General features: G+C 45.4%; 4 protein-coding genes across 5 annotated transcripts; 1 reads left to right on the top strand and 3 right to left on the bottom strand.

Moving 5' to 3' along the window:
• Positions 1–137,370: 137,370 nt before the first annotated feature.
• LOC311226770 (E3 ubiquitin-protein ligase RNF19A) lies at positions 137,371–140,474 on the top strand (the record flags this gene model as incomplete). The annotated part of the gene is made up of 4 exons (XM_084312178.1): positions 137,371–137,452; positions 138,222–138,322; positions 138,982–139,155; positions 140,019–140,474. 4 exons carry the CDS (start codon positions 137,371–137,373, stop codon positions 140,472–140,474), a joined length of 813 nt encoding a protein of 270 aa, XP_084168304.1.
• A 5,558-nt stretch (positions 140,475–146,032) lies between these two features.
• LOC311227762 (ubiquitin carboxyl-terminal hydrolase 47-like) lies at positions 146,033–175,350 on the bottom strand. Of its 2 annotated transcripts, XM_084313545.1 has the most exons (12): positions 175,221–175,350; positions 174,949–175,050; positions 173,700–173,796; positions 173,466–173,581; positions 160,362–160,432; positions 160,139–160,264; positions 157,215–157,310; positions 153,337–153,465; positions 152,480–152,608; positions 149,444–149,484; positions 148,856–148,890; positions 146,033–147,975 (listed from the first exon to the last, which is right to left on the bottom strand). In XM_084313545.1, exons 2-12 carry the CDS (start codon positions 175,004–175,006, stop codon positions 147,563–147,565), a joined length of 1,311 nt encoding a protein of 436 aa, XP_084169671.1. In that variant the 5' UTR covers positions 175,007–175,050; positions 175,221–175,350; the 3' UTR covers positions 146,033–147,562. The 2 variants fall into 2 exon arrangements, with proteins under 2 accessions (XP_084169671.1, XP_084169672.1); XM_084313546.1 differs by lacking the exon at positions 175,221–175,350 and having other exon boundaries at positions 174,949–175,074.
• A 22,263-nt stretch (positions 175,351–197,613) lies between these two features.
• Positions 197,614–244,840, bottom strand: cirop (ciliated left-right organizer metallopeptidase; the record flags this gene model as incomplete). Its single annotated transcript, XM_084312176.1, has 14 exons — positions 197,614–198,148; positions 200,463–200,581; positions 201,237–201,368; positions 207,107–207,208; positions 223,314–223,410; positions 225,748–225,817; positions 226,377–226,560; positions 228,161–228,306; positions 229,811–229,895; positions 232,682–232,807; positions 236,584–236,733; positions 236,879–236,930; positions 244,284–244,377; positions 244,600–244,840. 14 exons carry the CDS (start codon positions 244,838–244,840, stop codon positions 197,614–197,616), a joined length of 2,133 nt encoding a protein of 710 aa, XP_084168302.1.
• A 5,610-nt stretch (positions 244,841–250,450) lies between these two features.
• lrp10 (low density lipoprotein receptor-related protein 10) lies at positions 250,451–287,538 on the bottom strand. Its single transcript, XM_084313543.1, has 10 exons — positions 287,465–287,538; positions 286,605–286,783; positions 286,441–286,473; positions 282,039–282,183; positions 277,744–277,937; positions 275,222–275,787; positions 273,418–273,854; positions 271,075–271,269; positions 255,114–255,243; positions 250,451–252,047 (listed from the first exon to the last, which is right to left on the bottom strand). The coding sequence occupies exons 2-10, from the start codon at positions 286,651–286,653 to the stop codon at positions 251,433–251,435; spliced, it is 2,364 nt and encodes a 787-aa protein (XP_084169669.1). The 5' UTR covers positions 286,654–286,783; positions 287,465–287,538; the 3' UTR covers positions 250,451–251,432.
• Between the last annotated feature and the right edge of the window lie 820 nt (positions 287,539–288,358).

Here is a 288,358-nt window from a genome sequence, read left to right as displayed (position 1 = left end):
GGGCTCTCATTGGTGAAGTGTAACGCGTGGGAGGTCACGCTGCCTTTCTCAAGTCCTGCCTCCGCTGAGCAAGCGCCCAGACCTGACCTGTAGGCGTTGCTGTCCACAACGCCAGTTTCACACCCACGGCTTCCCTCCCCCTAACCCAGCCAAACGAGTTAGTATAGCGATCAGCCCAAGCCAAGGCAATGCTGACTCCGGGAGTCGAGACCGCAGCCTCTTGCATTGGTGACGAGCGCAATCTCCGCTACGCCACCTGACCACAAATGTTCTAGAATGTTTGTTTATGACATCATACAGTTACATCACAACGGAACATGTTTGAGAGACATTTGAATAATATAAATAATGTTTGGTAAGGCTGTCCCCGAAGCGTGTTGCTTTTTAACAGCGGAGGAGTGCAAGAATGTGACAATTTGACCATGTGACCGCGGCAGCGCGAGAGCGGCAATGCGGAAATAGGCTGTCTATTGCCATTCTCTAAGACAAACCTTCTAACCTTAACCAACTCCGAAACAATGTCTAACCTTAACCTTAACCATGCCTAACCTTAACCTTAACCATAGAAAGAATATTGCCATTCTCTAAGACAAACTCTAACCTTAACCAGCTCCTTAACAGCGCCTAAACTTAACCGTTCTAACCTTAACCAACTCCGAAACAATGCCTAACCTTAACCTTACCCTTAACCTTAACCATGCCTAACCTTAACCTTAACCATAGAAAGAATATTGCCATTCTCTAAGACAAACTCTAACCTTAACCAGCTCCTTAACAGCGCCTAAACTTAACCGTTCTAACCTTAACCAACTCCGAAACAATGCCTAACCTTAACCTTAACCATGCCTAACCTTAACCGGCGAAAGAATACACGTTAAAAAAATAAATCACGTTAATTTTTATTTTTATTTTTTTTTTATATTTTTTTTATTATTGCAAAACAAAAATTATTAAAAGTCAGTACTCAACACATAATGCATATTGAAACTTTCAGTCAAGGTGGTTAAAATACATGTAAGTACAGAAACAAGATAAAACAAAAATAGTCTATAATAACATTTTAACCGTATACAGTGTATATCCAGCGAAATTACAATTATATAAATGTTAGTATAGAATATACCCCTAATACCTATTTTCTAAAACCCTACACACATATGCTCCAGCTCGAACCCCCCCCTCCCGGACCCCCTCTTGGATAGTACCTCCATTATCCCTCACTCCTACCAGACACTACCATTATAAGCTAGCTTTTATTCTCTCCACCACTTCTACCCACAATGACATTTTGGATTCATTGAGACCCAGAATTCTTGCTGTAGATATTTCTTGATATATCACATCGAGACCAAACTTTCCGGCAAATTTTTTCCGGTTGAAACCAGCGTGATGCGATCAGCTTTTTAGCTACTGTGATACCCGATAAAACCAATCTCTTTAGCTGTGGATTCACTGCAAACTCAAAAACATCATTCAATAGTAATACCGAGGGGTGTACAGGTATATTCCAAGACACGAGTTTTGATAATTGTTGGGACACATCTTTCCAGAATGCCTTAACTGGTGGGCAGTCCCAATACATGTGCATAAATGATCCTTCTTCCCCATTTGTACATTGGGAGCATTTGGAGTCTTGTTTAAGCCCCATTCTGCACAGTCTTATAGGAGTCAAGTATGTCCTGTGAATATAGTTCAGATTGATTTGTTGATGATCCAGGTTCCTTGATGTAAGTCGGACATTTGCCCAGGCTCCTTGCCAATCAAAGTCATTTTCCAGGTCTGGTATATCCCTCCTCCAAACAGTGTCTAGTTGAAGGGTTTCATACGAGGACGTTAGTAATTGATAATAAAAACCTGATACAAATCCTCCCAATGTTTCTCTTTCATAGAAAAATTTGTGGTATCTGTGGTGTTCAGTTGGTATGAGTAATGGAACACCGTGAGATCTCAGACATAGTCGTAACTGTATGTAAAAAAGCCATGTGGACTCGGTGAGGTTAAACTTTGTGCATATTTCGCCATAACTACATAAGCCCTGGTTATTAAAAATATCCCCTAATGAGTGTATGCCTTGCTCTTCCCATATAGGGAATCTTATAGGGCGTTTTCCCATTAAGAGTGCATTGTTATTGAATATGGGAGTGTGATTATGCCATTCTTGGGGGTTAGGATATTTCTTTTGTGTTTCCCGCCATGTTCTGATTGCATGGGTAATTATGGGGCCAAATTCCCGCTCACAATGCTTGATTGAAAGTTTAGTGTGTGCTATGTCTTTCAGTCTCTGTGGGGCTACTATGTTTTCTTCTAATTCTCTCCAAGATACCAAAGCCTGGGGATCAAACCATATTTTCAATGGTCTTAATGTGAAAGCCTTAAAATATTGTAAAAAATCTGGAACTGCCATGCCACCGTCTGCTTTATTTCTCTGTGCGGTGGATCTTTTTATGCGAGGTGGTTTGTTATTCCAAATAAATTTGTATGTGGAGGATTGTAATCTTTTCCAGTAGCCCTCTGGAGGAGGTAACGGTAGCATTGAGCTGATGAAATTGATTCTTGGTAATACATCCATCTTAATTATTGATACCCTTGCCTGTACTGAGTTTTTAAGTTTTGCCCACCTGTCCAGGTCGTCTTTGAGTTTGTTCTGTATTTTTGTGTAATTGTGCTTCACCGTTTGTCTTATGGTGGGAAATATTTCCACACCCAAGCATCTAAAATGTTTAACCATGGGTATCGAACCTGGGAGGGTTGTGTCTTTTTTTGCACGGATGTTAAGAGGAAGGAAAGCCGACTTCGGCCAATTTATTTTAAATCCCGATAAATCACCAAAGTTCTCTATCAACTTGAGTAGATGCGGCAATGTGGTGTTGGGGTTTTGCATGAACAATATTACGTCGTCCGCATATAAACTAATTTTATGTTGTGTGCCCTTGATTACGATTGGTTCTATGTGTTGGGATTGTCTTATAAATTGTGCTAAAGGCTCTAATGATAGATCGAATAGTCCGGGACTAAGAGGGCAACCCTGTCTGGCTGAGCGTGATACCGGAAAGATTTCGGAGATGAATGTGCCTGTTGTAATCATGGCCGATGGGTCCTTGTAAAGTACTTTAATCATATCAATGAATCCTTTTCCTAACCCCATCCTTTCTAATACTGCCCATAGAAACGACCATTCCAGCCTGTCAAATGCGTTCATAGCATCCAGGGATAGCATCGCCTTAGGTGTGGTGTCCTCTTTGTCTGCATCTAGTACGTGCAGTATTCGCCTTATGTTATCATTGATCAGGCGACCTTTTATGAAGCCAGTTTGGTCCGGATGAACTAAAGACGTCATATGCTTTTGCAATCTGATGGCTAATATCTTAGAGTACAGTTTGACATCTGTTCCGAGGAGGCTTAAAGGACGGTAACTACCGCACTCAGTGGGGTCTTTGTCTTTTTTGAGAAGGACTGAAATGAGTGCGATATTGTGGTGTTTATGGAAGCTCCCCTCCTTGACTGAGTATAAGATCATATTTAGTAATAAGGGTCCAAATATGTCCCAGCAAGAAAGGTACATTTCTGATGGGATACCGTCTTTTCCCGGAGCCTTACCGTTTTTCATTCCGGATATGGCCTTCTCGAGTTCTTCTAATGTGATCGGTGCTTCTAACTGTTTAGCGTCGTCCTCCGAAAGTTTAGGGAGAGTAATTTGATTAAGATATGTGTCTAATTTGTTTTGATCAAAGGTCGTTTCTGAATTATACTAGTCGGAGTAGAATTCTTTGAATGTATTGTTTATTATTTTGGGGTCTGTTACAAGTACTTGTTGTTTTCTAATGGCAGTTATATCTGCAAATTTTGCATTAATTCTTAATCGCATGGCTAATAGGTGACTAGGTTTAGAACCTTGGAAATACTGCTGTTGTCTTGTGCTGCGTATTTGCATTTCCGATTTTTGTCTGTATATTGCTTTGATCTCTGTCTTTAGAATGTTAACTTGGTTTTCTAGTCTAGTAGAGTTGTTGTATTTTAAAGAATTAAAAAGCGTTGAGTAAAGCGTTTCCATTTCAGACAGTTTTGTGCATTGATTTTTGCGCAATATGGAGGAAAATCTATCCGTGAAATCCTTGATCATACCCTTTACCGACATCCATAATATTCTGGGGTCTTGCTCCGCGTTTGCATTATCCCGTAGGAATACTGTGAGAGCTTCTTTAATTTGTGTAATGAATTCCTTGTTGTTAAGCAGCATAGTATTAAAACGCCATCTTGGGGCCCGGGAAGATAGTGTACCAAATGTTGCTTTCAGGATTAAGTAACAGTGATCTGATAGCGCATTGGGTATAATTTCCACTTCATATTTATCAAATATTCTCGGGGATGCAAAGACGTAATCAATTCTGGATAATGTGTTGTGTCTCGCCGAACGACAGGAGTACTTACGGGTCATGGGATTAAGTGAACGCCATAAATCAATTACCCCTGTAGACTTTGACCAATCTTTTAATGCTTTAGATGAATTTTTTTGTTCGCTGGAAAAGGCAAGGTAAGATTTGTCCATCCTTGGATTCCAAATGGCATTAAAATCCGCACCTATTATATATGAGTACTCGGGATGGTTTAACATTTCTCCGGTTAGTGAAGTGAAGAAACCCACTTCGTACAAATTTGGGGCATATACCGCTGCCAACGCAATTTTCCTGTTATTATGTACAATCCTAGCTATGGTTATACGCCCCTCAGCATCCGACCATACCCCTTTCAATTCGATATTTAATTTACGTCTGACGACTATGGCTACACCTCTAGTTCTCGTACCAAAAGAAGAGTGACTAATATTATGGTATATGTTATCCGCTAACGTATTTATGTCTTCCTCTAAAATGTGCGTTTCGCTTAATAGAGCCACGTCCACATGTTCTTTTTTCATCAGTGTGAGCACGCTTTTGCGTTTGTGTTGTTTGTTTATCCCACCGGTGTTCCATACCATTATATTCAAACTAGCCATAATCTATGCATGTTTTTGTGTAGTTTTTGGTAATGCTTCTGGAGTGCGAAGCTACAATAGATGTACATCCAATTAATGAGGTCCCGTTGAGAGCCGAGCTTAAAAACATATATATATACAAATAAAAATCCCCTATTTTCCCCTCGCCCAGAGAGTCGTACAGGCATGTGTTCCAAAAACACATCCTCCGCGAATGACTCTCTCCCTTAGTCCACCGGATTGCCCAAACTGAGCATTGTAATCCTAATCTTCCTATGCTAATTGCCATAGGATCTAACATTTTCATTCTATTGCAATAGAATGTCGCTTTTGGTCTTGCACCTTCCCTTACTGTAATGAAATATTGTGATAAATGACAAAAAATAAAAATAAAAAAAGAGAATAAACTTTCATCGACATATTCATTTGAACCCTCTACTAACATGTAGGAAAGTCAGGAAAAAGGAAAAGATTGTAGAGAAATATTGACACCTTAATGTGAAGAACAATGGAAAAGAACAATGTAAGTTAAAAGATAGATAAAAAATAGAATAATGAGAAGAAAAAAATAAATAAATAAAAGAAAGATATAGATAAGGAATGAGAGATAGAATAATAATCAACGTGGAGAAGCCACTAGAACCGAATTAACTGATTGGATAAAATAGAAAATCAGAGCCTTTTAGAGCTTCTATGTGCCAGTCACTTCATCAGTGGAGTGATTACTTAAATTGTTAGAATAACCTTGTAGTGTTCATACGTTTAGGTGTGGTTGATTTTTAAAGTATTATTAAGGACTGATTGAACTTCATTCAATTGATTATCTGCTATGTATATACACACCGGATGTTTAATGTTAGAGTTGTAGGCCTTCGTTGTCATGGTGCATTATATTCTAGAAGGTTGTAGAATATACTAGTGCAATAGACTGTTGTTATGTTCCAGAATGATCTAAGAGACCCAGGGCATTCGAGCGATAAACCCAGAATATTCCAGATTGATCTTTTTGCAATGATATGTATTTGTCTCCCCGGAGACCAGAGTCTGAAATTATAATGTATTACGGATCGTATTATACACAGTACGCATTGTTATAGACGGCCTGCATATCGTCTGCTACCTTGATGAACACAATAAAGTCATTCTAATACTGATATACACTGAGAAAGAGGCTTATCTGTTTTCAGGCATTGTCGTCCTGCCTTGGGGTATCTGCTCCATGTCGATTCAAATAATCCTCAGCATCTTTAGGTGTGTATAAACCAAACCTGTGGCCGTCACTGCCCACGATCGTTAACAGCGCCGGGTATGATAGCCTTGGCTTGTGACCAGATTTGAACAACTTTTGCATCACCTCCTTGTATGGTAGACGTCGAGCGATGGCGTCTTTGCTCAGATCTTCGTAGATAAATATTGATTTATCACCATATTTCAGATTCCCACGTTGGATGCGAGCAAATTTGATGATGTCATCCCTTATTGAAGTCTTCCGCAGAGTAACAATGATGACTCTTGGCCCGATGTTTCTTTGCCCCCGAGGACCGATTCTGTAAACTTGGTCCACTTCCGGCACTGTGTTTGGAGGGTTGTTACCGAAAATCGCTGATAGCACTGTTGGAAAGTTGGCGTCTTCGCAATTTACTGCTTCATCAAGCCCTACAATGCGGATGTTATTTCGCCTGTGGTAGCGTTGGGAATCTAGTAGCCTCTTCGTCGCTTCGTTTTTAACCTCTTGTATTTCCCTCCGGCATGCTTCTTTCACACTTTCTATCTCTTTTGCCATCTCTGTCATGCCACCTTCGTTCGCTTTGACCGCCCGTGTAATATCTGTCACCGTATTCTCCACTGACGTGATTCGATCGGACTGTGCATCGATCGCTTTCTTGACTTCTTCTAATTTATCATCTACGCGATCGAATTTAGCATCGACGTGTGCTTTGAGCTCCTCGATGTTTGTAATCTGTTCTTTCATCAGGTTAGTCTGTTCTTTCATCAGGTTAGTCAGTGTGTTGAAATCGGGTGGAGTGGTAGTACTGCTTGTTTCAGTTGGTGATTTAGGAACAGTGACGGTGACGCTGGACTTGTTTGCTATTATTATCTTATCCAGATCAGCTGCTCTATCTTTCACGGAGCTTGTTCCTGTCTCTCCTGTTATGTTGACATCTATTGACTCTTCGTCGGGGACCATGGTCGATGGTCCCGGTATATTTTCCTCTTCATTCTCCTCTTCGGGGCTTGTCGCCAGCTACTCAGTACCCGCGTCGGTTAGAACGCGTCTTCTTTTTTTTGTTTCGTTCTGCGCCGCTGAAGTTACCGTATCTTGTTTCTTTACCGGCTTTCTATCCTTACCCATGTTGTCTTTTGATATATTTAGTAGAAGGTCTTATCAATACATACGATGTGGTCTATTCTCTTTTGGTATTGTCCAAATAATGTTTTTAAACGAAATTAACGTTGGTGGGAGCGGAGCAATTGCCAAATGCGTGCACTACATATTGTGCTAAACCGGAAGTCTAAAAAAAAATTTTTGATGGGATTCGAACTTGTCAACAACGGACCGCAGGACCGCAGGACCGCTGCGCTGCCAGGTGAGCTGAGCTTCAAATGAAAATCATGGCGGATTAGGGCGGTTACATAATGCCGCAAGCTCTGCCGCTCCGCTCCGAGCTCTGCCGCTCCGCTCTGCGGTTGCCGCGCCTGCCGCGGGGCGCGTCGCAGCCAATCAGGGAAAACGCGGAAGCAACGGCAGCACTGCTCCGCTGTTAATAAGCAATAGGCGTCCCCGAAGCCTGTTTTTGGGATTCAAACTTCGTCAGGGTTCTTCGAACGGACGTTCGAACCTTTGTTTTTAATGAAAAAAATTATTTTTATATTTTTTATACCCTCAAATTAAATCCTCAATTTGAATAAAGTGATTAATCTGATTAAATTAGTCTTTTTTCTTTTATTAAATCAACTTTCCAGCCCCCTGTCAACTGTCAAATGATGTCAACTGTCAACCTGAATTAACATTCAGTATTCAATATTGTCTGATTCAATATTAACATTCAGTATTCAAGTAGAACAGCTAGCTAGCCGTTGTGGACACTCACCTTTCCACAGCAAAACGGTAGGCAAGGCACCTTGGTTGAGAAATGCAGGCTTCAATCTATGTTGTTTAGTCTATCTGTTCAGTACTGTTTCAAGATGCACAATGAGATCTTCTTCTTCTTCTTCTTCTTCTTTAGAATTTCCGGCAGTGTAGACGCATCGTGGCGTATTACTGCCCTCCGCAATTCTTTTGATGGTCTCTTCTTCTTCTTCTTCTTCTTCTTCTTCTTCTTCTTCTTCTTCTTCTTCTTCTTCTTTCTTGGTGTATTTCTTCCCTCCTCAGTTCTTATACTACACTAGTTGTTGTGAAGGGCCAGATTAAACCGAATATATATATTTATTTACATATATATATTTAATTGTATTTGTATATTCTCTAATATTCCCTGATATCCCTTGTATATTCCCTGTACAATATGCATTGAATATCCATTCTAGCCTACTGAACATCCCATAATAGTCTCCATTCTACTATTGGTCGAGACCTTGGTGCCAGGCTGCCATACCCCTCAGACCCAGTTCAAACGTACCGCTCGACATGTACGAACAAGTCCTAGTTCCGCGTAGGAATTTGGCTACCGCACCACTAATGGGACTATTTGTTCATAGTGCGTATATATACTGCGCTACTAAAGTAGGACTTTCTTTTCAGTCCAGTTTCTTACCCTCCAATAGAGTCACAGACGTAAAGCCTCCCCGCGACGCCACGTGTGGGAGTAAGGCCAAGTTCGCCTACCATCGGTATTGAGACATCGTGTATATTAATATTTGAATAGTCATATTTGGCACTATATCGTCGAGTTGGACGTAGTCTATTAAGCTAATAATAGTCTGTTAATATATAGTGCTTCGTGCGGTGAGAATACTACCGTAGTCAGTACCCCATCGTTTCGGGCAGAGAACTGGCTGCTTACCCAGGGTGGTTGACCCTATGTGAAGCTGCACCCGAGGAGCCCCAGAGCCAACGAGCAAGTGGACCTGTATACCGGATTATTCTACCGACGACAGCCCGCCTTCCCAGGCACGGATTATGCTTTGGATACTTTGATTATTCCATGGATAAAGACCCCCGACACTGCCGTGTGTTGGAACCCCCCCCCCTGGAGAGGACGCAAGGTGAGGAGACGCTCTGCAAGACGAGGTCGCTTCACGTCTCTCCCCCGTGGACCGGAGAGAGCCGGCCCACAAAGAGTCCACCTGCTTTCATCTGTGGTCCAAGGATCGCCGGCGCATTGAACGGCACTACAGTGGGTTCACCTGGGATACCCTTGGCCGGACGAGGCAGCCGGATTCTACCCCCCCCCCCCCTCCTACTCCTGTCGGCTTACAAGCGACCGGATTAACCCCCTCTAGTGTATCTAGTATAATCATTAAAGTATCATTGCTGTTATTCCTTAACTATTCCAGGTCGTATATTTACCACCTGCGCCTTCAGAGATTGGACATTCTCTATTGATATACCGACGAATACTCCTTGCCATAAAAGTGCATACTATTTCAATTCATAAATGTAATTAAGTGATTAAGTGCTTATTCTACACACCATCGCTGTGTAGAAAATAAAGACCTGTTTCTAATTCGTACATTTGTGTTGGATCCGTTTCATCTACGTGAGAGTGTTCATGATAATATATTTATGCCGTGTACTGGGTGGCCGAATATTAAGTACAAAGGTAGTGGTAGTAAGTATCATATCTAGTAATACAGTCAGGGAATTGTACCCCTCAGTTACAATTGGTCCTTCGAGCCGGAGGGTAATTAGTGTAATATTAATATAGTGTTATTAATATTGAAATGGCCTATGATGAACACTCCACGAAACGATCCTCCTAACCAACGCCCGCAGCGCGAACGACGGCTCCCTCAGTACTTAGAGGCTTACGCTGTCAGTCAACAACCTAGTCTTCTACTAACAGTAAACGCGGTAAAACTAGAAAGTAAAAGTATGTCTAACCCCAACGCCCAGACTACCCCGACCATAGAGGCCCCTACGGGCTCTAATGTAACTGACCAAGTTCACGGTGGGGACCAGTGGGAACCAGACATGACTTCACATCCCGCCAGTACTGAAGAAGTAGTCCCCGATGAGTCCCGGGAGGAATACAACGCTACCGAGAGAGAACTCGGCACGGAAGAAGACGGGGAGAGCACCGTGGAGATAGAGCTCCAAGGCTCCGCAAGGAGTACCCCGAGGGAAGGCTCCCCTATACAACCGCCTTCTCCCAGCGAGGCAGAGAGGACCCTACAGCAGGCATTCCTCATCAGCCTGAACGCCGCTGCTGAACGCGACCGACTGCAGATCCAGCAGCGAAGCGAACACGAGCAGATACGTCTAGAAATAAGACGCATTCAGATGGAAGAGAATGTGGCCCGAGAACGAGCCGGTGCTCAACGGGACGCAGCGCGCGACAGACAGCAGTCGCAACTAATAGAACAGCTGATCAGACGGACAACACCCTCTCCCTCCGCCAGAGGCTCCAGGAACTCGTCTAGACACACCTCCAGGGCGGCATCCCCTAGCCGAGTAAACAACCCTGAACTTGACCAACAGACGAGGTCTATACCCCCCACAGACCACCTCCCCCCACCGGTCCAAGCGAGACCTAGCAACCGGGAAGGAGCAGCATATCCTGTGGAGAGGCTAAACCAGAGACTACAAGCACTGGATGACCTAACTGAAGACGAAGAGGAAGAGGAGGAGAACCACGCCCGAAGACAGCACAGTACTCTACCGGACCAGGAGGTCCGGTACAGCCCAGGCTATACTCCCGCGGAGCTGCGCTACAGACCCCCGACTCTATACACGGGTGAGCACGACGCACGACCCGCACCGAGGAACAGCACCTGGACAAGCGGGCCATGGTACACTGCCGGTACCAGCCCATACCAAGGAGCGGGAGGAGACTCGCCTAGGAGGCCTCTCCCCCAACGCTCGCCGATGTATCCACAGTCAGCGTCATACATTAGCACGCCTATGGTACCCGACTTCACCCAAGAGAACCGGGCCCAGTATACAGAACTCCGCATGTGTCTGGAGACCATGTTGGTGGATGTATTGGATGAACGCCACAAATACGCCATCCTACTGAAGCACTTAAAGGTACCCCGCGCACATAATATAGCGCTCGCCTACGCGACTTCCACCACCCCATACACAGCAGCGCTGGTAGCATTGGACCAGAGGTATGGGCGCATATGGGATTACGTGATCCAGGAGATCCGACACATCGACCGCTTACCCCCAGCAATAGACAATCGAGCACTGGACGACCTGTCCATCAGAGTGCAGTCCCTGGTAGGGATGTTGGGAGCGCAAAGAGAGAAGGGGAGGCATGAACTTTACGCCAACTCAAATGTGGAAAGGATCCTGGAGAAGCTGCCGCCCGCTCGTCAGGAGCGCTTTAGGCGGCAGAGGGACCACAGAGACCCGAATGGCCCCGAACCGAACCTCCTCGATCTAGCAGACTTCCTGGCGAGAGAAGTCAGCAGCCTACGGCTAGATACATTCGGACGGAGCACCCCTGGCTCCAGAGAAGGAACCAGACGACTAAATGATGGAAGAAGATCGGTGACTGTGATGCACCAATCGGAGTCAGTACCGAGCAGCAGGAGCCACAGTACCCCCTCCAGAACGGAGAAGTGGAAGATAGTGTGCCCCTACTGTGAGAAAGAACACTGGCTAGCGCAATGTGACTCCTTCCCCAAGCTGAACGCGGAGGAAGCAGGTCAATGGATAAAGTCCAACAAGCGCTGTTTTCGCTGTGCGCGCTCACACATGGCAGCCGAATGCCGCTTAAAGAAAAGGTGCACCAAGTGCGATGGAGCCCATCTGGACATACTTCACGACAGTAACAGACGGCGCCCCTCACCTGCACCATCCAGCCGCAAAGCGAGCGTCATGTACATCGATCCCGCCAGCAGCAGTGGAGCCCGAGTACTCCTAAAAGTAGTGCGTGTGACACTAAGCTACCAGAATAAAGTCCTGGACACTTACGCCGTCCTCGATGACGGGTCAGAGAAGACCCTGCTGCTCGCCTCCGCTGCGGCCCAGCTAGGGCTGCGGGGAAGCGAAACCCAAATGACAATTCGGACAATAAGACGAGATTTGAAGACGATAAAGGGCGAGAATGTCTCATTCTCTATCGCAGCAAGCGGCCAGCCTGAGCGACGGTACCAGATTGCAGACGCTTTCACCAGCCAAGAAATTGGACTGTCGCGGTACACATACCCCGTCGCCAAGCTGATGGAGAAATATGCACATCTGCGCAAGTTACCGATCCCGCTCATAGACAATGCTATGCCGACCCTGTTGATAGGCTCCGACCATGCAGACCTCATTGTCCCGATAGACCGGGTTCATACCGGACCCCGAGGCTGCCCTGCAGCAGTCGAGACCCGTTTGGGATGGACTCTCCAAGGCCCGCTCGCCAAATCTCTCAACCGAAGTACAGCCACTAGATGTCTCCACTCCCGAGTTACAGAGGGAGAAACCGCACTCCTGCAACACGTAGAGCGGCTATGGACCTTGGAACAAATGCCCTTTAAGAACGGAAAGAAAGACATTCGCTCTAAAGATGACATTTACGCCATTCACCTCCTCGAGACAGGGACCAAGAGAGTCCCGGTCAACGGCGTGTTGAGATACGCCACGCCACTCCTGCGGCGAGAAGGAATGCCTACTTTCCACGCCAAGACAGACGCCACAGAACGGTACCTGCTGAACACGGAGCGGCGCTTAGCCAAGAACCCCGCCCAAGAGAGTGTATACCGCGCTGAGATTGAGAAGCTCATCACAGCGGGACACGTCACAAAGATGGACATTAAAGAGGCTGACCAGACCACTGAATCGTGGTACGTGCCCCACCACAAGGTCCATCACAACGGTAAAGACCGCATAGTATTTAACTGCAGCTACCAGATCGGATCCCAAAATCTGAATAAAGAGTTACTGCCCGGTCCCACACTCGGCCCCTCCCTACTCGGCGTTCTACTCCGCTTCCGCCAGGAAAGGGTGGCCATCAGCGGGGACATTAAAGGAATGTTCCTGCAGGTGAGATTAGTAGAGGCGGACAAGCCCCTGTTACGGTTCCTATGGAGAGAGAAGCCAGGAGATGAGCACCCAGCCATCTACCAATGGGAAGTCCTCCCCTTCGGAACGACGTGCAGCCCCTGCTGTGCGACATTTGCACTACAGAAACATGTAGCAGAGGACCCAGCAGCGGACGAAGAGGTCCGACACAGCGTAAAGAACAGCTTCTACGTAGACAACTGTCTACAAAGCCTTTCAACCCAGGAAGAAGCCGAGGCTCTCCTGATTAAACTCCGCGCCTCATTGATCAAAGGCGGCTTTGATCTCAGGCAGTGGGCCAGCAGCGATCCGCAAGTACTGCGCAGCCTCTCCTCCGAGGACAAGGCAGCCAGCAGCGAGACCTGGATGGCTACAATCCCGGGAGAAGCCCAGGAGATGACCCTGGGATTGGTGTGGCGATTCAAAACAGATTCGCTTCACTACAGACACAAGCCCCTGACTACGGAGCAGGGAAGGCCGGCGGCGGCGCCGACCACCAGACGGAGTGTGTACACAACACTCGCCCGACAATATGACCCGCTAGGATGTATTCTACCGTACACCACCAGGGCAAAAATGATTGTACGAGCATTGTGGGACAAGGACCAGGGCTGGGACGACCCCATTCCCGCACACCTTGCATCCACCTGGAGAGAGTGGGAGATGGAGCTCCACTCACTCCCAGGCGTTAATATGCGCCGAAGCTACTTCCCACCCACGGTGAGGCCAGAGACATGTAAAATGGACTTACACGTCTTCAGTGACGCCTCAGAGGTCGCATACGGATCAGTAGCCTACTTGCGGGCCCAAGACCAGGGGGGAGAGATCTACACAGCATTTGTCCTCGCCCGCTCGAGAATAGCCCCACGCAAGCAACAATCTATCCCACGTCTAGAGCTCTGCGCAGCCCTAGCCGGAGCGCACCTAGCCACGCTCATCCAACGTGAGCTCACCATACCGGTGTCTAGAACAATACTGTGGTCAAATTCCACGACGGTCCTCGCCTGGATCAAATCGGACTCATGCAAGTACAAAGTCTTCGTGGGAGTCAGAGTCACCGAGATTCAAGACTTAACCGAAGAGTTAACCGGAGAAACAGAGTGGCGCTACGTTGATACAAAACAGAACCCAGCTGACGTCATCACCCGGGGGATGCCCCTGGATGACCTCACCCGTCGCAATGTCTACAGTGACGGCCCCGCATTCCTAAGACTCCCGGAAGGACAGTGGCCCATGCCTATCCCGAGGGGAGCAAGTCCAGAGGAGGTGGAAATTAAGAAGTCTGTGTTCTGTGGATTGAGCACCGTAGCCTCCACCGACCCTAACATAGACGATTGCACGTCCATAGAGAGTGCACAACAAAGAACATTCCTGCGGTACCACCCGGAGTGCAAGTCCCCCGCTGATATGTCAGCAGCTAACTACGAGGAGGCAGAATTGCTTCTACTGCAGCGAGCCCAGAGAGACTCGTTCCCAGATGAATTGGCCTGTCTACAGGGAGGAAAGCCCGTCCCATCCGACAGCAGATTAATTCATCTGGCCCCCGAGAGCGACGCTCATACCCTCATCAGAGTGGGTGGTCGCCTACGCAGAGCCCCCAATCTACCGGATGACATTAAGCACTACCTACCGTCTCTACAGACCCGCCAGAAGTGGGTAAAGGAGAGAGACAATTTGACAGAAGGAACAGTCGTCATGATTATTGATCAATCACTGCCCAGAGCTATGTGGCCGGCCGGCCGCGTAAGCAAAGTGATCACCGGTGCCGACGGCAAGGTCCGAGCAGCTGAAGTGCTCGTCCAGGGTCGCACTTACACCCGTCCCGTGGCAAGGCTCATAGAACTGCCTCGACTCCCAGACACAATCGATGATGACCATGACCCTACAACCCTATGACTTTGTGAAGTTGACTGACCCCTACAGCAAACCCTTATGTGTAAATAGACAACGCGATTAATCTGTCTCTGTTTAACTGATTAGGTCTGGGACCTATTCAGGGGGTGGCTGTTGTGAAGGGCCAGATTAAACCGAATATATATATTTATTTACATATATATATTTAATTGTATTTGTATATTCTCTAATATTCCCTGATATCCCTTGTATATTCCCTGTACAATATGCATTGAATATCCATTCTAGCCTACTGAACATCCCATAATAGTCTCCATTCTACTATTGGTCGAGACCTTGGTGCCAGGCTGCCATACCCCTCAGACCCAGTTCAAACGTACCGCTCGACATGTACGAACAAGTCCTAGTTCCGCGTAGGAATTTGGCTACCGCACCACTAATGGGACTATTTGTTCATAGTGCGTATATATACTGCGCTACTAAAGTAGGACTTTCTTTTCAGTCCAGTTTCTTACCCTCCAATAGAGTCACAGACGTAAAGCCTCCCCGCGACGCCACGTGTGGGAGTAAGGCCAAGTTCGCCTACCATCGGTATTGAGACATCGTGTATATTAATATTTGAATAGTCATATTTGGCACTATATCGTCGAGTTGGACGTAGTCTATTAAGCTAATAATAGTCTGTTAATATATAGTGCTTCGTGCGGTGAGAATACTACCGTAGTCAGTACCCCATCGTTTCGGGCAGAGAACTGGCTGCTTACCCAGGGTGGTTGACCCTATGTGAAGCTGCACCCGAGGAGCCCCAGAGCCAACGAGCGAGTGGACCTGTATACCGGATTATTCTACCGACGACAGCCCGCCTTCCCAGGCACGGATTATGCTTTGGATACTTTGATTATTCCATGGATAAAGACCCCCGACACTGCCGTGTGTTGGAACCCCCCCCCCTGGAGAGGACGCAAGGTGAGGAGACGCTCTGCAAGACGAGGTCGCTTCACGTCTCTCCCCCGTGGACCGGAGAGAGCCGGCCCACAAAGAGTCCACCTGCTTTCATCTGTGGTCCAAGGATCGCCGGCGCATTGAACGGCACTACAGTGGGTTCACCTGGGATACCCTTGGCCGGACGAGGCAGCCGGATTCTACCCCCCCCCCCCCCCCTCCTACTCCTGTCGGCTTACAAGCGACCGGATTAACCCCCTCTAGTGTATCTAGTATAATCATTAAAGTATCATTGCTGTTATTCCTTAACTATTCCAGGTCGTATATTTACCACCTGCGCCTTCAGAGATTGGACATTCTCTATTGATATACCGACGAATACTCCTTGCCATAAAAGTGCATACTATTTCAATTCATAAATGTAATTAAGTGATTAAGTGCTTATTCTACACACCATCGCTGTGTAGAAAATAAAGACCTGTTTCTAATTCGTACATTTGTGTTGGATCCGTTTCATCTACGTGAGAGTGTTCATGATAATATATTTATGCCGTGTACTGGGTGGCCGAATATTAAGTACAAAGGTAGAGGTAGTAAGTATCATATCTAGTAATACAGTCAGGGAATTGTACCCCTCAGTTACACTAGTGGTGTGCCATATTTAGGCCTCTTCAACACACACTTTCTCCTTCTTCTCTGCTCCTCTTGCCTGTCCAATACTAATAAATACACTAACGCTATATCCTCTGGTACAACTCTGAAGCATGCAGAAATGTCAGCACTGCCTCTGTGATCAGCTGGTGGTTCTCATTATCCATGCCAAAGAATGATTTAAGAGAGAAGGAAGAGACTCCCAACTCTACCAGACTTTTATAAAAGATTTCCCTCTCTTTCCTATACCTTTCACATTTTAGGAAGACATGCCCGACAGTTTCAGTCTCTCCACATTCACACCCCCCATCTGGATGTTTGCCCACAATGCACAAGGTACTGTTCAACCCACAGTGTCCCAGCCTCAGTCTACACATCTTCACCCTATCACTCCTTGACCCATATCCATCCACCTTGATTTTGACCCGAGGCTGCAGAGAGAAATAGTGCCTTCCCTTGGTCCCCCTTTCCCACTCAGCCTGCCACTCAGCCTCAACTCCTTTCTTTATCTTCTCTCTGAGTTCTACTCTTCCCATTGAAATGCCTATCTCTTCCTCCCTTCCCAGGCTCTGTTTGGCAAGGGAGTCAGCCATCTCATTTCCCGCAATCCCAGCGTGCCCCGGGACCCAACAAAACTCCACTGACCAACCTGCCTTCGCAATCCTATATAAAACCAACATTATTTCCTGAATGAGATCAGGGCGAGCTTTAGACCCACCTGCACTCAGAGCCATCAGTGCAGCAGCCGAGTCAGAGCATATAATCACCTGGCTTGGTCCCACTTCCTCCACCCACCACAATTCCCAGAGGATGGCAAGCAACTCTGTCACAAATACAGAGCTGCCATCGGATATTCTTTGTCCCTTACCGATCCCTAACCGAGGCACCCACCACCCAAAGCCTGCCCTCCCACTTTCAGGATCCACAGAGCCAGTGTACACCTCCAGAGACCCTGAGTCCAGAAGGAACCTCTCTATTTCTTCCACAATCTCGCCCTTATCATCCTCCTTCAAGAACCTAAGTTCAATGACTCGATCAGGCACTAGCCAAAATGGCACTGATAGCCAACGAGTGTGCTCCGCCACCTCCCCCCCTGATGCAAGCTCAACTTCCTGGCCCACTGATCAATACTGGCCAAAAAAGGCTTATACTTATCCCCATCTCCTGAAAGTAAACACCTAGCTGGGAAGGACAGACTTGTCCCACTCAATTTTGCCCAGTACTGTAGCCCTAACTTTACTCTCCTCAGGTTTAGGGGCAACTCCCCCATTTCCACCAATAGTGCTGAAGCTGGGGTGGTCTTAAAAGCTCCACAGCAGATTCTCAGAGCCTTGCACTGAAGCACATCCAGCTTTCGCAAATTAGACTTGGCCGCAGAGCCGTACACATAACAGCCATAATCAATTATTGACCTGATCATCGCCTGGTATATCATGCACGTGGTCTCTCTATCCGCTCCCCACCCACTCCCAGCCAAACTTCTCAGCACATTCACTATTCTTTCACACTTTGCCAGGGTTTTCTCTATATGAACAGCCCAATTCAGTCTTTCATCGAACCAAACTCCCAAAAATGTAAACACCTTCACTCTCTCTAAGGGAGATCCATACATAACCAGCCTTCCCCTAGGCACCCTCTTTCTAAAACCAAAAATCATATAATTAGACTTAGAGGCGGAGATTTTAAAACCCCACTTGTCTCCCCATTCCTCTACATCCCCCAGAGCTCTTTGTACCTGCTTTAAACAATACTCAACATTCTTCCCTCTTTTCCATATGGCCCCATCGTCCGCAAATAAAGACAACCCATACCCTCTTCCAATTTGCCCAAAAATGTCATTAATCATCACATCGAAGAGGACCGGACTAATCACGCTTCCTTGCGGGGTGCCATTTTCTATTTTTACAGTTTTTGAGGTTTGCCCCCCCACACATACTTGGATCGTCCTGTCTAATAGAAAATCCTTTATCCAATTAAACAATCTCCCTCTAACTCCTAAGTCATACAATTTCAAAAGCAACCCCTCTTTCCACAAAGAGTCATACGCCTTCTCAATATCCAAAAATACACTTATCACTACTTCCTTATTGTCAAAAGCCTGTCTAATGTCCTGGTCTAGAACAGCTACTGATTCCATTGTAGACCTGCCATTTCTAAACCCATTCTGATACCCAACATAAAGATCCTTACTTTCTAAAAAGTAAACTAATCTATTAGTAATCATCCTTTCCATAATTTTACACAATACAGACGTCAAGGCTATGGGTCGGTATGACCCTGGGTCAGCCGCTACTTTACCTGGCTTCAAAATAGGAATGATGACGGCATGCTTCCACTCCTTTGGCAAGCAGCCTTCTAGCCACACATTATTAAACAAACCCAGTATTTCAACCATTACAAATTCGTCCAAATTCTTAAATAATTCATAGGGTAATCCATCTCTGCCAGGCGTCGTATTTGCACCAGCCTGGATAGCATCCCCTAACTCTTTCATTGTAAAGTACAAATTAATCGGATTATTATTTTCTGAGCTCCTTCTCAACTTCCACTCATTCTGCGATAGCAGTTCAGTCCTCTTTCTCCCTCTCTCCTCCCCCAGACTCACAGAGCTATGCACTGCCTGAAGAATTGTTGAATATATATAGAACACAAATGTTCTAGAATGTTTGATTATGACATCATACTGTGACATCACAAATGTTCTAGAATGTTTGATTATGATATCATACTGTGACATCAGAAATGTTCTAGAATGTCTATTATGACATCATACTGTGACATCACACATTTTCTAGAATGTACTATTATGACATCATACTGTGACATCACAAATGTTCTAGAATGTTTGTTTATGACATCATACTGTGACATCACAACGGAACATGTTTGAGAGACATTTGAATATTATAAATAATGTTTGGTAAGGCTGTCCCCGAAGCCTGTTTTTGGGATTCAAACTTCGTCAGGGTTCTTCGAACGGACGTTCGAACCTTCGTTTTTAATAAAAAAATAAAAATGAAAAAAAGAATTATTATTATTATATTGTTTTTTGTTTGTTTTTTACTAAATCCTCAATTTGAATAAAGTGATTCAAACTTCGTCAGGGTTTTTCCCACGGGCGTTCGAACCTTTGTTTTTAATTAAAAAAATTAAATAAATAAATAAATTCTCATTTATTTTTATAAATTCTTTATTATAATTTTTTTTATATCCTCAAACTAAATCCTCAATTTGAATAAAGTGATTAATCTGATTAAATTAGTATTTTTTCTTTTATTATTTTGTTAGTGATGTAATCAAAAATAACACTTGGAACAAAAAAAAAAACGATAATATACAATTGGTAAACACTCTGATTAACACTTTGATCGCCATGGTTAAATTCATAATTTACCATCCCTAGCCAGCTCTATTTGTCTATGGAGAAGTTCCCCTTCTTTGCAGGGCTATAACTTTTTAAATTCTATTGCTAAATTGACATTATTATGGCCCATTCAATGTCCTATATATATTGTTCAGGGTGTAGCAACGTTATACTTTTTCATTCACATATTCATACTAAAATATGGTCTAAAGTATAAGTATGTTTTTATCGTTTTCTGCAGCTTTCTCCAGAACTTGATTTATAGCCCCAAATGCATTATATTGATGATCAAATACAGTTTGGTAGCGATCGGTGCCAGATAAAAAATTTCAACTGGAGGTACTTCTAGAAGTTACTACATATCATCTGATGATGACCGGATGGGCGGGGGGTCGTTTATAATTCCGTGGGCAACGTTATATCATTCATCTAGTGTGGGTCATATGATCATCAGAGCAGTTTATATGGAACACGCTAGAAAATAACGCTGGATCTTACCGTATCTTCCTCGCGCCGTTGGACGATCAGCTTGGAGTAGACAGTTTTCGATTATGGGATGTTGATCTAGATGAACCATTTCCAGGTTGTATAATACTATATACGTCCAAATAACGTTGTTTATTGAGTTAGGGCGAGCGATTGATTATCCAGTGTGTCGAGATGGAATCCGGCTAACGATCGCGAGTGCCCGGACGAAATATGGATGAGCACTTCCTGTTTGGCGCGTCACTTCCTGTTGGCCGATCTGCCGATCGGCCACCAGATGGCGCTCTTGAACCGTTAGACAGTTGAGTGGAGCTCAGCAGTATAGCTCAGGTCCCCGGAGGAGAAATATGATTTCGATCACAGATTTTTGAAATATTGATATCAAAGACGAGTTACGGCGTCTTCGGCATATTGTTATAAGTATTAAAAAAATATATATATATATTTTAAACAACAGATGTATGTTTATTTTGCAGCAATTCTTTGTCGTTGCCGCCATCTTTAGTGTTACAGCCCCTCACACTCCAGTTCTCAGGCTGCAGCTAGTTTGAAAGCTAAAGTAAACAGGCTTCTCTGCTGGCTGTGGCACCAGGGGAGTTGAACAGTTCTGGCTCTGCTATAGTTTCTTTTCTATCTTTTGGCGCTTTTTTGGTGGACAAACCACCGTGCACAGCACATGTGCACCGTGACTCGTGACTGGAGACTAGCTCTGCTAGCACACATAGCCTACTGTGTACAGACGGTTTCAAACTGTATTTTACATTATAAAGCAAACAAGAGAAAAATAAATCTCAATTTGGTCAGTATTGTCATTTGGACAAGCAAAGCCATTACTTTAAGTTGCAGGCAAGAAAGACAAGTCTGTCCACTGTCTCTGGGTTTGTATAATATATATATACCATCTTATATATCTTTACATATTGTTTTCAAAGGCATTTTTTTTGGTCTCATGAGTGTTTTACAAAGGTGTGAGAGAGAGAGAGAGAGAGAGAGAGAGAGAGAGAGAGAGAGAGAGAGAGAGAGAGAGAGAGAGAGAGAGAGAGAGAGAGAAACAGACACGATATAGACAGACAAATGATCTATATCCTTTGCTATTTTAAGCTTGTTCTGGAAGAAATTACTGTGAGTGTCAACCTTTAGTAATGTCCTGTCTTTAGTTATCCTAAATAAATCTTATACAATTGATATCTTAATTATAACTTATTAACCTTAGTTGTATAGTGCATAATGAAACGTTTGTCAATCTGTATTGTTCTAGAGAAAGAATGGCATTCATTCAAGTCAAAGTTCATTTATCATGGATGATTCCATCATTCCAAGCTGTGAGAGAGAGAGAGAGAGAGAGAGAGAGAGAGAGAGAGAGAGAGAGAGAGAGAGAGAGTGTTAGGGTTTGTAACCGACCTCAAGCGCAACGGCACAGAGAGAGTTGTTTCAGAGTTAGCCAAAGCAAGGGCGTATTTATTCACAGAGTCACAAGATTGAATTAGGTTGAGCAACAGAACAAACGGGGAATCTGGCATGTGAAGATTGTTGCGGCTCTGCAGATTCTCCCAGTAGGTGGTGGTGAGGAATTAGCTTGTGACGTCTGAAGCCGCTCTGCAGATCCTCCCAGCATTCACTCCAGGTGGAAACGGAGAGAGAGAGAGAAATCCGAGTTAACCCAGCTGATCCAAATAAATATCCAAGTGACTTGATCTTCGGTGTGATACACACAGTTAGCAGAGTCCAGAGAAAAACAATACGGTAATCCAAAGTGTAAATCCAACAACAAAAAATAGGTGAGAACAGTATAACAAAAACGGGATCTCTTCGGTGTTTCACAAACACACAAAAAACTGGTGATCCAAAAAGAACTGTTTCCAAAAACTCACCAGAGCGCAACGCGTAAAGCGGGCAGATAAACGAGGCGCAGCTTCGTACGGGGAATCAGGTTCTCCACAGGGATTACTTCACGAAAGTCCTGGGGAGCAACAGACAGGGAACAGCGACGGGAAAGACAGGCAAAAGCACGAGAATATTCAAAACGATCCAACATCGATATTAGGGGGATCAGGGTATATAAAGCCACAGGGCGCTGATGACAAGCTGTGACAGCTGCGGGATGAAATTGATCATTGCTCCAGAAGCGTGTGGTGGGGAGAGCACCAATCAACACGGCACCTCACAGGAAAGAAGCGTGTGGCGGGGAATGCAATTAATCAACAAAATACCTTAAAGGAACGGAGCGAGTGGGTGGGGAGCGGACCAAACCTCACAGAGAGAGAGAGAGAGAGAGAGAGAGACACACACACATACACACACAGACAGACAGAGAGAGAGAGAGAGAGACACACAGACAGAGAGAGAGAGAGAGAGAGAGATAGAGAGAGAGAGAGAGAGAGAGAGAGAGAGAGAGAGAGAGAGAGAGAGAGAGAGAGAGAGAGAGAGAGAGAGAGACCTGGAAAGCGAACAGGCTCTTGGAATGGGTGTCTGGGAGGAAGTGGGGGGTTTTTCGATGTTGATTAAACGGCAAGCAACTAATGTCATGAGTGCAAAATTAAAGGACAATAAATCTAATCTAACTGCAATTGTGTAGCACAGACCTTTCTATGGATCAAAACCTCAATATTATTATGGAGCCGGAAACGCTTTACTCTACGTTATTTTCCTCTTTACAATACAACTACTCGGGTCGATTGGAATCTCAAACTACTGTGTTAAAAAAAGAGATTAATGCCATTTTAAAACAACAATCTGAAGTTCAAATACGTAGCACAAGACAACAGTATTACTTTCATGGTTCTAAACCAAGTCACCTACTAGCTATGCAGATACGAGCCAACGTAAAATGTGCAGATATCCCTACTATTAAGGCACAGCAAGGACTTGTTACAGACCCTAAAAAAATCAACGAGACATTAAAAAGAATTTACTCCAACTTGTACAAATCAGAAATGGCCTGCGATCAAAACAAAATGGACATATATCTTAATCAAATTAACCTTCCCAAACTATCAGAGGATGACGCTAAACAGTTAGAAACACCCATCACACTAGATGAACTTAGGGAGGCCATATCTGAAATGCAAAGTGGTAAGGCTCCTGGAAGGGACGGTATCCCACCAGAAATGTACCTCTCATGCTGGGATGTAATAGGACCCCTATTACTTAATATGATTTTATACTCAATTAAGGAGGGGAATTTCCATAAGATCGACAATATTGCACTCATAACAGTCCTCCTTAAAAAAGACAAAGACCCCACCGATTGCGGTAGTTATAGACCCTTGAGCCTCCTCGGAACCGATATCAAGCTGTATTCCAAGGTATTAGCCATCAGACTTCAAAAGCATATGACGTCTTTAGTTCATCCTGATCAGACTGGCTTCATAAGAGGCCGCTTGATCACGGATAATATAAGACGGTTATTACACGTGTTAGATGCCAGCAAGGATGACACCCCACCTATAGCGATGTTGTCCCTGGACGCGATGAAAGCCTTTGATAGGTTGGAATGGTCTTATTTATGGGCAGTACTAGAAAGGATGGGATTAGGAAAAGGATTCATTGATATGATTAAAGTATTATACAAAGACCCATCGGCCATGATTACAACAGGTATAATCACCTCCGAAATCTTTCCGGTATCGCGCTCTTCCAGACAGGGTTGCCCTCTTAGTCCCGGACTATTCGCTTTATCATTAGAGCCTTTAGCACAATATATAAGACAATCCCAATCTATAGAACCAATCGAAATTAAGGGCACACAACATCATATTAGTTTATATGCGGGCGACGTAATACTGTTCATGCAAAACCCTAACACTTCAATGCCTCATCTTCTCAAGTTGATTGATGACTTTGGTAATTTATCGGGATTTAGGATAAATTGGCCAAAGTCGGCCTTCCTTCCACTTAATGCCCCTGCAAAGAATATACTCCTTCCAGAAAAAATACCAATGGTTAAACACTTCAGATGTTTAGGAGTTGAGGTATTCCCCACTATAAGCCAAACGGTGAAGTACAATTACATAAAATTCCAAGATAAGATCAAATACGACTTTGACAGGTGGTCCAAACTTAAAAATTCAGTACAGGCACGAGTATCAATAGTTAAGATGCATGTTTTACCTAGAATCAACTTCATTAGCTCAATGTTACCGTTACCCCCTCCTGATGGTTACTGGAAAAAATTACACTCCACCGCATACAAATTTATTTGGAATAACAAACCTCCACGAATAAAAAGATCCACCGCACAGAGAAACAAAGCCGACGGAGGTATGGCATTTCCAGACATTTACCACTATTTTAAAGCATACTCTTTAAGACCACTGACAACCTGGTTTGATTCCCAAGCATCTGTATCCTGGAGAAACTTAGAAGAAAATATAGTAGCACCACATAGACTGCAGGACATAGTATACACCACAGGGGTAGGCAACCCTAGGCACGCGGGGGCATTTTCATAGGCACAGGGGGCAGCAGTAAAAAAATATATATATCGTTTTTTTTTTTTTTTTAATATTATAGTGAAATATTTTGCACTGTTGTCGCATTTATCTTGTTGAAATCCTCCCACAGGTTATTTTTACTACCACATATTTAATTGAGACCCTTTATTTGTTTATTATTTCAATTTAGCTGGAAATACATTGCTACATCATTCAGTAACATTTGCAGAGCCTTATAACAAAAACATTATTACGGTCACCATTGAGGAAGTATAGAAAATCACGCCTCACTGCTGACATCGACACATATCACAACCTCTTGTTAACATTCTCCAAAACCATTACTAATGCCAAAGCTTCTTTCTTTCACCATAGGATCGAGGCCTCTGCCAAGAATCTTCGCAAACTGCATGCTACCATGTCCTCCCTCCTCACTCCCCCCCCACCCCCTCCTCCCTCATCTTTTTCTGCCGAAGACTTTGCGATCTTCTTTGAGGAAAAAGTGGAGAACATCCGCAGCTCCTTCTCCCAACCCCCACCCATTCCAAACGCTGAATCGAGAACCTCATCCTTCACTCTGTCATCTTTCTCTCCCATTACAGAAGCCGAGACCCTGACACTGGTAACGTCGAACCGTCCGACTACATGCCAGCTGGACCGGCTACCCTCCCCACTCCTCCAGACCATAGCACCGGACATCCTCCCATTCCTAACTGCAACCATCAACTCCTCACTCAACTCGGGGGTGGTCCCCACCTCCCTAAAACAAGCCAGAGTCACGCCCCTCATAAAAAAACCAACCCTGAACCCCACCGTCATAGCCAACTATCGTCCTGTCTCTCTTCTCTCCTTTCTTTCTAAAACACTTGAACGTGCTGTATCCAACCAACTTACTGCTTATCTCTTACAGAATGACCTCCTAGACCCCAATCAGTCTGGCTTCCGGACTGGCCACTCCACAGAAACGGCCCTCATTGCGGTCACAGAGGCACTTCACTTAGCAAAAGCGAAAGGCCTCTCCTCTGTCCTGATTCTCCTAGATCTATCTGCAGCCTTCGACACAGTCAACCATCAGATCCTCCTCGCGGCCCTCGCAGGAATGGGAGTGGCTGGATCTGCGCTGACATGGCTGACATCATACCTCAACGACCGCTCCTACCAAGTGTCATGGAGAGGGACTCTGTCGGCCACCCGCCCCCTCCGGACGGGTGTCCCCCAGGGCTCGGTCCTAGGACCCCTTCTCTTCTCCCTCTACACTAAATCACTGGGTAACATTATCACGTCTCATGGCTTCTCATATCATTGTTATGCCGATGATACTCAACTCTTCCTCTCCTTCCCTCCCTCAGATATCCACGTCTCTGAGCGGATCTCGGCCTGTCTGTCTGACATCTCCGCCTGGATGACGACCAACCACCTCAAACTGAACCTAAGCAAAACAGAATTGCTCCACCTGCCGGCCAAATCCTCCCCCCTGACCGACCTCTCCATCACAGTCGAGAATGCAGCTGTGACCGCGTCCCCGACCGCCAAGAACCTTGGTGTTGTCCTCGACGACCAGTTGAACTTCTCTGCTCACATCGCAGCGACAACCAGAACCTGCAGATTCCTCCTGAGCAACGTCAGAAGGATACGCCCCTTCCTGACAAAAGAAGCCACCCAACTCCTCATCCAATCAACAGTCATCTCCCGCCTCGACTACTGCAACGCACTGCTAGCTGGCCTCCCGGCCACTGCCACCAAGCCTCTTCAACTCATTCAAAATGCAGCGGCCCGCCTGATATCAAACCTACCGAAGTCGGCCCATGTCACCCCACTTCTTAGGGACCTGCACTGGCTCCCCATTGCTGCACGTATCCGCTTCAAGGCCCTCGACCTAGCATACCGTGCAGCAAAGGGAACCGCTCCCGCCTACCTCCGGTCAATGGTCTCTAACTACACACCCTCAAGACCCCTACGCTCTGCATCTTCTGGCCGCCTCAGACCTACTCCTATCCAAGCTCCCGGAGGGTCATCAAAGAGAAGCCGCCTATTCTCAGTCCTTGCCCCACAATGGTGGAATGAACTACCCATCCCAGTTAGGACAGCCGAATCCCGTCCAATCTTTCGCCGTCGACTAAAGACTCACTTCTTCAACCATTATCTGAAATGATTAAAAAAAAAAAAAAAAAATCTAACCCTGACTAACCTTACCTTACTGACATGCACTTGTCCTAATAAACTAACCTACACTGTAACACGCAACACTTGATGAACATTGTTACTCAGCTGATAAGAGTTGTACCCTTCTTGCTGTCTTGTCGTACAGAACTTGTAAGTCGCTTTGGATAAAAGCGTCAGCTAAATGACTAAATGTAAATGTAAATGTAAATGACCAGTGGGATTAATTAACAAATTTTATTATTTATTTTTCTATTTCATTGAACATTTCACATGTTAAAAGCCATTTTTTTACTCAAAATGTGAGTATTACCAAGTAAACTTGTGTTCTTAAAACAATGACAATAAACATAGTTTTATTAGGTTGAAATAATGTGGTTGTGTACTTATTTTTCTGTTAACTTATTATGGATTGAAAACTGAAAACCTTAATGCACAGTAACTGAACTCAATATTTTTAAGTTCTGGTAACTTATTATAATTTTTTTTTCCCAGTGTAGTCTTGCGATCAATCAAAACTTATTTACATGATATACCTCACATTCACCCTCCATTCACATCCTGGTATTCTCCTGGTGTTCTCCATTAGGCCTGTAGGTGGAGCTATGACAGCACACGTACAGTACACACACCGATGGTGTGTGATGTGTCCAAAAATGAATGGGCAAATGTGAGTGAAATGGTCGCACTGTATGCAGCTGTTTGTCTGCATTGCATCCCCCCCCCCAACTCAGATTTAGGGTTGATATACAACCATCATAATAATATTGTTAATAATAACAATAACAATAATTGTAACTGAGGGGTACAATTCCCTGACTGTATTGAAGAGTATGGTATATTAAACCACTACTAGTTATGTACTTTAATTACTGGCCATACAGTACATGAATATATATGGTGAACACCCACACAAGAATACGGCAATGACACATAAAGTACTATTTAGAGGGTATTTATTATTATCAAAGCAACGTTAGGTTACAGATTGAGAATTATGCTTGCGCTTGTATGGCGAAGAACACACGTAAAGTAAGTCAAGAGCGTAAGTCAATGAGAATAGTATGAATACTAAGATGGGTCTAAACTGACGCCACCTGTAGTATAGCAATTACATAGGGCACACTAGTACCAGCTGGAGACACTGGGGGGGTTCCCTCCGGGTGTAAGGCCGGCAGGGTAGAGGAATGTTCGGGTACAAAGTCTGGGTCAACGAGGAATAACGAGGTTCCAGATACAGGAGCCAGTGCAGTACTCCCTTGATCAGTAGACAAAGCAACAGCTATAATCCAGTATGCTCGACAGCATGGAAGACAGCTAGCCAGCCTCTTCCTAGAGGCGGGCTTGAGTGATGATCCTCACGGGGGGTAGATCCCAAACGATAGTGGGGTCGACGGTTCTCTGCTCCAGCAGTCACGGTACCAAAGCAATATAATCCAACCAGAAAAGGTTCTGCAGTCGCCGGTGTAGGTTCTCCGGTGTACATATCCAACGGTTCTCGTCTAGGACTCCTCGGGTGGGGGCACGAGTTTAGGCCGCCCAGCCTGGATAAGTGCACTAGCTATATACACGACGAACCGGTGGTAATGCTGGTCACTGAAGAACGGTAGCCGCACAATACACTATAAATGATAGACTATTACTTCACATTAGAATAAGTCGAACTCAACGGTACTGCGTTAAACTCTGACACTTTAGCAATCTATTTGCACGCGGTTCTCAAGGCTCTATTCAGAGGCAAAGTTGCTCACTTCACTGCACGTTGTCTCGTGGTGAAGGCATCAAGGTTTAGAAGACAAGTACTAAGTGCTGCTGTTTCCACCTGCGCCGTATTTATACGTAAGGTGAATTATCTAGTGCCAACCTCAGTTCTGTCTCGTATTACTGCGCAAACCCTGGGCATGTTGAGACATGCCTGGAGTTGCCTTTGAACTTGCCGTTGGGGGTATGGTCGTTGGCGCCTAGGGGTCGCTGTCCAATAGGAGAGCGAATATTATGGTCTGGTTTGTACCCAGGTAAAGGGATATTCCGTGTATATATACAAATAATATACAAGGGATATCAAACGATATACAAATATTATACAAGGGATCTCAAGCAATAAATATATATATTCGGTTTAATCTGACCCTTTGTAACAGCCGCCTCCTAATTAGTCCGCACCTAATTAGATAAAGCAAAGACAGATTAATCGTTTTGTCAACTACTCAATGTCTGTTGTGGGGGAGTAGGGCAATTTACAAAGTCAGTGGGTCATGATCGTCATCAAGGGAGTCATGGAGCCTTGGCAACTCTATCAGCCTCGCCACGGGTCGGGTGTAGCGGTGAGGCAGGTCGGCCCTCCTGGGTATACTGGGCTGTGCTCGCCACTGGTGGTCTGGTCGAGTCCGCTGGAAGCGTCGTACTGCTTCTCTTCCATTCAGTATCCAATAGCGACGTCGGATCTCAGCGAAGACTCTCTCTGCCCCAGCGTGGTGCACATCCTCGTCGTATTTCTTTATGATGAGCTCGGTGACCTTGTGTCGGCTGTTGAGGACTATAGGGAACTTGACGTCATCCGTTAAGTCCGGGGCCCGTCTCAGACGACCACCCACTCTGATGAGGTCATGGGCGTCGCGCTCAGGGGCCAAGTGGAGCAGTCTGCTGTCTGACGGGACTGGCTTTGATCCCTGCAGACAGTCTAGCTCGTCGGGGAACGAGTCTCTTTGGGCTCGCTGTAGCAGAAGGAGTTCTGCTTCTTCGTAGTTAGCTGCATTAATGTCAGTAGTGGAGGGAACCTCAGGTTGGTGCCACAGGAATGTCTTTAACTGCGCACTCTCAAGGGTGGGGCAGTCGTCTATGTTAGGGTCGGTGGGGACTGGTGTGTGCGTCAACCCACAGAACATAGATTTCATGATCTCTGCCTCCTCTTGACTAGCCTCCTGTGGGGTGGGGTTGGGCCACTCTTCTTCCGGGAGCTTGAGGAACTCAGGACCATCACTGTAGATATTGTGACGTGTGAGGTCATCTAGGGACATCCCCCGTGTGATGACATCTGCTGGGTTCTGTTTCGTGTCCACGTACCTCCAGCATGCTGATTCTGTTAAGTCTTGGATCTCTGTGATTCTGACTCCCACGAAGACCTTGTATCTACACGAATCGGACTGGATCCATGTGAGTACGGTCATGGAGTCTGACCACAGGATTGTTCTTTGCACCGGGATGGTGAGTTCACGTTGGATTAACGTGGCGAGTTGCGCGCCTACCAGGGCTGCGCAGAGCTCTAGACGCGGGATCGATTGTTGCTATCCTTGAGCGAGCCAGGATGAAGGCTGTGTGTATTTCTCCTCCCTCCTCTCGGGCCCGCAAGTAAGCCACCGAGCCGTAGGCTACTTCTGAGGCGTCGCTGAAGACGTGCAGGTCCATCTGGCACGTCTCCAGCCGTACTGTGGGTGGGAAGTAGCTGCGGCGTATGTTCACATTTGGGAGCGAGTTGAGTTCTTTCTCCCACTCTCTCCAGGTGGAAGCGAGGTGGTCGGGTATGGGGTCGTCCCAGCCCTGTTCCTTGTCCCACAGCTCTCGTACAATCATTTTCGCTCTGGTGGTGTAAGGTAGGATACATCCCAGCGGGTCATATTGTCTGGCGAGTGTTCTGTATACACTCCGTCTGGTGGTCGGTAGAGAGGTCGACCTTCCCTGCTCCGTGGTCAGGGGTGTGTATCTGTAATGGAGCGAGTCTGTTTTGAAGCGCCAGACTAGTCCTAATGTCATTTCTTGGGCTTCACCTGGGATGGTCGCCATCCAGGTCTCGCTGCTTGCTGCCTTTGTCTCTGGGGAGAGGCTGCGCAGTACTTGAGGGTCGCTGCTGGCCCACTGCCGGAGATCAAAGCCGCCTTTGATCAGGGAGGCGCGGAGCTTGAGTAGGAGGGCCTCGGCCTCTTCTGGCGTCGAGACGCTTTGCAGACAGTTGTCCACGTAGAAACTCTTCTCTACACTTTGTCTGACCTCCTCGTCAGCTGCTGGGTCCTCTGCAACATGTTTTTGCAGTGCGAACGTAGCACAGCATGGGCTGCATGTGGTTCCGAAAGGGAGGACCTCCCATTGGTAGATGGATGGTTGCTCATCCCCGATCCTCTCTCTCCATAAGAACCGCAGCAGGGGCTTGTCCTCTTCTACTAGTCGCACCTGCAGGAACATCCCTTTGATGTCGCCGCTGATGGCTACCTTGTCTTGGCGGAAACGTAGTAACACGCCTAGTAGAGAGGGGCCGAGTGTTGGGCCGGGCAAGAGTTCTTTATTCAGGTTCTGTAGTCCGATCTGGTAGCTGCAGTTGAACACAATACGATCCTTGCCATTGTGGTGGACCTTGTGGTGGGGCACGTACCATGATTCGGTCGTCTGGTCGGCCTCTTGAATGTCAATTTTCTTTATGTGTCCCGCTGTGATTAGCTTGTCAATCTCAGCGCGGTACACAGTGGCTTGAGTGGGGTCTTTGGCTAGACGCCGCTCGGTGTTCAGTAGATATCGCTCCGTCGCTTCTTTTGAGGCGTGGAAGGTGGGCATACCCTCTCGCCTCAAGAGTGGAGTTGCGTATCTCATCACTCCATTGACCTCGACTCTCTTTGTCCTCTGCTCGAGGAGGGTTATGGCATAAGTGTCTTCCTTTGATCGAACGAGTTTCTTTTCATTCTTAAAGGGCATTGCGTCTAATGTCCATAGCCTCTCGACGTGCTGTAAGAGGGTGGTGTCTTCTTCTTTTATTCTTGAGTGGAGGCAGCGAGTGGCTGCTGGTCGGTTGGGAGACCTGGAGAGGGGGCCTTGTAGTGTCCATCCTAGGCGGGTCTCGACTGCTGCTGGACAGCCTCTGGGCCCGATGTGGACCCGGTCCGTTGGGACGATGAGGTGTGCGTGGTCGGATCCTATGAGCAGGGTCGGGGTGGCGCCGTCGATGAGCAGTATAGGTAGTTGACGTAGGTGCACGTATTTTTCCATCAGCTTGGGGATGGGGTAGGTGTACTGTGACAGGCCTATGTCTTGGCTGGTGAAGGCGTTAGTAATCCTATACTGCTTCTCAGGCTGCCCCACTGCTGCTATCGTGAAGGAGACATTTTCACCCTTTATGGTCTTCAGGTCTCTTCTTATAGTACGGATTGTCATTGTTTCTTCGCTCCCCCGCAGACCCAGCCGGGCTGCGGCGGATGCGAGGAGGAGAGTCTTTTCTGACCCATCGTCCAGGACGGCGTAAGTGTCCATGACCTTGTCCTCGTAGCTTAATATCACTCGGACCACTTTCAAGAGCACTCGGGAGCTCCCGCTGCTGGCGGGGTCGATATACATGACGTTCACTCTCGAGCTGCTTGGGGGTACGAGTTTCTTCTTGTTGCTGTCATGTAAGACATCCAAGTGGGCGCCGTCGCACTTGCTGCATTTCTTCTTTAAACGGCACTCGGCTGCCATATGGCTGCGCGTGCAGCGGAAGCAGCGGCGGTTGGCTTTGATCCACTGACTCACCTCGTCAGCGGTCATCTTCTTGAAAGTATCACATTGAGACAGCCAATGTTCTTTCTCACAGTACTGGCATACAAGCTTCCACTTCTCTTTCGTCGAGGGGGTGTTGTGGTTCTTGTGCTGCGGTACTGACTCGGCTTGGTGCATAACGGTCACCGACCGGCGGTTATCATTAGATCTCCGAGGTCCATCTCTTGGGCTTGATCCACTCCACACGAACGTATCAAGTCGGAGGCTGCTGACTTCCCTCGCGAGGAAGGCGGCCAGGTCTAGGAGGGATGGCTCGGGACCGTCGGGATCACGGTGGTCTCTGCCGCCGAAAGCGCTCTTGGCGGGCTGGAGGGAGCTTCTCTAGTATTCGTTCTACATTAGAGTTAGCATATAGTTCATGTCTCCCTTTCTCCTTTTGGGACCCCAGCATCCCTACCAGGGATTGTACCTTGATAGAGAGGTCGTCCAATGCTCAATTGTCTTTGGCTGGGGGGAGACGGTCTATAGTTCTTATTTCTTGTATCACGTAGTCCCATATGCGTCCATAACGCTGGTCGAGGGCCACTAGAGCCGCGGAGTATGGGGTGCTTGAGTTGGAATATGCCAGCGCTATATTATGCGCTCTGGGCACCTTGAGATGCTTGAGGAGGATGGCATATTTGTACGACTCATCAGGGACGTCGGACATCATAGTCTCTAAGCACATCCGTAATTCCGTGTACTGTGCTCTGTCCTCGTGCGTAAAGTCTGGGAACGTCGGTGTGCCAAGGTACGATGCCATGGATGGCTGGCACATTGGTGAGCGTAGGGGAAGAGGCCTCCTGGGCGAGTCTCCCCGTACGTGTTGTCGTGGGCTGGTACTTGGTGGGTACCAGAAGGCCGGGTACCCAGGTGCTGTTCCTCGGTGCTGACTGTGCGTCAAACTCACCCGTGAGTTGAGTCGGGGGTTTGTAGCGCAGTGACTCGGGGGTGAAGTCTGGGCTGTACTGGGCCTCCTGGTCCTGAGTACGTTGCTGCTGGTGGGCTTGACTTTCCTCCTCTTCCTCTTCCTCTTCTAGGTGCTGAAGTCTTCTATTCAGTCTCTCGGCGGCGTAGGCCGGTTCTTCCCGGTTGCTGGGTCTCGTATGGACCGGTCGGGGAGGGGGTTCGGAGACGTAGATAGGATCCTTCTGTTGGCCGGGTTCCGGGTCACTTGGTCGGGTAGGGGAAGGTGCCCTAGACCCTTGTCGTGATGATGTCCTGGAGCTCCGTGCGGAGAGGGGGGGTGTCGCCCTGGCAATCAATTGTTCTATTATCTGCACCTGCAGCCGGTCGCGCTCTGCTTCGCGCTGGGCGTGGGCGGCGTCGCGCTCTGCTTCGCGCTGGGCATGGGCGGCGTCGCGCTGTGCATTGGCGGTGTCGCGCTGTGCATTGGCGGCGGCGCGCTGTGCATCGGCGCGGCCTCTTTCAATGTTCTCTTCCGTCTGGAGGCGTCTGGTCTCCAGTCTTATGCTGTCGTCTTCACTCCTTTGTTGCGCCTGGAAGCGCTCTCGCTCGGTTGCAGAGTGTTCGCGTTCACTAAGGGCTTGCGCTTGGAGTTGCGCGTGAAGGCGCTCTCGTTGGTCTGCAGATTGTTCGCGCTCGCTCGTCTGTTGAGCCTGAAGGCGTTCTCTTTCCATGGTAGAGTGTTCGCGCTCACTTAATTGTTGCGCCCGGAGGCGCTCTTGTTCCATGGAAGAATGTTCGCGCTCACTAAGCGTCTGTGCTTGAAGTCGATCGCGTTCAGTGGAGGCTGCCAGGGTGGCGATGAATGCCTGCGCCAGCATCTGGTCCGCTTCGCTGGGGGATGACACTGACGGAGATGATCGGCTTCTGACAGTGCTCGTTGGAGATCTGTTCTCTGGGCGCGCCCCGAGGTCCATCTCCTGGGCGCGCTTCTCTTGGCGTGGTGTGTCGGGTTCTGTCCCTGGAGCGCTTTCTTTATCCTGGAGCTCTCCGGGAACTATCCCGTTGACGTTGTCTGGGGGTATAGTCATGTCATGTCCCCCCTGGTCCCCCCCGTGAGCTTGGTCAGTTTCGTTAGAACCCACTGGGGTCTCTACTGGCAGGGTCGCCTGGTCGGTAGGATTTGACATGCTTTGACTATCCGCTTTATCCGCATTTAACGTCTGTTTAAAGCTAGGTATTAGACTGACAGCGTATTCCTCCAGATAGGGAGGTGGCTGACGTTTGCGCTGCGGGCGTTCTAGCTTGGGAGAGCCGCTTGGGGAGTGTTCACCGCTGGCCATGGTTAATATCAATATTATATTAAATATTACACTTGTTACAAAGGGTCAGATTAAACCGAATATATATATTTATTACTTGAGATATACTGTATAATATTTGTATATCGTCTGATATCCCTTGTATATTCTTTGTACATATACACGGAATATCCCTTTACCTAGGTACAGGCCAGACCATAATATTCGTTCTCCTATTGGACAGCGACCCCTAGGCGCCAACGGCCATACCCCCAATGGCAAGTTCAAAGCTACCGCTAAGACATGTCTCAACATGTCCAGGTTTGCGCAGTAATACGAGACAGAACTGAGGTTGGCACTAGATTATTCACCTTACGTATAAATACGGCGCAGGTGGATACAGCAGCACTTATCCTAAAACCTGGTTGACCCAAAACGTTGAAGCCTTCACCACGATACAACGTGCCGTGAAGTGGGCCCTTTTTGCCCCTAAATAGAGCCTTGAGAACCGCGTGCGAATTGATAGCTAAAGTGTCAGAGTTTAACGCTGTATCGTCGAGTTCGACTTATTCTATTGTAAAGTAATAGTCTATTATGTATAGTGTATCGTGCGGCTACCGTTCTACAGTGACCAGCATTACCACCGGTTCGTCGTACCGAGCTAGTGCACTTATCCAGGCTGGGCGGCCTAACCTCGTTCCGCTATCCGAGGAGTCCTAGACGAGAACCGTTGGATATGTACACCGGAGAACCTACACCGACGAATGCAGAGCCTTTTCCGGCTGGATTATATTGCTTTGGTACTGTGGCTGCTGGAGCAGAGAACCGTCTACCCCACTGCTGTGTGGGATCTACCTTGTGAGGAGCACCGTCGAGCCCGCCTCTAGGACCCACAGAGGCTGGCTAGCTTTCATCCATGCTGCCATGCATACCGGAGTATAGCTGTTGCTTTGTCTACGGACCAAAGGATTATTGCACCGTCTCCTGTATCTGGAGTCTCTTTATTCCTCGTTGATCCAGACTTTGCTCCCGACCATTCCTCTCCCCTGCTGGCTTACAACCGGAGGGAACCCCCCCTTAGTATCTCCAGCTGACTACGAGTGTGCCTTATATAATTCTTATGCTACAGGTGGTATTAATTATACCCATCTTAATATGCTCATGGACTTACGCTCTTGACCTACTTAAGTGTTCTTCGCCATATAAGCGCAATTCATAATTCTCAATATTGTAACCTACTATTGCTGCTCTGCTAATAAATACTTCTAAATATGACTTTCTTTGTTAAGCCGTATTATTGTGTGGGTGTTCACCATATATACTGTGTACTGTATGGCCAGTAATTAAAGTACATAACTAAGTAGTGGTTTAATGATACCATACTCTCAATACAGTCAGGGAATTGTACCCCTCAGTTACAATTGGTCCTTCGAGCCGGAGGAGTATCAGTGTAATATCTAAATATAATATTGATATTAACCATGGCCAGCGGTGAACACTCCCTGGCCATGTACTCCCTGGCCATGTCTGGCCTGTACCTAGGTAAAGGGATATTCCGTGTGTTGTAATGTCAGCCTTATATATATATCTAGGATTAATATGGAGGCAGTATCTATATTCCCCCACTAGAGGGAGCTATTGCTCAAGGGATATTATTTTGTGACTACAGATATATACGGGAGGTATTCTCCGTATCAGGGGCCGGCGTTCTTACCTGTATGTCTAACGTGCGCAGAGTGTAAGACGCACCTGTATTGTATTGCTCCCGTTACCCACTAAACTACTCAACCAAAGGGATCACAAGCGTGTTGTGTGGCTTACTTATTATTAGAGGTTACCACATATTTTTGGCGACGAGGATGGGATCGCTCGGGGACGGGAGAGCATCGGGAGAAGAGGACGAGCCGAGTGTGGAAGAGGAGCCTCGCGCTCAGATGGCGACGTTTGGGACTATCAGTGAGTTCGTGGAAGCGAACGAGGACTGGACAGAGTACGAGGAAAGGTTGGGACATTTTTTCAATGCAAATGGAATTACTGATGTGGCGAAAATGCGCTCTATTCTCCTGAGTGTGTGTGGGGCTAAGACCTATAAGCTGATAAGGAATTTAGCTACACCACTGAAACCGGGGGAAATTCCATATGAAGACTTAGTCAAGCTTGTGGGGAACCACCACAACCCAAGACCCTCTGTGATAGTGCAACGTTTCAAATTCCACAGTCTGTTCAGGAAGCAAGGTCAGTCTGTAGCCAACTTTGTGGCTGAGCTACGCCAACTGTCGGAACATTGTGAATTCGGGGCAGTGTTGGATGATATGCTCCGTGACAGATTAGTTTGCGGCATTAATAATGACCCCATACAGCGCCGCCTGCTGGGGGAAGCCCCGCCGCTGACTTTTAAAAAAGCCCTAGAGATTTCCCAAGGTATGGAGATGGCTGCAAATAATGCTAGGGACATACAGAGGGGGAATGGGTTGTCAGTGTCACAGACAGTGCACCAAGTCAGAAGGGATCCTGCCTATAAAGAGACTGGTAAAAATGAAGTGTTTAAAAAAGGGGTGGAATGTTTTAGGTGTGGGGGGTCGTCGCATTATGCAAATGACTGCAGATTCAAAGAGGCTGTCTGCCATAATTGTAATAAAAAGGGACACCTAGCAAAGAAGTGCAGGAGTTCAAAAGACAATAAAATGGGCAGGGGCAGGCCTTGGCAGGGAAAGCGGCGTCAGGCTCAAGCCTCCACACACCACCTGGAAGAAACACATGAGGAAGCAGAGTGTGCATACAACATGTTCGGGGTGGGAACAGATGAGGAGCCACCTGAACCCTATTATGCCACTATCACTGTCGGGGGGACAGGATGTAAAGTTTGAGATTGACTCAGGGGCTACTGCATCGGTCATCAGTGAGGAGACCTACAGGAAGACATGGGGGTCTAACCTACCACCCATTAGCCCATCAAAGCTCAGGCTCAGGACATATACAGGTCAGCCCATACCTCATATAGGGGTGCTATATGTGGACATTTTAGCGGGGAATCAGAAGGCAAAGGCCAGGCTGGTTATAGCTAAGGGGGGGGGGCCAAGTCTTTTGGGCCGTGATTGGCTAAGGAAAATTAAGCTAAACTGGCATAATGTTAAATATGTGCACACGACAGACACGACAGAGGACATCCTGCATCGGTACAGTGATGTTTTCAGGGACGAGCTGGGCACACTGAAGGGGGTAACTGTGAAACTCCATGTTGACCCTGAGGCCGCCCCAAGGTTTTTCAAGCCTAGGTCGGTGCCGTATGCCATGAAGGTCAAGGTGGAGGAGGAGCTGGAACGTTTGCAGAAGCAAGGCATCATTGAACCCGTCCAATTTTCAAGGTGGGCGGCTCCCATTGTGCCAATCCTGAAAGAGGATAATACAGCACGCATATGTGGAGACTACAAGGTGACGGTAAATCAGGTCTCTAAACTGGAGGAGTATCCACTACCAAGAGTGGATGACCTGTTTGCAACCTTGTCAGGGGGGAAGCTTTTCACAAAGCTAGACATGAGCCATGCTTACCAGCAACTGCAACTTGACGAAGAGTCAAAAGAGTATGTCACCATCAACACTCACAAGGGCTTATTTAAATACAATCGCCTTGTGTTTGGAGTGGCATCCAGCCCCGCCATTTTTCAAAGAACAATGGACACGCTGTTACAGGGTATCCCGCACGTAGCGGTATATCTAGATGATATCCTCATCACGGGGGCCACGGAGGAGGAGCATCTGGCTAACCTAGAGCAGGTGTTGAAACGACTCTCAGACGCAGGACTGCGTTTGAAGCGTGCCAAGTGTGTGTTCCTGGCACCGAGCGTGACCTACCTGGGACACAGGATCACAGCACAGGGGCTCAGCCCTTTGGAAGACAAGGTGAGAGCCATAAAGGAGGCTCCAAGCCCAAAGAGTGTCCATGAACTGAGATCGTTTTTGGGCATGGTGAATTATTATGGCAAATTTCTGCCGGATTTATCAAATGTTTTGTCCCCACTGTACAAGCTACTGCACCTTGACACTAAGTGGGAGTGGAGTGGAGAGCAGCAGAGAGCTTTTAAGGAAGTGAAAGAGCTGCTCCAGTCTGCAAGGCTGCTCGTTCACTACGACCCAGACAAAGAGATCATCGTCTCGAGTGATGCCTCGCCTTATGGAGTCGGAGCCGTGCTCTCACACATCATGGAGGATGGAGATGAGAAGCCTGTTGTTTTTGCTTCACGTACCCTAACAGCAGCGGAGAAGGGGTACTCTCAGTTAGATAAAGAGGGTCTAGCTGTTGTTTTTGCTGTGAAGCGTTTCCATCAATACCTATACGGACGGGCATTCACTATCACAACAGACCATAAACCTCTGATGAGTCTGTTCAGTGAGACAAAATGCATCCCACCGCTGGCCTCAGCCAGGATACAGCGTTGGGCTCTCACACTCTCAGCCTACCAGTACACTATAGTGTTCAAAGCGGGCAAGGATAACGCAAATGCTGACGCGCTGAGTCGACTGCCATTACCAGAGACACCCGCCACTACATATGTGCCTCCAGAGACTGTGTTTTCATTGGAGAGGCTAGCAGAGACACCTATCAAAGCGACACAGATTAAGCAGTGGACAGAGAGGGACCCGGTCCTGTCTCGGGTCAAGACCTTCCTTTTGCAAGGTTGGCCCAGTGTCGTGGAGGGAGAGGAACTGAGGCCGTATGCTAAACGCAAAACAGAACTGAGCCTGCAGGACGGCTGCATCTTCTGGGGGTCGAGGGTCATCGTACCGCCCCCAGGACGGTCACGAGTTGTGGAGGAGATACATGAGACTCATCCAGGAGTCTCCCGGATGAAAAGCCTAGCGAGATCATACGTCTGGTGGCCAAGAATGGACGATGATCTGGAGAGCAAGGTAAAATCATGCACACAGTGTCAGACTAATCAGAACAATCCACCGCCTGCTCCGTTGCACCCATGGGAGTGGCCAGACCGCCCCTGGTCTAGGCTGCATGTAGACTTTGCAGGACCCTTTATGGGACAGATGTTTCTGATCATGGTAGACGCACACTCAAAATGGATAGAAGCCCATATCATGAACAATATCACAGCCCCCACAACCATAGACCAACTCAGACAAGTCTTCGCAGTCCATGGGTTGCCAGACACCCTGGTCTCGGATAACGGCCCAACATACACCAGTGAGCTGTTCAGTGAATTTATGCACCAGAACGGCATTAATCACATTAGGACGGCGCCGTTCCACCCAGCCTCAAATGGTTTGGCTGAGCGGGCTGTTCAGACAGTGAAAGAAGGGTTAAAGAGGATGACAGGAGACTCTCTAAACACTAGACTTTCACGTTTCCTGTTTACCTATCGCCTCACGCCTCAAACGACAACGGGGCGCACGCCAGCAGAGATGCTGATGGGGCGTAGGCCCAAGGCGAGATTGGACTTGCTGCGTCCAGACATGAAGGCGAAAGTACAGAGGAAGCAGGAGAAGCAGAAGGAGCGTCATGATCAGCACGCAAAAGAGAGACAATTAGAACCTGAGGACAAGGTCTATGTGAGGAATTTCAGTACTATCAACAAGCAACAGTGGCTGCCTGGCGTTATTCTGAAACAGAGTGGCCCAGTTTCCTATGTCATTCAACTGACTGATGGACGTGTTTTCCGTAGACACCAGGACCATGTACGCCTACGCCACGACACAAGTTCAGAGACTGATCGCACCACGGTGGATACCCGTGGGGAACAGACTATGGGAGAATGTTGTTTGCCAGTGACTACTGTACCAGTGACAGACTCCCCAGGAGAGGTGTCTGTGTCCCCAAGTAGAGTTGACACTCAGACCCCTCTCATGCTCTCAACACCAGAGCCACCCAAACCTCAGTCACCTGTGGTGTGTCCGAGTTCACCAGCGGTATTGCGCAGGTCACAGCGTGATCGCAGACCTCCCGACAGACTGAACATTTAACGAGACAGTTATGAGTGTAATGACTGTTGGTAATATGTTTTCCAAGTGCCTTATTTGGTAAGCTGTTGCTAAGTCCTTTATTTGGTATATATATTTTTGGAAAGTGTACAGACACTTAGTATTATTTTTGTATTACATGGACATTGGGTAATGTTGAAATTTAAAGGGGGAGGGGTGTTGTAATGTCAGCCTTATATATATATCTAGGATTAATATGGAGGCAGTATCTATATTCCCCCACTAGAGGGAGCTATTGCTCAAGGGATATTATTTTGTGACTACAGATATATACGGGAGGTATTCTCCGTATCAGGGGCCGGCGTTCTTACCTGTATGTCTAACGTGCGCAGAGTGTAAGACGCACCTGTATTGTATTGCTCCCGTTACCCACTAAACTACTCAACCAAAGGGATCACAAGCGTGTTGTGTGGCTTACTTATTATTAGAGGTTACCACACCGTGTATATGTACAAAGAATATACAAGGGATATCAGACGATATACAAATATTATACAGTATATCTCAAGTAATAAATATATATATTCGGTTTAATCTGACCCTTTGTAACAAGTGTAATATTTAATATAATATTGATATTAACCATGGCCAGCGGTGAACACTCCCCAAGCGGCTCTCCCAAGCTAGAACGCCCGCAGTGCAGACGTCAGCCACCTCCTTACCTAGAGGACTACGCTGCCAGTCTAATACCTAGCTTTATACAGACGTTAAATGCGGGAAAAGCGGATAGTAAAAGCATGTCAAACCCTACCGACCAGGCGACCTTGCCAGTAGAGACCCTAGTGGGTTCTAACGTAACTGACCAAGCTCACGGGGGGGACCAGGAGGGACATGACATGACTATACCCCCCGACAACGTCAACGGGACGGTCCCCGAAGAGCTCCAGGATAAAGAAAGCGCTCCAGGGACGGAACCCGACCCACTACCAGAAGAGAAGCGCGCCCAGGAGATAGACCTCCTCGGAGCGCGCCAGGAGAACGGATCTCCAACGAGCACTGTCAGAAGCCGATCACCTCCATCAGTGTCTTCCCCCAGCGAGGCGGACAAGATGCTGGCGCAGGCATTCATCGCCACCCTGGCAGCCTCCACCGAACGCGATCGACTCCAAGCACAGACGCTTAGCGAGCGCGAACATTCTTCCATGGAACAAGAGCGCCTCCGGGCGCAACAGCTAAGTGAGCGCGAACACTCTACCATGGAAAGAGAACGCCTGCAGGCTCAACAACTGAGTGAGCGCGAACAATCTGCAGACCAAAGAGAACGCCTTCACGCGCAACTCCAAGCGCAAGCCCTTAGTGAACGCGAACACTCTGCGACCCAGCGAGAGCGCTTCCAGGCGCAGCAAAGGAGTGAAGACGACCGCATACGCCTGGAGACCAGACGCCTCCAGACGGAAGAGAATATTGAAAGAGACTGCGCCGATGCCCAGCGCGCCGCCGCCGATGCACAGCGCGACGCCGCCAATGCACAGCGCGACGCAGCCCAAGCCCAGCGCGAAGCAGAGCGCAACCTTGCTCACATCAAGCGCGAAGCAGAGCGCGACCGACTACAAGCGCAGATAATGGAGCAATTGATTGCCAGGGCGACACCCCCTCCCTCCGCACGGAGCTCCAGGGCATCGTCAAGACAAGGGTCTAGGGCACCTTCCCCTACCCGACCAAGCGACCCGGAGCCCGGCCAACAGAAAGAGCCTATCCACGTCTCCGAACCCCCTCCCCGACCGGTCCATGCGAGACCCAGCAACCGGGAAGAACCGGCCTATGCCGCCGAGAGACTGAATAGACGACTTCAAGATCTAGAAGATCTAGCAGAGGAAGAGGAAGAGGAGGAAAGTCAAGCCCACCAGCAACATCGTACTCCACAGGACCAGGAGGTCCAGTACAGCCCAGACTTTACCCCCGAGGCCCTGCGTTACAGACCCCCGACTCAACTCCAGGGTGAGTTTGACGCACCGCCAGCCCAGAGGAACAGCACCTGGGTACCCGGGCTTTGGTACCCACCAAGTACCAGCCCATGACGACATGTACGGGGAGACTCGCCCAGGAGGCCTCTCCCCCAACGCTCACCGATGTGCCAGCCATCCATGGCATCGTACCTTGGCACACCGACGTTCCCGGATTTTACACACGAGGACAGAGCACAGTACACGGAATTACGGATGTGCTTAGAGACTATGATGTCCGACGTCCCTGATGAGACGTACAAATATGCTATCCTCCTCAAGCACCTGCAGGTGCCCAGAGCGCATAATATAGCGCTGGCATATTCCAACTCAAGTACCCCATACACCGCGGCTCTAGTAGCCCTCGACCAGCGTTATGGACGCATATGGGACTACGTGATACAAGAGATAAGGAATATTGACCGTCTCCCCCCAGCCACAGACAATCGCTCATTGGAGGACCTCTCTATCAAGGTACAATCCCTGGTAGGGATGCTGGGGGCACAAAAGGAAAAGGGTAGACACGAACTGTACGCTAACTCTAATGTAGAAAGGATATTAGAGAAGCTTCCTCCCGCCCGACAAGAGCGCTTCAGGCGGCAAAGAGACCACCGTGATCCCAACAGTCCCGAGCCATCCCTCCTAGACCTGGCCGACTTCCTCGCGAGAGAAGTCAGCAGCCTACGACTGGATACGTTCGTGCGGAGTGGACCAAGCCCCAGAGATGGACCTCGGAGATCCAACGATAACCGCAGGCTGGTGACCGTCATGCACCAAGCCGAATCAGTACCGCGGAACAAGAACCACAACACCCCCTCGACGAAAGAGAAGTGGAAGATTGTATGCCAGTACTGCGAGAAAGAACATTGGCTGTCACAATGTGACACTTTCAAGAAGATGACCGCCGACGAGGTGAGTCAATGGATAAAGTCCAACCGCCGCTGTTACCGCTATGCGCGCAGCCATATGGCAGCCGAGTGCCGCTTGAAGAAGAGGTGCAGCCGGTGTGACGGAGTAAGCGTCATGTATATTGACCCCGCCAGCAGCGGGAGCTCCCGAGTGCTCTTGAAGGTGGTCCGAGTGACATTAAGCTACGAGGACAAGGTCATGGACACTTACGCCGTCCTTGACGACGGGTCAGAAAAGACTCTCCTCCTCGCATCCGCTGCAGCCCAGCTGGGTCTGCGGGGGAGCGAAGAAACGATGACGATTTGTACTATAAGAAGAGACCTGAAGTCAACGGGACGGTCCCCGAAGAGCTCCAGGATAAAGAAAGCGCTCCAGGGACGGAACCCGACCCACTACCAGAAGAGAAGCGCGCCCAGGAGATAGACCTCCTCGGAGCGCGCCAGGAGAACGGATCTCCAACGAGCACTGTCAGAAGCCGATCACCTCCATCAGTGTCTTCCCCCAGCGAGGCGGACAAGATGCTGGCGCAGGCATTCATCGCCACCCTGGCAACCTCCACCGAACGCGATCGACTCCAAGCACAGACGCTTAGCGAGCGCGAACATTCTTCCATGGAACAAGAGCGCCTCCGGGCGCAACAGCTAAGTGAGCGCGAACACTCTACCATGGAAAGAGAACGCCTGCAGGCTCAACAACTGAGTGAGCGCGAACAATCTGCAGACCAAAGAGAGCGCCTTCACGCGCAACTCCAAGCGCAAGCCCTTAGTGACGTTCCCGGATTTTACACACGAGGACAGAGCACAGTACACGGAATTACGGATGTGCTTAGAGACTATGATGTCCGACGTCCCTGATGAGACGTACAAATATGCTATCCTCCTCAAGCACCTGAAGGTGCCCAGAGCGCATAATATAGCGCTGGCATATTCCAACTCAAGTACCCCATACACCGCGGCTCTAGTAGCCCTCGACCAGCGTTATGGACGCATATGGGACTACGTGATACAAGAGATAAGGAATATTGACCGTCTCCCCCCAGCCACAGACAATCGCTCATTGGAGGACCTCTCTATACCTGGTAGGGATGCTGGGGGCACAAAAGGAAAAGGGTAGACACGAACTGTACGCTAACTCTAATGTAGAAAGGATATTAGAGAAGCTTCCTCCCGCCCGACAAGAGCGCTTCAGGCGGCAAAGAGACCACCGTGATCCCAACGGTCCCGAGCCATCCCTCCTAGACCTGGCCGACTTCCTCGCGAGAGAAGTCAGCAGCCTACGACTGGATACGTTCGTGCGGAGTGGACCAAGCCCCAGAGATGGACCTCGGAGATCCAACGATAACCGCAGGCTGGTGACCGTCATGCACCAAGCCGAATCAGTACCGCGGAACAAGAACCACAACACCCCCTCGACGAAAGAGAAGTGGAAGATTGTATGCCAGTACTGCGAGAAAGAACATTGGCTGTCACAATGTGACACTTTCAAGAAGATGACCGCCGACGAGGTGAGTCAATGGATAAAGTCCAACCGCCGCTGTTACCGCTATGCGCGCAGCCATATGGCAGCCGAGTGCCGCTTGAAGAAGAGGTGCAGCCGGTGTGACGGAGTAAGCGTCATGTATATTGACCCCGCCAGCAGCGGGAGCTCCCGAGTGCTCTTGAAGGTGGTCCGAGTGACATTAAGCTACGAGGACAAGGTCATGGACACTTACGCCGTCCTTGACGACGGGTCAGAAAAGACTCTCCTCCTCGCATCCGCTGCAGCCCAGCTGGGTCTGCGGGGGAGCGAAGAAACGATGATGATTTGTACTATAAGAAGAGACCTGAAGACAATAAAGGGTGAGAACGTCTCCTTCACTATCGCAGCAAGCGGGCAGCCAGAGAGGCGGTATAGGATCACTAACGCTTTCACCAGCCAAGACATAGGCCTGTCGCGGTACACCTACCCCATCTCCAAGCTGATGGAAAAATACGTGCACCTGCGTCAACTACCTATACCGCCCATCGACGGCGCCACCCCGACCCTGCTCATAGGATCCGACCACGCACACCTCATCGTCCCCGACGGACCGGGTCCACATTGGGCCCAGAGGCTGTCCAGCAGCAGTCGAGACCCGCCTAGGATGGACACTACAAGGCCCCCTCTCCAGGTCTCCCAACCGACCAGCAGCCACTCGCTGCCTCCACTCCAGAGTGACAGAAGAAGACACCACCCTCTTACAGCACGTAGAGAGGCTATGGACTCTAGAGACAATGCCCTTTAAGAACGAAAAGAAACACATTCGTTCCAAGGAAGACATTTATGCCATAGCCCTCCTCGAGCGGGGGACAAAGAGAGTCAAGGTCAATGGAGTGATGAGATACGCAACTCCACTCTTGAGGCGAGAGGGTATGCCCACCCTCCACGCCTCAAAAGAAGCGACGGAGCAATATCTACTGAACACCGAGCGGCGCCTAGCCAGAGACCCCGCTCAAGCCACTGTGTACCGCGCTGAGATTGACAAGCTAATCACAGCGGGACACATAAAGAGAATTGACATTCAAGAGGCCGATCAGACGACCGAATCATGGTACATGCCCCACCACAAGGTCCACCACAACGGCAAGGATCGTATTGTGTTTAACTGCAGCTACCAGATCGGATTACAAAATCTGAATAAAGAACTCTTGCCCGGCCCAACACTCGGCCCCTCTCTACTAGGCGTGTTGCTACGTTTCCGCCAGAACAAGGTGGCCATCAGCGGCGACATCAAAGGGATGTTCCTGCAGGTGCGACTAGTGGAAGAGGACAAGCCCCTGCTGCGGTTCTTATGGAGAGAGAGGATCGGGGATGAGCAACCATCCATCTATCAATGGGAAGTCCTCCCTTTCGGAACCACATGCAGCCCATGCTGTGCTACGTTCGCACTGCAAAAACATGTCGCAGAGGACCCAGCAGCTGACGAGGAGGTCCGACAAAGTGTAGAGAAGAGTTTCTACGTGGACAACTGTCTGCAAAGCGTCTCGACGCCAGAAGAGGCCGAGGCCCTCCTACTCAAGCTCCGCGCCTCCCTGATCAAAGGCGGCTTTGATCTCCGGCAGTGGGCCAGCAGCGACCCTCAAGTACTGCGCAGCCTCTCCCCAGAGGACAAGGCAGCAAGCAGCGAGACCTGGATGGCGACCATCCCAGGTGAAGCCCAAGAAATGACATTAGGACTAGTCTGGCGCTTCAAAACAGACTCGCTCCATTATAGACACACACCCCTGACCAAGGAGCAGGGAAGGTCGATTTCACTACCGACCACCAGACGGAGTGTATACAGAACACTCGCCAGACAATATGACCCGTTGGGATGTATTCTACCTTACACCACCAGGGCAAAGATGATTGTACGAGAGCTGTGGGACAAGGACCAGGGCTGGGACGACCCCATACCCGACCACCTTGCTTCCACATGGAGAGAGTGGGAAACAGAACTCAGCTCGCTCCCAGGTGTCAACATACGCCGCAGCTACTTCCCACCCACAGTGCGGCTGGAGACGTGTCAGATGGACCTGCACGTCTTCAGCGACGCCTCCGAAGTAGCCTACGGTTCGGTGGCCTACTTGCGGGCCCGAGAGGAGGGAGGAGAAATACATACCGCCTTCATCCTGGCTCGTTCAAGAATAGCCCCCCGCAAGCAACAATCGATCCCGCGTCTAGAGCTCTGCGCAGCCCTAGTAGGAGCGCAACTCGCCACGTTAATCCAACGTGAACTCACCATCCCGGTGCAAAGAACAATCCTGTGGTCAGACTCCATGACCGTACTCACATGGATCCAGTCCGATTCGTGTAGATACAAGGTCTTCGTGGGAGTCAGAATCACAGAGATCCAAGATTTAACAGAATCAGCATGCTGGAGGTACGTGGACACAAAACAGAACCCAGCAGACGTCATCACACGGGGAATGTCCCTGGATGACCTCACACGTCACAATCTCTATAGTGACGGTCCCGAGTTCCTCAAGCTCCCGGAAGAAGAGTGGCCTAACCCCACCCCACGGGAGGCTAGTCAAGAGGAGGCAGAGATGAAGAAATCTATGTTCTGTGGGTTGACGCACACACCAGTCCCCACAGACCCCAACATAGACGACTGCCCCACCCTTGAGAGTGCGCAGTTAAAGACATTCCTGTGGCACCACCCTGAGGTTCCCTCCACTACTGACATTAATGCAGCTAATTACGAAGAAGCAGAACTCCTTCTGCTACAGCGAGCCCAAAGAGACTTGTTCCCCGACGAGCTAGACTGTCTGCAGGGATCAAAGCCAGTCCTGTCAGACAGCAGACTGCTCCACTTGGCCCCTGAGCGCGACGCCCATGATCTCATCAGAGTGGGTGGTCGTCTGAGAAGGGCCCCGGACTTAGCGGATGACGTCAAGTTCCCAATAGTTCTCAACAGCCGACACAAGGTCACAGAGCTCATCATAAAGAAATACGACGAGGACGTGCACCACGCTGGGGCAGAGAGAGTCTTCGCTGAGATCAGACGTCGCTATTGGATACTGCAAGGAAGAGAGGCAGTACGACACTTCCAGCGGACCTGTCTAGACTGTCGCAAGTGGCGAGCACAGCCCAGTATACCCAGGATGGCTGACCTACCCCCCTGTCGCCTCCGACTCGGCGACAAGCCTTTTCACTCCACCGGTATGGACTGCTTCGGCCCGCTGTATGTGAAGAAAGGAAGAGGGACGGAGAAGAGGTGGGGTATTGTATTCAAATGCATGACCACCCGAGCGATACACATAGAACTCCTTCCAACCATGAGTACGGACTCATTCCTTATGGCCTTCCGGAGATTCACAGCACGGAAAGGAAAACCGTCTATATTATTGTCTGATCACAGGACAAACTTCAAAGGTGGAGAAAGAGAGCTGAGAGAGAGCTTCCAAGCTATGGGCCCAGAACTTAAGACCCACCTCGCTCCCTCTCAGATTGATTTCCAGTTTAACCCCCCGAACGCCCCTCACTTCGGGGGAACCTGGGAACGAGAAGTACGTTCAATAAAGACAGCCCTGTACGCCGTGCTTGGGGCCCAGACCGTGGCGGAAGAAGTCCTCACGACAGTCCTCACGGAGGTCGAGGGAGTATTGAACTCAAAGCCCCTCGGTTACGTCTCAAGTGATGTAGCAGATGTCGACCCAGTCACCCCCAACACTCTCTTGATGGGGCGGCTGGACCCCGCGCTCCCACAGACAGTGTACAGACCTGAGGAAGCGAACGGCCGAAGAATGTGGAGGTACAGTCAAGTATTGGCTGACAAGTTTTGGAACAGTTTCCTCCTCCACTATCTACCGTCTCTACAGACCCGCCAGAAATGGGTAAAAGAAAGAGACAATTTGACGGAGGGCACAGTCGTCATGATTATAGACCAGTCACTACCCCGAGCTATGTGGCCGGCCGGCCGCGTAAGCAAAGTGATCACTGGTGCCGACGGAAAGGTCAGAGCGGCAGAAGTGCTCGTCCAGGGACGGACATACACCCGACCCGTGGCGAGGCTGATAGAGTTGCCAAGGCTACCTGACTCCCTTGCTGACGACCATGACCCACTGACTTTGTGAATTGCCCTACTCCTCACAACGGACATTGAGTAGTGGACAAGACGGTTAATCTGTCTCTGCTTATCTAATTAGGTGCGGACTAATTAGGAGGCGGCTGTTACAAAGGGTCAGATTAAACCGAATATATATATTTATTACTTGAGATATACTGTATAATATTTGTATATCGTCTGATATCCCTTGTATATTCTTTGTACATATACACGGAATATCCCTTTACCTAGGTACAGGCCAGACCATAATATTCGTTCTCCTATTGGACAGCGACCCCTAGGCGCCAACGGCCATACCCCCAATGGCAAGCTCAAAGCTACCGCTAAGACATGTCTCAACATGTCCAGGTTTGCGCAGTAATACGAGACAGAACTGAGGTTGGCACTAGATTATTCACCTTACGTATAAATACGGCGCAGGTGGATACAGCAGCACTTATCCTAAAACCTGGTTGACCCAAAACGTTGAAGCCTTCACCACGATACAACGTGCCATGAAGTGGGCCCTTTTTGCCCCTAAATAGAGCCTTATGAACCGTGTGCGAATTGATAGCTAAAGTGTCAGAGTTTAACGCTGTATCGTCGAGTTCGACTTATTCTATTGTAAAGTAATAGTCTATTATGTATAGTGTATCGTGCGGCTACCGTTCTACAGTGACCAGCATTACCACCGGTTCGTCGTACCGAGCTAGTGCACTTATCCAGGCTGGGCGGCCTAACCTCGTGCCGCTATCCGAGGAGTCCTAGACGAGAACCGTTGGATATGTACACCGGAGAACCTACACCGACGAATGCAGAGCCTTTTCCGGCTGGATTATATTGCTTTGGTACTGTGGCTGCTGGAGCAGAGAACCGTCTACCCCACTGCTGTGTGGGATCTACCCTGTGAGGAGCACCGTCGAGCCCGCCTCTAGGACCCACAGAGGCTGGCTAGCTTTCATCCATGCTGCCATGCATACCGGAGTATAGCTGTTGCTTTGTCTACGGACCAAAGGATTATTGCACCGTCTCCTGTATCTGGAGTCTCTTTATTCCTCGTTGATCCAGACTTTGCTCCCGACCATTCCTCTCCCCTGCTGGCTTACAACCGGAGGGAACCCCCCCTTAGTATCTCCAGCTGACTACGAGTGTGCCTTATATAATTCTTATGCTACAGGTGGTATTAATTATACCCATCTTAATATGCTCATGGACTTACGCTCTTGACCTACTTAAGTGTTCTTCGCCATATAAGCGCAATTCATAATTCTCAATATTGTAACCTACTATTGCTGCTCTGCTAATAAATACTTCTAAATATGACTTTCTTTGTTAAGCCGTATTATTGTGTGGGTGTTCACCATATATACCGTGTACTGTATGGCCAGTAATTAAAGTACATAACTAAGTAGTGGTTTAATGATACCATACTCTCAATACAGTCAGGGAATTGTACCCCTCAGTTACAACACTGATACCATCCGGCTCGAAGGACGTATATATCTTTTTTTTTTTTTATTTTTTTATATTATAGTGAAATATTTTGCACTGTTGTCGCATTTATCTTGTTGAAATCCTCCCACAGGTTATTTTTACTACCACATATTTAATTGAGACCCTTTATTTGTTTATTATTTCAATTTAGCTGGAAATACATTGCTACATCATTCAGTAACATTTGCAGAGCCTTATAACAAAAACATTATTACGGTCACCATTGTGACCAGTGGGATTAATTAACAAATTTTATTATTTATTTTTCTATTTCATTGAACATTTCACATGTTAAAAGCCATTTTTTTACTCAAAATGTGAGTATTACCAAGTAAACTTGTGTTCTTAAAACAATGACAATAAACATAGTTTTATTAGGTTGAAATAATGTGGTTGTGTACTTATTTTTCTGTTAACTTATTATGGATTGAAAACTGAAAACCTTAATGCACAGTAACTGAACTCAATATTTTTAAGTTCTGGTAACTTATTATAATTTTTTTTCCCCCAGTGTAGTCTTGCGATCAATCAAAACTTATTTACATGATATACCTCACATTCACCCTCCATTCACATCCTGGTATTCTCCTGGTGTTCTCCATTAGGCCTGTAGGTGGAGCTATGACAGCACACGTACAGTACACACACCGATGGTGTGTGATGTGTCCAAAAATGAATGGGCAAATGTGAGTGAAATGGTCGCACTGTATGCAGCTGTTTGTCTGCATTGCATCCCCCCCCCCCCAACTCAGATTTAGGGTTGATATACAACCATCATAATAATATTGTTAATAATAACAATAACAATAATTGTAACTGAGGGGTACAATTCCCTGACTGTATTGAAGAGTATGGTATATTAAACCACTACTAGTTATGTACTTTAATTACTGGCCATACAGTACATGAATATATATGGTGAACACCCACACAAGAATACGGCAATGACACATAAAGTACTATTTAGAGGGTATTTATTATTATCAAAGCAACGTTAGGTTACAGATTGAGAATTATGCTTGCGCTTGTATGGCGAAGAACACACGTAAAGTAAGTCAAGAGCGTAAGTCAATGAGAATAGTATGAATACTAAGATGGGTCTAAACTGACGCCACCTGTGGTATAGCAATTACATAGGGCACACTAGTACCAGCTGGAGACACTGGGGGGGTTCCCTCCGGGTGTAAGGCCGGCAGGGTAGAGGAATGTTCGGGTACAAAGTCTGGGTCAACGAGGAATAACAAGGTTCCAGATACAGGAGCCAGTGCAGTACTCCCTTGATCAGTAGACAAAGCAACAGCTATAATCCAGTATGCTCGACAGCATGGAAGACAGCTAGCCAGCCTCTTCCTAGAGGCGGGCTCGAGTGATGATCCTCACGGGGGGTAGATCCCAAACGATAGTGGGGTCGACGGTTCTCTGCTCCAGCAGTCACGGTACCAAAGCAATATAATCCAACCAGAAAAGGTTCTGCAGTCGCCGGTGTAGGTTATCCGGTGTACATATCCAACGGTTCTCGTCTAGGACTCCTCGGGTGGGGGCACGAGTTTAGGCCGCCCAGCCTGGATAAGTGCACTAGCTATATACACGACGAACCGGTGGTAATGCTGGTCACTGAAGAACGGTAGCCGCACGATACACTATAAATGATAGACTATTACTTCACATTAGAATAAGTCGAACTCAACGGTACTGCGTTAAACTCTGACACTTTAGCAATCTATTCGCACGCGGTTCTCAAGGCTCTATTCAGAGGCAAAGTTGCTCACTTCACTGCACGTTGTCTCGTGGTGAAGGCATCAAGGTTTAGAAGACAAGTACTAAGTGCTGCTGTTTCCACCTGCACCGTATTTATACGTAAGGTGAATTATCTAGTGCCAACCTCAGTTCTGTCTCGTATTACTGCGCAAACCCTGGGCATGTTGAGACATGCCTGGAGTTGCCTTTGAACTTGCCGTTGGGGGTATGGTCGTTGGCGCCTAGGGGTCGCTGTCCAATAGGAGAGCGAATATTATGGTCTGGTTTGTACCCAGGTAAAGTGATATTCCGTGTATATATACAAATAATATACAAGGGATATCAAACGATATACAAATATTATACAAGGGATCTCAAGCAATAAATATATATATTCGGTTTAATCTGACCCTTTGTAACAATAATGATGTAATAATGTAAAAATGATCATTAAAAAGACCTGATTATGAGAAAAAAAAATTACGATGCATGGAATATTGTTGAGGCACACTAGTTACAACTATATTTCAAACAGGCACTCCATGTCAAAAAGGTTGCTGACCCCTGGTATACATCATATTATAAATTAAGCAATGCGAATTGAAATTTGGCCCCCTTATTACTCATGTGATCCGGATATGGCGTGAAACACAAAAAAAATATTCTAACCAACATAAATGGCATAGTCATACTCCCCTCTTCAATAACAATGCACTCCTTATTGGAAAACGACCTATAAGATACCCCAAATGGGAAAAGCAGGGCATACACACATTGGGAGATGTTTTCAACAAACAGGGTTTTTGTAGCTATCAATCACATACATAAAAAATTTAACCTCACCAGTTCCACATATTATTTTTACGCACAGTTATTGGATTGTTTGAAGGCTCATGGAGTCCCATTAAGGATACCAATTGAGCACCACAGATATCACAAATTCTTCTATGAAAGAGAGACATTGAGAGGCTTCGTATCTGATTTTTATCATCACTTACTAACGTCCTCGTATGGAATCCTCCCCCTAGACTCAGTCTAGAGGAGGGATATACCAGACCTGGAAATAGATTTTGATTGGCAAGAAGTCTGGGCAAACGTTCGAATTGCGTCACGTAACCCGGACCATCAACAAATTAATCTTAATTATATTCATAGGACATACCTGACCCAAGATTGAACAGAATGGGACTTAAACAAGACTCCTGATGTTCCTTATGTACAAATGGGGATGAGGGTATAATATGCACATGTATTGGGATTGCCCACCGGTTAAGATATTCTGGAAAGAAGTGTCCCAGCAATTATCAGAATTCTTATTTCTGAACATACCTGTACACCCCTCTGTATTGTTGTTGAATGATGTTTTTCAGTTTGCAGCCCCTATACAGCTAAAGAGACTAGTTTTATCTGGTCTCACAGCGGCTAAAAAGCTGATAGCATCACGATGGTTTCAACCGGAGAAAATGTGCCAGAAGGCATGGGTTCTTACCTATCTCGATGTGATTTATCTAGACATTTCTACAGCAAGAATTTTAGGTGTCAGTGAAACCAACATTGCAATCTGGTTAGAAGTGGTGGAGAGAATAAAAGCTAGCATATGAATTGTAGTGCCTGGTTAGAAACGAATGAAAATGGATGGATTATCCAAGTGGGGGTCCGGGGGGGTGAGCGAGCAAGAGCATATGTATGTAGGGTATTAGATAGCAAGTATTAGGTATATATCTCGTATACTACATTTGTAATGATTCAAATGGTAATTTCATTGGATGTTTACTGTTAATGCTTGTGTGTCTAATTTGATGTTATGTTTAAAAAATAATAAAGAAAAAGAAAAAGAAAATACAAAAAAAAAACATAAAAAAATATATATATTATTATGGTGTAGTTAATACTTCATGTATCCTTAATCCATAGGCTAATGAGGCACTAAGATGTTAGTAAAAAAAATGTATGCCAATGACAGGAAGTAATGGTATATGTGTGTGTGTGTGTGTGTGTGTGTGTGTGTGTGTGTGTGTGTGTGTGTGTGTGTGTGTGTGCGTGCACTGTGCACAAGTGCACATCTAGGGGCGGGGTGTAGATTGGTCTCCCTGATGTTGACTCCTTAGCCACAGCCTTGGGTTGTTTAATACTGGACGAGTGTTTCATAACGGCCGTTGTGTGGGCCGGTTTCGGGGCCGGTGCGTGGGCCGGTGTGTGGGCTGGTGCGTCTGAATGTATGTGCACAGCAAATAGTTCTATAGTGTGCAGAGTTTTATAATAGTGTGCAGTCTGAAAATCATGTGGCTTCTCAGAAGCGCTGTATCCTGTGCACAGTCATACAATGAAACAAACCGTTCAGGAGGTAGAGCAGTTGTCTGGTAATCCGGAGGTTCCCGGTTAGATTCCCGCTCCTCCCGGGCAACATGTCGAAGTGTCCTTGAGCAAAACACTTAACTCTTAATTGCTCCTGATGAGCAGGTTGGCACCTTGCATGGTTGCCTCCGCCGTGAATGTGTGAGTGAATGGGTAAAATGTGAGGAACAAATTGTAAAGCACTTTGGATCAAATTAAAGGATTTATTGCCACAGTGCACAAAGTAACAGAACAATCATCTGTGAGAGCAGGACAAACATGTAAACGCTGTCTCCATAAATAATTGAAGCAGACAGGCAACATTAACAGAACCTTTTTTCAACAGTTATTTATTGGCCGTGTGATCTGGAACCAAGTCCAAAACCAGGATAAAATAGGGTATCAGTATCGGAGAATTTACACAATACTAAAATCAGATAGGCGGCCGGGTAGCGCAGCGGACTAAGCGTCTGTCTACCACGGCAGAGACACTGGTATTGAATCCGGCTGTCGGCGCTGCCTCCGGCCTGGCCGGTCGTCATACTGACACAATTGGCGGTGTCAGCGGGTGGGAAGCCGGTGGGTGGTATCCTGGTCGTTGTAAACAGCGACTCCTACAGGTCGGTCAGGGCGCCTGCACAGCAAGGGAAGGAACTGGTGAAGGTAGTGTGATCCTCCCACGCGTTACACCAATGAGAGTCCGCGGTGTCAGGTGAAAAGAAGCGGCTGGCTGTCTCCACATGTGTCGGAGGAAGCATGTGATAGACTTCAGGGCTCCCTAGACCGGCAAGTAGGGGGCAAATGCGCGCAACGACCAGGAAGGGGAGGGGGGAATTGGCATAACGACTAAATTGGGATGGGAGAAAAATACAGAAAAAGAAAAAGTAGAAAAAGTAGATTTGAAAAAAAAGAATACTAAAATCAGATATCAAGAAATGTGCAACATGCTATAGAACTCAAAGCACTGATTTGCTGCGTGTTTAATACGTAGAAGCATGTAAGAGATTCTTCTAGATGGGGAAAACTTGATTATATATATATATATATATATCTCAGTAATTCTTGTCCAATGACCCCAAACTGATTGTGTAAGTCTGTTCAGTAAATGCGATGGACTGGATCTGTATTTGGTATCTGTCTATATACTGAGAATTTAGTATGCAGAATCGTATCGGCAAGTAAAAAAAAAATGTCATAATTTTTTATTTAAATAAAAGGGTTGTATGTCTGCGTCTCAAACTCTCAGTCCTCCTGGCATTCTCATCACCAGCTGGATGATGGACTGGTGCTGGACTCCATAGGAAGAGAGCAAGGTTGAGTCTCCTTCCAGCTGCTTGTCAGCAAAGATCAGCCTCAAGGTCTCCACACCGTCCCCTGCACATACATACAAACACACACACATGCATACACACATACACATGGAAGTGCATGCATACATGCATGTACATACACATACACACACACACACACACACACACACACACAATGAATTAGTTTCAGGCATCGATACACCGCCTTTTGGGCAAATCTGCCTCAGCATTGTTGTTTATGGACGTAGCTTGTGTCAAGGGAACATATGAATACATTTTTAACCCTGTGTCTCATTCTTACTTGAAAAAATATATATTTACTATAGTGTTGCCCCTCTGCATTGGCCAAAACATTTGCCTATCAATTCAACACCCTTACAATATGGAACCTGAATGTCCAGAAATTACTCCAATTGTCCAATTATCCAATTATGAATGCACACAGAGCAGGCCCGGACTGGCCACCGGGAGTTTTCCCGGTGGCCTGGCCTGTGCTAAAACATTTCTAAAAGAAAAAGAAATTATATAAAAACATTTCCCAGTCAGGCCACATAACTTAGAAGCAGGCCAGGCCAGTGTTTCTAGTTGCGGCGATGCGATAGTTAGATAACCTATGTGGGGAACAACCATGAGATCACTGTGACAATCAATCAATCAATCTAATTTAATTGTATAGCACATTTAGACATGACACTTGTCAACAGGGGTGCGTTGCTCATGGGACGGGGTTGCACGCCGAGAACCGGCTCTGTGATATGGGGGTGTTCTGTTTCTCGGGGAGGATGGTGGGAGGGAGGGGTTTCTCTTATGGGGGTCAGAGCGGCTGAGCTTTGCCCAGTGGGGTCTTGTGTGTTGTGGGGTCGGTGTGCGTGGGGTGGGGTTCTTTCTGACATGGGAGGTAGCGGGCTTGGCTCGGTGGGGGGGGAGTGCCCTCTCCTCTCCTCTAGGTACTGGGCCTGGCCCAATTTAATTCAAGGGACCCGTGTCGCTGGGTGCTCAGCTCCGCGCGTAGCGGACCTGGGATATGGACAGTGTTGGGACTAACGCGTTACAAAGTAACGCGTTACAGAAACGAAGTTACTTTTTGCCGCAACTAGTACTCTAACGCATTACTTTTGAAATTCAGTAACGCTACTTACGTTACTGAATGGTTCGTCACTGCGTTATTTGCGTTATATACGGCGTAGATTGATAGCGAGCGGTAGTGATTATTATTATTATTATTATCCTCATCCCCACCCGCGTAGAATGATACGAGGCGAGTCTGGCCACTGGCCAATCAGAAGTGCGCAACAAATGCGGCTACGGAAAGAAATAGACCCTCTCTATTGTAAACAAAACAAACGCTCGCTATGAATCTACATACAAAGAATGCAGTAACAAACTAACAAACCATTTAGCAACTACTTGGAGAGATAATTAATATACAACATGGAAACGAGATAAAGAACATGTTTGAGGCGCTGCTGGAGTCAACTGGACTAACGTAACGTTACTACATCTCAACCACCGCAGACTTTGGTGAGTGAAACTCAAGTTGATCAACGGATTTTGACTGTACGAAATCTGCCAGGGAATCTCATATAATACTAACCAAACAATATAAATATAGTCCTTTCATGCACAATTGATATCCTAACTATTCTAACGTTGCAATGCTTTGATTGATATCTTAAACAACGTTGCAACTTGCAAGATGGTGAATGAATGAATGAATGAAAACTTTATTTAACAGATTGCAGAATGGGTACAATACAGTACGGCTCAATACATACAATTGTTAAGGGGATGCAGACCAGAGAAAGACGTTTGTCTTGTTTCCATCAGGGTCCCCCATTTTCAATTCATATAGACATTTATGACATACACAACATACATGACATTTATGGCATAGGGACATATAAGTATTTAGTACTGATACATTTGTGACATAAACGGTATTCAAATATACAGTACTGTTACCGCTAGCTTTGGGTAGGGCGTTCCACATTGTTGTGGCATAATTGCGAAACGTGTTTAGTCCCTTGTTTGAGCCGAATCTGGGTTTTACATGATTTGTTGAGCTTCCTCTGGTGTAGTGGTTGTGGTATTCACTGACCTTTGGGAAGTATTTTGACATGTACATGGGTACCCCGGTCGTATAGTGTATCTTGTAGACCAGGCCCATTGCAAGTTGCTGTACTCTGTCGTCTACTCTAAGCCATCCTAGGTTGTCAAAGTGGGCAGGGGTGAGGTGGGTTCTGGGGTTCAGGTCAAGTAGTAGTCTGACCAGTTTGTTTTGTGATGTTTGTAATTTTGTTTTAAGCGCCTTTGAGGTGCTTTGGTACCATGAGGTGCAAGCATAGTCGTAGTACCCTTGAATTATAATGGTTATAATGAAACGCTCCGGCGACATCAAGGCTGTTCCTTCAACCGGCGCACTTCTTATTATATGACTCGGGACAACATTTGTTTGTGTCAGATTTGTGTTTGTATCTAGACCACATTGCTTAGCAGAGTTCGGTGATGTGAATGGAAACTGTCAAGTTGATCAACCGATTTTGAGTACTATAGGGCATGGGACTCGGGAGCAATCTTTTTTTTTAATCTTTTTTTTAAATAACTAAATAGTTACTTTTCACAGTAACTCATTACTTTTGGGTGTAAGTAACTAGTACAGTAACGAAGTTACTTTGAAATGAAGTAACTAGTAAAGTAACTGAGTTACTATTTTTCAGTAACTAGCACAACACTGGATATGGAGGAGTCCTACGGGCTTAGCTCAGTGGGCGGGACTGTCGGGGGGGGGGGGGGTCGTTTCGGCGGTTCAGCCCGGGAGAGTGGGGTCTTGTGTGTTGTGGGGTCGATGTGTGTGGGGTGGGGTTCTTTGCGACATGGGAGGTAGCGGGCTTGGCTCGGTGGGGGGGGAGTGCCCTCCCTTCTCCTCTACTGAGCCTAGCCCAATTTAATTCAAGGGACCTGTGTCGCTGGGTGCTCGGCCCTGCGTATAGCGGGCCTGGGATATGGGGGAGTTCTATTTCTCGGGGTGGATGGCGGGAGGGGGGGGTCCCTCTTATGGGGGTCTGGGCTGCTGAACACAGCCATAACATAGAAACTCAAGGGACCCATGTCAGTGAATTATGTGTTTGATGTCATTTTAAGTATTGTCTATGTCTAGAAATCATGTCAATAAAAATGTAAGTTAAAAAAAAAAAAATTACATTCCATTCCTAGAGGCAATTAGGCATTGTCTTTAGTCTGTGCGCACACGAGGGAACATTTATGCGCATGCGCCCGGGAGCACGCAAGCATGTGGCGTCATTAAAACACAGTGCAATCAGCTTTGAAATCACCAACGCACCCCTGCTTGTCAACCAAAGTGACAGTAAGTTGCATAGCCTAGCAAGTTGCATAGTATGCCTCCGGCCTGGCCGGTCGTCATACTGACACAATTGGCGGTGTCAGCGGGTGGGAAGCCGGTGGGTGGTATCCTGGTCGTTGTAAACAGCGACTCCTACAGGTCGGTCAGGGCGCCTGCACAGCAAGGGAAGGAACTGGTGAAGGTAGTGTGATCCTCCCACGCGTTACACCAATGAGAGTCCGCGGTGTCAGGTGAAAAGAAGCGGCTGGCTGTCTCCACATGTGTCGGAGGAAGCATGTGATAGACTTCAGGGCTCCCTAGACCGGCAAGTAGGGGGCAAATGCGCGCAACGACCAGGAAGGGGAGGGGGGAATTGGCATAACGACTAAATTGGGATGGGAGAAAAATACAGAAAAAGAAAAAGTAGAAAAAGTAGATTTGAAAAAAAAGAATACTAAAATCAGATATCAAGAAATGTGCAACATGCTATAGAACTCAAAGCACTGATTTGCTGCGTGTTTAATACGTAGAAGCATGTAAGAGATTCTTCTAGATGGGGAAAACTTGATTATATATATATATATATATCTCAGTAATTCTTGTCCAATGACCCCAAACTGATTGTGTAAGTCTGTTCAGTAAATGCGATGGACTGGATCTGTATTTGGTATCTGTCTATATACTGAGAATTTAGTATGCAGAATCGTATCGGCAAGTAAAAAAAAAATGTCATAATTTTTTATTTAAATAAAATGGTTGTATGTCTGCGTCTCAAACTCTCAGTCCTCCTGGCATTCTCATCACCAGCTGGATGATGGACTGGTGCTGGACTCCATAGGAAGAGAGCAAGGTTGAGTCTCCTTCCAGCTGCTTGTCAGCAAAGATCAGCCTCAAGGTCTCCACACCGTCCCCTGCACATACAGTACACATACATACAAACACACACACATGCATACACACATACACATGGAAGTGCATGCATACATGCATGTACATACACATACACACACACACACACACACACAATGAATTAGTTTCAGGCATCGATACACCGCCTTTTGGGCAAATCTGCCTCAGCATTGTTGTTTATGGACGTAGCTTGTGTCAAGGGAACATATGAATACATTTTTAACCCTGTGTCTCATTCTTACTTGAAAAAATATATATTTACTATAGTGTTGCCCCTCTGCATTGGCCCCAAAACATTTGCCTATCAATTCAACACCCTTACAATATGGAACCTGAATGTCCAGAAATTACTCCAATTGTCCAATTATCCAATTATGAATGCACACAGAGCAGGCCCGGACTGGCCACCGGGAGTTTTCCCGGTGGCCTGGCCTGTGCTAAAACATTTCTAAAAGAAAAAGAAATTATATAAAAACATTTCCCAGTCAGGCCACATAACTTAGAAGCAGGCCAGGCCAGTGTTTCTAGTTGCGGCGATGCGATAGTTAGATAACCTATGTGGGGAACAACCATGAGATCACTGTGACAATCAATCAATCAATCTAATTTAATTGTATAGCACATTTAGACATGACACTTGTCAACAGGGGTGCGTTGCTCATGGGACGGGGTTGCACGCCGAGAACCGGCTCTGTGATATGGGGGTGTTCTGTTTCTCGGGGAGGATGGTGGGAGGGAGGGGTTTCTCTTATGGGGGTCAGAGCGGCTGAGCTTTGCCCAGTGGGGTCTTGTGTGTTGTGGGGTCGGTGTGCGTGGGGTGGGGTTCTTTCTGACATGGGAGGTAGCGGGCTTGGCTCGGTGGGGGGGGAGTGCCCTCTCCTCTCCTCTAGGTACTGGGCCTGGCCCAATTTAATTCAAGGGACCCGTGTCGCTGGGTGCTCAGCTCCGCGCGTAGCGGACCTGGGATATGGAGGAGTCCTACGGGCTTAGCTCAGTGGGCGGGACTGTCGGGGGGGGGGGGGATCGTTTCGGCGGTTCAGCCCGGGAGAGTGGGGTCTTGTGTGTTGTGGGGTCGATGTGTGTGGGGTGGGGTTCTTTGCGACATGGGAGGTAGCGGGCTTGGCTCGGTGGGGGGGGAGTGCCCTCCCTTCTCCTCTACTGAGCCTAGCCCAATTTAATTCAAGGGACCTGTGTCGCTGGGTGCTCGGCCCTGCGTATAGCGGGCCTGGGATATGGGGGTGTCGTATTCGATTTATACAGAATAATCTTCAGGACGAGGAGATAGCGTTTATATATTTATTCAAAGGTAAGTATCGTTCAGCATGAGTGTAACTCCATTCACGGCTGGCAGCCAACTGACTGTCAGGACCCCTGGTTAGGTATACATAAGCAAGGTGCGCCTGGCGCGCCTGTCGTAAATGATATATTCACAGCATGAATAATATAGTAAAGATATATTCAAAGCATGAATATTACATCCTCCTTCTTTTAAAGAAAGCTTAATAAGCTATGAACAAAATTGAAATTAAGAAGGGTTGTGCAATACTCTGTAAGAGTTTCTTTATAAACAATAACAAGTGCGTTACCTGTGTCAGGACCAGGCAATGTAAACAGGTAGGATTAATATGTTAAACATAAAGATTCATGTATCAAGGTATTACAGTTCGTATTGTGTGCCCTCTTATTCTGGATAGTCTGCTTTAATATTTGAATACTTCAGCTGTGAATAAGGTATGTATTCATGGCTTATTTGGTCGTGTCTCAACACTCTTACCATATGCAGTTCTTATTTGTAGAAGTAGCTTGCTAACAAAATGTGAATATATCGACAATTAAGCAAGGTAAGTAGGTCATAGATTCAACACATATAGTAAGTCATCATTTCAGCATACATTAATATTTGTTACATTTCACCACCCTTTTTTTTTTTTTTTTTTTTTTTCCAATGGGGCAAATGGTGTTATAATAGGGCAGCGATCCGCCTGCACCCTGTACATTTATAGGTCTAAAATGTCCCGAGGCTTCACTGCTCGGCCGGATCTGGTGTAGTATGAAGCTGAGTTCTCTTCTGAGTCCTCTGGCAGTTCAGGGTCGTTGGTCTCCGGCGGTTGATCGACGCTCTCTGGACTTGGCATACCGTCGCTGTCCTGGAAGTGTTCCTCTTTTGTGTCCCTCAGGTGCCTGCGGTTGCGGCGGTATTCGCGTCCATCTTGGGTGCGAACGTGGTATGACCGCGCAGTGTCGGCTGGTTGTATGACTACTGCTGGCCTCCAGCGTCCAAGTTCTTGTAGCCTGACAGATTCACCACAATGTAGTGGGGGCAGCGGTCTAGCTGACCTGTCATAGTATTTCTTCTGGTGCTGTTGTCTCTGCACTCGCTTGTCATGTCCATCTTTTTGGCTTACTACCCCTGGCCGCAGCTGTTGGTTGGTGCTCGGGAGGGTTGAGTGTAGCCTGCGGCTCATCAACAGCTGTGCCGGCGATTTGAAGTTGTCGACTGGGGTGTTACGATATTCCAGGAGGCTTAGGTACGGGTCTCTTCCGTCTGCCTTAGCCTTGTCCATGAGTGATTTTGCCGTCTTCACGGTTCTCTCCGCTAGTCCGTTGCTTTGCGGATAGTGTGGGCTTGACGTGACGTGTGTGAACTCCCACGACTTGGCGAATGCCTCGAACTCTTTAGACTTGTATTGTGGTCCGTTGTCTGAGACTATGGTCTCTGGGACGCCATGCCTGGCACAGGCTGCCTTTAGCTTGTGGATAACAGCTGCCGATGTGGTGCTGTGAAGTCTGTCTAGTTCGAAAAATCTGCTGTAGTAGTCGACGGTCACAACATAGTCCTGGTTGTTCCAGTTAAAGAGATCTGTCCCTACAACCTGCCAGGGGCGGTCTGGGATACGATGAGGCATCATGGGCTCCTTGGTGTTTGATGGGCGGCGCTCTTGGCATATTGAGCACTTCTCCACGACTTGCTCTATATGTCTACCCATTCCAGGCCAGAACATGATGTCTCGTGCTCTCAGTTTGCATTTTTCCATTCCCATGTGGCCTGCATGGATCTTGATCAGCATATCTCCTCTGAGGCTGGTAGGGATGACTATTTTCTTCCCCTTGAAAATTATTCCATTCGTCTTGGATAGTTCATCTCTGTGATTCCAGTATTCGGTGATGTTCTGGGGGCATTGTTTTCTTTCCTCAGGCCATCCCTCCAGGATAGCCTGGCTGAGCAGCTTTAGCTGTGTGTCATTGTCTGTCGTTTCTCTGATCTCCTGTAGCCTGTCGTCGTGTACAGGTAAGCTGTTGTACACCATGTGTACCTGAAGGTCCATCCCTTCACTGAGACCGTCGTCGTGAGAGGTGAGTGATTTCCTGGACAGCGTGTCGGCTACTGGGATGTCTTTCCCAGGGCGGTGCACGATCGTGAAGTTGTACTTGTGTAGTTGCAGTATCATCCTCTGTAACCGCGGTGGGGCTGCGGCGATCGGCTTCTTCATGATCGACTCCAGGGGCTTGTGGTCAGATTGCACCATAACATGGCGACCGTAGGCATATTGGTGGAAACGTTTGAATCCATAAAGGACTGCGTACATCTCCTTTTCGATTTGTGCGTAGTTGACCTCGCTGTCCGTGAGTGATCTGGATGCGTAGCTAATGGGCCTTCCTTCCTGCATCAGCACAGCACCCAGACCATACTTTGATGCGTCCACTTGTAAGCTGAGCTCCTTATCTGGGTCAAAGTAGATGAGGACTGGCCCAGGTTCACTGATAAGTATGTCTTTCATCTTTTGGAATGCAGCGTCGTGCTGCGCGTCCCACAGGAACTCATTCGATTGTTTAAGCAGCTGTCTCATGGGTGCGTTGATCTCGGAGAGGCTCGGGGCGAACTTCGCCAGATAGTTGACCATACCTAGCACGGTCTCCAGTTCTGCACGGCTCTTTGGCGCCTCCATCTCCTTGATGGCAGCTATCTTGCCTGGGTCAGGCTTCATGCCGTCAGCTGAAAGGATGTGCCCGAAGTAGCTCACTTCGGTGGCTCCGATGGTGCACTTGTCTGCGTTGAGCCGAACGCCTCTCTCCCGTGATCTCACCATCATTGCATGTAGGTTCTTATCGTGTTCCTCTCTGGTCGCGCCATATACAAGGATGTCGTCTACTATAGCTGCTACTCCGTTCAGTCCCTCGTATGTCTCGTCGATTTTTCGTTGGAACTCGTCTTGGGCAGAAGCGAGCCCAAATGGTAATCGTAGGAATCTGTACCGTCCAAACGGTGTGTTGAACGTCGTCAGCTTCGATGATTCTGTGGAGAGCTTGATGGACCAGTATCCCGACCTTGCATCCAGTACGCTGAAATAGCGTGCGCCTGTTAGTCTGGGTGTGATGTCCTCTAGTGTCGGCAGAGGGTAGTGCGGGCGCTTGATAGCCTTGTTTAGCTCCTTAGGATCCAAACATAGTCTGAGCTTGCCTGTGCGTGGTTTCTCAACAATGACCAGTGCACTGACCCACTCCGTTGGTTCGATGATTCTAGCGATGATCTGTGTGTCTTCCATACTCTGTAGCTCCTTCTTTAGTCGGCCACGCAGGGCGATCGGTGTCCTTCTCAGTGGGCAGACTACTGGCGTGGCGTCTGGGTCTATATGGATGTGACACTCTCCTGGGAATAGTCCTATCCCTTTAAACATGTCGTGGTATTCTTCCATGATGGTCTGTTTATCTGTGTGTGCATTTACTGACAACACTAGTTTAATGAGGTCCATATTCAGGCATGCCTGTAAACCTAGAACTGGGGGTGCCTGAGTGTCTACTATGTAAAAGTCTAACAACATGCCACGCTCTTTGTATTTACACTTTAACGTGCATGTGCCCTTTACCACTAGCTTCTCTCCACCATATCCTGTCAGTCTGCGTGAAGTAGGCTGTATTTTGCGTTTATCTTGTAAACTGTGGTACTCTCTCAAAGGAATTACATTTACTTGTGCACCTGTGTCTAACTTAAATTTAAGCTCTGTGCCCTGTTTTCCTACTTGTATGTCTGCGAACGCTTGTTCTGTTGCATCAAACCGTCTGTCTGTCACGGTGTCTACATACAGTTCGTCTGACTCTTCTCCTGACTCAGAGCGCATGCTAATCTCGTGTACTGACTTTTTCTGAAAACTACCGGCCCTGCAGACTTTGGCAAAGTGGTTCCATTTTCCACACTTCGTGCACTGTTTTCCCCTAGCTACACAGTTATCCCCTTCCTTGTGAGCTCTACCCCCACAGTATCCACAGTTCTTACGTGTGTCTGTGTCGCTCGCTCTGTTCGCTCTCTCTGTCCACTCTGCTCTGGGGCGATATCTCTGAGCGCTATACTTCTGTTCCTGTCTGTGCACCTCGTGCACGAGCTGCTCCTGCGCGCTGCTCGTGGCGCCAGTAAAGCTCTTTATCTGTGATTGTGCTAGCTCGTGGGCTCTAGCTATATCTACCGCTTTGTCTAACGACAAGTCTGATCCAACGTTTAATAGTTTCTCTCTTACTTTTGCTGAGTGTATGCCTATGCGGTCTCTAACCATCTCATCATTGTTCATATATGCACAGTCTTTCACCAGTAGTTTCAATGCAGTGACAAATTGTTCGAATGACTCGCTCGGTTGCTGGGTTTTCTCATGGAATTTGTACCTGGCGAAAATTGTGTTCCTCCTTGGAAGTACGTATGCTTCGAAATTGTCATAGTAGCTCTTCAATACCTTTGCTTCATCTTCACTGAGAGTCCATGTGTTGTGAATGTCTCTCCCTCTTTCTCCGCTCCACAATAGCAGGTAGCTACATTTCTCGTCCTCTCCTTTCTTCTTGAGTGGGCCCGAAAACATCAACTCTGCATGCTGCCTGAACTTCTTCCATTCTCCCGGTAAGTCCAGAGAATCCCAATTCATCCGTGGCGACGGGACTCCGTTGATATCCATGTTCATCCTGCTTCTGACACCATGTCGTATTCGATTTATACAGAATAATCTTCAGGACGAGGAGATAGCGTTTATATATTTATTCAAAGGTAAGTATCGTTCAGCATGAGTGTAACTCCATTCACGGCTGGCAGCCAACTGACTGTCAGGACCCCTGGTCAGGTATACATAAGCAAGGTGCGCCTGGCGCGCCTGTCGTAAATGATATATTCACAGCATGAATAATATAGTAAAGATATATTCAAAGCATGAATATTACAGGGGGAGTTCTATTTCTCGGGGTGGATGGCGGGAGGGGGGGGTCCCTCTTATGGGGGTCTGGGCTGCTGAACACAGCCATAACATAGAAACTCAAGGGACCCATGTCACTGAATTATGTGTTTGATGTCATTTTAAGTATTGTCTATGTCTAGAAATCATGTCAATAAAAATGTAAGTTTAAAAAGAAAAAAAATTACATTCCATTCCTAGAGGCAATTAGGCATTGTCTTTAGTCTGTGCGCACACGAGGGAACATTTATGCGCATGCGCCCGGGAGCATGTGGCGTCATTAAAACACAGTGCAATCAGCTTTGAAATCACCAACGCACCCCTGCTTGTCAACCAAAGTGACAGTAAGTTGCATAGCAAAAAAAAAGTGCTCCTAAAGTATAAAAAACAGACAGAGTACAGAGTAAACAGACAGAGAGAACCCAGTCTAGACAGTCATACATCCTTTATTCAACTTCAGTCCTGATCATAACCATTTTTATTTTTTTGTAATGTCAGATTAAAAATGAAATACTCCCACTTTTCTGAAAAGAGTTGTTGTTAAATCTGACATTACAAAAAACTAAAAATCCATTGAAATCAGTGTTGTTGCTAATCATTGACATTATGCTAGCCTGTAATAATCCCCCCCATAAAAATCCACTTTGCATTTAATATATTGAAGATATTTTTAAAAAAAAATCCGCTTTCTTCTCCCATTTTCTATTTTTTTCTCCCATCCCAATTTTCATATCATCCAATTCAACCCTCCCCTGTCTCGAACGCTGTTTCTTGCCTCCCACAAGCCGGCTGCAATGTGGATACATAGCACGAGTCCCTGATAGTTTTAATTCATTGATCTGATGTCAGTATCTTATATATCTTTAGGCTGTACACTGGTCTCTGTGTCTCTATGTAGACACAGGGCCCCGTGGACAGCACTGGACACAGATGCAAGATCATGTATCTGAACATGCAAAATCCCACACACACACCAGCACACACACACAGGCACACACCACACAGACATCCATACATACACGCAGAGAGACATGCACACACCCCCTCCCCTTTTGGGAGAGTGTCAGTTATACATGCAAAATCGTGTCCCTCACTCTAGCACACACACACACCGACACACACACACTCACACACACACACCAACACACATGCACACACACAAATTATATGCCGTTGAGGGCCATTCTGATAAGGAGAGCGGAGGAATATTGAAAACAGCCCCTCCTTCTACTCTGCGTCCCGCCTAAAATCCTTTGTCCTCAAGGTATGACGCGACAATAATCAATCATCAAGTCAGAAAAGAGGTTGGTCTATGTACTACTGTATAAAAGTGTGTGGCTGTCTGTCGTCAAGGGCCAATCTGCGGTTGTATTCAAGCAGGTGGTCCGGATTGAGAGCTATCCTTCCTGTGTTCTCTGTGTACTTTGAGATAAAAACCTTGCAGGCATCTGACTCCAGACTCAACTTGTGTCTCACCGCTTCATTCAATAAAAGAACTTAGGTTACAGTATTGGAGGAGGCCAGTGATAGTATTTCCTTTCAAATGGGGGCTCGTCCGGGATTGGATTGATCGCGGTGAACCAGTTGCCGTCTGGAGTCCCAGACAAGGTGTCTCGTCGTCAGTGACAAAACAAGCGCAAAAAAAATTGAAAAGGTGAGCAGACAACATATTTAATTGAATTCCTGCTAATTGAAAACTCTAAATTTATGATTTGTCATTATAATGAGGAGGAATATTGGTATATGTGAGGGCACAGGAATGATGGATCATAATCTGTATTTTTATTTTTTTTTGGATTTGTCTCGTGCATTTCGTCCTGGGACGGACTGACGAGTTGAATGGCTGTGTGCGGCAGATCGGATGACGGACCCCGGGGCTGTTTCTTCAATGACGAAAGGTGAGCAGAATACCAAGTTTCTGCAATTGGAAATTCCAAATTTAGAATAGGTTTGTCATTTGAATGAAATATGCCTGCGTCTGCGAGATCTGTGGCCACACACTGTACATAGGATTTCGTGCAGTTGTTGTTTTCTTTATCGAGTGGAGGTCTGATATATGGGAAAAGAGGGGTTAAAGTCCCCGGGTTAAAGTCCCCGGGTTAAAGTCCCACAAGAGGGGTTAAAGTCCCCGGGTTAAAGTCCCCGGGTTAAAGGCCCCACTAGAGGTTAGAGTTCTGAGAGGTTAAAGTCCTCCGTGGTTAAAGGCCTAAGTAGCACCTTTCCATAGTGTGGGTTAGAGTCACTATTGAGTTGCCTAAAGGCATATTGGTTGGTTAAAGGCCTATATAGCACCGTTCCACGTGGCCCACGGCTGCATTTTACAAGACCAGTGCGTTATGTTGTTGATAAGGGGGCCATTATCATTATTATCGCACGCTCTCTCCCTCCCTCTCCCTCTCTCTCTCGCTCCCTTTCTCTCTCTCTCTCTCGTTCTCTCTCTCTCTCTCCTTCTCTTTCTCACTCTCTCTCTCGTTCCTTCTCTCTCTCCCCACTCTCTTTCTCTCTCTTTCGCTCACGCACCCCGGACTGACACTTTTACTCACACACTCTCTCTCTCTCTCCCTTCTCAAGCTCAGCACAGAGGACACAGCTGTCCCGGGTGGGAAGAGGAAGCTGAGGCATTTGTAGCTAGCTGCTCCTGTTTTCTGGGAGAAGGTAAAAGTGGCTATGGAGAGTCTCCCGGGCATTCCGATGGCTCCTGATAGCAGTGCCGAAGGGACTAATCGACGCGTACACCCGATGGCCGTACACCCGATGGCCGTACACCCGATGGCCCCACTGGGGGCTATGGGCCTTACGTCTAGGTCAGGCATTATAGCTCAGCTACAATCAATGGGCGCAGAGAGATTTGTGTCAATGTCAATCCGTGACGTAGCATTCTTTAAAGAAGGTATGTTGCGAAATAGGGCAGGAGAAGGAAGGGTGATTACGTTTCCCCCCCTCAATCCCCATTAATCTATCTTGTGTTCCCTCTCTCTTAGGCCTAAGGGGGAGTGGGTGTAGACTGGAATTAGCTGAGATTGAGGGTAGAAAGGGAGGAAGCCGCCACTGTTTGTTTGCCTAATACGATACTAAGTGCATGTCTTAAGATTCCAACTAAAACATGTGTGTGTTGATACCGGTGTGAAAGGTTGTTGTGTTTGAGTGATAGATTTTGTTTGTCATGGTTTATTGGTAAATGCATGGAGTGCATGTGTGTCCTGGAGTATGGGTGTGAAGCGTATGTTTGGTTTTAATTTGGTTCATATTTCCTTACATTTGCATGTTTCTATGAGGTCGTGGTAGGGTTGTGAGAATGGGGACAAGATATTGTTGCTTGTTTTTTTTCTTTTATATTGTATACTCATTAGAATGTTGAATATTGTATACTCATTAGGATATTGTATACTCGAAAGACTAATGTATGCTCAATAGATTAGGTCTGCGTTGGAATGCACTAATGTGGGACAATGTGTGTTTTGTTTTGATTTGGTTTATGTGAATTTTAGTCTGATTTTCTAATGATCCCTCGGCATAGAGATTGCAACCATTGAAAATCATTGCATTATTTTTTATGTATCTCTGATGTGGTCCTCTTTTTCATTTGTGAGTTGGGTGATGGTGACGGAGTATGACGCTGATGTGCCGGAACTGTGAATCTGAAAGTTGAGTGGTTCTTTACGCATTTTTTATGTGTTTCAATCAATGGGTTTTCTCATAAAATAAGTTGTAATCTGCTTGTGGTTGTTGCGTAAGCTGTGTGGTGTTCTGTGTGCTTTGTTTCTTCCACAGGCTGTCGGGTTGGGGAGTGGCTGAGCGACCATGGACGCGATGGGGAACGGTCAGCTGTCATCCGCTTCCTTGGGGACGCTGTGGTCATGCTGAGAACCGTACCGAGGCCCTTCTCCTCTCCATACCTCTGCCGGTGGTGGGGTGGAAATGAAACCCGGACGATGTCACGAGCTGTCGCTCGATGGTCGCCTGAAAATGTAGGGCTGGTGCCGGGTTGAGGGGGAGGGGCCGGCAACAGGACTTCGGCCTGAATTCAGTATGATGCAGTGTCCTCTGGGGGTGATGGCTGACTGACGAGGATGGAGTGTCGTTCAGCGCTCTCTGCCTGATGGCCTGCGGTTTGAGACTGTGGGATTCACAGTCTCAAAGGGGGGTGTGTGGACTCTGTGTGGACTCCACACAACAACTGAATAGTGGACTCAACAACTGAATAAATTTAACTGAATTGGACTCAACAACTGAATAAATTACTGAATTGAGATAATTGATTGAAATGAGAATATTAGAATAATAGATGAGAAAGTATAAATTGATTGGAATTATGCAAAATGTGACTGAACTAAAACTGGACTGTCTTGAAATATGATTGATATTGTGCAAAAGAAGACTGAACTGTCTGAACTGTCTTAAATAGTATTTCAAGCATGTACATTGTGCGAAAGCGGTCAAGCATCATTTCCATATTTTACAGGTCCTGGTTAATGTTAAATCAACGTCAGTTTATTGTTATTTTTTTTGTTTTCATTCCTCTATAAATATACAATGAATCTTGATGACTGTATCCTCGTGTTAGTTTCCTGGGTTATATTGTGTAATTGTAATTAGTATTTCACGGTTTTGATCTATGGCCTGCCCATCTACGGCCCTGACGACACTGGACTCTACTGGATGACCTCTGGACCATCTATTTGTCACATGTAACGGACTGGGATCTCCAGCATGCGAGGAGGATGTGCTAGAACCTCTGCTATACCATGCGCTTCGTGCTATGTTTGACTCCCACCTGACTGTCTCCTACTCTAGAGTCTCTCTGTTATCTCTCTGTCCCTTCTTGATCGCACCCCACTCTCTCTCTCTCCTCTGGGCCCCCGTATAGTTAAGCTTCACGCTTATATGATATACACGCCCTCTTGGATTAAGTGCAAGTCTGGTGTATTGATGGCAGTATTGGTGGTCATCCGATATGTAGGTATATGTCCGGAAATGTACTGTATTTGTTCCTGACCTTCGATTTCGGTTGAGGTTTGGCCTTTTGACAGGTCCATGCTTAGTGTATGTCTTGATGATTGATGGTTGTGTCATATTGTTGGGTGCACAATGAATTGTTGTGTTGACATATGGATTTATATGTCAAAAGGGGGATTGATAGTTTTAATTCATTGATCTGATGTCAGTATCTTATATATCTTTAGGCTGTACACTGGTCTCTGTGTCTCTATGTAGACACAGGGCCCCGTGGACAGCACTGGACACAGATGCAAGATCATGTATCTGAACATGCAAAATCCCACACACACACCAGCACACACACACAGGCACACACCACACAGACATCCATACATACACGCAGAGAGACATGCACACACCCCCTCCCCTTTTGGGAGAGTGTCAGTTATACATGCAAAATCGTGTCCCTCACTCTAGCACACACACACACCGACACACACACACTCACACACACACACCAACACACATGCACACACACAAATTATATGCCGTTGAGGGCCATTCTGATAAGGAGAGCGGAGGAATATTGAAAACAGCCCCTCCTTCTACTCTGCGTCCCGCCTAAAATCCTTTGTCCTCAAGGTATGACGCGACAATAATCAATCATCAAGTCAGAAAAGAGGTTGGTCTATGTACTACTGTATAAAAGTGTGTGGCTGTCTGTCGTCAAGGGCCATTCTGCGGTTGTATTCAAGCAGGTGGTCCGGATTGAGAGCTATCCTTCCTGTGTTCTCTGTGTACTTTGAGATAAAAACCTTGCAGGCATCTGACTCCAGACTCAACTTGTGTCTCACCGCTTCATTCAATAAAAGAACTTAGGTTACAGTATTGGAGGAGGCCAGTGATAGTATTTCCTTTCATCCCCTCCGATACTCAAGGTAACAGCAGTCGCATCTTTTCACCCGCGCGGCGGGGAGGGGCGCCCGCGTGATTACACAAACAAGCCGCATTTCTCGGAGACGCTCTCTGATTGGCCGACGCCTGTTTCTACACTGGTTAAGCTTAGGCACTCTTCGAAGTAGGTTAAGGTTAGAGTTTGTCTTAGGGCGTGACGGCAAGTTATTTCGACGGTTAAGCTTAGGCACTCTTTCGAAGTTGGTTAAGGTTAGAGTTTGTCTTAGAGCATGGCGATAGAACGCCAGGTAGTTTGCAGGCTGTTTGACGAGGAAATGGGCAAAGACACAGCTCGTCACGGATTGGCCAAACGCGTCAGTGGCCAATCAGAGAGCGTCAGTCAGTGCCAATCAGAGAGCGTCTCCGAGAAATGCGGCTTGTTTGTGTAATCACGCGGGGGCGCCCATAGATATATATGGGCGCCGCCCCCATCGCTTCCTGATTCTACTGCGCAGGCGCACCAACCGACATGTAGGAGTCGCTGTCCACAACGCCCGATCCCCACCCATCAGTTTCCCACCCCCTAATACTGCCAATGTGTATTAGTACGGACGACCAGCTAAACTGAAAGCAATGTGGAGCGCTGGGCTCGAACAGGCGAACCCAGCGTCTCCAGTATTTGTGGTGAGCGCCTTGCCCACTGCACCACGTAGCCGCCCCCGATATTTACATTTTTGTGTGTTCTTTCGCACTATATTTCCCGGCCTGAATTATTTCCCCAGTCCGGCCCTGACACGGAGCAGCGTGGACCTTGCATTTTAGAAGCTAGTATAGTTCAACTAACCCTGGAACCGGCTCGCAGCAGAGAAATACTCTGGCCACGTTACGTTTAATTTTCGCGGAGAGATATGTTTCCCAACAGTGTGGGATCTCTTGGGTCTTTGAATTTGATCAAATTGGCCGAGGATTGCCAGATAATGTTGATATTAAAACATTAACAAATAATAATACGTAATAAATGTATACACGACCAATCAACGTCAAATTACAATAAAGTACTTAATTACAATACTTGCGTAAAACAGCTTACCAGCACTCACAGGCAATCTCTCAGCGACCTTCTGTTTCAGCTGCAGTACTGTCATGCTTTTCATCTGCTCTTCTGTGTTGCACAAATCAATGACCATCTTCTCACCCCTGAATCCGTGCACGGTGACCTGGTAGATTTGACCCATTTTGATATCTGCAGTGCACCCACAAGCAACAGTGTCTTTGTGTCCGTCTGTGGGACTCAGAGTGAAGCGTACTGTACACATGCTTAGGATTCAGGAACACTTTCACTTTCACCTTTGGAACCGACGTCTTTTACTGCATACAATATCGAAAACGCTTTTCCAAAAGTACCCTAACAAGCACTTAAAAGTTTGAAGTTAAGTACAATTGTGTGACATACAGAGTTTGTTTGCACCGATAATATAGTGTGCTTTTGTGAAACAAAGTCAAAATACAGATTAGATTCAAATGTATTGTCATCATACAGCACAACGAAAAGAAGTTTGTCATCCAACCAGAGTGCAAATGTAACAGTAAAGTGCAATAGTAATATTTAAACGCCAAAGACCTCTGATTACTGTGAGTCGATTAAATAAGTTGTATCAAGCTTAAACTATTCATGAACCAGTTTTCATGAGTGGAGATTATTCAGTAAAATGTTGCTGTACATTATGAACTGTGCCGTATTCTATACATTATTGTATAGCTAAAGTCATGGTTTTGATGTTTTTAATTTGGTTTGAAATGCTATTATATGGCTCTGATCCCCTAACTTGCTAACTAACCACATAAACAACCAACCTTAAGTACAAGATAAATTGGACACACAAGTATTTGGGTGGATATGTGTACATTTGGCTAATACATGTTGGAGAGTGTAAACCATAGATATAAACACATGTGATATCTATGGTGTAAATCACGTGACTTCTGCTAGGGACATGGGAGAAATAAAAGTGAAAGTGGCGAAGCTGAAAGAAAAACGTGTTCTCCACCGTCGTCTCCTCTCACACTGTCCTGAGACTCTGGGTGAGAAGAAGCGGTAACGTGTCGGTTGAGATTTAAACAAAATGCAAGGCGGGGAGAAGGCATATGATCCCGATGACACCACGCTCAGATTTGTAAACAGACCGGATGACTTAGACCCACTGCGTGAGTATAATGAAAACCCTATTTGGTAAAGTGCGATGCACGCAATATTTCGTGAGAGTTATCTTGTAACATCAGACTAATACTTTTGTATCAATGTCACGTAAATAAACTTGTAACTAACTCATTCTGCGATATAAGTGATGGACAGTATATTACTGTTGTCGTTGTTGATGTTGTCTCGACCACATCGTGCACAATTGTACAGTCCTGTCCTATTTTATAATTATATTATATTTTAATTTAGTTTATATTCCATTTGATCTCATTCTACCTTTTATTTTATTCTACCCGATAATGTCGCACCAAATGACCAAATAAAATTCCTTGTATGCAGTGGTGCAGTGGCAAATTGACAGTAGGTCAAACGCTCCACGCGCGTGCGCGCGCATGTGCACGTGCGCGCCAGGGCTCGAGACTAACGATGTCCCGTCGTCCCGGGGACGATCAAATATTGATTTGGGACGAACAGAAATCTTTGCTGGGACGCATCCGGGACGGAGAGGATTTTTTTTCACAGGAAATGTCAATTGGACGACTGTCAGTGCGCGCATATATTGCTGTCAAATGGTTAATGTCTCGTGCTGACTAAGTTCACTGAAGTCTAAACGTAGCGTGATTTGCCAAATCCAATGACTATCTCCGCTTCCCAACGCAGCAATACGCTCATCCAGCATCAAGTTCCTACCCACCTCTCCTCCGGTACAGTACGCGCTGTGCACCGTACGATTGCAACGGTGCGGAACCTTTTTTTGCGGAACTTAAATCCCCACGTAATTTATCAACAACACTGCGGTCTGCTGTGAGCATTATAAAACAAACGTGTGTTTAACCGACCGTGAATTAAAGTGTCAATGCTGTTTGTCATTTTAACAGCAGATACTTTCTTAAATGCCATCCTCCCGACAGAGCAGTGTGACGGGGAGCTCTGATGGGTTCGATTGTCGGTGTTAGCATTAGCTGAAGAGCTAGTTTTAGCTTAACGTTACCTTGGCTAAAGTTGGGACTATTCATAATCCAGCAATAATGGCTGCAGACCTGCAAGCAAAGTACAGCAAGTTGGCAAAGGAGTATTCCAACGTAAATCACATTTTCACCAGTAAAGTTAGTCTTTCCATCTGCAGCTACATGCTAGCTAACCTAGCTCATGTTAGCATCGTCACTGAACCACCTCGCATACACAATTAATGACATGTTGCGGACAGCCATATCGGTGACAATGTTTAGCTTTTAGTGCCAAATGATAAGAGTCTGAGGCGGAGTCTCAAAAGAGAATGTTGAATATTTATTGTGCAAAAATCACAACAGAATAGATCCTCTCCAACGGAGCCTTGTAGCTGAGTAGGGTATATCTGCAGAGCCACTTGGTAACGAGTGCAACACCGTGTAATGTCCGTGTGGATCGTTGGAGTAGGGTATATCTGCAGTGCTGCAGCCCCATACTCAGTGTATAGATTTGTATTAGTATCATAATCAATCACCTGTTGTTGAATAAATACCATTACTTTCTAGTTATTACTAAAAAACAGTATATATAAAACAGTAGCTGTATAAAAAAAAAGTATAATTTATATAATTTAATTAAAAAAAATAAATGTATGCACTGGTATTTTTGGGACGGTTACATTCACTTTGGGACGGTTAAAATTGTATTTCGGGACGGTTCTGGGACGGTGGTGAAAAAAGTTAGTCTGGAGCCCTGGTGCGCGCGCGCATGCACAGTTTTTTTTGGCACAGATTATTATTTTTTTGCCTTGAAATAGAGAAGCTGAAAAAGGTAGCAGGATGTTGCCTATATTGTCAACAGATATGGTTGAAAAACAAACAATGTTTTAAATGTATTGATACAATTTCTTTAATTGAATCAACTTAAACTAGATTTAACCAGCATATTAAGAGCAAGTTCTCTACTGTGCAGAGAACATCAAAACACATTCCCAGCGTATGAAAGACAATGACACTAATTGCCTCTATGGATGGGATGCAAGTTAACATTCCATGGCAATGACAGACACAGCCCATCGTTCACACCAAACCTGATGAGGGGCAGGGATTCAATGTGAAACGCCCTACCCAAAGCTGTAAAGGAATGTGAATCACTATTCAAAAACACTCAAAACCCAGTTGTACAATAAATGACCAAGTATGGCTTTGTCAGTATTCCAATGTACAGTGTGCCCCCCCCCCCCCCCAATGTACAGCCCCCCACCCACCCAACCTCCTCCAATGTACAGTTTCTACGTCAAATGTATATACACTCTTTTTCTGGACACTTTTTGTATCACAAACAGTACTGTATTTGCAAATCTGATATGTCATAAATGTATAGATGTAGCAGTACTGTCTATCTGTATGTCATGTATGTCATATATATGTTATGATGAATTGAAAATGGGGGACCCTGATGTAAACAAGACGAAAGTCTTTCTCTGGTCTGCATCCCCTTAACAATTGTATGTATTGAGCTGTACTGTACTGTACCCATTCTGCAATCTGTTAATACACTTTTCAATCAATCAATCAATAATATTGTTCATAGCAGCTAGCCTATCTCAGACTGTTAGTTAAAGCTGTTGATAAAAAGTGCACTGACTTGTGTGCTGTTTGGGAACAGTTGACAATGTTTATGTAAAGACAGTAAGGGTTTTCATCAGCTCACCTGAATATGTGTTCTCAAGTTAGTATTGGACATGTGGGACGTCGAGAGTAGCTTCGTTTTTGGTTGACACAATAAACACCTAAACACATGTTTTAGGCGTTTTTTCAGTCAAACTCATAAACGTGTCCAGGTAGGGCCATGGAGATGCAGTGTTGTTATTGTTGTTGACATCATCTTCATCAATGCCATCAGTGGAAACATCAAATCCTGACTGGTTCTGTTATTGTAAATTGCATGATCCATTCATTCTCATTCAGTGGTCTGCGTTTCGATTTTCACTTCCTGGTTTGCGGCCTGGAGTCCCGCCCTATCCTGCCTCTGATTGGCCTACCCGTAAAGTTTTGGCCTACCATACCCAATCGTGAGTCGTCACTCATATCTAAACAAACCAACCAATCATAGTGGGTTTTTTACGGGGAGTTTTTTTTTCTCCTCGCAGATCTTCTAGTCTAGACTCTTTCTCCCGAAAGTAGCGTGTAACGTTTTTGTGTGCGTGACTGCGCGTACACGCGGGAACATATCCGTGCGCGATTGCGCGTACTTCAGCCTCAGTGACCGAGGTAAAACGCCGTTATACCGCGTTATACCAGCACTGCACCACTGCTTGTATGTGTAAGCTAGCTAATTTACTTGGCAATAAAGACATTTCTGATTCTGATTCTGATGTAACTTTAATGATTCTGATTGTTGTGCACCCCAGCTCCAGACGATGGAGACATTTCTCTAAGAGCAGAGATGTCCTGTGGGCATGCTGTCACCCCAGAATCTCTCACAGGGTGGTGTCGCAGCGTGGTGGACCAGGCAGTGGCGTAACTCTCTCTCCAGGTGTGCCGGGGACAGATTTGTGGGCGTGGCGAGTGACGTCGCCCCCCCCCCCCCCCCCCCCCCCTCTACCTCGATTTTTTTTTTAATACCAGGGGTGCAATAACGCATTTTCCCAGGCGGTGGCGCCATTTCTCCATGTAAACGACACACTGAGCTCATACATACAGAATTTCCATTGCATTCAGAGATCTCCAGGTAATGGTCTTTGCTATGGCAAATTGCTCTTAGAAATGGGAGTCAAGCAAACTTGTTAAAGTGTACAGCATGTGAATCAAATGTGGGATTGTTGTGACAAAGCTACAGCATAGAATTCTAAAGAAGCAAATCAAAATCCTTACTCCTGATTCCCCCAAAACACAACACTGCAGTAAATGAACTCATGCTGAAATTCTTCTTTCAACATGAGATCACTGCAATAACCAGAGGAACGTGCCAAAAAAACAGGGTCCAACTCATCTGTGAACTAAAGAGCACTTTCAAGCATTTCTAATTGCCACTTCATCTGCAGAAAATGAAATGTCATGTTTATCTCCAATCCAGTTAAAAGAGTTTCTCACACCAAGAAAACCTAGTTTAGTGGAATTAGTGGAATGAACATTGCCGGCATCAGAATACATTTGACTTCTGGTCTTCATATAATCTATCAACAAAACGGGGGGAACAGAATGAAGAACAATTAAAACAATTTGCGATCATGAAACGTTTGGAGTCTAGAATATCTGATGAGTAATCGGTAAACATTATTCTTTTAAGTATAATTTTCTTCTTCTATGTCACACACACACTGTAGGCATGCGTTCTTCATGGGACGGGGGTGCACTAAATGCAAGCCCAGATAAGTACTCGCTATTTGCATATCAATAGCGCCGGTCGTATTTAACACACCTGACGACCGGCGCTATTGATATGCAAATAGCGAGTGCAATCCCAGTTGATTTCAGGAACGCACCACTCACTGCACACACACACACACACACACTGCTGGTGTCGTCACTGCTGCTGGTTTAGCTCTAGATAAGGGCAAGAATGCGACCCCCATCTACTCCTCTTTGCATAATAATAGGACAGGTAGTCAGAAGGGGGGGGACATAACTGCAATCTGAAAAAATGCGGGGGACACATTCCAAAGACCCCCGTGGGAGTTACGCCCCTGAGACCAGGTACCTTTCTTCCATCACCTCCTTTCGAGATGACATTCTAAGCAAAGTCAACATTGTGTTATGATAATGTTCAAGCACCAATGTTCTCGAATTCATACTGTATATCGTTCAATATGCCTTTCTTATGAAGACGAAATGCTAATCTGTGTGTTTACAGTGATGGTCTTTAATGTTGCCTCATCATTCCATGAACTGGGTCAACAAGTGCTAGCCAGAGCTTTTACCTCATTTATGATGATCACTTTCCCCCAAATTACCATTTACCACACTCCTTATGTTGTTGCTTTCAGATAATTTAACAACTGAGACATGGTAATTATATATTCAGATTCCTTTATTGTCACGTCATTCAATACCTTACAGCAAAAAAATAGTGAAATTCACTTCGTTGTGGTTCCTCGACCATAGCAGCATAGGAGCATGGAAGGAAGCTATAATAATCCCCATCTACAAAGCAGGTTAATCCTCTGAGGTAGCTAACTATAGGCCAATTAGCATTTTACCTGTTATTTCCAAAATAGCAGAGAAACACATAGCAGAACAACTAACAAATCACCTTAGCACCAGCTCTGTTGGACTGCACCCCATGCAGTTTGGTTTTAGGGCAAAACACTCAACAGAGACTGCAATCTGCTTCCTCCTGGAGAATATTAAATCTAAGCTTGATAAGGGGGGAGTTGTTGCAGCCGCATTTTTAGATCTAAAGAAAGCCTTCGACACTGTGGATCATGGTGTCCTGCTCACCAAGCTTTCTCGGTACAACTTCTCCCCTAATACCATCACATACCATCACATACATGAAGGCTTGAAGGTAGAACTCAGAGAGTAAGGGCAAATGGTGAGCTATCCTCTGCCCTTAGCTGTGGTTTTGGTGTCCCCCAAGGATCTATATTGGGACCGCTGTTGTTTTAGTTTATACATTAATGATCTTCCAGCTGTATGCAATAAGTCTGACATCCAGATGTATGCAGATGATACGGTCATTTATGTCCATGCAGAAACCAAGCAGCAAGCTGCAAACAAGTTAACAGCGGTGATGACATCGGTCACTGAATGGTTGACTAACTCATGTCTGCATTTAAACACCAAAAAGACTGTTTGCATGTTTTTTACAAAGAGGCTGATGAATACTGTCTCACCTGATGTCTATGTCAGAGGAGAAAGGTTGACAGTTGTATCGGAATATAGATACCTTGGGATAAAAATGGACTCCAATCTTACATTTAAAAAACAAATCAAATCGGTTGTAAACAATGCAAAGTTTCACTTATCAAACTTCCGTCACATCAGAAACTCTCTGTCAACAAAAGCAGCAGCACTGTATTTTAATGCCATTATTATGTCACACTTAACATACTGTCTGACTAGCTGGACACAAGCCTCCTGTACAACACTACGATCTGTACAGGTAGTTTACCATCAGGCTGTGAAAGTTCTGGACAGGAAAACAAACAGCCACCACCATTGTTATAGCATAGCAAACCAGAACCTACTGAGCTGGGACAATCTTGTCAAATTTAAAGATGCCTGCCTTACCTATAAAATCCTACATGGCTTGGCTCCTCCCCCCCTCTGTACTTTCATAAAACAGAAAGCATCTGCTGACAGATATACCAGGTCTGTAGTCAGAGGGGACTGTGTAATCCCAAACAGGAGGTCTGCTTTTAGTCAGACAGCCTTTTCCGTGAGAGCAGCCCACACCTGGAACAGTCTGCCAACACGGCTCAGAGAGTATCAAAGTTACATTTCATTTAAAACTTAAAATCATGGTTGAGAGATGGTCAAGTGTGCGACCATTTTAACTGAGGGGTTGTATTGTAATGTATTTTAATGTATTTATTTGTATGTATTTTAGTGTATTGTAACCTATACTGATTCCTAATGTGTTTTAATTATTGTACTATGTTTTAATTATTGTTGTGCTCATGTCACCTGCCCCAGAGACTACAGTTGAAAATTAGCCAACTTGGCTAAACTGGCATATTTACAGTCAAATGTTCCTTAATATGCACTGTCTCTGTATTTTAAACCAATAAATAAATACAAAATACAAAAATCCAATATAATATAAATAAACGAAAATAAAAATAGCATAAAATAAAATAACAGCAAGATGACTATATACAGTTCTCTTTATTTTTTTGTATTGATCTTTTTCCCCCTCCTTTTTCCTCCGATTTTTCTCCCATCCCAATGTTAGTCGTTATGCCAATTCCCAATCCCCTTCCTGGTCGCTGCGCACTTACCCCCCACAGTCGGTCTGGGAGAGTGGAGGCTATCACATGCTTCCTCCGACACACGTCTAGCCAATCAACCGCTTCTTTTCACCTGGCAGCGCGGACTCTCACAGAGAGGGTGTAACGTGTGGAAGGATCACACTACCCCCCTTAGATCCTATCCGCGCTGAGCAGGCGCCCCGACCGAACTGTAGGAGTCGCTGTTTACAACGACCCGGACCCACCCTGCCAGCTTTCCCACCCTCTAATACAGCCAATTGTATTAGTGTGAACGGCCAGCCAAGCTGGTGACAACGCCGGAGCTGTGAGTTGTGGTGACGAACGCAATCTCCGCTACGCCACCTGACCGCAGACTATATACAGTTCTAAAAGGTGTGCAGTGCAGATATATATCTATATAGTATATACAATTACAATATATCAACTCAATGGTAGGCGTGGTTATTCACCCCGGCCCCAGCAAGACCCAGTTAGCTCCATTGGGATGACCAGCCTGCTGAATTTGTACTGTTTGTCATCTATTTAATTCCAGGGCCAGTACAAATTTATGTGCCCTGCACTGAAGAATGACACCCTGCAGAAGTGCAATGCCTTGTGGCCCTATCAAGAGGTGCGTAGACTGGCTGTGCTGACGGCTGAAGAGATGCGGCACGTTGAAGAAAAGATCGCCCACATGGCTGCTGAGGAATATTGTGAATTCAAAGATGTGAGTATTCTAATATTGTAATAATAATAATACATTTGATTTAAAGGCGCCTTTCAAAACACCCAAGGTCGCCATACAGGGTTAAAAACAAATACAATTACACACAGTAAAAACACAATATTACAGAGTTACACATAGGGGAGCAGTTATAATAAACTTAAAATGAAAGTGAATATGCCAGAATGAACAGATTTGTTTTGAGACGGGAAACAAAGGTGGGGAGGTTGTCTATTGCGTGGATGTCTTGTGGTAGGAAATTCCAGAGGCGCAGGGGTGCGTTGGTCATGTGCAACCGGGTCTGTGAGCAGAAGCACTCGCACGCACATGCACGGATGTGCACGCACGTGCACACAGGAATGCGCTGCACTCTACTTATGCGCCAAGCATGGTTTCCGTTAGAAAATATTGGTGCCGGTCTCCGTGTCCTGCAAGATTTCAATCTGCCGGTCAGAGTTTATTGAGCTTAAAAACAATTGATAGGCAGGCTATATAAAGAATGACATCCTCAAGGCATGTAGATTTATAATATTTTAACTTAAAACTAGGCTACTTTTGCGTATACAGTCATTATATTCCAAATAAAATAAGTCCAGAGACTCCGTGCTGCTGCTGACTTTAAATCAAATAGGTGTCTGTGGGCAGTCGGCCCGACATTAATAAACAGCAGTGTGTTATAATCACATTTTTATGAGCTAACGAATTCCGTTATATTGGACATTTGTATTAATTATATCAAGCGAATAACTTAGAAATTTGGCAGAGAGAGACGGCAACATTATCGTGAAATATAAACGTTGCGTGATGACTATTTTATCTCCGCCTCCCAGTCCCAACGAAGCACATACCAATAGTATGCAACTGCAGAGCCGCAGAGCCAGCGGCGCTCTCAGTTCCGGTCTGGGGACCGCTCAGCAGCGCCACCCACCCAACAGCTGAATTGCCAATGGCTGAATTGGAGTATTGCACTGTGCGCGCACAACTGTCAGCTCTGCGGCTCTGCAGTTGCATGCTTCTCGCAAATCTAGCTCCCGCTGCCAAACCAAATGAATCTTGACATCGCTTCACCAATAGTCGTTATCAGAACACTACACACATATCATAATAGAACACACATCGTTGTCATTATTAGACCTGCTTGGTGAAGCAACAATGAAACAAATGTAACTATTTTAATACATCAAATTGTGCTTAGAGGGAATTATTTTCACTGGACATTATGACCGGAGAGATTTAAATATGTCGGACTTAACAGATTTTGCCGGTCAAAAACCGGTAATTACCGGACAACGGAAACCCTGGCGCCAAGTACCCACACAAAACTTGTGAATGAAATGTGTTACATTCCATTCCTATAGAGGCCTATTAACGCTAACGTTAATGTAGCATGGGCTCGTCGTAATAACACAATAAACGTGACATGGTTGGACTTGTGGTCGGCAGAAAAACTTGGTGTAGTTTTATCAAAGATGCGGAATTGTAAAGAGTTGGCTGCTACTGTAAACAAACATTCTTAAACTTACCCATGCAGACGCATCTCGACCGATCTCATAGTTAATTCCGTTGAATAGCTGAGACTGAATCAAGACTGAGCTGAGACTGAATCAACTGGTTTAACAAAGTTCCTGTACTCGTTCATTAGATCCAATGCATTCATCTCTTTCTGATCCAGAGTGCAGCTGCTTCAACCAACGTGATGATAATCCCTTTGAAAGTGTAAACAGACGTAGAGCCAGTGCGTCGCTCTAACACCCCCCCAAAATGTAAATCTCTGCGGGCTTGATTCACATGCAAATACAGTAATTACGCCCCCGTTTCATTGAAATAAAGTCTGTGAACAACCAATTTTTAAACAAAGGAATGATACTATTTTAGATATTCTAACTGTTCGTTTTTATAGTAAACAAGTACTTATACATTCAATTTATAATAATATGAAGAAAAGAAAAAACACAAAAAAAAAAAAAACTCTATAAGGTCTAGACGAGAAGGGGGCGGGCCGAGTTGTGGTCACTAGCGCTGCCAGGTGTCACATATGTGTGTGTGTGTGCGTGTGTGTGTGCACTGTGCACGAGTGCACATCTAGGGGCGGGGTGTAGATTGGTCTCCCTGATGTTGACTCCTTAGCCACAGCCTTGGGTTGTTTAATACTGGACGAGTGTTTCATAACGGCCGTTGTGTGGGCCAGTTTCGAGGCCGGTGCGTGGGCTGGTGCGTCTGAATGTCCTGGGCTGAATTTGTGTCCCAGTCCGCCCCTGCCAACGCACCACTGCAGAGGCTGAGGGCACAGCGGGAGAAGGCTCTGGATCCCATGGTAGTCAGACGGGAAGGGGAAGTGACAAGTTGGAAGGAAGAGGAGGATCTGAGTGTAGGACTGGAGAAGTTCTGTGAGATAAGGAGGGGCTAGGTTATGGAGGGCATTGAAGGTGAGTAGTAATACTTTGTAGTCAGTGTGTGACTTAACAGGCAGCCATAAGTTGGTGGAGAACAGGAGTGATGTGGTTGGTGGAGGGAGTTCTAGTGATATAAAAGAATAGCCAGGGTGACGTACTGCGGTGCAACACGGACGTCCCGGGTTCGACTCCCGGACCCGGTGACCTTTGCCGTATGTCCTCCCCCTCTATATCTTCTCCCATCCTTCCTCTCTACCGGGTCTGTCCAATAAAGCAATAAAAATGCCAAAAAAATATCAAAAAAAGAATAGACACTTTCTAACTTGACAACAAACATTCTAAACGTCCTTTTCTGATCCCTATCGTTTCTCCATACCCGTTTCCCTAACAGTGTCCAGGATGCAAAACCCTTCTGGAGAGAGAGGACCTCGCCAACCTGAGTGTCCAGTGCACCGTGTGCACAGCAGACAAGAGGCGAAGCTACGAGTTTTGCTGGCAGTGTCTGAAGCCATGGAATGGTCCAGGTCCAGGGTCTGACCGTTGCGACAACGACGGCTGCGTCAACCATGACCTGGAGACTCTGAAGAACGCCATGATCATCTCCTTTCTTGATGTGGGGGGGGTCAAGTGCCCCTCCCTCCGAGCCTGTCCCACCTGCGGTCAGAGACAGGAGCACAATGGAACAGGATGCAAGAACGTCATCTGTCACCGCTGTCAGGTGGAGTTCTGCTTTGTATGTCTGAAGCTCATCGGGATGTGCTCTAAGATAGACGCTTCATATTTCAGAGCATGCAGTGCTGGTGTGGCTCCAGTACAAACTTCTATTCCTGTATGGCATAGAAAGTAAAAGCAAGATACCTTAAAGAAAGCACACGCACACACATACACACATGCACGCACATACATTTAATTTACATTTTGTCATTTAGCTGACGCTTTTATCCAAAGCGACTTACAAGTTCTGTATGACAAGTCAACACATACAAACACACCATAATGCACACTTATTGCGAATTAGTGTAACTCTAGAATGCTTCTTCAATATACTCATATTTCTCCTTTGTATTTTCTCGGTCCATAATGTGGTATAATATAATGTCCTCATGTAAATATACTCCCCTCCCCTGTGTCCCCCTTACCTGTGCCCCCCCCCCTCTCTGTGGAATAAGACATTCCCCTCCCCTTTCTCCCCAAACCTGTACCCCCCCCCCAATTGACCTATCAAATGGGACCACACACCCCCCCTTGTTGAACTATATAGGGCTCCTCCCGACCACAATCGAGGTCTTCTCACCTGGGTCATTTCAGCTGATCACCTGGGGGAAGCCCTCAGCCATTATCTCTATGTATTCTATCTGTTTGGTTAATAAACCTTGTTATTATCCAAACCTCGGTTGACTGAGAACATTCTTCATCAGGATATCTACAAATATCCCACAATTGGCGTCTACGAACTTGTGACGGACTCTTGCGTCCTACCGGCGTGCTGTATTGTTTCAGCTATACAGAGAAAAGTGAGTATAATAGATGGTCGACCAAAAAATGTATGGCAAGGAATTAAAACCTTCCCGCTTTTCTCTGTGCCAGGTGAATATTACAGAATGTTGTCAAATATTGAGATCATGGCTGAGTAAGAATAATGTGCATTAATATATCTGATCTGTATTGAGAATCATTACCAGGGCGCGCGTGCACCTGGGTCCTTATCAGGCGGTTCTGAGAGGATGGGTTATATGTGCTATTCCCAAAAGTTTAGGCACAAAGGTTGAAGTGCTATTCCAGGTCGAGTTGGAGCCGACCAAAAGCTAAGGCACACAATACAGGTTGTTGGATTGCTAACCCAAGTCTAGCTGATGCAGACTAAAATATAGGCAACAAGGCAAGAAACGTGGGCTTATTAGATGTATAAGGGCCAAACTTGATTTAACAAAACAATAAATCTATAAGCCCTTGAGGAGGCTGCTACCGGCTAAAAACCTATAATTGACGCGTCTGTGGCCGCTGTTGTAACCGTCTGGTGAAAGGAATGAATGTCCACAAGGTTCGTTCCAATAACACCCCAAATGGGTTTATTTACCACACAAACGTGATAAAACGCAATTGCCAAACGATACCTTTCAAAAGAACAAACAAAACACTTTACCCTACAAACAAAACGATAACAAACAACGTGCCGTGTCGACGTGACAACTTGACGACTTGACGTCCTGACGGTCAAAAACTGTTTAGCTCTACCGGTAACCAAACGCACCTGCCTGTCATCAGTCCCGTTACTCATTAAGTAGCTACGTATGTCACCTACTGGTGAGCAACGGGAACTGATGCCACAAACTCAATTTGGCAGGCTGGCAGGCACAATGTATTACAGGCAGAATTCATCATAAATACATAAATCCAAACAAATGCATAAAATATAACATATGGCACTACAACCATGTAAATTGGCTCTTACACGCCGGCCTCTAATTGTTAAATGTCATAACATATAACAATTATAACATAAAATGAAAAACAAAAAGAGCCAAAGTGTGCCATATAACCACAAAACAAATCAAATATTTGAGACTATCGCCTCGTGCAAAACAAACTTAGGACCAAGCCCGGTCAATGGTCATTCCAAGATCAATGTCTTGGCTTTAAGCACCGAGCACCCCAAGCCGTTCTCGTCTGGGAAGGCCTCTAAAAACTCTGCCGAGGAGCTGCAGAGTTGCAAATGTCAATAAAATCTCCCGCCATCTTGTCCATTGGCGCTCAATGTCATTGGGAATGTTTTCATCCCAGCTGCACACTCTTCTCCACAGTTTGAGCAGCATGGACTTGGCAGGAAGTGTAACTGGGCCAAGGAAACTCAAGGGATGGCACACCGAAATCTGGTTGTTCAGCGAAGTTCCCAGGTTGCTCAGTGTCTCTTCCAATCTGCTCACAGAAATCATATTGACAGTGGCCACTGAAATCCCATTTTCAGGACCGTTATTTTCTTGCAGGGGGCCGTTGACCACCCAGCCCAGAACAGTTCTCATAGCATACGGACCATTTCCACGGCCGTTGATCACCTCCCAAGGTTCCAATAACCTGGGAGCATTGGTACCAATCAATAGATCAACATTTGCCGTTATGCTGGGAATTTGGACATGGGACAGGTAAGGCCACTTCAGCAAATCTTCCTGTGATACAACATTGTCACTTGTCACAGGCATTTTCCTTTGTGAAAGGACTTCTGGGAGGCTATAGAAAGTGTCCCCATTGAGACCAGAGACCTCCAAACCTTTCAGTGAGGTACTTGATACCACCTGCTCCTGGCTCAAAGTGCGCAGAAGGAAGTTAGTCTGTGGTCCAGTCACATCCAATGCACTCATTAAATGTTCAGAACAAAATGTTGCAGAACTGCCAGGGTCGAGAAAGGCGTATGTTTGCAGTATCTTTCCATTTGTGGACTTGACTTGGACTGGCAGAATGGACAGCTTACAATTTCCTCCGCCGGCCCCAGTAAGACCACACGTCTGCGTGGCTATAGTGACACTTGACTTGACAGCTGAAGTGACACTTGCAGATAAATTAGGCTGCTGGTATGTGCTGAGGTAAGGCCTGTCAATGTGAAGCATGGTTGGATGTTTTTTCTCACAAACCTTGCAGGTTAGGCGCTTGTCGCAACCAGCACTCATGTGACCGGAACACAAACATCCGAAACAAATCCTATTTTGCTTTATGAAGATAATTTTATCATTGTGGTTCTTGCCTTTCAGCCGCGGGCACACTGACAGAGAGTGATCCTGAAAGCAGCATACACAAGACTCAGATTTCTCCATTTCAAAATCCTGCCCCCTATGGACAGAGCCTGAATTGACTTTGAAATCATGTCCCCTATGGACAGAGCCTGAGTATGCTCCGCTATTCTGTCCCCTATGGACAGAGCCTGAGTCTGGTTTAGAATCATGTCCCCTATGGACAGAGCCTGAATTGGTTTTGGAATCCTGTCCCCTATGGACAGGGCCTGAGTCTGGGTCCTTGGAGTCCAGACGTGTGACAGTTGTAGCAAAGCTGTTGCCTTCAGCTCTGCCAAACTTGGACTGAGGCTGGAACTTGCTCCTGTTGCTCAATCCATCCTTTATGGTTGGTTTATCCTGGATGTCACCGAAAAGTGGGTCAGAAAGGATCCTGACCTGACGTTCCACGAATGTGACTAGATCATTAAAAACAGCTCTATGATGTCGTCGCTCAAGTAGCTCATAAGCTGTTGTCCTCCATCTTTCCCTAAATCGGTAGGGCAGCTTGGTTATAATCATGCGCATGTTGGTAGGCATGTCAAGTTCCTGCATGTGTTGCATCTCTGTCATCACGTTGCAACAGTTGCGCAGGAACAGAGAATAGTCCTGTAGTGCCTTTACATCTTCAGCCTTAACTGCGGGCCAGGCCAAGGCCTTTTCGATATATGACGTAGCGATCTTAAATTCATTCCCGAAATGTTCTTTCAGAAGACCTTTGGCCATGTCATAACCACGGTCTGGCATCATGTGCTGACAACTCCTTACCAGCTCACGTGGTTGTCCTTTTGTGAACTGTTCCAAAAAATATAAACAATCAGCTTTGTTGGCCTTTGCTTCAATATTGTGCTCAAAGGATCTTATGAAGCTCCTGTAGTGAAGCGGGTCACCATCAAAGGCAGGGATGTCTCTGGATGGTAGAGACATTGTGAGCTGTTGTTGCACAAGAGCATTAGTGATTTCATTCTGCCTTTGCAGGACTGTACTCAAGTCTCCTTGAAGTTGTACTTGACAAGGTTGATACAGTTGTGGTTGCACAGCAGCTCCACCTTGTGGTGGCATTTGAAAAGGTTGAAACAATTGTGGTTGGACAGCAGCTCTACTTTGTGGTGGAATGTGAAAAAGGGGTGGTTGTGCAGCAGCTCCACCTTGTGATGACATGTGGAAGAGGGGTGGTTGTGCAGCAGCTCCACCTTGTGATGGCATGTGGAAGAGGGGTGGTTGTGCAGCAGCTCCACCTTGTGATGGCATGTGAAAGAGGGGTGGTTGTGCAGCAGCTCCACCTTGTGATGGCATGTGGAAGAGGGTTGGTTGTGCAGCAGCTCCACCTTGTGATGGCATGTGAAAGAGGGGTGGTTGTGCAGCAGCTCCACCTTGTGATGGCATGTGGAAGAGGGTTGGTTGTGCAGCAGCTCCACCTTGTGATGGCAAGTGGAAGAGGGTTGGTTGTGCAGCAGCTCCACCTTGTGAGGGCATGTGGAAGAGGTGAGGTTTAACCTTTGGCTTGACAACAGGCTCTGGCATAGGAATGCTGAATTGCTGTGCTGTCGGATTTAGCACAGTATGGCTTGAATGAGGAGGTCCGGTGTGATTTCCCACATGCCTTTGGCTAGAGGTTCGTGACCGTCTCCCTGCATCTGACGTAGTATGCAGAACAGCCAAATGGGCAGTGGATACAGCCAACTCAGCCTCCATTTCAAGCTGCTCCTTTTTCCTCCTTAACACTTCCTTGCTCCTCCTTAACTGTTGCTCTTGCACCTCATTATTCCTCCTTAACTCTTCCTCTTGATCCTCCAGAGCTTGTCTCTGGCTTTAAGTATGCTGCTTTCACCAGCAGTGATGCTCTTTTAGCCTCTGCTATGAGGCGTTCAGAGCTGGCACTGCTACCACTCTTTCTGCTGCCTTGTGAGCGTCCAAAGGAGATATTTGAAATACTGTCATTTGGTTTCACATCATCAACCACTGTTTGTATGTTGTCTGGGCGCACGTCATCTGTGGGTGCACTGACAGTGTGCACCTCCCTTGTGTGCACATCCTCTGTGTGCACAGCCTCTGTGTCTACACAGACAGTGTGCACATCCTCTGTGTGCACAGGTTCTGAGTGCACTTCACCCTGGCTATTTGTAATTGCCATATTTTGTGCCAGCCAACTCTCAACAAGCATGTGGAAGCTTTCCAACGTGTTTATTCTTGACCCAAACCAGGCAGTTTGTAATGCATTTTCGTCCGGGGACATAGTTGACGTATTCATAAATTCAATTTGTACAGATTTGGCTGTCTCACACAGCCTAACATATTCACATAATACACCTTGTACCCCTGTCACGTCAGCATTGTGCATAAATACCTCCATCATTTTGTACAACTTTTTTGCCTTATTTAATTTATCTGATCTTTTATTTTCCAATTTTCCCAATTTTTCCATTACAGCCTTTAAGGTCAGTTTAATTTCCCTTTTTTCCATTGTGACAGTTTTCACAGCCGCCTCTGCACCGACGAGTTGCTCATTATTAATGTCTTGATTGTCATCCGCAACGCTCATGTTGACAATCAGCAGTGAAATGATTGAAGCAATAACGTTATGCCCGGCGCGCACGAAGGGATTCAAACAGTCAACGATAGTTGTGCGTGGCGCACATAACGGATTCAACGGTGGCGCGCACAAACAAATCAAAGTTAACGGTAGACTGGTACGCGCAGTCTATTTTCAGCTACCAATGCATTGGACTTTATGCTCGCAAAACGTAAGAGTTGTGTGCACACATTTACCATGGCCAAAAAAAGGGGTAGCGCTACCTTACCTCGGCTTGTAGCCTACCACGGAAAATGTTGGCAGCTGACGTTGGGTACCGTTGGTTGTAGTCGGAGCTCTGATGAGTAGGTTGACGTTCAGCGCTTCTCAGCTCATGGCTCTGTTGACATCCAACAGCTGGAACTGCGCAAATCCCACGCAGTCCTCAACGCATCAGCTCCGCGCGCGCATCAAAGCGAGGCTGAATGGCTTCCCCGCTGTCCTCAACGTTTCTTGTTGCGCAAAGCTTAAACCTACTTTGCTCGTCTTGCTGTGGTTCTGGCTGATCCACTTTACTGATGAGCAAGTTTTTGACTTGCTTTGCTCTTGGTGTGGTTCCCAATCCACCTTTATACTAAAGAGCACGAGGTTTTGACTTGCTCTTCATGTGTTCTCAACGAGCACTAGTTTTTGACTTGTATAAGGGCCAAACTTGATTTAACAAAACAATAAATCTATAAGCCCTTGAGGAGGCTGCTACCGGCTAAAAACCTATAATTGACGCGTCTGTGGCCGCTGTTGTAACCGTCTGGTGAAAGGAATGAATGTCCACAAGGTTCGTTCCAATAACACCCCAAATGGGTTTATTTACCACACAAACGTGATAAAACGCAATTGCCAAACGATACCTTTCAAAAGAACAAACAAAACACTTTACCCTACAAACAAAACGATAACAAACAACGTGCCGTGTCGACGTGACAACTTGACGACTTGACGTCCTGACGGTCAAAAACTGTTTAGCTCTACCGGTAACCAAACGCACCTGCCTGTCATCAGTCCCGTTACTCATTAAGTAGCTACGTATGTCACCTACTGGTGAGCAACGGGAACTGATGCCACAAACTCAATTTGGCAGGCTGGCAGGCACAATGTATTACAGGCAGAATTCATCATAAATACATAAATCCAAACAAATGCATAAAATATAACATATGGCACTACAACCATGTAAATTGGCTCTTACAAGATGTGATATCCTTGAAAACGCTACTCTGTTAAAAACGTTCTGTGATTCCTTTGCAAAGAGGCGGGAAGTTAGGACCGAGAAGCTGATGGAATCATAATTAGAAATTACCAGAGTAGCGTCATAATATTCATTGTTTCAACCTCAAACTAAGCCCACAATCTCTTCCATTCCTGAAAACGATGTATTTGGATTAAATTAACCAATTGATCATACAGATAAGCGGGACGCTGATTACGCGATGTCCCGGTGTAGTACGCCATACTACACTAAACGGGACATTAGTCGCGAGTTGAAGAGACCGAGAGTATGATTAAACGGTATATTCACATCTAATATATCGCTGGTAAATTTCGAAGTCAGGTTCGGTCGTTATGACTTTAATAACGATGTATAGTTATATCAAGGGATAAATGCCTTGTCGCAGCAGATGCTGGTCGACTAAACGAACAGCGATCCAATACAGTCAGATATACACACACGTTAACTTATATGTATTAATGTTTGTTTGTCTGTTTTAAGTCTCGTTTGTATGTGCACAGTATAGAACCCGCCGCGGTGCTGTATTGAGTAAAGAAACCGACGGATAGCGCGACGAGCATAGGGAGACGAGTACCGTTATACAGAGGATAACATTGAGGTGCAACTCACGGGACAAACTAGGATAGTAATTTCCGGAATCAACAAAACCGGCCCACGGGAACGACCATTTGGGGAAGTATAGTTTTATCGTTTCAGTTTGTTTACGTTTCACATATGCACAGGCGCGTTCATTCGGTAACAAAACGCTGGTTTAGGAATTCCAGGCTATTGAGAGCTTGTGGAAAAAATACTGTATGAATTGCAAAGCGTTATTTCCGAGATGAATGGGAACGCGTGAACGTCGCATGGACTGATGACGTCATACAAAAGTGCGATATGAAACTATCATTGGGCGAACGGTAAGGTTTAATATGCCCGAGGCCGAAGGTATATGAAATCCACGTATAATATACGACGTCAACACAACAGCTTTCCCCGGTGAGTATGAAAATCATAAATATAGATGCTTTGATTGATTGATTGAAAACTTTATTAACAGATTGCAGAATGGGTACAATACAGTACAGCTCAATACACACAATTGTTAAGGGGATGCAGACCAGAGAAAGACTTTCGTCTTGTTTACATCAGGGTCCCCCATTTTCAATTCATCAGGACATATATGACATACATGACATACAGATAGTCAGTACTGCTACATCTATACATTTATGACATACCAGAATTGCAAATTCAGTACTGTTTGTGTTACAAAAGGAGTCAAGTTTCAAGTTTCTTTAATAGTTGTCATACAGAAGTACAGAATACTTTTGTACAAAATGCTTCTTACTGTTGCGCTCCAGAGACTGTGCATGACAAGATAAGTATGAAATAAAAACATAGTAAAGATTAGAAGAAAAAAAAGAGGTCACAGTGTTCAGTTTAGACATATGTACAATGTTCGTAGACGTAGTTACCATACAATATACAATACTGTGCAGTGTACTAATATACAAGAAAAGAGAGTATATACATTTGACGTAGAAACTGTACATACACAACTATCATCTCAGTTACAGTAAATTACAACTATCTCAGATCACTTGAGTGTTTATGTTGCTTTAATTTACACATTATAAGTCACATAAAGCTAGTTTTAAATATGATTCTAATCAACACAACCCAGACAGTCAAAGAGGATTCACTAACATATTTTTGTGTTTACAGGAAGCAAGCAGACAATCAGGAGAGGCAGACGGATTTAACTCTAAATTGAATTACAAAGCAGTGTTTAAACACACCTGTATCACAAAAGACGGAAACTCCAATGATTTGCATCTGAACGCAGACAATCAAGAGGCAGACTGAGTTAATCTACATTTGAACACAAAGCAGTTTGGAGCTAAAGGGAAATCAATTGTGAGACGATAGCAGACACTACTTACTTAAAAACAAAGGGCAGGAGCAGACAAAGCTATGCAACAGCATGCACTCTGACCACAGACTTGGTGGACCAACAGAGAACCACTTAGTTAACATGAATCAGACACGGGTGAAGAATTTGCAGTCATGAAAGACACCATATTTCCCATACTAACAAAATAACATAACTTGCATGCTATCCCCTCCTTCTATTCTCTGCTTATAACCAATAACATGCATGATTCTTTTAACAAACTAATACATTTCCATGACTGCAAAATATCAACCACCAAAATTGCAGCACAATTATCTAAATGTACAAGATATACAAGTACATTGATCATTTAGCTGACACTTTTATCCAAAAGCGACTCACAGGGTCTGTATGACAGGACAGCAAAAAGGGCACAACTCTATCAGCTGAGTAACAATGGTCATCAAAGTGTTGAGTGCTACAGTGTAGGTTAATTTATTAGGACAAATGCATCACAGTAAGGTTAGCTAGGGTTAGAATTATTTGTATCAGTTGAAAGCAGGATAATCATTTACACAATGATTATCAAAATGCACAAGGTATATTAGAGGTAATTAAATTAATACTACTTAAGAGTAGACGAGAAAATGAATGATTGTTTTTCATGCAAAATTAACTGGCTGCCTAGATTTTATGTTTTTTCCCCATGCTAAATTATGACGAGCCACACTGAGACATGAAGAACGCCAGAGAAGGCGTGACGAGGTAAGTATCCTGAGGCACACCCATCGCACAGGTAAGATCAACTTCAATTTAACATCACAGACTATGAAGAAAAAGAGCTATTCTATCTGATTCAAGACTTTGGCCATTCATTTACAATTTTATTTAAAGCCTAATGCTGTAAGATCTAGTTAGATACAAGATCTGATAAGATTGTAGTGAATGTGACCTTCTTAACATAAGGAATCACTGCTAATGCAATTGGCTTGCATTTCCTATTTTCAATTAAGTGATTTTATTTACAATGAATTGAATTAATCCCAAAATGATTTTCTTCTTTAGCAGAAAGGCGTTGAATCATTTATGTGAGGAGGTTTTCTAAGGCAGTTTTCATCATCCTCAGATCATGAATTGGTGAGAGGACAGGACGAGTGAGACGACGCGTGACCTGAACCACGAACAACAGCAGAGGACCACGAAGGACACCGTCAAGGAGCTGCGGACGCAACCAGGGCGACGACAACAACCGTGGGAGAACCACCAGCACACACAACACAGACGACCCCAAAGGAGGGGGAGCAGAGACAGAAAGGACGACATGCTGCGCCACCCCGACAGCCTACGACAAACCAAGGCCAACGCCATGTATCTCCACCATCCGTGTGAGAGAGAGCGTCCTACTGACTAGCCACTACACCGGCGGGCCCTCGCCCTCCATCAAGTGGTACCGCAATGACGAGGAGAGGACAGCGAAACCAGCACAACACATTCAAAAACGACCTGACCACCATGTCTCTGGGCCTGATGGGGGCCAAGCATGAGCACAGTGGCGGATGTGTGGTGGTGATGGAAAGCAGCACAGGCTCCAGGAAAAGAGTCTGCAAGGCCACTATAGTTGACCGCCCCACTACAGGTGACCCTTGACAGGGAATGGACGGCGACCAGTGAATATTCCCGACTGCATCGTCAACAAGAGACACATCATCAGAGACCTGTGAACCAAGAGACTTCTGAACACACAGTGTCCACATTGTTATGTATTTATTTAATTTTTATGTGTTACTGTTTGGCCCTGCCACACGACCGACAGAGAACACCTTGTCAACAACGGCGCAACATCATTCAGATTAATACCTTCACAAGCAGGAAACTTTTCACACAATTGTATGTATCTGCAAAATGATGAACTAGGGATGTGATGAAAAGAAATCAATGAGAAAGCATTAACAATGGTTAGTAATAATGAGCCAAAATGTATTGCTGAAGGAAGAAGTGGTCACATGATCACATTACATCACATTTGAATGACTTAGGTTACAAAATTGCCTGATTCTAAGTAAAGACCAACAAAACTGAGGCAATCACAGATGAAAGTGACACTCAAACTCAGGTTAAATACAACTGGATCCTAAGTAATTTCATCAAGAATCATTATAAAATGTGCATATATATATATTTTTGAACAGTTTCCCATAATCAATCATGTTAGTTTTATTAACCACCAGGTTAACGGTTGTTAAAATGTTTTTTGTACACATTAGCCTTGTGTGTAAATCCTATTCCTAATAATTATGCACACAATTTTGTTTTTCACCCTGTGCACTCTGACCACACAGAGACAGTGCTCACATGTATGTAATAGTTTTATTACTATGCCTGTATGCACAACCATCACATTAGCTCCCCTGAGTCACGACATGAACGACTGAAGGTATGCCAAGATATTTGCACAGCTATAGCTTCTAATGATTATGTTAATTGTTGTTTGATATCAGAGTTGAGGACCACTCATTGATATAGGTATTTTGAGCGATTAATAAAAAAAAGGGTGATATCTATTCCCACATCTCTGATATCAAAATAACACAGACCGCAGTCCAGTCGATCATGTCATGAATCATGTATATAAATAATACTATTTTATACTATTATGCCAACCAACACATTGGCCAACATTTTCATTATTTTAAGTATTTTCTATTTTATTCATTATCTGATAGATAGATAGATAGATAGATACTTTATTAATCCCCTTGGGGAAATTCAGGGTATCTCGCAGCTCACATAGCATACAGACATTTGACCATTCCCAAACAGTAGTTACACATTATGTCTGCATCATGAATTAAAATAAGTACATGATAAAATTCAATCAAATCATACCCATCAATATTAAAATTAAAATTAAAATAGGAGCGTGATTAGATAAAAGCAGGTGTATAAAAACAGGTGTAAAAACAGGTGTAAAAACAGGTGTAAAAACAGGTGTAACTATAATACGCTGTTGTACAGTCTGATGGCTGTGGGGACAAAGGACCTCCTGTGCCGCTCAGTCCGTGAGTGCAAGGAGATGAGCCGTCCGCTGCGACTGCTGCTCTGCCCCACCAGGGTGTGGTGGAGAGGGTGGTTGATATTGCCCATGATGGCCAGCAGCTTGCTCTGAGTGCGGCTCTCCACCACGGTCCCCAGTGGGTCCAGTCTCCTCCCTACCACTGAGCCAGCCTTCTTGACCAGCTTATCCAGCCGTCTGGTATCCCTGGCCGTGGTATTACCACCCCAACAGACAGCGGCGTAGAGGAGCACACTTGACACCACTGCCTGATAAAACATGTACAACATTTCCCCACACACATTAAAAGACCTGAGCCTCCTAAGGAAGAACAGCCTGCTCTGTCCTTTCTTGTAAAGTGCTTCCGCATTAGCAGCCCAGGCCAGCTTATCATCTAGGTGCACTCCTAAATATTTGTATGATTGCACCGTCTCAATGTTGTTTCCCCGTATGCTGACTGGTTGCAGAGGTGGTTTCGACCTGCGGAAGTCCAGTACCATCTCCTTGGTCTTTTTTGCGTTCAGAAGAAGGCCGTTCCGTTCGCTCCAGTCACTGAAGGCTCCCACCTGGTCCCTGTACTCTCCCTCCTGTCCCTTCCTCACACACGCCACAATCGCTGTGTCGTCCGAATATTTTTGGACGTGGCAAGACTCAGAGTTGTAATTGAAGTCTGCCGTGTAGAGGGTGAACAAGAACGGAGCGAGAACAGTCCCCTGTGGGGCCCCAGTGCTGCTGACCACTGTCTCCGAGACACAGTTGCCCATTCTGACAAACTGTGGTCGATCTGTCAGGTAATCTGTGATCCAGGAAGTGAAGGAGGGATCCACCCCCATCTTCCTGAGCTTGTCTTTTAGTATGGGAGGTTGAATAGTATTAAAAGCACTCGAAAAATCAAAAAACATAATCCTCACATAACTCCCCGGCTCATCCAGGTAGGAGTAGGCCCGATGTAGCATGTAGAGGACCGCGTCGTCCACCCCGATGCTCTCCCGATACCCAAACTGCAGGGGGTCAAGGGCGTGTTCAGTCTGTGGCCTCAGATGGTGTAGAAGCAGCCTCTCCAGTGTCTTCATGATGTGTGACGTGAGGGCCACCGGTCTGTAGTCGTTGAGCTCGGCCGGGCGCCCAGCTTTGGGTACCGGCACAAGACATGATGTTTTCCACAGGACCGGCACCCTCATGTCCCGCAGGCTCATATTGAAGAGCTTCTGGAGCGGCTCAGCCAGTTGGTCTGCACAGAGCTTCAGCAGCCTCGAACACACGCCATCCGGGCCAGCCGCCTTTCCTGGATGCAGTTTCCTAAGTTCCGCCCTCACCTCATCTACTGTGAGGGACAAGGGGGGGGGGGCTGGGTGACACAGGGGGGGGGGCAGGTGACAGGGGGGGGGGACTAGGTCACTGGGGGGGGCTAGGTGACGGGGGGTGGGGCCAGGGAGCGGAACTGCAGAGTTGTGGTTGCAGCAGTGAGGAGGAGATGGTGCAGGGGGAGGAGCTGCAGCTGGAGAGGTGGGAGAGGGTGTTGGTGTGGCCTGGTCAACAGGGGCAGAGCGAGCCCTGGCTGCCGTGTCAAACCGGTTGTAGAATTGATTAAACTCGTTGGCCTTGTCCACATCACCCTCTGCCTGGCAGTTTACCTGCTTATAGCCGGTGATGGTTTTCATTCCCCTCCACACCTCTCTGGTGTTGTTGTGCTGCAACTTCCTCTCCACCTTCCTTCTATAGTCCTCCTTGGCCTGCTTCAGACTCCTCTTTAACCGATGGATTACACTTTTACCTGTTTTTTACCCACTTTTACCTGTTCCAAACAACCAATCTCACCCACATTATAACAGAGAAAAGTGAGTATTGTGGTATAATATAATGTCCTCATGTAAATATACTCCCCTCCCCTGTGTCCCCCTTACCTGTGCCCCCCCCCCCTCTCTGTGGAATAAGACATTCCCCTCCCCTTTCTCCCCAAACCTGTACCCCCCCCCCAATTGACCTATCAAATGGGACCACACACCCCCCCCTTGTTGAACTATATAGGGCTCCTCCCGACCACAATCGAGGTCTTCTCACCTGGGTCATTTCAGCTGATCACCTGGGGGAAGCCCTCAGCCATTATCTCTATGTATTCTATCTGTTTGGTTAATAAACCTTGTTATTATCCAAACCTCGGTTGACTGAGAACATTCTTCATCAGGATATCTACAAATATCCCACAATAACGATACTGTATTGATGGTATTTGTGATGATCGTGTAAAATTTTGCTTATTTCTGCAGAAAGAAACACAATTTAAATCACTGTTCTGACTAATAAAGTTCAAATTTATTTAAAATGAATTCTGAATGGGTATTTTCATTGTAGCCTATAACATGAAGGGTTGGGCTGAAGGGAGTTGAGTTATGCATGGAACTGGGTAACTTGATACTGTAGCACAACACCTATGAAAGTCACTATAATAGGGATGTGGGTTATTATGTGGGATGTCATTTAATAATGAGTATCTCACGATACAGAGTCGCAATCCAATATTTTTATTTCCTAGATGATACAGCTACACAGTACACACTTAAAGTATATTAAAGTTATTGAAACCAATCCAATGTAGGAAAGATATGTTTGGTAATTGAATAGCTCTTCTTAAATAAATGAAAATTGCCTACATCACAGCTTTCCTTTAATGGATTTAATTTATTTTTTTAACTGAAAGGATGGGAATTTGATCGGGCTTAATATAACCAATACTGATCAATTCAAATAAGCTGTGATTGGCTCTGATTCCGATCTGGACATCCCAACACTATGTTCGATATAATGTATGGTTTGCAACCATTTCCTCCGTAGAACATGAAGTCTCCCATTGGATTGGAGCCGGGTGAGTGGATGCAGCAGTGCTAAAGTTTCTCAATGCAATCAATCAAATTATGGCCAGTAGTCACTTGTTTTTTTTTTATCCACTTTTTCTCCCCATTTTCTATTTTTCTCCCATCCCAATTTCGAAATTCCAATTCTTCCCTCCCCTGTCTTGAACGTTGCTAGACTATGCCTCCCACTGGTCGGCTGTAGTGAGGATAGAAGCCTTGCATCACGTGTCCCCTCCGGTACACGAGGAGGCAGCCTGTCGCATCTTTTCACCGCAGCAGCTCGAACTCTCAGTGGCGAGGAGTAACGCGTGGGAGGCTCACGCTGCCCCCATTACTTACTGTTTCCGCCTCACCGGCGTCCCCCAACCGACCTGTAGGAGTCGCTGTCCACAACGTCCAATCCCCACCCACCGGCTTTTCCACCCTCTAACACTGCCAATTGTGTTAGTATGACGGCCGGCCAAGCCGGTAGCAACGCAGAGAGCTGGGCTCGATACCAGCATCTCCTGCGTTAGTGGCGAGCACCTTGCCCACTGCGCCACTCAGCCGCCAGTCCTAGTCACTTGTCATGCCAGTTTGCGAGAATGAATTTCCTAATATTGTACACCTATTTAATTCAACATTTCACAGGGCTAGGCTGGGCCCTCTAGAGTTAAGCGGTTTATATGCACTTACACATTTGCATTTCATGTAAATGGTAAATAAATGGTAAATGGCTGCATTTATATAGCGCTTTTATCCAAAGTGCTTTACAATTTGCTCCTCCTTCCTTCTTCCTCCTATGCTTGGCCACCCTTACACAATATATTAACAGTAAAGATCCAGCTATATGCAGTAGCGGCGCCAGAGAATTGGCATTGGAGGAGCTCTGGGGGGGCTGGATTGTTTATAGCAGGTGCTAATGAATTATAATGGACAGAGCGACGACATTAAAATGGGCACAGCGACCCGACATTCCAGTGTGTGTGTCTGTGTGTGTGTGTGTGTGCTGTAACAGCGGGTGTATTATACATTGAATGTATTATTATTATTAAAACACAACACTCACCACAATGCAGGCAGCCCTGCCCTGGGCAGCTGGGCTTATTATTGTTTTAGCTTCGGTCCTCCAAAATCCATGCTCAACCGGTGACTCTCGCGTGTTGACATGGTAACCCGTAGCCCCTTTCGTGACTGTGATGCACGGAGTGAATCCACAGTCACTTGCTCCTCAATAGGAAACCAACCTAGATTTACCATGAAGGACTGGTTCTGGCCGAGCCGTTCGTTATACAAATATCACAGAGACATGTCAAAGGTACTCACAGCTGCACGAGGGTTTCAAACAGAGATACGGGATGGTTTGAAAGCTCGCCGTTGCTAATCCCAACGCCGGAAATAATGCCGTTTTGAGCAGTTTATAAAATATATTTAAAATGTTTATTAGCAACGCCGAGCTTTCAAACCATCCCGTATCTCTGTTTGAAACCCTCGTGCAGCTGTGAGTACCTTTGACATGTCTCTGTGATATTTGTATAACGAACGGTTCGGTTAGAACCAGTCCTTCATGGTAAATATAGGTTGGTTTCCTATTGAGGAGCAAGTGACTGTGGATTCACTCCGTGCATCACAGTCACGAAAGGGGCTACGGGTTACCATGTCAACACGCGAGAGTCACCGGTTGGTTATTATTGTTTCGGTCCTCCAAAAGCCAATGTCAAAGTTAAGTATGACTCCTGTTTATTAAAAGAAGCTTTATATGTCGTAGGCTCCTCTTCTGGCTCATGGTATTTCCGCAAAGAAGTTATCCAAAGACGTTTGTTTTGTTTTTCCAAAGCACGACGGCATCCCAAAACGCGGAAGTGAAAGAGAAATTCCATTGGTTCTCCCAGTCCACGTGACCATTTCTAGCATTTCAATTGGCTATAGTGACAGCCATAGATATGATGAATAGATATATATACAGCTTCACAAAGACACAAATGTCCAATATAACGGAATTCGTAATGTATTTTATATATAAATAAAATAAAAAACATAACTGGGAGGGGGGGCTTAGAGGGGGCTAAGCCTTTTTCAGAGGGGGCTTAAGCCCCTGCTAGCCCCTCCCTCCCGCCGCCATTGGCTATATGGGAAACCACTCTCCTTAACATTCTATATGCATTTTCAATAGGTTGCTACTTTGAATTTGAAGTATGACAGAATAATGATAACAAATACATCTGAATTATAAAACACCAAGCAAGAAAATGAAGAGTGAGTTTTACTTTTTTTTATCCACTTTTTCTCCTTATTTTCTATTTTTCTCCCATCCCAATTTCGTATTATCCCATTCTTCCCTCCCCTGTCTTGAACGTTGCTAGACTATGCCTCCCACTGGTCGGCTGTAGTGAGGATAGAAGCCTTGCATCACGTGTCCCCTCCGGTACACGAGGAGGCAGCCTGTCGCATCTTTTCACCGCAGCAGCTCGAACGTTTGTGAGGAGTAACGCGTGGGAGGCTCACGCTGCGGTATTTTGTGAAAAAATAAATACAATAAATAAATTGGCCCCAGTTGGATGCTGAAAATGATTAAGATTCAGCATGTTTGAATTCAGCAAAGTAACAATATAATCAACTTTATAGCACCTTCCCTACAATAATTGTAACCCATGTGCTTTACAGCGCAGTAGGGCTGTCCCCGACTAAGGATTTGGATGGTCGACTAGGATTGGCAAAAATTTGCCGTTAGTCGACTATTGGTTGACTTAAAAAAAAAATATATATATATAATATTTAATTTAAAAAAAAAATTCTGTATCATTCCATTTGGGCTGTGGGGGGTGCTTAATGTCTGAAGGAGTCGACTGAAGGCTTCTTGTCCTCTGCAAAAGCATGCAATTGGTCCACTGATGGATACATCTTGATATTTGTCTAGTATAGTGTGTTCATTAGATGGGTGAAATCCTCTTTCAGTGCCTCTGTGCCTGTTTTCGTAGGCAGTTAGCCTCTGGTATGCATGCCATTTAGCCACGCTTCTATGCCTCTTTTCTTTTGAAAAAAATTATAATTTATTTTTATTTTATTTTTTTTATATTCGACTAAGAGGTTGGCCAGTCGACTACGGCCCCTTTCGACCGATTAGTCGACTAATCGATTAATAGGGGTCAGCCCTACAGCGCAGTGACAAAATGAGCATAAAATACAGAATAAAAGCAATACAGAGAATAAGAGAAATGGTAAAAGCAATACAGACAATAACAATACAACAGAATCAGAAATAGCTTTATCTAACCTCCCTAATGTCCATAGGTAATGTAACTGAGGGGTTACAAAACCCTGACTGTATTAAAGATTGTGATAGATTAAACCACTGCTAGGTATGTACTTTAATTACTGGCCAGACAGTACATCGAATAGATATGGTGGACACTCATAATAACACGGCATTGACAAAGAAATAGTATTTGAGGGTATTTTATTATTATGCAACATTAGGTTACAGAATGAGAATTAGGGTCGAGCTTGTATGGCGAAGAATATGCATAAAGTCAGTCAGTAGCATAAGTCACTGGGAATAGCAGGATTCCTACGATGGGTACTAGGCTGACGCCACCTGGCGTATAATAGCAATTATAGAAGGCAACGCTGGTACCGCCTGGAGACACTGGGTTCCTTCCAGAGTTGTAAGGTCTGGAGGGTAGAGGAATGTTCGGATACTCAGTCTGATTCAATTGAAGAAGAAGGGGATTCACGTACAGAAGCCAGTCCTTGTAATCCAACGCTCAGCAACAAAAGCAATAACTGTAATCCAATGCTCGATAGCAAACGATGATAGCCAGCTAGCCTCGGTCCATGAGGCCAGCCCGAATGTAAATCCTCACGAGGTTAAATCCCAAACGACAGTGGGAATTAACGATGCTCTTCTCCGGGTAACACGTTCCACAATCAATATAATCCAACCAGTAATGGTTCTGCAATCGCCGCCGCCGGTTCTCCTGTGCACATGTCCAGCAGGTTCTCCGACTAGGCCTCCTCGTGTGCTGGTACTAAGGTATTAGTCCACACACACTGGCTAAGGTCCACTAGCTAACACGAACGAACCGCTGGGTAATGCTACACACGAACGAACTGTGGTTGGCACGATATACAATAAATGAACGACTATTTACTTCACATTAAACTAGGTCGAACTTGACGTTACTGCATTAAACTCTGACACTTTACTATTCAATTCGCACGTGGCTCTCAACGCTCTGTTAGACGCACGGTTGTTCACTTCACTGTTACCGAACACAGACAGACTTTAGACGAACTGCTGCTGTGCACACCTGCGCCGTATATATACTTAAGTGGTTATTTAGTCCCAAACCTCAGTTCTTGTCTGGAATCAATACGCTGTCTCCGGGCATGTTACGACATGCCTGGGCTTGTCTTTGAACCTGACTTTGGGGGCTTGCGGGCTGGCGCCTAGGGCGCTATCCAATAAGGAGAGCGAATATTACTATGGTTCGAACGCAGGTTTAAAGGGATATACCGTGTATATATAAATAATATACAATGTATATAAAACAATAAATGTAGATTCTCAGCTTTAATCTGGCCCTTCACAACAGCCGCCTCCTAATTAGTCCGCACCTAATTAGTTAAGGGAGACAGATTAATAGTCCAGTCAACTGCTCAATATCTGTTGTGAGGAGTAGGGCAATCTACAAAGTCAGTGGGTCATGATCATCATCAGGGGAGTCAAGGAGCTTCGGCAACTCTATCAGCCTCGCCACGGGTCGGGTGTAGGTCCGCCCTTGGACAATAACTTCTGCCGCTCTGACCTTCCCGTCGGCACCAGTGATCACTTTGCTTACGCGGCCAGCCGGCCACATAGCTCGGGGTAGTGACTGGTCTATGATCATAACGACTGTGTCCACTTGTAAGTTGTCTCTGTCCTTTACCCACTTCTGACGGGTTTGGAGGGACGGTAGGTAGTGGAGGAGGAAACTGTTCCAAAACTGGTCAGCCAATACTTGACTGTACCTCCACATTCTTCGGCCGTTCGCTTCTTCAGGTCTGTACACCGCCTGTGGAAGGGCAGGGTCCAGCCGCCCCATCAAGAGAGTGTTTGGGGTGACTGGGTCGACGTCTGCTACATCACTTGAGACGTACCCGAGGGGCTTTGAGTTCAATACGCCCTCGATCTCCGTGAGGACTGTCGTGAGGACTTCTTCCGCCACGGTCTGGGCCCCAAGCACGGCGTACAGAGCTGTCTTTATGGAACGGACTTCTCTTTCCCAGGTTCCCCCGAAGTGAGGGGCGTTCGGGGGGTTAAACTGGAATTCGACCTGATAGGGAGCGAGGTGGGTCTTAAGTTCTGGGCCCATGGCCTGGAAGCTCTCTCTCAGTTCTCTTTCTCCGCCTTTGAAGTTTGTCCCTTGATCAGACAACAACGCAGACGGTTTTCCTTTTCTTGATATAAATCTCCGGAAGGACATGAGGAATGAATCCGTACTCATGGTCTGAAGGAGTTCTATATGTACTGCTCGGGTGGTCATGCACTTGTATACAATGCCCCACCTCTTCTCTGTCCCTCTTCCTTTCTTAACGTAGAGCGTGCCGAAGTAGTCCACGCCCGTGGAGTGAAAAGGCTTCTCGCCGAGTCGGAGGCGGCAGGGAGGCAGGTCGGCCATCATGGGTATACTGGGCTGTGCTCGCCACTTGCGACAGTCTAGACAGGTCCGCTGGAAACGACGTACTGCTTCTCTTCCTTGCAGTATCCAGTAACGACGTCGGATCTCAGCGAAGACTCTCTCTGCCCCAGCGTGGTGCACATCCTCGTCGTATTTCTTTATGATAAGCTCAGTGACCTTGTGTCGACTGTTGAGGACGATAGGATACTTGACGTCATCCGTTAAGTCCGGGGCCCGTCTCAGACGACCACCCACCCTGATGAGGCCATGGGTGTCGCGCTCGGGGGCCAAGTGGAGCAGTCGGCTGTCTGAAGGGATTGGCTTTGTTCCCTGCAGGCAGTCTAGCTCATCTGGAAATGAGTCTCTTTGGGCTCGCTGTAGCAGAAGGAGTTCTGCCTCTGCGTAGTTCGATGCGTCAATGTCTGTAGTGGGGGGAACCTCAGGGTGGTGCCACAAGAATGTTTTTATCTGCGCACTCTCAAAGGTTAGGCAGTCGTCTATGTTAGGGTCAGTGGGGCCTGGGATGTGCGTCAGCCCACAGAACATAGATTTCTTGATCTCTGCCTCCTCTTGACTAGCCTCCCGTGGGGTGGGGGTAGGCCACTCATCCTCCGGGAGCTTGAGGAACTCAGGACCGTCACTGTAGATATTGGGACGTGTGAGGTCATCTAGGGACATCCCCCGTGTGATGACATCGGCTGGGTTCTGTTTGGTGTCAACGTACCTCCAGCACGCTAATCCTACCAGGTCTTGAATCTCTGTGACTCTGACTCCCACGAAGACCTTGTATCTACAAGAATCGGACTGGATCCATGTGAGTACGGTCATGGAGTCTGACCACAAGATTGTTCTTTGCACCGTTATGGTGAGTTCACGTTGTATCAACGTGGCGAGTTGCGCAGAGCTCTAGACGCGGGATCGATTGTTGCTTGCGGGGGGCTGTTCTTGAGCGAGCCAGGATGAAAGCTGTGTGTACTTCTCCTCCCTCCTCTCGGGCTCGCAAGTAAGCCACCGAACCGTAGGCTACTTCCGAGGCGTCACTGAAGACGTGCAGGTCCATCTGGCACGTCTCCAGCCGCACTGTGGGTGGGAAGTAGCTCCGGCGTATGTTCACATTTTGGAGCGAGCTGAGTTCTCTCCCACTCTCTCCAGGTGGAAGCTAGGTGGTCGGGTATGGGGTCGTCCCAGCCCTGTTCCTTGTCCCACAGTTCTCGCACAAGCATCTTCGCCCGAGTGGTGTAAGGTAGGATACACCCCAGCGGGTCGTATTGGCTTGCGAGTGTTCTGTATACGCTCCGTCTGGTGGTCGGTAGAGGGGTCGACCTTCCCTGCTCCGGGGTCAGGGGTGTGTGCTTGTAATGGAGCGAGTCTGTTTTGAAGCGCCAGACGAGGCCCAATGTCATTTCCTGTGCTTCACCTGGGGTGGTCGCCATCCAGGTCTCGCTGCTTGCTGCCTTTGTCTCTGGGGAGAGGCTGCGAAGTACTTGAGGGTCACTGCTGGCCCACTGCCTAAGATCGAAGCCGCCTTTGATCAGTGAGGCGCGGAGCTTAAGCAGGAGGGCTTCGGCTTCTTCTGGCGTCGAGACGCTTTGTAGACAGTTGTCCACGTAGAAACTCCTCTCTACGCTTTGTCTGACCTCCTCGTCAGCTTCAGGGTCTTCTGTCACGTGTTTTTGTAGTGCGAACGTAGCACAGCATGGGCTGCATGTGGTGCCGAAGGGGAGGACCTCCCATTGGTAGATGGAGGGTTGCTCATCGTTGATCCTCTCTCTCCATAGGAACCGCAGCAGGGGCTTGTCCTCCTCCACCAGTCGCACCTGCAGGAACATCCCTTTGATGTCGCCACTGATGGCCACCTTGTCTTGGCGGAAACGTAGTAGTACGCCGAGGAGGGAGGGGCCGAGTGTCGGGCCGGGCAAGAGTAATTTATTCAGGTTCTGTAGTCCGATCTGGTAGCTGCAGTTAAATACAATGCGGTTCTTGCCATTGTGGTGGGGCACGTACCAGGATTCAGTCGTCTGGTCGGCCTCTTGATTGTCAATTTTCTTGATATGTCCCGCTGTGATCAGTTTGTCGATCTCAGCGCGGTACACAGTGGCTTGAGTGGGGTCCTTGGCTAGACGCCGCTCGGTGTTCAGTAGATAGCGTTCTGTCGCTTCTTTTGAGGCGTGGAGGGTGGGCATCCCCTCTCGCCTCAAGAGTGGAGTTGCGTATCTCATCACTCCGTCAACCTCGACCCTCTTTGTCTTCTGCTCGAGGAGAGCTATGGCATAAGTGTCTTCCTTTGAACAAACTAGTTTCTTTTCGTTCTTAAAGGGCATCGCGTCTAATGTCCATAGTCTCTCGACGTGCTGCAAGAGGGTGGTGTCTTCTTCGTTTATCCTCGTGTAGAGGCAGCGAGTGGCTGTCGGTCGGTTGGAAGACCCGGAGAGGGGGCCTTGTAGTGTCCAACCCAGGCGGGTCTTGACCGCTGCTGGACAGCCTCTGGGCCCGATGTGGACCTGGTCCGTTGGGACGATGAGGTGTGCGTGGTCGGATCCTATGAGCAGGGTCGGGGTGGCGCCGTCGATGGGCGGTATAGGTAGTTGACGTAGGTGCACGTATTTCTCCATCAGCTGTGTGATAGGGTAGGTATACCGTGACAGACCTATGTCGTGGCTTGTGAAGGCGTTAGTGATGCTATACCGCTTCTCGGGCTGCTCGACCGCTGCTATCGTGAAGGAGACGTTTTCACCCTTTATGGTCTTTAGGTCTCTTCTAATGGTACGGATTGTCATTGTTTCTTCGGTACCCCGCAGACCCAACTGGGCTGCGGCGGAAGCGAGGAGGAGAGTCTTTTCTGACCCATCATCTAGGACGGCGTAAGTGTCCATGACCTTGTCCTCGTAGCTTAGGAGCACTCGGACCACCTTCAAGAGCACTCGGGAGCTCCCGCTCTTCGCAGGGTCTATATACATGACATTTACTCTCGAGCTGCTTTGGGGTACGGGTCTCCTCTTGTTGCTGTCGTGCAGGACCTCCAAGTGGGCGTCGTCGCACTTGCTGCATCTTTTCTTTAGGCGGCACTCAGCTGCCATATGGCTGCGTGCGCAGCGGAAGCAGCGGCGGTTGGCTTTGATCCACTGACTCACCTCGTCAGCGGTCAGCTTCTTGAAGGTGTCACATTGAGACAACCAATGTTCATTTTCACAGTACTGGCATGCAATCTTCCACTTTCCCTTCACGTGGGGGGTGTTGTGGTTCTTGTGCTGCGGCACTGACTCGGCCTGGTGCATAACTGTCACTGACCGGCGGTTGTCATTGAACCTCTGCGGTCCATCTCTAGGGCTAGAGCCACTCCACACGAATGTGTCCAGTCGTAGACTGCTAACCTCCCTGGCGAGGAAAGCAGCCAGGTCTAGGAGGGATGGTTCTGGGCCGTTGGGGTCACAGTGGTCTTTCTGCCGCCGAAAACGCTCTTGACGGGCTGGAGGGAGCTTCTCCAGTATCCGCTCCACGTTAGAATTTGCATACAGTTCATATCTCCCCTTCTCCTTTTGGGACCCCAGCATCCCCACGAGGGATTGTACCTTGATAGAGAGGTCATCCAGTGCTCTATTGTCTTTGGCTGGGGGGAGGCGGTCGATATCTCGTATTTCTTGGATCACGTAATCCCATATGCGTCCATAGCGCACGTCGAGGGCCACCAGAGCAGCTGAGTATGGGGTGCTTGAGTTCGAATATGCCAGCGCTATGTTATGCGCTCTGGGCACCTTGAGATGCTTGAGGAGGATGGCATATTTATAAGACTCGTCGTGGACATCGGACATTATAGTCTCTAAACACATGCGTAATTCTGTGTACTGTGCTCTGTCCTCGCGCGTAAAGTCTGGGAACGTCGGTGTGCCAAGGTAAGACGCCATGGATGGCTGGGACACCGATGAGCGTAGGGTGAGAGGCCTCCTGGGCGAGGCTGCGAAGTACTTGAGGGTCACTGCTGGCCCACTGCCTAAGATCGAAGCCGCCTTTGATCAGTGAGGCGCGGAGCTTAAGCAGGAGGGCTTCGGCTTCTTCTGGCGTCGAGACGCTTTGTAGACAGTTGTCCACGTAGAAACTCCTCTCTACGCTTTGTCTGACCTCCTCGTCAGCTTCAGGGTCTTCTGTCACGTGTTTTTGTAGTGCGAACGTAGCACAGCATGGGCTGCATGTGGTGCCGAAGGGGAGGACCTCCCATTGGTAGATGGAGGGTTGCTCATCGTTGATCCTCTCTCTCCATAGGAACCGCAGCAGGGGCTTGTCCTCCACCAGTCGCACCTGCAGGAACATCCCTTTGATGTCGCCGCTGATGGCCACCTTGTCTTGGCGGAAACGTAGTAGTACGCCGAGGAGGGAGGGGCAGAGTGTCGGGCCGGGCAAGAGTAATTTATTCAGGTTCTGTAGTCCGATCTGGTAATTCTGTGTACTGTGCTCTGTCCTCGCGCGTAAAGTCTGGGAACGTCGGTGTGCCAAGGTAAGACGCCATGGATGGCTGGGACACCGATGAGCGTAGGGTGAGAGGCCTCCTGGGCGAGTCTCCCCGTACGGGTGGTCGTGGGTTAGTACTGGGTGGGTACCAGAGGCTGGGCCCCCAGGTGCTGTTCCTCGGTGCTGACTGTACATCAAACTCACCCTTGAGTTGGGTCGGGGGTTTGTAGCGCAGTGACTCTGGGCTGAGGTCGGGGCTGTACTGGGCCTCCTGGTCCAAAGTAGGTTCGTGCTGGTGGGCTTGATATCCCTCCTCTTCTTCCGCTAGGTCTTGGAGTCTTCTAGTTAGTCTCTCGGCGACGTAGGCCGGTTCTTCCCATTGGCTGGGTCCCGTATGGACCGGTCGGGGAAGGGGCTCGGAGACGTAGGTAGGTTCTTCCTGTTGGCCGGGTCCCGTGTAGCTTTGTCGGGTAGGGGAAGGTGCCCTAGACCCGTGTCGTGATGATCTCCGGGAGCTCCGTGTGGAGAGAGGGGGGGTCGCCCTGGCGATCAATTGTTCTATCATCTGCGCCTGTAGCCGGTCGCGCTCCGCTTCGCGCTGTGCATTGGCGTGTTCTCGCTGGATGTTCTCTTCCGTCTGGAGGCATCTCTCCTCCAGTCTGATGCGTTCGTGCTCACTCCGTTGTTGCGCCTGGAGGCGCTCTCGTTCCGCTGCAGAGTGTTCGCGCTCACTAAAGGCTTGTGCTTGGAGTTGCGCGTGGAGGCGCTCTCGTTCCGCTGCAGAGTGTTCGCGCTCACTAAGCGTCTGTGCTTGAAGTTGCGCGTGGAGGCGCTCTCGTTCCGCTGCAGAGTGTTCGCGCTCACTAAGCGTCTGTGCTTGAAGACGGTCGCGCTCACCCTGGAGTCGGTCTCTTTCGGTTGAAGCTGTCAGCGTGGCGATCAAGGCTTGCGCCAGTCTCTGGTCCGCCTCGCTGGGGGATGACACTGACGGAGGTGATCGGGCGCTGACAGGGCTTGGTGGAGATCTGTTCTCTTGGCGCGCTCCGAGGTCTATCTCTTGAGCGCGGTACTCTTCTCTTGGTTGCGCACCGAGGTCTGTCTCGGGTACGCGCTCTTGGGTTGGTTGTGCGCCGGGGTCTATCCCTGGGGCGCTTTCTTTATCCTGGGGCGCTCCGGGGTCTATCCCGGTGGCGCTGTCTTGAGGTATAGTCACGTCATGTCCCGCTTGGTCCCCCCCGTGAGCTAAGTCAGTTTCGTTTGAACCCACTGGGGTCTCTACTGGAAGGGCCGACAAGTCGATAGGATTGGGCATGCTTAAACTATCAGTTTTATCCGTATTTAACGTCTGTTTAGATAAGCTAGGGGGTAAAACGAAAGCGAAGTCCTCCAGATATGGAGGTGGCTGCCGTTTGCGCTGCGGGCGCTCTAGTTTGGGGGAGCCGTTTGGAGAGTGTCCACCGCTGGCCATATCAATATTAATATGATATTAAAAGATTACTGATACCCTCCGGCTCGAAGGACCAATTGTAACTGAGGGGTTACAAAACCCTGACTGTATTAAAGATTGTGATAGATTAAACCACTGCTAGGTATGTACTTTAATTACTGGCCAGACAGTACATCGAATAGATATGGTGGACACTCATAATAACACGGCATTGACAAAGAAATAGTATTTGAGGGTATTTTATTATTATGCAACATTAGGTTACAGAATGAGAATTAGGGTCGAGCTTGTATGGCGAAGAATATGCATAAAGTCAGTCAGTAGCATAAGTCACTGGGAATAGCAGGATTCCTACGATGGGTACTAGGCTGACGCCACCTGGCGTATAATAGCAATTATAGAAGGCAACGCTGGTACCGCCTGGAGACACTGGGTTCCTTCCAGAGTTGTAAGGTCTGGAGGGTAGAGGAATGTTCGGATACTCAGTCTGATTCAATTGAAGAAGAAGGGGATTCACGTACAGAAGCCAGTCCTTGTAATCCAACGCTCAGCAACAAAAGCAATAACTGTAATCCAATGCTCGATAGCAAACGATGATAGCCAGCTAGCCTCAGTCCATGAGGCCAGCCCGAATGTAAATCCTCACGAGGTTAAATCCCAAACGACAGTGGGAATTAACGATGCTCTTCTCCGGGTAACACGTTCCACAATCAATATAATCCAACCAGTAATGGTTCTGCAATCGCCGCCGCCGGTTCTCCTGTGCACATGTCCAGCAGGTTCTCCGACTAGGCCTCCTCGTGTGCTGGTACTAAGGTATTAGTCCACACACACTGGCTAAGGTCCACTAGCTAACACGAACGAACCGCTGGGTAATGCTACACACGAACGAACTGTGGTTGGCACGATATACAATAAATGAACGACTATTTACTTCACATTAAACTAGGTCGAACTTGACGTTACTGCATTAAACTCTGACACTTTACTATTCAATTCGCACGTGGCTCTCAACGCTCTGTTAGACGCACGGTTGTTCACTTCACTGTTACCGAACACAGACAGACTTTAGACGAACTGCTGCTGTGCGCACCTGCGCCGTATATATACTTAAGTGGTTATCTAGTCCCAAACCTCAGTTCTTGTCTGGAATCAATACGCTGTCTCCGGGCATGTTACGACATGCCTGGGCTTGTCTTTGAACCTGACTTTGGGGGCTTGCGGGCTGGCGCCTAGGGCGCTATCCAATAAGGAGAGCGAATATTACTATGGTTCGAACGCAGGTTTAAAGGGATATACCGTGTATATATAAATAATATACAATGTATATAAAACAATAAATGTAGATTCTCAGCTTTAATCTGGCCCTTCACAACAGGTAAAGTGTTTCATAGCTTTGGTGCATAATTAGCAAAAGCTGCATCCCCGATTTTCTTGTCTTAAAATAAAAGCATGGATCAGTTTTTTTCACTGTCCTTTTGCTTTATAAAATGGTTGTACTTTAGCTATGTTTCTAAGCTCAAGATGTGTAAACTAACTACAAGGAGTTAGTTTCCCCATACAAATTGATGTAACCTACAAAATATCTGAAATCCTGTTTTAAAAGTAAACTATTTCAGATTCTCACTTTGATGGGTAAATTCAGAATTGTGCACCCCTAGCCTCATTTCCTACTTAACAATGATGGTGTTGATTGGTCAAGTCCTTTCTCAGCACAGTCCATGCTGACTATGTGCAGGTAAATACAGACTACCAAATTGTTGCCCACCTCAACACATATTGTACGCCTGGCCATCCTTGTTGGGGGAATCTCTCATTGAATCTGAGGTTATATGTTATAGTCAATTATACAGTGGTAAAATGTGGTAAAAAGTGACACCTATTTTCACAAAATAATTTATTGCTGACAAAAACTCACAATGCATGATTTTCACAGATTATTTAGATATTATCAACACCTTTGCTTATAGTTTCTTTTTTTCCTCTGAGAATTTGAGTATCAGCTGTTCTTTTTTCCCCCAACAATTTATACTACAGCATTTTGGAGAAAAACATCACTCACTAGAATGGCATCGTCCTCTTCCACTTACGGACAAAGTTGAGGTTTCTAACCTTCTTACAAAGGCAAAAGACCAGACTGTGAAACCATAATTAAGGATGGCTAGGCTATAGAGCGAAACACCAAGAGATAGCGACCCATTAAAGATATTGAACACGAAGGAGGTGATGGACGTTCCATTCGTACACAAAGTACAAAGGAGGCTGCCTGTATTTGGAGGAGAGGGAAGGTTGCCAGCCGTTCTGTATAATAAGCAACATGTTGTTTCCTTTTTGAGTCAATATTAAGCACCAGTTATATTATCGTATAGCTCTGCTCAGCGTCATAGTGCAAATACTCCACCTCAGTACTTGCGCACTGAATAAAAACTCACAATGTACCTTTACATACCAACATCTGTCTGACCACACCCCCATCCGCTACCTACATAAGCAGGGGTGTGGCCATGCCCTCATCTCCTTCTTCACTTTCACCACAAGGAAGTGCCTGTATACCAAACACTTGATATAGGTTGTTTAATCTGAAGAAAGGAGAACAGAAGAGCAAGGAGATACGTTGACATTATATCTTTGTTTTCTCTCTCACTATTTTCGAGAAAATACGGCGATAATGTCTTCGTCACTTCGGGGTGTCTGGAAGATGATGATCATTCTGACCTCCACCGTTTTTTTCGTATTAGGGGCTCGCGTCGCTGGTCTAATCCCCACCTGCAGTCCTCCAAGCTGCAGCTGGACAGGTATTACCTTCGGGTCTGCAGCTGGACTGTGCAGTAGGCGTCGGCTGTTGTGAGAAGCTGGCTGCCTCTGGGTGAGTGATGTTTTTTGCTATGTGAGTGCCAGTTGTGTTGCTATGGGGGGTTAGCTGCACAATTTACGAAGGCAGGCCCCAGACTAGTATCCTTTTTTCTGTCTTTTAGACGGCAGAGGGAGGGTCCTGGTTTGAAGCCCACGATAGTCAATCTAGTGGGCCGTGACCAAGGTCTATGGTTAAAACCCGGGATCTTTTGGACAAGCGGATTCTTCTCTGTCATGTGAAGGCCCCATCTTTCAAGTTGAAAGTAACCCTCACAAGGAAAAGTGTGTTTGGTGCTTCTTTATCGGAAACACCACGCTCAAGTCGGCTGCAGCCTATAAAGGATTTGTGCCGACTGTATATCTGCACCGTTTTGGAAACTGTGTTGATTTCTTTTTTCTCTTCTCTCTTAGGATGAGGAGGTGAGTCAGACGGCGGCTGTCTGAGGTGTTGGCTTATTGTGTTCTCGTGTGCAGTTTCGGTGATAGCTGCTTAGCTTGCGTGCTAGCTGGGTGAGCTAACTGTTAGCCAGTTAGCTGTTAGCTGCGGCGCTAGCTCGTTATGTTCACTAGGCCAGGAGCGTTAGCTTGTTGCTACCAGCCGGCCTGAGTTGGCTGTCAGCTTATGCTACACCGTTGAACATTAGCCGTGAGGATAACAGGCCATATCACTCTGACTACGACGTCATCTTTGACAGAGGATGTTAGTCGGCCCTACACCGTGTTGCCCCGGCAGCGAGGACTTTCATCAACATGGAGAGACCAGTGGTTGCAGTCCTCTCAGCCTGCGCTCGTGGTGTGGGTAAGAGTCCTTCTGGACGCTTAATGCCTCTTCCTTCCTTCCCTTCTAAATGTTTTGTAATAACGATGTTTTCCAAAACATATGTTGCTGCACTACATTGGGGATACGACATGTGTTGTGTGTGAATTGTCTTGTCGCTGGTATAGCTTCTCTCTACCTAGAAAATCGGCGTTGTTTTTTACGTGAGTAAAAATTTACTGGTTTGGTTGTGATGAGAACTTGTGTGTTCATGTAACGTTAGTTAACGTGGTTGAGCTCACAACTAGTTGGGTTACTAACCCTGCAAAGCTATGCTTAGTGACATATGATCGAGGGGTGAGTCCTTCTCTCAGCCTGTGATGACAATAAACAGGTAGCGTGTTCACATATTAACAGGGCAGTACCTGTCAGAGCATGTGAGCGGAGCGGCACGGACGAGAAATCCGCTCTTCGCTCTAGACGGCTTGTTCCGCTCCGCTAATCGCTCATGTTGACCCCGCCGCCACGCCGCTCAGCGCTCCTCTCCGCTCACCTTCATTTACGAATCAAGCGCTCCCCGTTCCACAGCTCGCTCAGCAGATTTTTTTTTGGAGCATGATGTAAATTAGCTTGATTTGACCAAACTACAACAGTCTACACCCCCTGGGCCCCTTAACAATTGTTTGTATTGAGCCGTATTGTAATTGTACCCATTCTGCAATGTTGAATAACGTTTATATCCATTCAACTAGCTCTACTAAGCGATGGTAGCTAGCCTAGCCACAATGCTATGGTCACTGCCATTCACGTTAGCATGTAAGCTAACAACAACAACAATGGCGGATTCTACTTTGGTCTAGCAGGATGTGAGTGACGGTTCACCCTTCTCATTGGTTGAAAATGGCCTTCATGTTTGTACATCGCCACCTGTTGCTTTGGCTTTGTATTACATGTATATTACATCAGTTTCAGATGCGGACCGGAGCGGATTGGAGCGGAGGAGAACTCTCGCTCCGGAAGTCGCGCCGACCCATTTTAAAACCCTCACGTCAAAACCGCCCACTCCGCTCCCCGCGCCGCTCTCGCGCCGCGCCGCTCACATGCTCTGGTACCTGTTCAACCTGGTCGTATCAAGGGTAAGGTGGGGAGGGGTGATTTCCCCCCGGTTTCCCTGGGGCTTTCCCCCCTCCTCTCAAACATGTTTGTTTACAATATATTGTTTCACTATGTTTGTGGGGATACAGTGTAATCCCTCAGCTTCTGCTGGGGTTGTGCTCCTGCTTGAGAAAACGATTTTTTCCTAGGGAAAAGATTGTTTTGGTCGCTATCATGTGGACTTAGCAAGGCCTGTGGCCAATACATAATCGAGGACTTATGTCTTCTCTCGTTATGAAAAACGGCGTTCCTCTTACGGTAGTGAGAGTGTACTTTTGCCTTTTTTGTTGTGATGGAGGGTTGTGTGTGTCGTTAAGATCCACAACTGGGTTAGGTGTTGGCCTACAGAAGTTACATGTGTAAGCTCTGGTACCGGGGCTCTTAAAGGGGCCCTCTCTGGGTCTGTGTTTTTCTTTGTAAAATTCAGATGGCAGGTTTCGCACATGAGTCTATGTGAAGCTGTTAAACGCGTCATGTAGCATGCTATGACTAGTGTCATGGCTCTACTTTGTCATTACATCGTATCAGGGGTGAGGGGTCATAAAGGGGTGAACTGGTAAACCTTCCTCCCCTTTTTCTGATTGGTCAGGGGTTAAAACCCCCTGTCCTTCGCGCTTCCTGTCACATTGCTGGATCAGCACGTTACAGGGTAGGGGGGGGGGGGTTTCCTGGTCCCACGCCATATTGGGCGGTGGACCACGGAAATTCCCCCGCCATAGAGTACGTCACTGGGCGCGTTTCTATTGATAAGACCTCCGTGGGTTATTCAGGCTCCATGTTATGGATCTCTGTTACAGGGAGTTTCAGAGCCTCCTCCTCAGGGAGTTCAGAGCCTCCTCCTCAGGGAGTTTCAGAGCCTCCTGTGAGTTCAGACCCTCCCTCCCAGTGAGGGAGCCACCTCAGAGTTTCAGAGCCTCCTCCTCTGATTGTCAAGGTGAGTAGAACTTAAAAAGAAGTTCTGCTCTGTTGTATGTATATTGAGCTTGGTGGGTGATGCAACGCAGTAGAGATGTTGTTCTTCTGCTCTGCTCCCTACTGGTAGTGTGTGTATTGGGTCAGAGCCTCCTCCTCAGGGTGTTTCAGAGTCTTCTCCTCAGGGAGTTCAGAGCCTCCTCGTGAGTTCAGAGTCTCCCTCTCAGTGAGGGAGCCTCCTCAGAGTTTCAGAGCCTCCTCCTCGGAAAGTCCTAATCCAATTGTTACATAGCTCAATGTTGCAATATGTCTTTTCAATCTATTGCTCACATGGGAAGTCTCTCTGGGGGTCCCCGTCCTCTCCTTTATGGAGCAGGTTGACGGGGTATTGGTTAGGGAGTTCCCTGACTCCTCGCCGGTAATGGTCTGTTGAGTCATGGGTTTTTTCCCCCCGTCATGGGGTACGTCGCTCTCCGTCCCCTCTTTTATGGAGCAGGTTGACGGGGTGTTGTTTTCCCTCAGCCGCGTCGTATGGGACCCATGTCCGTATTTCTTTCTGTGAAAAAAGCGGCTTCTTGTCGTTCTCCCAGGCGGCTTGGAGGAACGGTATCTGGTGTCTTGTTAGACTATCCATTGATGTGTTTTGGGTCTCGACGTGTATATAGTGCTGGCCCTGGGTGCTTCTGATAGGAATCACGCATGGGCTTGCGCGCCTTGGTTGCTCATCATTAAAACAGCGTTTTTATGGGGCAACTGGGATGGAGTTTGTCTCTTCCGAGCGCCAGTTTACTAGGTTTGTCTCGACGAATTCTCGTTCATATCTGGGGGATGTTAACGGAATAGATCAAAGCATAGGTAGAGGGGTCTCACGCCCTTGGGGTGGGCCACCGAGCGCGGTACGAAAGGGATCGTCTGGGTGGCGCCCTCTATAATGTTTTGGATCGACACGCGTACCTACCCCCCTCCTAGTGTTGGGGATGTCGGCGTGATTAGGGCACGGGACTGATTCTGGTCACGCCGGTCCAGGTCAGTTAATCCGTTGTCCGCCGGGGACGCAGATCTGCTGTTCTGGTACCCTGAGGGACTTGTGCTTTTTTCGGGGGGAAAAATGCCGGGTCGGCCCGGGTGTTGCAGGGTTTGACGTTATGGAGATGTTCGTGGTTGTGGTCCTTCTCCATTCTTTTCGCCCCTCTCTTCTCCTGCTTAAGCATGGCTGGGAGGGGGCTGTTGAGGTGATTCTTATGGAACTCCTCTGGCATCCCTGTGTACGTCCCGGTCCGCCGGGCCTGGTCCGAAATTGTTTTGTCGACCCGTAGGCCTGGGATGACCCCTTTTTGAAAACTGAAACACTTGTACTGCGGTATAGCCAGTGTATACCCGCAGGTGTGTTTTGGAGTTTTTTCCTGAGGGGTTATAGGAACAACCACCTCATGTTTGAACCAAGGGGGTGGTTGGTTCCCTGGTGTGTTGGAGCGGAGTCAACTCCCGGGTTAACCGCTTGAGTGTGCCCCCGCACGTTTCATGACGTCTGCCAATCGTGTCAGCCTTCTCTGCCTCGACTTCTCTAGAGAGTCGGGGGGTTTTTGTGGAGGCTGTGACATGGTGCACAACAATGCCAGCATACGCCCCTTCCGCCGGGGTGCTGTTTCAGCTGACCCCTTTGGCGCCTGTCTAGTAGGGATGTGCATCTCCTCACTGAGGCCGATGCGATGTGCATCTCGATACGGTGCCAACGATACGATACATTAACGATACATTTGAAGCACCGGGCGATGCGATGCGATATGATTCACCCCCTGTTGAGATACGATACGATTCGATACGATTTGATTCAACATAATGCGATTCGGGGCGATACGATGCAATTCAACACGATGCAAAATAATAATAATAATAATAATAATAATAATAATAAATAATACAATTTTATGGTATGACAGAGGATTTGGTTGTATTCCTTATATGCAGCTTATATTATTATTAAAAATAAAAGAATATTTATATAAAAACTCTTGGGTGCTTAAGAAGACTTTTGCATAAACTGTCTTTTCTATCCACTTTAGCTACAGTAAAAACACACGAGAGAGAGAGAGAGAGAGAGAGAGAGAGAGAGAGAGAGAGAGAGAGAGAGAGAGAGAGAGCCCCTCCCCGTCTGAGCAGCCGTCGACAGTTGATGATGTCACACACTAGACTAGGTCACTAGGATGCGTCTATATTTCCGACCGTAGCTCCATTATGTCAACAACACGGAGCCAGGCTGGATGGATTGCATGAAGCGATATAATTAAGAAATGAATAACCAATAAATGTGAAGTTATCTTTGAACCCCTGTTGTCAAGCGTCTTCAATATACCCCCCCCCCCTCCTCACTAATGGTACTGGTGTTGCAGAGTCACTTTAGTTAGACACTAGTTTAGCGTTAGCTGAACGGCTAACTGGCGTTAGCCAGAGGCTACTAGCGTTAGCATGTTGAGCAATTCTATTCATGTCTCCTCGACTTCCACTGTTTGTTGATAACTGTGACGCGGCTCTCGCCTTATATGTAGTAGCGAAGCAATAGTATCTGCTGTGTGTGTGTGCAGTCACAGTGCACTGCTGACAAGTGGATGAGAGGAAATTATATCAATGCATCGGTTTTTGACGATGCAAAGACGCTACAACAAGATGCATCGCGAGTTCAGCCTGACATTTTGCCGATGCGGACTTATTCCACCGGTGCACTTGCATCGTGAACGTGTATGCCGGCGCACCGATGCAAATCGATGAATCGTCACATCACTACTGTCTAGTCCGCAGTGCTCCAGGCTCAAGTCAAGTGCCTGTTGCCTGGATTGAGGGATCGACCTCTTCTGGAGGTCGTCTCCCCGGTGCGCTGCCTGCTCCCGCTGTAGGTGTAGCCTCTTGACTTGAGTGCTTCGAGTTTACAGCCATGCCACCCTGAACACGCCCGATCTCGTTCGATTTCGGAGGCGGTATAGGTTCAGGCCTGGGTTGTGCTTGGATGGGTGACTGCCTGAGTATACCAGGGTCAATGAGTCAGGTGGCGTGCTATTTGGGGGAAGGGCCTGCTCTTGGATGGGCCCTGTCTGAATACGCTGGCGATGTGGGGGGCGGTGTCACTAGTGACCGCCTGGTGAGGTCTCGATGCTGTGGCGTCATTGGCCTCTCCAGGCCCCCCCCTTTTTCCGGGGGGGTCCTGTCCCTTCTGGGTCTGGGTCCTCCTTCACGCTCCGCTGCTACGGCCTTGCCACGGGGTTGGGCTTTGCTCTTGACCCCGTGTTTTTAGGGGTGGTAACGGGGGTTTGTTCCTTTTTCTGTTCGTTCCCTAGTGGCATGCAGGTTGTGCATTTGTGTAGTCGTGGGTACGCCCCACGGTCTGCTCACCCTGTGCGTTGAGTTGCTCAAGCTCCTCTTCGCGCAGTCGGATCCGTCTCCCTTCCGTCCTCCAATAGGGAGGGTCGGGGGGGCTCGGGTCCTCCCCGGTTCTGATGGTTGTGGGGGGCCTCAGCGTGGTACATTTGTCGAGCTCAGCTCTGCTCAGCTCCTGTGTTGCACTATGACGCTGAGCAGAGCTATACGATAATATAACGTACGGTTATGTATATAACCATAGTTATATGAGTATAGTGACGCTCAGCGTCAGGACTCCCCTGAGCACCCCTTGATCTTGCCTTGTGGTGAAAGATTGGGAAGGAGATGAGGGCATGGCCACACCCCTGCTTATGTAGGTAGCGGATGGGGGTGTACCGCGTACCGCTTGGCCCAGGGGTGGCTTCTGTTGACACAAAGACATGCGCATATCAACAACTACAGTATCTCACATCTTATGGTGTGTGTGTGTGTGTGTGTGTGTGTGTGTGTGTGTGTGTGTGTGTGTGTGTGTGTGTGTGTGTGTGTGTGTGTGTGTGTGTGTGTGTGTGAGAGAAAGTGACACAAACAGACGCGTTCATAACTGACCGGTTTCTTGCAGCTGATCTATCGGCGTACCGCTTGGCCCAGGGGTGGCTTCTGTTGACACAAAGACACACGCGCATAACAACAACTACAGTATCTCACATCTTATGGTGTGTGTGTGTGTGTGTGTGTGTGCGTGCGTGCGTGTGTGCATGCTGCAAGGGTGGTATTACTTACCCTGGAATGACTGGCATGCTGGCTGAGCAAGTCTCAGGGGTTGAAGGAATTCCAAGGGGACGGTTGCTATAGTATACAGAATATAAGAATAAGCGGCATTGCGTTCAGTGTAGGAAAGGTCTATTATGGTTTATTGTGAAAAGAAAGGTATTAGCTTTACCTCCTGATGATGTTAATTTGAGCAGTACTGCCCTCATCTCCGGAGTTGTGGGGAGAAAAGTGCTGGACATATCCACAGTGTAAAACTTGGCCACTGCTGCCAGGTGTTTACACACGGCCCCAGTTTGTGCTGCCGGGCATGAGCACAGCTCCATCTCCACGTCCACGATGTATGACCCCGTCACCGAGCCCTTCACCTCGTACCTGTTGTCCTCAAGCTATACAAATCATAAGTCATACAAGGGACATTACACAATGGCTAAATCTGCACTGGTTACTGCAGTCATCTCTAAAAGTATGCATTTGATATAGTACCTGCTGAATCTGAGATGCAGTGATGTTGGTAACCTGCGGAAGGAATCTCCTCTTCTGGTATGCCTGCCAGCGTCCGAGGGCAACATCCACAATGCGGGCCTCATAGTAGACCTCCAGCCTCTTGGTCAGGAGGTCAAACAGTTGGCCTGGATTGAAGGCTTTCGTCCTCTGGAGGATCCCGTCTTTGAAGACCCGCATCGCTGCTTCAGCAAAATTGTTGGTGTTATTTCCCCGGGTGAGGAGACCGCGGCTGCCCCTGTAGCTCAGTGCCCAACACTCCCTGCGACTGTAAAGGCGCTCAATGTAACGCAGGTACTTTTCATACCTGCAATTGATCAAATAAGGAAACAAACACAGAAAATGCACATACATCGATGTAATGACAGCAGGCTCATGAAGAGGTAGACACATGAAGTATGCAAACGCAAGCCTCCTGACTTTCTTGCACCGAATTTGCAAGACTGCTGTGTGATTGTGGGATGTGATTGTGGGAATGTCTAAGCACTAACCTGACTGCAACAGGGTGCTCTCTCGCCTCAAAGTACAGCCTGTCCACCTGTGCTATCTCCTTGGAGTAGAGCATCCCTTTAACCAGAGTGAACAGAGTTGGCCTGTCTCGGCACTCCACCAGACTCTCCTTGCTCCACAGCCATCGCCATACTGCTTGTAGCACATGGAAGGCGCACAGGATAATAATGTAATAATGCAGGACCTGTTCAGAGGTCTTTAATTGGCATGCAACTATCCTCAATGTTTAGCGGTTAGCACACACGGTTACACACACACACACTGGAACACACACGCATGCATTGTTCTTTGTAGGATCGCAGATGCGATTCATCTCTGCGATTAACCCATCCCGTCGTCCTTCCCCCCAAGGGCAGCTGGGAGCAGACAGGCGTCGGCGAGGGCCGCGCCAGGGGACCAATCCAAGTGCTCCTGCCCGTCTTCGTCAAGGACGCCACAGCGTTAGCGATCTGTTGTTGTGCATGTTTTTCCATTGGGTTTATCTTATCGGGGGGAAACCCTTGCGAGCACGGGGAGAACATGCAAACTCCACACAGAAAGGCCTGGGAGATACCCCACCTGGGTACCTGGGATCATGGAAACCTGGTCCCCAAGCGGGAATCGAACCCTGGACCTTCTTGCTGTGAGGCGACAGTGTTAACCACTACACCACCGTGCCGCGAGTGGCTTGTGGGAATGCCCTCCCTAAAGCTCCCCTCTCTGCCGCGCAGTCATCCGTCATGAAGACCGCTGGCCCTGCTGCTCCCCTGCCAGCAAAGGCCCTCTCTCCAATCAAATTCTTCAGCAGCTGTAGCCCTTCAAAAATAGTCTCCTCATCCTCAGACTGGCAGAAGAGGATCCCCAATGGTAGACAGACGGACAGACAGACGGACACAGAGGCAGGCATAGTTAGTGTTAGTTAGTGTGTTATTTAGTTGCCACCTCAGCACCACTGAATGGAACACCATGACAAAATCACAGCACACAGTATCCTGGCACGTGGCGTTGTAGGTGTCCACCTGTTTCCCGAGGGCTTCCAACATACTTGCGCCACGCTGGGTGCCAAATTGGTCCTTGCACACCGCTCTGAACAATCTGCCAAAGAACACTAATTTAGTTGGTGGAATTGTAACTGCATACAATTCCAATTAAATGAACATCTACATGGTTATGAATATTTTGGCAGTACTGTAGTTTATAACTGAACGTCTACCTTTGCACATAGGACAGGTCTGGGCAGATCTCTCTGTTGGCTGCAGCATAGACGTAGGCGTCTCCGTGTTCAATTGCCAGATCGTGCTTTAGCACAGCCAAAGCAGAAGGAGGCGTGTGGCTAATCTCAAATAACCCCATCAGCGTGTCTATGGCCTTTTGTCCAACATCTCTATAGCGGATGGCATCTGCGACATGGAGATTATGATTGTGCCTATTCACAATGTGAACTTCCAATGGGAAATGAGCGATGTGTGGGTCTTTGCTCCTGTAAAACAAATCAAAATCAACTTAACAATAAAAACTAGGCCCCAACTGTTATGTCCATAAAAACAATTGAATTATAAGTATTGTATAGTTCAAACTCACCGGGTGCTTCCTCTATTTTTCATTGTAACTTCCATGGTAGCTTGGCAGCCGGTGTTTTTGGATGACGCGTTCCGCGTCTTATGCTGGCATCGGTAACGTTTCTGCACAACATTTTGATTGAATGCAGTATGGGTTAGCAGTATGGGCTAGCAGTATGGGTGAAAGACAGAAATGGTAGTCTAACGCGTAACAAATGACAGTAAGACGTTTTGACAACACAATTCTTACCTTGAATAGGACACGGCTCCCCACCGTTGGTCGGGTAACCTCCACTCTCCATGTCACCCCAGATGACTCGTTCACCAATTCCGCCCACTCGTTGGCGCGTTCCACAGTGCGGACATCCATAGATACTGTAGACACGAAACCAGTGTGGTGTCCTAATGGGGCCACCTCGCCTTCATACTTGCACACATGAAGCGGAAACTTGTCAGGCAGCCAACCCTGCGTACAGGAGAGATGCAATTAGCCTACTGGTAATTTAAGACTAGGAATGATCATAATCCACGACAGCGATTACCTTTAACTGTGGGTAGTCCTCTATATTCGCTTCTTGTGCTCTCGCTGGGTGGTCACAAACCCCACCACCGCGTCTAAAGTCCAAATGAACGCAAACATTTTACTTTTTCACCCACTGGTAGATGAAAAAAATCCACCGGCCAAGTATATTTTTACCGGCCAAATAATAGTAAATTGTATTTGTCACAAATATCTGTTTTAGTAGGCATTTTTTTTTAGCATTATATGCGTTCAATGAATGAATGAAAACTTTATTTAACAGATTGCAGAATGGGTACAATACAGTACGGCTCAATACACACAATTGTTAAGGGCGTGCAGACCAGAGAAAGGCATTTGTCTTGTTTACATCAGGGTCCCCCATTTTCAATTCATAGTGACATTTATGACATTGATGGCATAGGGACATACATGACATACGCGTATTTAGTACTGTTACATTTGTGACATATACGATATGCAAATATACAGTACTGTTACCCATAGATCCTGACAGAGTATATTATATATACATATGATGGGGAGGGGACTGTACATTAGGAGGGGGTGGGTGGGAGAGAAATATACATATGGTTACAATTAGCCTTCTGAAATCTAGTCGCCAAATGAAGTACCTGTGCTGGGCATAGCAGTGATCCACGTGATCCTCCATCGCATGTGCGTCCTTCCTTGCAACGAGGGAAGGATGAGATTTACATTTAGTCAGCTAGCTGATAACTGCATAAGACTCAGAGTGGCGGCGCGGCAATATTATAAAATACAATATAAATACAATATTATAAAGCACTTAGCAGCACTTAGCACTTACTTGATGTGAAAAGTGATAAGTCGTTTCTTGACTCAAGATGACTGCGTTATAAAATACAAGCACTTACTTGATGTGAAAAGTGATTCTTGACTCAAGATGACTGCACAAGAGCAAAGCGCGACAATATTATAAAATACAAGCACTTACTTGATGTGAAAAGTGATTCTTGACTCAAGATGAGCGCAATATTATAAAATACAAGCGTTTCTTGACTCAGTGGCGCGTGTGGCGTTGCGACAATATTATTAAACAGCAGCAAAGCGTAAGTCTCAGGAAGCGAGCGTCAAATTGAAAGCGAACAAGCTTAAAATAGCAAAGGATATAGCTCATTTGTCTGTCTATATCGTGTCTGTTTGTCTCTCTCTCTCTCTCTCTCACACACCTTTGTAAAACACTCATGAGACAAAAAAAATGCATTTGAAAACAATATGTAATGATATATAAGATGGTATATATATATTATACAAACCCAGAGACAGTGGACAGACTTGTCTTTCTTGCCTGCAACTTAAAGTAATGGCTTTGCTTGTCCAAATGACAATACTGACCAAATTGAGATTTATTTTTCTCTTGTTTGCTTTATAATGTAAAATACAGTTTGAAACCGTCTGTACACAGTAGGCTATGTGTGCTAGCAGAGCTAGTCTCCAGGCACAAGTCACGGTGCACATGTGCGGTGGTTTGTCCACCAAAAAAGCGCCAAAAGATAGAAAAGAAACTAGCAGAGCCAGAACTGTTCAACTCCCCTGGTGCCACAGCCAGCAGAGAAGCCTGTTTACTTTAGCTTTCAAACCAGCTGCAGCCTGAGAACTGTGAGGGGCTGTAACACTAAAGATGGCGGCAACGACAAAGAATTGCTGCAAAATAAACATACATCTGATGTTTAAAAAAATATATATATAATTTTTTAATACTTATAACAATATTGTTATCGATATCGTTATCGCAATATCATTTTTGGCCATATCGCCCACGCCCAGCCCTGTTGACAGAATCTGGCTATGGGGCGACAATAATGTGGTCAAGAGGCATGGTTTCTATCTTTAGTCTTTGGCGTGGTTTATTATTCACATGGTAAAACAGCAGCACAGGAGTTCTCCTCTCCATGAGAGGCAGGTGGGGAAAGAGGTAGAGGGGGAGGAGACATCTCCTTAAATACTCGCCACCTGGTGGCAGCATTAGTGGCTCCGCCTAGAGCGCCCTCTAGTGGAAACAGTTATATATACAGTTAGACAGTTACTTGCAATCCTACATAGAACCTCTAACTTTAACACTCCCACTTAGGGTTGTATAGCACACTGTATAACCTCTTCAAAAACAATTTACAAAGAAGATAATACAATTCAGAACATCAAAAAGAATATGGCAGTAAATATTTACACACCAAACATGACCTCTGCAAATCTCTTCAATTTCAATTTGGAAACAGGTTTCCTCATAGTGTCTGCTACCATGTCGTCCGTTGGACAATAAATCAGTGTCATTCTTTCTTCCCTGATGACATCTGATGAAATGATATTTTATATCGACATGTTTACATCTATGTCGGCACACAGGGTTCCTAGTAATCACAATGGTTCCCTGGTTGTCCTCATAAACAACAGTCTTCATATATACATAGGTGTCCATCACTTTGAGCAGTTGTTCTAGATAAACACATTCCTGCATTGTCATAGCTAGAGCCATACATTCGGCTTCACCTGTGGGCTGCTTCTTTCTGAAACACAGCTGTTTATCTGCTGTACCTTTGAGATAACGAAAAACATGTCTTGCTGTAATCCAATGCTCTTCTGTGGGGTCAGCAAAATGATGTGACAACTTACTCACTACAAAACATAGGTCAGGGCGAGTACAGGTTGTCAAACAAATGAGGCTACCCACAGCTTCTCTGTACATTTCTACATCAGTCAAAACATTTCAGGATGTTTTCCACATAATAAAATAATTTTGAACATGGTAAATCATCCACCTCTGTATTTAAACATGGGATCCATTTCTGTATTTAAACATGGAATCCACTCAGGTATTTAAACCTGCAATCTACTCCTTCCGTATTTAAACCTGGAGTATCCTCCTCCTGCATTTAAGCGGTGTAGCCACCCTCCTTCCGTATTTAAACATGGAGTGCCCTCCTTCAGCATTTAAGCAATTAGCTACGAACCTTACTTTGTACTTGTCGTGGCCTTCAATACCATCCTTGATTGAATACCCCCATTTCCCTCCCACTGTCTGTCTGCCCTCTGGTAACTTGGTTAGAGTAAAGGTGTGGTTGTCCTCTAGGGACCTCATCTCCTCACCCATTGTCCTCTCCCATTTACTTGATTCAGGGGACACAATGGCCTCTTTAAAGGTCGAAGGTACCCCACTGACTACTCTGTAGCAGTAATCAATGGTGGTAAGTGTACTGTCATCCTCGTCACTTTCTCTCCGGTCATAGTCTGTCAGATACTTTGGGGGTTTGTGTTCCCTTGAGGGATACCTCCCACTGCTTGGGGCACGTGATGTCACCCTCGGGTGCTCCTCGTCATCGCCCTTTGGGGGTTGCTGGCTGTCTGTGCACGACCGTGCTAAGTACACTGGGCTGAGGTGTCTCTGTTTCTTCACACTTTACTCTGGAGTCCAGCTCTGGCTCCTCTGTCTGTGTCTCGCTCTCACATGTTGTCTTTGTGACAAACTTGACTAGCCTGTGTTTCTGCACTCTCCCTTTACCGGGATGATAAACTAGGAAAGCGGGGCTCCCTTTGTCGTGCCCTACAAAGAATCCTTTTTCACATCTGGACTCGAGCTTTCAACTGTCCTGCAGGTAAGCATGACACACTGATCCAAATTGGTGCATTCTAGCTAGATTACACTTCTTTCCTGTCAGTGCTGTATACGGGGTGGTGCCCGGGGTGGTGCACCTGTTTCTGGTGTAAGCGGCTTCTTGCACCGCATAATGCCATAGACTCTTAGGTAAGTTACTGTCTACTAGCTTACACCTAGTCATTTCGAAAAGGGTGCGCCTCTCTGCCACTCCATTCTGGTGTGGGGGATATGGACATGACGTCTCGTATCTTATCTTGTACCTTCTCAACAGTGATTGGAACTCTCTGTTTGTGAACTCGGTTCCGTTGTCGGACCTCAAGCATCTTACGTTACCATAAGGGGCTACGTCTGCCAGGAATTTTTCCGTGGCCTGGAGTGTGTCACTCTTTGCTTTGAGAAAGTAAAAAAACACTGCCCCTGTGCACACATCTGTAAAAGACTGTACATATCTAAAGCTTCCTATGGACTCGTTGCTTACTGGACCGGCTCGATCCGTGTTAACTAGTGCAAGTGGTACCTTTACTTTTTCTGTGGAATTTCTGTTTCTCGGTTGAGTAAACTTCCCCGTTTTGCACACTACACATTCTTTGTCAGGTCTACGCTTTTCACCTTCAATGTGCATGCCTTCTGTCACTGCTTGTAGTTTCAGTAAATCCTCGTAATTACAATGACCCATAATCTCATGCCATGTCTGAATACCGTGACTGACCGTCACGCTACACATATCATTATTATCATTACACTTGTTGTTGTCATTACACTCTGTTTGCAGATAATACATTCTCTGGTACATCTTTATGTTAAACCGTGTACCGTCAGGCTCTACAAGAATTTGTTTACCTTTATCGAAGAATACTTTGGCACCGTTTGCAGTAGCAGCTATTACAGAGAATAGTCCTTGTGGGAACGATGGTACGTAGAGAGCGTTCTTTAACGTCACTGTACACCGGCGCCCCCCACTGTCTGTGAGGCATACCTGTGCGTCTCCTCTCTCTTGCGCCAACCCGTAGGTGCGCTTCCCGTCTGCCAGCTCCATGCTGTGTCTCTCCGAGGTGGAAAGTGTTGTCAAAGTTCTTGAACCGACTCCTGTCGTTGATGACGTGGGACGACGCACCTGTGTCCACGATCAGTCCCTTTCTCTGGGCCCGCTGCAGCTGCGCCGGCCTGGCGACGCACGCTGTCCGCGCCCCGAAAGCGAAGTCTTCTTGTCCCGTTACTCTCCGGGCGTCGTCTCGATCCGTCTCACGTCGACCGTCGCCGCCATCTTGTCCACAGCCGCCATCTTGTCCGTAGCCACCGTCTCGTCCATGGCCGTCATCTTGTCCATGCGCATATTGCGCGCTCTGGTCGTGTTTCTTCATGCACGCCCTGTCTGTGTGCCCTGTGGATTTGCAGAAGCTCCACCAGACAGTCTTTGTGCAGTCGCCTCTCCGATGGCCTTTCTCTCCGCATCGCCAACACGCCAGCTCCGCCGTGGGCCTGGTCTTCTCCCTTGGCGTCGCTCGGGCCTTCAGCACCCTCTCTCCCGCCTCCGTGGTGGCTGGGTGGGTATCTTCTGAGGCCTCGAAGTTTCGTAACTTGGCCTTGAACTTTCCCAGCGTCCTGTCCGCTGAACCGTGTGTTACCAGGAGTGTGAACGGTTTGTACAGCTCCGGTAGTCCTCTCATCACCATCATTAGCCCATCGCTTGGTGCTTCTCCTGCACTCTTCAATGCCATCATGATCTGCTCAGCTCTGATGACGTATTTGGTCACAGTCTCGGTGTGCCCCTTCTTCAGTGCCGTTAGTGTTATGTAGAGGGCCACGACTGGGGGTCTTCCTTGCCAGATATAATGCTCTCCTAACACCCCCAGGCTTTCTCTGCCTTTGTCTTTAGTGTCGCGGAATGGGCGGCTAGGTGGTGTAGTGGGCAAGGCGCTCGCCACCAACGCTGGAGACACTGGGTTCGAGCCCAGTTCTCGGCGTTGCTACCACCTTGGCTGGTCGCTCATACTAACACAATTGGCAGTGTTAGGGGTGGGAAAGCTGGTGGGTGGGTCCTGGGCGTTGTAAACAAAAAAAACAAAAAAAAAATCCTAAAGGGCGGCTAGGTGGTGTAGTGGGCAAGGCGCTCGCCATCAACGCTGGAGACGCTGGGTTCGAATACAGCTCTCGGCGTTGCTATCAGCTTGGCTGGTCGTTCATACTAACACAATTGGCAGTGTTAGGGGTGGAAAAGCTGATGGGTGGGTCCTGGGCGTTGTGGACAGCGACCCCTACAGTTCGGTCGGGGCGCCTGCACAGCGAGGGTAGGATCTGGAGGGAGGTAGTGTGACCTTCCACACGTTACACTCTCCGGGTGAGAATCTGCGCTGCCAGGCTGGCTGCCGGCTGGCTGCACATGCGTCGGAGGAAAGCATGTGACAGTCTCCGGCCTCCCGGACCAACAGTAGGGGGGAGTGCGCAACAACCAGGAAGGGGGTTGGGAATTGGCATAACGACTAAACAGTGGGATGGGAGGAAAAATCGGAAAAAAAAGGAGGGGGGAAAAAGATAATAGTGTCGCGGAATATCAGCCCCAAGCTTGTGTCGTCGAGCAGTGGCGATAACTCACAGTATGCGTCTGCATTACGCTTGTCGTCCAGGGCTTGTGCTTCCGCCGTCAGGTCTCCCGTGGGGGCCGTCAAGATCGTTGTCTTCAGTCCCACACCGTGCATGCAGCATAACATGCGCTCTTCCCAGAGCTCGTAGTCCTCTGCCTTTCCATTGAATGAGGGCCATTTGCTCCTTCCCTTGGTCGCCATCCTCTTGGTTGATGGTAGGCGTAGCTTTAGCTCTTGTTGGCCTAGCGTCTAGCCACGCGGTGCTCCCGGCGCTAACCGAAAAACCCTGACGAAGTTTGAATCACTTTATTCAAATTGAGGATTTAGTTAAAAAATATATATATATTATTTTTTTATTTAACTTTTTAAATTAAAAACGAAGGTTCGAACGTCCGTTCGAAGAACCCTGACGAAGTTTGAATCCCAAAAACAGGCTTTGGGGACAGCCTTACCAAACATTATTTATATTATTCAAATGTCTCTCAAACATGTTCATAAACAAACATTCTAGAACATTTGTGATGTCACAGTACGATGTCATAATAGAACATTCTAGAACATTTGTGATGTCACAGTATGATGTCATAATAGACATTCTAGAACATTTGTGATGTCACAGTATGATGTCATAATCAAACATACTAGAACATTTGTGATGTCACAGTATGATGTCATAATCAAACATTCTAGAACATTTGTGTTCTATATATATTCAACAATTATCTTAGTGTGGAAAGAGGTCGACCGTCTTGGTGTGGAGGGATGGATTTTGAGAGGTGCGCAGAGTGGCGGCGTCTGCGTCCGCCGGAGCTGTGCAACGAAGACATGTGTAGGGGTAGTGGTCGGTGGTGGGAGGCGAGCGGAGTAGATGTGGAGGATCGGAGACAGGGAAGACCTCGCGATTGGTGGCCCCGGCCTGTGAGCGGCTGTCCAGGGTATTGGGAGGATGGTGATGGAAGTAAATGGTGTGATGGAAGTAAATGGGGTGGGAAGGGCGAGGAAGATAGCGATGACGGAATGGAGTACAGTGGGGAGGAGAGGGAGAAAGAAGAGATGGAGAAGGAGGTGTGGGAAACGGTGGGGAAGAAGAGGAAGAAGCAGACGGAGAGGGACGACAGTGATGGGGATAGCCAGGGCAAGGGTAAGGGGTCGGGTGAGAGTAGGGGGGAGGAGAGTGGGGGAGAAGGGGGGAAGAGGAAGAAAGTGGGGGACGATAGCTCAAGTGGGCCGGGAGATGAGGGTGCTGGAAAAGATGTGGCAAAAGCGGAAGTGATCCATATAGTGGTCAGGCTTGAGGGGGAGAGGGGTGAGAGGAAAGTAGGTAGGCTCGAGTGGCCCAAACTCATTGCCGAGCAATTAGGGGAGGTAAAGTACGCGAGAGTTTTGTGGGATGGGAATCTGGCCGTAGGGTGTGGTAGTGAGGGGCAGGTGGAGGTGGCTAGGAAGATGCAGAGCATTGGGGGGGTGGGTATAAGTAAGGTGGCGAGAGTAGGGGAGAAGAGGGGGGGGGGATGTAAGGGGGTGATAGTTGGGGTACCGGTCGAGGTTACAGTAGAGCAGCTGGTGGAAGAGCTAAAGGAGAACAGGCGTAATGGCATAGTTAAGAGTGCAGCAAGGATGAAGAGGGGAGCGGAGAGGGCAGTGACGGGGACGGTAGTGATTACGTTTGAGGGTGGGGTTGTTCCTAGGGAGGTGTTAGTAGGGCGTAGGATGTATAGGGTTAGGGAATTTGTTCATAATCCTCTTAGGTGCTATAGGTGCCAGGGGTTTGGCCATATAGCTACCACGTGTATGAAGGGGATGAGGTGCGCTAGGTGTGGCGAGGAACATGAATATGGGAAATGTGGAGAGGGAGTGAAGCCGAAGTGCTGTAGTTGTGGTGGGGAGCATAGTGTAGCGTTTCGGGGGTGCGAGGTGATGATGAAGCAGGTCGCGGATCGGAGAGAGAGAAGGGAGGGTAAGTTGACGTATGCTGGGGCGGTTAGCAGGGCAGGACAGGGGAGCCAAGAAAGGGTGCAGGGGGTTGAAGGAGGTAGTTGTGGTGGGGAGCATAGTGTAGCGTTTCGGGGGTGCGAGGTGATGATGAAGCAGGTCGCGGATCGGAGAGAGAGAAGGGAGGGTAAGTTGACGTATGCTGGGGCGGTTAGCAGGGCAGGACAGGGGAGCCAAGAAAGGGTGCAGGGGGTTGAAGGAGGGCATTTGGCAGTGAGGGTAGAGCAGGTGGAAAGAGACAGGGGAAGGGAGGAGAAATTAGGTATTGTGGCCTTCGTGGCAGGGGTAGTTACTGGTATGGCAGAGGTTACGGGTAGAACAGAGATGGTGAAGATGATTGTTAGGATAGCGGTTCAACATCTGGGATTGGAAGGTCTGGACTGGAAGGAGGTGTGTAAAGAATTGGCTGAGGGGGCTGCGAGGGACAAGGCTGCGAGGGATAAAGCAGCCCAGGATAAGATAGCAGGGGGCAAGGAGGGTCCCGCGGAGGGGGGCTCAGACAGGAAGTAGCAGCAGTAGCTGCACTCCAATGGACAATGTAGTTGATGACGGGGTCCAGTAGAAGAAGAAAAAGAAGGTGAAGAAGGAGAAGAAGGAGAAGAAGAAGAGCCCATAAAAAGAATTGTGGAGGGCAGTAATACGCCTCGATGCGTCTACTCTGCCGGAAATTCAAATAAGAAGAAGAAGAAGAAGAAGGCTGCGAGGGACAAAGCAGCCCAGGATAAGATAGCAGGGGGCAAGGAGGGTCCCGCGGAGGGGGGCTCAGGCAGGAAGTAGCAGCAGTAGCTGCACTCCAATGGACAATGTAGTTGATGACGGGGTCCAGTAGAAGAAGAAAAAGAAGGTGAAGAAGGAGAAGAAGGAGAAGAAGAAGAGCCCATAAAAAGAATTGCGGAGGGCAGTAATACGCCACGATGCGTCTACTCTGCCGGAAATTCAAATAAGAAGAAGAAGAAGAAGAAGATCTCATTGTGCATCTTGAAACAGTACTGAACAGATAGACTAAACAACATAGATTGAAGCCTGCATTTCTCAACCAAGGTGCCTTGCCTACCGTTTTGCTGTGGAAAGGTGAGTGTCCACAACGGCTAGCTAGCTGTTCTACTTGAATACTGAATGTTAATATTGAATCAGACGATATTGAATACTGAATGTTAATTCAGGTTGACAGTTGACATCATTTGACAGTTGACAGGGGGCTGGAAAGTTGATTTAATAAAAGAAAAAAGACTAATTTAATCAGATTAATCACTTTATTCAAATTGAGGATTTAGTTTGAGGATATAAAAAATAATACATTTAAAAGAATTTATAAAAAAAAATGTGAATAATAAATAACTTTTTTAATTAAAAACGAAGGTTCGAACGTCCGTTCGAAGAACCCTGACGAAGTTTGAATCCCAAAAACAGGCTTCGGGGACAGCCTTACCAAACATTATTTATATTATTCAATGTCTCTCAAACATGTTCTGTTGTGATGTCACAGTATGATGTCATAAACAAACATTCTAGAACATTTGTGATGTCACAGTATGATGTCATAATAGAACATTCTATAACGGTCAGGTGGCGTAGCGGGGTTTGCGCTCGTCACCAATGCAAGAGGCTGCGGTCTCGACTCCCGGAGTCAGCATTGCCTTGGCTTGGGCTGATCGCTATACTAACTCGTTGGGCTGGGTTAGGGGGAGGGAAGCCGTGGGTGGGAAACTGGCGTTGTGGACAGCGACGCCTACAGGTCAGGTCTGGGCGCTTGCTCAGCGGAGGCAGGACTTGAGGAAGGCAGCGTGACCTCCCACGCATTACACTTCACCAATGAGAGCCCTCGCTGCCAGGTGAGAAGAGAGCCACTGGCTGTCGCCGCACGTGTTGGAGGAAGCGTGCGGATACTTCAGGGTTCCCTTGTACCGACCAGTAGGAGAACATGCGCACAACAACCAGGTAGGGGAGGGGAGGGATTTGGCACAACGACTAAATTGGGATGGGGAGAAAACAGAAAAATCGGAGAAAGAGAGATACAAAAAATAATAATAATAATAATAGAACATTCTAGAACATTTGTGGTCACAGTATGATGTCATAATCAAACATTCTAGAACATTTGTGATGTCACAGTATGATGTCATAATCAAACATTCGTGTTCTATATATATTCAACAATTCCCACAGAAGATCTCATTGTGCATCGGTGAACAGTACTGAACAGATAGACTAAACAACATAGATTGAAGCCTGCATTTCTCAACCAAGGTGCCTTGCATACCTTTTGCTGTGGAAAGGTGAGTGTCCACAACGGCTAGCTAGCTGTTCTACTTGAATACAGAATGTTAATATTGAATACTGACTGTTAATATCAGACCATATTGAATACTGAATGTTCATGCATGTTAACAGTTGACATCATTTGACAGTTGACAGGGGGCTGGAAAGTTGATCTAAAGGGGATATGCATTATAAATGCATTTTTTCTGTGTTTCACAAATTCAGCCTGAGACGTTCAGAGTCACTCCGGTCCGCACGCACACACGCACACACACTATTGTCACATGTGTGTCGTTGCGCTCTGTGTAGTGTATCTGTAGTAGAGCGCTGTGTAGGCTACATCATCTGGATGGACTGTTTCTGTGCGAGCAAGCATGCATACTATGGAATTTAATCCTGCCGGCGCCACTGCCGGCACACACACCGGCCCACACACCGGCCCACATTAGTGGCCCACACACCGACTCACACACTGGCCCACACACCGGCCCACATTAGTGGCCCACACACCGACTCACACACTGGCCCACACACCAGCCCACACACCGGCCCACACACCAGCCCACACACCGGCCCACATTAGTGGCCCACACACCGACTCACACACTGGCCCACACACCAGCCCACACACCGGCCCACATTAGTGGCCCACACACCGACTCACACACTGGCCCACACACCGACTCACACACCGGCCCACATTAGTGGCCCACACACCGACTCACACACTGGCCCACACACTGGCCCACACACCGGCCCACACACCGGCCCACATTAACCCTTAAATGCCAAAAACGCTGGGCAGCGTCTTTCCCCGCCATGCTCATTCTGCCGAAGACGCTGGGCAGCGTCTTTGATATCAATATTTCAAAAATCTGTGATCGAAATCATATTTCTCCCCCGGAGACATGATATGTACTGTTGAGCCCCTCTCAACTCTCCAACGGGACTCCATCTTGACACACTGGACATCGATCGGTTGCAAATAACTCGATAAACAACATGATTTGGACGTATATACTATTATACAACCTGGAAATGGATCGGATATTTCTACATCCCATAATAGGAATATTTCAGTTCCACGCTCATCGTCCAACGGCGCGAGGAAGATACGGTAAGATCCAGCGTTATTTTTCAACGTGTTCGATACTAACTACTCTAATGATCATATCACCCACACTAGATGAATGATATAACGTTGGCCACGGAATTATAAACGACCCCCCGCCCATCCGGTCAACATCAGATCATACTTAGTAACTTCTAGAAGCACGTCCAGTTGAAATTTTTTATCTCGCACAGATTCCTATCAAACTGTATTTCATCATCAATATAATGCATTTGGGGCTATAAATCAAGTTCTGGAGAAAGCTGCAGAAAACGATAAAAACATACTTATACTTTAGACCGTATTTTAGTATGAATATGTGAATGAAAAAGTATAACGTTGCTACACCCTGATCAATAGATATAGGACGTTGAATGGGCCATAGTAATGTCAATTTAGCAATACAATTTAAAAAGTTATAGCTCTGCAAAGAAGGGGAACTTCTCCATGTTAAATAGGGCTGGCGAGGGATGGTAAATTATGAATTTAACCCTGGCGATCAAAGTGTTAATGGCCCACACACCGACTCACACACTGGCCCACACACCGGCCCACATTAGTGGCCCACACACCGACTCACACTGGCCCACACCGGCCCGCCGTACAGACCATGTAGCCTGGGAGATGACTGAAATCACTGCAAGAGCTAGCAGGCTATTTTTAAGCATCTTTCTGTGTTCTGTTAATTCCGGCCCATCGGGATTCATCCCGAACGTCCCGATGGCCAGTCCGGGCCTGGTAATATACAATGTACAGGTGATTAAACTGGTAATAAAATATATAAATTAGTACTACTGAATAATAGTGCTAATCAGATGTGTAAGTGTTATATTATTATTTATGTACAGTAATACAGGTATAAGGACACTATGGTAGTAAGTCATACTGGCTAGCAGTGTAAGTAAGATAGGTAAGGGGTATGTACAGATATATATAGTATCTACAGATATGTAAAAAGGATTATGCAGAGGCAGTTAGTGACTTTAAGCCCTTAACCTCAGGTCTGCCAAACACAATATCAAGTAAATGATATACCTGATATTTGTATATTATTTATAGAGCATTTAGCATGTTTTGGAGACATGCCCTCTCACTTTGTTTTTGAGCCACACTCACTCGAATTAAAGGAGCAGTGCTCATATTCAAGAATAAACACCTGCCTCCTGTCTATCCTCTGCCTGTCTGCGCTTGGGCCCTACCCCCTACCCTACCACACCACCATGCTATCTAAATGTACCCACTCTTAACAGGTTTTAATTTGGTTTGAAATGCTATATTATATTGTATTTGACTGTCTCTGGAAATCCCCTGGTTATGTTTGACTAGAGAACAGGTGCATAAACTCCTCCTTGGTAATACATGGCTCAATAAATGGCTCTGATCCCCTAACCACATAGATTGGACACACAAGTATTTGGGTGGATATGGATATGTGTACATTTGGCTACTAAATGTTGGAGAGTGTAAACCATATATATATATATATATATATATATATATAAACACATCTGATATATATATATGGTGTAAACCATGTGATTTCTGCTAGGGAGTCTTCTGGGTGAGAAGAAGCGGTAACGTGTCGGTTGAGATTTAAACAAAATGCAAGGAGCGGAGAAGGCATATGATCCCGATGACACCACGCTCAAATTTGTAAACAGACCGGATGACTTAGACCCACTGCGTGAGTATAATGAAAAACCTATTTGGTAAAGTGCGATGCACGCAATATTTCGTGAGAGTTATCTTGTAACAGTACGCATCAGACTAATACTTTTGTATCAATGTCACATAAATAAACTTGTAACTAACTCATTCTGTGATATAAGTGATGGACAGTATATTACTGTTGTCGTTGTTGATGTTGTCTCGACCACATCGTGCACAATTGTACAGCCCTGTCCTATTTTATTTTATAATTATAATTATATTGTAATTCTATTTTAATTTAGTTTATATTCCATTTGATCTCATTCTACCTTTTATTTTATTCTACCCAATAATGTCGCACCAAATGACCAAATCAAATTCCTTGTTATGTGTAAGCTAGCTAACTTACTTGGCAATAAAGACCTTTCTGATTCAAGTCAAGTCAAGTCAAGAGTTTTAATTGTCACGGCATACAGGTATACAATGAAATGCGGGTGGTCTTGCCCGCAACGATGTGCAATACAGTGGTACATATAATAGAATAAAAATGAAAAAACAACATTGTGCAGTAAACAGGTAACAGGTAACATGGAGTGACATCTCGGTATCTGTACATAGTTATTTACAGAGCATATGGGACATGCTAGTTAGCTTTGGTAGTGCAATACACTGTTCCTGTTATTCTAATTTAAAGTGTCCTTTCCTTTGGCCATAAGTGTGCGTGTGTGCGACATGAGTGTGTGCCCGCTCATGTTAAAGTGTTCTGATGTAAATTTAATGATTCTGATTGTTGTGCACCCCAGCTCCAGAAGATGGAGACATTTCTCTAAGAGCAGAGATGTCCTGTGGACATGCTGTCACCCCAGAATCTCTCACAGGGTGGTGTCGCAGCGTGGTGGACCAGGTACCTTTCTTCCATCACCTCCTTTCGAGATCACATTCTAAGCAACGTCAACATTGTGTTATGATAATGTTCAAGCACCAATGTTCTCGACTTGGTACGAATTCATACTGTATATTGTTCAATATGCCTTTCTCTTATGAAGACGAAATGCTAATCTGTGTGTTTACAGTGATAGTCTTTAATGTTGCCTCATCATTCCATGAACTGGGTCAACAAGTGCTAGCCAGAGCTTTTACCTCATTTATGACGATCACTTTCCCCCAAATTACCATTTACCACACTCCTTATGTTGTTGCTTTCAGATAATTTAACAACTGAGACATGGTAATTATATATTCAGATTCCTTTATTGTCACGTCATTCAATATCTTACAGCAAAAAAATAGTGAAATTCACTTCGTTGTGGTTCCTCGACCATAGCAGCATCCAATATAATATAAATAAACGAAAATAAAAATGGCATAAAATAAAATAACAGCAAGATGACTATATACAGTTCTAAAAGGTGTGCAGTGCAGATATATATCTATATAGTATATACAATTACAATATATCAACTCAATGGTAGGCGTGGTTATTCGCCCCGGCCCCAGCAAGACCCAGTTAGCTCCATTGGGATGCTGCTGAATTTGTACTGTTTGTCATCTATTTAATTCCAGGGCCAGTACAAATTTCTGTGCCCTGCACTGAAGAATGACACCCTGCAGAAGTGCAATGCCTTGTGGCCCTATCAAGAGGTGCGTAGACTGGCTGTGCTGACGGCTGAAGAGATGCGGCACTTTGAAGAAAAGATCGCCCACATGGCTGCTGCGGAATATTGTGAATTCAAAGATGTGAGTATTCTAATATTGTAATAATAATAATGCATTTTATTTAAAGGCGCCTTTCAAAACACCCAAGGTCGCCATACAGGGTTAAAAACAAATACAATTACACACAGTAAAAACACAATATTACAGAGTTACACATAGGGGAGCAGTTATAATAAACTTAAAATGAAAGTGAATATGCCAGAATGAACAGATTTGTTTTGAGACGGGAAACAAAGGTGGGGAGGTTGTCTATTGCGTGGATGTCTTGTGGTAGGAAATTCCAGAGGCGCAGGGGTGCGTTGGTCATGTGCAACCGGGTCGGTGAGCAGAAGCACTCACACGCACGGATGTGCACGCACGTGCACACAGGAATGCGCTGCACTCGACTGATGCGCCAAGTACCCACACAAAACTTGTGAATGAAATGTGTTACATTCCATTCCTATAGAGGCAATTAGGCAGTCTTTTTTCTGTGCGCACGCGAGGGAACATTTACGCGCATGCGTGGGAGCGTGTGCACGCACGCGTCCACGTGCCGTCATTAAAAAACAGTGCAACCAGGTATGAAATCACCAACGCACCACTGCAGAGGCTGAGGGCACAGCGGGAGAAGGCTCTGGTAGTCAGACGGGAAGGGGGAGTGACAAGTTGGAAGGAAGAGGAGGATCTGAGTGTAGGACTGGAGAAGTTCTGTGAGATAAGGAGGAGCTAGGTCCCCCTCTATATCTTCTCCCATCCTTCCTCTCTGCCGGGTCTGTCCAATAAAGCAATAAAAATGCCAAAAAAATATCAAAAAAAGAATAGACACTTTCTAACTTGACAACAAACATTCTAAACGTCCTTTTCTGATCCCTATCGTTTCTCCATACCCGTTTCCCTAACAGTGTCCAGGATGCAAAACCCTTCTGGAGAGAGAGGACCTCGCCAACCTGAGTGTCCAGTGCACCGTGTGCACAGCAGACAAGAGGCGAAGCTACGAGTTCTGCTGGCAGTGTCTGAAGCCATGGAATGGTCCAGGTCCACGGTCTGACCGTTGCGACAACGACGGCTGCGTCAACCATGACCTGGAAACTCTGAAGAACGCCATGATCATCTCCTTTCTTGATGTGGGGGGGGTCAAGTGCCCCTCCCTCCGAGCCTGTCCCACCTGCGGTCAGAGACAGGAGCACAAGGGAACAGGATGCAAGAACGTCATCTGTCACCGCTGTCAGGTGGAGTTCTGCTTTGTATGTCTGAAGCTCATCGGGATGTGCTCTAAGATAGACGCTTCATATTTCAGCGCATGCAGTGCTGGTGTGGCTCCAGTACAAACTTCTATTCCTGTATGGCATAGAAAGTAAAAGCAAGATACTTTAAAGAAAGCACACGCACACATACACACATGCACACACATACATTTAATTTACATTTAGTCATTTAGCTGACGCTTTTATCCAAAGCGACTTACAAGTTCTGTACGACAAGTCAACACATACAAACACACCATAATGCACACTTATTGCGAATTAGTGTAACTCTAGAATGCTTCTTCAATATACTCATATTTCTCCTTTGTATTTTCTCTGTCCATAACGATACTGTATTGATCATTTGTGATGATCGTGTAAAACATTTAGCTTATTTCTGCAGAAAGAAACTAAATGTAAATCACTGTTCTGACTAATAAAGTTCAAATTTAATTAATTCTGAATGGGTATTTTCTTTGTATAACATGAAGGGTTGGGCTGAAGGGAGTTGAGTTACGCATGGAACTGGTTAACGTGATACTGTAGCACAACGCCTATGAAAGTAATTTAATAATGAGTATCTCACGATACAGAGTCACAATCCAATATTTGTATTTCCTAGATGATACAGCTACACAGTACACAAGTTAGTGAAACCAATCCAATGTAGGTAAGATATGTTTGGTAATTGAATATCTCTTCTTAAATAAATGAAAATGGCCTACATCACAGCTTTCCTTTAATGGATTTCATGTATTTTTTAACTGAAAGGATGGGAATTTGATCGGGCTTAATATAGCCAATACTGATCAATTCAAATATGCCGTGATCGGCTCTGATTCCGATCTGGACATCCCAACAATATGTTCGATATAATGTATGGTTTGCAACCATTTCCTCCGTAGAACATGAAGTCTCCCATTGGATTGGAGCCGGGTGAGTGGATGCAGCAGTGCTAAATTTTCTCAATACTTCAACATTTCACAGGGCTAGGCTGGGCGCTCTAGAGTTAAGAGGTTTATATCCACTTACACATTTGCATTTCATGTAAATGGTAAATGGCTGCATTTATATAGCTCTTTGCAATTTGTTCCTCACATTTGACCCATTCACACACCGATGGCAGAGGTAACCATGCAACTTGCATGATGCAAGGTGCCAACCTGCACATCGGGAGCAATTAGGGGTTAAGTGTCTTGCTCAAGGACACTGACACGCTGCCCGGGAGGAGTGGGAATCAAACCAGGAATGGTGTAGTGCATGTAATGTATTGAATGGTGTAGTTAGTACATGTTTGTATTGAATGGTGTAACGTGTATGTATTGAATGGCGTATTACATTTTTGTATTGAATGGTGTAGTGCATGTATGTAATGAATGGTGTAGTATGTTTGTATTGAATGGTGTAGTGCATGTAATGTATTGAATGGTGTAGTGCATGTAATATATTGAATGGTGTAGTCAGTGGCGTCGCGTGGGTAAAATAACAGGGGAAGCCAAAAAAAATGTATTAAAAAAATAATTATTAAATATTTTTATTAATATTATAATTTTTTTTTTTAAGTCAAGCAGTCACCATGTCAAGTCAAGTCAAGTCAAGAGTCAAGTCAAGAGTTTTAATTGTCACGGCATACAGGTATACAATGAAATGCGGGTGGTCTTGCCCGCAACGATGTGCAATACAGTGGTACATATAATAGAATCAAAAGAAGGAAACAACATTGTGCAGTAACAGGTAGCAGGTAACATGGAGTGACATCTCGGTATCTGTACATAGTTATTTACAGAGCATATGGGACATGCTAGTTAGCTTTGGTAGTGCAATACACTGTTCCTGTTATTCTAATTTAAAGTGTCCTTTCCTTTGGCCATAAGTGTGCGTGTGTGCGACATGAGTGTGCCCGCTCATGTTAAAGTGTTAAGTGGCTGCTCGTGTGTGAGCGTGCACAGTGTGCGTGTCGTGTGTGTGTTCATGTGTGCTTGTGTGTGGACAGTTCAATGTTCTGAGCACTCAATGTTCATTGTTCATGGCTCTGATGGCCTGGGGGAAGAAGCTGAGCCTAAGCCGCTCTGTCCTAGTAGCTGGGGTTCGCAGGCGTCTGCCTGACCTCAGCAGCTGAAACAGGCTGTTATTGGGGTGGTGAGGGTCTTTCATTATCCTGCAGGCTCTGGATTTGCACCTCTTGTTGTATAGAACCTGCAGGGGGGGTAGTGCAATACCCGTGGTACGCTCGGCTGAGCGCACCACTCTCTGTAGGGCCTTCTTGTCCTGTGCCGTGCTGTTTCCATACCAGGCAGTGATGTTTCCGGTCAGGATGCTCTCTACAGCTCCTGAGTAGAAGGACTGGAGTATCTTTCCCGATACTCTGAACTTCCTTAACTGTCTCAGGTGGTAGAGACGCTGTTTCGCCTTCTTTACTACTGTGTCTATGTGTGTTGACCATGTCAGGTCCTCTGAGATGTGGACCCCCAGGTACTTGAAGCTGCTCACCCTGTCCACAGTAGCCCCGTTAATCATCAGTGGTGTGTGCGTCTCCTGCTGTCCTCTCCTATAATCCACGATCAGCTCCTTGGTTTTACCAATGTTCAGGAGCAGGCTGTTGTCCTGGCACCAGCGTTCCAGTACCTCAACCTCCTCCCGGTAGGCCTTCTCGTCGTTGTCCGAGATCAGCCCCACCACCACTGTGTCATCTGCGAACTTCACTATGGAGTTGGAGCTGAACTTGGCCACACAGTCGTGTGTGTAGAGTGAGTACAGCAGGGGGCTCAGAACACAGCCCTGGGGGGACCCGATGCTCAGGGTGATGGTGTTGGAGGTCTGACCCCCCACCCTGACCGCCTGGGGTCTTTCGCTCAGAAAGTCCAGTACCCAGGCGCTCAGGGCGGAGCTCAGACCTAGCTCGATCAGCTTGTCCACCAGTCTGGTGGGGACTATGGTGTTGAACGCTGAGCTGTAGTCAATGAACAACAGTCTCACGTAGCCCCCCTTCTGACGGTCAAGGTGCGAGAGGGTGCTGTGCAGTACCTGGGAGACCGCGTCGTCGGTGGACTACACTACAGTATGGCTCGGCGGCCAGTCAAACTTTCTTTTTATTTATTTACATCAGGGTCATTAATACTGCTGGAGCATTGGTTCATTTTTGGTCCGATTTTTCCTTGCACGATTTTGCGCGCCGCGTGGGAGCAAATTCGAGACACATATTCGGTTGCAAAAAGGTGTCCCACGGTCTCCTCTATGGCCGTGAATATTTTCACGCGGATCGGAAGCTTTCGGTTTTCCTTTTCTAAGCATTTTCGGGGCTACATGTGAATGAGTAAAAGTTGCGGGACGCCCAGATGTTTCCACGATAGAAAGCTCACGTGGATCCCATAATAGGCTCACTTAATACAGCGTTTTTAAAATCACGCAACATTTTCAGGGTCGCGAGCCGACCTTTTCCCCTCGTTTTCGATGATGGAAGTGATTTAGGAAAAGCTTCGGCACGCCGAGAGGTACCCATGGATTTAATCTCGCGAGGATCGGGGCAATATTTGGCCCGTGGGAGCAGTCACGGGTTAATACAATGTTCAGAGTGCAGAGGCGAGGTGTGCAGAGGGGATGCCACACTCATGATTCTGCTCACAGCCCCGTTTTAAACTTTTAAGGTGTGGCAGTCAGCTCGAATCTGATTGGCTAGGATCGGTTTTGGACTCTACATACATGAATCACATGGTTAAGGCTGGAGAAAGAGACCTACCCCCTGCCTCCTCTCCTCTATAGCTGCAGTGAGCACAGTGAGTCTGACAGTGTGTTAGAGGGAGTGAGAAGGAGAAGAGGGAGACATTAAAAAAAAAAAAAAAAAAATTATAACACAGATGCACAGATGGGCGGCTAGGTGGTGTAGTGGTCTAAGGCACTCGCCACCAGTGTGGAGACGCTAGGATTCGCGTGTTCGAATCCAGCTCTCCACATTGTTTTTCAGTTTGGCTGGTCGTCCGCAGTAATACACATTGGCCGTATTACGGGGAGGGAAAAAACTGAAGGGTGGGGATCGAACGTTGTGAACAAGCGACTCCTACAAGTCGGTTGGTGCGCCTGCGCAGTAGAATCAGGAAGTGTCGGGGGCAGCGTGAGCCTCCCACGCGTTACTCCTCGAACACTGAGAGATCGAGCTGCGCAGGTGAAAAGATGCGACTGCTGTTACCTCAAGTACCGGAGGGGACTTGTGCTATGTATGACTTAGTCCTCACTGCAGCCGGCTTGTGGGAGGCAAGAAACAGCGTTCGTGACAGGGGAGGGTTGAATTGGATGATACGAAATTGGGATGGGAGAAAATATAGAAAATGGGAGAAAAAGTGGATCAAAAAAAAAAACACAGATGCACAGATGAAAAAGAATGTAAACTATATTAAAAAAAAATTATATATATATATATATTTTTTCTTCATATTTGATATTAATTCATATTTTAATAGGGAGGCCTGGCTTCCGTTGGCTTCCATAAGGATTCGCCACTGGGTGTAGTGCATGTTTGTATTGAATGGTGTACATCAGGGGTCGGCAATAGGCGGCCTGCGGGCCGAAATTGGCCCGCCAGCAATAATTTCTGGCCCGTCAGTTTATTTTGAGAATATGATATTTCTTTTATTTTCATCATATTATTTTTATTATATGCATACTTTATGTTTTATCCATGTTGAAAGTGAATAACAGGTATAGAGTGAGGTGCAATGCACCGTATACTAGGCTTGCTCAAAGTGAAGTGGACAGCGCATGGTGCTGAAATGGGAAAAGAGTCTATGAAATAAAAACACCAGTTCAGTAAGACATTCAAGCTTTATCTTTACTCATGACTGACGGCACCACACATGCATGTGAACAGTAATGCAATTAAAAACAATGCAATTAAACTTTAAACAAAAAGAGTGCTTGAAGAAGCTCCTGAAATGACAGCGCTATATTTGAATTACGAGACATCGGAAGTCCATTAGTTAGCTCCATTTCCAGTGCAGCCTCATCTAACAAGGTTAACTATCATAATCGATCGTCCCACTATATTCCTTTATCCGTAATTGATCAGTCTCCCCAGTTAGTAGCTAGATTAATATATTTAGCGGAAGTGTCAATAATCTATCGCGGGGGATTCCCCAATCTGGATGCGTCAGCCCCAGTCTCCTCCGTAGACCAGACCGTCTCATTTAACAAGACAAGGCTTGTTTGAGATTCAATAAGTATAATAATAAGTAAGACAACGGATAAGTTTAACGAATTCCATATAAATCGATAGTTTTAACATTAAACATTCAACATTAAACTGGTCCGTGGCCGTCAGATAGACGGTTGCGCACACGTAATGTAGGATAGACCGATAGAGAGGCGGACCTGCAGACCTGGAACATTCCAGGTGGATGTGCGTTGCGTCACACTCCGTGGCCAATCTGCGCATGTGCATGGGAAAATCGATGCTTAAAAACGGTATTTTTCGCTGCCAATTTAGTTCTGATCGATTAGGAATGTCTCGCGCCGTGTTCAGGAGACTCAGGCACATACAAGTCTATTCGATCATGTCTCCAGCACCCCCACAGCCGTATCTGCAATCACTTAATGTCAAGGCTCTCATCCACATTCATTCATTTGACCCCCCCCCCCCCCCCCCCCGCAATCTCCTCCCCGATTTCAATGTAACGCGGAAGTGTAGTAGTCTAAATGGCCGCAAAAAAACTACAATTCCCATGGTTCAACATTTTCATTTCCGGTTCCGGGTCGGATAGACGATCGCAAATCGAAAACTTAAAACGATATAAGGACACTTTTAACCTATTGCTAACCTATTGCCAACCTAACGTTTTACATTCTACATGCTTTTGTGACATAGTAGTGATGTTAATACTTGAAAACGGTTGATTTTAAAATCACAAATTATTTTCATCACTCATAAAAATATGCATATATGATCATAATGTCAAAAGGGGTCGGTACCGACCCAGAGGGGTGGAACAGCTATATGGGAAACCACACTCTCCTTCACATTCTATAGGCATTTTCAATAGGTTGTTACTTGAAGTATGACAGAATAATGATAACAAATACATCTGAATTATAAAACACCAGGCAAGAAAATCAAAGAAAATGAAGAGTGAGGTATTTTGTGAAAAAATAAATAAATTGGCTTTACAGCAGTGATAACAACGAGCATAAAATACAGAATAAAAGCAACGTTTCTAACCTTTTTATTTTCCTAATTGATTGATTGATTGAAAACTTTATTAACAGATTGCAGAATGGGTACAATACAGTACAGCTCAATACACAAGGGGATGCAGACCAGAGAAAGACTTTCGTCTTGTTTACATCAGGGTCCCCCATTTTCAATTCATCAGGACATATATGACATACATGACATACAGATAGACAGTACTGCTACATCTATACATTTATGACATACTAGATTTGCAAATACAGTACGGTTTGTGATACAAAAAGAGTCCAGAAAAAAGTATATACATTTGACGTAAAAACTGTACATTGGAGGTGGTTCGGTTTTTGTTTGTGTGAGTTTGTCCCTCGTCGTCTTCATTGGGGCTGAAGCCAGGGGGTGTTGTTCTGTTGTGGGCCTGTGAAGCCCATTGAGACTTGTGATTTTGGGCTCTTACAAATAAAGCTGACTTGACTCGAGTAGGAAACTGATCTAGAGGTCCAACATTCTGACCGTAACCATGCAAGTACCCAATCAGCTTATATATTTTTCTTTAAAAAAATGTATTCTACACACAGATCTATAACATCTCGCTAAATGTTCCCAGTGTTAACACTTCCTTCTGTCAGTCCTCCTTCCAGTTTGCTGCATCCCATGGAACAAGATGCAAAAATTATTTTGAAAATGGACCAAATGATCCCCCCTCACTACTTTTAAGGACTATCTCAGAGTTGTTTACACACACCTGCAACTGTCACCCAGCCGTTTAACTGTGATTTGTCTGTTCTGCTTCAATCATGTATCACATACCTTGTCATTTTGGTTGTTTGTTTGATGTGTTTTAATTATTTCCCTCACCTCTGATGTATGTATCGTCCGTCTCTATTCTATTATGTCCCCTTTCCCCTTTGAGAGGCCCTCTCGCCAGGCCTTCATTGTAAGTAACTATTTGTTCTTAATTAAACTGCCTGGTTAAATAAAGGTTAAATGAAATAAAAAATAAATAAACATCAAATTTTCTCTTCCGCTACTTCCAAGCTGGTCTCACATCCTTTACTCTCGTCTGCTCTGCTTTCTTCCCCTTTCCCTGACTTTTTCCTGTTCCCACAAACGGATCTCTCTTGATACTCTCTCCCCTGCGTCCTTTCCCGGCCTCCGTGTCGTCCCTTCTCTCCTTCGATTTGTTTCTCTTAGGTCTTTTCGTTGCGTAATCGCCGTCATCCCTCAGATGATGATGACGACGACGAGCGATACGGTCGTGTCCGTTCTCGGCCACGTCCTCTTCGTCTACGTCCTCTTTGTCTATGCCCTCGCCGTCTGGTTTCTCCAAGTGTGGCTCCTGGACGGCTCCGTTCATTATTTTAGAACCTGGTGCTATGCTAACACCAAAATGTTTCGGGCCAGATAGTTGGTAGTTGTGGCTCCTGGTTGGTACTGTTGCTAGAATAGTAGACATAAAACCTTTTTAACTGTAGTTCAAGTGTGCAGCCTAAAAACAACTATAGGTCTGTGTGGTATGTAGCATACATGGCCGAAGTATTTAAAGATAAACATTAAATACATATTACATATATTACTAAACAATATTAATTAATTTTATATCCGGTCCATTTCCAGCTTGTATAATAGTATATACGTCCAAATCATGTTGTTTATCGAGTTATTGGCAACGGATCGCTATGTATTGTGACGAGCTAGAGTGCCGGAACCTATGTGTGGTATGTAGCATACATGGCCGAAGTATTTAAAGATAAACATTAAATACATATTACATATATTACTAAACAATATTAATTAATTTTATATCCGGTCCATTTCCAGCTTGTATAATATTATATACGTCCAAATCATGTTGTTTATCGAGTTATTGGCAACGGATCGCTATGTATTGTGACGAGCTAGAGTGCCGGAACCTATACCGAGTGCCCGGAAGTAATATGGGTGAACAGCACATCGTCGATCGGCCACCAGATGGCGCTCTTGAACCGCTAGAGGGTTCAGTGGGGCTTTTTGGTGGGTCTCAGGCCAGCGGATGGGAAATATGAATCCGATCACAGATTTTTGAAATATTGATATCAAAGACGAGTTACGGCGTCTTCGGCAACTTGAGCATGGCGGGGAAGGACGCCTAAACACGTCTTCCGGCAGTTAAAGTGTTAATCTTCTTTGTTTTTTGTTTTGTTTGATGGATTCTTATTTTATTTTGATTTTTTATGCACGTGTGTATGTATGTGTATACACTCGTTATTATTATTGTTTCTCGTCGGTTGGGTGGATGCTTTATTTTAAACAAATTAATTTTGTATATATTAATACTTACCTTTCCTGTACATGAGAAGATAAACATTACTGGACCTGGTGAAAAAGAAAATTACATTTCTTATTTGAACTATTCTACCAATCAGATTATGTCGATTGGTAGACAGCTTTCTCAGCACAATCCGTGCTGTTCCTCACGCTAGCGCCGGCTAGTTAGCCACAAACAGTGTTGTAGTCAAGTCACAAAATCTCAAGTCCAAGTCCGAGTCATCGGGGCTCAAGTCCAAGTCGAGTCACAAGTCCTGGACTTGAGTACTACAACACTGGCCACAAACCAATGCAGTCAATGGGTCAAGCTCCTGTCTGTACAAGCTAACTGGATGTAACTGAAATCTACTTCAGTGTCACACAAAATAGATGTCAGTTAGCCTCAGTCAGCTTGTACAGGCAGGAGCTCGACCCCATTGACTTTGCAGTAGTTTATGGCTAACTAGCCGGAACTGGTATGAGAAACAGCGTGGATTGTGCCGAGGAAGGACGCTACCGATCAACGTCATCGGTGGTAAGTAAGAGATGGGGCCAGGGTTCCAAAAATCTGAACAATCCCTTTAAGAGGTAAAAGTGACAAAAACATATAACAGATACTTACTTTGTTTTATTGTTGCTCGCCTCAAATAGCGATGGTTTGACCTGTAGACATGAAATTAATACTGTTTATATTGTAATAAATGGTAAATGGTGCATTTTATACAGTGCTTTTATACAGTGCTTTTATCCAAAGCGCTTTACAATTTTGTTCCTCACATTCACCCATTCACTCACACTGACAGCGGAGGCAACCATGCAAGGTGCCAACTTGCTCATCTGGAGCAATTAGGGGTTAAGTGTCTTGCTCAAGGACACTTCGACACACTGCCCGGGAGGAGCGGGGATCGAACTGGGAACCTTCTGATTACCAGACGACCGCTCTACCTCCTGAGCCACTGTCACCCTAATACTGTATTGTATGTATGCAAGGGTTTCTTTTTTTACAATTCATATTGCAAGCAATTGCCCTCTGTGTTGTATCACAGTATTTTAGCTTTCAATACCCATCCCTGGAGGAGGTTGGTACACATATGGTATACATCGTGGTTAGATGCCCTTGCTCAGGGGAACGGCGGCAGTATTTGCCACGTCTTTACCAGGGATGAAAACCCCAACCCTCTGATTACCAGGCCTCTCACCAGCCTGCCAACCCCATTAGAATGCATAGCGCGACTCCCCTGTAGTACTAGCAGTTTAACTCTTTCACTACCTTATTAGTGTGGTAGTGAAAGGTTAACCTCCTATATATATTTTTTTTTTATCCACTTTTTTTCCTCCTTATTTTTCTGTATTTTCCTCCCATCCCAATTTAGTCGTTATGCCAATTCCCCCCTCCCCTTCCTGGTCGTTGCGCACATGTGCCCCCCACTGGTCGGTCTAGGGAGCCCTGAAGTCTATCACATGCTTCCTCCGATACATAGGAGACAGCCAGCAGCCTCTTTTCACCTGACAGCGAGGACTCTCACTGGGGAAGTGTAACGCGTGGGAGGATCACACTACCTTACCCAGTTCCTTCCCTTGCTGTGCAGGCGCCCTGACCGACCTGTAGGAGTCGCTGTTTACAACGACCAGAATACCACCCACCAACTTCCCACCCGCTGACACTGCCAATTGTGTCAGTATGACGACCGTCCAAGCCGGAGGCACTGTTGACAGCCGGATTCGATACCAGTGTCTCTGCGGTGGTAGACAGACGCTTAGTCCGCTGCGCTACCCGGCCGCAACCTTCTATCTTCTGTAGTGTGGTAGTGAAAGGTTAACCTTCTGTAGTGTGGTAGTGAAAGGTTAACCTTCTATCTTCTGTAGATAGATAGATAGATAGATAGATAGATAGATAGATAGATAGATAGATAGATAGATAGATAGATAGATAGATAGATAGATAGATAGATAGATAGATAGATAGATAGATAGATAGATAGATAGATAGATAGATAGATAGATAGATAGATAGATACTTTATTAATCCCCTTGGGGAAATTCAGGGTATCTCGCAGCTCACACAGTATACAGACATTGACAGTTCTCATTCAGTTATTTCAAGTTATGTCTGCATCATGAATAAAAAATAAGCACATGATAAAATTCTATTAAATCATATCTATCAATATCAATAGGAGCGTGATGAGATTAAAGCAGGTGTATAAAACAAATGTGTAAAAACAGGTGTATGAAAAACAGTGTATAAAAACAGGTGTAAAAGCAGGTGTGTGGGTCAGAGGTCAAGGTCCCCCGCACTATATTACGCTGTTGTACAGTCTGATGGCTGTGGGGACAAAGGACCTCCTGTGCCGCTCAGTCCGTGAGTGCAGGGAGATGAGCCATCCGCTGCGACTGCTGCTCTGCCCCACCAGGGTGTGGTGGAGAGGGTGGTTGGTATTGTCCATGATGGCCAGCAGCTTGCTCTGCGTGCAGCTCTCCACCACGGTCCCCAGTGGGTCCAGTCTCCTCCCCACCACTGAGCCAGCCTTTTTCACCAGCTTATCCAGCCGCCTGGCATCCCTGGCCGTGGTATTACCACCCCAGCAGACAGTGGCATAGAGGAGCACACTTGCCACCACTGCCTGATAGAACATGAACAACATTTCCCCACACACATTAAAAGACCTGAGCCTCCTAAGGAAGAACAGCCGGCTCTGTGCTTTCTTGTAGAGCGCTTCCGTGTTTGCAGCCCAGGCCAGCTTATCGTCTAGGTGCACACCTAAATATTTGTATGTCTGCACCGTCGCAATGTTGTTTCCCAGTATGCTGACTGGTTGCAGAGGTGGTTTCCACCTGCGGAAGTCCAGTACCATCTCATTGGTCTTTGTTGCGTTCAGGAGAAGGCCGTTCCGTTCGCTCCAGTCGCTGAAGGCTCCCACCTGGTCCCTGTACTCTCCCTCCTGTCCCTTCCTCACACACGCCACAATCGCTGTGTCGTCAGAGTATTTTTGGATGTGGCAAGACTCAGAGTTGTAGTTGAAGTCTGCCGTGCAGAGGGTGAACAGGAACGGAGCGGGAACAGTCCCCTGTGGAGCCCCAGTGCTCCTGACCACTGTCTCCGAGACACAGTTGCCCATTCTGACAAACTGTGGTCGGTCTGTCAGGTAATCCGTGATCCAGGAAGTGAAGGAGGGATCCACCCCCATCTTCCTGAGCTTGTCTTTGATTTGATTTGATTTGATTTGAAGTCTTTATTTCGAACATGCAATGAATACAACAAACAATAACAAAAAAGAAAAACAACTCAATCTGCATGTTCGAAAAGGAGTAGGAAGAAGTATACACTTATTTAATCCTACCCCTTTTCCACTACTCAAATGAGTGTACTATTTTAAACATAAAAAAGAAAAGAAAAGAAAAGAAAAAAAAAATATATATATATATATGCAAAACAAAAAACAAAAACTATATATGTATAAAATAAAATAAAATAGAAACAAAATAAAAATGTAAACACCTGTGAATATCAAGTCCCTTCTTTAAGTATGAGAGGTTGAATAGTATTAAAAGCATGTAGTGTGGTAGTGAAAAATTAACCTTCTGTAGTGTGGTAGTGAAAAATTAACCTTCTGTAGTGTGGCAGTGAAAGGGTTAATAGAAGCGTAATCTTCCTTACCCGTCTCACATGTGTGTCATTGAAGTTGTACCACTCGCCAGTTTCATACGACTTGATTGTAGCAGTAACGTGGCCCCCTGTTAGGCTGCCAAAATGGTTCACTAAAGCATAGAGGTCATATGTACCATTCTGATGAAAGACAGAAGATAAAATCTTAAAGACATGCCAATTGAGAAAGATACAATAGCAAAGTCATTACGTGATTTACAGTCATTCAGTTTCTTACTGGGGTCAGCTGAGAAGAAGAAAAATAATACATGTGCAAATCTGTGCTCTCGGTTTAGAAATCAGTGCGCACGGTTTATAAACTGCCCACGGATTTGCACGGGCATGGATTCGTAATCCGATAGCATGGTTTACGAATGGTAAATAGTAAATGGTGCATTTATATAGCAGATTTTATCCAAAGCGCTTTACAATTTGTTCCTCACATTTTCCTCACACATTCACACACCGACCATGCAAGGTGCCGACCTGCTCATCGGGAGCAATTAGGGTAATAAGTGTCTTGCTCTACCTCCCGAGCCACCGAATCTGTGGGCATGGATTCATAATCAGAAGGCACGGTTTACAAATCAGTGGGCATGGATTGATAATCAGAAGGCACGGTTTACAAATCAGTGGGCATGGATTGATAATCAGAAGGCACGTTTATAAACCGTGCGCATGGATCTCTAAACAGAGAGCACACATTTGCGCACGTGGATCTTTTCTCTCTCCGTGGTTTCTAGCTCAGAATATTAGGAAAGACCCGTCTCTCTTCACCGTGGTCTCTAGCTCAGAATATTAGGAAAGACCTGTCTCTCTTCACCGTGGTCTCTAGCTCAGAACATTAGAAAAGACCCTTCTCTCTTCACCGTAGTCTGTAGCGTCTCGGGGACGTCCACGCAGCTGTTGTTTTTGACGTAGTGCATCCTGCCGCGGTCAAACTCAAACCTCTTCAGCAGCAGTGTGAGAATCTCCGGGTGGTGCTTTATCTCACAGTCCTCGTCCACAGAAGACCAAATGATAAGAAAGAGACGGACAAGATTTCAATTAAAAAATGTACTTTCTATTTTATAATTATCTGGAAAACATACTATCAGAATAGAGAGTGCTACCTATATTATATATTTTTTTCTTTTATTATCATTAACACTTTGATTGCCTAAGGCTAAATTCATGATATACCATAGGTTGCCAGCTCTATTTGTCTATGGAGAAGTTCCCCTTCTTTGCAGGGCTATAACTTTTTAAATTCTATTGCTAAATTGCCATTATTAGGGCCCATTCAATGTCCTATATGTATTGTTCAGGGTGTATGAACGTTAAACTTTTTCATTCACATATTCATACCAAAATATGATCTAAAGTATAAGTATGTTTTCATCTCTTTCTGCAGCTTTCTCCAGAACGTGATTTATAGCCCCAAATGCATTATATTGATGATCAAATACAGTTTGATAGCAATCGGCGCGATATAAAAAAATCCAACTGGACGGACTTCTGGAAGTTACTACAAGTCATCTGATGTTGACCGGATGGGCGAGGGGGCGTTTATAATTCCGTGGGCAGCGTTATACCATTCATCTAATGTGGGTCAAATGTTCATCATAGCAGTTAGTGTCGAACAAGGAAATATTACACGCTAAAACTCACCCCAGTCTCCGCGGGCCGTTGGGCGATCAGCGTGGGGTAGACAGTTTTCCATTATGGGATGTAGAAATATCCGGTCCATTTCCAGCTTGTATAATAGTATATACGTCCAAATCATGTTGTTTATCGAGTTATTGGCAACGGATCGCTATGTATTGTGACGAGCTAGAGTGCCGGAACCTATACCGAGTGCCCGGAAGTAATATGGGTGAACAGCACATCGTCGATCGGCAACCAGATGGTGCTCTTGAACCGCTAGAGGGTTCAGTGGGGCTTTTTGGTGGGTCTCAGGCCAGCGGATGGGAAATATGAATCCGATCACAGATTTTTGAAATATTGATATCAAAGACGAGTTACGGCGTCTTCGGCAACTTGAGCATGGCGGGGAAGGACGCCTAAACACGTCTTCCGGCAGTTAAAGTGTTAATCTTCTTTGTTTTTTGTTTTGTTTGATGGATTCTTATTTTATTTTGATTTTTTATGCACGTGTGTATGTATGTGTATACACTCGTTATTATTATTGTTTCTCGTCGGTTGGGTGGATGCTTTATTTTAAACAAATTAATAACACGTCAACTTTATAAGGAATAGCAAAGGGGAAAAAAAGAAATGGGAATAGTTCATTCATGGACAACTTGTTGCTATTTGTGAACAACATTTCATAATATTGACCCTCATGTCGCAACTTGTTGTAATTTGATATGTTACCAATAAAAAGAGATTATATAAAAAGAAAATTAAAAAGAGATGGACAAGAGACAGACAAGAGACTGTTACCCGGTTTAAAATCCCAATCTGTAGTTGTTATTAAAGAGAAATCATATTTTACCATTAATGTTACAAAGGGTCAGATTAAACCGAATATATATATTTATTGCTTGATATCCCTTGTATAATATTTGTATATCGTTTGATATCCCCTGTATATTATTTGTATATATACACAGAATATCCCTTTACCTGCGTACAAACCAGAGTAATATGCGCTCTCCTATTGGACCCCCCCCCCCAGGCTCCAGGCAGTCTCGTACTCAGACAGGTGCAGTGGGCGAGTTTGGGGCATGTTACAACATGCCTTTGGCAGTGCAGTGATTCAGGACCAGAGTGACCAGGTTGGGACTAGATTGTCACTTACGTATAAATACGGCGCAGGTGGAAACAGCAGCAATTCGTTCATTACTAGTAACCCTTCACCACGAGTCAACGACCAAGTGAAGTGAGCAACCTTGCGTCTAAATAGAGCACTTAGAACATGTGCGAATAGAATAGTAAAAGTGTCAGAGTTTAGTGAAGTAACGTCAAGTTCAACCTAGTTTAATGTGAAGTATAGTGCACAGGAGAATCTACACCGGCGACTGCAGAACCTTTTCTGGTTGGATTATATTGCTTTGGTACCGTGACTGCTGGAGCAGAGAACCGTCTACCCCACTATCGTGTGGGATCTACCCCAGTGAGGAGCATCCCTCGAGCCCGCCTCTAGGAGGAGGCTGGCTAGCTTTCATCCATGCTGTCGGGCATACTGGATTATAGCTGTTGCTTTGTCTACCGATCAAGGGAGTACTGCACTGGTTCTTGTATCTGGAACCTCGTTATTCCTCGTTGACCCAGACTTTGCACCCGAACATTCCTCTACCCTGCCGGCTTACACCCGGAGGGAACCCCCCAGTGTCTCCAGCTGGTACTAGTGTGCCTTATGTAATTACTATGCTACAGGTGGCGTCAGTTTAGACCCATCTTACTATTCTCATTGACTTACGCTCTTGACCTACTTTACGTGTGTTCTTCGCCTTACAAGCGCGAGTATAATTCTCAATCTGTAACCTAACGTTGCTTGCTCTGATAATAATAAATACCCTCTAAATAGAACTTTATGTGTCATTGCCGTATTCTTGTGTGGGTGTTCACCATATATATTCATGTACTGTATGGCCAGTAATTAAAGTACATAACTAGTAGTGGTTTAATATACCATACTCTCAATACAGTCAGGGAATTGTACCCCTCAGTTACAATTAACATGTGGGGGATATTCACATATATTCGTCAATCTGTAGCTGGTAAATAATGCTTTTAGGAACTTTCTTAACCCATCATAAATAATAATAAATAATAGATAAAATGTATATAGCGCCTTTCATAGAACCCAAGGTCGCTTTACAATCAGGACAAAAAATAGGGCAAGGAAAATAGGGGGGGGGGGGAAGAGGGGATGAGGGAAAGTAGGGGATAATGGACCTAATTTAATCTAAAACTAACTGATGGGGAAAGCCTTGGTGAAGAGGTGTGTTTTTAGAGCGGATTTGAAGGTGTCCAGGGTTGGGGCGTTGCGGATTTCGGAGGGGAGAGAGTTCCAGAGGGTAGGGGACGCCACGCTGAAGGCTCTGTCCCCAAAAGTCCGCAACCTGGTGCGAGGGATGGAGAGGAGACATACATCAGAGGATCGTAGGTTCCGGGATGGAGTGTACTGGTGGAGGAGATCAGACAGGTACCAGGGGGCGAGGGCATGGAGGGATTTGTAGGTGAGGAGCAGGAGTTTGAAGGTGATGCAGAACCTGACTGGAAGCCAGTGGAGATGGATGAGGGTGGGGGTGATGTGCTGCCAGGGCTTGGTGTGAGTGAGAACTCTGGCAGCTGAGTTCTGGACATACTGGAGCCTGTCCAGGGCTTTGCTGGGTACCCCGAACAGGACTCCATTACAGTAGTCCAACCGGGAGGTGACGAATGAGTGGATCAGAATCTCAGCCACAGAGTCTGAGAGTGAGGGTCGGAGACGGGAGATGTTCCTGAGGTGGTAGAAGGCAGACTTGGTGACAGATTTGATGCAGCATATAGGTTTATTTTACTCCCAATGTTCGCAAACATTACCAGCGTAAACAAACCTTTTACAGCAAATACAAGTAAGAACTCATATGGGTCTATTGTTAGTCCTTCTATCAAGAGTGGACTAAATAAAGTAGAGAATAAAGAAAATATTTAAAATATTTGGAGTTGGGACTGCGGCTACCCACTTGTTTATGTTTGGTTCACTGACTGGGCCTTTAAAACCTTCCGCAAGTACTTTGAAAATCTTTCATACAAACACTTACAATTGAATACTTACAATCGTTGCATCTGTTTTGCCGTCACACTGGTCACAGTACAGCTTGTTGTCTCCGCTGACCTCTGAAGGCTCGAAAAACGCCTCAAAACAATTCCCCTGAAAAGACAATACAGCATACTTTATTATCCTCATTTATTAAGATAAGATATTCCTTTATTGATTCCCTTGGGGAAATTCGGGCTTCATAGCAGAGCATGGGGGAGGGGGAGGTACAGGTATGGGCAGGGAAATATTACACGTTTCAATAAATACCTATACCCATTAATACATTTATTACTACACATTTTTTATCATCTCATTAATCTCTCAACAGGTTAACACCCAGAAAATTGGCCATTTTCCTTTTACTTGAACTTGAGGACTGCATACCTTTTTTTGCAAAGCTTAGCTTTATACTTATAGCACATGCATGAGCTGGTCTCTTTTGAAAGATAACATTCTGAAGTTACTAATGCAAAAAAGGAAAATCACTTTTAATGCTAATGGAATAGAGCAGGGGTGGCCAACCCGCGGCTCGCGAGCCGCATGCGGCTCTTTGCCCGTCAATGTGCGGCTCTTCCATCCATAAAAAAAAATAAAAAAAAATTATTTTTTTTTATTTTTTTTTAATATTTTTAATATTTTTTTTTTTACTTTTTTTTTTTTTTTTATGTCACTCATTCCATAATGACGTAGAATAAACATTTACAATTTTTTTTTAAATGGCCCATTTGCATGTTCTTGGTATCTGAATCTAGGGACATATATGGATCAGTGTCAGAAATAGTGTGTCTGTTACTAGGCTTGAGTAAATTGTAATGAACCAAAGGAGAATATCAATTCTATTTAAAAAAAAATTTATCTTTGACTGTAAATAACACCATGCTAAAATTGACCAGACCTGAAAAATCTAAGCAAATGAATAAAGGGAAGATGATTAAACAGAAGGTTTTGTAGATACAGTACTGAATTCTGCCATCTTTTTTATAATGTAAATTTCTCCACCATTCTTCATCATATTGCAACACCGTTTTTTGCAAGACGTTCACAGAAAGGTAGAGAAACTAACTGCGTTCTGTTTTATGGCAATAACGTTCAGGTTTGTGGGAGATAATCCCAAAAAATAAGAGAAATTAAAAAGTAAATCCAGAAGTCAGATGATTGACAGGGGCTGGTGTGAGCTGGGTAGGGTAGTTTTTCGAAATTTGAAAGCCCTGAGTCTCTTCCTTCAAAAGACTACACTCACTTTTGGCTGTGCCACTTCCTCCTGTCAATATGCGCCGGTTTCCGACTCAATGCCCTGAGATTTCTATAATCTTATATTTCACTAATAACAGTTAAAATAATTGGTAAACAAACATAATGCTGAAAATATACACTTTTACTGTATATCTCGGGCTTAAGAGGTTAACCCTGTGAGGCCCAAATTAAAAAGAAATTAGCAACTTCAGAGGCCAGAGGGTGGGACATATAAACACATTTACTATCAAATAGCATTGTGAGGCTGAACAACAGGACCAATTGACTATACATGTGCTTAAAGGGGAACTATCTTATAAATGGCTTTTTTCAGTGTTTACCATTGTTTCTTAGCTATGTGGACTTATATTAATAGGATATATGTCTCTAATTCTCATATTGGCGAATTCTTCCAATTCTCCTCTCACAATATTCACCCTCACTGAACTGAGTCATCTGAAAATGTGCATATCTGTGATGTCAGAGATTTCTCAGCTGCATAATAATGTGGCAGTCAAATTGATGTGGCAGTTGGCACCAGGCCACACAGTGGTTGGAGCCCAGCCTCAAAACGGCTTAAGATCTTGAGGTAGAAAAATGCGGTTTTTAGTACTTGATTAGAAATACAAAACAATGCATTTTTTTTGAAAAAAACCTAGGTGTTCCATAGACTCACAGGAATTGTGTAAAAGTGCCCAAATAGTGAAAGAAATAGTAAAATAGTTCCCCTTTAACATTTTTTAAATAAACATTATTTTTTTAAATGGCTAAAAGTGATTTTGTAATTTTGCAACCGTGGGTCTCACAGGGTACTTTTAACCCTGTGAGGCCCAAATAAAAAAGACATTAGCAACTTCAGAGGCCAGAGGGTGAGACCTATAAACACATGAAGGGTGCCGTGACTGAAAAAAAAGGTTGAGAAACGCTGGTATATGGTGTGGCTCTTTGTGGTACCACAGTCATTTTTTTGTGGCTCTTAGTCTCTGACTGGTTGGCCACCCCTGGAATAGAGTAACAGAGGTCTGAACTTGAGTTGAACTTGAGTACTCACATTTTTCTGTAGCGGTTGCAATATAAAGAAATATATATATAAAAAGAAATAGGTATAAGCTCCATAGCCTGAAGTCTTATGTAGTACAGGTCAACATTTTATAAAAATCCGTTCAGAAATGGGTCTTTGAGAGACGTCCGAGTATTAGTATATATACCGGTAGTATATAACCGGCGACAAAAATCCAAAATCCATTTCCACATCCATTCATTCTGAAGTGTGATTCACTTCTGGTTTTTGCTTGTCAACTTTCACCTAGATCCATTATTCGCACCCCCCGTGGGGTATTCGCACCCCCCACGTGGGGTATTGTTGGAAAGGTACACTCATTGGCTACAACGCTGACCAATAATTTTCGCAATTAGCGGATGATTGGCAGTTCTGGAGTGTCGGGAGTCCGGGGTGGTCATCTGACGCCCGGTGCGTAAAAAGACGCTCGCCTAACATATCGTCATGTAACTCGAGAACCGAGGCACGGATTTGGTCGAGTGAGGTGGCGTTCAAACGCCAACAAATAGATCTTTCGAATGGTAGCCGCTAGACGCTTGCAAAGTGCCGTGACTTTGTGCATTCCACCCACGGGCACGTCGGCCCGACGGCGGTACCCCACCTGTTAAGAGGACACATTTCCAATTAGTTCAAGTACTGTACCAACCAGACTGTTGGCATTGCGACAGTGATGCTCCATTGTGAGGGGCAGTGTCCAAAAAGGATCCTCCGTGTCACTCTGTTTGCGACATCCAAGGCATGTGGTCCTGTGTCTCAATCGACCCTTGAATATCTCAAAACAAAAGATGAGGAAATGGCTCAACAATCATTTCTTAATACATCTAATTTCTCCTGGTGTTTTGTTTCTCTCTCCCTGTCGGGCAGCCTACCTGTGACGCCTCAGGGCTGAGCAGGTTCAGGATCCGCTCAAAGTACTCAGCAGCATCGCGTTCTTCATTAACTGGTGGCAGAGTGAATAACAGGAGGGTTATTCAGAGGTGTCCCTTGCCTTTTGGGGGCCCTATACTAAGAGATAATCTATCTGGGGGCCCTATACTAAGAGATAATCTATCTGGGGGGCCTATACTAAGAGAAAATCTATCTGGGGGCCCTATACTAAGAGAGAATCTATCTGGGGGGCCCTATACTAAGAGAAACTATTTTTTTATTAAAAATTCAAATGTTGATTTAGAATTCGAATGCCAACGTAGCGAAGGAAGGTCAGAACATTTGGGCTCAGCCCTACCCTATACTAAGAGAGGATCTATCTGGGGGCCCTATACTAAGAGAGGATCTATCTGGGGGCCCTATACTAAGAGAGGATCTATCTGGGGGCCCTATACTAAGAGAGGATCTATCTGGGGGGCCCTATACTAAGAGAGGATCTATCTGGGGGCCCTATACTAAGAGAGGATCTATCTGGGGGCCCTATACTAAGAGAGGATCTATCTGGGGGGCCCTATACTAAGAGAAAATCTATCTGGGGGCCCTATACTAAGAGAGAATCTATCTGGGGGGCCCTATACTAAGAGAAACTATTTTTTTATTAAAAATTCAAATGTTGATTTAGAATTCGAATGCCAACGTAGCGAAGGAAGGTCAGAACATTTGGGCTCAGCCCTACCCTATACTAAGAGAGAATCTATCTGGGGGGCCCTATACTAAGAGAAAATCTATCTGGGGGCCCTATACTAAGAGAGAATCTATCTGGGGGGCCCTATACTAAGAGAAACTATTTTTTTATTAAAAATTCAAATGTTGATTTAGAATTCGAATGCCAACGTAGCGAAGGAAGGTCAGAACATTTGGGCTCAGCCCTACCCTATACTAAGAGAGGATCCATCTGGGGGGCCCTATACTAAGAAAATCTATCTGGGGGGCCCTATACTAAGAGAAGATCTATCTGGGGGGCCCTATACTAAGAGAGGATCTATCTGGGGGGCCCTATACTAAGAGAGGATCTATCTGGGGGGCCCTATACTAAGAGAGGATCTATCTGGGGGGCCCTATACTAAGAGAGGATCTATCTGGGGGGCCCTATACTAAGGGGCTGTCTACACGAGCGCTGGGTTTAATGTAACCGTGATTGTATGTGCGCAGTTGCACTGTTCACCCACACACAACTGGGGTTTTGCTACACTGCAACCGCAGTCTTTGAAAACCAGAGTCCAGGGTGAAGTTTTGCACGCATCCCGGTTGCAGTGGTTGCGTGTGGGCATAGAAACCGAGGTTATTTCCAGTGTTTACAGCAGAGCTGTCCCAAGTAGCGTTATATGAAAATGATTGTAACAAACTTTTGTTCGAAACGTATCGTCTGTGTTGAAGAGTGTTGTGATCGACTGATGATGTCTGTTGTCGCATTCCTGACCTGATGCTCAGAGTAAACCTGTAGCTGCGGCTAAACTAAACTCATGTGTTGTCAAGTTATTGTTATAAGGAACCCAGTCCAGACTGCATTGGCGGCCACTGGGATGAGACTACATTGGCGGCCACTGGGATGAGTCTAATTAATCTCAAGAGGACCGGGAAATGTAAACAGACGTCAGGGCTGTTTGTAGAGCTAAATCTATACTTTATAGTATTGCTATCTGTCCATTCTCATTGTCAATTGAGTCCATAAACCGTCCCTTAAAAATGGCTTAAAGAAAAAAAAACGTCATCAATACGTTCTCATTTTATAGCGCCGTGAATATAAGTGTTATACGGGATTTGGTCTAGTATATTTTCTGGAAGGCTAGATATAGGGCTAATAGCTGCTAACGTTATATCCAATGGCATTTCCGTTTTACAGATGCTACAGTTAAAACTCAAACTGCATATGATCGGCACGATCCTCAAGCATGTATGCATGAAAGGGGGGGGGGCGGGGGACGTTGTTTCTTATTATTGTACCAATAACCGTGTTCGTCTAACTAGCCACATAGGCCGATCGGATGGATGGCTATCAAAACAAGGCCCGATCAGGATGTACTTTTTTTTTTAGGTTTATCTTTTTTTATTGGAAGAATTTATGCAGATTTATACATTTCAGTTATCCAAATTAACTTCCATTTCCTTCCCCATTCCTATCCCCTAATCCCACCCCATCCCACCCAGTGAGGGCGACGACAAACATACATGTAAAATAAAAAATAAAAATAAAAGAAAATTTAAATAATTAAACATAAATACAGATGTGACAGACAAAACTACGCAAAAAGAAATTAGGTAAAATTGAAAGAAAACAAGAAAAAATATAAATAGGAAAGACAGTAATGTAATATATAATATAAGTAATACTCTCCATTTTAGTAGCGTAATTTCCAGATGGTAAAACAAATCAAATGGAAAGTAAATTTAACACCCTTAGCAGACCACCACAATGCCATCTCCCCAGCCATACGTGGGCTAGCAGTGTCAGGAAGGTAGATGGGGGAAGGAGAGGGGTCATGGGGTCCAAAGTTTGGAAGGAGTCATATGGGTTTTGAAATGAGATAGGAAGGGCTGCCATGTTTTGTGGAAGGTATCTGTGTGGCCTTGTGTTGTAAATCTGATTTTCTCTATATGTATAAGAGACATAACATCCCTCATCCAGTGTAAATGTGAGGGGGGAGTGGCTGCCTTCCAGTTGAATAGGATGAGGCGTCTGGCAATGAGTGAGGCAAAGGCCATGGCATTGGATTGCCCAATAGATATTGCAGCGTTCTCCGGTGTCAGACCAAATAATGCAATAAGAGGGCATGGGTCAACATTCATAAAAAATATGTCTGAATAAGATTTAAAAATGGAAGTTCAGAAAGGGGCCAGTGCTGGACAATGCCAAAACATATGGATAAGTGAGCCAGGGGCTTGGTGGCACCGGTCGCATGTGGGATCCATGCCAGGGTTTATCTTCGCAAGTCTAGTCTTTGACCAATATAGACGGTGGAGCAGCTTGAACTGTATCAGTGAATGGCGGGCACATATTAAAGAAGAGTGTATTCGGGCAAGAGCATTTTCCCATTCTTTGTCTGTAAATTGATGATTTAGATCGGACTCCCAGTTTTGTCTTATAGCCAATACTGAAGAGGGTAGGGATAGGGATATGATGTTATATAGTTTAGATATTGAGCCTTTGATTGCAACCTTCACCTCCAAGATGCGGTCGATCACAGTTTTTGGAGGTATATGGGGGAACTGAGCAAATTTGTTGTTAACAAAATCACGTATCTGTAGATATCTGAAAAAATTTGTTTTTGGTAAGTTAAACTTTAGGGACAATTGTGTGAAAGACATAAATTAACTGTCTTGGTACAAATCATAAATGCTCAGAATGCCATTCTTAAACCAGTTGCTGAAGGCTTCATCCACCATAGAGGGAGGGAAAAGGACATTTTTGTGGACAGGTGACGATGGTGACATGGCGTGGAGACCAAAGTGTTTTCTGAACTGGGTCCAGATCCGGAGGGAGTGTTGTACTAAGGGGTTGTTGGTGTACTGGGCGGTTGTGACTGGGAGCGAAGAGCAAACTAAGGATTGCAAAGATGTTCTAGAACAAGATGCCCTTTCCATGTCCACCCATGCCGGCACCCACTGACAGAGTCCGTAATGGGAATGACTCCAATAGAGAATGCTGTGAATATTTGCAGCCCAATAGTAGGCCAAGAAATTGGGTAGTGCAAAGCCTCCCTGCGATTTAGGCTTCTGGAGGGCCGTTTTATTTATTCGGACTGGGCGTTTATTCCAGGGCTTTGAAAAATGACTTTGGAATGAAGGTTGGAATATTTTGAAATAAATACAGAAATTTCGGTAATGTGTTCATTTTCAGATTTCTAGCCAATGAGTTTATGGGGAAAAGTTCACTCTTGTTTAAATTTAATTTATAACCAGAAAAGACACCAAACTCGTGTAGTATGTGAAGGACACGTGGAAGTGTGGCCACTGGATCCGCGATATACAGCAGGACATCGTCCACATATAGTAAGTAAGTAAGTAAGTAAGTATTTATAAAGCACCTTTCATACATGTCATGTAGCTCAAAGTGCTGTACACAAATATAGGCATATATAACGATAAAAGCAATAAAGTCAGTGATCAGTTAAGATCAATGTTTAAAAAAAAAATAATAATAATAATAATAATAATAATAACGTAAAAATGAAAATAACGTAAAAATGAAAACAGTCATTTGCTTACCAGTTTGGGAGAACAGGTCCGCACAAACATGTCCGCTCAGTAGCAACCGGAAGTGCACTAAACCAATGCACTTGTACGGTAGGTAGCAATGTTTAGCTCTTATAACGCTAGTGTAGTTACGTTTTTATCAGTGGTCAGAGTTGGGTCCACAGGACTTTTCCAAGTCCCATGGATCCATCAGTGGCCGTGTATTGTGTGCGTATGTACCCGTTCCCTCATCTAGAGAGTTGGGTCCACAAGACTTTTCCAAGCCTTACGGATCCATCAGTGGCCGCGTATTGTGTGCGTATGTACCCGTTCCCTCATCTAGAGAGTTGGGTCCACAAGACTTTTCCAAGCCTTACGGATCCATCAGTGGTCGTGTATTGTGTGCGTATGTACCCGTTCCTTCATCTAAAAAGTTGGGTCCACAAGGCTTATCCTAGCCTCATGGATCCATCAGGTTTTTCCAAGCCATAACTATTTGTAAGCTAGACTGTATAGGTACGTTTTTAATTTTCCTTTAAAAATGTGTATGGAGCTGGCGTTTCTGATGTGTGTTGGTAGTGTGTTCCATAGTTTTGGGGCATAGTTGGCAAATGCCATACTTCCTATCCTCTTTTGGTTTCTGGGCGTGTCTAGTAAACCTGTAGTGGATGACCGTAGCGTTCTTGAGGGCAGATAACTAACTAGGGAATTTGCTATGTATTTTGGGCCTTGCTCATTAAGAGCTTTATATGTTAGGAAAAGGACCTTAAAATCAATTCTATGAGTTATTGGAGAGATTCTTTGTTCCTGTCCATCTCTAATGATGCCTTGGAAATGGCGGTCCATGCGAAAGGTAATAGCTAATGGCTCGATCGCTAACGCAAATAATAGCGGAGAGAGAGGGCAACCCTGTCTTGTGCCGCGATGTAGGGGGAAATATTCCGAAGTCACATCATTTGTTCGAACTGATGCCACTGGAGAAGAGTATAAAAGTTTGACCCAGGACACAAATTTCTCGCCAAAACCGAATTTCTGCAAAGTATAGAATAAATAGTCCCATTCAACCCGGTCAAAGGCCTTCTCTGCGTCTAGCGCAACAACGACCTCTGCAACGGGAGACTCGGTGGGGGAATAAATTATATTCATAAGGTGCCGCAGGTTGAAAAAAGCCATTCTATCCTTCACAAAACCAGACTGATCTGGATGGATAATACTTGGTATAACAGATTCCAGTCGTCGAGCGAGTACCTTTGCCAAGATCTTTGCTTCATTGTTGAGGAGAGAAATAGGACGATATGAGCCACAGTCTTTCGGGTCCTTATCTTTTTTTAAGAGCAGGGATATTGAGGCTTGGTAAAGAGTCGGAGGGAGTGAGCGGGATTGAAATGATTCCTCAAACATTGAAGCCATAATGGGACATAACTGGGTGGAATATTTTTTTAAGAATTCCACGGGGGCGGTCAGGTGGCATAGCAGAGATTGCGTTCGTCACCAACGCCGGAGATGCTGGATTCGCGTGTTCGAATCCAGCTCCCGGCGTTGTCACCAGCTTGGCTGGCCGTTCACACTAATACAATTGGCAGTATTAGAGGGTGGGAAAGCTGGCGGGTGGGTCCTGGGCGTTGTGGACAGCGACCCCTACAGTTCGGTCGGGGCGCCTGCTCAGCGAGGGTAGGATCTGGAGAGAGGTAGTGCGGCCTCCCACACGTTACACTCTCCCAGTGAGAATCTGCGCGGCCAGGCTGGCCTGCCGGCTGGCTGCACATGCGTCGGAGGAAAGCATGCGACATTCTCCGGTCTCTCGGACCAACAGTAGGGGAAAGTGCGCAACAACCAGGAAGGGTGGGATGGGAGAAAAATCGGAAAAAGAAGGAGAGGAGAAAAGATAATAAAAAAATAAAAAATTCCACGGGGAACCCGATCGGGATGTACTTTACGTGAAAAAGATCTTACCGTGGGCCGGTGGGATCCCCCTGAGCATTTCCCCGTTATCGATCGCCATCTGGTAGATCGATATGTCCATTGGCTGATGATAAATCCCCTTATTGCATAGTGAAATCTGCAATGCAAAACGTAATCCAAGCTACAGGCTGCAGATCCAGAATCGAGCTAACATAAAACTCCATTGAAAGTTAAAAAAAAAAGTCCAGCCACAGGGCACACTGCATTATCGCAATAGCGCCCCTAAGAGGATCTGGCCGGTATTGCACCTTCTCGAATTCAAAGAGTAGGGTAAATCTGCAGTGCCGCTCGGCGACCTTGAATAGGTTATTAAAATGGAATAAAAGCAATAACAACTTGCCACGGATATATCTGTGCTTCTGTCCACGACGGGTGGAATCGAAACACGGAGATATCCGTTGTTCGTCCCCATTGTGTTAACAATTGTTTGTATTGAGCCGTATTGTACCCATTCTGCAATGTGTTAAATAACGTTTGCATCCATTCATTCTACTAGCGTTAACGTTACCACATTATTACGTTAGCATGTAAGCTAACAAAAATCGCCAATGCTAGCCTCGATGCTAACTATACATGGAGAATGCCATTCACATTAGCATGTAGCTAACAACACCGGAGATCTTTTTGTGAGACTAAACTATCCGCTCTTGGTGGTAAATTGTGTTGATGTTGGTTGTTTCATCAACAAATGAGAGGCAGAACACACAGTGAAGGTATCCGTTTTTGTTTATTGCACTTTTATTGCACTTTCTTTTCTTGCTGAAAAATAAATGCTACGTTGGCTAAATGGCTGTGAGCAAGGAGAGATGTTTGTGTGAGGTCAGTTTCCGGTATTAACCCTAAACCCCTCTGGTTGGTTGAAATGGCCTTCATGTCTGAACAACATCGCCACCTACTGCTTTGGCATTGTACTACATGTATATGACGTCACTCGGTGCAGAGTTTAAACCAGGTGTGGACAGAGTTTAATTTTTTTGAATAATTCTTTAAAAAACTGTGTCATTATAAAGCTTATAATGGTAGTGTCTGGTTAGGTGCAAGGGATAGTGGAGGTACTTCTCAAGGTGGGGTCCGGGAGGGGGGGGTTCGAGCTGGAGCATATGTGTGTAGGTTTTTAGATAACAGGTATTAGGGGTATATCTTATATAAGACAATTAACTAATGTGATCTCATTGGATGTGCTCTGACAATTAATGCTTGTATATCTTATCGTGTGTTGTCATGTTTGTTTATGTGTTTGTTTAAAAAATAATAAAAAAAATAAAATACAAAAAAAAATAAAAAACTGTGTCATTAATACCCGTGATCGTGTGGACTGGGCCTAAGAGAGGATCTATCTGGGGGCCCTATACTAAGAGAGGATCTATCTGGGGGCCCTATACAAAGAGAGGATCTATCTGGGGGTCCCTATACTAAGCGAGGATCTATATGGGGGGCCCTATACTAAGAGAGGATCTATCTGGGGGGCCCTATACTAAGAGAGGATCTATCTGGGGGCCCTATACTATTTTTACTATACTTATGATTATATAGTTTACATAAGAAAAGAACATGACCATATGACCAGACAAGCTACGTCAGGCCATCTACTGGCACCTAAAACCAGAACAAATCTACTAAAATCTTCTGTGATTTACAGAGCTATCATGGAATGGAACTCATTGCCAAGCTACTTAGAAAAAATTTAAATACCATCTACTAACGAGCATGCACTGAACCCTTATGGCATAGCGGTGAAAACCAATTGACTGTTAATTGTATTTATGTTGATGGCAGTGAGTGCTGCTCAGGAAGCACTATTTATTTGATTTTAATTATTTGATTTTAATACTTTTTACTAATAAATATCTTGTACAATATCATCCTAACTAGAGCTGGGCGATAAAACGATAGCGATAACTATCGCGATAAATTATTTCCTCGAAATAAACATGAAACGTGGTCGCAAAGTTTCGATATATCGATTTTCCAAGCTTGGATATGAGCACACGCACTAACAACCAATCAGTGAAGGAGATGGCCGACAGCGAAGGAGACCCGCGGTGCACCTCTGGGTAGAGAGGTAGGACTCTAGTAGTAAACAAGGCTGGCTAGGATAATTAGCTTGCACGGCGCTATTTTATAGTTTACGTGCCGAGTGGGTGTGTGGCGTGAATTCTGAGGCCACGGTTATAGTAGTGTGGGGTATACGGTGGACGTCGTTGCAATGTATTGGGGCGGAACAGAGTATTTTAGGGTGATATTTAGTACATTGGGAACAAGGCTGGCTAGGATAATTAGCTTGCACGGCGATATTTTATAGTTTACGTGCCGAGTGGGTGTGTGGCGTGAATTCTGAGGCCACGGTTAGAGTAGTGTGGGGTATGCGGTGGACGTCGTTGCAATGTATTGGGGCGGAACGGAGTATTTTAGGGTCATATTTAGTACATTGTCATGGGATACACCGCTTGCTCTGGCTAACTGCTAACGTGCGCGGACTGATGACGACATCAACTCGAGACATTCGCAGCAGCAAAACAAGTCTATTAATAGCCCGTCCATCGGCGCCGGGCATAAGAAGTTAATTAAACTTGACAGACATTATATCGACGATAATTATCGATATCGAGTTATATGAAAATAATTTTATAATTTTATTGCGATAACGTTTTTGGCCATATCGCCCAGCCCTAATCCTAACTGAGGATGAGATTGATAATGATGTAATTGATGATGTAATTGATGTTGATAATGATGTAATGTATTGAATATTGTTGTATTGTTGTAAGTGCCGGACCCCAGGAAGAATAGCTTTTGTCAAGTGCAAAAGCTAATGGGGATCCTAAATAAACATAAACATATTACTAAGAGAGGATCTATCTGAGGGGCCCTGTCCCCTTATTGCCACCCTCGCCAGCCCGGGTTTTAGTTTTTTCCCCCCCTTCTATAAATCTGCAAATGAACCATAAACACCCACAACACTCCCGCCCCCCCATCCCACCAACCCCCCACTGCCCCAGCTCAAACGCCCTCCCCACCCATGATCCCCCACCCCCTCCCGATCCCAGAACACCCACCTGCCCAAGACACGAAAAAAGAAAACATTGAGCACAAAAAAAACACAAATGAACAAATAACTAGGGCTGACCTTCGATTTTTTTTTGGAATTCTAAGCTTCGGGGCCGAGATTCGATTTTAATTCGAAGCTTCGAAATAAAAATTATTATTTTTTAAATAAATTAAACAATAAAATTATATAAAAAATAAAAAATAAAAAAAAGGATGTTGTGGGACTTGTACAGCACTTTGTTCAACTTTGTCAGTGCTGTAAAGTTGAAACATTTTAAAATCTTAGACAAACTAAACACTTTGCTTCCATGAAATATTGTAAGCCGTCATTTGAGGCTTTATAAAAGCAGCACAATGAACACAAATCTGTCAGTGCCGAGTTCGACCTCATCTTAAATAACAAACAGCATTGCTTGTTGTAGTTAACAAAAAGAGAGGCAGAGTATTAAATAATAAAATATAAAAAAATCATATATATATTTTTTTTTTTACATACCGGTAATCGAATTTTATTTTCATATTCGAATCCCATGCCCATCGAACAAAGCTTCAAAGCTTCGAAGTATTTAAGACAGCCCTACAAATAACACAAGAGTAGGAACAAACAAAGCAAAAACAAATAAGAAAATAAACAAATATATATATAGCTCAGGCCCACATCACTCCTCTGCCAGTATCAGGGACTGTTATCGTGGGTGATAAAGGGTCTCCAGGTTCTCAAATTCGTATAGAGCTCCTTTCAATGAGAAGTGAGAACCTTGTTTTTTCTAGTGTTAGAGCCTATCGTACCTCCTTAATCCAACTGCTGTGTGTAGGTGGGCAGACGTGCTTCCACTTCAGCAATATTAAATGTCTAGCTAAGAGCAAGGAGAAGGCCACTACAAGCAAGGAGAAGGCCACTACAAGTGAGGAGAAGGCCACTACAAGCAAGGAGAAGGCTACTAGAAGCAAGGAGAAGGCTACTACAAGCAAGGAGAAGGCTACTACAAGTGAGGAGAAGGCCACTACAAGCAAGGAGAAGGCCACTACAAGCAAGGAGAAGGCTACTACAAGCAAGAAGGCCACTACAAGCAAGGAGAAGGCCACTACAAGCAAGGAGAAGGCCACTACAAGCAAGGAGAAGGCCACTACAAGCAAGGAGAAGGCCACTACAAGCAAGGAGAAGGCCACTACAAGCAAGGAGAAGGCTACTACAAGTGAGGAGAAGGCCACTACAAGCAAGGAGAAGGCCACTACAAGTGAGGAGTAGGCCACTACAAGCTAGGAGAAGGCCACTACAAGCAAGGAGAAGACTACTACAAGTGAGGAGTAGGCCACTACAAGCAAGGAGAAGGCCACTACAAGTGAGGAGTAGGCCACTACAAGCTAGGAGAAGGCTACTACAAGTGAGGAGAAGGCCACTACAAGCAAGGAGAAGGCCACTACAAGTGAGGAGTAGGCCACTACAAGCTAGGAGAAGGCCACTACAAGCAAGGAGAAGGCCACTACAAGTGAGGAGTAGGCCACTACAAGCTAGGAGAAGGCCACTACAAGCAAGGAGAAGACTACTACAAGTGTAGCCCCTTTCGTGACTGTGTATGCACTATGCACGCATTGCTTTGAATATGCAGTCACTTGCTCGACGTTAGCCATGTTAATGTGCACCATGAAGCACTGGTTATTTACGAACGGTTCGTTCTAAATTTATCACAGACATTTCAAAGGTACTCACAGTTGCACAAGGGTTTCACACACAACCGGGGTGGTTTGAAAGCTCGGCGTTGCTAATAAACATTTTAAAGAATTTTTATAAACGAGTAAAAATCACTGAGGTAGCGTTGCGTCAAAATGTCTTCTTCCACATTTTGACATGCCGGAGCGCTGTGATTGGCTTCTTCTCTTCTTCTGCTTTGTCACATGCCTGGTGCGCCCAGCAATCACAGCGCTCCGGCATGTCAAAATGCGGAAGAAGCCATTTTGACGCAACGCTATCTAGTTTATAAAAATGATTTTAAATGTTTATTAGCAACGCAGAGCTTTCAAACCACCCCGGTTTTGTGTGTGAAACCCTCATGCAACTGTGAGTACATTTGAAATGTCTATGTGATAAATTTAGAACGAACCGTTCGTAAATAACCAGTGCTTCATGGTGCACATTAACATGGCTAGTAACGTTGAGCAAGTGACTGCGTATTCAAAGCAAGGCGTGCATATACAGTCACGAAAGGGGCTACTACTAGTGATGTGACGTTTGAAGCGAGGCTCCGGAGCTTGTGTCGAGCAATCCAGCTTTTTTTAAGTGGAGCCTGTATCGAAGCGCGTATCAGGTGACGTACTGATGACGTCCGAAGCCTCGGTCCGGGGGGTACCGCCCCCGAAGCCCCACTCCGGGGGGTACCGCCCCCGAAGCCCCACTCCGCGTCACTGATTCAGGAAATGGCTTCGGGGTTGGTGCGCAACGCGTCTCCAACACGGGATCATCCCTATGTTCCCCGGAACATCCCCGCAACACAAGTGTCGACATAGGAATTCATTACGAGTTTCTTTGCGTTGGAGAATCCCGTGGAGTACTGGGAAAGACAAATAAATGTGTATCCTAATAATCCCAACATATATATATATAACAGATGGTAGCGCGAGGCACTGTCAGTCACGATGGACTTCAAGCGTTGTGAAGTGACTGGCGAGCAGCGGTACTGCGAGTTAAACTCACTCCACTTAAAAAGACACACTTTACACGTCATGAAGAGTGAATTCACCTTGGTGTAGCGGTCTGTGCTGTCACCTGTCGCCCGTGTCACGGCAGACCCGGGTTCTAAACTCCCTCGGGGCATCGAAGAAAGTTAAACACAACTCAAAAAAGGTGACCATATGATATCATCTCCGTTACATATAAACTTGCTGTAATGTCTAAATTGCTGTGCCTAATCTGATCACATCTGTATGATCCAAATGCAGGATGGCATGTCGATTTTGAGTTGCTTTTTCTGAATAAAAATTAATGAAGCAAGCACTTGTCCCTGCCATCATTCTGTTAGAAAAACACACTATATTAAATTATAGAATGTTGTAGTAACACAACTTAAGCACTTTCTCCTCTGTCCCTGCCATCATTCTGTTAGATAAACACACATTATTATTTGTTTATTGGCATCATCATCACTCTGCCTGTTCTACATTTATTGTCCACTTGATGGCACAGTAGAGCAAATGCACCATGAAGCTTCGACACATGTGTGGTACAATTGGATGGAAAGCCTCAATGCTTCATGAAGCTTCATCTCGCCATCACTAGCTACTACAAGTGAGGAGAAGGCCTACAGGCAAGGAGAATAAATCTATTCTTCATTATACCCTGGATCCCAGGGCTGACAGGAGGAGCATATTCAGTGATAGACTAACACTCCCAAGATGTAGCACTGAACGGCACAGGAAGTCCTTCATTCCAACAGCCATCAGACTTTACAATGCATCACTGTGCCTCACTGCATCACTGAGCACAGGGTGACAGTTACCATCTTCCTGGACTTTTAAAACAAGTGTTTAATATTACACTTACTGTACACTTACTGTAGACTTCTGTATATTTTATACTAGAATGTATAATTGTATATACATAACATACAAAATGTGAATCCCGGACCGTACTTTATTATTATTATCTTATTCTTATGCTTATGTTATTCTTTGGCAATTTTTTTTTTAATTCTTATTCGTGATTTTGTTCTGTCTACATGTTTACTGTGCGCGATTTGTAGTGCCAAATTTCCCTCTGGATGATTAAAGTATTTCTATTCTATCTCGTTTTGGATTTGTTGGAGCCACATTGGATGTGTGTGTTGAAGATACTACCTGGTTTGCTAACAAAAAGCCAATACACTTACTTTGTACAATCCCCAGTTTCTTTGTGATGTGACGTGTGTCAGCTGTACCTCTCTCCAAATCCTTAAACAACCTGGTCAGGTGTGGATCAATGGTCGATGAATCGTGACCACAGTGTCTACGGCAAAATAAGGAAAACAACATTAGTTTCCCCTTCGTGATTGGTTCAGCATATTAGATGAGAAGGTAAGTGTCACATTTATTAAGTAGGCTAATAAGTTAGTACATTAGCCGACCTTTCCACAGCTTCTCTGAAGTCCTTGGTCATGAAGAGAACTTGGAGCACACTGTTCAAGTAGCACGTAGCTCCCTGGTTTTTCAAACCATAATAGTCTGAAGGGATGACATAATATTTTTTTTTATCCACTTTTTCTCCTGTTTTTCTGTGGTTTTCTCCCATCCCAATTTTAGTCGTTATGCCAATTACCCCCTCCCCTTCCTGGTCGTTGCTCGCATGTGCCCCCCATTGGTCGGTCTAGGGAGCCCTGAAGTCTATCAGATGCTTCCTCCGAGACATAGGAGACAGCCAGCAGCATCTTTTCACCTGCCAGCGCGGACTCTCATTGTTGAGGTGTAACGTGTGGGAGGTCACACTACCCTCACTATCTCCCTCCCTCGCTGTGCAGGCGCCCTGACCGACCTGTAGGAGTCGCTGTTTACAACGACCAGAATACCACCCCACCGGCTTCCCTGCCGCTGACTCTGCCAATTGAGCCAGTATGACGGCCGGCCAAGCCGGAGGCAACGCTGACAGCCGGATTCGATGCCAGTGTCTCTCGCGTTGGTGACGAGCGCTTAGTCCGCTGCGCCACCCAGCCGCCCATGACATAACAATGTTATAGACTAAAGCATGACTTAGTATCAGTGACAATTATGCAGCACAGGAATGTGGGAGCAGCCTATATTTTAATCACTTTTTATTTGATATGATCCCAAACTGGACCTAATCTGTCATTCATAAACTTGGTTGTAAGCGCACAGATTCTGGAAGTTTGACATGACGATGCAAAATAAGCATGTTATAACATAAGTCCTGTTGCAAGTAAATAAATAGGAAATAAACGTACGTCCAAACGGTTCCCTAGCAACATAATTCCAGTGAAATCGTCCATTAGAAATGTATGTAAACAAACCATTTCCAGCATCAACATGTAGGCTTATTAATAATTCAGGTTTAGTTGAATAATGTAAATGATAATTCATGTTTAGTTGAATAATGTAAATGTATTAATAATTCGGGGTTGGTTGGCACAGCAGTCTATCCTTTTATCAATATCTCACTCAATGTTGTTTGGGGGGAAATCATTAGATTACACCTTTAAACCCCAGGCTTACTCTTGGACCCAGACTCATTAAACTAGTCAATTCATGTGGGACAGCACCCACCACCAGAAACTGGTCCACGGTCCATTTTGTAAACTGATACACCCCCCAATCAATCCATAGCGTCAACGATAAGACTGGTATAGAAAATACAATACATACCTGAGCAGTTACAGTTGTCCAGTTTCCTTATTAAATTCATTAAAACAGAGTTGCTCATGTTGGTTTCGTTTGTTAGAAGCGCGGTGCATCTTTTCAGTTTGCCTAAAAGACGAGAGTTGGATTGTATTTTCAAAATCACACCGAAAGACTTGTTACGCCAGCTGTTAAATACTATAGCTAGTACAGGTGCAAAAGAGAGAGAATGGGTTTCCGTGTCTTGTCTTCACGACATTTCACCCCGGAAGCGGTTGTTATTAATAACATCTACTAACCTGTAGACCTAAATTACAGTTTCAATGGCGTGGAAAACACGATATCGCTGTCCCTTATATATTGCGTTTTACACTTTAAAAGCGCACGCCGTTTGGATACAACCAAATACAACTGCGTAAACAATCAAATTTCTCCACTTGCACAATCTGAATGTAGCCATTTCCGGCTGACTTCCGGATTGATTGATTGATTGAAAAGTTTATTAACAGATTGCAGAATGGTTGCCAATAGCACTTGATTGATTGATTGATTGATTGAAAAGTTTATTAACAGATTGCAGAATGGGTACAGTACAGTACAGCTCAATACATACAATTGTTAAGGGGATGCAGACCAGAGAAAGACTTTCGTCTTGTTTACATCAGGGTCCCCCATTTTCAATTCTTCATAACATATATGACATACATGACATACAGATAGACAGTACTGCTACATCTATACATTTATGACGTATCAGATTTGCAAATACAGTACTGTTTGTGATACAAAAGTGTCCAGAAAAGGAGTGTATATACATTTGGCGTAGAAACTGTACATTGGAGGAGGTTGGTTGGGTGGGGTGGGGTTGGGTGGGTTGGGTGAGGGCTGTACATTGGAGGTGGGGGGGGGGGGGGGGTGCCTGTAACTGTTCCGCAACTGTAAGTTACTTCCGGGGTAGGCCTGATTGGCCCCGACAGGCACGTGACGCGCAACTTTCTCTGCCGCGCGGCACGCTCCGCGGAGCGGAGTGGCAGAGCTTGCGGAATTATGGAACCGCCCTAATCCGCCATGATTTTCATTCGGCGCTTCAGCTCACCTGGCAGAGCAGCGATCCTGCGGTCCGTTGTTGACGAGTTCGAATCCCATCAATTTTTTTTTTTTAACGTGATTTTTTTTTAACATGTATTCTTTCGCCGGTTAAGGTTAGGCATGGTTAAGGTTAAGGTTAAGGTTAGGCATTGTTTCGGAGTTGGTTAAGGTTAGAACGGTTAAGTTTAGGCGCTGTTAAGGAGCTGGTTAAGGTTAGAGTTTGTCTTAGAGAATGGCAATATTCTTTCTATGGTTAAGGTTAGGCATGGTTAAGGTTAAGGTTAAGGTTAGGCATTGTTTTGGAGTTGGTTAAGGTTAGAACGGTTAAGTTTAGGCGCTGTTAAGGAGCTGGTTAAGGTTAGAGTTTGTGTTAGAGAATGGCAATAGACAGCCTATTTCCGCGCGACAGCTCTCAGCAGCCTCGTTGCGCGTCCTGAGTTTGCCGCGTCACGTGCCTGTCGGGGCCAATCAGGCCTACCCCGGAAGTAACTTACAGTTGCGGAGCGGGTACAGGCGGGGGGGGTTGGGTAGGGGACACACACACATTTTACACTGTACATGGAATATTGACAAAGCCTTACTTGGTCATTTACTGTACAACTAGGTTAGGACATTTGTAGGGGCCAGTTTCGAATTGCAGTCTCACGTAGGTGTTTTTTGAGAGTGTTTTTGAAGGTGGGTAGTGATTCACATTCCTTTACAGCTTTAGGCAGGGCGTTCCACATTGATGTGGCATAATTGCGAAACGTGTTTAGTCCCTTGTTTGAGCCGAATCTGGGTTTTACATGATTTGTGGAGCTCCCTCTGGTGTTGTGATCGTGGTATTCACTGACCTTTGGGAAGTATTTTGACATGTACATGGGTACCTTGGTCGCCAGTGACAGTGACATCTCCTTAGCAAATGATCTCAATTCCTTCTATGCGAGGTTTGAGGCTGTGAATAACAACACCAGCCTACAAACCACGGCAATGGGGGGGGGGGGGGGGTCTGCTGATGGAGACTCAGTGTTCAGGGTAACAGAGCATGAGGTGAGACGGATCTTTAAAAAAGTGAATATCAGGAAGGCAGCAGGACCGGACGGCATCCCCGGCCGCGTCCTAAAAGTCTGTGCCGACCAACTGGCCCCGGTATTCACTGACATCTTCAACCTGTCCTTGGAACAGGCTGTCATCCCCACCTGTCTGAAGAAGTCCACCATCATCCCTGTACCCAAAAAATCTACGCCCGCTTGCCTCAACGACTACCGCCCTGTAGCCCTCACCTCCATAGCCATGAAGTGCTTTGAGAAGCTAGTGAAGGGCTACATCTGTTCCTCCCTCCCCATCAACCTGGACCCTCTGCAATTTGCATATCGCCCCAACAGGTCCACGGAGGACGCCATAGCCCATGTGCTGCACACAGCAGCATCACACCTGGACAAGAGGCAGGGGAACTATGTGAGAATGCTGTTCATCGACTACAGCTCAGCATTCAATACCATAGTCCCCTCCAAACTCATAGCCAAGCTCAGGGACCTGGGCTTGAACTATGACCTCTGCCAGTGGGTCTTGGACTTCCTGACGGGCAGACCCCAGGTGGTAAGAGCCGGCAACTGCACCTCCTCATCCATCACGCTCAACATAGGGGCCCCCCAGGGCTGTGTTCTGAGCCCCCTCCTCTACTCCCTGTACACACATGACTGCGTAGCACAGCGGAACAACAACACCATCATCAAATTTGCTGATGACACAGTAGTGGTGGGCCTGATCTCTGCCAACGACGAAAGGGCCTACCTGGAAGAGGTAGAGAACCTGTCACAGTGGTGTCAGGAGAACTGCCTCTCCCTGAACGTCAGCAAAACAAAAGAGATGATTGTGGACTTCAGTAGATCGGGGGTCAAGGACTACAGCCCCCTCAGCATCGACGGGGCACCGGTTGAGAGAGTGAACAGTTTCAAGTACCTCGGAGCCCACATATCCGAGGACTTGACATGGACCACACACATTGACAGTGTTGTGAAGAAGGCACGACAACGCCTCTACTTCCTCAGGCGCCTAAGGAAGTTCCAAGTCAGTCAGAAGATCCTTAGGAACTTCTACTCATGTACAATAGAGAGCATCCTGACCGGCAACATCACCTCCTGGTTTGGGAATAGCACTGCACAAGACCGTAGCAGACTACAAAGAGTGACACGTTCAGCCGAACGCACAATTGGAGGGGGGCTTCCCACCCTCCAGAACATTTACAACAAGCGGTGCAAGGGGAAGGCTAAGAGAATTATTAAGGACTCGAGCCACCCGAACAACTGCCTCTTTGAACTGCTGCGGTCAGGCAAGCGATACCGGAGTCTTAAGGCGAGCACAGAAAGACTCAGAAGAAGCTTCTATCCCCAGGCCATCAGGCTGCTAAACGAACAATAAACACTATGCAACAACCATCAAATGCACACAGCACACACACCCACACGCACACACTCACTCAAACAAACAACACACTGCAGCACCCACTCTCCACACTTTAGATCACACAAACACACTTTACACTTTATATTTATTGATAAAGGATTTGCACTACAACTCGTACACCTACTGTGAATTGTACCTAAATTGCACCTCGTCCCATTTCTGCCTTGCACTATATAGTATTGTATATTAGTACACTGCACAGTATTGTATATTGTATGGTAACTACGTCTATTCTGCATCGAACATTGTACATATGTCTAAACTGAACACTGTGACCTCATTTTTTACTTCTAATTTTACTATGTTATTTTATTTCATACTTATCTTGTCTTGCACAGTCTCTGGAGCGTAACAGTAAGAAGCATTTTGTATAAAAGTATTCTGTACTTCTGTATGACAAATATTAAAGAAACTTGAAGAAACTTGAAACGTAGTGTATCTTGTAGACCAGGCCCATTGCAAGTTGCTGTACTCTGTCGTCTACTCTAAGCCATCCTAGGTTGTCAAAGTGGGCAGGGGTGAGGTGGGTTCTGGCTTCCTGTCCCATCCAAATACATTGGTTTTAGCTACTTTTCTCCCCTTATTTAAACAACTTTGTCGTCACAGAGAGGCAATGAAACGTTTGTATTATTATAGTATAGAATGTATTTAATAAGCAAACGTTTGTCAGCAGGGTTTTTGGGCTGTATTTCATGTAAAAACGTTTACTGTTAGTTTCCTTGCTCAGCCAGCATTAGCTAACCGAAGCTAGTGTTTAAACAGGCCGGATTAGCTTTGAGCTAACTATCTTTCCCGACCCATGTATTCATTCCATTCTAAACATAACGTTAGTTTACAAAACATGACCCGTCTATATAACGTTGAGGAACAAATTATATAGACGGGTAATGTTTTGAACAACTAACGTTACGTTTAGAATGGAATGCATCGGCAAAGATCCGTTAGCTCAAAGCTATTCCGGCCAGTTTATCAACTTCCTGTCATTTAGAAATATGATTTTATAGTGAAAATCATTACCAAAACATCCGTAAAAACCTAACGGGAGCATTATAGACGGTCATACAAATGTACAAATGCTATAAGGTGGCAAGAAATGCACTATAAACAATACTTTATGCATCGGCAAAGATCCTTAGCTCAAAGCTATTAAGGCTAATGCTGGCTAACAAGAGGCTAGCGCAAGAAACGACGCCGCAAAGTATTGTTTATAGTGCATTTCTTGCCACCTTATAGCATTTGTACATTTGTATGACCGTCTATAATGCTCCCGTTAGGTTTTTCCGGACGTTTTGGTAATGATTTTCACTATAAAATCATATTTCTAAATGACAGGAAGTTGATAAACTGGCCGGAATAGCTTTGAGCTAACGGATCTTTGCCGATGCATTCCATTCTAAACGTAACGTTAGTTGTTCAAAACATTACCTGTCTATATAATTTGTTCCTCAACGTTATATAGACGGGTCATGTTTTGTAAACTAACGTTATGTTTAGAATGGAATGAATATGTTACAGGTACCAGGATATGGCACCTGATAGCAGATATATGTTTAACCTATGAAACAGGTTGTAGTTAATCATTTGACAAAGGAAGGTGCAGACACGATGTTATTGACTCTGGTTCCTCCCGGTTGTCTATTTCAACAACGTTTATTCATTCAACAGAATAATCAATCAATCATCATCATCATTGTATCATCATTGTATCATCATTGTATCATCATTGTATAATCATTGTATCATCATTGTATCATCATTGTATAATCATTGTATCATCATTGTATAATCATCCAGTTCAATTAGTTACATTACTTTAATACATTCAATTATAATCCCATACTTGTTATTAATTCAAAAGCATATTCATCATTGCAACACACATTCTACCCTTTTAGGATACCCTGGTTCACTTCAATAGCATTTTCCTTTTAAATGTAGTTATCCAGTATTATATACTGTACATTGTGATTACTTATGTCTTTATACATATTTGGCGTCTTAAATATAAGCATGTGAGAAGAGAAACATTATCCTGTTAACCTCTGTCTAGACATGTCTAGGCATGTTGGAAGGGACCATCGTATGTCTTTTAACCAACACTGTCATTCTCATTGTCTGTCAAACAATTCCTTAAATCACCAATAAGAGTTACCTTTATCATCAGTCACTTATCATCAGTCATATCCACTATTCTCTAGTATACCGAAATACCTCCACACCTCAGTGTTATCCATAGTTGTGTTCCGGTCTCAAGTTCTATTGAAACTCAAATGTGCACTGCAAGTACATTTATATATATATATATGTATCGGGCCGTTCTCAACCCTACTAGGAATTTGCTAAACCGTGACCATGGTATAACTCAAGGGAATAGATTTATATTTACATTTAACGGAGGGCGCAATAGAGAGAGAGAGAGAGAGAGAGAGAGAGAGAGAGAGAGAGAGAGAGAGAGAGAGAGAGAGAGCATGTGGTACAGCTCCGGTGTTTAGCTACCTTCTAGGTAGGGTAAGCTAAAGTAATTTCCCTCTAACCATCTTGTACACAATATACACATTTACTACACAGCAATTCAACCCAACACAGTATGTATTTCAAAACATAAACCTTTATAATCCCCTTGGAGATACTTAACTTCGACACGTTAGTGCTTAAATGGACAATTGTGTTCCAACACTATTTAAATGTACCAACGAAACGTGGCGCCATCAATAGACGGTCTGCTTCTCAACCACGTTACTTGTCGTCTTAAACTTCTTAAACTTGACTCAAACATCGACAATAGTTACTTAATTTGAACCCTCGACATTGCATGTATCCTTGTTAACCTTTATGTGTGTTTTGTAGTATATTACCCACCTATGAAACAGGTTGTAGTTAATCATTTGACAAAGGAAGGTGCAGACACGATGTTATTGACTCTGGTTCCTCCCGGTTGTGAGGCTGAGATCGCCTCGTGCGTTCCTAAGCACACAGTACGGTTCCCTGGAAGGCGAAGCCACTAAACACCAGTCCTATACCGCCACCTATTGACCAGATTATGTTAATGTCTCCCATTACATATAAATGACTGTTCTAACTTGTTTCTGATGGAGGTAATCCTGTACCAATATGTTCACACTGTTTTGACACATAATCTAAAGATATTAACATGATACCACTTCTAGTGGGCATCACACACTCCCTGACCTTAAAAAAATGGCTCCTGACATTTCCGAAAATCACTAAATACACCCATCCAATATCACCCTCAGGCGTGAACCCCTAACAAACTCCCCATGGGTGGACCGTGGGTGACGGCTGGACGGTAAGCATACTGGCCATGTTGTGGAAGGCTGTAAAAAATTGGATGCAACCATGGCATTACGAAGGGTATCAATTGATGTGGTAGTGGACTGTGGTGTGGTGCGGGCACCATCGGTGGCCACTGTACTACTGAATTCACGGTCACCTTGTTCTGCACTGACGGTTCACCTGCATATCATACGTGAGACATTGTTTAGGCCTTCTGTCACGGGCAGACCTCCTAACCTCTGACTGGACCTGTTCTACCGGCGAGAGTGGAGGGGTTCGGAGATTGAGCTGGGCTACGGGGGAGTGAGCTTGGGGTTGGGGTTGGGCTATTGGAGAGTGAGCTTGGGAGTGGGGTTGGGGTATTGGAGAGTGAGCTTGGGGATGGGGTTGGGGTATTGGAGAGTGAGCTCGGGGGGTCTCCCTTTCTTCTTCCTCCCCTGATTCACTAACATCTCCCTCCGGTCTGGCCAAGACAGGCAAATTTCCATCCGTGTTTCCTCCCCTGTCGTCTTCACTCTCAGGGCGCAGGCCTGGCATGACTTCAGGTCGTCGTTCACGGTGTCCAAGTGATCTTTCCTCTGTCCTTTCAACAGGTATCCTTAGCCAGTATCCTCTGTCACTGTCATCATCCGAATCACTGTCATTGCTGTCCCTTGTCTCTACTTGTCTTTGTGTGTCTGACATTCTTCCTTGTCTTGGTCTGTCATTCGTTTTCTTCGCAGGGACAGTTCTGGCTGGTGGTGGAGTCATTTCCACGGGCAAATCATTTACCAGCAGTAAGAGATTTCGATGTAGTGTTCTGGTCTTTTTCTGGTCTCCATGTTCAGGGCAGACCATGTATACTGGACTCTCAGCGAGCTGGCTTTTGACCACGTAGATCGCCTTCTCCCAGTACGATCTCAACTTACCTGGTCCTCCACGCTGATTGAGGTTTCTCACCAGAACTCTGTCTCCTGACTGCAGTACTACTCCTTTTGTTTTCTTGTCATAAGTTACTTTTCCTCTTGCACTGGACTTTTTGCTATGTTCGCAAGCAATCCGATAGGCTTCAGACATCTTCTCAGCCCATTGCTCCGCGTATCCTCTGGGTGAGTACGGTTCCTCTTTCTTCGTTAACCCAAACAACAGGTCAACGGGGAGGTGTGGATGACGACCGTAGAGGAGGAAAAAGGGTGAGTAACCCGTTGATTCATGTTTGGTACAGTTGTACGCGTGTAACACGTGCGGGAGGTGGTCCTTCCACCGCAATTTCTCATTTTCAGTCAATGTCCTCAACATCTGTAGTATGGTCCGATTGAGCCGCTCCGCTGGGTTGCTCTGTGGATGGTAGGGTGATGTTCTAGAGTGGCCGACCCCAGACAGCCGTTGCAGTGCTTGGAACAGTTTATTCTCAAATTCTCGACCCTGGTCGTGATGTAATTTCGAGGGATAACCGAATTTGGGTATAAAGTCATTAAAGATACGCTCTGCAGCTGTTTTCCCACTCTTGTTCTTGGTGGGGTATGCCTGGGCGAACCTAGTGAAATGGTCGATCACCACTAGGATATATTCATACCCTCCACGACTGGTTTCCAGATGTAGATAGTCGATACACACAAGTTCTAATGGGAAGTTGGAGGTAATGCTGCCCATGGGAGCTCGGACATGGGTGACCGGCTTCTTAGACTTGATACAAGGACATCTTCGGGTCACATATTCTTCAATCTCTCTGGACATGAAAGGCCAGTAGAATCTTTCTCTTGCGAGGTGGATCACTCTTTCTGTTCCAACATGACCCATCTCATTATGTAGATGTTTCAGGGCAAGTGTTCTATACTTTACAGGGAGGACCAACTGTTGGTATTGATTGGTCTTTCTGTAAAGGAGATCATTTTCAATATGTAATCTGCTCCATTCATGAAGTAGCTTTCGGGTTGCTGCGCTTACGGTTCTTCGTACGTCGTCTGACAATTTCGTGTTCGACTCTTTCAACTCCCTGATCGTGTTGATGGCTTGGTCCTCTTTTTGGGCCTTCACCAGTTCATCGTGACTGATTGTTTGTAGGTGTGGGTGAGACTGCTGGTTTGAGTCTGGGGACGCGATGTTGAGCGCCGCAACCCATGCCACGTCTTTCCTTTCAGCTGCTTGGCTTCCTTCCCACGTTGCTCGTACTGCTTCATTAGAGAGCTCTTCTGTGCAGGTCTTTTCATATCTCTCCATATCCAGGGGAAGGCGGGAAAGTGTGTCTGCATCTATGTTGGACTTTCCGGGTCTGTATTTGATGTCAAACCGGAAGTCTGCCAGTTTTCCAACCCACCGATGACCGACTGCATTGAGCTTGGCAGTACTCATTACATAGGTCAACGGGTTGTTGTCGGTGTAGATAGTAAAGTGTGGGGCATAATACAGATAGTCACGGAATTTCACACACACAGCCCATTTCAATGCAAGGAACTCCAGTTTCCCACTGTGCATATGGTAATTTCGTTCGGCTGGTGACAATGTTCTTGACCCGTACCCGATGACTCTCAGTTTTCCATCTTGATGTTGATACAGAACAGCTCCCAGGCCTTGGTCGGAGGCATCCGTGTGCAACCTGAAGGGTAGGTTGAAATCAGGATATGCCAAGACAGGGGGGTTTGTGAGAAGGTCAATCAGTTGTTCAAGTGCTCTCTGCTGTTCCGTGGTCCACTCTATGGGCTCTCTGGAGGGCAACTGGGGGCGTTTGATGTTCTTACTCCGCGCTGGGGCTGGGGTCTTTCCTGGCTTGATTTGGAGTAGCTCGTAGATGGGTCTGGCAATTCGGGAAAAATCCTGAATGTATGAACGGAAATATCCCAGGAATCCTGTTATTTTCCTCACTTCGCCGACAGTTCTGGGTGTCTTACTTGACAGGGCTTTCACGGCTTCAATGTCTCGTGGGTCTATCTTGACCCCTTCTGCTGACACAAGGCGACCCACGTATCTGACTTCTTGCTTGTAGAGGTCACACTTCTCAGGTCTCAATTTCACTCCGTGACGTTGAAGGGCTTGGAGAACCTTGCGGAGGGCCTCTGCATGTTCTTCAAATGTCTTTGCGTAACAGAGTACGTCGTCAAGATACGGGATACAGCATTCATCCCTGAGGGGACCTAGCATCTCCTCCATGCTCCGTTGGAACGTTGCAGGGGCATTCGAGAGTCCAAATGGGATGCGCACCCACTCGTAAAAAGACCCCATGGAGTGATGAAGGCGGTGAAGGGTCGTGAACCCTCGGCGACGAAGCCCTGGTGGTAGGCTTTCCCTTGGTCTAGGATACTAAACCAGGTATAGCCTCCAAGCGTGTCAGTCAGGTCTTGTATTCTAGGTAGTGGATGACGATCGGGCACAGTCTTTTTGTTCAGGAGGCGGTAGTCGATGCATAGCCGTAGGCTGCCGTCCTTCTTTCTGACGCAGACTACTGGGGCAGAATATGGAGACTTTGACTTGACTATCCAACCTTTCATTAACAGTTCCTGTATGTACTCTTTTACTTCTTTAAACAGTGGCTTTGGTACTGATGAGTACGTCTTCTGGACCGGGACAGTATCATGGAGAGAGACTTTCAACTCCTCTTCTTCTTCGATGATTTCGCTAAGGGGTCTGACTGGCATGTCAGGTAAGTATCTATTCTTCCAAGTTCTGTCAATCGTGCTTACTTGGGCCCCTGTATCAAGCAGGGCTTGGACTGCTAAACCGTTTAGGTTACAATGGGTGAGAGCTCTTCTCCCTACTAGCTTGGCGAGGCATTCACTCTTAGTGTTTGGTAAATTAGGGGGGTCTGTGTGCTTCTGTATCTGGTTTACCGTCTTGGTTCCTGTTCTAGGTGCAGTCTTCTCCTCTCTTACTCTTTCCTTCTCAGGCTCACTAGTACGACGGTTGTCAGTTTGGGACAGTAAAGGGGAACCGGTCAATGGTTGTCCTCTTGCAGTGACCGGCCTCAGTTTCCCTGACGTGGTGGTCTCTTTTGGCAGCCTAACGCTCTATGGCCTTCTTCGCCACAATGGAAACAGTGAGGGCAATTAAGTAAATTCTGTGCTACACATTTGCTACAGCCATATGGCCTGTCCCTCTGCCTATTTATCCTCCCTGTTCTGACCTGGGGCTGTTGTTGCAGGAGATCCACTAGATTGGTAAGTTTCTCTACTTTCTCTGTTAACTGCTGGATCGGGTCTAGTTTAAGTTTCTTTCCTGTATTTTCTTCCCTAGTGGGGGGGGGACACTGTGCTCCCTTCACCTCAGCACCTGCACTATGTACATGGGGGGGTCTATTGCGATTGGTAGGCCCTAACCGTCGCTGTCTTTCACTCTCATCGCTCATGACCTTTTTCATCTGTCTGAGAATGGCCTCATCAGGTACTCTGTCTTCAAGTAAGGGTTTGAGTTCCCTACGAATGTCATCATGTTTGTGTCCTAAACCTTGATATACAGTGTGGAGAAAGACATCCTGAACGGTTCGTTCGTTGTACTTAACGTCAGTAGCAGCATATTTTGATGCTAGTAAAATCTTCTGCTTGAGTCCTATGACTCTATACAAAAAATGCTGTGGTGTTTCACTATCCTTTTGCTTTGTACACATGAGTTCTTGAAACAACTCGGTATTACTTTGTTCACCGAGGTGAGAATGGAGAAAACCCTTCAGCTCAGCGATAGTCAAATCGTCTTTTACCATTAACATATCCTTAAAGCTGCCAGCTTTGATCACTCTCAAGACTGCTCTAACAACCTCTGCATCGCTGAATTGCTCCTTCAGACCTTCGTCGATCTGTTTGCAGACACTGTTGTAACTAATGTCTGATCCCTGGTCTCCTATCTGACCTCCCTGGAGCTTAAACTCCCTGCGGTGAAGGTACGACAGTTCTCTTAAAGATATTAGTTTATCTGGCGACACACCAGGGGTTTCCTGTTTACTTTCGGTGTCTGGTACACTCTTATTCAATGGCACAGCCTGAGCTGTGGGTGGTAGTACACTGGGCAGGCACTGTAAAACCTGGTTGCTTACTTTTGGAGTGGGCACACCCTCAATGGTTTCACTTACATCATAAAAGACGCTAACGGGGTCGACTGGTACTGCATCACTTTGACTGGTGGACCGTAGGCCCTCGGTTTTACCCTCTTCTAGACCCACCACCTCACTCTGCATAAGTCCATCAGTCTCATCTTTTATCTGTAATAAATAAGACAACCCTGTATCCTCTAACTCCAGTAAAACCTTACTGTACAGAATTGTTGATAAAGTTGAAGCACCCCTCCACGTCGTCTACGGTAAGGTGGGTTCGGTCAGACGTCTCCAGTCCTGGTATCAGTTCCAATGCCTCGGCAATGCGAAACAGTTCATCCGCAGGTAGAGTGAGCAGGCTCTTCTTGATGTCCCACACCAAGCTTTTCCTCTCGCTGTCTCCCATGGCTGCTTCCCGATTCCTCGCACTTGGCTCTCAGTTCAGGATCACTGTGACGACTTTCCGTGGTGGGTGGATCTCCTCTACACGACACCGGTCTTCCTTCTCGTCAGGTAGAGTAGTGGACGCAGCTCTCGTTGTCGTCTGGCATCAGATGAGGCACTTCACTGCTGTCGATACTGCGCAGATCAATCCCTCATTCGACGACCTTTACACCGGGCGTTGCTTCCTGGTTCATCGGGTCGCGGTTGGTCCAGGTGTCAAGATCTCTGGATCAGCTCCCATCCAGCAGGTGGCGCTGATCCCGGACGAGCCCCCAATAAACTGTTACAGGTACCAGGATATGGCACCTGATAGCAGATATATGTTTAACCTATGAAACAGGTTGTAGTTAATCATTTGACAAAGGAAGGTGCAGACACGATGTTATTGACTCTGGTTCCTCCCGGTTGTCTATTTCAACAACGTTTATTCATTCAACAGAATAATCAATCAATCATCATCATCATTGTATCATCATTGTATCATCATTGTATCATCATTGTATAATCATTGTATCATCATTGTATCATCATTGTATAATCATTGTATCATCATTGTATAATCATCCAGTTCAATTAGTTACATTACTTTAATACATTCAATTATAATCCCATACTTGTTATTAATTCAAAAGCATATTCATCATTGCAACACACATTCTACCCTTTTAGGATACCCTGGTTCACTTCAATAGCATTTTCCTTTTAAATGTAGTTATCCAGTATTATATACTGTACATTGTGATTACTTATGTCTTTATACATATTTGGCGTCTTAAATATAAGCACGTGAGAAGAGAAACATTATCCTGTTAACCTCTGTCTAGACATGTCTAGGCATGTTGGAAGGGACCATCGTATGTCTTTTAACCAACACTGTCATTCTCATTGTCTGTCAAACAATTCCTTAAATCACCAATAAGTGTTACCTTTATCATCAGTCACTTATCATCAGTCATATCCACTATTCTCTAGTATACCGAAATACCTCCACACCTCAGTGTTATCCATAGTTGTGTTCCGGTCTCAAGTTCTATTGAAACTCAAATGTGCACTGCAAGTACATTTATATATATATATATATGTATCGGGCCGTTCTCAACCCTACTAGGAATTTGCTAAACCGTGACCATGGTATAACTCAAGGGAATAGATTTATATTTACATTTAACGGAGGGCGCAATAGAGAGAGAGAGAGAGAGAGAAAGAGAGAGAGAGAGAGAGAGAGCATGTGGTACAGCTCCGGTGTTTAGCTACCTTCTAGGTAGGGTAAGCTAAAGTAATTTCCCTCTAACCATCTTGTACACAATATACACATTTACTACACAGCAATTCAACCCAACACAGTATGTATTTCAAAACATAAACCTTTATAATCCCCTTGGAGATACTTAACTTCGACACGTTAGTGCTTAAATGGACAATTGTGTTCCAACACTATTTAAATGTACCAACGAAACATGGCGCCATCAATAGACGGTCTGCTTCTCAACCACGTTACTTGTCGTCTTAAACTTCTTAAACTTGACTCAAACATCGACAATAGTTACTTAATTTGAACCCTCGACATTGCATGTATCCTTGTTAACCTTTATGTGTGTTTTGTAGTATATTACCCACCTATGAAACAGGTTGTAGTTAATCATTTGACAAAGGAAGGTGCAGACACGATGTTATTGACTCTGGTTCCTCCCGGTTGTGAGGCTGAGATCGCCTCGTGCGTTCCTAAGCACACAGTACGGTTCCCTGGAAGGCGAAGCCACTAAACACCAGTCCTATACCGCCACCTATTGACCAGATTATGTTAATGTCTCCCATTACATATAAATGACTGTTCTAACTTGTTTCTGATGGAGGTAATCCTGTACCAATATGTTCACACTGTTTTGACACATAATCTAAAGATATTAACATGATACCACTTCTAGTGGGCATCACAAATACATGGGTCGGGAAAGATAGTTAGCTCAAAGCTAATCCGGCCTGTTTAACCACTAGCTTCGGTTAGCTAATGCTGGCTGAGCAAGGAAACTAACAGTAAACGTTTTTACATGAAATACAGCCCAAAAACCCTGCTGACAAACGTTTGCTTATTAAATACATTCTATACTATAATAATACAAACGTTTCATTGCCTCTCTGTGACGACAAAGTTGTTTAAATAAGGGGAGAAAAGTAGCTAAAACCAATGTATTTGGATGGGACAGGAAGTGCTATTGGCAACCGGAAGTCAGCCGGAAATGGCTACATTCAGATTGTGCAAGTGGAGATAGTAATAGTTAGCTTTTTTTTCAATAGGGTATATCTGCAGAGCCGCAAGCCCAATGTCTGGGCGGGGCTTCGTGGCTTGTACTCGGTTTTAGGCGGGACTTCGGGGCGCTTGTACTCGGTTTGACTGTGCAGTAGTCAGTTTGTGCTGTTTATTTTTACAAGCAGTGAGGACTCGACAGCATTTGCATTTCTGTGTTCCGTGTTGCAGGTTAGGGTTAGGGTTAAGGTTAGGGTTAAGGTTAGGGTTAAAAATAAACAGCACAAACTGACTACTTCCGGGTTTTACAGGAAATAAACGACGTAAACTCCATGATCAAAACTGCACAAAAGAATTTCATCAATGACAAAACTGAGGAAAACAAAAACAAACCACGTGAACTTTGGAAATTACTCAATAATCAACTAGGATGCAGTAAAAAACTTAAAACCAGATTCTCAAACATAAACATAAAAACGGACAACACGCTCATCACAGAAAAGCTGGATGTAGCCAATTACTTAAACATTTTCTTCACAAACCTAGCCACAACACTGGTAAACAAACTACCCTCCCACTCAGGGCTTTATGGGGTAGAACAGGGGTTCCCAAACTTTTCAGGCCGGGGCCCAGAAAATAAGGTGTCAGAGAGCCGCGGCCCAATGCACATCGTCTGGCTTTTTTTTCTTTTTTTTTTGCCAGGCGACCGATTTTTTAAGCCAAATATCACTTCAATCCTATTAAGTTAGTTCAAGTTAGTTATTCATTTATATGTGCTATTTATGAGAGGGCTATACCTTGTTGCAAAATAATAATGATAATAATAATAGCCTCATTAAAATACTATTGTTGCTTCGGTTGTTTTCAGCGTTTTATGTGCATAATCTGTTATTTAGTTTGAAATGTTTGTTGAAATAAGTAGATTTTTCATTTTTGTTTATTTATTAAGTTAATATAAAACCATATAGTCACATTTTAGAATACAATAGAATAGAATTTTAGAATACAACTAGAAACACTGTCCTGGCCTGCTTCTAAGTTCAGTGGCCTGACAAAAAAAATTAAATAAAAAAAAAAAAAAAAAAAAAAAAAAAAAAATTTAAAATCATCTCGCGGCCCATCCGTGGCTTCTCGTGGCCCACCTTTGGGTCGCGACCCCGACTTTGGGAACCACTGGGGTAGAACACATAGTAGCTTACTACAAAAACCTAGGGGTCCGCAAGGACGACTTCAAGCTGGAAATGGTAACAACAGATGAGGTACTCAATAAACTGAGCGCCTCCAAATTCCTCAGAGACTCAGCAGCCGCCATCACCCCAATCATCACACACATAATAAACCTCTCCATAAAACAGGGACACGTCCCCAAGGACTTCAAAATTTCGAGGGTGACCCCTCTGCACAAAAAGGGCAGCAAATTAGACACAGGCAACTACCGCCCTGTTTCTATTCTCACCTCCATCTCGAAAGTCATGAAAAAATTGTCTACGAACAGGTCGAAAAGTACCTAGCGGAAAAAAATCTAATCTACGAATTCCAATCTGGCTTCAGAACATCCCACTCCACTGACACATGCCTTCTCTATTTGAATGACCACATCAAACAAGAGGTGGACGCAGGCAAATACCGCGGCATGGTCATGCTGGACCTACAAAAGGCCTTTGACACGGTCAATCACTCCATTCTGATTGACAAGCTAAAAGCAATTGGTTTTGATAGTCTATCAGTGAGCTGGATGCAATCCTACCTTGAGGGGAGGGAACAGATGGTGGAGGTAAACGGTACCCTATCCCCCCCCCTCACAGTGAGCTGTGGTGTTCCACAAGGAAGCATACTAGGACCGCTACTGTTCCTAATTTATGCAAATGACATGTCGTCAGCTTGTGACTGCAACTTGTTCCTGTTTGCGGACGACTCAGCCCTGCTGGTCTCTGACAAGAACAAGTTACAGGTTGAAAAAACCCTCAGCTCGGAACTAGGCAGAATCTGCATATGGCTCGCTGATAACAAACTATCATTACACATGGGCAAAACAGAGTCCATTCTCTTCGGTTCAAATAACAAACTCAGCAAGACCGACGGCTTCTCAGTTACAGTGGGTGACAATATTGTCACAAGGAAAGATGAAATTACCTACCTGAGTTCCATCCTAGAGGCTAATCTCTCCTGTGACAAAATGGCATCCAATGTAATAAAAAAAGTCAACCAACGAACTCGATTCTTGTACCGGATCTCCTCTCTGGTAAACAAGAATACCCTGAAGACTCTGGCAGGAGCACTCATTCAGGGGTACTACGACTATGCTTGCACCTCATGGTACCAAAGCACCTCAAAGGCGCTAAAAACAAAATTACAAACATCTCAAAACAAACTGGTCAGACTACTGCTTGACCTTACTCCTAGAACCCACCTCACCCCTGCCCACTTTGACAACCTAGGATGGCTTAGAGTAGACGACAGAGTACAGCAACTTGCAATGGGCCTGGTCTACAAGATACACTACACGACCAAGGTACCCATGTACATGTCAAAATACTTCCCAAAGGTCAGTGAATACCACGATCACAACGCCAGAGGGAGCTCCACAAATCATGTTAAACCCAGATTCGGCTCAAATAAGGGACTAAACACGTTTCGCAATTATGCCACATCAATGTGGAACGCCCTACCCAAAGCTGTAAAGGAATGTGGATCACTACCCACTTTCAAAACCTCTCTCAAGGGACACCTACGGGAGACTGCAATTCAACACTGGCCCCTGTAAATATCCTAACCCAACCCCCTCCAATGTACAGTCATTTTACCTAGTATGGTTTTGTCAATAGTCCAATGTACAATTTTGTTTGTTTGTACAGTGTCTCCCCCCCCCCCCCTCAATGTACAGTTTTGCTTGTTTATACAGTGTGCCCCCCCCCCAACCACCTCCAATGTAAATTACCCAGTATGGTTGTCAATATCCCAATGTACGCAACCCCCCCCCCCCACCCAACCTCCTCCAATGTACAGTTTCTACGTCAAATGTATATACTCCCTTTTCTTGACTCCTTCTGTATCACAAACAGTACTGTATTTGCAAATCTGGTATGTCATAAATGTATAGATGTAGCAGTACTGACTATCTGTATGTCATACAGTATGTCATATATGTCCTGATGAATTGAAAATGGGGGACCCTGATGTAAACAAGACGAAAGTCTTTCTCTGGTCTGCATCCCCTTAACAATTGTGTGTATTGAGCTGTACTGTATTGTACCCATTCTGCAATCTGTTAATAAAGTTTTCAATCAATCAATCAATCAATCAGTACAAGCCACGACGCTCCGCCCACGCACAGTCAAACCGAATACAAGCCCCGAAGTCTCGCCTCAAACCGAGTACAAGTCACGAAGCCCCGCCCAGACGTTGGGCTTGCGGCTCTGCAGATATACCCTACTCGCTTTTTTGGTTCTTGCTGAAAGGTGACTGTCCTACTGTCGACACCCGCCGAGCGGCGCTGCAATACATAAAGTGGATGCACACTGCAAGATTTCTTGAACGATAACTACCGAAGTTGCTGTCTCAGCTGAATCCCAGCAGCAATGTTCAAGATCCAGTCTTGATAAACTTAAGTGAAACAAGTAGGCATTGGGATTTCCAAAAGGATTCCAGGATCTTCGAAATGATTTGCTTGTGACAAAATTTGGTTAAAATCGTGTAGTGTCCGCTTGTGCAGCCTGTGCTGGCAATTCCGTCTCTTTCTAGTCAACCAGATCATTTGGCTCAGCTCAGCAATAAGAGCCGACTCTTTCGGCTACCAACAGGGCTCCCAACCGGCTCTTCATTTAGTTTGATTGGATTGATTGATTGAAAATTGTATTAACAGATTGCAGAATGTCTACAATACAGTACATCTCCTACCTGGGTTCCATCCTAGAGGCAAATCTTTCCTGTGACAAAATGGCATCCAATGTAATAAAAAAGTCAACCAACAAACTCGATTCTTGTACCGGATCTCCTCACTGATAAACAAGAATACCCTGAAGACTCTCATTCAAGGGTACTACGACTATGCTTGCACCTCATGGTACCAAAGCACCTCAAAGGCACTAAAAAACAAATTACAAACATCTCAAAACAAGCTGGTCAGACTACTGCTTGACCTGACTCCTAGAACCCACCTCACCCCTGCCCACTTTGACATCCTAGGATGGCTTAGAGTAGACGACAGAGTACAGAAACTTGCAATGGGCCTGGTCTACAAGATACACTACGCGACCAAGGTACCCATGTACATGTCAAAATACTTCCCAAAGGTCAGTGAATACCACGATCACAACACCAGAGGGAGCTCCACAAATCATGTTAAACCCAGATTCGGCTCAAACAAGGGACTAAACACGTTTAGCAATTATGCCACATCAATGTGGAATGCCCTACCCAAAGCTGTAAAGGAATGTGAATCACTACCCACTTTCAAAAACACTCAAAAAACACCTACGGGAGACTGCAATTCGAAACTGGCCCCTACAAATGTCCTAACCTAGTTGTACAGTAAATTACCAAGTATGGCTTTGTCAGTATTCCAATGTACAGTGTACAATGTGTGTCCCCCCCCTACCCAACACCCCCCCCCCCCCCCACCTCCAATGTACAGCCCCCACCCACCCACCCAACCTCCTCCAATGTACAGTTTCTACGTCAAATGTATATACACTCTTTTTCTGGACACTTTTGTATCACAAACAGTACTGTATTTGCAAATCTGATATGTCATAAATGTATAGATGTAGCAGTACTGTCTATCTGTATGTCATGTATGTCATATATGTTATGATGAATTGAAAATGGGGGACCCTGATTTAAACAAGACGAAAGACTTTATCTGGTCTGCATCCCCTTAACAATTGTATGTTTTGATTGATTGATTGATTGAAAAGTTTATTAACAGATTGCAGAATGGGTACAGTACAGTACAGCTCAATACATACAATTGTTAAGGGGATGCAGACCAGAGAAAGACTTTCGTCTTGTTTACATCAGGGTCCCCCATTTTCAATTCATCATAACATATATGACATACATGACATACAGATAGACAGTACTGCTACATCTATACATTTATGACATATCAGATTTGCAAATACAGTACTGTTTGTGATACAAAAAGTGTCCAGAAAAAGAGTGTATATACATTTGACGTAGAAACTGTACATTGGAGGAGGTTGGGTGGGTGGGGTGGGGTTGGTGGGTGGGGGCTGTACATTGGAGGGGGGGGGGGGGGGGGTTGGGGTAGGGGGACACTGTACACTGTACATTGGAATACTGACAAAGCCATACTTGGTAATTTGCTGTACAACTGGGTTAAGACATTTGTAGGGGCCAGTTTCGAATTGCAGTCTCCCGTAGGTGTTCTTTGAGAGAGTTTTTGAAGGTGGGTAGTGATTCACATTCCTTTACAGCTTTGGGTAGGGCGTTCCACATTGATGTGGCATAATTGCGAAACGTGTTTAGTCCCTTGTTTGAGCCGAATCTGGGTTTAACATGATTTGTGGAGCTCCCTCTGGTGTTGTGATCGTGGTATTCACTGACCTTTGGGAAGTATTTTGACATGTACATGGGTACCTTGGTCGCGTAGTGTATCTTGTAGACCAGGCCCATTGCAAGTTGCTGTACTCTGTCGTCTACTCTAAGCCATCCTAGGTTGTCAAAGTGGGCCGTATTGAGCTGTACTGTACTGTACCCATTCTGAAATCTGTACTTTTCAATCAATCAATCAATCAACCAAAGCACCTCAAAGGCGCTAAAAACTAAATTACAAACTGGTCTGCTTGACCTCACACCTGCCCACTTTGACAACCTAGGATGGCTTAGAGTAGACGACAGAGTACAGCAACTTGCAATGGGCCTGGTCTACAAGATACACTACTACACGACCAAAGTACCCATGTACATGTCAAAATACTTCCCAAAGGTCAGTGAATACCACGATCACAACACCAGAGGGAGCTCCACAAATCATGTTAAACCCAGATTCGGCTCAAACAAGGGACTAAACACGTTTCGCAATTATGCCACATCAATGTGGAACGCCCTACCCAAAGCTGTAAAGGAATGTGAATCACTACCCACTTTCAAAACCACTCTCAAAGAACACCTACGGGAGACTGCAATTCGAAACTGGCCCCTGTAAATGCCCTAACCCAACCCCCTCCAATGTACAGTAAATTACCAAGTATGGTTTTGTCAATATTCCAATGTACAGTTTGCTTGTACAGTTGTACAGTGTCCCCCACCCAACCACCTCCAATGTTTACATCAGGGTCCCCCATTTTCAATTCATCATAACATATATGACATACATACAAAAAAGAGGAAGAGAGTATATACATTTGACGAAGAAACTGTACATTGTAAGAGGTGGGGTGGGGGGGTTGGGTAGTACCACTTCTAGCTTTTATTAAGCACACTGCAGGCGTCTCAATTAGCTGATTTCTGCCAATCTACCTGGAACACAGGACACACAATTAACTGCAGCATTACATATAACACCCCTGCAAGGAACATGTAGACTTGACTGTGAGCTCCAGTGTTTTACTCTGGCTAGTCTATTATTCTGAAGTGCCCAGGTGAAAGGTTTGCTTATATGTACCGTACTCTGCGGTTGAGCACCGAAGCCCTCTCATTCCAAACTGGGCCGTCATGCATTCGACTTCACCTTTGACCCCTATAATAATTTATGCTGGGTGTACTTCACCTTTGACCCCTATAATAATGTATGCTGGGTGTACTTCACCTTTGACCCCTATAATAATGTATGCTGGGTGTACTTTGTACAGTATACCAGTACGCCCTCCTCGCCCGACTGCATTGCTCTTCAGGGGTGCTCCATCCTCATCTTGGATGTCAACGGCTACAACACTACAACAACCTATATAAGACTGGGGTGGTCAGGGTGCCCCGTGTCCAACCAGGTCCACGAACAACCCCCCCCCCCCCTCCTGTAGGTTATACTAAACCCCAACAGCAGGCCAGTAAATTCCTTACTTCATGGGTAAGAACCAAGACAGCAATAGTCAGTCCGTCCAAGCACAAAATCATACAGTCTTGAGTGTAAAAATGCCACTGCTTTTAAGATAAGATATTCCTTTATTGATATAAAGGAATATCCTAAATATTCCAAGATATTCCTTGGGGAAATGCGGGCGTCATAGCAGCATGGGGGAGGGGGGAGGTACAGGTATGGGCAGGGTAATAGTAGAAATTTAGGCAATAGAATTGTAGTAAAGATAAAATAAGCAGTGAAAACAATATTTAAGTGAATATAAGAATATGAGCAAGTAAACAGTGAAATCAAAGGTGCAGATGAGGGTCTGTATGCCCTATCAGTTATATTATACATGTACCTTACAATAAATATGGATAATAAAACACTGAAGAATCTGAATGAGTAAGTAATGTATACAATTCAATTCAAACTTTAATACACTCATGGTCCAGATAAAAAAAAAAAACATACACAATCTATATAAAATGACACACAACAGGCAAAAATAACATCACTTAAAAATACACATCAATGTCCCACAATTAGACAGCTGTGCCAATGTCTCCACATAGATGAGTGTTAATGTGTGGCACTGAACCGTTAATGTCCGTTAAAACCAGAATGATCTCATTTCCAGAGTCATTTAGCCAACAGATAAATTCATATATGAGATTTCTTAAAACAGCTTGGAAGGTATTGACACAGGCAGCCACAGACATTTCACTTGCACTACACCATCTAGCTCTTTTAAGTAATATTCTCATGGCATCATTATAAGCTACTTGAAGTCTCCGCAAACTTGCTTTTTTGTAGCTTGACCACAAGTGTGCAGTATAAAGTGGTGTACAATATGCTCTATGCAATATGTATACAGTATACACAGGTGCAGTATACATAAGGTACCCTAACTGGCATGATATATGTTATACGTTGTAGTCCGTGCAGGTCAGGTGGTAAGAGTCAGACACACTTAGTGATCAGACATTCCTAGTAATTCTCGAGTTCTGCTTTAGAAGTGTTGTGTTCAGATAAAACAATAGAATGTCTTCTAGAATCTTCTTAGAATCTGTTAACCCATTGAAACCGGGAAACACATTTGTGTGTATATGCTATATACAGATATTTTTATTCCTGCTCGTCCACATTCCTTGTCCCTCAGCGTCCCTTTGAGGGACGTTGTCCGTAGGACACCTGCAGGACACCGGGGTCCTGCTGGGGGGCGCTGTGCACCCTGACCCCGGAGGACACCTGCAGGACACCGGGGTCCTGCTGGGGGGCGCTGTGCACCCTGACCCCGGAGGACACCTGCAGGACACCGGGGTCCTGCTGGGGGGCGCTGTGCACCCTGACCCCGGAGGACACCTGCAGGACACCGGGGTCCTGCTGGGGGGCGCTGTGCACCCTGACCCCGGAGGACACCTGCAGGACACCGGGGTCCTGCTGGGGGGCGCTGTGCACCCTGACCCCGTAGGACACCTGCAGGACACCGGGGTCCTGCTGGGGGGCGCTGTGCACCCTGACCCCGGAGGCGCTGCACTTCCTGTAGGTTGCCATGACGGCAGCCAATAAACAGACAGCAGCAACGACGCCCAGGACGGTGGCCACAGCGGGTTCTGTAGGGCGTCTGGGTACAGCGGAGGGTGGAGAGGAGGACCCACCGGGGTCAGAGGTCAACCTCTGATGAGAGTCACTGAAGGAGGAAACAGGAAAATTAACAAATGTTTTACACGGTATATATAGAAGTCTATGATATGACAAGTGGTAGCATAATATATAATATATATACAGCTTCAAAGTTCATCATATACTGTATGTCAAGACAAGTATAAGTGTATTTGTATAGCCCTTAATCACATAATATATTTAAGCATTACATCACGCGCAGGAGTGGTTTGTGAACAATAAACCATGCCTAGGGGTGGTTGTTAGGCCCGAGGCGCAGCCGAGGGTCGTTAGACCCCCCTAGGCATGGTTTATTGTTCACAAATCACGACTGCAAGTGGTGTAAAGCTTTTATACAACTGCCACATTAATCCAACCTTATTTCTATACAATAAACACACATTAATCGAAGATTTATTGAAAAAACCATCCGCCAGAAAAAGTAGTTCCCACAACTACAAAAAAGACAATTTGCCTCCATGTGGAAGCAGCTTGAAGTGCATCCAACCAAACTAACACATCCAACTGTGTATTATTGGAATGATTGAGAGAAGTTGCCTCATGTGGAAGCAGCTTGAAGTGCATCCAACCAACTAACACATCCAACTGTGTATTATTGGAATGATTGATTGAAAATGTTATTACCAGATGCAGAATGGGTACAATACAGTACGGCTCAATACACACAATTGTTAAGGGAATGCAGACCTACTTTCCATAGAACTTCATTCTTAGATGCTTCTATAGAAGGTAGGTAAAACAAATTAAAAAGTTTTCTTTGCCCTATAGGAAAAAAACGTTTTCTTCACCCTATTTTTTTTAAACCTACTGTAGAGGGCCTAAACTTAACCAGTTGGAAACCAAGCGTACAGTAATAAAATTAGCAATCAATCAATCAATCAACTCAATAGGCCATGCTCACTTAGAACAGCGCAGCACCCAGCTCTCTCTCTCAGTCTGACTATCCCCCGCGTTGCAGGCAGTGTGTGTGTGTGCGTGTGTGTGTGTGCGTGTGTGTGTGTGTGTGGGTGTGTGTGTGTGTGTGGGGGGGTGTGTGGCGGTGGGTGGAGACTAGAGCGAGCGCTGACAGTCGAAAGGAAAAGAAATTGAAAAAAAATTGAAAATTAATCAATCAATCAATCCGCGATTTTTCTTTTGTTACAGAATGATTCAAGACCCATCAATTACATCATCCAACATTGTTTAAACGACTAACCTTTCGTTTATACGGAAACGGCGTTTTTACGGGGTGAAACCGCAAAAAAGTGAGACTACCTTCCAGGGTGGAATTCCTAGAAACGCAAAAGCTTTGCGCTCTCGTCTAAACTGTTAAAACGTATGAATCTGATAAAACGATGACGAAATGGTTGTCACGGCTCTGGTCGCGCGTACTGCTTACGTCACAGGTAGCAGGTATGCGCCAGTAGCCGAGACGTAAACAAAGCAAGTATGTCTGAACGGAGATCACCTGAAGGCTACATTGGCAGTACTTTTAACCCTTTCACTGCCACACGACAGAAGGTTAACCCTTTACTATCACACAACCGGCTGTCGTGTGGCAGTGAAAGGGTTAAATACACAAGAATCTGTCCCGCGGCGTGAGTGGACCCACTGTCTGTGAGTGACGCTGCTTTGGTCCAATCACATTCCCCATCCACAGTCTGCGAATCAGAGGCAGAGTAGGGCGGGTCTTCACAGCACGTCATGTGACATATGCGCCAATCGTGTGACAGCGGGACTCCGTCGTTACAGCGTCTGCACGGAGAATTCCACTCCAAAACGCTTGTCTAAACGTAAAATTAAAAGTGAAACCGCAAGATGACTTTTGCGGTTTCTGTTCACAAAACGCTCGTCTAAACGGGGCCTAAGACATTCACTGTGACAGAATCGCTTGATATTTAGTCGTTTAGTCGCTATCAACATATCCATTTGTAAAGATTATTGTCCACCTTCTTGTGATCCGGCGGAGTGATGTGATGTGGTTCGGTTGTGGGCGGGTCCTGGGCCAGCAGCGTGGAATTGTTGCCAATAAAGACGTGTAAAATGACTGTTTCAGCCAATCAGAATCGAGAAATTTGCATGCCGTTGTATAAATGTAAATAAAACCTCTTGACATAAAGAAAGATTAGATTAAAATGTATTGTCATTATACAGCACAAGTACAGTACAACGAAGAAGTTTGGCATCCAACCAGCAAATGTAACAGTAAAGTGCAATAGTAATATACAATGTACAGGTGGGTTAAACTGGGTATAAAATATATACATTAGCACTACTGGGTGTAGTGCTAATCAGATGTATGTACAGAGTTGTAATATTAATATGTACAGTGATGGACTCACTTTGTGGTGGACGGGCCTGTGGTGGAGGCTGCAGTGAATGCAGGTTTGGGAGGATTAACGTCAGAGTATTGACATAGTCTCCTGTTAGGACAGAAAACTAAACCCTGGTACCCGGATACCTGAAATAAAAAAAGGAGGTTAAATCACATTAGACTGCACTGAAATGTATATCAAACACACCCTATAGGACTCATCATTGCACACTGTACAGCCTAACTGGATGGTCCTCACTTACTATGCGCAGGATGCAGCACTGGTTTATTTTATTGTATAAAGCCATTTTAGGAAAACTACCACTGTATATATCTGTGCCAGATTTTTACCAGTTTGCGACTCTTACAACCTCAGATCCAGTGCCTGGATACGGTTCCAGGTACCTGCTGTGCGGACTGAGGCTGGGAAAATTTGTCTTTTTTATTTTGGTCCTTGGTCTTGGAATAACCTTCAGTCAAGCCTCAAACTGATGGCACTTGTTCCTTTAGCTTTTAAACAGAAGTTATCTGAGGTCCTTACCACCAGCTGCTCATGTAGTAATAAGTAACATACCTTGGTTTTTTATTGTTCCAAATGTGCACAATGTAGTGATTGCTTTTTGTTGTTCTGTGTTTTATACGTTTTTGTTGCGTTTACCATTGTGTAAACATTGCTGCTTTCTTGGCTAGGTCAGCATTGTAAATTAGCTTTTTTATCTGGTTAAATAAAGGTTATTATTATTATTATTGGTGTGCAATGCATAATGTGACTGGTGAGGTTTCCAATGGGATACATTTTTACCTGAATGGTGCCCCCTGCTGGACAGTCCGTCCATTCAGAACCAGACACCTGGATGTGGTATCTGTTGCGTCCAGTACACCTGTGTTTGTAACAGCGACCAGCCACCGAACCACTGAGTGAGACCGATTGGTTCTGAGAGAGAGAGAGAGAGAGAGAGAGAGAGAGAGAGAGAGAGAGAGAGAGAGAGAGAGAGAGAGAGAGAGAGAGAGAGAGAGAGATTTTGATTTTATTTTATTTTATTACGGATCCCCATTAGCTGGTGCCATGGCAACCAACTAGTCTTCCTGGGGTCCACACAAAAAAACATACAAAAACAATTATTGCAAAACAGAATTATTAAAAGTCAGTACTCAACATACAATACACAATGAAACTAACAATTAAGATGGCTAAAATTACATGCAAGCAAAGAAACAGAAAACAAAACAAAATACAGTGTTAAATACAATTTAAGATTGTTTTTAAAATTGAATCTTTTTAAGAATTGCTTTTAGAATGCTCATCAATGTTACTAAAACATCAATTTCACCATACCTTTAAAAAGAAAAAAACACGCAAAGTAATCAGAAGAAGTTTTGGATAACATGGCTGCAGCTATACACTCATGCATGACATATATTAATTTCCTTCCGGATTATGGCTCCTTTGAGTTTCTTTTTTAAACTGTCCTTGTTTTCCGTCCGTATAATATGTAATGGGATCCTATTCCAGTATGTTATGGCTCTATACATTGCAGTTTTCTTTAGAGCGTTGGTTCTAGGCAGAGGTAGGGTGAAGCGACTACTTGAAGCATGTCTGGTATTATGGTCATGTCTATCATTGGTGGATAAAAGCATAGAATACAATTGAGTGTGTTTACCCAAGGTACAAATGTTCTTTAAAAACCTAATCAAACTGCATGCTAGTCTCTCGTCCACCCTCATCCACGACAGTCTAGCATGCATTCCCTCCACACTATTCCTTATAGAGCAGTGAAGAGTGAGTCAGGCAGCTCTATTTTGAGTGAGCTGGAGTTTACTAAGCTCTTGCTTTGACGCGCTAGACCAAATTGCTGGGCAGTAGTCAAGATGGGACAAGACTAAAGATTGTACTACCATTTTAATTGTTGTATTCCTTAGGAGGTAGGCATTTATTCTTATTATGGAGATGTTTCTACTCATCCTGGTAACCATGTTATTAATCTGGGTAGACCAAAGTAATGCCTCGTCGATAGTTACACCCAACAATTTGGCCTCCTTCACTTGTTCAATACCAGCGTCTTGTAATGAGAGACTCAGTCTATGCTCCGACCTTAAGGCATATTTAGAGCCGAGTATAAGACATTTTGTTTTTGCTACATTTAATTTTAGTCTGTTTTCAGTTATCCAATTCGAAATCATAAATTATTCACTCTGAAGTATCTTATTCACTTGTTCTGTGCTCTCAGCGGATGCATATATAGTTGTATCATCAGCATAAATCGCTGTACCTGCACTTTCCAATACATAAGGCATATCATTTACAAATATAGAGTAAAGGAGGGGTCCAAGACAACCTCCTTGGGGAATACCACACTGGAGTGTTACCATATTTGACATGGAACCATTAAATATAACACATTGTTGTCTATTAGACAAGTAGCTTCTCATCCATTCCATGGCAGTGTCTTCAAACCCATATGTGTGTAATTTCAATAATAATAGGTCATGATCTATGATGTCGAAAGCCGCACTGAAATCCAAGAGCACTGTACCCACAACTAACTTCCTATCGATCAGCTGTAGCCAGCTATCTGTAAGAGATGTTAATGCAGTTCCTGTAGAGCAGTGTTTCTCAACTGGTGGGTCGCGACCCAAAAGTGGGACACCAGGATGTGTGTGTAAAAAAAAAAAGAAAAAAAAAATATATACGTTTTTTTTTTTTAACTACCTATCTTTGTGAAAGTGGCTTCTCAGCTCTGGGCCCTATTCCCCGTACCTGGTTCAACTAAGTCGATCAAGAGTCCCATTATCCAGATTCAGTTAACCCGATGTTTGAAGCCGGGATTTTCCTGTTCCTCGAACCAGACTTGAGACCCAGGATAAGTGCGCGCGGCCGCTTCAGTTGAAAAGCCAGCACTTATCGATAGCAGAGATCCTGATTTTCTAACGGCATTGATTGATTAATTGATTTAAAACTTTATTATCAGATTGCAGTACGGCTCAATCGCCTCGCCGACAAGTTAAATGCGTTATCTATAGGCTAATTTTAAGTCCCTCATTACCTCAATCAATCAGATTATATTTCTTTAAACTTGCCTGGCAGTAGGTTTATGGATTGAATAATCAAATGAGATCTTGCTAGCGAAAATAATTAGTTAAACTGTTATACAGAATAAAAATACGGCTCTCTTACCCATTGATTGATGTATGGTGGATCTTTTACTTATCTGTACTGTGGTGTAACGGTTTCTTCTTTTGACTTTCACGCAGACGACCGGGGTTCGAATCCTAGTCTTTTCCTTCTTTTTGCAATGTAGGAATAATTCAATTTGGTGCACGTTGAGAGCTATATAAAGAATGACATCCTCAATGCATGTAGATTTATAATATTTTAACTTAAAACTAGGCTACTTTTGCGTATAATCATTAATATTATATTCCAAAAAATTATATTGGAAACGCGGGGTTTCGAACACCGGTCGCCCGGTTGCCAGGATTGAGCACTACCGCTGCGACACTGTGCCAGACGGGATAGATTCATTGTTTATACATTAATGAACGAGAGACCCGTGTTTAGAATATTTCTTCTTTTGAATGAAGTTTTATCTCTTTATTCTCAAATGCATTAATGTGACGTCAACGGCTCATTCAATTTCTCAAATCCGTCAAACAGCGCATCTCAGACATTTTATTTTTAATCCCAGTTACAATATCACACAAAATCCACAATCCACGCATAGACACTTCAATTTTATGCTTGAATGAAACAAAATCCAGGCGCTCCTCTCCTTCCTCGCTCCTCATCCACAGCGGAGAATATGAAAGGAATCAGAGCCAAACAAGCGATAGGTTTCAATCATTAAGGATATCACCGCGGGATTCACATTTGCAATGCTGCGCGTTGTTAAAATAACCACATAATGTGTACATCGCACCTAGCGAGCGCCACGGTATATATAACGTGCATTATTTAGGACAAAGTGAATTTAGTATCAGCATTTTGGGTCTATTTTACATTTCAAAAGCCCCCTCTGGAAGAATGGAGCACAAAAACGTAATTCAGAATGGTATAATGCAGATCCTAGACTGTGAGAATCATTTCAGGAAACGAGCTGTCACTTCTTTGCGGGGGCGTGGCCATGGTTCATCCGGCTAACTGCAGTTAACCCTGCTCCCGACCAGGCTCAAACTTTTTGATCTGTTGTCATGGTGATTTAGACAATCGAGCGTCTGGGAATGGGAAGGTCCGGCTTAAGTCAGGCTTGACCGAAAATCATCCGGCTAACTCAGTTATCCAGGTACGGGGAACGGGGCCCTCGTCCAGCTGGAGACAAAGCAGAGGAACAGATTCGACATTGAGCATGACCTCAGAGTTGCTTTGTCTATACCATCACCCCAGACTTTGAGACTCTTGTCAGGAGCAAACAACATCCCCAGTTATCCCATTAGTTCCCTGGGATGTTAAGCTAAGATGTCTGTCTGGATATATTATTTATTATTATTATTATTATTATTATTATTATTATTATTATTATTATTATTATTATTATTATTATTATTATTATTATTATTATTATTATTATTATTATTATTATTATTATTTTATTTCATTGTGTTTTTAGCCCTAGTTGCACTTTTGTTGCAACCCCAGTTATCCCATTAGTTCCCCCAAACGTACTGTAGGTCTGTTATATTAAGCTAAGAAGTCTGCTAAGAAGCATATATATTATTTATTATTATTATTATTATTTTATTTCATTGGGTTTTTAGCCCTAGTTGCACTTTTGTTGCCACCCCAGTTATCCCATTAGTTCCCCCAAACTTAGGTCTGTTATGTTAAACTAAGAAATCTGCAAGAAGCATATATTATTTATTATTATTTTATTTCATTGGGTTTTTACTTTTAGCCCTAGTTGCACTTTCGTTGCACTTGAGTTTATTTCATGTTTTTAACAGTGCATGAAAGATTGTGTATTACTGCAACAAAAAAAATTGAAATGAATCATAGTGGTTACAAAATTTGGGTCACGACTTAATGACTAAGGAAAATGTTGGGTCCCGAGGCTAGACCAGTTGAGAACCACTGCTGTAGAGTATCCTACTTTGTATGCATGCTGGAAATCAGAATTAATGTTGTTTTCGTTGAAATACTTTTGAATCTGCTTGAACACAATTCCTTCCAATAACTTACCTATTACTGGTAAAATACTAATGGGCCAACTGTTTGAACCTGTAAATGGCTCTTTACAGTTCTTTGGTAGTGGAGTTACTTTGGCTATTTTCCAAGGCTGAGGAAAGACCCTCTCTTCAAAACATAAATTAAATATATGTGATAGTGGCTTAGCCACAAATTTTGCAGACATTTGTAGCAGTTTTCCATTCAGATTATCAACACTGCAAGGTTTATCTGGTTTATGTGCTAGGAGGAGCTTTTCAATATCATTTGGACTTGTGCTCCTGAATGTAAAATCGGCATTTCTGACATGCTTACCACTCATTGGCAACATTTAATTTCTAATTGTGTTTACCTTGGAAACAAAGTAGTAGCGTTCGTAAAACAATGGTCTATACAGGTCGATGAGACTGATCCTGCACTATTATTAATTCTTGTTGGTACATCAATAATTTGAAACAAATTACATACAGCGGCCGCATCATTCAGTTTCTTCTTCAGTGTACAACTTCTGGAAAACCAATCAATATTCATATCTCCTAATATACAGATTTCATTATCTCTTTTTTCTGTTGTGAAGCACTTTGAGCTGCAGTTTCTGTATGAAAGGTGCTATACAAATAACATTTATTATATTATTATTATTATTATTCTCTGTCGGTTACATTCTGCAGCATTGTACATATATTGTCTAAATAAGTATACAATGCTAGAGCCTGGTGGCCTATAGCAACAGCATATCAGCAATGGTTTCAAATAAGGCATGTGAACTTGCCATAAGGCCTCCACCCCTGTAATACTTAAGTCCTTTCTTACTTTGACCGAGAGAGAGAGATGGAGAGAAAAAAACTGAAAAATATATTGATATTCATTTGTGCAAAATGTCACAAACCAAGTCACTCACACACACACACATTATTTATTTATGTTCTCATAAAATTACAAACAGGCTTATTTTACTATACTTATGGTAAATGGTCAATGGAAAATAGACTGCATTTATATAGCGCTTTTATCCAAAGCGCTTTACAACTTATGCCTCACATTCACTCACACATTCACACCGACGGTGGAGGCAACCATGCAAGGCGCCAACCTGCTCATCAGGAGCAATTAGGTGTTAAGTGTCTTGCTCAAGGACACTTCGACATGCTTCCCGGGGAGGAGCCGGAATCGAACATTAATTACCCTGACCATAACCATACATGATATATGCCAAATCCTAACATTAACATAACACAAATTCTAACCCTAACCATAACCTGAGAATCAAACATGTTTTTGGTGGGAGGACCGGCCAAAATGACCTCATACTAAAGGCGGTTTGTCAAGAGTCAGTTCTCTAGTAGCCTATAGTATAGTACCATTCTATTATTATTATTATCATGTTCCATTATATTATTATTACTATTTTTACATTATATTATTTTAGACAATTTAACTATCTTATATTATTATTATTAATATCAATATTTATCCACACAAACACACACACACACACACACACACACACTGACCTCTCTGGTCAGGTTTGAGAGGAAGCAGCGGCTGTCGAGGCCATAGATTTCCCCCAGACCCTCTTCCACCGACCTGTGATTCTCCTCTTTCCAACACTCACTCTGGAGGGACGGAGAGTTAAAGGCAAAATGAAAAGGGAAGACATGGTGGAAACAGTCCAACTGTTGCTAGCTATAAATTAAAGGAAGAGACAATGAAAGGTTATCCTATAACCTAGTTATATGAATACTGGCAGAGCGTCTCGCTCCTGCCATTATGAGATAACTCTTATCTCCTAGCACCTACTGTGCTCATGAACAAACAATTTGCACCCATGCACCTGACCAGGCCACGCCCCAGCGTCCTCCTATAAGACGCCGGACATGGTCACACTCTACCTTCCTCGGAAAAAACCCCAACCAAGGGACCTCAGGGCGCTGAGAGCGAGACGCTCTGCCAGTATTCATATAACTAGGTTATAGGATAACCTTTCGTTATATATCATACTGGTCATCGCGTCTCGCTCCTGCCATTATGAGATATGGGGCAGAGCAGACACGTGACCCAACAAGTGTACCCCCTGAGGGCCCGTAAGCCCCACTACCAGGGAGGAGGGGAGTCCCGTCCACCCGCCCGTCCTAACGAAGGGGGGGAGGCAGTCAACACCACCAAAGTGCGAAAAAGAGGGAACCAGGGACCCCTAAAAACGCACAGTACAGGCAGGACCACGTGTGACACAGCACCCTGTGGCACACACCCACACACCCCTGCTAGCCCACCGACTGGCGGGACGCAGGGGAGGTCCCAGACCTCAGAACCGCCTGGGAGACAGAACCCCCAGTCATGTCCATGAGGTAAAACTTAACGAAGGGACCCGGGGAGGACCAGGAGGCCGCAGCACAGATGTCCTCCACCGAGGCCCCCCCTAACAGGGCAGCAGCCCAAGGGGGGACCTGTCCAGCCAACGTGCAGCAAAAGGCAACGCCCCCGCACAACCAATGTGACAGGTGCTGCTTGGACAGCGCCTCACCCGCGCAAGGGCCACCGTAACAAACAAACAGTTGAACGGAAGTCCTGAGGTAAACCCCCAGTGCACGGACAGGACATGACAGGTGAAGGCCCGCCTCCAACTCACTAGCGTGAAAAGGCGGACAAACACCTGAACCACAATATGCCTGGAGCGAAAGAGCTCCGGATAATCTTTGGCACGAAGACTGGATTAGGCCTCAGAGTCGCACTGCTATCGGCCGAATAGACAGGCACTCAGGCCGCACCGAGAGAGCACACAGCTCACCCACGCGTTCAGCGGAGGTGATGGCCAAAAAGAACGCGGTCTTCAAGACAGCAGATCCAATGGCGCCTGCTCAAGAGGCTCAAACGGGGCCTCCGACAACCGGCCCAGGACCAGTTGGAGGTCCCACTCGGAGACAGAGAATGTTCCACAGGCTTGAGACGCAGAGCGCCAAGCAGGAATGTTCCACCAGAGGGTGGCTGAACAAAGTTCCGCCCCCACACTCGACAATACGCCACTCCCCAGCATAAGCCGCGGTAGAGGACGGAGCGTGCGCGTACCAGATAGCGTTAACCACAGAATAGTCAAGACGCATCCCCACCAGATTCACACTGTCAGCAGCCAAGCCTAGAGGGAGCCCCAGAACAGGAAGGCAGAACAGAGTTCCGCGTGCCTGAGAGAGGGCCCGCGGTGACCATGGAACAGGCCACGGCGGGGCCACCAAGAGCTGAATCAGAGCCGGGGACCACACAGCTGAGCCCCGGCCCGGCGCGACCAGGACCAAGTCCCGCGCTCCCGACATACCCGCCCCAACAGCTGAGCTATCAGCCAGGTGTAAGGGGGGGAATGCGTACGGAATCCCGGACGGCCACGGAATCGGTCCCAGACCTGCCCGACTATGTCTGGATGTAATCCCCACTCATCAGGGTGAGGACCGCCCAGCGACATCACACCTGCACCCACTTTCACCCTGCCGGGGATGTGGAGAGCCCTCAGGCAGAGCAGATGGAGAAGCCCATAGCCAGAGCCCGACCGCCGCCCGGTGCAGACGGGGGGAGCGCACTCCACACTGTCTGACAATATACGACGCTGACGTCGTGTTGTCCGTCCTGACCAAAACATGCTTGCCCACCAGAAGGCGGTCGAGCCGTTTGAGGACCAGAAGGACTGCCTTCAATTCCAACACATTGAATGTAGCGCAGACCGGGCAGCTGCCCCCTACTGCGTTGGCCCGACACGTCCTCCCCCCATCCCATGAGGGAGGCGTCGGTGAAGACTGTGACGCGTGACAGCCTGCTGCCCACGGGGACCCCGCAGGTGAGGGCACCAGACCCTCCCCAGAAGACAAGGTCCCCCAGTACTGACATGGGAACCTTCAGCCGCTTCCATATGTCTCACACCGGGTCCATTTCCATACTGGAAAAAACCACCTCTGCATCCTCCCAGCAGCAGGCGCATCACGGACAGCGCCGTAACCGTCCTAGGACGGAACCTCCCGAGCGCGCCGAGAACCCAACCGCTCGCCGCCGCTCCGAGAGGGATGCCCATATGTACCTTGAGCTTAGAAAAAGCCCAAGTACTCCACCCGTTGACTGGGAAGAGGAGAACTCTACTTCCAGTCTACAGCAAAACCCAGGCTGGTGAGACACCACCTGCCTGGTATGAGACCTGGCGATCTACCCTGACCGGCCAAGGACCAGAACGTCGTCCAAGGCAGAATACAATTCGTAACCCCCGACGATGCAGAGGCCCCAGCGCGGTCTCCACGCACTTAGTGAAGATGCAGGGAGCCAGAGAGTAGCCGAACGGCAGCCTCTGGTACTCGTACGCTAAGCCCTGCAAAGGAAGCGTAGGTAAGCCCTAGGATGGAAGATCGGGATGCGAATACGCATCCTACAGGTCTATGGAGGAGAACCAGGCCCCCACCCGACAGCGTCTAACAGGTGGGAGACGGTCAACATTCTGAACCTTCCATGGGACAGGTCCAGTATGGGTCTGATACCCCCCCCCCCCCCCCCGATTTCTCGGGCACCAGAGAATACCGAGAGGAAACGCCACGCATCGCGTCCTCCTTTGGACCACGACGATGGCTTGCTTCGCCCACAGAGATTGTATCTCGTCAGCCAGAGCGGTCACTGCTGTTGACCCCGACAATAGGGTCTATACCAAACCTGAAAACGGGTGGGGTTGTGTAAACACAAGTCCCCGCCTCAGCGTTCTCTCCATCCACCTCGACATATGGCACTGCTGTAGCCATATGTGATGATAATCCCAAGCGCACCCGCCGCCACTTGGCGCTGGTCCGCCAGAAACCATAGATAGGCGGCCCGGTCCCACCCGCTGTACGTTGCCAACCCTGGACTCGCCAACCGCGCGAGCAGGGCGTCACGTGGAGCTGGGATTGTCGCGTCATCTTCTGAGTGCAGAAACGCTGCTGTTTAATGCTGCTGTCGCTTTTCACATAGTCATCCTTGAGTCAAGAATCACTTTTCCCACTTCAATGACAGAGCTGCTGTTTAATGCTATTGTCGCTTTTCACATAGTCATCTTGAGTCAAGAATCACTTTTCCCACTTCAATGACAGAGCTGCTGTTTAATGCTATCGTCGCTTTTCACATAGTCATCTTGAGTCAGGAATCACTTTTCCCACTTCAATGACAGAGCTCTCTTGTTTTTTTTTTATCCACTTTTTCTCCCATTTTCTATATTTTCTCCCATCCCAATTTCATATCATCCAATTCAACCCTCCCCTGTCACGAACGCTGTTTCTTGCCTCGCACAAGCCAGCTGCAATGTGGACTAAGTCATACATAGCACAAGTCCCCTCCGGTACTTGAGGTAACAGCAGTCGCATCTTTTCACCTGCGCAGCTCGATCTCTCAGTGGCGAGGAGTAAAGTGTGGGAGGCTCACGCTGCCCGCGACACTTCCTGATTCTACTGCGCAGGCGCACCAACCGACCTGTAGGAGTCGCTGTCCACAACGCCCGATCCCCACCCATCAGTTTCCCACCCCCTAATACGGCCAATGTGTATTAGTATGAACGACCAGCTAAACTGAAAGCAATGTGGAGCGCTGGGCTCAAACAGGCGAGCCCAGCGTCTCCGCATTCGTGGCGAGCGCCTTGCCCACTACGCCACGTAGCCGCGACAGAGCTCTCTTGTTTAATAATATTGTCGCGTTGTGGAAAGCAGGATGAGAGAGCGTAGATTTCAGTGTGTATCATTTAATCATTTATCATTTAACATTTGAAAGGCATACATTGTTGTCATACAGAAGTACAGAATACTTTTATCCAAAATGCTTCTTACTGTTACTGTTAGAGACTGTGCTAGACAAGATAAGTATGAAATAAAATAGTATAGCATGTAAAATAGAAGTAAAAATAGAGGTCACGGTGTTCAGTATAGACATATGTACAATGTTCGATGCAGAATAGAAGTAACTGAGTTACCATACAATATACTATGCAATGTACTAATATACAATACGCTATAGTGCCTGGCGAGGGCGGAGCTGGGGGAACTCGCGCTGCGACCCCAAGGGCCTCGAGCTCCCCCGCTGACAACCTTTGTTGTTGACAGACACAACACCAGGCTCACCAAACACAGACGCAGAACGTGTGGCGTGGGAGCCGCTTGACAGCACAACATTCTCACGGACAGACCCAGGTCTAGCCAGCAACTGGGTGTCAGCCCCTGTCCCCATGAGAAGCGAAACGTGGGGCCGTTTGCGCTTCATTGAAGGCACGCGGCCCGCAGCCAAAGGAAACAAATTAGAGCCCTTATCCCGCTGGTGTTGGGGGGGAGTGACCGGAGAGCGAGCTAGACACAGCTAGACGGCGATGTTTTTTTTAGGGCGTGCTCATCTAATGTAGCCGATCCCTCGGCCGCCAAGGCTGTCGGCCTTGCGATCACCTGTTTTCTTTGTGTCCAGGGTACCTCAGGTGGGGGAAACATGGCCGCTGGTTGGGGGCCTTGCCACAGCCGCTGGCGAGGCCGCGCCCTCACCTCTGGCTGTGCGGTGTGAGGCGGTGTGGGGCCTAGGTCAAATACCGCCCGCGCTCCTGCGGAAAGACAAAAGCCCCTCTGCGGAGAGGGGAGCCCTGAGGAGGGAAAACCCTTCTCTCCTCCTCAAGGGGAGACTGATCCAACAAAAAATGTCTGTAAGCGTCCTAGCCCTCCCTGCGGTTATAGCTTGCGGCTAGGTCAAAAGCTAATAACCTCAAAACCTTGCGCGATGTTTCGACGTCGGCTGGCCCTAAGGCCCCACCACCCGACAAAATTTTGACAGAAAAAACAGCAATTCGAACAATGTTGCTAGTCGCTGCTAATTCTATACCGCGGCGGTATAGGCTTTAACAGCCCACCAGCCACCTGCCGGGCCGACTCGCCTCATGGCGTCGGCCGGGCTGGACACCGTTCCACCATGTCAGAGGCAAAGGACTGATGCCACCTGCTTCACAAGCACGGAGCACCAGTGGTGGCTGCAGACAAAAGACTACTACTAGTGAAGCACTGCCTCACTAGTAGGAATGCAGCAACCTCCACTGTGGTGTGCACCCATGAAGGGGTAAATGAATAAATGAACGAAAACTCCACTAACACACTGCAGAATGGGCTAGCCCATACACACAAATGTTAAGGGGATGCAGACCAGAGAAAAACACCAGTCCCGCTGGGATGGGTACTGTTACGAAGGATCAGATTAAACCGAATATATATATTTATTTATGGATATATATTGAATAGTATTTGTATGTCGTTTGATATCCCTTGTATATTCCTTGTACATATGCACGGAATATCCCTTTAGCCTACTATAGCCCATAATAGTTCATTCTCTTATTGGACAAAGGACCAGGCGCCAGGGGACCAGCCCCTGGCGTCAAGTTCAAAGGTACCGACGAGACATGTCCGTACTAGCCCCGGCTCCGCTCAGGGATACGGCTACCGAAATGAGAGTGGCACTATTTGTTCACCGTGCATATAAATATGGCGCAAGTAAATGTAGAAGTCCCTTACCCTTCTTCCCAACTTAGTAACAGAACGTGAAGCCTCACCCACGATACGACGTGCGGTGAAGTATGGCCTGTTTGGCCTTAGAATAGCATTGAGACCTCGTGCGAATTAATAACTGAATTGTCAGAGTTTGGCACTGTACCGTCGAGTGCGACGTATTTCTATCAAGTAATAATAGTCTATCGTGTATGGTGCATCGTGCGGTTAGAGTTCTAAAGTGACCAGCATCTCCAACGCTTCCTCGTGTTATCTAGAGTCTTATCCAGGTTGGGCCGACCACATGGCGCTTTCATCCGAGGAGATCTAGGCGAGGACCGAGGGACATGTACATTGGATTACCTACCCGACGACTGCTGAGCCCTATGCGGCTGGAATATATATTTGCTTTGGTACTGTGATTTGTGGAGCGGATAATCGCCGACGCCTGTGAGTGTTGGATTTACCCCCGAGAGGAGTCAAGTTGAGTCGGCGCTCAGAGAGACTGAGGTCGCCTAGCTTCTTCTTCATTGTGGAGCTACAGCCTACAAGAGAACCAAGGTGTATTCATCTACGGATCAAGAGTCTATTGCACTGTCTTCTGTACTTGAAGTCTCCATAGATATCGTTGACCAGACGGTCTACTACCGACGGCTCTCCTACCCCCCCTACCGGCTTACAACCGGGAGGACCCCCTCCAGAATATCCCGCTATATCATTAAGTGTACCATAGATATAATTCCCTAAGAGCCAGGTTGTATACTTGCTTCCTGCGTAACCAGAGATTGGACATTCAGTGTTGATTTGCCTACGAGTACTCATTTGCCTTACAAGTGCATTCAAATGATAAATGTAAGATAAATATTCTATGTACCTTTTGCTCCATTAAATATTTGATTATTACCTTTGACTGGAACCGATTTCATTGTGGAAAGTGTTCATCATATTTAGATATCGTGTACTGTATGGCCAGTAGTTAAAGTACATAAAGCGGTAGTGGTTTAATGATACCATACTTATCAATACAGTCAGGGAATTGTACCCCTCAGTTACAATTGGTCCTTCGAGCCGGAGGGTAATTAGTGTAATATTAATATAGTGGTATTAATATTGAAATGGCCTATGATGAACACTCCACGAAACGGTCCTCCTAAAGTAGAACGCCCGCAGCATAGACGGCAGCCACCTCAGTACTTAGAGGATTACGCTGCCAGTATACTACCTAGCCTTCTACAAACGGTAAACGCGGTAAAAGTAGAAAGTAAAATTATGTCCGACCCTATCAACCAGGATACCCCGACCACAGAGGCCCTAGTGGGTTCTAATGTAACTGACCAAGCTCACGGTGGGGACCAGGAGGGAACTGACACGACTTTACCCCCCGCCAAGACCGAAGAAGTAGTCCCCGGAGAGCTCCGGGAGGAAGACAACCCTCCAGAGATGGAACTCTGCACGGAACAAGATGAGGAGAGCGCCGAGGAGATAGAGCTCCAGGACTCCCCGCAGGAGAACGCATCCCCAACGAGTACTGCCAGGAGCGGATCACCTCAACCAGCGTCTTCCCCCAGCGAGGCGGACAAGATGCTGGCACAGGCGTTCCTCGCCAGCCTAGCAGCCTCCACAGAGCGCGATCGGCTCCAAGCACAGACGCTTAGTGAGCGCGAACATTCTTCCATGGAAAGAGAACGCATTCAAGCGCAGCAACGGAGCGACGAAGAGCGCATACGTCTGGAGATGAGACGCCTTCAGACGGAAGAGAATATGGCAAGAGACCGGGCCGACACCCAGCGTGCCGCTGCCGGTGCCCAAAGAGAAGCAGATCTCACCAAGCGCGAAGCCGAGCGCGACAGACTACAAGCGCAGCTAATGGAACAGCTGATCGCCAGGGCAACACCCCCTCCCTCCACAAGGGGTTCCAGGGCCTCGTCAAGACACGGGTCAAGGGCACCCTCCCCTAACCGATCAAGCGACCCTGAACTCGACCACCAGAGAGAGCCTATACCCCCCTCCGAACCCCTTCCCCGACCGGTCCCAGTGAGACCCAGCTACAAGGAAGGAACGGCGTACACCGCGGAGAGGCTAAATAGACGACTACAGGATCTAGATGACATGACAGAGGAAGAAGAGGGAGAGGAGGAGAGTCAAGCCCGACAGCAGCACAGTACTCCACAGGACCAGGAGGTCCAGTACAGCCCAGGCTATACCCCCGCGGCTCTGCGCTACAGACCCCCGACTCTATTCACGGGTGAGCATGACGCACGACCAGTCCCGAGGAATAGCACCTGGACCAGCGGGCCATGGTACCCTGCCGGTACCAGCCCACCGAGAGGCGTAAGAGGAGACTCGCCTAGGAGGCCTCTCTTCCAACGCTCACCGATGTGCCAGCCATCCACGGCGTCATACATTGGCACACCGACGTTTCCAGACTTCACCCATGAGAACCGAGCACAGTACACGGAGCTACGGATGTGCTTAGAGACAATGATGGTGGATGTAGCTGATGAACGCCACAAGTATGCTATCCTATTGAAGCACCTGAAAGTGCCCAGAGCGCACAACATAGCGCTAGCTTATGCCACCTCTACGACCCCATACACCGCGGCTCTAGCAGCACTAGACCAAAGATATGGACGTATATGGGACTACGTAATACAAGAGATAAGGCATATTGACCGCCTACCCCCAGCAACAGACAATCGCTCACTAGACAACCTGTCTATCAAAGTACAATCCCTGGTAGGGATGCTGGGGGCGCAACGAGAAAAGGGTATGCACGAACTATACGCAAACTCGAATGTCGAGAGGATTTTAGAGAAGCTGCCGCCCGCCCGACAGGAGCGCTTCAGGCGGCAAAGAGACCACCGTGATCCTAACGGTCCCGAGCCATCCCTCCTAGACCTAGCCGACTTCCTGGCGAGAGAAGTCAGCAGCCTACGGTTGGATACGTTCGTGCGGAGCACACCAAGCTCCAGAGAGGGACCTAGGAGAGCAAACGATGGCCGAAGATTGGTGACTGTCATGCACCAATCAGAATCAGTACCGAGCAGCAAGAACCACAGTACCCCCTCGATGAAAGAGAAGTGGAAGATGGTGTGCCCGTACTGCGAAAAAGAACACTGGTTGTCACAATGTGACCTGTTCAAGAAGATGACCGCTGAAGAAGTGAGTCACTGGATAAAGTCCAACAGGCGCTGTTACCGATGTGCGCGCAGTCACATGGCAGCCGAGTGCCGCCTAAAGAAGAGGTGTAGTCGGTGTGACGGAGCCCACCTAGATGTCCTACACGACAGTAACAGAAGAAAGCCTGCACCATCCAGCAGCACAAAGGCAAGTGTTATGTACATTGACCCCGCTAGCAGCGGGGGCGCCCAGGTGCTCTTAAAGGTGGTCCGCGTAACACTGAGTTACCAAGATAAGGTCATGGACACTTACGCCGTCCTTGATGACGGGTCAGAGAAGACCCTTCTCCTCGCGTCCGCTGCGGCCCAGCTGGGGCTGCGGGGGAGCGAAAACCAGATGACGATTCGGACAATAAGAAGAGATCTAAAGACGATAAAGGGCGAGAATGTCTCCTTCACTATCGCAGCAAGCGGGCAGCCAGAGAGACGGTATAGGATTACTAATGCTTTCACCAGCCAAGAAATAGGACTATCGCAGTACACCTACCCCATCGCCAAGCTGATGGATAAATATGTGCACCTGCGTCAACTACCTATCCCGCTCATAGACGGTGCCACCCCGACCCTGCTGATAGGCTCCGACCATGCAGACCTCATAGTCCCGATAGACCGGGTCCATACAGGACCCAGAGGTTGTCCTGCAGCAGTCGAGACCCGCCTAGGATGGACATTACAAGGCCCCCTCGCCAAGTCTCTTAACCGAACAGCAGCCACTAGCTGCCTCCACTCCAGAGTGACAGAAGAAGACACCACTCTCCTGCAGCATGTCGAGAGGCTATGGACACTAGAGACAATGCCCTTTAAGAACGAAAAGAAAGACATTCGTTCTAAGGAAGATATTTACGCTATAGCCCTCCTCGAGCAAGGGACAAAGAGAGTCACAGTCAACGGAGTGATGAGATACGCAACTCCACTCCTGAGGCGAGAGGGAATGCCCACCTTTCACGCCACAAAAGAAGCGACGGAGCGGTATCTATTGAACACAGAGCGGCGCCTAGCCAAAGACCCCGCTCAAGACACTGTGTACCGCGCTGAGATTAACAAGCTAATCACAGCGGGACACAAAGAAAATTGACATTAAAGAGGCCGATCAGACGACCGAATCATGGTACGTGCCGCACCACAAGGTCCACCACAACGGCAAGGATCGTATTGTGTTTAACTGCAGCTACCAGATCGGATCACAAAATCTGAATAAAGAGCTCTTGCCCGGCCCAACACTCGGCCCCTCTCTACTAGGCGTGCTACTACGCTTCCGCCAGGACAAGGTGGCTATCAGCGGCGACATCAAAGGGATGTTCCTGCAGGTGAGACTAGTGGAGGAGGACAAGCCCCTGCTGCGGTTCCTATGGAGAGAGAGGATCGGAGATGAGCACCCAGCCATCTATCAATGGGAAGTCCTCCCTTTCGGAACCACATGCAGCCCATGCTGTGCTACGTTTGCACTACAAAAACACGTCGCAGAGGACCCAGCAGCAGATGAAGAGGTCCGACAAAGTGTGACAAATAGTTTCTACGTGGACAACTGTTTACAAAGCGTCTCGACGCCAGAAGAAGCCGAGGCTCTTCTACTCAAGCTCCGCGCCTCCCTGATCAAAGGCGGCTTTGATCTCAGGCAGTGGGCCAGCAGCGACCCGCAAGTATTGCGCAGCCTCTCCCCCGAGGACAAGGCAGCGAGCAGCGAGACCTGGATGGCGACCATCCCAGGAGAAGCCCAAGAAATGACACTAGGACTAGTCTGGCGCTTCAAAACAGACTCGCTCCATTATAGACACAAACCCCTGACCAAGGAGCAGGGAAGGTCGACGGCAATACCGACCACCAGACGGAGTGTATACAGAACACTCGCCAGACAATATGACCCATTGGGATGTATTCTACCTTACACCACCAGGGCAAAGATGATTGTAAGAGCGCTATGGGACAAGGACCAGGGCTGGGACGATCCCATACCCGAACACCTTGCATCCACATGGAGAGAGTGGGAGACGGAACTCCGCTCACTCCCAGGTGTTAACATACGCCGCAGCTACTTCCCACCCACAGTGAGGCCAGAGACATGCAAGATGGACCTGCACGTATTCAGCGACGCCTCCGAAGTAGCCTACGGTTCGGTGACCTACTTGCGTGCCCGAGAGGAGGGAGGAGAAATACATACTGCTTTCATCCTGGCTCGCTCAAGAATAGCCCCACGAAAGCAACAATCTATCCCGCGTCTAGAGCTCTGCGCAGCCCTAGCAGGAGCGCAGCTCGCCACGTTAATCCAACGTGAACTCACCATCCCGGTGCAAAGAACAATCTTGTGGTCAGACTCCACGACAGTACTCACATGGATCCGGTCTGATTCGTGCAGATACAAGGTCTTCGTGGGAGTCAGAGTCACCGAGATTCAAGAGTTAACAGAAGTAGCGAGCTGGAGGTATGTGGACACCAAACACAACCCAGCTGACGTCATCACCCGGGGAATGTCCCTGGATGACCTCACCCGTCACAACCTCTACAGTGACGGACCAGAGTTTCTCAAGCTCCCCGAAGAAGAGTGGCCTACACCCACCCCACGGGAGGCGAGTAAAGAGGAGGCCGAAAACAAGAAACCTATGTTCTGTGGATTGAACACACTCGTCTCCACAGACCCCGACATAGACGATTGCCTCACCCTACAGAGTGCGCAGCTAAAGACATTTCTGTGGCACCACCCAGAGGTTCAGCCCACGACTGACATTTCAGCAGCTGACTACGAAGAAGCAGAACTTCTTCTACTACAACGAGCCCAGAGAGACTCGTTCCCCGATGAGCTAGACTGTCTACAGGGAGCAAAGCCCGTCCCATCAGACAGCAGACTGCTCCACCTAGCCCCCGAGAGCGACGCCCATAGTCTCATCAGAGTGGGTGGTCGTCTGCGGAGAGCCCCAGACTTACCGGATGACGTCAAGTACCCGATAGTCTTGAACAGCCGACACAAGGTCACAGAGCTGATCATAAAGAAATACGACGAGGATGTGCACCACGCAGGGGCAGAGAGAGTCTTCGCGGAGATCAGACGTCGTTATTGGATACTGCAAGGGAGAGAAGCAGTGCGGCGCTTCCAGCGAACCTGTCTAGACTGTCGTAAGTGGCGAGCCCAGCCCAGTATACCCCGGATGGCTGACCTACCTCCCTGTCGCCTCCGACTCGGCGACAAGCCTTTTCACTCCACCGGTATGGACTGTTTCGGCCCGCTGTATATAAAGAAAGGAAGAGGAACCGAGAAGCGGTGGGGTATTGTATTCAAATGCATGACCACCAGAGCGATACATATCGAACTCCTTCCAACCATGAGCACAGACTCATTCCTTATGGCCTTCCGAAGATTCACATCACGGAAAGGAAAACCGTCTACATTATTGTCTGATCACGGGACAAACTTCAAAGGCGGAGAAAGAGAGCTGAGAGAGAGCTTCCAAGCTATGGGCCCAGAACTTAAGACCCACCTCGCTCCATCCCAGATTGACTTCCAGTTTAATCCCCCGAACGCACCTCACTTCGGTGGAACTTGGGAACGAGAAGTACGTTCTATAAAGACAGCCCTGTACGCCGTGCTTGGGGCCCAGACCGTGGCGGAAGAAGTCTTAATGACAGTCCTCACGGAGATCGAGGGAGTATTGAACTCAAAGCCCCTCGGTTACGTCTCAAGTGATGTAGCAGATGTCGACCCAGTCACCCCCAACACACTCTTGATGGGGCGGCTGGACCCCGCGCTACCCCAGACAATGTACAGGCCTGAAGAAGCGAACGGCCGAAGAATGTGGAGGTACAGTCAAGTATTGGCTGACAAGTTTTGGAACAGCTTCCTACTCCACTATCTACCGTCTCTACAGACCCGCCAGAAATGGGTGAAAGAGAGAGACAATTTGACAGAAGGAACAGTCGTCATGATTATCGACCAGTCACTACCCCGAGCTATGTGGCCGGCTGGCCGCGTAAGCAAAGTGATCACCGGTGCCGATGGAAAGGTCCGAGCAGCTGAAGTGCTCGTCCAAGGGCGGACCTACACCCGACCCGTGGCGAGGCTAATAGAACTGCCAAGGCTCCCCGATACTATCGATGACGACCATGACCCCATGACTTTGTGAACTGACTGACCCTCACAGCGGACATTGAGTAGTGGACAGTGCGGTTAATCTGTCTCTGCTTAGCTAATTAGGTGGGACTAATTAGGGGGCGGCTGTTACGAAGGATCAGATTAAACCGAATATATATATTTATTTATGGATATATATTGAATAGTATTTGTATGTCGTTTGATATCCCTTGTATATTCCTTGTACATATGCACGGAATATCCCTTTAGCCTACTATAGCCCATAATAGTTCATTCTCTTATTGGACAAAGGACCAGGCGCCAGGGGACCAGCCCCTGGCGTCAAGTTCAAAGGTACCGACGAGACATGTCCGTACTAGCCCCGGCTCCGCTCAGGGATACGGCTACCGAAATGAGAGTGGCACTATTTGTTCACCGTGCATATAAATATGGCGCAAGTAAATGTAGAAGTCCCTTACCCTTCTTCCCAACTTAGTAACAGAACGTGAAGCCTCACCCACGATACGACGTGCGGTGAAGTATGGCCTGTTTGGCCTTAGAATAGCATTGAGACCTTGTGCGAATTAATAACTGAATTGTCAGAGTTTGGCACTGTACCGTCGAGTGCGACGTATTTCTATCAAGTAATAATAGTCTATCGTGTATGGTGCATCGTGCGGTTAGAGTTCTAAAGTGACCAGCATCTCCAACGCTTCCTCGTGTTATCTAGAGTCTTATCCAGGTTGGGCCGACCACATGGCGCTTTCATCCGAGGAGATCTAGGCGAGGACCGAGGGACATGTACATTGGATTACCTACCCGACGACTGCTGAGCCCTATGCGGCTGGAATATATATTTGCTTTGGTACTGTGATTTGTGGAGCGGATAATCGCCGACGCCTGTGAGTGTTGGATTTACCCCCGAGAGGAGTCAAGTTGAGTCGGCGCTCAGAGAGACTGAGGTCGCCTAGCTTCTTCTTCATTGTGGAGCTACAGCCTACAAGAGAACCAAGGTGTATTCATCTACGGATCAAGAGTCTATTGCACTGTCTTCTGTACTTGAAGTCTCCATAGATATCGTTGACCAGACGGTCTACTACCGACGGCTCTCCTACCCCCCCTACCGGCTTACAACCGGGAGGACCCCCTCCAGAATATCCCGCTATATCATTAAGTGTACCATAGATATAATTCCCTAAGAGCCAGGTTGTATACTTGCTTCCTGCGTAACCAGAGATTGGACATTCAGTGTTGATTTGCCTACGAGTACTCATTTGCCTTACAAGTGCATTCAAATGATAAATGTAAGATAAATATTCTATGTACCTTTTGCTCCATTAAATATTTGATTATTACCTTTGACTGGAACCGATTTCATTGTGGAAAGTGTTCATCATATTTAGATATCGTGTACTGTATGGCCAGTAGTTAAAGTACATAAAGCGGTAGTGGTTTAATGATACCATACTTATCAATACAGTCAGGGAATTGTACCCCTCAGTTACAGGTACCTTTCACATTTGAACCGATACCGGTACCGGTACCTGTGAATCGATACCGGTACCCAACGGTACCTTTTTTCGGTACTTTAGTCTCAAGAAATTTTATTTACCTACCTCAGTCATAAAAAAAAATCCAAACTTCAAATAACTACAATTTCGACAGTTTTCGGCTTGTCATTGCTCCGACTGCTTTGTTGTTGAATCAAGTCAAATCCTAGGTAAGCATATATTGTGCGTGTGAACGTTGACATGAAAAGAAAAAAGTAAAAAAAAAAAAAAAGTAAAAAAAAAAAAAAGAAAAAATTTTTTTTTTTTATTTTTTTTTTTTTTTCCTCACTTGATTCGATACTCGGTAGTACCGACGTGTTTCGGTTCGGTACCTCAAAAGTACCGAATTCGGTACCCATCCCTCCCGCACACAATTCATAGATTCACAAAAAGCACACCAGCCCTAGGCCTAAGCCCATCCACCCATGAAAATGGTAAACAAGCCCCTGTCAAAACATTAGACACCGATTGACCGTCAGCATGAATGGTTAAGAGGAGGGAAGACCTTTTAGTAAAGACAGCCCTCGGCGGGGAACAAGAACGGAGACCCAGCATTGTAGCATTAGCATTAGCCGTGCGCACTAGGATAGTTGGGAAAACATCCAACTCAGAGTCATGACGACCATGTTTACCCAGATATCCTGCCCCTCGCACCAATACACAACTCGGCTGTCTCACGGGACAACAAGCAGTATCACAAATGCTAGCATTAATGCCTGGCAGCGCAGGCCCTACCTGTGCGCGACCTAGCCTGACAGCTAGCCGCCACGCGACGTCCCTCGATCCGCTGTCACGAGACGAGGAAACCCCAGGACAGGCCCGGTGCGCTGTTAGGATGTGCCGAAAAGATTCCAGGGGCTGGTGAATCTCCGGCGAAAACCCAACATTGTGTAATTTCTCTCTGCATTTCATAACAACTAGTTCATGGAGTGCACTGCAGCGTCCATGTTGGAAACAAAAAAGAGGAAGGTAGAGTGTGACCATGTCCGGCGTCTTATAGGAGGACGCTGGGGCGTGGCCTGGTCAGGTGCATGGGTGCAAATTGTTTGTTCATGAGCACAGTAGGTGCTAGGAGATAAGAGTTATCTCATAATGGCAGGAGCGAGACGCGATGACCAGTATGATATATAACTTGACCGGTTGTACGTAACTAATAATGTGGCTGAAGATAACTCTGTTCCACAACTTCACCAGCACTAGTAGCTCTGTGTGTGTGTGTCTCTGTGTGTGTTGTTGTGTTCATGAATTGTGCCTGATGTATCTCCTCTCCTTGCCCGTTACTTCCCCTCCTCTCTCCTCCCCTTACCTCATCTCCTCTCATCGCCCCTTACCTCTCCTCCTCTCCCCTTACCTCTCCTCTCCCCTTACCTAATCTCCTCCCCTCGCCCATTACCTCTCCTCCTCTCCCAAAACATGGCGTAAAGACTCACTCTGTTCGTAAGAGGTTTGTAGATACGGCATCCTTCCAGGTATTGGTCAGTCTGGCACTCCCCCTTGTGGAGGTGAAGGTAATGACACCCTAGTCCACTGGGGGAAGAGAATGAGAAGGGAACTCTTTACTTACATGTACATTTACAGATCCCAAGAATGTGTCCTCTGCCTTCAATCCTATTCTCTGTCCTCGCTCCACAATGGTGGAACGAACTTCCCACCAGTTAGAACAGCAAAACACAACCAACCTTTTGCCGTTGACTAAAAAAATCAATATCTGATTTTTTTTTTAGAAAATAAAGAATAAAACACCTAAACTTCTTACTGTCTTCTACTATCATGCACTCTTCCACTAATTAATCTTCCTTGTCTATACTACTACTACCTACTATACTAATATGTCTTTTGATGAACATTGTTACTCAGCTGAAAGAGTTGTAGCCTATACCCTTCCTACTGACATGTCGTACAAAACTTGTAAGTAGCTTTGGATAAAAGCATCAGCTAAATGACTAAATGTTAATGTAAATGTAAACCCACCCTAACTATCTAGGAGCGGTGGGCAGCCACAGTCCAGCGCTCGCAGGGTTAAGTACCCAGCATGCATTCAGTCTTTTACAGTGTGGGAGGAAGCTGAAGCAGGAGGAGGAAGTTGGGAGGAAGTTGGAAGAGCAAGAGAAGATGGGTTTTGAGTGGCCATCTTGAACCCCGGACTTTCTTGCTGTGAGGCAGCAGTAATAACCACTGTGCACCGTTGTGCTCCAGATTTGTCATAACGTTGACCCTAAAAAGTTGTTCATGAACCTAACCTTAAAGGGGCACTTCAACAAAAAACTAAAAAACAATGGCTTTACAGCTCCATAAAATTATGTTGATGAAAACATAAGCAATACCTTGTCTTATAGGGACTGCTACCATATCATTACATTGAGCTGTAATTAACACAAGGATTCAGTACTATAGTGGATTATAGTACTGGAAACAGTACTATAGTGGATTATATAGAACTGGAAACAGTACTAACGTGGATTATGGAACTGGAAACGGTACTATAGTGGATTATGGAACTGGAAACAGCACTATGGTGGATTATGGAACTGGAAACAGTACTATAGTGGATTATATAGAACTGGAAACAGTACTATGGTGGATTATATAGAATTGGAAACAGTACTATGGTGGATTATGGAACTGGAAACGGTACTATAGTGGATTATGGAACTGGAAACAGCACTATGGTGGATTATGGAACTGGAAACGGTACTATAGTGGATTATGGAACTGGAAACAGCACTATAGTGGATTATATAGAACTGGAAACAGTACTATAGTGGATTATATAGAACTGGAAACAGTACTAACGTGGATTATGGAACTGGAAACGGTACTATAGTGGATTATAGTACTGGAAACAGGACTATAGTGGATTATATAGAACTGGAAACAGTACTAACGTGGATTATGGAACTGGAAACGGTACTATAGTGGATTATGGAACTGGAAACAGCACTATGGTGGATTATGGAACTGGAAACAGTACTATAGTAGATTATATAGAACTGGAAACAGTACTATGGTGGATTATATAGAACTGGAAACAGTACTATAGTAGATTATATAGAACTGGAAACAGCACTATGGTGGATTATGGAACTGGAAACAGCACTATGGTGGATTATGGAACTGGAAACAGTACTATAGTAGATTATATAGAACTGGAAACAGCACTATGGTGGATTATGGAACTGGAAACAGTACTATAGTAGATTATATAGAACTGGAAACAGTACTATGGTGGATTATATAGAACTGGAAACAGTACTATGGTGGATTATGGAACTGAAAATGGTACTATAGTGGATTATGGAACTGGAAACAGCACTATGGTGGATTATGGAACTGGAAACAGTACTATAGTGGATTATGGAACTGGAAACAGTACTATAGTGGATTATATAGAACTGGAAACAGTACTATAATGGATTATATAGAACTGGAAACAGTACTAACGTGGATTATGGAACTGGAAACGGTACTATAGTGGATTATGGAACTGGAAACGGTACTATGGTGGATTATGGAACTGGAAACAGCACTATGGTGGATTATGGAACTGGAAACGGTACTATAGTGGATTATGGAACTGGAAACAGTACTATGGTGGATTATGGAACTGGAAACAGTACTATAGTGGATTATATAGAACTGGAAACAGTACTATGGTGGATTATGAAATTGGAAACAGTACTATAGTATAGTGGATTATGGAACTGGAAACAGTACTATAGTGGATTATAGAACTGGAAACGGTACTATAGTGGATTATGGAACTGGAAACGGTACTATAGTGGATTATAGAACTGGAAACGGTACTATAGTGGATTATAGAACTGGAAACGGTACTATAGTGGATTATAGAACTGGAAACGGTACCTGCCAGAGCAGAAGAAGGAGGAAGAATTGTCCTGACAGGTTGACTGGGAGCCAAACATGGCTCCTTCACCTATGAAAACAAATTAATGTATCAATAAAAGTGTTTTTCCCTATTCAAGACACTACCTCCACACACACACACACACACACACACACACACACACACACACACACACACCCTTTTTGGCTACATATGTGCAAGCTCTACAATCTACAGTGTCACCATACATACATACACATAAACACAAATAATAATTTGTAATTTAATTTCATCAATCAATTGTCAGCAATCAGCAGGCACTCTTAGGCTCCAATAGGCTTAAATCTATATAAGCGTCCTCACGCTCTCCAGAGACCAGGCTCTGATAGGCTTAAGTCTCTATAAGCGTCCTCACGCTCTCCAGAGACCAGGCTCTGATAGGCTTAAGTCTCTATAAGCGTCCTCACCCTCCTCCCAGACCAGGATCCCCCTCCCCCAGACCAGGCTCTGATAGGCTTATGTCTCTATAAGAGTCCTCCCCCTCCCCCCAGACCAGGCTCTGATAGGCTTAAGTCTCTATAAGCCCCCCCCCCCCCCCCCCCCCCCAGACCAGGCTCTGATAGGCTTAAGTCTCTATAAGTGTCCTCACCCTCCCCCCAGACCAGGCTCTGGGCCCGGCTGAGGTTGACGGTGTACCAGCCTGTGTCCCGCAGAGCTGCCAGGGTCACTGGGTCAATCCGGACCGCCGCCGGGTCTGGCAGAACTGCCGCCATGATGGAACCCTGCAAGACCCGACCCTCCCAGTGGGACGAGACACCACCTGCTCCAGCATCCTGAGAGAGAGAAAGAAAAGAGCGATAGAGCTGAGTATTTATCTATTTACTTTATTATTGTGGGTACATATATTTAGATGTATAAAGAATAGTGCATTTAAGTGTAGACGTGTGCAAGTGTATGTATGTATATATCATGTATTGTGACTTAGAAAGATGTATATTCACAATCACTGAGTAGTAGAGAAGTTAAGTAGAGAAATAAGTTTATACTTCTTCCTACTCCTTTTCGGATATGTTAAGTTAATAGTTTATTTGCTTTGACTATTTTAGATAGTTATATAGAGATATTCAGAGAAAAGGTGCCCATATGAGTGCATGGTGAAATTAGGTGGCATCTAAATGCCTGTGTGGCGAGGGAAGGGTTAAAAGGAGCATGGCAACATTATAAGAAATGTGCTTACCAGACGAGAAGATAAGTGGAAAGCTATCCGGCTGCAAGCTAGCCTAGCCTAGCTTAGCACAAACGAATGGAAGCGGATATGGACCAGCTAGTCTAGCTGTTGGACAAAAACACCTCTTCCGAAGTTTTAATCTAGGCTAGTGGTCCGTATCTGCTTCCATTCCTTTGTACTAAGCTAGGCTAGCTTGCAGCCGGATAGCTTTCTACTGAACGCACAGAGAGGAAACTGGTATCTATCCTCTCGTGTGACTCTGGAGAAGACGGTAAGTGTATTTCGTATTATCGTGTTTACCCCCCGCGGGTTGAATGCCCACTCACGAGAATATTCGTTTTTTTTTAATTTATTTTTTTATTAGCGATCTGAAATCATATTGCATCAAGCGAGTCTATCGTTGGAGATCCAGGCACCCCCGGCGCTCAGATGTGAAAAAGCGCCCCCTATCGTCTCCCAGATGGTAAATCACCCTTTTGGATTGAACTCAATGAAAATGGGAAAAAGAAATCCTGACTCCACATTTTACGTCTCACTCACGCAGCCGGCATCGACCGGCTTCACTCCGGAGCCTGAAGAACCGCGGGGATTATGTGTTCTACTGTATACACGATGGATCAATCAAATGAGCGATTTTTTCGAATGGCTATCAGGAATTGGAATAAGCCATTTGGATACCATCTGATCTCAGGTAAGGAATCTATGTTATCAGTATTAGGATAATCAGACCCGTTTTCACGGATATATAAGCCTTTATGTGATTATAGTGATAGGCTGTTTGACTCTGCTCACGGTCAGGAAATAGGATAATCGATTTTCAACTGGCGGCACGAGCGTGCATGCGTACACATATACTATCAATCATCTAGCGTTTATTTGAAAACGATTCATAAATAGGCGGAAAAATGACAACGTTCTAGAATATTCCAGTAAAAGGCGATTATCATAGAATGTGTTGTTTTTTCCGTGAAAACGAGTGATTTTCAAAATGCTAGAAAACGGAAATGAAGCGATAAAAAAACAATCTGCCACGACAATGTTGACTGGAAAATGAGTCTTTGATAAGCGACGGGCAGATTAGACACATAGCCATAATTTAAAACATAGATTAGGCGATATTAACGTTAACATTGGATAACATAACAGTGTTAAGGCCGTTCGTTAGCGGTGCAGTAGCGAATCCATTCACTCCACTGGGTCAGTACCAGGTTCTCTAGGGGTCCTCCCAGCTCTGGGTCAGTGGAGGCCAGGTGGTCCTGCAGGGCGGAGATGACCGACTGGGTGTAGATCCTCCTCTGGCCCCACCCATCTGTGTTGGTCACCTGACCCCGGGGAGGACAGCCCCCGCCAGCTAGAGGGCAAAACAATGTCCCCACACGGCACGGAGCGAAAGTCAGCAGGCTTAAAGGGAAGCGGCAAAGTCAATGGGGTCAATCTCCTGTCCGTACAAGCTGACTGAGGAGGACAACTGAAGGCAACTAAGAGATTCGCTGGGGGAAATGTTTTTAATACGTAGGTATTTCACCTACAATACAACTCGGGTTGGAAAGTGTTGACACAGAGCTTACCATGAATGTGGGACGCCGTTTTTGTGCCGATTTCCAAAAATGTCTATCAATTTACCAACTGACTGCAGTATGGGATAGCAACACCAATAGTACCTTTAGTACCTAACACCCACTACCTATACTTATACACCTGCTTATAATCTATATAACTCTGTATGGTAGCATGTACAATAATGCTGTGCACACCGTATATATATCTATCCACATCCGTCTGTACAAAACGGCATATCATCCTTTTTACATATCTGTAGATACTATATCTATATCTGTACATACCCCTTACCTTACTAGTTACGCTGCTGGCCAGTATGACTTACTACCATAGTGTCATTATACCTGTATCACTGTACATATTAATACTACAACTCTGTACATACATCTGATTAGCACTATACTCAGTAGTACGCATTTATTTTTTTGATCCACTTTTTCTCCTATTTTTCTATTTTTCTCCCATCCCAATTTAGCCGTGCCAATTCTCCCCTCCCCTGTCTTGAACGTTGCTCGCATATGCCCCCCACTGGCCGGTTGTAGGGAAGATAGAAGCCTTGCATCACATGTCCCCTCCGATACATGTGGAGGCAGCCTGTCACATCTTTTCACCTGCCAGCGCGGACTCTCATTTGGCAAGGTGTAACGTGTGGGAGGCTCACACTACCCCCGCCATTTTCCTGTCTCTGCTGTGCAGGCGTCCCCCAACCGACCTGTAGGAGGCGCTGTCCACAACGACCAGATTACCACCCATCGACTTCCACCCATCGACTTCCACCCGCTAACTCTGCCAATTGAGTTAGTATGACGGCCGGCCCAAGCCGGAGGCAACGCCGACAGCCGGAGTGGAACCCGGTGTCTCTTGCGTTGGTGACGAGCGCAATGTCCGCTGCGCCACCCAGCCGCCGCAGTAGTACTCATTTATATATCATTTATATATTTTATACCCAGTACATGTACATTGTATATTGCTGTTGCACTTTACTGTTACATTTGCATTCAGTTTGGATGCCATACCTCTTTGCATTGCACTGTACTTGTGCTGTATGATGACAATACATTGTAATCTAATCGAATCTAATTTCACTCACCGATCAATATGAATGCGATACATTCTTCAGCCCTATGGTGAATAGATTCAGTAGGAATACAGTACGACTTTGCTTTATAATCTAAGTAGCAAATAGGGCCAGGGCTCCAAACATCTGAACTATCCCTTTTAAGCAACAGAACGACACGAGACATGATACTGCTTGAAAGAAGGTTTAGTAAAAAACGTGGCTTGGGTTTAGAGACCTGGAGAGGAAGAGGAGCAGTCTCTCCAGGTGCCGAAGAGGTCTTTAGAGAAGCCCAGCACATGGAGCAGCTCATGGATCACAGTCTAGGAAAAAATACAGACAGCAAAAAAATATAACGGATGTTGATGTCAAATCCTCATTATCATTATATCCTTATTATTATCAGGGGAGGGGGCAGATGGTGGTGGTGGGGAGCCTACATATAATTAGATTTACATTTAGCAGACGCTTTTATCCGACTTACAGGTTTTGTACAACAAGTCAGCAGGAGGGGTACAACTCTGGCAGCTAAGGGTCAGTGATATTGCTCATCAAAAAGTGTCAAACTTGAGTGCATAGTAGTATAGACATATTAGCATAGCAGGTAGTAGTATAGGCATAGTAGATTATTTAGTAGAAAAGTACATAATAGTAAAGGACAGTAATGAATTATTATATGTAGGCTTATGCATCCTTCAAGTGTACTTTATCAAATTTAACCTAAACCACCTATTGTTCATAAGAGTGGAACTGGCTTTTTTGTTTTGTTTTTCAAATAAGCATTACACTACAACTCTTTCAGCTGAGTAACAATGTTCATCAAACAGTGCTGAAACTTGGGTGCTGCAGTATTGAGTGCATAGTAGTAAAGAAAGACATATTAGTATAGTAGGAGGAGTAATAATAATAATGCAGGACCTGTTGCAGAGGTCTTTATTCGGCATGCAACGACACTCAATGTTTTTTAGCGGTACACACAGCGGTTAGTTTAGCACACACATTGTGTGCATACACACCGGAACACACACGCATGCATTGTCTCTTTAGGATCGCTGATGCGATTTGTCTCTGCGATTAACCCATCCCGTCGTCCTTCCCCCCCCAAGGGCAGCCGGGAGCAGACAGGCGTCAACGTGAGCCGCGCCAGGGGACCAATCCAAGTGCTCCTGTCCGTCTTCGTCAAGGACGCCACAGCGTTAGCGATCTGTTGTTGTGCATGTTTTTCCATTGGGTTTATCTTATCGCGGGGGGAAACCCTTGCGAGCACGGGGAGAACATGCAAACTCCACACAGAAAGGCCTGGGAGATGGGGGAGCTCCAGTAGCTCACCGCATATCTCGGCGCCATTTCTGCGTCGGGGAAAACCGTGCTCGTCACGGATCTGGGGGACACGAGTTCGATTCCCGGACCCGCCGTCATTTCTCAGAATGTCTTCCCCTGCTCTACATCCCGTTTCAACCTGTTTCTGTCGGTCATACTTGCCAAAAAAAAAAAAAAAAAAAAACGATAAACGCTAAAAAATAAAGTTTAAAAAAAGAAAGGCCTGGGAGATACCCCACCTGGGTGCCTTTTCCTTAATGATAAGCAAGCAGTGCAAGAATGCGGAAGCATTCTACCGTAGTGGCGTGCGGTAATGCGCCTTTCATTTTCCGCCGCCCAGCGCCCGTGCGTGCACCGGCGGCAACGTGCTCGCTCAGGTGCGTGCGTGCGCCGGCGTGCTCGCGCGAGGTGCCCGCGCATGCGCATGAGATCCCGCCTTGGTTCGACACGAGCGGAGCTCAATATATATAAGTCACCGCCCCTTATTCAGTATCTAGAAATAGCTCAATTGGCAAGACTACATGGCTGTGGATCCTATGGCTCGTTTGCTGGCGAGTTCGAATCCCATCGAATATTTTTTTTTAACGTGATTTTTTTTTTTTACGTGTATTCTTTCGCCGGTTAAGGTTAGGCATGGTTAAGGTTAAGGTTAAGGTTAGGCATTGTTTCGGAGTTGGTTAAGGTTAGAACGGTTAAGTTTAGGCGCTGTTAAGGAGCTGGTTAAGGTTAGAGTTTGTCAAAGAGAATGGCAATATAATTTCTATGGTTAAGGTTAGGCATGGTTAAGGTTAAGGTTAAGGTTAGGCATTGTTTCGGAGTTGGTTAAGGTTAGAACGGTTAAGTTTAGGCGCTGTTAAGGAGCTGGTTAAGGTTAGAGTTTGTCAAAGAGAATGGCAATAGACAGCCTATTTCCGTGCGACAGCTCCCAAAGCGGGCCTGAAAAGAAAGGCGCTTTACCGTAGTGGCGTGCGGTGACGAATGCTTCCGCATTTTTGCACTGCTTGCTTATCATTAAGGTAGACGCCACCTGGGTACCTGGCATCATGGAAACCTGGTCCCCAAGCGGGAATCGAACCCTGGACCTTCTTGCTGTGAGGCGACAGTGTTAACCACTACACCACCGTGCCGCATGGTAGTATAGGGGCATTCAATTAGCATTAAAGGGGCACTTCACCGAAGAGATGCAATTTATTTTGCACATAATCTCACAAACATCCCAAGGTTCTAAACTGTTTTGCACACGTTCATTTCGTTTGACAGTTATTGAGAGTTAACTAGTTTGAATTTCTCCTCCTGTGATGTCGTCAGAGGACACTGAATCCTTGTGTTGTTAATTACAGCACCATGCAATTATGTAGATGAAAAAACAGCAATCCCAATTGCAATCTTTATAAAAAGAAACGTCCATTTACATGGTGCTGTAATTAACACAACACAAGAAGTCGTGTCCTCTGATGACATCACAGGAAGATAAGATAAGATATTCCTTTATTGATCCCCTTGGGGAAATTCAGGCATCATATCAGCATGGGGGAGGGGAGGTACAGGCTAATGCTAATAGTAGAAAGACATAAATACAGGCAATACAAATTATAGTATAGTATTGACACCCGAATTTCCCCAAGGGGATTAATAAAGGATAATCTTATTTTATAGTACAAGAGATAGGCTAGTGGTCCGTATCCACTTCCACTCATTTGTGCTAAGCAAGGCTAGCTTGCAGCCGGATAGCTTCCTTACTGAACGCGCAGAGAGGAAATTGGCGTCCATCTTCTTGTCCTCTCTTTACCTGTACGGTGGCCTGGTGGCTGTACTTCTCTCCGGTCAGTCTGTCCCGGCAGATAACCACCACCCCTGCCACGGGCCGGCCCTGGGAGCCTGTCTGGCAGTGGACTGCATAGGCCAACACACTGGGCTGGTGGGGAGAAGGGAAGGAAGGGCAGCAGACAGTGGTGACTTGAGGAACCACAAGGGGGCAGAACCACAAGGGGGAAGAACCACAAGGGGGAAGAACCACAAGGGGGAAGAACCACAAGGGGAAGAACCACAAGGGGAAGAACCACAAGGGGAAGAACCACAAGGGGGCAGAACCACAAGGGGCAGATGCTTCAATCTGTTTCCAGTTGTTCCACTTACTATAGAAATGTAGTTGCTAAAGAAAACATGGGACAATCCTTCCATAATTCTAAGCCTATGACTAAGCAATAACACATTAGGCTCTGAGTGTTATACCACACTATAATCACAGTAGTCTATACTATAGCATGACCTTGAGTGTTATTACTATTATACCACAGTATAATCACAGTAGTCTATAGCATGACCTTTAGTGCCATTACTATTATACCACCGTATAATCACAGTAGTCTATAGCATGACCTTTAGTGTTATTACTATTATACCACAGTATCAAGAATTATATAAATAACAAACATGGGACAGAAACATTTTGATAAAGGTTTTTGGTGGATTATGAGTTCAATTATATTGTTGTCGTGGATCCACTCTACATCGCCCTCAGTTTTCCTATGCTTTTTTAGTTGTTGTCCTTACTGTAGCTCCATTTATAAAAACATTACCTACCTACCTAGTACCTTAGATACTATTGTCACCATGTATATATATTTCATTACATTTATATATACATTCATACCAATTATTCGCCCATCTGAGGTTTCTCTCCTCCACGCCACCTATGGTGCTTTTTTTCCCATATTGCTAGGTTTGTCGTTCCTCATCTTCATTGGGTAAAGTCTGGGAGTGTCGTATATTTGGATTTTATGGTGTTTTTTGTTTTTGATCCACTTTTTCTCCTTATTTTTTCAATTTTTCTCCCATCCCAATTTCGTATTGCCAATTCTCCCCTCCCCTGTCTTGAACATTGCTAGACTATGCCTCCCACTGGTCGGCTGTAGTGAGGATAGAAGCCTTGCATCACGTGTCCCCAGCCTGTCGCATCTTTTCACCAGACAGCGCGGACTCTCAGTGGCGAGGAGTAACACGTGGGAGGCTCACGCTGCCCCCGATACTTCCCGTCTCTGCTGTGCAGGCGTCACCCAACCGACCTGTAGGAGTCGCTGTCCACAACGTCCAATCCCCACCCATCGACTTCCACCCGCTACCTCTGTCAATTGAGATAGTATGACGACTGGCCCAAGCCACAGGCAATGCTGACACCGGGATTCGAGACCGTAGTCTCTTGCATTGGTGACGAGCGCAATCTCCGCTACGCCACCCAGCCGTTTTTTTGTTTTTGATCTTTTGTGATGTTTCTTCTTGACTTGTACAAGAAGACTTAAGGCGCTCCCATAGTCCAGCAGACTGTACACAGAGCAGACTCCGCGGATGTCCGCGCGGACTCTTGAGCTTTGATCTCAGCGGACAGCAGACCCACAGGTGCGACGCTCCTATTTTCTGAGGCGCGGACATCCGCGCCGCTGACTTGGTGTCACACAAAACGCTGCTCGGCGTTTTGGTTGACATCGAACTGCATTTAATGTGACGCCGCGCGAGCGATTGGTGGCGCGAGGAGAGAGATGAGCCCGTGAAGCTCTTCTCTCTCTCTCTCTCTCTCTCTCTCTCTCTCTCTCTCTCGCTGATAATGTTCCCTCTGATCTGCCAGTACAGTAGAACAGACAGAATTGTGGGAAATGTAGTAAAACTGGTGCGAGAAATGTAGGAAATAGACCGCGGACGTCCGCTGAGATCTGCTCGACTATGAAAGCTCAAAGAGCCGCGCGGACATCCGCGGAGTCTGCTCTGTGTACAGTCTGCTGGACTATGGGAGCGCCTTATAGCCCATGGGGGCTATTCCATGTGATCTTGGACTATACAAATACATTTGATTTGATTTGTGATTAATGCAATATATATATATATATATATATATATATATATTGTCTGTGTTCATGGTTCCACGTGTCCATACTAATAAGATATTCCTTTATTGATCTCCTTGGGGAAATTCGGGAAGCCGTGTGTATGAATTCAGTCATTCAATCTTTATTTAATCTCAAAAGATCATTGAGAGCAGGCTCTCATTTACAATGACGTCGAGAGGAACAAAAATTCTTTTTTTATCTACTTTTTCTCCCCATTTTCTATTTTTCTCCCATCCCAATTTTGTATTATCCAATTCTACCCTCCCCTGTCTCGAACATTGTTAGACCATGCCTCCCACTGGTCGGCTGCAATGTGGACCAAACCTTGCATCACGTGTCCCCTCCGGTACACGAGGAGGCAGCCGTCGCATCTTTTCACCTGCACAGCGCGATCTCTCAGCGGCGAGAAGTAACGCGTGGGAGGCTCACGCTGCCCCCGTTGCTTCCTGATTCTGCTTTACAGGCGCACCAACCGACCTGTAGGAGTCGCTGTCCACAATGTCCGATCCACACCCACCGGCTTTCCCACCCCCTAATACTGCCAATTGTATTAGTATGAACGACCAGCCAAGCCGGAAGCAACGCCGAGAGCTGGGCTCGAGAGGAACAATACATGATATAAAAACTGAAAAGTCAATCAATTAAAGGTGACATGCATTATAAATTTCTTTTTTCAGTGTCTAGCATTGTATTATAGTAATAGGAGTTAGTATCAATGTGTTTGTGTCTCTAAATACCATATTGGCGGATTGCCGTCACCCTGGTCGAAAAAATCAGGTCATTCTGATTTGACTCGCATGGTGACGTCACGTGGCGAGGATGGAGCGGATAGTGATCCGATTGGCTCTGTGGTTGTAGCGCACCAAACGGGGTTTGACAGAGAGCGAGCGAGAGAGAGAGGGAGAATCAGATAGACCCTCGCGACAGAGCACACATACGCGCGCGTCCCGCTGTCGTTTCTCGGTCTGTCTCTCTCTCTCCCCCTCTCTATCTCTCGATTCGGGAGCATAAAACTAACGCTCCGTCTAGCGCGCGGCACAGTGGAAGACTTCCTCAAACGGGAGAGGGAGAGAGAAAGAGAAGGGGACCTGCGTACCTCGCACGCAGCTGTGTTTACACAGTTCTCTCTCTCTCTCTGCCACTCGCAGACTGTGTGGATGACTGTCACTGAAAGTGCTTATGGGCGGAGCCCAGCCAATAACAGGCTGAAATCTTGAGGCTGGAAAATGATGCTTTTGAGTACTCCATTAGAAATATAAAACAATGATTTGTTTTTAAATAAACCTTACAGATGTCTTCCATAGACTCACAGGAATTGTGTAAAGTTGCCCAAATAGTGCTAGGAATAGCAATGCAGGTCCCCTTTAAACAATTCAAATAAATTAAAACAACTACAGACTGGGGTGAAATGGTTGGGTATTATAGATTTAAACTGACCAATGGATATTAAAGTATTGAGTTTTAAGGTGTTTTGCAAAACATTCCACGTGTTCTCCAGAAGCTCTGTAGGCTTCCAGTCCAGTAATGACATGATGTAGGCTGGAACCTCATCCATAATGGCTTTATAGAGAAATAGATGAATTGATGTGATCATGTAGGAATGGGGAGTTGCTAGGTTACAAGTGAATTATTGTGAGTTTTTGGCATTTGTCGGAAGATGTCCCAGCCCATCACCATTTGAGGTCTGAACTAATATATGATTCCATATTATCTACCCATAATGACCGAATTCTGACAGTGATACTAACAGAGTCCATGTACTGTATACTTTGTGTACTAACACACATTATATCCCAGTGACACACCTCACCTCAGCTTTACACTTGTCAGTGCTCCACGTGTGAAGGTAAAGCAGGAAGTCAGCATCGGGAAGTCCCGCCCCCTCGGGTCTGAGCTCAGTCCTGATTGGTGAATCAGGCTGTGGATACACAGCGCAGCCACCCAAGTGGTCGTCTGGGATCTGTCGATATCAGCAAATGATGATTTAGTGGCGTGTGTAACCATGTATTTACTGGCCTCTCTAACGTAGAATTGGACTACTATACATCTTTTTGTTCATGTCTGTTATATGCAGATGAAGTCACAATTCACATGTTTATACTCACTATCACATCAAGGCAGGTCTCGTTTCTGTAGTGGTCATTGGCTCTACCACACCTGAACAGAAACACATGCAGTGATACATATGTATACAGTAGTTAGTACATCATGCAGTGATATATATGTATACATGCAGTGATACATATGTATACAGTAGTACAACATGCAGTGATATATATTTTGCAGTGATACATATGTATTAGAGGTGTAACGGTACATGTATTCGTCCCGCGACTTCACGGTACGGACGTGACGGTTCGGTACACGATGAATACGTCTCATATGACACTATAGGTAAAACTAGGGTTGCACATTTTATAAATGTATGCTCAATATCTTTACTTTACACTGGCTTACTTTGATATTTAACATTGAATAGCAAGCTTGTATTGCCACATTTAGATGACGAATAAAACGTTGAAGCATGTAAAGGCATGATGACAAGCGGACAGAACAAATTAACAACCGTGCGGCGCACTCTGCACTGCGCTGTTTCTCCCCTCCTCCCTTCCCCTCCCCTTTACTACAGGTGTCCCTGAAACAAAACCATGAATGAATGATATGTTTGTAATTGTAACGCAGCAGGGTCATTACAATAGGCTGAAAATGTCTAGGGCTGACCTTCGAAGCTTTTTTTGGCAATCGAAGCTTCGGGGCCGAGCTTCGATTTTAATTCGAAGCTTCAAATCTTTTTTTTTTTTTTATTATGTTGTGGGACTTGTACAGCACTTTCGTAAACTTTGTAGTTTTTAAATGTGCTCTATAAATAAAGTGGATTGGATTAATGAATTAAGTAGCCCCTTTCGTGACTGTGACGCAGCCAACAAGGTTTCACTCGGCTGTGTGATTTAATTCAAGGTGGATCGCAAGGTCCTGATTCTACATGGTCCGGCAATGTAGACCTTGTAGACTCCACTACAGACCAATTATCAGTGAATGTTCATGCATTTTTAAGAAGGGCTACTTCCACAAAAAAACAAAGAACTCACCAAAACATCTCAGTAGCACCTTATCTAAATGTTCTATTTCATATATGGAGATTCATATTTATTTATGTATTGCATGCATTTCTACATTTTATTTCCTATTTTGTTTATTCATCCCAGTATCTTTCTTTCTTATGTGTGGAATTCTACAAGGCATGTAGGTGTATATGTGTTTGAGGATAATATCCTTCAAACAGGCAATAGTGATGATATAATTTTGGCAGTGCTGAGCTGGGTTACTTTCCTCCAGTGTATTTGTCCCCCGGCCCCACCCAATGGCCCCATGCGCGCGCACACACACACACACACACACAAAAATCGAAGTAAAAAAAATTGAAATTCTTTTTTTATTTATTTTTTTTTAACTTCGATTTTTTTTTAATGTTCGAAGCTTGTGCCATCGAACGAAGCTTCGAAGCTTCGAAGGATTTAAGACAGCCCTAAAAATGTCCATCCTTTTCTTGTTCGCCCAATAATGTTAACCAATGGAAAGACACACACACACACACCAACATTCTCCAACGCCGAGCTGCTGATGTGTTTAAATCCAAAATATTGATAAATCCTCTGCCATTGTTGTGTAACATGTCATGTCTTCTCTAGAGTCTTCTTTCTCTGCTTCACGTGAAGTTACATCTACTCTAGAAGTGAAACTGAAACTTAAAACGCGTACACCGGTGGGGGGTGGGGGCGGTAAGGCAATTAATTTACTCAGTGGATTCCTGAACACAGAATGACACTAGTATCACTGACTACCGTGGCAAGCCTAGGTGGAACTAAGTATCCTATTATTTTCCTGTTATACAGTAGTACATGGTGCAGTGATATATATGTATACAGTAGTACATGATGCAGTGATATATATGTATACAGTAGTACATGATGCAGTGATATATATGTATACAGTAGTACATGATGCAGTTATATATGTATACAGTAGTACACGATGCAGTTATATATGTATACAGTAGTACATGATGCAGTTATATATGTATACAGTAGTACACGATGCAGTTATATATGTATACAGTAGTACATGATGCAGTGATATATATGTATACAGTAGTACACGATGCAGTTATATATGTATACAGTAGTACATGATGCAGTTATATATGTATACAGTAGTACATGATGCAGTTATATATGTATACAGTAGTACATGATGCAGTTATATATGTATACAGTAGTACACGATGCAGTTATATATGTATACAGTAGTACACGATGCAGTTATATATAAATGGCTGCTTTTTTATATAGCGCTTTTATCCAAAGCGCTTTACAATTTGTTACTCACATTTTTACCCATTCACTCACACATTCACTCACACATTCACACACCGACGGCGGAGGCAACCATGCAAGGTGCCAACCTGCTCATCGGGAGCAATTAGGGGTTAAGTGTCTTGCTCAAGGACACATCGACACGCTGCCCGGGAGGAGCGGGAATCGAACCGGGAACCTCCGGATTGCCAGACGACTGCTCTACCTCCCGAGCCACTGTCGCCCCAATATATGTATACAGTAGTACATGATGCAGTTATATATGTATATACAGTAGTACATGATGCAGTGATATATATGTATACAGTAGTACATGATGCAGTGATGCATAAATAGTAGTACATGATGCAGTGATATATATGTATACAGTAGTACATGATGCAGTGATGCATAAATAGTAGTACATGATGCAGTGATATATATGTATACAGTAGTACATGATGCAGTTATATATGTATACAGCAGTACACGATGCAGTTATATATGTATACAGTAGTACATGATGCAGTGATGCATAAATAGTAGTACATGATGCAGTTATATATGTATACAGTAGTACATGATGCAGTGATATATATGTATACAGTAGTACATGATGCAGTGATATATATGTATACAGTAGTACATGATGCAGTTATATATATGTATACAGTAGTACACGATGCAGTTATATATGTATACAGTAGTACACGATGCAGTTATATATGTATACAGTAGTACATGATGCAGTTATATATGTATACAGTAGTACACGATGCAGTGATGCATAAATAGTAGTACATGATGCAGTGATATATATGTATACAGTAGTACATGATGCAGTGATGCATAAATAGTAGTACATGATGCAGTGATATATATGTATACAGTAGTACATGATGCAGTTATATATATGTATACAGTAGTACATGATGCAGTGATATATATGTATACAGTAGTACATGATGCAGTGATATATATGTATACAGTAGTACATGATGCAGTGATGCATAAATAGTAGTACATGATGCAGTGATATATATGTATACAGTAGTACATGATGCAGTTATATATGTATACAGTAGTACATGATGCAGTGATATATATGTATACAGTAGTACATGATGCAGTGATATATATGTATACAGTAGTACATGATGCAGTGATATATATGTATACAGTAGTACATGATGCAGTGATATATATGTATACAGTAGTACATGATGCAGTTATATATATGTATACAGTAGTACATGATGCAGTGATATATATGTATACAGTAGTACATGATGCAGTGATATATATGTATACAGTAGTACATGATGCAGTTATATATGTATACAGTAGTACATGATGCAGTGATGCATAAATAGTAGTACATGATGCAGTTATATATGTATACAGTAGTACATGATGCAGTGATATATATGTATACAGTAGTACATGATGCAGTGATATATATGTATACAGTAGTACATGATGCAGTTATATATATGTATACAGTAGTACATGATGCAGTGATATATATGTATACAGTAGTACATGATGCAGTGATGCATAAATAGTAGTACATGATGCAGTGATATATATGTATACAGTAGTACATGATGCAGTGATATATATGTATACAGTAGTACATGATGCAGTTATATATGTATACAGTAGTACATGATGCAGTGATATATATGTATACAGTAGTACATGATGCAGTTATATATGTATATACAGTAGTACATGATGCAGTGATATATATGTATACAGTAGTACATGATGCAGTGATGCATAAATAGTAGTACATGATGCAGTGATATATATGTATACAGTAGTACATGATGCAGTGATATATATGTATACAGTAGTACATGATGCAGTGATATATGTATACAGTAGTACATGATGCAGTTATATATGTATACAGTAGTACATGATGCAGTTATATATGTATATACAGTAGTACATGATGCAGTGATATATATGTATACAGTAGTACATGATGCAGTGATGCATAAATAGTAGTACATGATGCAGTGATATATATGTATACAGTAGTACATGATGCAGTGATATATATGTATACAGTAGTACATGATGCAGTGATATATGTATACAGTAGTACACGATGCAGTTATATATGTATACAGTAGTACATGATGCAGTGATATATATGTATACAGTAGTACATGATGCAGTGATGCATAAATAGTAGTACATGATGCAGTGATATATATGTATACAGTAGTACATGATGCAGTGATATATATGTATACAGTAGTACATGATGCAGTGATATATATGTATACAGTAGTACATGATGCAGTTATATATGTATACAGTAGTACATGATGCAGTGATATATATGTATACAGTAGTACATGATGCAGTTATATATGTATACAGTAGTACATGATGCAGTGATATATATGTATACAGTAGTACATGATGCAGTTATATATGTATACAGTAGTACATGATGCAGTGATATATATGTATACAGTAGTACATGATGCAGTTATATATGTATACAGTAGTACATGATGCAGTTATATATGTATACAGTAGTACATGATGCAGTTATATATGTATACAGTAGTACATGATGCAGTTATATATATGTATACAGTAGTACATGATGCAGTGATATATATGTATACAGTAGTACATGATGCAGTGATGCATAAATAGTAGTACATGATGCAGTGATATATATGTATACAGTAGTACACGATGCAGTTATATATGTATACAGTAGTACATGATGCAGTGATGCATAAATAGTAGTACATGATGCAGTTATATATGTATACAGTAGTACATGATGCAGTGATATATATGTATACAGTAGTACATGATGCAGTGATATATATGTATACAGTAGTACATGATGCAGTTATATATATGTATACAGTAGTACATGATGCAGTTATATATATGTATACAGTAGTACATGATGCAGTTATATATATGTATACAGTAGTACATGATGCAGTTATATATATGTATATAGTAGTACATGATGCAGTTATATATATGTATACAGTAGTACATGATGCAGTGATATATATGTATACAGTAGTACATGATGCAGTGATGCATAAATAGTAGTACATGATGCAGTGATATATATGTATACAGTAGTACATGATGCAGTGATATATATGTATACAGTAGTACATGATGCAGTTATATATATGTATACAGTAGTACATGATGCAGTTATATATATGTATACAGTAGTACATGATGCAGTTATATATATGTATACAGTAGTACATGATGCAGTGATATATATGTATACAGTAGTACATGATGCAGTGATGCATAAATAGTAGTACATGATGCAGTGATATATATGTATACAGTAGTACATGATGCAGTGATATATATGTATACAGTAGTACATGATGCAGTGATATATATGTATACAGTAGTACATCCAGGCACATGAGGTAAATGGCTCAGACAGGTTTCTTTGCAGGGAGGGGTCAGAGTAACCGAGTAGCCCTACCTGAAGCCTAGTAAGCCTAATATCTCCCTTGGCCTGAGGCCTAGTAAGCTGAATATCTTGGCCTGAGGCCTAGTAAGCCTAATATCTCCCTTGGCCTGAGGCCTAGTAAGCTGAATATCTTGGCCTGAAGCCTAGTAAGCCTAATATCTCCCTTGGCCTGAAGCCTAGTAAGCCTAATATCTTGGCCTGAAGCCTAGTAAGCTGAATATCTTGGCCTGAAGCCTAGTAAGCCTAATATCTCCCTTGGCCTGAGGCCTAGTAAGCTGAATATCTTGGCCTGAAGCCTAGTAAGCCTAATATCTCCCTTGGCCTGAGGCCTAGTAAGCTGAATATCTTGGCCTGAAGCCTAGTAAGCCTAATATCTCCCTTGGCCTGAGGCCTAGTAAGCCTAATATCTTGGCCTGAAGCCTAGTAAGCTGAATATCTCCCTCAGGCTGAAGTCTAACACCCCTTCCTGACAGGCAGCGACGCGAGCGAGCGTGATTGCGAAAATGATTAAAATGCATTCGTTTCAATCAGACTATCCTGACCTGCCGCGAGCGACAGCGAACTGAGCAGCGATGTCGTCCACCCCTCAGATATTCGCTCGCTGTGTCTCTAGTTGAGCGATTACGTGGCCGAGTCCCGCCCCTAAACACTTTTTATTGGTCAAGAATCGCAGGCTGCTTTGCCCCCCCCCCCCCCCACGTGTGCTTCCAGGTAACACACACACACACACAGACACACTCGGACACGCGCCGCCTCATATCAGGACAGTGTCGCGCGCGATTTCGTCTCCAGTTCGCTCGCTCGCTCCCTGTCAGGAACCGGTGTAATATCTGCCTTGGCCTGAAGCCTAGTAAGTCTAACATCTCGCTTGGCCAGGGTGGATTCCCCATTAGCTGAGAATCCAGACAGGTTACACACTAGGGGTGGGAATCACCAGTTTCATCATGATACGATACGATATCGATTCTTTGGACAACGATACGATATTTGCCGATATCACAAAGTCTCCCACGATACAATACGATACGATTAGATTCAGGTGCCTGCAATCGATATGAGATGATATCATATGCCCATTTAACACAATCAGTAACATTTAGATCAAAAAAAAAAAGGTAATGAAAATATCATTTGACATTTGTATTTTTGAGCTCTTCCAGACATTTAAAGGAAAATCAATCTATTGTTTTTAATACAAATAGACCTCCTGTTCACTGTAAAGTGCCACGTTTTTATATATTGAGCTTTAAACTTTAAGCTACATTTTTTGGAACTCAAAACTCACAACCTCCCTCTCCCAAACCGTTCCTACAACAATTTGTTGATGTTGCATGATCATGTATAGGCCTACATTTATTATGTATTATATTGTTTATGTTTAAATAACATTTAAACATCAAACTCCTCTGACCTCATCTGGTCTTTCCAAAGACGCGCGCACACACACACACACAGAAAGGGAGAATGCTATGCTGTAACATCTACACACACGGAGCTACTGCTGTTGTTCTTGGGCGGATATGAGACTCGCCACAGGATTTTCAAAATAAGAGTATCGATATGAATCGATCTTATTACATCGCATCGATCCGATTCGATTGTTGATAATTACATCGATGTATCGATCTGGATCGATGTATCGTCCCACCCCTATTACACACACACCTGTTGTAGTTGGCGGTACTGGAGTCCCTCCAGTGGGACATGCAGTATTTGTTGATGTCTCGGCTGAGCAGCAAACGGCCAGGAACCCTGTTCACTGTTGAGACACAAGAGAACATCCATAACCTGGTTAGAATCCACGCGCCCCACACACACACGCGCCCCACACACACACATGCCCACAACCACTCCCATCTGCATCCATATATGATATTAGTGTAGTTGGACCACTTATCAGACAGCCAGACAGATACAGAGAGACAGATAAAGAGAGAGAGAGAGAGAGATTCCTTCCTATCCTCATTAGTCATTACTGCACCTGACAACAGAGAGGACACAACCCCAACAGCTTCCTCGACCGACAACTCCAGCCGCGTGCTCTCGGCCTGTGATAAGAAGACCGAGCCGCTCTCCCTCGGAACCCACGTCCGAATCCTGAGTGGCTGTGGTGGTGGTGGCGAGTCTCGCTCTGCGGGCCTCCTCCTGGTCCGTCTCAACGGTCGAGGTGATGATGACGCATCCTGTCCAGGAAGATGAGTGTATTTCGACTCATCCTCCATACCAGGCGCCTGTGTGCGTTCCGCTTCCCGCCACGCAGGGGCACCAGCCGGTCTGGGCCAGGTCTCGCTGGGTGGCCCGTCTCGGCGTGTGGGTGTAGTCGTCGTGACCACCCTGACTTGAGACTGGACCTCATCAAAGATGCACTTCCCCAGCAGGGGCCCGGGGAGCTCAGCGGTCGCCGCCAGCAGCATCCACACCCAGAGCCTCTGGAAGGGAGGCGAGGCCATAATTATGGCTGCAGCATCTGGTGCTCATCTGAGGGTCAGGGCAGAGAAGGGTGGTCAACCCGTGTGTGTGATATTTTAACTTAGAAACGTGCCCATATGAATGAATGAATGACTTATTTATATAGCACCCTTAACAGCACGAGTGCACTACAGCTTAGTATATATAAAAATAAATAAATAAAACACAACTAAATAAAATCTGAAATAAATGACAACAACAGACAGCAGTTAAAAAAAACAGTGAAACCAGATTAAAAAAAAAAAAAGTAGAATAAAATAATTTGGATAAAATCATGAGTCACTAATTAAAAAACAAACTATAGGACATATGTCCTTTCTTGTGCCACAAGTTGTGGTACACAGACACCTCCAGATCACCATGGCCATTTTTGGAACGCACCGATTTGTGATTTCGTTAAGTGATATCCGAGAAGAGAAACGATACCAGTGCGTGAACGCAACTGTAGCCCCATCTGCCACGCTCGTCTCAAATTAAAGTTATCCAAGTATGCCTCAAGTCAACACATTGGAGTGTTTTCCACCTTGCAGCCTGGTACACATCGACATCGACTTTTTTTTAATACATCAATTACATTCTGCAGTAGACATTTTTTTTTATCCTAACGTCACGTTATTGTTATTATACCTGGGAGGAGTGAGCGCTCCACCTTGTCCTCCACCTTCAGGCGTCTTCATTGATATCGTCCAAGTGTCGATGTCAAGAGTCAAGACAGGCACGTGTGATTAAAGAAATGAAGTTTAGATGTTGTGTGTATCTTCTATTCTTCTTACTGCACGCGTTACAGTCGCGTCCCGTGCCGCCCCCCCCCCCCCCCAAACTCTACTCTCGTTTTTTAATTTATGCAAAAAGACACCTCTGCGGCTCTGCGCCCAACGCACCTGGCGCCACCCCTTTCTAAAACGACTATTGCCATTTGTTTCTACAGTAGGCTCATTGGCACCGGTGGCCAAGGTTCAGGGGACCAGTTTCAATATCAAATATGGGGCCCTCAACTTATACAACCCCCTCTCCATTTACAGGAGAATGTAAAGCGGGCCATGGACATAAACTAAATACCTTCCTGATGCGCAAATTCACTCTGACAAATCCATGTGTAAGTGTAACTGCTCTCAGGAAATTCTCTACGAGACATTTTCTCTTAACTTTTCAGCCCTAAAACCTTAATGCTACAGTGGCATGTCATATACAGAATGAAACAAGTTATGAGGTTTCTGGAGATATGATGCATTATATTCTCTCACCCAGAATCACAATAGGAAGCCAACGAAAATATGTTTTAGGAGAATTTGTGCATCAGTCGGGTAACTAGCACGACACACGGCTGAACCGTGGGGGTTTCCTTTACCTGGTTAATGTCAGACTCAGGACAGGAGCAAGGTTTCTTCTACAAACTGAAAGGTTTGATCAGTGAAGTTTGGTAAACATCTTTCTGTGTTGGTGATGTTGCCTTTTCAAGCGTTTGAATCATACATCAGTTATCCACATTGGCACAGTGCACACATTTGCTTGTCAATCCAGGGTGCGTTTGTTTCGTCAATCTAGTAGGCGGGGTTCATTTCAATTGAAATGGGTGAAACATGGCTATGCTCATTGTCCTTGAGAAGTTGCTGTGATTTCACTCTGGATTTATCTAGCATACAAAGAACAATGCCGTAAACAAGCCTTTCATGTCTCTGTTCATTTGAGGTGTTACACTACTACACTTCCCGACCCCCCCCCCCCCCCCCACACACAAATAAATTCACCCCTGTATTAGCAATAAGGCAGCCTGTTCGTTTTATGGAACAGATTGATATACATAGCAGAGTCGAGTTGCTAGGAACATATTCAACTTGATTGATTGATTGAAAACTTTATTAACAGATTGCAGAATGGGTACAATACAGTACAGCTCAATACACACAATTGTTAAGGGGATGCAGACCAGAGAAAGACTTTCGTCTTGTTTACATCAGGGTCCCCCATTTTCAATTCATCAGGACATGTATGACATACATGACATACAGATATTCAGTACTGCTACATCTATACATTTATGACGTACCAGATTTGCAAATACAGTACTGTTTGTGATACAGAAGGAGTCAAGAAAAGGGAGTATATACATTTGACGTAGAAACTGTACATTGGAGGAGGTTGGGTGGGGTTGTGTGGGGGGGGGGGGGGTTGGGTACATTGGGATATTGTCAACCATACTGGGTAATTTACATTGGAGGTGGTTGAGGGGGGGGGAAACACTGTATAAACAAGCAAAACTGTACATTAAGGGGGGGGCTGGGATGTAACTGTAAAAGGTGCATGGGCAAGTGAGATAGAAGACACTCAGCGAAATTGGAGCATCTTAACTTTTCCAGAATGTAATCATCTCCTTGGAAGCCGTGTCTAACATACATCAGATTAAATAGTCACAGGAAATACTACATAAACCAAAATTAAGAACATTTAGTACGATAAAAAGTAGTTATAGAAATGAAAATGTGTGTGCTCCATTATCTAAAAGGCAAAGGTCATTATGTGCCCAGCTCCACTGGGATTTTGCCCCTGCACCTAGAAAACCGGACGTTACCGGGGGGGTCACAGGAGAGCAGATCTGTATTTACTGTAATATTGATATTGAGAATGAGTTTAATTTTATGTTTTATTGTCCATTATATTATGAGTTGCGTCAAAAGTTATTTGACAGGTGTAAAAACCTTGAGTTAATGTGGTTGAATGATGCAGAAAGACTCAAATGGATTTTTGATCACAGGGTATTTGCACTTGCAGAATATTTAGTGAAAGTTTGGGATAAACGTACGAAAAGAACATATGTGATGTATTTACTTTGGCCTCTGATGGTGTAGCTTACAAACCTTGGGAAGTGAATGTTATATTCAATGATTGTTTTTGGTGTCTTATAAGGGATGGGTCATCGCCGGACATGACAAATTTTATTTCATACACACACACGCACAACAAAGTAACAACCAAGTAAAAGTGCAAATTGTTTAATCTCAGCCACATCTTTACTTATGTACAGTGAATTTGACCCTAATAAAAATCATAAAATCACTTTCTCTCTGAACTCATTGGATTGCAAAAGTTTACAACTTCCAAACTACTCCATATTCATCTTGATACATTCAACAAAAGCAACATAAACATAACAACGCAGGAGAGGAAACGACGAGTAACGTTCTAAAGTAAAAGCGAAACGGTAAAAGATACGATAATACAAATGGCCCACTGCGAGCCGCTCCGTCCGTTGTCCGTTGTGTCCAAGTGAAAGAATGAGTTCGATTCCATTGGGGGGGGGGGGGGGGGGGGTCTTTACTACTAAGCACTCAACACTGCAGCACACAAGTTTCAGCACTGTTTGATGAACATTGTCACTCAGCTGAAAGAGTTGTACCCTTCCTGCTGACTTGTCATACAGAACTTGTAAGTCGCTTTGGATAAAAGCGTTCAGCTAAATGACTAAATGTGAAGATTCAAGTTGAGGTTGATCTGTGACTACGGGGCCCTCTTTTTTGTTGCTCAGGGGGGGCTCACCCCTCACTCTTCTGTGCACAGTTGCACGCGACACGCAAGTCCCACCTCAGGCACCGAGAGAGATCGTCTTGTGACACTTTGTGTTGCTTGTGACACATACATAATATACATTCATACAACACACACACAGCTGTAATCAGGGGTCCCCGAACATTATTGCCAGCTCGCAAAATTAACATGCATTATGATCCGTTGTTGTGTAAATAATAGCCGCGTGCCTCTCTGTGCGGGTGTATCGGTGTGCGGTGCGTGTGAGTGAGTGTGCGCGTGATCGTCGACTTGAGCCGTCGGGCTGGGGGCACTCTTTAAAAAAAAAAGGCACTTATAAATACAGGAAACATGATTTTCATTTTCCAAGAACTGTGTGAAATGACACGAGACAGAGTACTACTAGCAGCGGTCGGTGGAGACGGACCACGCTCACACGCTGCCCACGTAGTACATACGCGTCCGGGAACACGACTAACGCACATGCATTCAAACACATTATGCAGTCATACAAAGACATCCTTTTTCACCATGTTGTCTAAAAACAGTTTGACAGTGGCTTAGTAGGGGGGTGAAGGGAAGATTCTCCTGTGCAAAAGTTTTACCTCCTTCCAACCGAAAACCTAGCCTGTATAAGTGCACACCTAATTCACACCTACTACATGCACACTTTCACGTTCACACACACGCGCATCAACCACACAGTTCCTCCCCCACCCCACACAGACGCTTTCTCAAGGAAGGAGGTCTCGTTAAAAAAAAATTCTTTTTTGAAAAATCAAATCAAAACACTAGATTCCGTCACGAAGCAATTCTGAAGGCACCGCTCCAGCACGACTAGAGGAGGCTCCAGCACGACTAGAGGAGGCTCCAGCACGACTAGAGGAGGCTCCAGCACGACTAGAGGAGGCTCCAGCACGACTAGAGGAGGCTCCAGCACGACTAGAGGCACCACTCCAGACTAGAGACTAGAGCAGCTCCAGCACGACTAGAGACTAGAGCAGCTCCAGCACGACTAGAGACTAGAGCAGCTCCAGCACGACTAGAGACTAGAGCAGGCTCCAGCACAACTAGAGACTAGAGCAGGCTCCAGCACAACTAGAGCAGCTCCAGCACGACTAGAGACTAGAGCAGGCTCCAGCACAACTAGAGACTAGAGCAGGCTCCAGCACAACTAGAGCAGCTCCAGCACAACTAGAGACTAGAGCAGGCTCCAGCACGACTAGAGACTAGAGCAGGCTCCAGCACAACTAGAGCAGCTCCAGCACAACTAGAGCAGCTCCAGCACGACTAGAGGCACCGCTCCAGACTAGAGACTAGAGCAGCTCCAGCACAACTAGAGACTAGAGCAGGCTCCAGCACAACTAGAGCAGCTCCAGCACGACTAGAGACTAGAGCAGGCTCCAGCACGACTAGAGACTAGAGCAGGCTCCAGCACGACTAGAGACTAGAGCAGGCTCCAGCACAACTAGAGCAGCTCCAGCACAACTAGAGCAGCTCCAGCACGACTAGAGGCACCGCTCCAGACTAGAGACTAGAGCAGCTCCAGCACGACTAGAGGCACCGCTCCAGACTAGAGACTAGAGCAGGCTCCAGCACAACTAGAGCAGCTCCAGCACAACTAGAGGCACCGCTCCAGACTAGAGACTAGAGCAGGCTCCAGCACAACTAGAGCAGCTCCAGCACAACTAGAGGCACCGCTCCAGACTAGAGACTAGAGCAGGCTCCAGCACAACTAGAGGCACCGCTCCAGACTAGAGACTAGAGGAGGCTCCAGCACAACTAGAGGCACCGCTCCAGACTAGAGACTAGAGGAGGCTCCAGCACAACTAGAGGCACCGCTCCAGACTAGAGACTAGAGGAGGCTCCAGCACAACTAGAGGCACCGCTCCAGACTAGAGACTAGAGGAGGCTCCAGCACAACTAGAGGCACCGCTCCAGACTAGAGACTAGAGGAGGCTCCAGCACAACTAGAGGAGGCCTTCCCCTGTGTGCTCGAGTTAACAAAATAATAACAATATTAATAATAAAAAGTAAAACAAACTTAAAATAAGAACACGGAAAGACTGGGTTCCCCCAGGCTTGGGCTGGGCCATTGGTGGGCTGGGAAGACAGGGATGCAGGGGTCAATATGAGTTTAGTCTGGGGATACTGGGCGGGTGGAGAGGAGGGTGTACAGGATGCGTGTACCTGTTCCGCAACAGTAAGTGACTTCCGGGGTAGGCCTGATTGGCCCCGACAGGCACGTGACGCGGCAAACTCAGGACGCGCAACGAGGCTGCTGAGAGCTGTCGCGCGGAAATAGGCTGTCTATTGCCATTCTCTAACACAAACTCTAACCTTAACCAGCTCCTTAACAGCGCCTAAACTTAACCGTTCTAACCTTAACCAACTCCGAAACAATGCCTAACCTTAACCTTAACCTTAACCATGCCTAACCTTAACCGGCGAAAGAATACACGTAAAAAAAAAAAATCACGTTTAAAAAAAAAGATTTGATGGGATTCGAACTCACCAACAACGGACCGCAGGATCGCAGGACCGCTGCTCTGCCAGGTGAGCTATAGCGCCGAATGAGAGTCATGGCGTATTTGGACGGTTACGTAATTCCGTAAGCTCTGCCGCTCGGCTCCGCGGAGCGTGCCGCGCGGCAGAGAAAGTTGCGCGTCACGTGCCTGTCGGGGCCAATCAGGCCTACCCCGGAAGTCACTTACTGTTGCGGAACAGTTACACGCGTACAGGATACCGGGCGGGGGGGGTGTCAGGAGGGGGAGGTCCTGAGGCCGGGTGGGTGTGATGTCAGGAGGGGAAGGGGCCCCCGTCTCAGGTGAGCATGGGGACGTCGTCCTCCGAGGCGGTGTCCTCCGACAGGGGGATGAGCAGCACCTCGTCGTCCGAGGAGGAGAAGGACGGGGAGGCGGAGAGGGGCATGGAGTTGGAGGAAGGCGACGCCCGGAAGAGGGAGATACTCAGACCCAGCGTGTGGAAGATGGAGGCCAGCGAGGGGCTGCTGGGGGGCATGACGACGGGGGGCGTCTGGGGGCCGGAGGTGCTTGGGGCGGGGGGAGCGTACGGAGGGGGAGGCGGAGGAGGAAGAGCCGGGGGTGAAAGTGGTAAAAGCACAGACTGCTGCTGCTGGTCCGTCTGAGCCGATAGGCCCAGTTTCTGAGGCACCGGCGGATTGACGGCCTCCACGGCCAATGAGGAGCTTGGAGCAGTCGCTCGAGTGGCCTCCTGGCCAGTGGGGGCGGTGTCCGTCTGCTGGGGGGCGGAGCTCGACGTCTGAGCGGGCCTGGAGGGAGGCCTGGGGATCAAGCCCCACCTCCTCATGCGACGGACGGCCCTGCGGACGAACCGGGGCCTGCGCCTGCGTCGCGGGGAGTTTCCGGTGTCCTGGCGGAGGAGCTGAAGGATGCCTCGCAGAGAAAGAGAGGAGGCCTGAAATGGAGAGAGAGAGAGAGGAGAGCGAGATAGAATAATAATAATAACTTGCATTTATATAGCGCTTTTCTAGACACTCAAAACGCTTTACAATGTACGGTGGAAATTGCCTCCTTCACCACCACTGGTAGCACCCAACCTTGGGCTACGCAGGCTCAATGGCTGCCATACACTGGCACCAGGCACACATCACACTACACAATAGCTGAACGGCTCAGGAGACAGGGATTGATATCAGCCAATTAAGGGGAAGGGATGATTAGGTGGCCTTGATGTCAGAGACCTGATTGGAAATTTGACCAGGAACGTCGGGGGAACCCCCTACTCTTTACGATAGGCGTCCTGGGTTCTTTAACGACAGAATTCAGTCAGGACCTCGGTTTAGCGTCTCATCCGAAGGACGGCACTCGCAGCTGTACGGTGTCCCTATCACCGTAACAGGGGCATTGTTACTGACAAGTCCAGAAGACCGAGTGCCCCCTGCTGGACAACAACACCACTTTCCGACAGCAGCCTTGACCGGGGCTCGAACCGGTGATCTTCCGATCATGAGTCTGGAGCTCTACTCATGTAGAGGATAGAAGAAGAGGAGAGGAAGGGATACACAAATACAGGAAGAGAAAAGGGTTTTGAACAAGGAAACCGCTTGTCCCGACTGAAATTGTATCAGAAATCATTCAAATGGCCGAGCTTAGCGTTCACAAGACACTGATCCAGAGAGCTCAGGAGTGGAAGCTGTAGGTGCCACGGCTAAACCTGGACGCACAAAGCAGGGCTCTGTTTGAGGCAGTTAATCCTCCTGCCCCCCCCCCCCCCCCCCCCCGTACCTCAGCTGTCTACACTGGCCAATAAAGCAGCTTAGTGAGAGGCCTCCATTGTACCACCACAGCAAGTCCTATGGTATCTATCAGAGTACCTAGCTCAGCGTAGTGCCTCTGGCCACAATCGGGCTGCTGAACGGAACCCCCTGAACGTGGGGAGACAACAGCACTGGTGCGGCTGTGGAAATGACTTCAAAATGTGGTTCTATCAGATGTGGAATCTAGAGCACAAGACAAAGCCGAGCAGCGAAATGGTCCTCTTTAACCCTTTCACCACCACTACCAAAGGGTTAACCCTTTCACTGCGACAATACAGAAGGTTAACTCTTTCACCGCCACACTACCAATGGGTTAACCCTTTCACTGCGACAATACAGAAGGCTAACTCTTTCACTGCCACACGACATTGGGTTAACCCTTTCACTACCACACTACAGAAGGTTAACCCTTTTCACTACTACACTACAGAAGGTTAACCCTTTTCACCACCACACTACAGACGGTTAACAGTCTGTAGTGTGGCAGTGAAAGGGTTAACGTTCTGCAGTGTGGTAGTGAAAGGGTTAAAACATACAGCCCTTTTCTTTGAAACCAAAGTATTTTATTACGGACATGCTGATCAGGCCAATATTAGGCCAATAGACCTTCTCTCGGTAGAATTGACCCATCTCAAGCTCTTTTCTTGATCCTCCAATCACACCTGTTGCTTTCGAGAAAAGAGGGCGGAGTTTGAAATAAGTCAATCCCCCTAGTTGCCAGGGGAACAGATTGCGCTCACGTTTTTTTCTTGTCGGCCTGGGATTCCCATTTAGAATGCCGATTTAGAATGCCGATTTAGAATGCCGATTTAGAATGCTGATTTAGAATGCTGATTTAGGCCCCGTTTAGACGAGCGTTTTGTGAACAGAAACCGCAAAAGTCATCTTGCGGTTTCACTTTTAATTTTACGTTTAGACGAGCGTTTTGGGATGGCATTCTGCGTGCAGACGACGCTGTAACGACTCGAGACGACGGAGCCCCACTGTCACACGATTGGCGCATATGTCACATGACGTGCTGTGAAGACCCGCCCTACTCTGCCTCTGATTCGCAGACTGTGGATGGGGAATGTGATTGCACCAAAGCAGAGTCACTCACAGACAGTGGGTCCACTCACGCCGCGGGACAGATTCTTGTGTATTTAACCCTTTCACTGCCACACGACAGCCGGTTGTGTGATAGTAAAGGGTTAACCTTCTGTCGTGTGACTCGTGTGGCAGTGAAAGGGTTAAAAGTACTGCCAATGTAGCCTTCAGGTGATCTCCGTTGATATAAGTCAGACATACTTGCTTTGTTTACATCTCGGCTACTGGCGCATACCTGCTACCTGTGACGTAAGCAGTACGCGCGACCACAGCCGTGACAACCCTTTCGTCATCGTTTTAACAGATTTATACGTTTTGATAGTTTAGACGAGATCGCAAAGCTTTTGCGTTTCTAGGAATTCCACCCTGGAAGGTAGTCTCACTTTTTTGCGGTTTCACCCCGTAAAAACGCCGTTTCCGTATAAACGAAAGGCACATCCGCAAAAATATTTTTGCGGATTCACCTGCTAGCGTTTCCGTCTAAACGGGGCCTTAGTCATCACAGTATTTGGTCTATACTCAAAAACAGAGTATCCGTTATCAAAGAATTTCCCCAACAGTAACATTCCATACCAAGAGGTACGGGTGACATGATTTTACATCTCAATCCTTATGTCCAGTGACGCCTAACTAATGATCCGAGTACATACTGATCAATGCAAGTAATGTATGAGAATTAGTACTCTGTATCGCCCGATACTGTAAGGCTAGGAGGATGCGGTTAAAGAGTTGATACCAGCGGTTAAATGTGGCGTCACTGCATCCCAGATAGACCGCTTGATTCTAGATCTCCAAGAAATATCAATACCCCGTGGCCAACACCGCTTTGTGAAAGGATACGTGTTGGAAGAAAGACAACTGTGTAGTTGTCTTTCTTCCAACATTGATTGCCTGCAATCATTGGTAACCACTTTCAAAAGGAAACGCCTAATTTCTGTGCAGTGGTAGAGCAGGTAAAACACTGGAAAAGCATATTACTGCTGCACTGTGCCTGGTTACTCATTACATTTGTTCTCACATATCGACACACAGCAAACAATGTCTCTTCCAACATGGAGGGTAGAAAATAGGCATTTGCAACATTCTCTGCAAAGCAATTCCATCCGTCCTTCTCTCACCTCATTGGGATTCTCTGTAGGGAAGTCCTCGACCGGGGGGATGATGCCCTGGGCGATCAGCTGACCATAGGAGGGCGGGGCCTGCTGCTGGATTAGCTCCGCCTCCTGGCGACTGATTGGAGCAAACATACTGTGGGAAGACAAGAGAACGTTGATGTTGGATGAGAGAGTTTGTTGCTTCTTTACTGAGATTATATCATATAAAACCCTACGGCATACCTGCAACCATACCCGACTTGGCTGGAGAACTAACGGCTGGAGAACTTGAACTGTTAGGACTGATTGACTCTTAACTACTGAACCCTGCACGGACTCTGGCGAACCTTGCACAAGGATCCAACACTTCACTCATTCATTTATTTGCACCTTATCTTATCTGCATACGCACATTTATATTTATTGATAATGTTTATTTACACCAGGGTAGACTAACACTCAGTATGGAGTATTACAGAGTAGACTTAGGTTAGCTATATATATTTGTAGATGGTGTTGATGGCTGTACATTTCACCTCATGATACGATACTACCGCGATACTTGCGTCACGATACGATAGTATCGTGATACTAAATATATCGCGATACGCAGAGTATTGTGATTTTTTTTTTTTTATCAAATTTAATTTATTACCTTTTTTCAACTGCAAAGTAAAACTTTGTCAACATGTTTTATCTAATAAAATAAAGTTCAGTCTGTTCATCTCACTTCAATAATTTTTATTGCAGAACATGGTATTTTCTCAAGCAGACAGATGTAAACACTGCAGGGAACAAACTTAACTTTTTGACTTACCAGCCACTTGGCTGGTAGATTTTTAAATGTACCAGCCGGGCAGATTTTTTACTAGCCAAAAATTATAAATAGCTTTTTAGTATATCGCCATGTGTTATTATTACATATAATACTCTCATATGCTATAAACAACATAAGGAATATTAGCATAATTTTGAGTGGACTGAAGGAATGAGTCAGTGTTAATAGTTTTAAATGCAAATAACTTATTGAAACATAGAAGTGGGGTCGGGACACACATTTTATTTCTATTTTTTTAACTGTTTTAACCATGTAGTGTAGCACTTTGGGATCCCAGTAAACAAAAAGTGCATTACAAATCCAATCTATTATTATTATTATTATTATTATTATTATTATTATTATTATTATTATTATTATTATTATTATTATGTGTGGCTGCCGCCCTGGCGGACATCTGTGCTCTACTGAGTGCACCTTTTCTAGTCTAGAGAGAGAGTGCTGATTCCCCGTAGCTGAACAGGGTTGCATTTTGTCAACACAAGTTGGAACCCTGGAGGAAGCGAGATAAGGAAACGAATTGCTCCGCTAATCGCTCATGTTGACCCCGCCCCCAAGTCGCTCTCCGCTCGCTCACCGCTCACCTTGAAACGAGCGTTCCCCATGTCACATCGCTCGGCAGATTTTTTTTTTTTTTGGAGCATGGTGTAAATTAGCTCAAACTACAACAGTCTACACCCCCTGGGCCCCTTAACAATTGTTTGTATTGCGCCGCATTGTAATTGTACCCATTGCAATGTTAAATAACGTTGTTTATCCATTCACTAGCTCTATTAAGAGCTCTATATGAAGCCTCTCGATGTCTCCCTTTCATAGAAGAATTTGTGATATCTGTGGTGCTCAAGTGGTATCTTTAATAGGACTCCGTGAGCCTTCAAAGTTGCTAATAACTGTATATAGAAATAATAAGTGGAGCTGGTGAGGTTAAATTTGTTCTGAATTTCATGATAGCTACAGAAACCCTGTTTGTTGAATATATCTCCCAATGTATGTATGCCTTGCTTTTCCCATTTGGGACATCTGATAGGTCGTTGTGCAATAAGGAGTGCATTGTTATTAAATATGGGAGAATGGCTATGCCATTTGTGTTGGTTAGTAAATTTTTTCTGTGTGTCACGCCATATCCTGATCACATGTGTTATAAGAGGGCCAAATTTCAAGTCGCATTGCTTAATTGATAATTTGATGTATACTATATCCTGCAATCTATGTGGTGCCACTATGTTTTCTTCTAATGTTCTCCAGGATACAGATGCTTGAGGATCAAACCAGGTGCCCAGTGGTCTTAAAGAGAACGCTTTAAAATAGTGGTAGAAGTCTGGAAATGCTAAACCTCCGTCGGCTTTGTTTCTCTGTGCAGTGGATCTTTTTATTCATGGAGGTTTGTTATTCCAAATAAATGTATATGCGGTGGTGTAATTTTTTTTTTTTTATTATTTTAAGTGATTAGGCCTACTATTATTAATAATAATAAAAAAAATGACAGTTTTCAACATTAACACTTTCAGTGCCACGGACGGCATAACTCGTTTTATTAGGCCCCCCACTGAGTGCCCACGACTTATTTGTTTATTAGCGATATGATTTAATATTTCATCAACCGAGTCTCCCGTTGGTACAGCAGCTCCTCCAGCAGCTCAGAATGGAAAAAAGCGCCCCCTATCGTCTATCCCTGTGTAACTGCAGGTCAGTCGCTTTTTTTGGCAATCGAAGCTTCGGGGCCGAGCTTCGATTTTAATTCGAAGCTTAGAATTTTTTTTTTTTTTTATATATATATAATAACTTTAATAATAACTTTATTTGTATAGCACTTTTCATACAGAGGTTGCAGTTCAAAGTGCTTCCCAACAGTAAAAATACAGGCATGGGTGAGCATAGCAGGGTATGGTAAATCACAGTGTTTCACATTAGGATCTAGCGGCTCTCTATTCAGTAATACAAATAATAAAGTAGTTTAAAATGATTAAGTTTAAAAATAGTCTAAAAATTATAAAATAGAACAGACATACAACAGTAAAAAATGTAAATAGCAAGGTTACAGTAAAGTGAAAAATTGTTTAAAATGATTCAGTTTAAAAATAGTCATCAGTAAGAAGTAAAAAGTGTGATAACCGACACATGAATTTGATAGGCAGTGTAAAATAAGATAAAATTAGCATAGAAAAGTAGGCAGGGTAAGAATAGTGCAGGTAAGTCATTGAAATGCCTGAGCAAAGAGATAGGTTTTAAGCTGTCTTTTGAAGATGTGTAGCGCAGTGGTTCTCAAACTGTGGTACGCGTACCACTAGTGGTACTTGGTGGTACTGCTGGTGGTACTTGAAAACATTTCAAAAAAAAAAAATAAAAAAAAATGTCAGGCCACTGAACTTAGAAGCAGGCCAGGCCAGTGTTTCTGGTTGCGGCGGCGCGATAGTTAGATAACCTAAGTGGGGAACAACCAGGAGATCACTGTGACAGAGTAATGCAGTCTAAACAGTCATAAATCTCTAATTCAACTTCAGCCCTGATCATAACCATTTATTTTTTTATTTTTTGTAATGTCAGATAAAAAATGAAGTACTCCCACTTTTCTGAAAAGAGTTGGTGTTAAATCTGACATTACAAAAAATCCATCAAAATCTGTGTTGCTGCTAATCATTGACACATGCCTAGCCTGTAATAATCCCCCCCAGAAAAATGTACTTTGCATTTGATATTGAAAATATTTTACTTTTTTGTGTTTTCTTTAACAATAATTTGTGATGCCATCACACAAACTGGCATTTAAAGGGTAAACATTCAAAAATGTATTGAATATGTGTTTTCTTTTCTTTTTTACAATAATTTGTGATGCCCATCACAAACACTGGCATTTAAAGGGTAAAATTTCAAAAATTCCTGCACCAGAATGCAGGAAATTAAGTTTTTGTAACAAAATAATTGTGTGTGTGTGTGTGTGTGTGTGTGTGTGAGAGAGAATGACGGACAATTGCTTGCTGTGTGAGAGAGAGAGAGAGAGAGAGAGAGAGATAGAGAGAGAATTAAGTACATTTGCTGAAATACAGTTGTTCTTAATTTTCTCACTTGCTATGTGAGAATGTTAGTTATTATGTTCTCAATGCCCCTTGCATTGTATGAGTTGTGTGGAAGCGTTTGCTAGTTCTAGTGCTATCCCTTTGTACATTGTGGCTGTGTCTGACAAAAGTTAACAATAAATAATGGTATTAGGAATACATTTGCCTCCTGTGTGAACTGTGCATAGCTGAATAGACTGTATTTTAACGCCGGTCATATGGTGGTACTTGGAGAGCCAGCTACGTTCTCAGGTGGTACTTGGTGTAAAAAGTTTGAGCACCACTGGTCTAGCGAGTTGGCTTCCCTGATGTTTTGGGGTAGTTTGTTCCACAGTTTTGGGGCATAGTTGATAAAGGCTGCATTACCGATCCTCTTTTGACTGTTTCTGGGAGCCTCTAGTAGTCCAGCAGCTGATGATCGCAGTGTTCTTGCTGGCGTGTAATTTATTAGAGTGTTGGTGATGTAGCTAGGTCCCTGTCCATTTAGAGCTTTGTATGTAAGGAGAAGGACCTTAAAGTCAATTCTAAATGTTACAGGAAGCCAGTGTAAAGCAGCTAAGACTGGACTAATGTGCTCTCTCCTTTTGGTTCTAGTTAGCAGTCGGGCTGCAGAGTTTTGGATTAGCTGAAGCCTCTCTGTGGTTTTCTTAGGGAGACCTGTGAAAAGTGCATTACAGTAGTCTAACCGGCTAGATATGAATGCATGAATTAGCTTCTCAGCATCGTTCCGATTAATAAATGGTCGTACTTTTGCTATATTTCTGAGATGGAAGAACGATGTTTTCGTTACTTTGCTAATATGAGAATTGAAGTTCAGTTCTGAATCTATGATAACCCCCGAGACTAGTGACCTCAGATTTGATCCAAGGGGTTAGTCCTCCTAGGTTCTTTATTAACATTTCTTTTTTAGTTTTGGGGCCGATAATTAGAATTTCAGTTTTGTTCTCATTTAGTTTCAGGAAGTTCTTACTCATCCATTTATTTATTGCCAGTAAGCAGTCTGTAATGGAGCTAATCACTGTATCAATTGGTTCAGCAGATATGTACAGTTGTGTATCATCCGCATAGCTATGGAAATCTACATTATGTTCTCGGATGATATCACCCAGCGGTAACATGTAAAGGGAGAAGAGTAAAGGACCTAAGCAACTCCCTTGTGCAACTGCATAGTTGTTGTCGTATATATCAGACATGTGCTCTCCTAGTCTAACATAGAATTTCCTCCCTCTGATGTATGTTTTGAACCAGCTTAGCACATGTTCTGAGAAACCGACAAGGTTTTCAAGACGATCGATTAGAATATCGTGATCGATTGTATCAAATGCTGCACTGAGATCTAGCAGGACAAGGATGGAGATCTTATTCTCGTCAGAGTTTAGCCCGAGGTCACTGATTATTTTGGTGAGGGCAGTTTCAGTGCTATGATATTTTCTGAATCCCGACTGAAATTCTTCTAAGATGTTGTTTTCTTCAAGAAAGGAATTTATTTGAACTGAAACTATCTTTTCAAGTACTTTGCTAATGAATGGTAGGTTGGATATTGGACGATAATTTGCCATTTCATTACTATCCAAGTTAGGTTTTTTTAGTAATGGCTTTACAACTGCTGTTTTAAAGGCATCTGGGAAAATACCAGTTCTAAGGGAAGTGTTTATGATATCTAGTACAGGGCTTGAAACACTATTAAACACCCGTTTGAAGAAAGCTGTAGGTATAGGGTCAATGTCTGAGGTGGAGGAGTTACATTCTGAGACAGTTTTGCAGAGTACATCTAATGTGATGCATGTGAAACTTCTCATGGTTACATTGCACGGTTTGCTGCAATCAGCTTTATTTCCATCATGAGTAATGCTGGCCCTGATCAAGGTTATTTTGTTGTTAAAGAATAGTGCAAGTGATCGAAAGGGGAAATATGATACCTTTTAATGAACTTAAAACACAGTTTGGGCTGAAAGACACAGAATTTTTATCTTATTTACAAATACAATCAGTTATTAAATCATTGTTGTCTAAAGGCATAGCTATAGGAACAAACGGAGTCATGGAAAAGACATTAAGGGGAATTACAGGCAGGAAAGGCATTGTTTCTGCAATGTATAAACTATCATGTTCAACCACCCCTGATACCAATACCCAAACTAAAGTCCAATGGGAGCGAGACATGGGTATATCCATATCTGAAACACAATGGGAAGCAGCACTTAGGAATAGTACAAAAATATCAAAATGTGTTAGATATAAAATTATACAATTAAAGATACTACACAGGGCCTATATAACACCCTGTACATTGAATAAAATGAATCACACCCTACCCAAATTGTGCTGGCATGGGTGTGGAGTAGAGCGTACGCTCATGCACTTGCTGTGGCACTGCCCGCTTGTTAGGAAATTTTGGTTGGACATTGCTGAGGACCTGTCAGTTACTCTCCAAATTGACATTAATCCTTGCCCTATAATGTGTATATTGGGTGTAAAAATGGACACTGCTCAAGCAAAGATTGTAAATAATACTGTAGCACTGGCTTTTCTAGCATGCAAACGGATTATTTTAATGAACTGGAAAGAACGCAAACCGAACTGCTTCAGTATGGAGAACTGGCGCAAGGACTTCATGGACTTGCTATCGATGGAACAGGCTGCTCTGTCTCTTCAAGAGAGTGATAGGCCCGATGGCCTTCAAGGTCCCCTGAACTTTATTAGATCACTATCTGGAATAAGTTTGTCTACTGAACCTTTGTAACGCTCTGCAACCCCCCCCCCCCTTGTTGTTATTGTTATTATTATCATTTCTTGTCTTGTTTTGTCGTGTATGTATTGTCTTATGACAAAGATATTCCATCGACATGAACTCGCCTAGTTCCGTGATTCTAAACAAGAGTTTTGAGGAGAAAATTGCTGCAACTCCGCCACCCCTTCTATTTTTTCTGGGTATTTGATAAAAATTATAGTCTGGGGGAGCTCCAGTAGCTCACCACGTACCGAGAGTGCTATTTCAGCGCCGTGGACAACCGCGCTCGCGCGGATCTGGGGCTGAGCGCGTTCGAATCCCGGACGGCAGCCGTGCCTTTCCCAGAGTGTCTTTCCCCCCATCTGAACCCTTTCAGCCTGCTTCTGTCGGTCGAACTTGACCAAGTATGAATGCGACGAAAAAGCGATAAACGCTAAAAAGAACCAGCTGACTGGTCAAAGTTTAAAAAAAAAAAATTATAGTCTGGTGGAGAAGCCTCAATCATTATTGATGTAGCTGTGTCATTATTTAGCCATGTCTCTACTAGGCAAATGCAATCCAAGTTATTTTCTTTAATCAGATCATTTACTAAAAATGTTTTATTATTCAGTGATCTGACATTTAGGAGGGCTAATTTTATTTGTTAGACTTCTTTAGAGGAGGTCTGCTTTGGCTTGACCTTGATGGCTTTGAGGTTAATAGCAGGTGAACGCATTGATGGTGTATATCTGTTATAGCTTTTACCATGCCATTGGCTGGTTAAGATTACCGGTATGTTTTGAAAGATGGCATGGTGTTTGTACTAGTCATTTAATACCCTTTTTGGTGCTAGCAGACTGTCCAAGCGGGTTGCTGGTGGCCATGATGGCCTTGTCTGGGGACAGGACGCCTTGTGCTCGTGCTTGTATCATGAGTTTGATGCCCTTGGAAGTCACTAAGGCATGACGTAGGTTTGCTGCTAGAAGCCTCGAACCAAGGCGGTTTGGGAAGAATCCATTCCTCTGAAAGCGTTCAGGATTATTCCAGAACACATTAAAATTGTCAATGAAATTCAGTCCGTGTGTAAGACAGGCAGATTCTAACCATGAATTAAAATTTAGGAGTCGACTAAAGGCTTCTTGTCCTCTGCGATAGCATGCAATTGGTCCACTGATGGATACATCCTGATATTTGTCTAGTGTGTTCATTAAACAAGTGAAATCCTCTTTCAATGTCTCTGTGCCCGTTTTCCTTCGCAGGATGTCAAACGATCCAGAGTGAATGACAATTTTTGTTATGTCTGGCCCGATGAGTGTTTGAAGTATTTTGGTCAGCTCCTTCACAGATGTGTTTTCTAGACATCGATTTTCTGTGTTTGCCATTTCCACGTACCTTGTTGTGGAATCTCCAATTAATATGCAGTCTGTTTTCTGTGTGAAGTTAGTATTTTTCTTTCCAACAGTTCTGGGGCTGTTTGTTTTTGGATTAGGCCGAGTCTGCCGGTTCTCACCACAGTCTTGTGGCCTTGGTGAAATAGCCTCGCTAGCTGTACCACTAGCCTTCTCAGTAGCCGTCATGTTAATGTTAGTCTCGTACCTTCGGCGTCGGCTACTGCGACGCTCTCGTGGCTCTGTTTTCCTCGTCGTCTCATCGTTAGCGTGTGCTCCGATGTGCCGGCTGTTAGCTTCGCCAGCATTAGCGTGAGCTCCGGCATGCCAGCTGTTTGCTTCGCTAGTGTTAGCGTGAGCTCCGGTATTCCTGCTATTAGCGTCGTTAGCGTGAGCTCCGTTACGCTCGCTGTTTGCTTCGTTAGCGTCGTTAGCCACGCTTCTAAGTCTCTTTGCTTTGGGTGTTGATATGCGTGTTTCCGAGAGTAGGTTGAAACTATTTCCTGGCGGTACCGGGGGTGAGGTCCTGGTTCGTTTATTTCTCCTTTTATCCTTTGGTTTAGCTCCTTTGTTGTGCCAAGGACCGTCTTTTGGGTGGTTCTGTTCTGTAGCTACTAGCATAGGCCAGGTCCCAATCATGGTATCATTGGCTATATTTGTAGTAGCTTCAAAAATAGAGTCAATGAGTCGCTCATCCTGTTGGATTTGGTGCAGGGTAGAAACCCGAGCCTCCAGCTCTACAATCCTCATACTCATCTTCAAGCAGTTAGTACATTCTGTGGGAGAGCCGAGTCCCGGCATCTTCCCTTATTTCCTGTCTTTTCAGGTTAGGCTAAACTGAAGCTAAGCTAGGTACTTAGCTGGTGGTGGTGGTGATGATGATGGTGGTGATGATGGTGGTGATGGTGGGTCACTTCACAACCGGGGTCTTTATGAAATATCATACAACAGAGCTGTCCGTCGCTCTCTCCTAAACGGGGCAGTTTCCGTCGCCCTGGAGATGTCCGTTTCTCTCCCCTACACGGGGCAGTTCCGTCGCCCTGGAGCTGTGCGTTGCTCTATTCTAAACACGGAGCAGTTCGTTGCTCTATTACTCACACGACCAAACCACTGTCGTCTTCCGTCTCGTTAAAACTCAAAATAACAAGGAAAACCTCTGTATTCCTCGTCTTTCATAAATATCCTCGCCTTCAGTGGCCGACATAGTCCTGTGTGTAGCTGATAAGACGGCTCGCTATTCCTCCCACGGAGAGATCTTGCTACTCGTCCTTTCAACGGAGCACTGTGGCCATAAATCTGAATAGATAAGAAAATTCACAGTTCTGGAGAAGTACCATAGGAACTGGGAGTTAACGTACAGAGTAATTAAAGTTGAAAGGGCTATAATAAATCATTATAGTAGCGATAGGCAGAAAAATACAGAGAGACAGTAAAAAGCAGCTTGCTTTGCAGAAGCAGGAAGTGATATATATATATATTTTTTTTTTATCTTATGTTGTGGGACTTGTACAGCATTTTCGTAAACTTTGTAGTTTTTAAATGTGCTCTATAAATAAAGTGGATTGGATTAATGAATTAAGTAGCCCCTTTCGTGACTGTGACGCAGCCAACAAGGTTTCACTCGGCTGTGTGATTTAATTCAAGGTGGATCGCTGTTGTCGTTTGAACAACTTCAGATTTCATGGGAACTACCAATCCCCCAAATCAAGAATGTTTAAGATGAATTAAGTAAGATTTAGATTATTTGAAATATGGCCTGTGTAGACTAAACTATGCACAGAATTATGTCAGTCTACAAGGTCCGGATTCTACATGGTCCGGCAATGTAGACCTTGTAGACTCCACTACAGACCAATTATCAGTGAATGTTCATGCATTTTTAAGAAGGGCTACTTCCACAAAAAAACAAAGACCTCACCAAAACATCTCAGTAGCACCTTATCTAAATGTTCTATTTCATATATGGAGATTCATATTTATTTATGTATTGCATGCATTTCTACATTTTATTTCCCATTTTGTTTATTCATCCCAGTATCTTTCTTTTTTATGTGTGGAATTCTACAAGGCATGTAGGTGTATGTGTTTGAGGATGATATCCTTCAAACAGGCAATAGTGATGATATAATTTGGGCAGTGCTGAGCTGGGTTACTTTCCTCCAGTGTATTTGTCCCCCGGCCCCACCCAATGGCCCCATGCGCACACACAATTTTTTTTTAACTTCGCTTTTTTTTTAATGTTCGAAGCTTGTGCCATCGAACGACGCTTCGAAGGATTTAAGACAGCCCTAGTGCGCGATCGCTGATGAGGACATAAGAGAATAGATTTTTCAGCTCGATTCTCTAGCGTATACTATCGATAATCTAGCGTTTATTTGAAAACTATTCATAAATAGGCCGAAATATGACAACGTTTTTGTGTATTCTAGAATATTCCAGTAAACGTCTTTTATCATGGAATATTTATATTTTCCTTGAAAACGAGGGCTTTTCAAAATGCTAAAAAACGAAAATGAACAGATAAAAAAACAATCCGCTTCGACAAGGTTGACTGGAAAACGAGTCATTGATAAGAGACGGGCAGATTAGAAACATAGCCATAATTTAAAACATAGATTAGGCGTTTTTTAACGCTAACATTGAAGTGGATGGTGGGCATTCAACCGGTAAATAAAGGTTAAGCAAGGGCTCTGAAAGTGTTAAAGACAGTGGGTGACATTAAAATAGAGAGTTGAAATGACTGATATCTTTAGCTAATATTAGTATATAACCACAACGGTTTCCTACTTTGTATTTATTACACAGCACATGTCACGTTTGGGGTGATTCACCATTGGTTGCCCATATAGCCATATAGGTTTTAATTCCTTAAAATGTTTGGCTTTTGTCCATAAATCATGTGATTTGTCAGCATTCCAATTCTAAAGCCAGCAGCAAGCTCCGAGCCCTGCCTGATGAAAGGATGTCTATGATGCCCTACAAAGGGCAAAAAGCACTCAATTACTGCCGTTAAGCCCATGGTCGACAAATGCAATATTCGCAATCGTCAGGGATTTACAATCGAGCGCCATTATGAATCAGGCAAGCACACAAGGGACCGCTGCTGTCTGATTGACTTCAGATTAATTTGATATACTATGTCAGTCTGTGGCGGTTAATGTTATTAAACGAGGCCACTGGTGGAACATAGTCAACCTCGCAAACCACCCGTTTACGCGGTTGAAACTGACGCACATAGAAACTGAGAAGTTCACACGTCACACTACTAGAAACCCCCTGAGCTTTATCTGTGGGCATCAGCTGCATTCTCACACACTGCACTGTGGTGCGAGACAATGGGGAGCTTGGCCGAGGGGAAGTGAGCAAATAAGGTTCTACGGGAAACTGAAGTGCAGTTCTGTGAAAACCAACACCCGCATTTCTCACACAGCAGGCGTTACACACTAGGCATGGTAAACAGTTATTGAGAGAGAAAAACACTATTTTGTATCTTACTACTAAATGGTAAATGGTGCATTTATATAGCAGCTTTTATCCAAAGCGATTTACAATTTTGTTCCTCACATTCACCTATTCACTCACACACCGACGGCAGGGGCAACCATGCAAGGTGCCAACCTGCTCATCGGGAACAGTTAGGGGTTAAGTGCTTACAGGCTAAAACCTATTTGGTGCGGGTAGAACGCCACAAATGCATTATCTCCTTCCCTGCCTGGCTACCTGAAATAGTCTACCTGCTAACATTAGGTCTGCCCAGTCACTTGCCACTTTTAAATCGCTGCTTAAAACCCATCTATTCAGCCTGGCCTTCTAAATCTGTTGTATAGAGCATCCGCTTAGTTTTAATGTGATTTTAATGTATATATGTTTTAATTGTTTGATATGGTTTGAGTATAGTATCTTGAATTCTGTGTAAATTGTTCAGAACTGCTGTTTAAAATGTGCTATATAAATAAAATTGACTTGACCCCACACCCAAGACTAAGAGTAAAGAAAAAATATGTTTTACACAGCTAATTGATTAATCAAAGCCAATTCATCCTCCTATGAAATACAAGTACAATAGTTTTGAACAGCTAAAGGCCAAATCAGACTTCCATGTAAGATAAGATATTCCTTTATTGATCCCCTTGGGGAAATTCAGGCATCATAGCAGTAAACAAATGTCAATATAATTTACTATCTAACTAACTGAAAATTATTCACAGTATTCACAGTGTCACATAAGGTGCAGTCAGGGCCGTAGCCAGGGTTTAGAAATTAGGGAGGTCCATTTTTTTTTTGGCCCAGACCGGCCCACTATAATCGGTCGGACACCACCCAGCCAGGGTTTAGAAATTAGGGAGGTCCATTTCTGGCTTGACTAGACATTAAGGAGAGAGAGATGATTACAATGAACTGGTACATTCAGGTCCAGAATTGTTGGAATTCCCTGACAAATATGTGCAAAAAGCTGTACAATTTAAACAATGCCATACTGGTAATGAGCAAATAGTTGTTTATTCAATTAATGCATGGAGCTGTTCCATTTTATACTAACTTCATTCATTCATTAATTTGGTACTAACTACTCAGTTCATACAGATTTCAAGTATCCAAATATCAATGATGAATATTGCATAAGGTTTACACAGTTATCACCCGTTTGTTTTATATTCATGCTCAGAGAGGAGTAAGTTAGATCTTTGTATGCGAGTTATATGGCAATTAAATCAATGGTGTGCTTGTTTGTTACAGCCGGCCACTAGGGGGCAGCGGCTCATTAGAAGTGCTGATCAGCTTAGATGTGACGGTCACTGTGCGGCTGCACTAGTATTATTGTGGATGACGACGTTGAAGCAGCAAACATGTCTGTTATTTTATTATATTTGTCTGCATCCACGACCACCTCTAGTTTTCAGATTTTTTCCGCCGGCAATTTCTCCATGTTCTGTTTCTCCATTTTTCCTGTTTCCGCATCTGTTCTTCTAACACGAGAAACAGGTGAGAGAGGGGGGGGGGGGGGGGGGGCTTATTAAGAGATGTGATTGGGCCGCAGCACGCATAATGGACCGCTGTTCCCAGCCTATTGGGGGGGGGGGCTTATTAAGAGATGTGATTGGGCCGCAGCACGCATAATGGGCCGCTGTTCCCAGCCTAGTGGGGGAGGGGCTTAGTAAGAGATGTGATTATTGGGCCGGCCCCGGTCGTTGACCAAACGGCCCACTCGCAAATAGTTACCGAGGTCCGGACCTCGGTGACCTCATAGCTGGCTACGGCCATGGGTGCAGTATGCATAAGGTAGTGTTATAATTTACTATCTACTGAAATATACATTGTTCACAGTATCACAGTATCCACTGAAATATACATTATTCACAGTATCACAGTATCCACATAAGGTGCAGTATGCCTAAGGTAGCGTTATTGTCCTCCTTGGGTTCCTATTAGTCCTAGGTCAATGTCTGGCAGCAGTCGCTGCCCCCTGTTGTGGAGCCTGGAGGCCGCTAGTCGCTGCCCACTGTTGTGGAGCCTGATGGCCGCTGGTATGAAGGACTGTCCGAGGCGGTTAGTTGAGTGTCGGGGGGGTATGAGTCTGTGGCTGAACGTGCTTCTCATCTTGACTAGCTCGTCGTAGAGGGGGTGGTAGGGGTTCTCCATGATGGCAGCCAGCTTCCTTCTCATCCCCCTCTCTGCCATCACCTCTAGTCTAGGTAGCTCGACTCCCACCACGGAGCTAGCCTTCCTCACCAGCTTGTTGAGCTTGTTGGTGTCCCTTGAGTTGATGTAGCCTCCCCAGCATGCCACAGCATAGAAGAGGACGCTGGCCACTACAGACTGGTAAAATGACTGCAGCAGTCTATTGCACACGTTGAAGGACCTGAGTCTCCTCAGGAAGAACAGCCTGCTCTGTCCCTTCCTGTAGAGGGCCTCTGTGTTATCTGACCAGTCCAGTTGTAGGTTCTTTATCTGCAGAGGTTGTGGGGGTTTGAGCGTTTATAGTTCCACGCAACCTTTTGCTAATCCCTCCACACGAGCGAGGTAAATGGAGAAAGGCACGGCTCAAGGCAAGCGTGCCGATCACATAAACTGTGGCATTACATTTTGGGGTGAGGTGCATGCAGGTTCCTTGGCCTATGCCGGGACCGGCGATACCTCAGACGGCATTTTCACATTCGAGTATAAATGAAACGTAAAAGGCCCCATGAAATCAAAATAGATGTGTATGTTCTTTTATTTTTATTTATTTATATGTGTCTTGCACTGATTGTCACCTATACACCAGTATCTGTCTCAACAACAATGACAAACACGTTGTTTTGTAGGTATTTTGTAGGTGTTTTGTGGTATTTTCGAGTTTGTTATTTCCTGGAAAATGATAACAAAATGCTGATGAGTCATCTTGCACATGGGGGGGGCGTATACTAATTTAGCATCCAATGAAATGCTTTCTAGAATGACATTTTCAGCACATTCTAACTAAGCTAGCACAAAAATAAAAAATAAATTCAATGTTGGCTTGCTATCTACATTGCTAACATTAGCTTGCTAGCTAATGGCTCGACGGCAATGCACATTCAGCATTCAGCTATTGGCTACTGTAAACGCCAATCAATATCCATGACAAGAGTCCCTCCGTAGCTTTTTACAGGAAACGCATAGATATGTGGAATCAAATAGCATCCTGCTAGCCGTTTCCTGGTGGCTTTAAGCCTCGTTAATCTGAAGACTTCAAACCCCTGGCCAAACAGTGAGGAGTATCTACGTCATTTTCCCAGCACCTAAATAACATTTCAGACAAAGATGAGGAAAAACCCATTTTCCACAGAATCCCAGACAAAGACCCCTATAAGTCTGTTTGATGTTTTCAGATGAACAGTGTTTTAGAACCTAATCATGTAAACATAGTAAGTTGGAGTGTTGTGTTCATGCCAAGTCATTGTATACTTGTATGCCGTGACAAATAAAACTCTTGACTTGACCTTCAGGCAATGGTGATGATAGAGGTTGTTACATTGTACAACTTGAGCTGTTAAAAGAAATTTCAAAACAGACTGATATGGTTTCAATTCTCATGTGAGTACCTATGTATAGGCAGCTATACACAGACAGACAGACAGACAGACAGACAGACAGACAGAGAGAGAGAGAGAAAAATGCAAATAGCCAGGCCATTCAGCTTAATGAAACTGTCAAGTCACTTTTCGTGTCATCCACCTCCAGTCAAAGTCATGTCTCGAGTCAAATACAATCACCCCCATCTCTGGCTAGCTGCGCCAATGTTAGTTAGGTGCTGTGCTGATGTTAGTTAGGTGCTGTGGTGACGTTAGTTAGGTGCTGTGCTGACGTTAGTTAGGTGCTGTGGTGATGTTAGTTAGGTGCTGACATTAGTTAGGTGCTGTGCTGATGTTAGTTAGGTGCTGACATTAGTTAGGTGCTGTGCTGACATTAGTTAGGTGCTGTGCTGATGTTAGTTAGGTGCTGTGCTGACGTTAGTTAGGTGCTGTGGTGATGTTAGTTAGGTGCTGACATTAGTTAGGTGCTGTGCTGATGTTAGTTAGGTGCTGTGCTGACGTTAGAGAAGACAGGACAGTAATGGCTAGAGGGCATCCGTGTTACAGCAGCTGCCTCTGACAGCAGGAGAACAGCGCTCTGCTTTGTGGACTCGTCACATGACCCACATGATGTCATGGCAGCTTGATGAAGGTCCACTTATTGAAAAACAACAAAGGCTGCATTGATCATCCATTAACATCTATTAAGATGTTAGATCCTAATATGAAAAACGATGTGATTTCTATGCCTTATATATTTTGCTGCCGTCTATTTTATGCTTATTTTATGTCTTCACTTTTTACATTGCTCTTGATCTGCTAATTTTGTGCTCATTTTATGCCTGTCTTTTTTACAGCTGTGAAGCACTGCAATTCTTGAATGAAATGTGCTATACAAATAAAGTTTATTATTATTATTATAATTATTATTGAAATAACCTTGGTAACCTCCCCCTCACTACCTGTATTCTCTGGTCCTCAGCGAGTACAGCTTGCAGGTGCAGCCCATGGCGATGACCAGGAGCAGCCCACAGACCAGGCTGCCCACCGTCGCCGCGGTGATGACTTTGCGGGGCAGGATGACTGTGCAGTTGAGCTCGTCCGTGCCGTCCTTGCAGTCCACCTGTCCGTCACAGCGCCAGCTCTCAAACACGCACCTGCAGCAAAACAAGAGGCTGTGAGGAGCTGAGGACTGGGGGGAGTTTTACTTTATTTCAAAGTATCCCGATACGATACGTTGAGTGTGTGCGATACATGTACAAAAGAAATGCACATTGTAGCAGCGTTATAAGAAATTTACAGATACATTCCAGTGAGATTAGCTTCTGAAGTTACACCATTAAGCCCCATGCATTGGAAAAATAAATGTTGCCTAATATCATTGGCCATATTGCCCAGCCCAAAACACGCGTATGTTTTCTGTAAATATACACACACACCAAAACACACATTCAGAGCCCCAGAGACAGTGAAACAATTAAACGAACAAACCACCAAACGGAAACTAATTTGAAGCTAACTATTATCAGGTGCAGTTCCAAGCTTGAATTAATTCAAAACTCCCTCAATCTCAGATCCAGCACCTGGATGCGCTTTAAAATACTGCCTCAAATTGGCCTCTCTGATCTCCTTGTATTGCTTCAAACAAAAAATATCGGAAATCCTTTACACCTGCTGCTCCTGCTTTGATGTTGAATACATTTTTTTGGTTGATTGTTATTGTTTTATTGTAGTTGTATTTTTTTTAAGCTGAATTTGACTTTTCATTTAAAATTTCGGTTGATTGGTAGTCTACTGTATGTGTATTGTGCCTTGTCATGTATGTAATGTCATAATTTGTGCTTGCCTTCTTGGCCAGATCACCCTTGAAAAAGAGACCTCGGTCTCAATGGGTTTTTATTTCTGGTTAAATAAAGGTTTGATGATGATATGACTTGGGCAAACCAGCAAACAGTCATCAACCGGAAACATTCAACCAACAAAAAACAAACCACTCTGTAACAACAATGATGGAGAAAAAGAAGAAAAACTACTAACCTCTGTCACTCTGCTACTAATTAATCTACCTTGCCTATACAGTACTTAGTACAGGGATCGGCAATAGGCGGCCCGCGGGCCGACATTGGCCCGCCAGCAATAATTTCTGGCCCGTCAGGTTATTTTGAGAATATGATATTTATTTTACGCGCAGGAAATATTCACTCGGGACGCCAGGGTGTCTTTTATTGTGAAGCTGTATCTATCTACCGGTAGTCATCAATAGCACTATAGCCAATTGAAATGCTAGAAATGGTCACGTGGACTGGGAGAACCAATGGAATAGTCCCTAACGAACTTTCACTTCCGCGTTCGAGATGGAGCGAGTAACAAATGTGTTAAAAAACAAAACAAACATCTTTGGATAGGGAAATGCAACAGGGAAATATAACGCTTCTTTTAATAAACAGGAGCCATACTTAAAATACGGGTTTATTGCAACAGGTCGGTGATTCTTGCGTGCCGAGCCGACGTCCTCTCTGCATAATATGTGGCGACAACAACAACGAGGAAATGGTTGTTATTACAACTGTGTTAAAGTTGGCAGATAAAGTAGCTGCATTCAACGCCAATCTGGAATTGGAGGGCGGCGAGTGGATATGTGACATGTTTCAAACATTAGCAGGGATTTTGGAGGACTGAACAACAAACAAGGTATGGTGAGTCGTGTTTTCATGCATTCTGTCTTCTGATCTGTTCATCACCCGCCGCGGTGATCTGCAACAGCTGATCTGCTGTTCATGAATGAATGAATGAAAACTTTATTTAACAGATTGCAGAATGGGTACAATACAGTACGGCGCAATACACACAATTGTTAAGGGGATCTGCAACAGCTGAGAGCTGTTCATGAATGAATGGATGAGTGAGAACTTTGTTTGGCGGATTGCAGAGTGGGTGCAGTGCAGTGCGGCGCAGTGCACACGGTTGTTGGGGGGATGCAGACCAGAGAAAAACGTTTGTCTTTTTTCAATATCAGTATATTAAATTAGCCATTGTTTTTGATCCTGGCCCGCGAAGCAACGGCTTGGGGAAAATCTGGCCCGTGGGCAAATCTAATTGGCGACCCCTGCAGTACTACCTACTGTGCTAATATGTCTATACTACTACGCACTCAAGACTGTAGCACTCAAGTTCAACACTGTTTGACGAACAATATTACTTAGCTGCCAGAGTTGTACCCTTCCTGCTGACCCGTTGTACAGAACTTGTAATTTGGATAATAAAAGCGTTCAACTAAATTACTAAATGTAAACACACACTCCTACCGGTCACTGTCACAGTGGAACGTCCCCGGCTGGCAGACGGTGCAGTCCCTCTCGTCGCTGCCGTCGGCGCAGTACAACTGGTAGTTGCACCTCTCCTTGGCCGGATAGCAGACCGGCCTGCCGACGAAGTGTCCGGCGGCCACCGCCCGCTGGCCCGCCCCTCCGCAGGCGAACTGGTCGCGGACGCAGCCCCTGCAGCCCTCCTCGTCCCTGCCCGTCTCGGGACAGTCCCACTTGCCATCGCAGCGTTGCTCCTGGGTGTGGCAGCCCCCCGCGGGTCCCCCGCAGCGCCCCTCCCAGGGGGGGCAGTAGCCCCCGACGCGGAACGTGGCGTTGAAGCCGCCGCCCTCGGAGCCGGGGAGCGTGCGGTAGGTGAGCAGCAGCAGCCCGGTGCGAGACTCCACCTGCACCGACTTGAAGTTGGAGGCGCTGGTGATCTGGCAGGGCGTGGGCCGTGGGGGCAAAGGTCAGGAGGTCAAACCTTTTTCTGCTTTTTTAATACATTTATCAAATATATGCATGTGCAGCTCAATACATTTGAATATTGTGAAAAAGTTTATTTATTTCAGTGATTCAATTAAAAAAACGAAACGCTCATAGATTAATTACACACAAAGTGAAATATTTCAAGCCCTTGTTTTAATGTTGATGTGTATGGCTTACAGCTCATGAAAACCCCAAATTCAGTATCTCAGAAAATGTTTATATTACATAAGAACAATAACAAAAAAAAAATTATATAGAAATGGCAGCCTACTGAAAAGTATGTTCACTCAGTACTTAGTTGGGGCTCCTTTTGCACAAATTACTGCATCAACGCGGCGAAATAATTCGACGTTTCCACGATATTCTAATTTATTGAGCTGCACCTGTATATTTTATAAAAACTATTATTTATTTATTTAATTTTAAAACTTTATTTAAACTCGAAAGGCAACTGAGGCTTCCATCATTTAGTCACGTCGAGTGTACGTACAGTAATAAGTGAAAGAAAAAGCATATAAAAACACACAGCGTATCAATTAAAACACGTACAACTTGATTGACAAAGGTTGGAGATTATGGTTTTAAACTCTGCAACAGAGGGGAGAATCTCAAGCTTTAAGGACTGTTGGAGTTACACATATGTGTGCATGTTTTATTGCAACACTACTATCACCGACATCTAAGAAGGGAGATCCCCCCTTGAACGGCCCTTCTAAGGTTCCTCTCCTCCACATTGCATGTGGTGCATTTTTTCCTATTGCTAGGTTTTATTGAGTTTTTCCTTACCTTCGCATGGGGTATGTCTGGGAGTGTTGCATTCATTTATTTAAAAAATTTTGGACTTCATGTTGTTTTTGTTTTGTTCTTGATTTATTGTGATGTTTCTTCTTGGCTTGTTTAAAGAAGACATGTCCGGCCCATGGGGACATTAACGTGTGTTGTCTGGCCTTACAAATCGAATCAAATTCATTCATTCCATGAGCTACGAAATGCAGATTTACTCTGTTCAGAGCAAACTCAGGGGACCTTAAAGGACCAGCCGGTCACTAGAACGGGTTCCATAGGTTCCAAAATTCCATTCCATACTAATGATGTTGTATAAGGAGGTAGCTTACCAATAACCACCGATTATGTATTATAAACGACAAAAACAAATTCCTTGTATGTACAAACTTGGCAACAAAAACCTTTCTGATTCTGTGTGGCCTCGACACTAAATGCAGCTGTTGAGAGCGTGTCTACATTCTCCTCAGATTGTGGCATTTTTTGCCACATAGATGCACCCTGTCTCCATCCACACACACACACACACACTTACGATCTTGATGACGTCCCCCACGCCTTGCTGCCTGTTACGGACGGTCAGCGTATCTCCGGAGCCGAGGTCCAACTGCTGGAGGTCCAGCCTCAGGGGCCTGGAGTCCTGGGGGTCCAGGGTCCACACGCAGTAATGCGGGAGCCCTCGGTTGGCCGGGGGGGAGAAGGTCCCGTAGAAGGTCTGGAGGAGCCCCCCGCAGGGCCACTCCACGGACGGGGGTGTCGTTGCGGGGCCCCTCGCCTCCGCCTTCTCGTCCCACGGGTTTGACTCGTCGTCTCCCTCGCGGTTGCGGAGGCCGCCGGAGGGCGTGCGTCTCTCCGAGCCCCGGACGCCGCTCCTCTCTGCGTGGGTCGTGGCGGCGGTGGTGGTGTGCTCCGCCGAGGGTCTGCCGCCGGGCCCCGGGTCCACCGGTCGGTCCCGCTCGTCCTCCGGCTCGCAGTCCCGCTCGTCCGTGCCCAGGCCGGCCCCCTCGCCGAGGCACTCCACCTGACCGTTACAGCGCCAGGAGAGAGGCAGGCAGCGCCCGCCCAGGCACTCGAAGGACGTCACCGGACACTCTCCTGTGTCTGGAGGGAGGGAGAGGAGAGAGACAGAGGGGGGGGGGAGAGGGAGAGAGACAGGGGGGGGAGAGAGAGACAGAGGGAGGGAGAGGAGAGAGACAGAGGGAGGGGAGAGAGACAGAGGGAGGGAGAGGAGAGAGACAGAGGGGGGGGAGAGAGACATAGGGAGGGAGAGGAGAGAGACAGAGGGGGGGAGAGAGAGGGAGAGAGACAGAGGGGGGAGACCGAGAGAAGGATGGAGGGAGAGAGAGACAGACAGACAAACAGAGAAAGAGAAGGATGGAGGGAGAGAAGGATGGAGAGAGAGGATGGAGGGAGCGAAAGAGACCGAGAGAAGGGTGGAGGGAGAGAGAGAAATAGATGGCAAGAAAGAGAAAAATAAAACTATATTTAGTTAATTTTATATAATGAACTAATGAAGTTCTCACTACTAGTGTGATGATTTCCAAATGAAGGTTACTCTGTAGTGACATAGAATTGCTTGTAAATGATCCCACTATATGTTATATTTTAAAAGGGTAAATGGTGCATTTATATAGCAGGTTTTATGCAAAGCGCTTCACAATTTCCCCCTCACATTCACCCAAACACCGATGGAAGAGGCAACCATGGCAAGGTGCCAACCTGCTCGTCTGGAGCAATTAGGGGTTAAGTGTCTTGCTCAAGGACTTGTGAAGCACTGTTTTTATATTGTATGTTTTTATGAATTGCCCTGTTCATTCTTTTGTTTTTAAACTTGTGAACGGTGCTATATAAATAAAGTCTTACTCTTACTTAACACGCTGCCCGGGAGGAGCAAGAATCGAACTAGGAACCTTCCTCCTGAGCCACTGTCGCCCCACAATTTAGATGAATCATGACTCAATGGTTTCCTACTATACTTATCTACTGAATATACCACTCTCTCTTCCCTGTGGAGGAAGACGGGCTTCATCTTTTTAAACTCTGGATTCCCCAGTTAGATCAAGTTTCCTCCTTGCCTTGTGGTCTACAACGCATGCCACATAATCGGAAAAGGCGAGTGGCTTGATCAGCCAAACGCATCAACGCACCATCCGAGGTGGGCTTCCCACTCTCCAGGACATTTACACCAGGCGTTGCGGAGCCAATGCTAAGAGAATAGTCAAAGACTCTAGCCACACAAACAACTGCTGCGGTCAGGCAAGCACTGCCGGAGTCACATGGCCAGCACAGAGAGACTCAAAAAGGAGCTTCTATCCCCAGGCAAGCGCTACCGGAGTCACATGGCCAGCACAGAGAGACTCAAAAAGGAGCTTCTATCCCCAGGCAAGCGCTACCGGAGTCTCATGGCCAGCACAGAGAGACTCAGAAGGAGCTTCTATCCCCAGGCAAGCGCTACTGGAGTCACATGGCCAGCACAGAGAGACTCAGAAGGAGCTTCTATCCCCAGGCAAGGGCTACCGGAATCACATGGCCAGCACAGAGAAACTCAGAAGGAGCTTCTATCCCCAGGCAAGGGCTACCGGAGTCTCATGGCCAGCACAGAGAGACTCAGAAGGAGCTTCTATCCCCAGGCAAGCGCTACCGGAGTCTCAAGGCCAGCACAGAAAGACTCAGAAGGAGCTTCTATCCCCAGCATCAGGATGCCCAATGCGGACTCACTGTAACATTAACTCATCCATTCTACATCCACATGCACACACACTCACTTTAAACATTCCTTCACTTTAAACACTTTTTAAACATTACACATAAACATTTTATCTATTTATTCTTACAAATTTGCACTACCTCTCTACCTCATTTTTGCATTTAGTTTTTTTGCATTTTGTACATTTTAGTTTTTTATATTTTGTATAGTGTTTAATCTTTACTCTTTTACTTTTTTACTGTACGAAGCACAATCTTAGGAGGCTCATACAGAACCAAGCATTTCACCATAATGTACATGTACCTTATATGTGACAAATAAAACTAAACTTGAAACCAAGAACACCGCACCTCTGACGTAGCTCAGGCGAAATGACGACACAGGGAAGAGATGTGGGAGGAAGTGGTGCATCACGGTAATGTTTCCCCCCGGGAACTCGATGGGTCCCGGCAACGTGGGGCCACAGAGGACGAACGGCTCGCCGCCTTCTGACGACTTCACCGAGAGCCATTCCTTCTTGCACCGCACCGAAAACTGAGAAAAGCTGAGAGGGGGAGGGGAGGGACAAGTGATTACACTGTAAGAACCTGCAAGATATCACAGTATATTCTATTCCACTGTATTCTTATTCTAATTTAGTGTATATATTCTACTACAATCCTGCACAATTGTACGTCTCTGTCCTAGATTATATTGTATTTTTATTCTAATTTAGTTTATTTATTCCATTTTATTCTACTTTAATTGTCTGTTAATGTTGATGCACCTACTGAGCTGGGACAATCTTGTCAAATTCAAAGATGCCTGCCTTACCTATAAAATCCTACATGGCTTGGCTCCTCCCCCCCTCTGTACTTTCATAAAACAGAAAGCATCTGCTGATAGATATACCAGGTCTGTAGTCAGAGGGGACTGTGTAGTCCCAAACAGGAGGTTTGCTTTTAGTCAGACAGCCTTTTCCGTGAGAGCAGCCCACACCTGGAACAGTCTGCCAACACGGCTCAGAGAGTATCAAAGTTACATCTCATTTAAAACTAACTTAAAATCATGGTTGAGAGATGGTCAAGTGTGCGACCATTTTAACTGAGGGGTTGTATTTTAATGTATGTATTTTAGTGTATTGTAACCTATACTGATTCCTACTGTGTTTTAATTATTGTACTATGTTTTTTAACTGAGGGGTTGTATTTTAATGTATTTATTTGTATGTATTTTAGTGTATTGTAACCTATATTGATTCCTACTGTGTTTTAATTATTGTACTATGTTTTAATTATTGTTGTGCTCATGTCACCTGCCCCAGAGACTACAGTTGAAAATTAGCCAACTTGGCTAAACTGGCATATTTACAGTCAAATGTTCCTTAATATGCACTGTCTCTGTATTTTAAACCAATAAATACAAATACAAAATACACCAAATGACCAAGACAAATTCCTTGTATGTGCAAACTTATTATTATTATTATTATTATTATTAAAAATAGACTTTTCTGATTCTGAACATTAAATAACTAAGGAATAAAGTAACAATTAAAAAGTAATAATAATAAAAACACAACATATTTTTACGGGGCAAAAGCAGAAAACCTATATATAACGCAAACAACTGATGGTACACTGTATAAAAAAATAAAAAAAAACATGTTAATTGAACATGTTATTATGTTAATACACTATGAAGCTGAGATTGTACAAAACACTGGTGGTGCCAGTCCTACTGTATGGATGTGAAACATGGAAGATGAACAAGGGAGACGTGTTCCATAACAGATGCCTCAGAAGAATCCTCAGAATCCAGTGGCAAGACCGCATCAGCACCGTAGAGCTACTAGAAAGAGCCGACATGAAGCCGCTGAGCAAGGAAGTGAAGTGGCGAAGATGGAAGATGATAGGACACATACTGAGGCAAGACCACAACAACGACTGCAACATAGCAATGACTTGGGCACCAGAAGGGAAAAGAAGAAAAGGAAGACCAAAGACTATCTGGAGACGCACAGTAGAGAAAGAAAGAAAAGAGGCAGGGTGGAGCTCATGGCCTGAAGCAAGAACGGCAGCTGACCAGGAGAAGTGGAAACGCTCTGTGAAGGCCTTATGTGCCACTAGGCACGAAGTGGATAGGTAACAGGTAACTATGAAAATGCCGTCCTTTTCCTGCGGCCATGAAAATGTTGTGCTTTCTGATAACGACTACTACATTACTCAATGATTAATTGACTAGCCATTTAATCATTATGATCCCTAGGGGAGTCGTTGAATCAGAAAAAAATCTGGTAATCCGGAGGTTTCCGGATCGATTGTCAAAGTGTCCTTGATCAAAACAACCCCTAACTGCTCCTGATGAGCAGGTTGGCACCTTGCATGGTTGTCGGTGTGTGAATGTGAGAGAAATGTGAGGAACAAAATGTAAGTGCTTTAGATAAAAGCGCTATATAAATGCACCATTTATTTTTCCCATTCCAGATACTGAGGTGTGTTTCTAGTTGGAAAACAGAAAATTGGGCGGGTTTCAGTTGCCCTGACTTTGGAGGGAAGTTCGTTCCACCATTATGGAGCAAGGGACCGAAAATAGCAAATGACTCTATTCAGTCGGTTAACACATTGAGTGCTAACGACGAGATTAGTCGTCTTAACTCGCCATGCGTTGAGTGCCAATGACGAGTTCTCGTTATTTTATCGTTATTTCTTTTATTAGCAATATCCATTAATTTTTCATCCATCCAGCCTGACGTTATCATTGGGAATGGCTCAGAGCTAAAAATAAAAATAAAAAAAAAGGCAAATACCGCCGCCTATCGTCTCCCGGATGGTATTGCACATCATTGGATTGGATTGGCTGAAAAAGTGCATCGAAAAAATAACTCTGGTCCACGTTTTACTTCTGGGGCATGCATCTGGATACTATTGCATTGACTGAGGGGACTGGAAGAAGCGTTGATTATCTGTTTTGGAGTATAACGTTGGATCAATAAACGCAATCGATATTTGGAATGGCGATCAGGAATTGGATTAATCTTTTTGCAGAACATCTGATCTGAGGTAAGGACCCTATGTTACCAGTTTTGGGGTAATCAGATGTTTTTTCACAGCGATCACAATGTGTGTGTGTGCGTAACGTTAAATGCTAAGCACGGCATGGATAATAGAATTTTCAGCCCGCTTCTCTATTTTTTATTTTATTATTATCTTTATTCGCTTTTTCTGGTCGCGCAGGACAGACAGCTTTTTTTGGCCACGCAGGACCGAGGAGAGAGGGAGAAACAGGAGGAGAAGAGTGGAAGACATGCGGCATATGGTCACCAGGTCTGGGAAACTAACCCGGGACGACCGCCCGCTTCGCGACTCAGCGCGCTATGTGGTGTGCTACTGGAGCGTCCCTCAGCCCGCTTCTCTACCGTGCATATTAAGTACACATATACTATCGATAATCTAGCGTTTATTTGAAAACGATTCATAAATCAGCCAAAAAATTCCGTGTTTTGTGTATTCCACTAAAGGGCTATTATTGCGGAATTTCTCTGAAATTACTAGAACTCTCCGAAACTATACTCGTATTCAAAACGGTATAAAACGGGAATGTACCAATGAAAAAACAATCCGTTTCGCACATGTTAACTGCAAGCAAGTCATTGATAAGCGAGGGGTGTTTTAGACCCATAGCCATAATTTAAGATATAGTTTAAGCGTTCGCAAATATCCCCGACCTCCCATTGACTAAAGCGCTGGCACGGAAGGGGTTATCTGGTCACTGTGTGTTAATAGTGACCGCGCCCTAATACAAACCCCTATGTATATTTATTAGAGGTGGGCATAGATAAATTTTTTTAATCTAGATTAATCTATCTGCAATCCTGGATTTAATCTAGATTAATCTAGATTAAAATGGCTCAAAAAAAAAAAAAAACCTGCCGAAGGCATTCAAAATATGCGTGTTCTACCCAAATAATGACCAGAAGTAAGTCCTTACTTTTTCTTTCCTCCTTATGTTTCTCAGGCCAGGTGGCCCATTACACCATGAGCCCATCTCCCGTTTCCAAAATGCATTACAGACTGTTTGAAAAAGCTGTTTTGCTATGATAATTGGTAATGAAATATCAAAATAATGTTCAATAAGATGCACTTGTGTTTAATAAGTTGTTTTATTCAGAAGTTAACACAAATAAATAATATTACCAGTACAGTACAGTATCTAGCACTCTCAGGAGCAAAACAGAAAGAATCATTTCAAACTTGAACTATGTGACATGGCTTGAATCAACTGCTCCAGTGGAGTTGCTCAGTGGCCAATGGTGTCAACTGTGGTTGTACTGGGCAGCTCCCAGGTGTGAATGGAACTGTGTGAATGTGAAGCAGGGCGTTCCTGAAAAAGAGCATCTGTGCTCAGCGAACCTACCCTGGGTAAATAAAGGTAAAAAAAAAAAGTAAACAATTTTAATTTTAACCACCTTTACTGAAAGTTTCATTATGCATTGTGTGTTGAGTACTGACTTTTAATAATTTTTTGTTTTGCAATATAAAAAAAAAAAAAAAAAAAAAAGATTAATGCGTTAATTATATTATCGCGCGATACTAGTATAGCGTTAACGCAGCACGTTAACGCCGTTAACGGCCCAGCTCTAATATTTATTATAAATATAAAATACCTCAGAACAACAGGCTGTCCCTCTGCTCCCTGGATGAGCCAGCAGTCATAGATGGAACCGAAGCGGTAGTTCCAGCTGTGGTAGGCGGAGCTCCAGATCTCCCCCTGTCTGTCATCCAGGACCTGGAGGGTCCGCCCACAATGAGCTGAGGGAGAGAAAATAACGACTCAATGGACCCATCTCAAACCCTGCCTCTTTTTACTTGATCCTCCAACCACAACAGTTGCTTGGAGAATTATAATCCTGATTTGGTGGCGGTGAAATCAGCAAAAAGAACAGTGAGTGAAAAAGTTTTTTGGGTGCAGAACTGCAGATGGGGGGAGACACACACACAATGCACTCCCTTATTCTCTCCTTTGGTTCAAATCGGCAAGCCAGGATATGATTGACAATCTAGATTTGGGTAAGATGAGCATATTTTTTATCTCTATGACCAGCAATGTCACTAACTTACTCGTTCATTAATCCATTCCTTCATTCAGTCATTACCAAGTGTCATGGAGAGGGACCCTGTCGGCCACCCGCCCCCTGCGGACGGGTGTCCCCCAGGGCTCGGTTTTAGGACCCCTTCTCTTCTCCCTCTACACTAAATCACTGGGTAACATTATCACGTCTCATGGCTTCTCCTACCATTGTTATGCCGACGATACTCAACTCTTCCTCTCCTTCCCTCCCTCAGATATCCACGTCTCTGTGCGGATCTCGGCCTGTCTGTCCGACATCTCAGCCTGGATGACGTCCAACCACCTCAAACTGAACCTAAGCAAAACAGAATTGCTCCACCTGCCGGCCAAATCCTCCCCCCTAACCGACCTTTCAATCACAGTCGAGAATGCAGCTGTGACTGCGTCCCCGACCGCCAAGAACCTTGGTGTTGTCCTCGACGACCAGTTGAACTTCTCTGCTCACATCGCAGCGACGACCAGAACCTGCCGATTCCTCCTGAGCAACGTCAGAAGGATACGCCCCTTCCTGACAAAAGAAGCCACCCAACTCCTCGTCCAATCAACAGTCATCTCCCGCCTCGACTACTGCAATGCACTGCTCGCTGGCCTCCCGGCCACTGCCACTAAGCCTCTTCAACTCATTCAGAACGCAGCGGCCCGCCTGATCTCAAACCTACCGAAGTCGGCCCATGTCACCCCACTTCTTAGGGACCTGCACTGGCTCCCCATTGCTGCACGAATCCGCTTCAAGGCCCTCGACCTAGCATACCGTGCGGCAAAGGGAACCGCTCCCGCCTACCTCCGGTCAATGGTCTCTAACTACACACCCTCAAGACCCCTACGCTCTGCATCTTCTGGCCGCCTCAGACCTACTCCTATCCAAGCTCCGGGAGGGTCATCAAAGAGAAGTCGCCTATTCTCAGTCCTTGCCCCACAATGGTGGAATGAACTACCCACCCCAGTTAGGACAGCCGAATCACGTCCAATCTTTCGCCGTCGACTAAAGACGCACTTCTTCAACCATTATCTGAATAAAAAAAAAAAAAAAAAAAAAAAAAAAAAATAATCTAACCCTAACTAACCGTACTGTCATGCACTTGTCCTAATAAACTAACCTACACTGTAGCACTCAACACTTTGATGAACATTGTTGCTCAGCTGATAGAGTTGTGCCCTTCCTGATGGCTTGTCGTACAGAACTTGTAAGTCGCTTTGGATAAAAGCGTCAGCTAAATGACTAAATGTAAATGTAAATGTAAATTGATTCCCTCACTTTGCCGCCCTGCCCCCTAGTGGTTCGTTGACATCAACGTCAAGCATTAGGTCGATATCGTCATTTTGCACCGGCGCTCGTGGTAAGAATGGCTTATCACAGTAACGTCATAGCAAAGCTAATGTGAACGGATTCAAAGCTCATGGAAAGATAATGCTAACCGGGTTCGCTATTTGGAGGAGAGGGCGAGAAAGGGCTCAGCCTCTTGCTCGTGATATGGGGGAGAGGGAGATAAAGGACTCTCGCTCAACTAGGGCTGTGATTTGGAGGTGAGAGAGAAAGGGACAGCCTCTCACTTGCCTAGTGTGGTGATTTGGAGGTGAGAGAGAAAGGGCTCAGCCTCTCACTTGTCTAGGGCTGTGATTTGGAGGTGAGAGAGAAAGGGCTCAGCCTCTCACTTGCCTAGTGGGGTGATTTGGAGGTTTTGATTGATTGATAATGTTATTAACAGATTGCAGAATGGGTACAATACAGTACGGCTCAATACACACAATTGTTAAGGGGATGCAGACCAGAGAAAGACTTTCGTCTTGTTTACATCAGGGTCCCCCATTTTCAATTCATCATAACATATATTACATACATGACATAGATAGACAGTACTGTTACATCCAGACATTTATGACATACCAGATCTACAAATATACAGTACTGTTTAAGAGTACAACGCCTGTCATATAGACCCTGGCGTTGGAAACTGATTAATAAACAGAGTTTCTAAGAAGAGAGTATACATTATATACATTTGAGAGTATATACATTTGAGGGGGAAGAAACTGTACATTGGAGGCGGTTGGGTAGGTGGGGTGGGGGGGTTGAGTAGGTGGGGTGGGGGGGACTGTACATTGGAGGGGGTTGGGCATTTACAGGGGCCAGTTTCGAATTGCAGCCTCCCGTAGGTGCTCTTTAACACTTTGAGTGCCAACAATGAGATTTCTCGTTAGTTCATGCCAACCGGTCAGTGCCAACGATGAGATACAGTTTTTTTTTTATTATCGGTTTCCATTCATTTTTCATCAATCTAGCCTCACGTTACCAGTGGGGATCTGTCTGAACTCGAACAGGGAAAATACCGCGCCCTATCGTCTCTCTGGATGGTACTGCGTCCCTTTGGATTGGATTGAATGAAACGCATGGAGAAAAAAAAGTCCTGCTTCCACATTTTACTTGTCAGACATGTAACCGGAGACGATCTAAGTCATCGCCCACCACCAGAACAGCGGAAAATTTGTGTTTCCAGTACCCAGCGTTGGATCAAAAAACGAGATCGATATTTGGAATGGCGATCAGGAATTGGAATCATCTTTTTGGAGAACATCTGATCTGAGGTAAGGAATCTATTTTACCAGTCTTGGGATAATCAGAGCTATTTTCACCTATATATCAGCGTGTGCCATATGTGTGTATGTGTGTGTGCGATCAGGAAATAAGATAATCGATTTTTCAGGCCGCTTCTATGGCGTGCATAAGTACACACATACTATCGATAATCTAGCGTTTATTTGAAAACAATTCATAAATAGGCCGAAAAATGACAATGTGTTTTGTGTATTCCAGTGTATTCCAGTAAAGGGCGTTATCACAGAATCTTTATCTTCTTCTGGAACTTTCATAAAACGAGCGCTTTTCAAAATGGTATAAAACGGAAATGAACCGATTAAAAAACAATCCGTTTCGACAATGTTGACTGCAAACAAGTCATTGATAAGGCTGCGACGGCCATATTAGACACATAGCCATAATTTAAGATATAGTTTATGCGTTCGCAAATATGAGAGCTCCATCATTGAAGTGGGTGGTGGCACGCAACGGGGTTCTGGGGCACCGGACCCGTGGCACTCAGTGTTAAGAGCGGTTTTGAAGGTGGGTAGTGATTCACATTCCTTTACAGCTGTGGGTAGGGAGTTCCACATTGATGTGGCATAACTGCGAAACGTGTTTAGTCCCTTGTTTGAGCTGAATCTGGGTTTAACATGATTTGTGGAGCTCCCTCTGGTGTTGTGGTCGTGGTATTCACTGACCTTTGGCAAGTATTTTGACATGTACATGGGTACCATATGTGAGAGAGAAAAGGCGTGGCCTCTCACTTACCTAGGGCTGTGATTTGGGGGTGAGAGAGAAAAGGCTCAGCCTCTCACTTGCCTAGGGCTGTGATTTGGAGGCGAGAGAGAAAAGGGCTCAGCCTCTTACTTGCCTAGGGCTGTGATTTGGAGGCGAGAGAGAAAAGGCTCAGCCTCTCGCTTCTCATCTATGACACTGTGTCCTTGTTTCCTAAAGAACACAGAGATGGAAGATATGCTTTTGAGAGCATAACTTTCTTTTTTACTCAACAAATTTTACAAATATTTCAACTTTAAACAAATATATCACAGCAACAAAATGCATGTAAAACATGTAGAACTCAAGTTTGGCTGTCGCATACTGTAAAATAAATCTCCTAACCCCTTACTTTGTGTTCAGGGATGGGGCAACCTGTTGCTTTACATTTGGATTGGCCAAATGGGCCTGTATGGGCCCGGGGGGGGCACTGGTCAATGTAATTAACAGGTTCAAGCCTACCATCATTATGACCGGGACACAGATTTAAGGTAAGTATGAGACTAGAATGTTACATAGACAAGACCCTTGACGACATGCACACAGCGGTAACGTGAGAAGCTACCGACTTGTCTTGTCTGCTTACCAGCACAGGGGATCGGCTCAAAGAGACTGCAGGCTGCAAAAAGAATAAACAAAAATAGAACAAGTTAAGCCAGCGTGAAGATCAGCATATCATCATAATGCCTGGTCTCTATCCTAATCTTACTGTAGAAAGATAAATAAATGAATAGATAGATGGACACTCACCGACTATGCAGAAAATGCAGAGGACGCAAAGTTTGTAAGATAAAATCATTGCTTCTCCTTTGTAGTTTTGAGGATTGTGGAAAAAAGGGTTAAAAACAAATAAAATAGCCAAAACGTCTGTCCGGGCAGCCCTTCAAACAGGCGCCATTGTCTGCAGGCCTCGTTCAGGAAGACTTCACCTGTCAAGTGACAGAGGAGAGGTTGGTTCTAGGTATAAGAACTGGTTGTCAGCCAACATTCAAGCTCTTTATTGGCTTTATATTCAATGACTCTTCTGCGAACCTTTCCTGTTAGAAATGAGCTAGTAAACACGTCCGTTAACATGTGGATGTGACTCGTCTCTCTAAGCTACATGCATTACTGAAGGTTGATGATAATATTGTTCCCTGGAACACAATGTTTACATACGTTAGCAGCTATTTCCTGCTCCATTCTCTTCCCAGCAGTGACGTAAGAAACGCTAGCATTTTCCCCGAGCTAAAAATCTCATTCAAAATATAATGTAATTTCAAATACAATCGTCCCCCGGCCCCTATCGCTTAAAATTCGCTGAAAGGACAGGACATAGGAGCTAAACCGCTTAGTTCCAGGTCTCGCCCCGAAAAGTTTCCTGTCCTTTAATTTGCTGCGAGCTACCGTGAGCTAGCCGCCGTGTTCTGTGTTCTTCTCGCCTGGCGAGGTATTAATGCTACCGCTAACTTCCTTATCTTCGTTTAGTCACGTTTTACAGATCGTGACATCCCACGAAAAGCACCAGAGTAAAGCCCTGCGGGACTGTGCCATACAAATACGTTACAAAAGTAAGGATTTTAGACACATAAACAACGTCAAATTATTGAAAGGACAAAGTGATACCTTACCATGTCGGTCGTGTTTTTTTGTTGACAAGAGTGCTGCACTGGACTGGCTGCCACTTCCGTGTTGTTCGGCTGGCTGCTAGGAAGGGGGCGGGGCGAAGAGCTGAACGCACTTCCGCGTTACATGGAGCTCGTGAGGGGGTGAGCGCGGGGGGGGGGGGGTACAATTAATGAATGTTGATTAGAGACTTGACGTAAGTGGCTCTAATCAATATTCACCCCGCTCTCTCCATGAGCTCAAAATACCGGAAGTGTTGCGGTGGTCTATAAACAGACACGACGCCCCCCCCCAGATTATATGTCATATATTTGCTTTGAAATCAATTATTTTTAGAAGCTCCTAACTTCTGACACATTTATGCGCTAAATGTACCTGGGGGGGGGACCCTGATGTAAACAAGACGAAAGTCTTTCTCTGGTCTGCATCCCCTTAACAATTGTATGTATTGAGCTGTACTGTACTGTACCCATTCTGCAATCTGTTAATAAACTTTTCAATCAATCAATCAATCAGGCGGGCTGTCTTTTCATAAGAGAATACTGGTAGAAGTGTCTTTTTCTTTCTTACCACAAGATGTCAGCATCAGTTTGAATCCAGCAAAGGGTGTCAGAGGAGAGGAATCCAGTCCTCAATGTTAGGGGTTGGGTAAATGATGCGAACCTAAAAAATGATCATGAATTGAAAATGGGGGACCCTGATGTAAACAAGACGAAAGTCTTTCTCTGGTCTGCATCCCCTTAACAATTGTGTGTATTGAGCCGTAGGCCTACTGTATTGTGCCCATTCTGCAATCTGTTAGTAAAATGTTCAATCAATCAATCAATCAATCCATAATGCCATAAATGTCATGTATGTTGTGTATGTCATAAATGTCTATATGAATTGAAAATGGGGGA

The sequence above is a fragment of the Notolepis coatsorum genome (assembly GCF_963971535.1).
Source record: "Notolepis coatsorum genome assembly, chromosome: 4".
Classification (NCBI taxonomy): domain Eukaryota; kingdom Metazoa; phylum Chordata; class Actinopteri; order Aulopiformes; family Paralepididae; genus Notolepis; species Notolepis coatsorum.
The sequence above is the reverse complement of the archived record's forward strand: the minus strand, read 5'-3'. Positions and strand labels throughout refer to the sequence as shown.

What these genes read in the sequence shown, in the direction of transcription:
- LOC311227762 (XM_084313545.1), bottom strand. Translation starts at nt 175,006, where the DNA reads ATGAGCAACTCTGTTTTAATGAATTTAATAAGGAAACTGGACAACTGT. An exon ending in GAAACTGGGGATTGTACAAA is followed by an intron (nt 160,433 to 173,465) that starts GTAAGTGTATTG and finishes CTCTGCCACCAG; the next exon opens with TTAATGAAGAACGCGATGCT. An exon ending in TCTTCTCATGTACAGGAAAG is followed by an intron (nt 147,976 to 148,855) that starts GTAAGTATTAAT and finishes CTACTATTCTAG; the next exon opens with CAACAGTACCAACCAGGAGC.
- lrp10 (XM_084313543.1), bottom strand. Translation starts at nt 286,653, where the DNA reads ATGATTTTATCTTACAAACTTTGCGTCCTCTGCATTTTCTGCATAGTC. An exon ending in TCGCCTGAGCTACGTCAGAG is followed by an intron (nt 275,788 to 277,743) that starts GTGCGGTGTTCT and finishes CCCTCCCTCCAG; the next exon opens with ACACAGGAGAGTGTCCGGTG. An exon ending in CTGAGGACCAGAGAATACAG is followed by an intron (nt 255,244 to 271,074) that starts GTAGTGAGGGGG and finishes GTCTTCCCACAG; the next exon opens with TATGTTTGCTCCAATCAGTC.